Genomic DNA, 285,401 nt, shown 5'->3' on the forward strand with positions numbered 1-285,401 from the left:
TCAAGAGGAGGCACTCTCAACAGGAAAGGCGAGAAGAACTCCATGGTCGTACCACCATTTCAAGAGTCCCCCAGATGTCTCAGTCCATTCCAGAGGAACCTCTTTTCCTGCACTGGCTCATCTTTCACGCCGAGGATCGACTCACACGACGATGGCACGTGGGACAGCCCTGTGGGAAAGCCTCGAGGGAAAGCCTCGAGGGAAAACCGCAGATCCTTTGATCCACGCCACGGGAAGCGTGACATTGCTGCTACAGCCTGGAAGGAAAGCGCACGTGCATGCCCCCACTCGAGACGAGGCCTGACTCCCCTGGGGAGACTCCACAAGTACCCAAAGATCCATGTCAGCCCCTGAGAGGAATCCTCGGTTCCGGCCCTGACTGCACACAAGGATTTTGGCCCCGGTTTCGACAGGAGAGTGGTCCCAAGAGGCCCCCTAGCAACTCGCATGGGGACTGGCCTCTCCTGAGGCCACCAGGGCGGGTCCCTGAGGTCCCCGTCGTAACTCGAGAACACCTGCCGCAACTCGAGAAAATCCAGGAAGTTCTCACTTCCAGGCGAGATGAGGCCTATTTCCGATGAGGCGTCTGGAGACTAATGACACCTAACCTCTGGAACTTCGAAAGGGTCTTTCACACCCTTGCTGCGACTCAATAAGTTCACCGCCATACCTGTCTCCACTCGAGAGGAAGCACGATGGTCCCGCCCACATCCAGAGGAGCCCTGTTTCCCCCTCGTAGCTCGAGATGAGGGATCCTTTCCCTGCTTTCAACGGGAAAGAATTCCCGGCGTTCCCGTCGCATCTCAAGAGGAGGCACTCTCAACAGGAAAGGCGAGAGGAACTCCATGGTCGTACCACCATTCCAAGAGTCCCCCAGATGTCTCAGTCCATTCCAGAGGAAGCTCTTTGCCCTGCACTGGCTCATCTTTCACGCCGAGGATCGACTCACACCACGGTGGCACGTGGGACAGCCCTGTGGGAAAGCCTCGAGGGAAAGCCTCGAGGGAAAACCACAGATCCTTTGATCCACGCGACGGGAAGCGTGACATTGCTGCTACAGCCTGGAAGGAAAGCGCACGTGCATGCCCCCACTCGAGACGAGGCCTGACTCCCCTGGGGAGACTCCAGAAGTACCCAAAGATCCATGTCAGCCCCTGAGAGGAATCCTCGGTTCCGGCCCTGACTCCACACAAGGTTTTTGGCCCCGGTATCGACGGGAGAGGAATCCTGAGAGGCCCCCTAGCAACTCGCATGGGGACTGGCCTCTCCTGAGGCCACCAGGGCGGGTCCCTGAGGTCCCCGTCGTAACTCGAGAACATCTGCCGCAACTCGAGAAAATCCAGGAAGTTCTCCCTTCCAGGCGAGATGAGGCCTATTTCCAATGAGGCGTCTGGAGACTAATGACACCTAACCTCTGGAACTTCGAAAGGGTCTTTCACACCCTTGCTGCGACTCAAGAAGTTCACCGCCATACCCGTCTCCACTCGAGAGGAAGCACGATGGTCCCGCCCACATCCAGAGGAGCCCCGTTTCACCCTCGGAGCTCGAGATGAGGGATCCTTTCCCTGCTTTCAACGGGAAAGAATTCCCGGCGTTCCCGTCGCATTTCAAGAGGAGGCACTCTCAACAGGAAAGTCGAGAGGAACTCCATGGTCGTACCACCATTCCAAGAGTCCCCCAGATGTCTCAGTCCATTACAGAGGAACCTCTTTGCCCTGCACTGGCTCTTCTTTCACTCCGAGGATCGACTCACACCACGGTGGCACGTGGGACAGCCCTGTGGGAAAGCCTCGAGGGAAAGCCTCTAGGGAAAACCGCAGATCCTTTGATCCACGCGACGGGAAGCGTGACATTGCTGCTACAGCCTGAAAGGAAAGCGCACGTGAATGGCCCCACTCGAGACGATGCCTGACTCCCCTGGGGAGACTCCAGAAGTACCCAAAGATCCATGTCAGCCCCTGAGAGGAATCCTCGGTTCCGGCCCTGACTCCACACAAGGTTTTGGCCCCTTTATTGACAGGAGAGGAATCCCGAGAGGCCCCCTAGCAACTCGCATGGGGACTGGCCTCTCCTCAGGCCACCAGGGCGGGTCCCTGAGGTCCCCCTCGTAACTCGAGAACACCTGCCGCAACTCGAGAAAATCCAGGAAGTTCTCCCTTCCAGGCGAGATGAGGCCTATTTCCGATGAGGCGTCTGGAGACTAATGACACCTAACCTCTGGAACTTCGAAAGGGTCTTTCACACCCTTGCTACAACTCAAGAAGTTCACAGCCATACCCGTCTCCACTCGAGAGGAAGCACGATGGTCCCGCCCACATCCAGAGGAGCCCCGTTTCCCCCTCGTAGCTCGAGATGAGGGATCCTTTCCCTGCTTTCAACGGGAAAGAATTCCCGGCGTTCCCGTCGCATCTCAAGAGGAGGCACTCTCAACAGGAAAGGCGAGAGGAACTCCTTGGTCGTACCACCATTCCAAGAGTCCCCCAGATGTCTCAGTCCATTCCAGAGGAACCTCTTTGCCCTGCACTGGCTCATCTTTCACGCCGAGGATCGACTCACACCACGGTGGCACGTGGGACAGCCCTGTGGGAAAGCCTCGAGGGAAAGCCTCGAGGGAAAACCACAGATCCTTTGATCCACGCGACGGGAAGCGTGACATTGCTGCTACAGCCTGGAAGGAAAGCGCACGTGCATGCCCCCACTCGAGACGAGGCCTGACTCCCCTGGGGAGACTCCAGAAGTACCCAAAGATCCATGTCAGCCCCTGAGAGGAATCCTCGGTTCCGGCCCTGACTGCACACAAGGTTTTTGGCCCCGGTATCGACGGGAGAGGAATCCCGAGAGGGCCCCTAGCAACTCGCATGGGGACTGGCCTCTCCTGAGGCCACCAGGGCGGGTCCCTGAGGTCCCCGTCGTAACTCGAGAAGACCTGCCGCAACTCGAGAAAATCCAGGAAGTTCTCCCTTCCAGGCGAGATGAGGCCTATTTCCGATGAGGCGTCTGGAGACTAATGACACCTAACCTCTGGAACTTCGAAAGGGTCTTTCACACCCTTGCTGCGACTCAAGAAGTTCTCCGCCATACCTGTCTCCACTCGAGAGGAAGCACGATGGTCCCGCCCACATCCAGAGGAGCCCTGTTTCCCCCTCGTAGCTCGAGATGAGGGATCCTTTCCCTGCTTTCAACGGGAAAGAATTCCCGGCGTTCCCGTCGCATCTCAAGAGGAGGCACTCTCAACAGGAAAGGCGAGAGGAACTCCATGGTCGTACCACCATTCCAAGAGTCCCCCAGATGTCTCAGTCCATTCCAGAGGAACCTCTTTGCCCTGCACTGGCTCATCTTTCACGCCGAGGATCGACTCACACCACGGGGGCACGTGGGACAGCCCTGTGGGAAAGCCTCGAGGGAAAGCCTCGAGGTAAAACCACAGATCCTTTGATCCACGCGACGGGAAGCGTGACATTGCTGCTACAGCCTGGAAGGAAAGCGCACGTGCATGCCCCCACTCGAGACGAGGCCTGACTCCCCTGGGGAGACTCCAGAAGTACCCAAAGATCTATGTCAGCCCCTGAGAGGAATCCTCGGTTCCGGCCCTGACTCCACACAAGGTTTTTGGCCCCGGTATCGACGGGAGAGGAATCCTGAGAGGCCCCCTAGCAACTCGCATGGGGACTGGCCTCTCCTGAGGCCACCAGGGCGGGTCCCTGAGGTCCCCGTCGTAACTCGAGAACATCTGCCGCAACTCGAGAAAATCCAGGAAGTTCTCCCTTCCAGGCGAGATGAGGCCTATTTCCAATGAGGCGTCTGGAGACTAATGACACCTAACCTCTGGAACTTCGAAAGGGTCTTTCACACCCTTGCTGCGACTCAAGAAGTTCACCGCCATACCCGTCTCCACTCGAGAGGAAGCACGATGGTCCCGCCCACATCCAGAGGAGCCCCGTTTCACCCTCGGAGCTCGAGATGAGGGATCCTTTCCCTGCTTTCAACGGGAAAGAATTCCCGGCGTTCCCGTCGCATTTCAAGAGGAGGCACTCTCAACAGGAAAGTCGAGAGGAACTCCATGGTCGTACCACCATTCCAAGAGTCCCCCAGATGTCTCAGTCCATTACAGAGGAACCTCTTTGCCCTGCACTGGCTCTTCTTTCACTCCGAGGATCGACTCACACCACGGTGGCACGTGGGACAGCCCTGTGGGAAAGCCTCGAGGGAAAGCCTCTAGGGAAAACCGCAGATCCTTTGATCCATGCGACGGGAAGCGTGACATTGCTGCTACAGCCTGAAAGGAAAGCGCACGTGAATGGCCCCACTCGAGACGATGCCTGACTCCCCTGGGGAGACTCCAGAAGTACCCAAAGATCCATGTCAGCCCCTGAGAGGAATCCTCGGTTCCGGCCCTGACTCCACACAAGGTTTTGGCCCCTTTATTGACAGGAGAGGAATCCCGAGAGGCCCCCTAGCAACTCGCATGGGGACTGGCCTCTCCTCAGGCCACCAGGGCGGGTCCCTGAGGTCCCCGTCGTAACTCGAGAACACCTGCCGCAACTCGAGAAAATCCAGGAAGTTCTCCCTTCCAGGCGAGATGAGGCCTATTTCCGATGAGGCGTCTGGAGACTAATGACACCTAACCTCTGGAAGTTCGAAAGGGTCTTTCACACCCTTGCTGCAACTCAAGAAGTTCACAGCCATACCCGTCTCCACTCGAGAGGAAGCACGATGGTCCCGCCCACATCCAGAGGAGCCCCGTTTCCCCCTCGTAGCTCGAGATGAGGGATCCTTTCCCTGCTTTCAACGGGAAAGAATTCCCGGCGTTCCCGTCGCATCTCAAGAGGAGGCACTCTCAACAGGAAAGGCGAGAGGAACTCCTTGGTCGTACCACCATTCCAAGAGTCCCCCAGATGTCTCAGTCCATTCCAGAGGAACCTCTTTGCCCTGCACTGGCTCATCTTTCACGCCGAGGATCGACTCACACCACGGTGGCACGTGGGACAGCCCTGTGGGAAAGCCTCGAGGGAAAGCCTCGAGGGAAAACCACAGATCCTTTGATCCACGCGACGGGAAGCGTGACATTGCTGCTACAGCCTGGAAGGAAAGCGCACGTGCATGCCCCCACTCGAGACGAGGCCTGACTCCCCTGGGGAGACTCCAGAAGTACCCAAAGATCCATGTCAGCCCCTGAGAGGAATCCTCGGTTCCGGCCCTGACTGCACACAAGGTTTTTGGCCCCGGTATCGACGGGAGAGGAATCCCGAGAGGGCCCCTAGCAACTCGCATGGGGACTGGCCTCTCCTGAGGCCACCAGGGCGGGTCCCTGAGGTCCCCGTCGTAACTCGAGAAGACCTGCCGCAACTCGAGAAAATCCAGGAAGTTCTCCCTTCCAGGCGAGATGAGGCCTATTTCCGATGAGGCGTCTGGAGACTAATGACACCTAACCTCTGGAACTTCGAAAGGGTCTTTCACATCCTTGCTGCGACTCAAAAAGTTCACCGCCATACCCGTCTCCACTCGAGAGGAAGCACGATGGTCCCGCCCACATCCAGAGGAGCCCCGTTTCCCCCTCGTAGCTCGAGATGAGGGATCCTTTCCCTGCTTTCAACGGGAAAGGATTCCCGGCGTTCCCGTCGCATCTCAAGAGGAGGCACTCTCAACAGGAAAGGCGAGAGGAACTCCTTGGTCGTACCACCATTCCAAGAGTCCCCCAGATGTCTCAGTCCATTCCAGAGGAACCTCTTTGCCCTGCACTGGCTCATCTTTCACGCCGAGGATCGACTCACATCACGGTGGCACGTGGGACAGCCCTGTGGGAAACCCTCGAGGGAAAGCCTCGAGTGAAAACCACAGATCCTTTGATCCACGCCTCGGGAAGCGTGACATTGCTGCTACAGCCTGGAAGGAAAGCGCACGTGCATGCCCCCACTCGAGACGAGGGCTGACTCCCCTGGGGAGACTCCAGAAGTACCCAAAGATCCATGTCAGCCCCTGAGAGGAATCCTCGGTTCCGGCCCTGACTGCACACAAGGATTTTGGCCCCGATATCGACAGGAGAGTGGTCCCGAGAGGCCCCCTAGCAACTCGCATGGGGACTGGCCTCTCCTGAGGCCACCAGGGCGGGTCCCTGAGGTCCCCGTCGTAACTCGAGAACACCTGCCGCAACTCGAGAAAATCCAGGAAGTTCTCACTTCCAGGCGAGATGAGGCCTATTTCCGATGAGGCTTCTGGAGACTAATGACACCTAACCTCTGGAACTTCGAAAGGGTCTTTCACACCCTTGCTGCGACTCAAGAAGTTCTCCGCCATACCTGTCTCCACACGAGAGGAAGCACGATGGTCCCGCCCACATCCAGAGGAGCCCTGTTTCCCCCTCGTAGCTCGAGATGAGGGATCCTTTCCCTGCTTTCAACGGGAAAGAATTCCCGGCGTTCCCGTCGCATCTCAAGAGGAGGCACTCTCAACAGGAAAGGTGAGAGGAACTCCTTGGTCGTACCACCATTCCAAGAGTCCCCCAGATTTCTCAGTCCATTCCAGAGGAACCTCTTTGCCCTGCACTGGCTCATCTTTCACGCCGAGGATCGACTCACACCACGGGGGCACGTGGGACAGCCCTGTGGGAAAGCCTCGAGGGAAAGCCTCGAGGTAAAACCACAGATCCTTTGATCCACGCGACGGGAAGCGTGACATTGCTGCTACAGCCTGGAAGGAAAGCGCACGTGCATGCCCCCACTCGAGACGAGTCCTGACTCCCCTGGGGAGACTCCAGAAGTACCCAAAGATCCATGTCAGCCCCTGAGAGGAATCCTCGGTTCCGGCCCTGACTCCACACAAGGTTTTTGGCCCCGGTATCGACGGGAGAGGAATCCTGAGAGGCCCCCTAGCAACTCGCATGGGGACTGGCCTCTCCTGAGGCCACCAGGGCGGGTCCCTGAGGTCCCCGTCGTAACTCGAGAACATCTGCCGCAACTCGAGAAAATCCAGGAAGTTCTCCCTTCCAGGCGAGATGAGGCCTATTTCCAATGAGGCGTCTGGAGACTAATGACACCTAACCTCTGGAACTTCGAAAGGGTCTTTCACACCCTTGCTGCGACTCAAGAAGTTCACCGCCATACCCGTCTCCACTCGAGAGGAAGCACGATGGTCCCGCCCACATCCAGAGGAGCCCCGTTTCCCCCTCGGAGCTCGAGAAGAGGGATCCTTTCCCTGCTTTCAACGGGAAAGAATTCCCGGCGTTCCCGTCGCATTTCAAGAGGAGGCACTCTCAACAGGAAAGTCGAGAGGAACTCCATGGTCGTACCACCATTCCAAGAGTCCCCCAGATGTCTCAGTCCATTACAGAGGAACCTCTTTGCCCTGCACTGGCTCTTCTTTCACTCCGAGGATCGACTCACACCACGGTGGCACGTGGGACAGCCCTGTGGGAAAGCCTCGAGGGAAAGCCTCTAGGGAAAACCGCAGATCCTTTGATCCACGCGACGGGAAGCGTGACATTGCTGCTACAGCCTGAAAGGAAAGCGCACGTGAATGGCCCCACTCGAGACGATGCCTGACTCCCCTGGGGAGACTCCAGAAGTACCCAAAGATCCATGTCAGCCCCTGAGAGGAATCCTCGGTTCCGGCCCTGACTCCACACAAGGTTTTGGCCCCTTTATTGACAGGAGAGGAATCCCGAGAGGCCCCCTAGCAACTCGCATGGGGACTGGCCTCTCCTCAGGCCACCAGGGCGGGTCCCTGAGGTCCCCGTCGTAACTCGAGAACACCTGCCGCAACTCGAGTAAATCCAGGAAGTTCTCCCTTCCAGGCGAGATGAGGCCTATTTCCGATGAGGCGTCTGGAGACTAATGACACCTAACCTCTGGAACTTCGAAAGGGTCTTTCACACCCTTGCTGCAACTCAAGAAGTTCACAGCCATACCCGTCTCCACTCGAGAGGAAGCACGATGGTCCCGCCCACATCCAGAGGAGCCCCGTTTCCCCCTCGTAGCTCGAGATGAGGGATCCTTTCCCTGCTTTCAACGGGAAAGAATTCCCGGCGTTCCCGTCGCATCTCAAGAGGAGGCACTCTCAACAGGAAAGGCGAGAGGAACTCCTTGGTCGTACCACCATTCCAAGAGTCCCCCAGATGTCTCAGTCCATTCCAGAGGAACCTCTTTGCCCTGCACTGGCTCATCTTTCACGCCGAGGATCGACTCACACCACGGTGGCACGTGGGACAGCCCTGTGGGAAAGCCTCGAGGGAAAGCCTCGAGGGAAAACCACAGATCCTTTGATCCACGCGACGGGAAGCGTGACATTGCTGCTACAGCCTGGAAGGAAAGCGCACGTGCATGCCCCCACTCGAGACGAGGCCTGACTCCCCTGGGGAGACTCCAGAAGTACCCAAAGATCCATGTCAGCCCCTGAGAGGAATCCTCGGTTCCGGCCCTGACTGCACACAAGGATTTTGGCCCCGATATCGACAGGAGAGTGGTCCCGAGAGGCCCCCTAGCAACTCGCATGGGGACTGGCCTCTCCTGAGGCCACCAGGGCGGGTCCCTGAGGTCCCCGTCGTAACTCGAGAACACCTGCCGCAACTCGAGAAAATCCAGGAAGTTCTCCCTTCCAGGCGAGATGAGGCCTATTTCCGATGAGGCGTCTGGAGACTAATGACACCTAACCTCTGGAACTTCGAAAGGGTCTTTCACACCCTTGCTGCAACTCAGGAAGTTCACCGCCATACCCGTCTCCACTCGAGAGGAAGCACGATGGTCCCGCCCACATCCAGAGGAGCCCCGTTTCCCCCTCGGAGCTCGAGATGAGGGATCCTTTCACTGCTTTCAATGGGAAAGATTTCCCGGCGTTCCCGTCGCATCTCAAGAGGAGGCACTCTCAACAGGAAAGGCGAGAGGAACTCCATGGTCGTACCACCATTCCAAGAGTCCCCCAGATGTCTCAGTCCATTCCAGAGGAACCTCTTTGCCCTGCACTGGCTCATCTTTCGCGCCGAGGATCGACTCACACCACGGTGGCACGTGGGACAGCCCTGTGGGAAAGCCTCGAGGGAAAGCCTCGAGGGAAAACCACAGATCCTTTGATCCACGCGACGGGAAGCGTGACATTGCTGCTACAGCCTGGAAGGAAAGCGCACGTGAATGGCCCCACTCGAGACGAGGCCTGACTCCCCTGGGGAGACTCCAGAAGTACCCAAAGATCCATGTCAGCCCCTGAGAGGAATCCTCGGTTCCGGCCCTGACTCCACACAAGGTTTTTGGCCCCGGTATCGACGGGAGAGGAATCCCGAGAGGCCCCCTAGCAACTTGCCTGGGGACTGGCCTCTCCTCAGGCCACCAGGGCGGGTCCCTGAGGTCCCCGTCGTAACTCGAGAAGACCTGTCGCAACTCGAGAAAATCCAGGAAGTTCTCCCTTCCAGGCGAGATGAGGCCTATTTCCGATGAGGCGTCTGGAGACTAATGACACCTAACCTCTGGAACTTCGAAAGGGTCTTTCACACCCTTGCTGCAACTCAAGAAGTTCACCGCCATACCCGTCTCCACTCGAGAGGAAGCACGATGGTCCCGCCCACATCCAGAGGAGCCCCGTTTCCCCCTCGTAGCTCGAGATGAGGGATCCTTTCCCTGCTTTCAACGGGAAAGAATTCCCGGCGTTCCCGTCGCATCTAAAGAGGAGGCACTCTCAACAGGAAAGGCGAGAGGAACTCCATGGTCGTACCACCATTCCAAGAGTCCCCCAGATGTCTCAGTCCATTCCAGAGGAACCTCTTTGCCCTGCACTGGCTCATCTTTCACGCCGAGGATCGACTCACACCACGGTGGCTCGTGGGACAGCCCTGTGGGAAAGCCTCGAGAGAAAGCCTCGAGGGAAAACCACAGATCCTTTGATGCACGCGACGGGAAGCGTGACATTGCTGCTACAGCCTGGAAGGAAAGCGCACGTGCATGCCCCCACTCGAGACGAGGCCTGACTCCCCTGGGGAGACTCCAGAAGTACCCAAAGATCCATGTCAGCCCCTGAGAGGAATCCTCGGTTCCGGCCCTGACTCCACACAAGGTTTTTGGCCCCGGTATCGACGGGAGAGTAATCCCGAGAGGCCCCCTAGCAACTCGCATGGGGACTGGCCTCTCCTGAGGCCACCAGGGCGGGTGCCTGAGGTCCCCGTCGTAACTCGAGAACACCTGCCGCAACTCGAGAAAATCCAGGAAGTTCTCCCTTCCAGGCGAGATGAGGCCTATTTCCGATGAGGCGTCTGGAGACTAATGACACCTAGCCTCTGGAACTTCGAAAGGGTCTTTCACACCCTTGCTGCAACTCAAGAAGTTCACCGCCATACCCGTCTCCACTCGAGAGGAAGCACGATGGTCCCGCCCACATCCAGAGGAGCCCCGTTTCCCCCTCGTAGCTCGAGTTGAGGGATCCTTTCCCTGCTTTCTACGGGAAAGAATTCCCGGCGTTCCCGTCGCATCTAAAGAGGAGGCACTCTCAACAGGAAAGCCGAGAGGAACTCCATGGTCGTACCACCATTCCAAGAATCCCCCAGATGTCTCAGTCCATTCCAGAGGAAGCTCTTTGCCCTGCACTGACTCATCTTTCACGCCGAGGATCGACTCACACCACGGTGGCACGTGGGACAGCCCTGTGGGAAAGCCTCGAGGGAAAGCCTCGAGGGAAAACCACAGATCCTTTGATCCACGCGACGGGAAGCGTGACATTGCTGCTACAGCCTGGAAGGAAAGCGCACGTGCATGACCCCACTCGAGACGAGGCCTGACTCCCCTGGGGAGACTCCAGAAGTACCCAAAGATCCATGTCAGCCCCTGAGAGGAATCCTCGGTTCCGGCCCTGACTTCACACAAGGTTTTTGGCGCCGGTATCGACGGGAGAAGAATCCCGAGAGGCCCCATAGCAACTCGCATGGGGACTGGCCTCTCCTGAGGCCACCTGGGCGGGTCCCTGAGGTCCCCGTCGTAACTCGAGAACACCTGCCGCAACTCGAGAAAATCCAGGAAGTTCTCCCTTCCAGGCGAGATGAGACCTATTTCCGATGAGGCGTCTGGAGACTAATGACACCTAACCTCTGGAACTTCGAAAGGGTCTTTCACACCCTTGCTGCAACTCAAGAAGTTCACCGCCATACCCGTCTCCACTCGAGAGGAAGCACGATGGTCCCGCCCACATCCAGAGGAGCCCCGTTTCCCCCTCGGAGCTCGAGATGAGGGATCCTTTCCCTGCTTTCAACGGGAAAGAATTCCCGGCGTTCCCGTCGCATTTCAAGAGGAGGCACTCTCAACAGGAAAGTCGAGAGGAACTCCATGGTCGTACCACCATTCCAAGAGTCCCCCAGATGTCTCAGTCCATTACAGAGGAACCTCTTTGCCCTGCACTGGCTCTTCTTTCACTCCGAGGATCGACTCACACCACGGTGGCACGTGGGACAGCCCTGTGGGAAAGCCTCGAGGGAAAGCCTCTAGGGAAAACCGCAGATCCTTTGATCCACGCGACGGGAAGCGTGACATTGCTGCTACAGCCTGAAAGGAAAGCGCACGTGAATGGCCCCACTCGAGACGATGCCTGACTCCCCTGGGGAGACTCCAGAAGTACCCAAAGATCCATGTCAGCCCCTGAGAGGAATCCTCGGTTCCGGCCCTGACTCCACACAAGGTTTTGGCCCCTTTATTGACAGGAGAGGAATCCCGAGAGGCCCCCTAGCAACTCGCATGGGGACTGGCCTCTCCTCAGGCCACCAGGGCGGGTCCCTGAGGTCCCCGTCGTAACTCGAGAACACCTGCCGCAACTCGAGTAAATCCAGGAAGTTCTCCCTTCCAGGCGAGATGAGGCCTATTTCCGATGAGGCGTCTGGAGACTAATGACACCTAACCTCTGGAACTTCGAAAGGGTCTTTCACACCCTTGCTGCAACTCAAGAAGTTCACAGCCATACCCGTCTCCACTCGAGAGGAAGCACGATGGTCCCGCCCACATCCAGAGGAGCCCCGTTTCCCCCTCGTAGCTCGAGATGAGGGATCCTTTCCCTGCTTTCAACGGGAAAGAATTCCCGGCGTTCCCGTCGCATCTCAAGAGGAGGCACTCTCAACAGGAAAGGCGAGAGGAACTCCTTGGTCGTACCACCATTCCAAGAGTCCCCCAGATGTCTCAGTCCATTCCAGAGGAACCTCTTTGCCCTGCACTGGCTCATCTTTCACGCCGAGGATCGACTCACACCACGGTGGCACGTGGGACAGCCCTGTGGGAAAGCCTCGAGGGAAAGCCTCGAGGGAAAACCACAGATCCTTTGATCCACGCGACGGGAAGCGTGACATTGCTGCTACAGCCTGGAAGGAAAGCGCACGTGCATGCCCCCACTCGAGACGAGGCCTGACTCCCCTGGGGAGACTCCAGAAGTACCCAAAGATCCATGTCAGCCCCTGAGAGGAATCCTCGGTTCCGGCCCTGACTGCACACAAGGATTTTGGCCCCGATATCGACAGGAGAGTGGTCCCGAGAGGCCCCCTAGCAACTCGCATGGGGACTGGCCTCTCCTGAGGCCACCAGGGCGGGTCCCTGAGGTCCCCGTCGTAACTCGAGAACACCTGCCGCAACTCGAGAAAATCCAGGAAGTTCTCCCTTCCAGGCGAGATGAGGCCTATTTCCGATGAGGCGTCTGGAGACTAATGACACCTAACCTCTGGAACTTCGAAAGGGTCATTCACACCCTTGCTGCAACTCAGGAAGTTCACCGCCATACCCGTCTCCACTCGAGAGGAAGCACGATGGTCCCGCCCACATCCAGAGGAGCCCCGTTTCCCCCTCGGAGCTCGAGATGAGGGATCCTTTCCCTGCTTTCAATGGGAAAGATTTCCCGGCGTTCCCGTCGCATCTCAAGAGGAGGCACTCTCAACAGGAAAGGCGAGAGGAACTCCATGGTCGTACCACCATTCCAAGAGTCCCCCAGATGTCTCAGTCCATTCCAGAGGAACCTCTTTGCCCTGCACTGGCTCATCTTTCGCGCCGAGGATCGACTCACACCACGGTGGCACGTGGGACAGCCCTGTGGGAAAGCCTCGAGGGAAAGCCTCGAGGGAAAACCACAGATCCTTTGATCCACGCGACGGGAAGCGTGACATTGCTGCTACAGCCTGGAAGGAAAGCGCACGTGAATGGCCCCACTCGAGACGAGGCCTGACTCCCCTGGGGAGACTCCAGAAGTACCCAAAGATCCATGTCAGCCCCTGAGAGGAATCCTCGGTTCCGGCCCTGACTCCACACAAGGTTTTTGGCCCCGGTATCGACGGGAGAGGAATCCCGAGAGGCCCCCTAGCAACTTGCCTGGGGACTGGCCTCTCCTCAGTCCACCAGGGCGGGTCCCTGAGGTCCCCGTCGTAACTCGAGAAGACCTGTCGCAACTCGAGAAAATCCAGGAAGTTCTCCCTTCCAGGCGAGATGAGGCCTATTTCCGATGAGGCGTCTGGAGACTAATGACACCTAACCTCTGGAACTTCGAAAGGGTCTTTCACACCCTTGCTGCAACTCAAGAAGTTCACCGCCATACCCGTCTCCACTCGAGAGGAAGCACGATGGTCCCGCCCACATCCAGAGGAGCCCCGTTTCCCCCTCGTAGCTCGAGATGAGGGATCCTTTCCCTGCTTTCAACGGGAAAGAATTCCCGGCGTTCCCGTCGCATCTAAAGAGGAGGCACTCTCAACAGGAAAGGCGAGAGGAACTCCATGGTCGTACCACCATTCCAAGAGTCCCCCAGATGTCTCAGTCCATTCCAGAGGAACCTCTTTGCCCTGCACTGGCTCATCTTTCACGCCGAGGATCGACTCACACCACGGTGGCTCGTGGGACAGCCCTGTGGGAAAGCCTCGAGAGAAAGCCTCGAGGGAAAACCACAGATCCTTTGATGCACGCGACGGGAAGCGTGACATTGCTGCTACAGCCTGGAAGGAAAGCGCACGTGCATGCCCCCACTCGAGACGAGGCCTGACTCCCCTGGGGAGACTCCAGAAGTACCCAAAGATCCATGTCAGCCCCTGAGAGGAATCCTCGGTTCCGGCCCTGACTCCACACAAGGTTTTTGGCCCCGGTATCGACGGGAGAGTAATCCCGAGAGGCCCCCTAGCAACTCGCATGGGGACTGGCCTCTCCTGAGGCCACCAGGGCGGGTGCCTGAGGTCCCCGTCGTAACTCGAGAACACCTGCCGCAACTCGAGAAAATCCAGGAAGTTCTCCCTTCCAGGCGAGATGAGGCCTATTTCCGATGAGGCGTCTGGAGACTAATGACACCTAGCCTCTGGAACTTCGAAAGGGTCTTTCACACCCTTGCTGCAACTCAAGAAGTTCACCGCCATACCCGTCTCCACTCGAGAGGAAGCACGATGGTCCCGCCCACATCCAGAGGAGCCCCGTTTCCCCCTCGTAGCTCGAGTTGAGGGATCCTTTCCCTGCTTTCTACGGGAAAGAATTCCCGGCGTTCCCGTCGCATCTAAAGAGGAGGCACTCTCAACAGGAAAGCCGAGAGGAACTCCATGGTCGTACCACCATTCCAAGAATCCCCCAGATGTCTCAGTCCATTCCAGAGGAAGCTCTTTGCCCTGCACTGACTCATCTTTCACGCCGAGGATCGACTCACACCACGGTGGCACGTGGGACAGCCCTGTGGGAAAGCCTCGAGGGAAAGCCTCGAGGGAAAACCACAGATCCTTTGATCCACGCGACGGGAAGCGTGACATTGCTGCTACAGCCTGGAAGGAAAGCGCACGTGCATGACCCCACTCGAGACGAGGCCTGACTCCCCTGGGGAGACTCCAGAAGTACCCAAAGATCCATGTCAGCCCCTGAGAGGAATCCTCGGTTCCGGCCCTGACTTCACACAAGGTTTTTGGCGCCGGTATCGACGGGAGAAGAATCCCGAGAGGCCCCATAGCAACTCGCATGGGGACTGGCCTCTCCTGAGGCCACCTGGGCGGGTCCCTGAGGTCCCCGTCGTAACTCGAGAACACCTGCCGCAACTCGAGAAAATCCAGGAAGTTCTCCCTTCCAGGCGAGATGAGACCTATTTCCGATGAGGCGTCTGGAGACTAATGACACCTAACCTCTGGAACTTCGAAAGGGTCTTTCACACCCTTGCTGCAACTCAAGAAGTTCACCGCCATACCCGTCTCCACTCGAGAGGAAGCACGATGGTCCCGCCCACATCCAGAGGAGCCCCGTTTCCCCCTCGTAGCTCGAGAGGAGGGATCCTTTCCCTGCTTTCAACGGGAAAGAATTCCCGGCGTTCCCGTCGCATCTCAAGGGGAGGCACTCTCAACAGGAAAGGCGAGAGGAACTCCATGGTCGTACCACCATTCCAAGAGTTCCCCAGATGTCTCAGTCCATTCCAGAGGAACCTCTTTGCCCTGCACTGGCTCATCTTTCACGCCGATGATCGACTCACACCACGGTGGCACGTGGGGCAGCCCTGTGGGAAAGCCTCGAGGGAAAGTCTCGAGGCAAAAAAACAGATCCTTTGATCCATGCGACGGGAAGCGTGACATTGCTGCTACAGCCTGGAAGGAAAGCGCACGTGCATTCCCCTACTCGAGACGAGGCCTGACTCCCCAGGGGAGACTCCAGAAGTACCCACAGATCCATGTCAGCCCCTGAGAGGAATCCTCGGTTCCGGCCCCGACTCCACACAAGGTTTTTGGCCCCGGTATCGACGGGAGAGGAATCCCGTGAGGCCCCCTAGCAACTCGCATGGGGACTGGCCTCTACTGAGGCCATCAGGGCGGGTCCCTGAGGTCCCCGTCGTAAATCGAGAACACCTGCCTCAACTCGAGAAAATCCAGGAAGTTCTCCCTTCCAGGCGAGATGAGGCCTATTTCCGATGAGGCGTCTGGAGACTAATGACACCTAACCTCTGGAACTTCGAAAGGGTCTTTCACAACCTTGCTGCAACTCAAGAAGTTCACCGCCATACCCGTCTCCACTCGAGAGGAAGCACGATGGTCCCGCCCACATCCAGAGGAGCCCCGTTTCCACCTCGGAGCTCGAGATGAGGGATCCTTTCCCTGCTTTCAACGGGAAAGATTTCCCGGCGTTCCCGTCGCATCTCAAGAGGAGGCACTCTCAACAGGAAAGGCGAGAGGAACTCCATGGTCGTACCACCATTCCAAGAGTCCCCCAGATGTCTCAGTCCATTCCAGAGGAACCTCTTTGCCCTGCACTGGCTCATCTTTCACGCCGAGGATCGACTCACACCACGGTGGCACGTGGGACAGCCCTGTGGGAAAGCCTCGAGGGAAAGCCTCGAGGGTAAACCACAGATCCTTTGATCCACGCGACGGGAAGCGTGACATTGCTGCTACAGCCTGGAAGGAAAGTGCACGTGCATGCCCCCACTAGAGACGAGGCCTGACTCCCCTGGGGAGACTCCAGAATTACCCAAAGATCCATGTCAGCCCCTGAGAGGAATCCTCGGTTCCGGCCCTGACTCCACACAAGGTTTTTGGCCCCGGTATCGACGGGAGAGGAATCCCGAGTGGCCCGCTACCAACTCGCATGAGGACTGGCCTCTCATGAGGCCACCAGGGCGGATCCCTGAGGTCCCCGTCGTAACTCGAGAACACCTGCCGCAACTCGAGAAAATCCAGGAAGTTCTCCCTTCCAGGCGAGATGAGGCCTATTTCCGATAAGGCGTCTGGAGACTAATGACACCTAACCTCTGGAACTTCGAAAGGGTCTTTCACACCCTTGCTGCAACTCAAGAAGTTCACCGCCATACCCATCTCCACTCGAGAGGAAGCACGATGGTCCCGCCCACATCCAGAGGAGCCCCGGTTCCCCCTCGGAGCTCGAGATGAGGGATCCTTTCCCTGCTTTCAACGGGTAAGAATTCCCGGCGTTCCCGTCGCATCTCAAGAGGAGGCACTCTCAACAGGAAAGGCGAGAGGAACTCCATGGTCGTACCACCATTCCAAGAGTCCCCCAAAAGTCTCAGTCCATTCCAGAGGAAACGCTTTGCCCTGCACTGGCTCATCTATCACGCCGAGGATCGACTCACACCACGGTGGCACGTGGGACAGCCCTGTGGGAAAGCCTCGAGGGAAAGCCTCAAGGGAAAACCACAGATCCTTTGATACACGCCACGGGAAGCGTGACATTGCTGCTACAGCCTGGAAGGAAAGCACACGTGCATGCCCCCACTCGAGACGAGGCCTGACTCCCCTGGGGAGACTCCAGAAGTACCCAAAGATCCATGTCAGCCCCTGAGAGAAATCCTCGGTTCCGGCCCTGACTGCACACAAGGTTTTTGGCGACGGTATCGACGAGAGAGGAATCCCGAGACGCCCCCTAGCACCTCGCATGGGGACTGGCCTCTCCTGAGGCCACCAGGGCGGGTCCCTGAGGTCCCCGTCGTAACTCGAGAACACCTGCCGCAACTCGAGAAAATCCAAGAAGTTCTCCCTTCCAGGCGAGATGAGGCCTATTTCCGATGAGGCGTCTGGAGACTAATGACACCTAACCTCTGGAACTTCGAAAGGGTCTTTCACACCCTTGCTGCAACTCAAGAAGTTCACCGCCATACCCGTCTCCACTCGAGAGGAAGCACGATGGTCCCGCCCACATCCAGAGGAGCCCCGTTTCACCCTCGGAGCTCGAGATGAGGGATCCTTTCCCTGCTTTCAACGGGAAAGAATTCCCGGCGTTCCCGTCGCATCTCAAGTGGTGGCACTCTCAACAGGAAAGGCGAGAGGAACTCCATGGTCGTACCACCATTCCAAGAGTCCCCCAGATGTCTTAGTCCATTCCAGAGGAATCTCTTTGCCCTGCACTAGCTCATCTTTCACGCCGAGGATCGACTCACACCACGGTGGCACGTGGGACAGCCCTGTGGGAAAGCCTCGAGGGAAAGCCTCGAGGGAAAACCACAGATCCTTTGATCCACGCGACGGGAAGTGTGACATTACTGCTACAGCATAGAAGGAAAGCGCACGTGCATGCCCCCACTCGAGACGAGGCCTGACTCCCCTGGGGAGACTCCAGAAGTACCCAAAGATCCATGTCAGCCCCTGAGAGTAAGCCTCGGTTCCGGCCCTGACTCCACACAAGGTTTTTGGCCCCGGTATCGACGGGAGAGGAATCCCGAGAGTCCCTCTAGGAACTCGCATGAGGAGTGGCCTCTCCTGAGGCCACCAGGGCGGGTCCCTGATGTCCCCGTCGTAACTCGAGAACACCTGCCGCAACTCGAGAAATTCCATGAAGTTCTCCCTTCCAGGCGAGATGAGGCCTATTTCCGATGAGGCGTCTGGAGACTAATGACACCTAACCTCTGGAAGTTCGAAAGGGTCTTTCACACCCTTGCTGCAACTCAAGAAGTTCACCGCCATACCCGTCTCCACTCGAGAGGAAGCACGATGGTCCCGCCCACATCCAGAGGAGCCCCGTTTCCCCCTCGTAGCTCGAGATGAGGGACCCTTTCCCTGCTTTCAACGGGAAAGAATTCCCGACATTCCCGTCGCATCTCAAGAGGAGGCACTCTCAACAGGAAAGGCGAGAGGAACTCCATGGTCGAACCACCATTCCAAGAGTCCCCCAGATGTCTCAGTCCATTCCAGAGGAACCTCTTTGCCCTGCACTGGCTCATCTTTCACGCCGAGGATCGACTCACACCACGGTGGCACGTGGGACAGCCCTTTGGGAAAGCCTCGTGGGAAAACCACAGATCCTTTGATCCACGCCACGGGAAGCGTGACATTGCTGCTACAGCCTGGAAGGAAAGCGAACGTGCATGCCCCCACTCGAGACGAGGCCTGACTCCCCTGGGGAGACTCCAGAAGTACCCAAAGATCCATGTCAGCCCCTGAGAGGAATCCTCGGTTCCCGCCCTGACTCCACACAAGGTTTTTGGCCCCGGTATCGACGGTAGAGGAATCCCGAGAGGCCCCCTAGCAACTCGCATGGGGACTGGCCTCTCCTGAGGCCACCAGGGCGGGTCCCTGAGGTCCCCGTCGTAACTGGAGAACACCTGCCGCAACTCGAGAAAATCCAGCAAGTTCTACCTTCCAGGCGAGATGAGGCCTATTTCCGATGAGGCGTCTGGAGACTAATGACACCTAACTTCTGGAACTTCGAAAGGGTCTTTCACACCCTTGCTGCAACTCAAGAAGTTCACCGCCATAACCGTCTCCAGTCGAGAGGAAGCACGATGGTCCCGCCCACATCCAGAGGAGCCCCGTTTCCCCCTCGTAGCTCAAGAGGAGGGATCCTTTCCCTGCTTTCAACGGGAAAGAATTCCCGGCGTTCCCGTCGCATCTCAAGAGGAGGCACTCTCAACAGGAATGGCGAGAGGAACTCCATGGTCGTACCACCGTTCCAAGAGTCCCCCAGATGTCTCAGTCCATTCCAGAGGAACCTCTTTTCCTGCACTGGCTCATCTTTCACGCCGAGGATCGACTCACACCACGGTGGCACGTGGGACAGCCCTGTGGGAAAGCCTCGAGGGAAAACCACAGATCCTTTGATCCACGCCACGGGAAGCGGGACATTGCTGCTACAGCCTGGAAGGAAAGCGCACGTGCATGCCCCCACTCGAGACGAGGCCTGACTCCCCTGGGGAGACTCCAGAAGTACCCAAAGATCCATGTCAGCCCCTGAGAAGAATCCTCGGTTCCGGCCCTGACTCCACACAAGGTTTTTGGCCCCGGTATCGACGGGAGAGGAATCCCGAAAGGCCCCCTAGCAACTCGCATGGGGACTGGCCTCTCCTGAGGCCACCAGGGCGGGTTCCTGAGGTCCCCGTCGTAACTCGAGAACTCCTGCCGCAACTCGAGAAAATCCAGGAAGTTCTCCCTTCCAGGTGAGATGAGGCCTATTTCCGATGAGGCGTCTGGAGACTAATGACACCTAACCTCTGGAACTTCGAAAGGGTCTTTCACACCCTTGCTGCAACTCAAGAAGTTCACCGCCATACCCGTCTCCACTCGAGGGGAAGCACGATGGTCCCGCCCACATCCAGAGGAGCCCCGTTTCCCCCTCGGAGCTCGAGATGAGGGATCCTTTCCCTGCTTTCAACGGGAAAGAATTCCCGGCGTTCCCGTCGCATCTCAAGAGGAGGCACTCTCAACAGGAAAGGCGAGAGGAACTCCATGGTCGTACCACCATTCCAAGAGTCCCCCCGATGTCTCAGTCCATTCCAGAGGAACCTCTTTGCCCTGCACTGGCTCATCTTTCACGCCGAGGATCGACTCACACCACGGTGGCACGTGGGACAGCCCTGTGGGAAAGCCTCGAGGGAAAGCCTCGAGGGAAAACCACAGATCCTTTGATCCACGCCACGGGAAGCGTGACATTGCTGCTACAGCCTGGAAGGAAAGCGCACGTGCATGCCCCCACTCGAGACGAGGCCTGACTCCCCTGGGGAGACTCCAGAACTACCCAAAGATCCATGTCAGCCCATGAGAGGAATCCTCGGTTCCGGCCCTGAATCCACACAAGGTTTTTGGCCCCGGTATCGACGGGAGAGGAATTCCGAGAGGCCCCCTAGCAACTAGCATGAGGACTGGACACTCCTAAGGCCACCAGGGCGGGTCCCTGCGGTTCCCGTCGTAACTCGAGAACACCTGCCGCAACTCGAGAAAATCCAGGAAGTTCTCCCTTCCAGGCGAGATGAAGCCTATTTCCGATGAGGTGTCTGGAGACTAATGACACCTAACCTCTGGAACTTCGAAAGGGTCTTTCACACCCTTGCTGCAACTCAAGAAGTTCACCGCCATACCCTTCTCCACTCGAGAGGAAGCACGATGGTCCCGCCCACATCCAGAGGAGACCCGTTTCCACCTCGTAGCTCGGAGGAGGGATCCTTTCCCTGCTTTCAACGGGAAAGAATTCCCGGCGTTCCCGTCGCATCTCAAGAGGAGGCACTCTCAACAGGAAAGGCGAGAGGAACTCCATGGTCGTACCACCATTCCAAGAGTCCCCCAGATGTCTCAGTCCATTCCAGAGGAACCTCTTTGCCCTGCACTGGCTCATCTTTGACGCCGAGGATCGACTCACACCACGGTGGCACGTGGGACAGCCCTGTGGGAAAGCCTCGAGGGAAAGCCTCGAGGGAAAACCACAGATCCTTTGATCCACGCGACGGGAAGCGTGACATTGCTGCTACAGCCTGGAAGGAAAGCGCACGTGCATGCCCCCACTCGAGACGAGGCCTGACTCCCCTGGGGAGACTCCAGAAGTACCCAAAGATCCATGTCAGCCCCTGAGAGGAATCCTCGGTTCCGGCCCTGACTCCACACAAGGTTTTTGGCCCCGGTATCGACGGGAGAGGAATCCTGAGAGGCCCCCTAGCAACTCGCATGGGGACTGGCCGTTCCTGAGGCCACCAGGGCGGGTCCCTGAGGTCCCAGTCGAAACTCGAGAACACCTGCCGCAACTCGAGAAAATCCAGGAAGTTCTCCCTTCCAGGCGAGATGAGGCCTATTTCCGATGAGGCGTCTGGAGACTAATGACACCTAATCTCTGGAACTTCGAAAGGGTCTTTCACACCCTTGCTGCAACTCAAGAAGTTCACCGCCATACCCGTCTCCACTCGAGAGGAAGCACGATGGTCCCGCCCACATCCAATGGAGCCCCGTTTCCCCCTCGTAGCTCGAGATGAGGGATCCTTTCCCTGCTTTCAACGGGAAAGAATTCCCGGCGTTCCCGTCGCATCTCAAGAGGAGGCACTCTCAACAGGAAAGGCGAGAGGAACTCCATGGTCGTACCACCATTCCAAGAGTCCCCCAGATGTCTCAGTCCATTCCAGAGGAACCTCTTTGCCCTGCACTGGCCCATCTTTCACGCCAAGCATCGACTCATACCACGGTGGCACGTGGGACAGCCCTGTGGGAAAGCATCGAGGGAAAGCCTCGAGGGAAAACCACAGATCCTTTGATCCACGCCACGGGAAGCGGGACATTGCTGCTACAGCCTGGAAGGAAAGCGCACGTGCATGCCCCCACTCGAGACGAGGCCTGACTCCCCTGGGGAGACTCCAGAAGTACCCAAAGATCCATGTCAGCCCCTGAGAGGAATCCTCGGTTCCGGCCCTGACTCCACACAAGGTTTTTGGACCTGGAATCGACGGGAGAGGAATCCCGAGAGGCCGCCTACCAACTCGCATGAGGACTGGCCTCTCCTGAGGCCACCAGGGCGGGTCCCTGAGGTCCCCGTCGTAACTCGAGAACACCTGCCGCAACTCGAGAAAATCCAGGAAGTTCTCCCTTCCAGGCGAAATGAGGCCTATTTCCGATGAGGTGTCTGGAGACTAATGACACCTAACCTCTGGAACTTCGAAAGGGTTTTTCACACCCTTGCTGCAACTCAAGAAGTTCACCGCCATACCCGTCTCCACTCGAGAGGAAGCACGATGGTCCCGCCCACATCCAGAGGAGCCCCGTTTCCGCCCCGTAGCTCGAGAGAAGGGATCCTTTCCCTGCTTTCAACGGGAAAGAATTCCCGGCGTTCCCGTCGCATCTCAAGAGGAGGCACTCTCAACAGGATAGGCGAGAGGAACTCCATGGTCGTACCACCATTCCAAGAGTCCCCCAGATATCTCAGTCCATTCCAGAGGAACCTCTTTGCCCTGCACTGGCTCATCTTTCACGCCGAGGATCGACTCACACCACAGTGGCACGTGGGACAGCCCTGTGGGAAAGCCTCGAGGGAAAGCCTCGAGGGAAAACCACAGATCCATTGATCCACGCCACGGGAAGCGTGACATTGCTGCTACAGCCTGGAAGGAAAGCGCACGTGCATGCCCCCACTCGAGACGTGGCCTGACTTCCCTGGGGAGACTCCAGAAGTACCCAAAGATCCATGTCAGCCCCTGAGAGGAATCCTCGGTTCCGGCCCTGACTCCACACAAGGTTTTTGGCCCCGGTATCGACGGGAGAGGAATCCCGAGAGGCCCCCTAGCAACTCGCATGAGGACTGGCCTCTCCTAAGGCCACCAGGGCGGGTCCCTGAGGTCCCCGTCGTAACTTGAGAACACCTGCCGCAACTCGAGAAAATCCAGGAAGTTCTCCCTTCCAGGCGAGATGAGGCCTATTTCCGATGACGCGTCTGGAGACTAATGACACCTAACCTCTGGAACTTCGAAAGGGTCTTTCACACCCTTGCTGCAACTCAAGAAGTTCACCGCCATACCCGTCTCCACTCGAGAGGAAGCACGATGGTCCCGCCCACATCCAGAGGAGCCCCGTTTCCCCCTCGTAGCTCGAGAGGAGGGATCCTTTCCCTGCTTTCAACGGGAAAGAATTCCCGACGTTCCCGTCGTATCTCAAGAGGAGGCACTCTCAACAGGAAATGCGAGAGGAACTCCATGGTCATACCACCATTCCAAGAGTCCCCCAGATGTCTCAGTCCATTCCAGAGGAACCTCTTTGCCTTGCACTGACCCATCTTTCACCCCGAGGATCGACTCACAACACGGTGGCACGTGGGACAGCCCTGTGGGAAAGCCTCGAGGGAAAGCCTCGAGGGAAAACCACAGATCCTTTGATCCACGCGACGGGAAGCGTGACATTGCTGCTACAGCCTGGAAGCAAAGCGCACGTGCATGCCCCCACTCGAGACGAGGCCTCACTCCCCTGGGGTGACTCCAGAAGTACCCAAAGATCCATGTCAGCCCCTTAGAGGAATCTTCGGTTCCGGCCCTGACTCCACACAAGGTTTTTGGCCCCGGAATCGACGGGAGAGGAATCCCGAGAGGCCCCCTACCAACTCGCATGAGGACTGGCCTCTCCTGAGGCCACCAGGGCGGGTCCCTGCGGTCCCCGTCGCAACTCGAGAACACCTGCCTCAACTCGAGAAAATCCAGGAAGTTCTCCCTTCCAGGCGAGATGAGGCCTATTTCCGATGAGGCGTCTGGAGACTAATGACACCTAACCTCTGGAACTTCGAAAGGGTCTTTCACACCCTTGCTGCATCTCAACAAGTTCATCGCCATAACCGTCTCCACTCGAGAGGAAGCACGATGGTCCCGCCCACATCCAGAGGAGCCCCGTTTCCCCCTCGGAGCTCGAGATGAGGGATCCTTTCCCTGCTTTCAACGGGAAAGATTTCCCGGCGTTCCCGTCGCATCTCAAGTGGAGGCACTCTCAACAGGAAAGGCGAGAGGAACTCCATGGTCGTACCACCATTCCAAGAGTCCCCCAGATGTCTCAGTCCATTCCAGAGGAAACTCTTTGCCCTGCACTGGCTCATCTTTCGCGCCGAGGATCGACTCACACCACGGTGGCACGTGGGACAGCCCTGTGGGAAAGCCTCGAGGGAAAGCCTCGAGGGTAAACCACAGATCCTTTGATCCACGCGACGGGAAGTGTGACATTGCTGCTAGAGCCTGGAAGGAAAGTGCACGTGCATGCCCCCACTAGAGACGAGGCCTGACTCCCCTGGGGAGACTCCAGAATTACCCAAAGATCCATGTCAGCCCCTGAGAGGAATCCTCGGTTCCGGCCCTGACTCCACACAAGGTTTTTGGCCCCGGTATCGACGGGAGAGGAATCCCGAGAGGCCCGCTACCAACTCGGATGAGGACTGGCCTCTCCTCAGGCCACCAGGGCGGGTCCCTGAGGTCCCCGTCGTAACTCGAGAACACGTGCCGCAACTCGAGAAAATCCAGGAAGTTCTCACTTCCAGGCGAGATGAGGCCTATTTCCGATGAGGCGTCTGGAGACTAATGACACCTAACCTCTGGAACTTCGAAAGGGTCTTTCACACCCTTGCTGCGACTCAAGAAGTTCACCGCCATACCTGTCTCCACTCGAGAGGAAGCACGATGGTCCCGCCCACATCCAGAGGAGCCCCGTTTCCACCTCGTAGCTCGAGATGAGGGATCCTTTCCCTGCTTTCAACGGGAAAGAATTCCCGGCGTTCCCGTCGCATCTCAAGAGGAGGCACTCTCAACCGGAAAGGCGAGAGGAACTCCTTGGTCGTACCACCATTCCAAGAGTCCCCCAGATGTCTCAGTCCATTCCAGAGGAAGCTCTTTGCCCTGCACTGGCTCATCTTTCACGCCGAGGATCGACTCACACCACGGTGGCACGTGGGACAGCCCTGTGGGAAAGCCTCGAGGGAAAGCCTCGAGGGAAAACCACAGATCCTTTGATCCACGCGACGGGAATCGTGACATTGCTGCTACAGCCTGGAAGGAAAGCGCACGTGAATGGCCCCACTCGAGACGAGTCCTGACTCCCCTGGGGAGACTTCAGAAGTACCCAAAGATCCATGTCAGCCCCTGAGAGGAATCCTCGGTTCCGGCCCTGACTCCACACAAGGTTTTTGGCCCCGGTATCGACGGGAGAGTAATCCCGAGAGGCCCCCTAGCAACTTGCCTGGGCACTGGCCTCTCCTCAGGCCACCAGGGCGGGTCCCTGAGGTCCCCGTCGTAACTCGAGAAGACCTGACGCAACTCGAGAAAATCCAGGAAGTTCTCCCTTCCAGGCGAGATGAGGCCTATTTCCGATGAGGCGTCTGGAGACTAATGACACCTAACCTCTGGAACTTCGAAAGGGTCTTTCACACCCTTGCTGCGACTCAAGAAGTTCCCCGCCATACCTGTCTCCACTCGAGAGGAAGCACGATGGTCCCGCCCACATCCAGAGGAGCCCCGTTTCCCCCTCGTAGCTCGAGATGAGGGATCCTTTCCCTGCTTTCAACGGGAAAGAATTCCCGGCGTTCCCGTCGCATCTCAAGAGGAGGCACTCTCAACCGGAAAGGCGAGAGGAACTCCTTGGTCGTACCACCATTCCAAGAGTCCCCCAGATGTCTCAGTCCATTCCAGAGGAAGCTCTTTGCCCTGCACTGGCTCATCTTTCACGCCGAGGATCGACTCACACCACGGTGGCACGTGGGACAGCCCTGTGGGAAAGCCTCGAGGGAAAGCCTCGAGGGAAAACCACAGATCCTTTGATCCACGCGACGGGAAGCGTGACATTGCTGCTACAGCCTGGAAGGAAAGCGCACGAGCATGCCCCCACTCGAGACGAGGCCTGACTCCCCTGGGGAGACTCCAGAAGTACCCAAAGATCCATGTCAGCCCCTGAGAGGAATCCTCGGTTCCGGCCCTGACTTCACACAAGGTTTTGGCGCCGGTATCGACGGGAGAAGAATCCCGAGAGGCCCCATAGCAACTCGCATGGGGACTGGCCTCTCCTGAGGCCACCAGGGCGGGTCCCTGAGGTCCTCGTCGTAACTCGAGAACACCTGCCGCAACTCGAGAAAATCCAGGAAGTTCTCCCTTCCAGGCGAGATGAGGCCTATTTCCGATGAGGCGTCTGGAGACTAATGACACCTAACCTCTGGAACTTCGAAAGGGTCTTTCACACCCTTGCTGCAACTCAAGAAGTTCACCGCCATACCCGTCTCCACTCGAGAGGAAGCACGATGGTCCCGCCCACATCCAGAGGAGCCCCGTTTCCCCCTCGGAGCTCGAGATGAGGGATCCTTTCCCTGCTTTCAACGGGAAAGAATTCCCGGCGTTCCCGTCGCATCTCAAGAGGAGGCACTCTCAACAGGAAAGGCGAGAGGAACTCCATGGTCGTACCACCATTCCAAGAGTCCCCCAGATGTCTCAGTCCATTCCAGAGGAACCTCTTTGCCCTGCACTGGCTCATCTTTCACGCCGAGGATCGACTCACACTACGGTGGCTCGTGGGACAGCCCTGTGGGAAAGCCTCGAGAGAAAGCCTCGAGGGAAAACCACAGATCCTTTGATGCACGCGACGGGAAGCGTGACATTGCTGCTAAAGCCTGGAAGGAAAGCGCACGTGCACGCCCCCACTCGAGACGAGGCCTGACTCCCCTGGGGAGACTACAAAAGTACCCAAAGATCCATGTCAGCCCCTGAGAGGATTCCTCGGTTCCGGCCCTGACTGCACACAAGGTTTTTGGCGCCGGTATCGACGGGAGAGGAATCCCGAGACGCCCCCTAGCACCTCGCATGGGGACTGGCCTCTCCTGAGGCCACCAGGGCGGGTCGCTGAGGTCCCCGTCGTAACTCGAGAACACCTGCCGCAACTCGAGAAAATCCAGGAAGTTCTCCCTTCCAGGCGAGATGAGGCCTATTTCCGATGAGGCGTCTGGAGACTAATGACACCTAACCTCTGGAACTTCGAAAGGGTCTTTCACACCCTTGCTGCAACTCAAGAAGTTCACCGCCATACCCGTCTCCACTCGAGAGGAAGCACGATGGTCCCGCCCACATCCAGAGGAGCCCCGTTTCCCCCTTGGAGCTCGAGATGAGGGATCCTTTCCCTTCTTTCAACGGGAAAGATTTCCCGGCGTTCCCGTCGCATCTCAAGAGGAGGCACTCTCAACAGGAAAGGCGAGAGGAACTCCTTGGTCGTACAACCATTCCATGAGTCCCCCAGATGTCTCAGTCCATTCCAGAGGAACCTCTTTGCCCTGCACTGGCTCATCTTTCGCGCCGAGGATAGACTCACACCACGGTGGCACGTGGGACAGCCCTGTGGGAAAGCCTCGAGGGAAAGCCTCGAGGGTAAATCACAGATCCTTTGATCCACGCGACGGGAAGCGTGACATTGCTGCTAGAGCCTGGAAGGAAAGTGCACGTGCATGCCCCCACTAGAGACGAGGCCTGACTCCCCTGGGGAGACTCCAGAATTACCCAAAGATCCATGTCAGCCCCTGAGAGGAATCCTCGGTTCCGGCCCTGACTCCAAACAAGGTTTTTGGCCCCGGTATCGACGGGAGAGGAATCCCGAGAGGCCCGCTACCAACTCGGATGAGGACTGGCCTCTCCTCAGGCCACCAGGGCGGGTCCCTGAGGTCCCCGTCGTAACTCGAGAACACGTGCCGCAACTCGAGAAAATCCAGGAAGTTCTCACTTCCAGGCGAGATGAGGCCTATTTCCGATGAGGCGTCTGGAGACTAATGACACCTAACCTCTGGAACTTCGAAAGGGTCTTTCACACCCTTGCTGCGACTCAAGAAGTTCACCGCCATACCTGTCTCCACTCGAGAGGAAGCACGATGGTCCCGCCCACATCCAGAGGAGCCCCGTTTCCCCCTCTTAGCTCGAGATGAGGGATCCTTTCCCTGCTTTCAACGGGAAAGAATTCCCGGCGTTCCCGTCGCATCTCAAGAGGAGGCACTCTCAACAGGAAAGGCGAGAGGAACTCCTTGGTCGTACCACCATTCCAAGAGTCCCCCAGATGTCTCAGTCCATTCCAGAGGAACCTCTTTGCCCTGCACTGGCTCATCTTTCACGCCGAGGATCGACTCACACCACGGTGGCACGTGGGACAGCCCTGTGGGAAAGCCTCGAGGGAAAGCCTCTAGGGAAAACCACAGATCCTTTGATCCACGCGACGGGAATCGTGACATTGCTGCTACAGCCTGGAAGGAAAGCGCACGTGCATGCCCCCACTCGAGACGAGGCCTGACTCCCCTGGGGAGACTCCACAAGTACCCAAAGATCCATGTCAGCCTCTGAAAGGAATCCTCGGTTCCGGCCCTGACTCCACACAAGGTTTTTGGGCCTGGTATCGACGGGAGTGGAATCCCGAGAGGCCCCCTAGCACCTCGCATGGGGACTGGCCTCTCCTGAGGCCACCAGGGCGGGTCCCTGAGGTTCCCGTCGTAACTCGAGAACACCTGCCGCAACTCGAGAAAATCCAGGAAGTTCTCCCTTCCAGGCGAGATGAGGCCTATTTCCGATGAGACGTCTGAAGACTAATGACACCTAACCTCTGGAACTTCGAAAGGGTCTTTCACACCCTTGCTGCAACTCAAGAAGTTCACCGCCATACCCGTCTCCACTCGAGAGGAAGCACGATGGTCCCGCCCACATCCAGAGGAGCCCCGTTTCACCCTCGGAGCTGGAGATGAGGGATCCTTTCCCTGCTTTCAACGGGAAAGAATTCCCGGCGTTCCCGTCGCATCTCAAGAGGAGGCACTCTCAACAGGAAAGGCGAGAGGAACTCCTTGGTCGTACCACCATTCCAAGAGTCCCCCAGATGTCTCAGTCCTTTCCAGAGGAAACTCTTTGCCCTGCACTGGCTCACCTTTCACTCCGAGGATCGACTCACACCACGGTGGCACGTGGGACAGCCCTGTGGTAAAGACTCGAGGGAAAGCCTCGAGGGAAACCCACTGATCCGTTGATCCACGCGACGGGAAGCGTGACATTGCTGCTACAGCCTGGAAGGAAAGCGCACGTGCATGCCCCCACTCGAGACGAGGCCTGACTCCCCTGGGGAGACTCCAGAAGTACCCAAAGATCCATGTCAGCCCCTGAGAGGAATCCTCGGTTCCGGCCCTGACTGCACACAAGGTTTTTGGCGCCGGTATCGACGGGAGAGGAATCCCGAGACGCCCCCTAGCACCTCGCATGGGGACTGGCCTCTCCTAAGGCCACCAGGGCGGGTCCCTGAGGTCCCCGTCGTAACTCGAGAACACCTGACGCAACTCGAGAAAATCCAGGAAGTTCTCCCTTCCAGGCGAGATGAGGCCTATTTCCGATGAGGCGTCTGGAGACTAATGACACCTAACCTCTGGAACTTCGAAAGGGTCTTTCACACCGTTGCTGCAACTCAAGAAGTTCACCGCCATACCCGTCTCCACTCGAGAGGAAGCACGATGGTCTCGCCCACATCCAGAGGAGCCCCGATTCCCCCTCGGAGCTCGAGATGAGGGATCCTTTCCCTGCTTTCAACGGGAAAGATTTCCCGGCGTTCCCGTCGCATCTCAAGTGGAGGCACTCTCAACAGAAAAGGCGAGAGGAACTCCATGGTCGTACCACCATTCCAAGAGTCCCCCAGATGTCTCAGTCCATTCCAGAGGAACCTCTTTGCCCTGCACTGGCTCATCTTTCGCGCCGAGGATCGACTCACACCACGGTGGCACGTGGGACAGCCCTGTGGGAAAGCCTCGAGGGAAAGCCTCGAGGGTAAACCACAGATCCTTTGATCCACGCGACGGGAAGCGTGACATTGCTGCTAGAGCCTGGAAGGAAAGTGCACGTGCATGCCCCCACTAGAGACGAGGCCTGACTCCCCTGGGGAGACTCCAGAATTACCCAAAGATCCATGTCAGCCCCTGAGAAAAATCCTCGGTTCCGGCCCTGACTCCACACAAGGTTTTTGGCCCCGGTATCGACGGGAGAGGAATCCCGAGAGGCCCGCTACCAACTCGGATGAGGACTGGCCTCTCCTCAGGCCACCAGGGCGGGTCCCTGAGGTCCCCGTCGTAACTCGAGAACACGTGCCGCAACTCGAGAAAATCCAGGAAGTTCTCACTTCCAGGCGAGATGAGGCCTATTTCCGATGAGGCGTCTGGAGACTAATGACACCTAACCTCTGGAACTTCGAAAGGGTCTTTCACACCCTTGCTGCGACTCAAGAAGTTCACCGCCATACCTGTCTCCACTCGAGAGGAAGCACGATGGTCCCGCCCACATCCAGAGGAGCCCCGTTTCCCCCTCGTAGCTCGAGATGAGGGATCCTTTCCCTGCTTTCAACGGGAAAGAATTCCCGGCGTTCCCGTCGCATCTCAAGAGGAGGCACTCTCAACCGGAAAGGCGAGAGGAACTCCTTGGTCGTACCACCATTCCAAGAGTCCCCCAGATGTCTCAGTCCATTCCAGAGGAAGCTCTTTGCCATGCACTGGCTCATCTTTCACGCCGAGGATCGACTCACACCACGGTGGCACGTGGGACAGCCCTGTGGGAAAGCCTCGAGGGAAAGCCTCGAGGGAAAACCACAGATCCTTTGATCCACGCGACGGGAAGCGTGACATTGCTGCTACAGCCTGGAAGGAAAGCGCACGTGAATGGCCCCACTCGAGACGAGTCCTGACTCCCCTGGGGAGACTCCAGAAGTACCCAAAGATCCATGTCAGCCCCTGAGAGGAATCCTCGGTTCCGGCCCTGACTCCACACAAGGTTTTTGGCCCCGGTATCGACGGGAGAGGAATCCCGAGAAGCCCCCTAGCAACTTGCCTGGGCACTGGCCTCTCCTCAGGCCACCAGGGCGGGTCCCTGAGGTCCCCGTCGTAACTCGAGAAGACCTGCCGCAACTCGAGGAAATCCAGGAAGTTCTCCCTTCCAGGCGAGATGAGGCCTATTTCCGATGAGGCGTCTGGAGACTAATGACACCTAACCTCTGGAACTTCGAAAGGGTCTTTCACACCCTTGCTGCAACTCAAGAAGTTCACCGCCATACCCGTCTCCACTCGAGAGGAAGCACGATGGTCCCGCCCACATCCAGAGGAGCCCCGTTTCCCCCTCGGAGCACGAGATGAGGGATCCTTTCCCTGCTTTCAACGGGAAAGATTTCCCGGCGTTCCCGTCGCATCTCAAGAGGAGGCACTCTCAACAGGAAAGGCGAGAGGAACTCCTTGGTCGTACCACCATTCCATGAGTCCCCCAGATGTCTCAGTCCATTCCAGAGGAACCTCTTTGCCCTGCACTGGCTCATCTTTCGCGCCGAGGATCGACTCACACCACGGTGGCACGTGGGACAGCCCTGTGGGAAAGCCTCGAGGGAAAGCCTCGAGGGTAAATCACAGATATTTTGATGCACGCGACGGGAAGCGTGACATTGCTGCTAGAGCCTGGAAGGAAAGTGCACGTGCATGCCCCCACTAGAGACGAGGCCTGACTCCCCTGGGGAGACTCCAGAATTACCCAAAGATCCATGTCAGCCCCTGAGAGGAATCCTCGGTTCCGGCCCTGACTCCACACAAGGTTTTTGGCCCCGGTATCGACGGGAGAGGAATCCCGAGAAGCCCCCTAGCAACTTGCCTGGGCACTGGCCTCTCCTCAGGCCACCAGGGCGGGTCCCTGAGGTCCCCGTCGTAACTCGAGAAGACCTGCCGCAACTCGAGGAAATCCAGGAAGTTCTCCCTTCCAGGCGAGATGAGGCCTATTTCCGATGAGGCGTCTGGAGACTAATGACACCTAACCTCTGGAACTTCGAAAGGGTCTTTCACACCCTTGCTGCAACTCAAGAAGTTCACCGCCATACCCGTCTCCACTCGAGAGGAAGCACGATGGTCCCGCCCACATCCAGAGGAGCCCCGTTTCCCCCTCGGAGCACGAGATGAGGGATCCTTTCCCTGCTTTCAACGGGAAAGATTTCCCGGCGTTCCCGTCGCATCTCAAGAGGAGGCACTCTCAACAGGAAAGGCGAGAGGAACTCCTTGGTCGTACCACCATTCCATGAGTCCCCCAGATGTCTCAGTCCATTCCAGAGGAACCTCTTTGCCCTGCACTGGCTCATCTTTCGCGCCGAGGATCGACTCACACCACGGTGGCACGTGGGACAGCCCTGTGGGAAAGCCTCGAGGGAAAGCCTCGAGGGTAAATCACAGATATTTTGATGCACGCGACGGGAAGCGTGACATTGCTGCTAGAGCCTGGAAGGAAAGTGCACGTGCATGCCCCCACTAGAGACGAGGCCTGACTCCCCTGGGGAGACTCCAGAATTACCCAAAGATCCATGTCAGCCCCTGAGAGGAATCCTCGGTTCCGGCCCTGACTCCACACAAGGTTTTTGGCCCCGGTATCGACGGGAGAGGAATCCCGAGAGGCCCCCTAGCAACTTGCCTGGGCACTGGCCTCTCCTCAGGCCACCAGGGCGGGTCCCTGAGGTCCCCGTCGTAACTCGAGAAGACCTGTCGCAACTCGAGAAAATCCAGGAAGTTCTCCCTTCCAGGCGAGATGAGGCCTATTTTCGATGAGGCGTCTGGAGACTAATGACACCTAACCTCTGGAACTTCGAAAGGGTCTTTCACACCCTTGCTGCGACTCAAGAAGTTCCCCGCCATACCTGTCTCCACTCGAGAGGAAGCACGATGGTCCCGCCCACATCCAGAGGAGCCCCGTTTCCCCCTCGTAGCTCGAGATGAGGGATCCTTTCCCTGCTTTCAACGGGAAAGAATTCCCGGCGTTCCCGTCGCATCTCAAGAGGAGGCACTCTCAACCGGAAAGGCGAGAGGAACTCCTTGGTCGTACCACCATTCCAAGAGTCCCCCAGATGTCTCAGTCCATTCCAGAGGAAGCTCTTTGCCCTGCACTGGCTCATCTTTCACGCCGAGGATCGACTCACACCACGGTGGCACGTGGGACAGCCCTGTGGGAAAGCCTCGAGGGAAAGCCTCGAGGGAAAACCACAGATCCTTTGATCCACGCGACGGGAAGCGTGACATTGCTGCTACAGCCTGGAAGGAAAGCGCACGAGCATGCCCCCACTCGAGACGAGGCCTGACTCCCCTGGGGAGACTCCAGAAGTACCCAAAGATCCATGTCAGCCCCTGAGAGGAATCCTCGGTTCCGGCCCTAACTTCACACAAGGTTTTTGGCGCCGGTATCGACGGGAGAAGAATCCCGAGAGGCCCCATAGCAACTCGCATGGGGACTGGCCTCTCCTGAGGCCACCAGGGCGGGTCCCTGAGGTCCTCGTCGTAACTCGAGAACACCTGCCGCAACTCGAGAAAATCCAGGAAGTTCTCCCTTCCAGGCGAGATGAGGCCTATTTCCGATGAGGCGTCTGGAGACTAATGACACCTAACCTCTGGAACTTCGAAAGGGTCTTTCACACCCTTGCTGCAACTCAAGAAGTTCACCGCCATACCCGTCTCCACTCGAGAGGAAGCACGATGGTCCCGCCCACATCCAGAGGAGCCCCGTTTCCCCCTCGTAGCTCGAGATGAGGGATCCTTTCCCTGCTTTCAACGGGAAAGAATTCCCGGCGTTCCCGTCGCATCTCAAGAGGAGGCACTCTCAACAGGAAAGGCGAGAGGAACTCCATGGTCGTACCACCATTCCAAGAGTCCCCCAGATGTCTCAGTCCATTCCAGAGGAACCTCTTTGCCCTGCACTGGCTCATCCTTCACGCCGAGGATCGACTCACACCACGGTGGCTCGTGGGACAGCCCTGTGGGAAAGCCTCGAGAGAAAGCCTCGAGGGAAAACCACAGATACTTTGATGCACGCGACGGGAAGCGTGACTTTGCTGCTACAGCCTGGAAGGAAAGCGCACGTGCATGCCCCCACTCGAGACGAGGCCTGACTCCCCTGGGGAGACTCCAGAAGTACCCAAAGATCCATGTCAGCCCCTGAGAGGAATCCTCGGTTCCGGCCCTGACTGCACACAAGGTTTTTGGCGCCGGTATCGACGGGAGAGGAATCCCGAGACGCCCCCTAGCACCTCGCATGGGGACTGGCCTCTCCTGAGGCCACCAGGGCGGGTCCCTGAGGTCCCCGTCGTAACTCGAGAACACCTGCCGCAACTCGAGAAAATCCAGGAAGTTCTCCCTTCCAGGCGAGATGAGGCCTATTTCCGATGAGGCGTCGGGAGACTAATGACACCTAACCTCTGGAACTTCGAAAGGGTCTTTCACACCCTTGCTGCAACTCAAGAAGTTCACCGCCATACCCGTCTCCACTCGAGAGGAAGCACGATGGTCCCGCCCACATCCAGAGGAGCCCCGTTTCCCCCTCGGAGCTCGAGATGAGGGATCCTTTCCCTGCTTTCAACGGGAAAGATTTCCCGGCGTTCCCGTCGCATCTCAAGAGGAGGCACTCTCAACAGGAAAGGCGAGAGGAACTCCTTGGTCGTACCACCATTCCATGAGTCCCCCAGATGTCTCAGTCCATTCCAGAGGAACCTCTTTGCCCTGCACTGGCTCATCTTTCGCGCCGAGGATCGACTCACACCACGGTGGCACGTGGGAGAGCCCTGTGGGAAAGCCTCGAGGGAAAGCCTCGAGGGTAAATCACAGATCCTTTGATCCAGGCGACGGGAAGCGTGACATTGCTGCTAGAGCCTGGAAGGAAAGTGCACGTGCATGCCCCCACTAGAGACGAGGCCTGACTCCCCTGGGGAGACTCCAGAATTACCCAAAGATCCATGTCAGCCCCTGAGAGGAATCCTCGGTTCCGGCCCTGACTCCACACAAGGTTTTTGGCCCCGGTATCGACGGGAGAGGAATCCCGAGAGGCCCGCTACCAACTCGGATGAGGACTGGCCTCTCTTCAGGCCACCAGGGCGGGTCCCTGAGGTCCCCGACGTAACTCGAGAACACGTGCCGCAACTCGAGAAAATCCAGGAAGTTCTCACTTCCAGGCGAGATGAGGCCTATTTCCGATGAGGCGTCTGGAGACTAATGACACCTAACCTCTGGAACTTCGAAAGGGTCTTTCACACCCTTGCTGCGACTCAAGAAGTTCACCGCCATACCTGTCTCCACTCGAGAGGAAGCACGATGGTCCCGCCCACATCCAGAGGAGCCCCGTTTCACCCTCGGAGCTCGAGATGAGGGATCCTTTCCCTGCTTTCAACGGGAAAGAATTCCCGGCGTTCCCGTCGCATCTCAAGAGGAGGCACTCTCAACCGGAAAGGCGAGAGGAACTCCTTGGTCGTACCACCATTCCAAGAGTCCCCCAGATGTCTCAGTCCATTCCAGAGGAAGCTCTTTGCCCTGCACTGGCTCATCTTTCACGCCGAGGATCGACTCACACCACGGTGGCACGTGGGACAGCCCTGTGGGAAAGCCTCGAGGGAAAGACTCGAGGGAAAACCACAGATCCTTTGATCCACGCGACGGGAAGCGTGACATTGCTGCTACAGCCTGGAAGGAAAGCGCACGAGCATGCCCCCACTCGAGACGAGGCCTGACTCCCCTGGGGAGACTCCAGAAGTACCCAAAGATCCATGTCAGCCCCTGAGAGGAATCCTCGGTTCGGGCCCTGACTCCACACAAGGTTTTTGGCCCCGGTATCGACGGGAGAGGAATCCCGAGAGGCCCCCTAGCAACTTGCCTGGGAACTGGCCTCTCCTCAGGCCACCAGGGCGGGTCCCTGAGGTCCCCGTCGTAACTCGAGAAGACCTGTCGCAACTCGAGAAAATCCAGGAAGTTCTCCCTTCCAGGCGAGATGAGGCCTATTTCCGATGAGGCGTCTGGAGACTAATGACACCTAACCTCTGGAACTTCGAAAGGGTCTTTCACACCCTTGCTGCGACTCAAGAAGTTCCCCGCCATACCTGTCTCCACTCGAGAGGAAGCACGATGGTCCCGCCCACATCCAGAGGAGCCCCGTTTCCCCCTCGTAGCTCGAGATGAGGGATCCTTTCCCTGCTTTCAACGGGAAAGAATTCCCGGCGTTCCCGTCGCATCTCAAGAGGAGGCACTCTCAACCGGAAAGGCGAGAGGAACTCCTTGGTCGTACCACCATTCCAAGAGTCCCCCAGATGTCTCAGTCCATTCCAGAGGAAGCTCTTTGCCCTGCACTGGCTCATCTTTCACGCCGAGGATCGACTCACACCACGGTTGCACGTGGGACAGCCCTGTGGGAAAGCCTCGAGGGAAAGCCTCGAGGGAAAACCACAGATCCTTTGATCCACGCGACGGGAAGCGTGACATTGCTGCTACAGCCTGGAAGGAAAGCGCACGAGCATGCCCCCACTCGAGACGAGGCCTGACTCCCCTGGGGAGACTCCAGAAGTACCCAAAGATCCATGTCAGCCCCTGAGAGGAATCCTCGGTTCCGGCCCTGACTTCACACAAGGTTTTTGGCGCCGGTATCGACGGGAGAAGAATCCCGAGAGGCCCCATAGCAACTCGCATGGGGACTGGCCTCTCCTGAGGCCACCAGGGCGGGTCCCTGAGGTCCTCGTCGTAACTCGAGAACACCTGCCGCAACTCGAGAAAATCCAGGAAGTTCTCCCTTCCAGGCGAGATGAGGCCTATTTCCGATGAGGCGTCTGGAGACTAATGACACCTAAACTCTGGAACTTCGAAAGGGTCTTTCACACCCTTGCTGCAACTCAAGAAGTTCACCGCCATACCCGTCTCCACTCGAGAGGAAGCACGATGGTCCCGCCCACATCCAGAGGAGCCCCGTTTCCCCCTCGTAGCTCGAGATGAGGGATCCTTTCCCTGCTTTCAACGGGAAAGAATTCCCGGCGTTCCCGTCGCATCTCAAGAGGAGGCACTCTCAACAGGAAAGGCGAGAGGAACTCCATGGTCGTACCACCATTCCAAGAGTCCCCCAGATGTCTCAGTCCATTCCAGAGGAACCTCTTTGCCCTGCACTGGCTCATCTTTCACGCCGAGGATCGACTCACACCACGGTGGCTCGTGGGACAGCCCTGTGGGAAAGCCTCGAGAGAAAGCCTCGAGGGAAAACCACAGATCCTTTGATGCACGCGACGGGAAGCGTGACATTGATGCTACAGCCTGGAAGGAAAGCGCACGTGCATGCCCCCACTCGAGACGAGGCCTGACTCCCCTGGGGAGACTCCAGAAGTACCCAAAGATCCATGTCAGCCCCTGAGAGGAATCCTCGGTTCCGGCCCTGACTCCACACAAGGTTTTTGGCGCCGGTATCGACGGGAGAGGAATCCCGAGACGCCCCCTAGCACCTCGCATGGGGACTGGCCTCTCCTGAGGCCACCAGGGCGGGTCCCTGAGGTCCCCGTCGTAACTCGAGAACACCTGCCGCAACTCGAGAAAATCCAGGAAGTTCTCCCTTCCAGGCGAGATGAGGCCTATTTCCGATGAGGCTTCTGGAGACTAATGACACCTAACCTCTGGAACTTCGAAAGGGTCTTTCACACCCTTGCTGCAACTCAAGAAGTTCACCGCCATACCCGTCTCCACTCGAGAGGAAGCACGATGGTCCCGCCCACATCCAGAGGAGCCCCGTTTCCCCCTCGGAGCTCGAGATGAGGGATCCTTTCCCTGCTTTCAACGGGAAAGATTTCCCGGCGTTCCCGTCGCATCTCAAGAGGAGGCACTCTCAACAGGAAAGGCGAGAGGAACTCCTTGGTCGTACCACCATTCCATGAGTCCCCCAGATGTCTCAGTCCATTCCAGAGGAACCTCTTTGCCCTGCACTGGCTCATCTTTCGCGCCGAGGATCGACTCACACCACGGTGGCACGTGGGACAGCCCTGTGGGAAAGCCTCGAGGGAAAGCCTCAAGGGTAAATCACAGATCCTTTGATCCACGCGACGGGAAGCGTGACATTGCTGCTAGAGCCTGGAAGGAAAGTGCACGTGCATGCCCCCACTAGAGACGAGGCCTGACTCCCCTGGGGAGACTCCAGAATTACCCAAAGATCCATGTCAGCACCTGAGAGGAATCCTCGGTTCCGGCCCTGACTCCACACAAGGTTTTTGGCCCCGGTATCGACGGGAGAGGAATCCCGAGAGGCCCGCTACCAACTCGGATGAGGACTGGCCTCTCCTCAGGCCACCAGGGCGGGTCCCTGAGGTCCCCGTCGTAACTCGAGAACACGTGCCGCAACTCGAGAAAATCCAGGAAGTTCTCACTTCCAGGCGAGATGAGGCCTATTTCCGATGAGGCGTCTGGAGACTAATGACACCTAACCTCTGGAACTTCGAAAGGGTCTTTCACACCCTTGCTGCGACTCAAGAAGTTCACCGCCATACCTGTCTCCACTCGAGAGGAAGCACGATGGTCCCGCCCACATCCAGAGGAGCCCCGTTTCCCCCTCGGAGCTCGAGATGAGGGATCCTTTCCCTGCTTTCAACGGGAAAGAATTCCCGGCGTTCCCGTCGCATCTCAAGAGGAGGCACTCTCAACCGGAAAGGCGAGAGGAACTCCTTGGTCGTACCACCATTCCAAGAGTCCCCCAGATGTCTCAGTCCATTCCAGAGGAAGCTCTTTGCCCTGCACTGGCTCATCTTTCACGCCGAGGATCGACTCACACCACGGTGGCACGTGGGACAGCCCTGTGGGAAAGCCTCGAGGGAAAGCCTCGAGGGAAAACCACAGATCCTTTGATCCACGCGACGGGAAGCGTGACATTGCTGCTACAGCCTGGAAGGAAAGCGCACGTGAATGGCCCCACTCGAGACGAGTCCTGACTCCCCTGGGGAGACTCCAGAAGTACCCAAAGATCCATGTCAGCCCCTGAGAGGAATCCTCGGTTCCGGCCCTGACTCCACACAAGGTTTTTGGCCCCGGTATCGACGGGAGAGGAATCCCGAGAGGCCCCCTAGCAACTTGCCTGGGCACTGGCCTCTCCTCAGGCCACCAGGGCGGGTCCCTGAGGTCCCCGTCGTAACTCGAGAAGACCTGTCGCAACTCGAGAAAATCCAGGAAGTTCTCCCTTCCAGGCGAGATGAGGCCTATTTCCGATGAGGCGTCTGGAGACTAATGACACCTAACCTCTGGAACTTCGAAAGGGTCTTTCACACCCTTGCTGCGACTCAAGAAGTTCCCCGCCATACCTGTCTCCACTCGAGAGGAAGCACGATGGTCCCGCCCACATCCAGAGGAGCCCCGTTTCCCCCTCGTAGCTCGAGATGAGGGATCCTTTCCCTGCTTTCAACGGGAAAGAATTCCCGGCGTTCCCGTCGCATCTCAAGAGGAGGCACTCTCAACAGGAAAGGCGAGAGGAACTCCTTGGTCGTACCACCATTCCAAGAGTCCCCCAGATGTCTCAGTCCATTCCAGAGGAAGCTCTTTGCCCTGCACTGGCTCATCTTTCACGCCGAGGATCGACTCACACCACGGTGGCACGTGGGACAGCCCTGTGGGAAAGCCTCGAGGGAAAGCCTCGAGGGAAAACCACAGATCCTTTGATCCACGCGACGGGAAGCGTGACATTGCTGCTACAGCCTGGAAGGAAAGCGCACGAGCATGCCCCCACTCGAGACGAGGCCTGACTCCCCTGGGGAGACTCCAGTAGTACCCAAAGATCCATGTCAGCCCCTGAGAGGAATCCTCGGTTCCGGCCCTGACTTCATACAAGGTTTTTGGCGCTGGTATCGAAGGGAGAAGAATCCCGAGAGGCCCCATAGTAACTCGCATGGGGACTGGCCTCTCCTGAGGCCACCAGGGCGGGTCCCTGAGGTCCCCGTCGTAACTCGAGAACACCTGCCGCAACTCGAGAAAATCCAGGAAGTTCTCCCTTCCAGGCGAGATGAGGCCTATTTCCGATGAGGCGTCTGGAGACTAATGACACCTAACCTCTGGAACTTCGAAAGGGTCTTTCACACCCTTGCTGCAACTCAAGAAGTTCACCGCCATACCCGTCTCCACTCGAGAGGAAGCACGATGGTCCCGCCCACATCCAGAGGAGCCCCGTTTCCCCCTCGTAGCTCGAGATGAGGGATCCTTTCCCTGCTTTCAACGGGAAAGAATTCCCGGCGTTCCCGTCGCATCTCAAGAGGAGGCACTCTCAACAGGAAAGGCGAGAGGAACTCCATGGTCGTACCACCATTCCAAGAGTCCCCCAGATGTCTCAGTCCATTCCAGAGGAACCTCTTTGCCCTGCACTGGCTCATCTTTCACGCCGAGGATCGACTCACACCACGGTGGCTCGTGGGACAGCCCTGTGGGAAAGCCTCGAGAGAAAGCCTCGAGGGAAAACCACAGATCCTTTGATGCACGCGACGGGAAGCGTGACATTGCTGCTACAGCCTGGAAGGAAAGCGCACGTGCATGCCCCCACTCGAGACGAGGCCTGACTCCCCTGGGGAGACTCCAGAAGTACCCAAAGATCCATGTCAGCCCCTGAGAGGAATCCTCGGTTCCGGCACTGACTGCACACAAGGTTTTTGGCGCCGGTATCGACGGGAGAGGAATCCCGAGACGCCCCCTAGCACCTCGCATGGGGACTGGCCTCTCCTGAGGCCACCAGGGCGGGTCCCTGAGGTCCCCGTCGTAACTCGAGAACACCTGCCGCAACTCGAGAAAATCCAGGAAGTTCTCCCTTCCAGGCGAGATGAGGCCTATTTCCGATGAGGCGTCTGGAGACTAATGACACCTAACCTCTGGAACTTCGAAAGGGTCTTTCACACCCTTGCTGCAACTCAAGAAGTTCACCGCCATACCCGTCTCCACTCGAGAGGAAACACGATGGTCCCGCCCACATCCAGAGGAGCCCCGTTTCCCCCTCGGAGCTCGAGATGAGGGATCCTTTCCCTGCTTTCAACGGGAAAGATTTCCCGGCGTTCCCGTCGCATCTCAAGAGGAGGCACTCTCAACAGGAAAGGCGAGAGGAACTCCATGGTCGTACCACCATTCCAAGAGTCCCCCAGATGTCTCAGTCCATTCCAGAGGAACCTCTTTGCCCTGCACTGGCTCATCTTTCACGCCGAGGATCGACTCACACCACGGTGGCACGTGGGACAGCCCTGTGGGAAAGCCTCGAGGGAAAGCCTCGAGGGTAAACCACGGATCCTTTGATCCACGCGACGGGAAGCGTGACATTGCTGCTAGAGCCTGGAAGGAAAGTGCACGTGCATGCCCCCACTAGAGACGAGGCCTGACTCCCCTGGGGAGACTCCAGAATTACCCAAAGACCCATGTCAGCCCCTGAGATTAATCCTCGGTTCCGGCCCTGACTCCACACAAGGTTTTTGGCCCCGGTATTGACAGGAGAGGGATGCCGAGAGGCCCCCTAGCAACTTGCATGGGGACTGGCCTCTCCTCAGGCCACCAGGGCGGGTCCCTGAGGTCCCCATCGTAACTCGAGAACACCTGCCACAACTCGAGAAAATCCAGGAAGTTGTCCCTTCCAGGCGAGATGAGGCCTATTTCTGATGAGGCGTCTGGAGACTAATGACACCTAACCTCTGGAACTTCGAAAGGGTCTTTCACACCCTTGCTGCAACTCAAGAAGTTCACAGCCATACCCGTCTCCACTCGAGAGGAAGCACGATGGTCCCGCCCACATCCAGAGGAGCCCCGATTCCCCCTCGGAGCTCGAGATGAGGGATCCTTTCCCTGCTTTCAACGGAAAAGAATTCCCGGCGTTCCCGTCGCATCTCAAGAGGAGGCACTCTCAACAGGAAAGGCGAGAGGAACTCCTTGGTCGTACCACCATTCCAAGAGTCCCCCAGATGTCTCAGTCCATTCCAGAGGAACCTCTTTGCCCTGCACTAGCTCATCTTTCACGCCGAGGATCGACTCACACCACGGTGGCACGTGGGACAGCCCTGTGGGAAAGCCTCGAGGGAAAGCCTCGAGGGAAAACCACAGATCCTTTGATCCACGCGACGGGAAGCGTGACATTGCTGCTACAGCCTGGAAGGAAAGCGCACGTGCATGCCCCCACTCGAGACGAGGCCTGACTCCCCTGGGGAGACTCCAGAAGTACCCAAAGATCCATGTCAGCCCCTGAGAGGAATCCTCGGTTCCGGCCCTGACTGCACACAAGGTTTTTGGCCCCGGTATCGACGGGAGAGGAATCCCGAGAGGGCCCCTAGCAACTCGCATGGGGACTGGCCTCTCCTGAGGCCACCAGGGCGGGTCCCTGAGGTCCCCGTCGTAACTCGAGAACACCTGCCGCAACTCGAGAAAATCCAGGAAGTTCTCCCTTCCAGGCGAGATGAGGCCTATTTCCGATGAGGCTTCTGGAGACTAATGACACCTAACCTCTGGAACTTCGAAAGGGTCTTTCACACCCTTGCTGCAACTCAAGAAGTTCACCGCCATACCCGTCTCCACTCGAGAGGAAGCACGATGGTCCCGCCCACATCCAGAGGAGCCCCGTTTCCCCCTCGGAGCTCGAGATGAGGGATCCTTTCCCTGCTTTCAACGGGAAAGAATTCCCGGCGTTCCCGTCGCATCTCAAGAGGAGGCACTCTCAACAGGAAAGGCGAGAGGAACTCCATGGTCGTACCACCATTCCAAGAGTCCCCCAGATGTCTCAGTCCATTCCAGAGGAACCTCTTTTCCTGCACTGGCTCATCTTTCACGCCGAGGATCGACTCACACCACGGTGGCACGTGGGACAGCCCTGTGGGAAAGCCTCGAGGGAAAGCCTCGAGGGAAAACCGCAGATCCTTTGATCCACGCCACGGGAAGCGTGACATTGCTGCTACAGCCTGGAAGGAAAGCGCACGTGCATGCCCACACTCGAGACGAGGCCTGACTCCCCTGGGGAGACTCCAGAAGTACCCAAAGATCCATGTCAGCCCCTGAGAGGAATCCTCGGTTCCGGCCCTGACTGCACACAAGGATTTTGGCCCCGGTTTCGACAGGAGAGTGGTCCCGAGAGGCCCCCTAGCAACTCGCATGGGGACTGGCCTCTCCTGAGGCCACCAGGGCGGGTCCCTGAGGTCCCCGTCGTAACTCGAGAACACCTGCCGCAACTCGAGAAAATCCAGGAAGTTCTCACTTCCAGGCGAGATGAGGCCTATTTCCGATGAGGCGTCTGGAGACTAATGACACCTAACCTCTGGAACTTCGAAAGGGTCTTTCACACCCTTGCTGCGACTCAAGAAGTTCACCGCCATACCTGTCTCCACTCGAGAGGAAGCACGATGGTCCCGCCCACATCCAGAGGAGCCCTGTTTCCCCCTCGTAGCTCGAGATGAGGGATCCTTTCCCTGCTTTCAACGGGAAAGAATTCCCGGCGTTCCCGTCGCATCTCAAGAGGAGGCACTCTCAACAGGAAAGGCGAGAGGAACTCCATGGTCGTACCACCATTCCAAGAGTCCCCCAGATGTCTCAGTCCATTCCAGAGGAACCTCTTTGCCCTGCACTGGCTCATCTTTCACGCCGAGGATCGACTCACACCACGGGGGCACGTGGGACAGCCCTGTGGGAAAGCCTCGAGGGAAAGCCTCGAGGGAAAACCACAGATCCTTTGATCCACGCGACGGGAAGCGTGACATTGCTGCTACAGCCTGGAAGGAAAGCGCACGTGCATGCCCCCACTCGAGACGAGGCCTGACTCCCCTGGGGAGACTCCAGAAGTACCCAAAGATCCATGTCAGCCCCTGAGAGGAATCCTCGGTTCCGGCCCTGAATCCACACAAGGTTTTTGGCCCCGGTATCGACGGGAGAGGAATCCTGAGAGGCCCCCTAGCAACTCGCATGGGAACTGGCCTCTCCTGAGGCCACCAGGGCGGGTCCCTGAGGTCCCCGTCGTAACTCGAGAACATCTGCCGCAACTCGAGAAAATCCAGGAAGTTCTCCCTTCCAGGCGAGATGAGGCCTATTTCCAATGAGGCGTCTGGAGACTAATGACACCTAACCTCTTGAACTTCGAAAGGGTCTTTCACACCCTTGCTGCGACTCAAGAAGTTCACCGCCATACCCGTCTCCACTCGAGAGGAAGCACGATGGTCCCGCCCACATCCAGAGGAGCCCCGTTTCCCCCTCGGAGCTCGAGATGAGGGATCCTTTCCCTGCTTTCAACGGGAAAGAATTCCCGGCGTTCCCGTCGCATTTCAAGAGGAGGCACTCTCAACAGGAAAGGCGAGAGGAACTCCATGGTCGTACCACCATTCCAAGAGTCCCCCAGATGTCTCAGTCCATTACAGAGGAACCTCTTTGCCCTGCACTGGCTCTTCTTTCACTCCGAGGATCGACTCACACCACGGTGGCACGTGGGACAGCCCTGTGGGAAAGCCTCGAGGGAAAGCCTCTAGGGAAAATCGCAGATCCTTTGATCCACGCGACGGGAAGCGTGACATTGCTGCTACAGCCTGAAAGGAAAGCGCACGTGAATGGCCCCACTCGAGACGATGCCTGACTCCCCTGGGGAGACTCCAGAAGTACCCAAAGATCCATGTCAGCCCCTGAGAGGAATCCTCGGTTCCGGCCCTGACTCCACACAAGGTTTTGGCCCCTTTATTGACAGGAGAGGAATCCCGAGAGGCCCCCTAGCAACTCGCATGGGGACTGGCCTCTCCTCAGGCCACCAGGGCGGGTCCCTGAGGTCCCCGTCGTAACTCGAGAACACCTGCCGCAACTCGAGAAAATCCAGGAAGTTCTTCCTTCCAGGCGAGATGAGGCCTATTTCCGATGAGGCGTCTGGAGACTAATGACACCTAACCTCTGGAACTTCGAAAGGGTCTTTCACACCCTTGCTGCAACTCAAGAAGTTCACAGCCATACCCGTCTCCACTCGAGAGGAAGCACGATGGTCCCGCCCACATCCAGAGGAGCCCCGTTTCCCCCTCGTAGCTCGAGATGAGGGATCCTTTCCCTGCTTTCAACGGGAAAGAATTCCCGGCGTTCCCGTCGCATCTCAAGAGGAGGCACTCTCAACAGGAAAGGCGAGAGGAACTCCTTGGTCGTACCACCATTCCAAGAGTCCCCCAGATGTCTCAGTCCATTCCAGAGGAACCTCTTTGCCCTGCACTGGCTCATCTTTCACGCCGAGGATCGACTCACACCACGGTGGCACGTGGGACAGCCCTGTGGGAAAGCCTCGAGGGAAAGCCTCGAGGGAAAACCACAGATCCTTTGATCCACGCGACGGGAAGCGTGACATTGCTGCTACAGCCTGGAAGGAAAGCGCACGTGCATGCCCCCACTCGAGACGAGGCCTGACTCCCCTGGGGAGACTCCAGAAGTACCCAAAGATCCATGTCAGCCCCTGAGAGGAATCCTCGGTTCCGGCCCTGACTGCACACAAGGTTTTTGGCCCCGGTATCGACGGGAGAGGAATCCCGAGAGGGCCCCTAGCAACTCGCATGGGGACTGGCCTCTCCTGAGGCCACCAGGGCGGGTCCCTGAGGTCCCCGTCGTAACTCGAGAACACCTGCCGCAACTCGAGAAAATCCAGGAAGTTCTCACTTCCAGGCGAGATGAGGCCTATTTCCGATGAGGCTTCTGGAGACTAATGACACCTAACCTCTGGAACTTCGAAAGGGTCTTTCACACCCTTGCTGCGACTCAAGAAGTTCTCCGCCATACCTGTCTCCACTCGAGAGGAAGCACGATGGTCCCGCCCACATCCAGAGGAGCCCTGTTTCCCCCTCGTAGCTCGAGATGAGGGATCCTTTCCCTGCTTTCAACGGGAAAGAATTCCCGGCGTTCCCGTCGCATTTCAAGAGGAGGCACTCTCAACTGGAAAGGCGAGAGGAACTCCATGGTCGTACCACCATTCCAAGAGTCCCCCAGATGTCTCAGTCCATTCCAGAGGAACCTCTTTGCCCTGCACTGGCTCTTCTTTCACTCCGAGGATCGACTCACACCACGGTGGCACGTGGGACAGCCCTGTGGGAAAGCCTCGAGGGAAAGCCTCTAGGGAAAACCGCAGATCCTTTGATCCACGCGACCGGAAGCGTGACATTGCTGCTACAGACTGAAAGGAAAGCGCACGTGAATGGCCCCACTCGAGACGATGCCTGACTCCCCTGGGGAGACTCCAGAAGTACCCAAAGATCCATGTCAGCCCCTGAGAGGAATCCTCGGTTCCGGCCCTGACTGCACACAAGGATTTTGGCCCCGATATCGACAGGAGAGTGGTCCCGAGAGGCCCCCTAGCAACTCGCATGGGGACTGGCCTCTCCTGAGGCCACCAGGGCGGGTCCCTGAGGTCCCCGTCGTAACTCGAGAACACCTGCCGCAACTCGAGAAAATCCAGGAAGTTCTCACTTCCAGGCGAGATGAGGCCTATTTCCGATGAGGCGTCTGGAGACTAATGACACCTAACCTCTGGAACTTCGAAAGGGTCTTTCACACCCTTGCTGCGACTCAAGAAGTTCTCCGCCATACCTGTCTCCACTCGAGAGGAAGCACGATGGTCCCGCCCACATCCAGAGGAGCCCCGTTTCCCCCTCGTAGCTCGAGATGAGGGATCCTTTCCCTGCTTTCAACGGGAAAGAATTCCCGGCGTTCCCGTCGCATCTCAAGAAGAGGCACTCTCAACAGGAAAGGCGAGAGGAACTCCTTGGTCGTACCACCATTCCAAGAGTCCCCCAGATGTCTCAGTCCATTCCAGAGGAACCTCTTTGCCCTGCACTGGCTCATCTTTCACTCCGAGGATCGACTCACACCACGGTGGCACGTGGGACAGCCCTGTGGGAAAGCCTCGAGGGAAAGCCTCGAGGGAAAACCGAAGATCCTTTGATCCACGCGACGGGAAGCGTGACATTGCTGCTACAGCCTGGAAGGAAAGCGCACGTGAATGGCCCCACTCGAGACGAGGCCTGACTCCCCTGGGGAGACTCCAGAAGTACCCAAAGATCCATGTCAGCCCCTGAGAGGAATCCTCGTTTCCGGCACTGACTCCACACAAGGTTTTTGGCCCCGGTATTGACAGGAGAGGAATGCCGAGAGGCCCCCTAGCAACTCGCATGGGGACTGGCCTCTCCTCAGGCCACCAGGGCGGGTCCCTGAGGTCCCCGTCGTAACTCGAGAACACCTGCCGCATCTCGAGAAAATCCAGGAAGTTCTCCCTTCCAGTCGAGATGAGGCCTATTTCCGATGAGGCGTCTGGAGACTAATGACACCTAACCTCTGGAACTTCGAAAGGGTCTTTCACACCCTTGCTGCAACTCAAGAAGTTCACCGCCATACCCGTCTCCACTCGAGAGGAAGCACGATGGTCCCGCCCACATCCAGAGGAGCCCCGTTTCCCCCTCGGAGCTCGAGATGAGGGATCCTTTCCCTGCTTTCAACGGGAAAGAATTCCCGGCGTTCCCGTCCCATCTCAATAGGAGGCACTCTCAACACGAAAGGCGAGAGGAACTCCTTGATCATACCACCATTCCAAGAGTCCCCCAGATGTCTCAGTCCATTCCAGAGGAACCTCTTTGCCCTGCACTGGCTCTTCTTTCACTCCGAGGATCGACTCACACCACGGTGGCACGTGGGACAGCCCTGTGGGAAAGCCTCGAGGGAAAGCCTCTAGGGAAAACCGCAGATCCTTTGATCCACGCGACGGGAAGCGTGACATTGCTGCTACAGCCTGAAAGGAAAGCGCACGTGAATGGCCCCACTCGAGATGAGGCCTGACTCCCCTGGGGAGACTCCAGAAGTACCCAAAGATCCATGTCAGTCCCTGAGAGGAATCCTCGGTTCCGGCATTGACTCCACACAAGGTTTTTGGCCCCGGTATCGACGGGAGAGGAATCCCGACAGGCCCCCTAGCAACTTGCCTGGGGACTGGCCTCTCCTCAGGCCACCAGGGCGGGTCCCTGAGGTCCCCGTCGTAACTCGAGAAGACCTGTCGCAACTCGAGAAAATCCAGGAAGTTCTCCCTTCCAGGCGAGATGAGGCCTATTTCCGATGAGGCGTCTGGAGACTAATGACACCTAACCTCTGGAACTTCGAAAGGGTCTTTCACACCCTTGCTGCGACTCAAAAAGTTCACCGCCATACCCGTCTCCACTCGAGAGGAGGCACGATGGTCCCGCCCACATCCAGAGGAGCCCCGATTCCCCCTCGTAGCTCGAGATGAGGGATCCTTTCCCTGCTTTCAACGGGAAAGAATTCCCGGCGTTCCCGTCGCATCTCAAGAGGAGGCACTCTCAACAGGAAAGGCGAGAGGAACTCCTTGGTCGTACCACCATTCCAAGAGTCCCCCAGATGTCTCAGTCCATTCCAGAGGAAACTCTTCGCCCTGCACTGGCTCATCTTTCACTCCGAGGATCGACTCACACCACGGTGGCACGTGGGACAGCCCTGTGGTAAAGCCTCGAGGGAAAGCCTCGAGGGAAACCCACAGATCCTTTGATCCACGGGACGGGAAGCGTGACATTGCTGCTACAGCCTGGAAGGAAAGCGCACGTGAATGGCCCCACTCGAGACGAGGCCTGACTCCCCTGGGGAGACTCCAGAAGTACCCAAAGATCCATGTCAGCCCCTGAGAGGAATCCTCGGTTCCGGCCCTAACTCCACACAAGGTTTTTGGCCCCGGTATTGACAGGAGAGGAATGCCGAGAGGCCCCCTAGCAACTTGCATGGGGACTGGCCTCTCCTCAGGCCACCAGGGCGGGTCCCTGAGGTCCCCGTCGTAACTCGAGAACACCTGCCGCAACTCGAGAAAATCCAGGAAGTTCTCACTTCCAGGCGAGATGAGGCCTATTTCCGATGAGGCGTCTGGAGACTAATGACACCTAACCTCTGGAACTTCGAAAGGGTCTTTCACACCCTTGCTGCGACTCAAGAAGTTCTCCGCCATACCTGTCTCCACTCGAGAGGAAGCACGATGGTCCCGCCCACATCCAGAGGAGCCCCGTTTCCCCCTCGTAGCTCGAGATGAGGGATCCTTTCCCTGCTTTCAACGGGAAAGAATTCCCGGCGTTCCCGTCGCATCTCAAGAAGAGGCACTCTCAACAGGAAAGGCGAGAGGAACTCCTTGGTCGTACCACCATTCCAAGAGTCCCCCAGATGTCTCAGTCCATTCCAGAGGAACCTCTTTGCCCTGCACTGGCTCATCTTTCACGCCGAGGATCGACTCACACCACGGTGGCACTTGGGACAGACCTGTGGGAAAGCCTCGAGGGAAAGCCTCTAGGGAAAACCGCAGATCCTTTGATCCACGCGACGGGAAGCGTGACATTGCTGCTACAGCCTGGAAGGAAAGCGCACGTGAATGGCCCCACTCGAGACGAGGCCTGACTCCCCTGGGGAGACTCCAGAAGTACCCAAAGATCCATGTCAGCCCCTGAGAGGAATCCTCGTTTCCGGCACTGACTCCACACAAGGTTTTTGGCCCCGGTATTGACAGGAGAGGAATGCCGAGAGGCCGCCTAGCAACTCGCATGGGGACTGGCCTCTCCTCAGGCCACCAGGGAGGGTCCCTGAGGTCCCCGTCGTAACTCGAGAACACCTGCCGCAACTCGAGAAAATCCAGGAAGTTCTCCCTTCCAGTCGAGATGAAGCCTATTTCCGATGAGGCGTCTGGAGACTAATGACACCTAACCTCTGGAACTTCGAAAGGGTCTTTCACACCCTTGCTGTAACTCAAGAAGTTCACAGCCATACCCGTCTCCACTCGAGAGGAAGCACGATGGTCCCGCCCACATCCAGAGGAGCCCCGTTTCCCCCTCGTAGCTCGAGATGAGGGATCCTTTCCCTGCTTTCAACGGGAAAGAATTCCCGGCGTTCCCGTCGCATCTCAATAGGAGGCACTCTCAACACGAAAGGCGAGAGGAACTCCTTGATCGTACCACCATTCCAAGAGTCCCCCAGATGTCCCAGTCCATTCCAGAGGAACCTCTTTGCCCTGCACTGGCTCATCTTTCACGCCGAGGATCGACTCACACCACGGTGGCACGTGGGACAGCCCTGTGGGAAAGCCTCGAGGGAAAGCCTCGAGGGAAAATCACAGATCCTTTGATCCACGCGACGGGAAGTGTGACATTGCTGCTACAGCCTGGAAGGAAAGCGCACGTGCATGCCCCCACTCCAGATGAGGCCTGACTCCCCTGGGGAGACTCCAGAAGTACCCAAAGATCCATGTCAGTCCCTGAGAGGAACCCTCGGTTCCGGCCCTGACTCCACACAACGATTTTGGCCCCGGTATCGACGGGAGAGGAATCCCGAGAGGCCCCCTAGCAACTTGCCTGGGGACTGGCCTCTCCTCAGGCCACCAGGGCGGGTCCCTGAGGTCCCCGTCGTAACTCGAGAAGACCTGTCGCAACTCGAGAAAATCTAGGAAGTTCTCCCTTCCAGGCGAGATGAGGCCTATTTCCGATGAGGCGTCTGGAGACTAAAGACACCTAACCTCTGGAACTTCGAAAGGGTCTTTCACACCCTTGCTGCGACTCAAAAAGTTCACCGCCATACCCGTCTCCACTCGAGAGGAAGCACGATGGTCCCGCCCACATCCAGAGGAGCCCCGTTTCCCCCTCGTAGCTCGAGATGAGGGATCCTTTCCCTGCTTTCAACGGGAAAGAATTCCCGGCGTTCCCGTCGCATCTCAAGAGGAGGCACTCTCAACAGGAAAGGCGAGAGGAACTCCTTGGTCGTACCACCATTCCAACAGTCCCCCAGATGTCTCAGTCCATTCCAGAGGAACCTCTTTGCCCTGCACTGGCTCATCTTTCACGCCGAGGATCGACTCACACCACGGTGGCACGTGGGACAGCCCTGTGGGAAAGCCTCGAGGGAAAGCCTCGAGGGAAAACCACAGATCCTTTGATCCACGCGACGGGAAGCGTGACATTGCTGCTACAGCCTGGAAGGAAAGCGCACGTGCATGCCCCCACTCGAGACGAAGCCTGACTCCCCTGGGGAGACTCCAGAAGTACCCAAAGATCCATGTCAGCCCCTGAGAGGAATCCTCGGTTCCGGCCCTGACTGCACACAAGGTTTTTGGCCCCGGTATCGACAGGAGAGGTGTCCCGAGAGGCCCCCTAGCAACTCGCATGGGGACTGGCCTCTCCTCAGGCCACCAGGGCGGGTCGCTGAGGTCCCCGTCGTAACTCGAGAACACCTGCCGCAACTCGAGAAAATCCAGGAAGTTCTCACTTCCAGGCGAGATGAGGCCTATTTCCGATGAGGCGTCTGGAGACTAATGACACCTAACCTCTGGAACTTCGAAAGGGTCTTTCACACCCTTGCTGCGACTCAAGAAGTTCACCGCCATACCTGTCTCCACTCGAGAGGAAGCACGATGGTCCCGCCCACATCCAGAGGAGCCCCGTTTCCCCCTCGTAGCTCGAGATGAGGGATCCTTTCCCTGCTTTCAACGGGAAAGAATTCCCGGCGTTCCCGTCGCATCTCAAGAGGAGGCACGCTCAACAGGAAAGGCGAGAGGAACTCCTTGGTCGTACCACCATTCCAAGAGTCCCCCAGATGTCTCAGTCCATTCCAGAGGAACCTCTTTGCCCTGCACTGGCTCATCTTTCACGCCGAGGATCGACTCACACCACGGTGGCACGTGGGACAGCCCTGTGGGAAAGCCTCGAGGGAAAGCCTCTAGGGAAAACCACAGATCCTTTGATCCACGCGACGGGAATCGTGACATTGCTGCTACAGCCTGGAAGGAAAGCGCACGTGCATGCCCCCACTCGAGACCAGGCCTGACTCCCCTGGGGAGACTCCACAAGTACCCAAAGATCCATGTCAGCCTCTGAAAGGAATCCTCGGTTCCGGCCCTGACTCCACACAAGGTTTTTGGCCCTGGTATCGACGGGAGTGGAATCCCGAGAGGCCCCCTAGCAACTCGCATGGGGACTGGCCTCTCCTGAGGCCACCAGGGCGGGTCCCTGAGGTTCCCGTCGTAACTCGAGAACACCTGCCGCAACTCGAGAAAATCCAGGAAGTTCTCCCTTCCAGGCGAGATGAGGCCTTTTTCCGATGAGACGTCTGAAGACTAATGACACCTAACCTCTGGAACTTCGAAAGGGTCTTTCACACCCTTGCTGCAACTCAAGAAGTTCACCGCCATACCCGTCTCCACTCGAGAGGAAGCACGATGGTCCCGCCCACATCCAGAGGAGCCCCGTTTCACCCTCGGAGCTGGAGATGAGGGATCCTTTCCCTGCTTTCAACGGGAAAGAATTCCCGGCGTTCCCGTCGCATCTCAAGAGGAGGCACTCTCAACAGGAAAGGCGAGAGGAACTCCTTGGTCGTACCACCATTCCAAGAGTCCCCCAGATGTCTCAGTCCATTCCAGAGGAAACTCTTTGCCCTGCACTGGCTCATCTTTCACTCCGAGGATCGACTCACACCACGGTGGCACGTGGGACAGCCCTGTGGTAAAGACTCGAGGGAAAGCCTCGAGGGAAACCCACAGATCCTTTGATCCACGCGACGGGAAGCGTGACATTGCTGCTACAGCCTGGAAGGAAAGCGCACGTGAATGGCCCCACTCGAGACGAGGCCTGACTCCCCTGGGGAGACTCCAGAAGTACCCAAAGATCCATGTCAGCCCCTGAGAGGAATCCTCGGTTCCGGCCCTGACTCCACACAAGGTTTTTGGCCCCGGTATTGACAGGAGAGGAATGCCGAGAGGCCCCCTAGCAACTTGCATGGGGACTGGCCTCTCCTCAGGCCACCAGGGCGGGTCCCTGAGGTCCCCGTCGTAACTCGAGAACACCTGCCGCAACTCGAGAAAATCCAGGAAGTTCTCCCTTCCAGGCGAGATGAGGCCTATTTCCGATGAGGCGTCTGGAGACTAATGACACCTAACCTCTGGAACTTCGAAAGGGTCTTTCACACCCTTGCTGCGACTCAAAAAGTTCACCGCCATACCCGTCTCCACTCGAGAGGAAGCACGATGGTCCCGCCCACATCCAGAGGAGCCCCGTTTCCACCTCGGAGCTCGAGATGAGGGATCCTTTCCCTGCTTTCAACGGGAAAGAATTCCCGGCGTTCCCGTCGCATCTCAAGAGGAGGCACTCTCAACAGGAAAGGCGAGAGGAACTCCTTGGTCGTACCACCATTCCAAGAGTCCCCCAGAAGTCTCAGTCCATTCCAGAGGAACCTCTTTGCCCTGCACTGGCTCATCTTTCACGCCGAGGATCGACTCACACCACGGTGGCACGTGGGACAGCCCTGTTGGAAAGCCTCAAGGGAATGCCTCTAGGGAAAACCACAGATCCTTTGATCCACGCGAAGGGAAGCGTGACATTGCTGCTACAGCCTGGAAGGAATGCGCACGTGAATGGCCCCACTCGAGACGAGGCCTGACTCCCCTGGGGAGACTCCAGAAGTACCCAAAGATCCATGTCAGCCCCTGAGAGGAATCCTCGGTTCCGGCCCTGACTCCACACAAGGTTTTTGGCCCCGGTATTGACAGGAGAGGAATGCCGAGAGGCCCCCTAGCAACTTGCATGGGGACTGGCCTCTCCTCAGGCCACCAGGGCGGGTCCCTGAGGTCCCCGTCGTAACTCGAGAACACCTGCCGCAACTCGAGAAAATCCAGGAAGTTCTCACTTCCAGGCGAGATGAGGCCTATTTCCGATGAGGCGTCTGGAGACTAATGACACCTAACCTCTGGAACTTCGAAAGGGTCTTTCACACCCTTGCTGCGACTCAAGAAGTTCTCCGCCATACCTGTCTCCACTCGAGAGGAAGCACGATGGTCCCGCCCACATCCAGAGGAGCCCCGTTTCCCCCTCGTAGCTCGAGATGAGGGATCCTTTCCCTGCTTTCAACGGGAAAGAATTCCCGGCGTTCCCGTCGCATCTCAAGAAGAGGCACTCTCAACAGGAAAGGCGAGAGGAACTCCTTGGTCGTACCACCATTCCAAGAGTCCCCCAGATGTCTCAGTCCATTCCAGAGGAACCTCTTTGCCCTGCACTGGCTCATCTTTCACTCCGAGGATCGACTCACACCACGGTGTCACTTGGGACAGCCCTGTGGGAAAGCCTCGAGGGAAAGCCTCTAGGGAAAACCGCAGATCCTTTGATCCACGCGACGGGAAGCGTGACATTGCTGCTACAGCCTGGAAGGAAAGCGCACGTGAATGGCCCCACTCGAGACGAGGCCTGACTCCCCTGGGGAGACTCCAGAAGTACCCAAAGATCCATGTCAGCCCCTGAGAGGAATCCTCGTTTCCGGCACTGACTCCACACAAGGTTTTTGGCCCCGGTATTGACAGGAGAGGAATGCCGAGAGGCCGCCTAGCAACTCGCATGGGGACTGGCCTCTCCTCAGGCCACCAGGGAGGGTCCCTGAGGTCCCCGTCGTAACTCGAGAACACCTGCCGCAACTCGAGAAAATCCAGGAAGTTCTCCCTTCCAGTCGAGATGAAGCCTATTTCCGATGAGGCGTCTGGAGACTAATGACACCTAACCTCTGGAACTTCGAAAGGGTCTTTCACACCCTTGCTGTAACTCAAGAAGTTCACAGCCATACCCGTCTCCACTCGAGAGGAAGCACGATGGTCCCGCCCACATCCAGAGGAGCCCCGTTTCCCCCTCGTAGCTCGAGATGAGGGATCCTTTCCCTGCTTTCAACGGGAAAGAATTCCCGGCATTCCCGTCGCATCTCAATAGGAGGCACTCTCAACACGAAAGGCGAGAGGAACTCCTTGATCGTACCACCATTCCAAGAGTCCCCCAGATGTCTCAGTCCATTCCAGAGGAACCTCTTTGCCCTGCACTGGCTCATCTTTCACGCCGAGGATCGACTCACACCACGGTGGCACGTGGGACAGCCCTGTGGGAAAGCCTCGAGGGAAAGCCTCGAGGGAAAATCACAGATCCTTTGATCCACGCGACGGGAAGTGTGACATTGCTGCTACAGCCTGGAAGGAAAGCGCACGTGCATGCCCCCAATCGAGATGAGGCCTGACTCCCCTGGGGAGACTCCAGAAGTACCCAAAGATCCATGTCAGTCCCTGAGAGGAATCCTCGGTTCCGGCCCTGACTCCACACAAGGTTTTTGGCCCTGGTATCGACGGGAGAGGAATCCCGAGAGGCCCCCTAGCAACTTGCCTGGGGACTGGCCTCTCCTCAGGCCACCAGGGCGGGTACCTGAGGTCCCCGTCGTAACTCGAGAAGACCTGTCGCAACTCGAGAAAATCCAGGAAGTTCTCCCTTCCAGGCGAGATGAGGCCTATTTCCGATGAGGCGTCTGGAGACTAATGACACCTAACCTCTGGAACTTCGAAAGGGTCTTTCACACCCTTGCTGCGACTCAAAAAGTTCACCGCCATACCCGTCTCCACTCGAGAGGAAGCACGATGGTCCCGCCCACATCCAGAGGAGCCCCGTTTCCCCCTCGTAGCTCGAGATGAGGGATCCTTTCCCTGCTTTCAACGGGAAAGAATTCCCGGCGTTCCCGTCGCATCTCAAGAGGAGGCACTCTCAACAGGAAAGGCGAGAGGAACTCCTTGGTCGTACCACCATTCCAAGAGTCCCCCAGATGTCTCAGTCCATTCCAGAGGAACCTCTTTGCCCTGCACTGGCTCATCTTTCACGCCGAGGATCGACTCACACCACGGTGGCACGTGGGACAGCCCTGTGGGAAAGCCTCGAGGGAAAGCCTCGAGGGAAAACCACAGATCCTTTGATCCACGCGACGGGAAGCGTGACATTGCTGCTACAGCCTGGAAGGAAAGCGCACGTGCATGCCCCCACTCGAGACGAGGCCTGACTCCCCTGGGGAGACTCCAGAAGTACCCAAAGATCCATGTCAGCCCCTGAGAGGAATCCTCGGTTCCGGCCCTGACTGCACACAAGGTTTTTGGCCCCGGTATCGACAGGAGAGGGGTCCCGAGAGGCCCCCTAGCAACTCGCATGGGGACTGGCCTCTCCTCAGGCCACCAGGGCGGGTCGCTGAGGTCCCCGTCGTAACTCGAGAACACCTGCCGCAACTCGAGAAAATCCAGGAAGTTCTCACTTCCAGGCGAGATGAGGCCTATTTCCGATGAGGCGTCTGGAGACTAATGACACCTAACCTCTGGAACTTCGAAAGGGTCTTTCACACCCTTGCTGCGACTCAAGAAGTTCACCGCCATACCTGTCTCCACTCGAGAGGAAGCACGATGGTCCCGCCCACATCCAGAGGAGCCCCGTTTCCCCCTCGTAGCTCGAGATGAGGGATCCTTTCCCTGCTTTCAACGGGAAAGAATTCCCGGCGTTCCCGTCGCATCTCAAGAGGAGGCACTCTCAACAGGAAAGGCGAGAGGAACTCCTTGGTCGTACCACCATTCCAAGAGTCCCCCAGATGTCTCAGTCCATTCCAGAGGAACCTCTTTGCCCTGCACTGGCTCATCTTTCACGCCGAGGATCGACTCACACCACGGTGGCACGTGGGACAGCCCTGTGGGAAAGCCTCGAGGGAAAGCCTCTAGGGAAAACCACAGATCCTTTGATCCACGCGACGGGAATCGTGACATTGCTGCTACAGCCTGGAAGGAAAGCGCACGTGCATGCCCCCACTCGAGACGAGGCCTGACTCCCCTGGGGAGACTCCACAAGTACCCAAAGATCCATGTCAGCCTCTGAAAGGAATCCTCGGTTCCGGCCCTGACTCCACACAAGGTTTTTGGCCCTGGTATCGACGGGAGTGGAATCCCGAGAGGCCCCCTAGCACCTCGCATCGGGACTGGCCTCTCCTGAGGCCACCAGGGCGGGTCCCTGAGGTTCCCGTCGTAACTCGAGAACACCTGCCGCAACTCGAGAAAATCCAGGAAGTTCTCCCTTCCAGGCGAGATGAGGCCTTTTTCCGATGAGACGTCTGAAGACTAATGACACCTAACCTCTGGAACTTCGAAAGGGTCTTTCACACCCTTGCTGCAACTCAAGAAGTTCACCGCCATACCCGTCTCCACTCGAGAGGAAGCACGATGGTCCCGCCCACATCCAGAGGAGCCCCGTTTCACCCTCGGAGCTGGAGATGAGGGATCCTTTCCCTGCTTTCAACGGGAAAGTATTCCCGGCGTTCCCGTCGCATCTCAAGAGGAGGCACTCTCAACAGGAAAGGCGAGAGGAACTCCTTGGTCGTACCACCATTCCAAGAGTCCCCCAGATGTCTCAGTCCATTCCAGAGGAAACTCTTTGCCCTGCACTGGCTCATCTTTCACTCCGAGGATCGACTCACACCACGGTGGCACGTGGGACAGCCCTGTGGTAAAGACTCGAGGGAAAGCCTCGAGGGAAACCCACAGATCCTTTGATCCACGCGACGGGAAGCGTGACATTGCTGCTACAGCCTGGAAGGAAAGCGCACGTGAATGGCCCCACTCGAGACGAGGCCTGACTCCCCTGGGGAGACTCCAGAAGTACCCAAAGATCCATGTCAGCCACTGAGAGGAATCCTCGGTTCCGGCCCTGACTCCACACAAGGTTTTTGGCCCCGGTATTGACAGGAGAGGAATGCCGAGAGGCCCCCTAGCAACTTGCATGGGGACTGGCCTCTCCTCAGGCCACCAGGGCGGGTCCCTGAGGTCCCCGTCGTAACTCGAGAACACCTGCCGCAACTCGAGAAAATCCAGGAAGTTCTCCCTTCCAGGCGAGATGAGGCCTATTTCCGATGAGGCGTCTGGAGACTAATGACACCTAACCTCTGGAACTTCGAAAGGGTCTTTCACACCCTTGCTGCAACTCAGGAAGTTCACCGCCATACCCGTCTCCACTCGAGAGGAAGCACGATGGTCCCGCCCACATCCAGAGGAGCCCCGTTTCCCCCTCTTAGCTCGAGATGAGGGATCCTTTCCCTGCTTTCAACGGGAAAGAATTCCCGGCGTTCCCGTCGCATCTCAAGAGGAGGCACTCTCAACAGGAAAGGCGAGAGGAACTCCTTGGTCGTACCACCATTCCAAGAGTCCCCCAGAAGTCTCAGTCCATTCCAGAGGAACCTCTTTGCCCTGCACTGGCTCATCTTTCACGCCGAGGATCGACTCACACCACGGTGGCACGTGGGACAGCCCTGTGGGAAAGCCTCAAGGGAATGCCTCTAGGGAAAACCACAGATCCTTTGATCCACGCGACGGGAAGCGTGACATTGCTGCTACAGCCTGGAAGGAAAGCGCACGTGCATGCCCCCACTCGAGACGAGGCCTGACTCCCCTGGGGAGACTCCAGAAGTACACAAAGATCCATGTCAGCCCCTGAGAGTAATCCTCGGTTCCGGCCCTGACTGCACACAAGGTTTTTGGCGCCGGTATCGACGGGAGAGGAATCCCGAGACGCCCCCTAGCACCTCGCATGGGGACTGGCCTCTCCTGAGGCCACCAGGGCGGGTCCCTGAGGTCCCCGTCGTAACTCGAGAACACCTGCCGCAACTCGAGAAAATCCAGGAAGTTCTCCCTTCCAGGCGAGATGAGGCCTATTTCCGATGAGGCGTCTGGAGACTAATGACACCTAACCTCTGGAACTTCGAAAGGGTCTTTCACACCCTTGCTGCAACTCAGGAAGTTCACCGCCATACCCGTCTCCACTCGAGAGGAAGCACGATGGTCCCGCCCACATCCAGAGGAGCCCCGTTTCCCCCTCGGAGCTCGAGATGAGGGATCCTTTCCCTGCTTTCAACGGGAAAGATTTCCCGGCGTTCCCGTCGCATCTCAAGAGGAGGCACTCTCAACAGGAAAGGCGAGAGGAACTCCATGGTCGTACCACCATTCCAAGAGTCCCCCAGATGTCTCAGTCCATTCCAGAGGAATCTCTTTGCCCTGCACTGGCTCATCTTTCGCGCCGAGGATCGACTCACACCACGGTGGCACGTGGGACAGCCCTGTGGGAAAGCCTCGAGGGAAAGCCTCGAGGGAAAACCACAGATCCTTTGATCCACGCGACGGGAAGCGTGACATTGCTGCTACAGCCTGGAAGGAAAGCGCACGTGAATGGCCCCACTCGAGACGAGGCCTGACTCCCCTGGGGAGACTCCAGAAGTACCCAAAGATCCATGTCAGCCCCTGAGAGGAATCCTCGGTTCCGGCCCTGACTCCACACAAGGTTTTTGGCCCCGGTATCGACGGGAGAGGAATCCCGAGAGGCCCCCTAGCAACTTGCCTGGGGACTGGCCTCTCCTCAGGCCACCAGGGCGGGTCCCTGAGGTCCCCGTCGTAACTCGAGAAGACCTGTCGCAACTCGAGAAAATCCAGGAAGTTCTCCCTTCCAGGCGAGATGAGGCCTATTTCCGATGAGGCGTCTGGAGACTAATGACACCTAACCTCTGGAACTTCGAAAGGGTCTTTCACACCCTTGCTGCAACTCAAGAAGTTCACCGCCATACCCGTCTCCACTCGAGAGGAAGCACGATGGTCCCGCCCACATCCAGAGGAGCCCCGTTTCCCCCTCGTAGCTCGAGATGAGGGATCCTTTCCCTGCTTTCAACGGGAAAGAATTCCCGGCGTTCCCGTCGCATCTCAAGAGGAGGCACTCTCAACAGGAAAGGCGAGAGGAACTCCATGGTCGTACCACCATTCCAAGAGTCCCCCAGATGTCTCAGTCCATTCCAGAGGAACCTCTTTGCCCTGCACTGGCTCATCTTTCACGCCGAGGATCGACTCACACCACGGTGGCTCGTGGGACAGCCCTGTGGGAAAGCCTCGAGAGAAAGCCTCGAGGGAAAACCACAGATCCTTTGATGCACGCGACGGGAAGCGTGACATTGCTGCTACAGCCTGGAAGGAAAGCGCACGTGCATGCCCCCACTCGAGACGAGGCCTGACTCCCCTGGGGAGACTCCAGAAGTACCCAAAGATCCATGTCAGCCCCTGAGAGGAATCCTCGGTTCCGGCCCTGACTCCACACAAGGTTTTTGGCCCCGGTATCGACGGGAGAGGAATCCCGAGAGGCCCGCTACCAACTCCCATGAGGACTGGCCTCTCCTGAGGCCACCAGGGCGGATCCCTGAGGTCCCCGTCGTAACTCGAGAACACCTGCCGCAACTCGAGAAAATCCATGAAGTTCTCCCTTCCAGGCGAGATGAGGCCTATTTCCGATGAGGCGTCTGGAGACTAATGACACCTAACCTCTGGAACTTCGAAAGGGTCTTTCACACCCTTGCTGCAACTCAAGAAGTTCACCGCCATACCCATCTCCACTCGAGAGGAAGCACGATGGACCCGCCCACATCCAGAGGAGCCCCGGTTCCCCCTCGGAGCTCGAGATGAGGGATCCTTTCCCTGCTTTCATCGGGTAAGAATTCCCGGCGTTCCCGTCGCATCTCAAGAGGAGGCACTCTCAACAGGAAAGGCGAGAGGAACTCCATGGTCTTACCACCATTCCAAGAGTCCCCCAAATGTCTCAGTCCATTCCAGAGGAACCGCTTTGCCCTGCACTGGCTCATCTTTCACGCCGAGGATCGACTCACACCACGGTGGCACGTGGGACAGCCCTGTGGGAAAGCCTCGAGGGAAAACCACAGATCCTTTGATCCACGCGACGGGAAGCGTGACATTGCTGCTACAGCCTGGAAGGAAAGCACACGTGCATGCCCCCACTCGAGACGAGGCCTGACTCCCCTGGGGAGACTCCAGAAGTACCCAAAGATCCATGTCAGCCCCTGAGAGAAATCCTCGGTTCCGGCCCTGACTGCACACAAGGTTTTTGGCGCCGGTATCGACAAGAGAGGAATCCCGAGACGCCCCCTAGCACCTCGCATGGGGACTGGCCTCTCCTGAGGCCACCAGGGCGGGTCCCTGAGGTCCCCGTCGTAACTCGAGAACACCTGCCGCAACTCGAGAAAATCCAGGAAGTTCTCCCTTCCGGGCGAGATGAGGCCTATTTCCGATGAGGCGTCTGGAGACTAATGACACCTAACCTCTGGAACTTCGAAAGGGTCTTTCACACCCTTGCTGCAACTCAAGAAGTTCACCGTCATACCCGTCTCCACTCGAGAGGAAGCACGATGGTCCCGCCCACATCCAGAGGAGCCCCGTTTCCCCCTCGTAGCTCGAGATGAGGGATCCTTTCCCTGCTTTCAACGGGAAAGAATTCTCGGCGTTCCCGTCGCATCTCAAGTGGTGGCACTCTCAACAGGAAAGGCGAGAGGAACTCCATGGTCGTACCACCATTCCAAGAGTCCCCCAGATGTCTCAGTCCATTCCAGAGGAACCTCTTTGCCCTGCACTGGCTCATCTTTCACGCCGAGGATCGACTCAAACCACGGTGGCACGTGGGACAGCCCTGTGGGAAAGCCTCGAGGGAAAGCCTCGAGGGAAAACCAGAGATCCTTTGATCCACGCGACGGGAAGCGTGACATTGCTGCTACAGCCTGGAAGGAAAGCGCACGTGCATGCCCCCACTCGAGACGAGGCCTGACTCCCCTGGGGAGACTCCAGAAGTACCCAAAGATCCATGTCAGCCCCTGAGAGGAATCCTCGGTTCCGGCCCTGACTCCACACAAGGTTTTTGGCCCCGGTATCGACGGGAGAGGAATCCCGAGAGGCCCCCTAGCAACTCGCATGGGGACTGGCCTCTCCTGAGGCCACCAGGGCGGGTGCCTGAGGTCCCCGTCGTAACTCGAGAACACCTGCCGCAACTCGAGAAAATCCAGGAAGTTCTCCCTTCCAGTCGAGATGAAGCCTATTTCCGATGAGGCGTCTGGAGACTAATGACACCTAGCCTCTGGAACTTCGAAAGGGTCTTTCACACCCTTGCTGCAACTCAAGAAGTTCACCGCCATACCCGTCTCCACTCGAGAGGAAGCACGATGGTCCCGCCCACATCCAGAGGAGCCCCGTTTCCCCCTCGTAGCTCGAGTTGAGGGATCCTTTCCCTGCTTTCAACGGGAAAGAATTCCCGGCGTTCCCGTCGCATCTAAAGAGGAGGCACTCTCAACAGGAAAGGCGAGAGGAACTCCATGGTCGTACCACCATTCCAAGAATCCCCCAGATGTCTCAGTCCATTCCAGAGGAAGCTCTTTGCCCTGCACTGGCTCATCTTTCACGCCGAGGATCGACTCACACCACGGTGGCACGTGGGACAGCCCTGTGGGAAAGCCTCGAGGGAAAGCCTCGAGGGAAAACCACAGATCCTTTGATCCACGCGACGGAAAGCGTGACATTGCTGCTACAGCCTGGAAGGAAAGCACACGTGCATGACCCCACTCGAGACGAGGCCTGACTCCCCTGGGGAGACTCCAGAAGTACCCAAAGATCCATGTCAGCCCCTGAGAGGAATCCTCGGTTCCGGCCCTGACTGCACACAAGGTTTTTGGCCCCGGTATCGACAGGAGAGGGGTCCCGAGAGGCCCCCTAGCAACTCGCATGGGGACTGGCCTCTCCTCAGGCCACCAGGGCGGGTCACTGAGGTCCCCGTCGTAACTCGAGAACACCTGCCGCAACTCGAGAAAATCCAGGAAGTTCTCACTTCCAGGCGAGATGAGGCCTATTTCCGATGAGGCGTCTGGAGACTAATGACACCTAACCTCTGGAACTTCGAAAGGGTCTTTCACACCCTTGCTGCGACTCAAGAAGTTCACCGCCATACCTGTCTCCACTCGAGAGGAAGCACGATGGTCCCGCCCACATCCAGAGGAGCCCCGTTTCCCCCTCGTAGCTCGAGATGAGGGATCCTTTCCCTGCTTTCAACGGGAAAGAATTCCCGGCGTTCCCGTCGCATCTCAAGAGGAGGCACTCTCAACAGGAAAGGCGAGAGGAACTCCTTGGTCGTACCACCATTCCAAGAGTCCCCCAGATGTCTCAGTCCATTCCAGAGGAACCTCTTTGCCCTGCACTGGCTCATCTTTCACGCCGAGGATCGACTCACACCACGGTGGCACGTGGGACAGCCCTGTGGGAAAGCCTCGAGGGAAAGCCTCTAGGGAAAACCACAGATCCTTTGATCCACGCCATGGGAAGCGTGACATTGCTGCTACAGCCTGGAAGGAAAGCGCACGTGCATGCCCCCACTCGAGACGAGGCCTGACTCCCCTGGGGAGACTCCACAAGTACCCAAAGATCCATGTCAGCCTCTGAAAGAAATCCTCGGTTCCGGCCCTGACTCCACACAAGGTTTTTGGCCCCGGTATCGACGGGAGTGGAATCCCGAGAGGCCCCCTAGCACCTCGCATGGGGACTGGCCTCTCCTGAGGCCACCAGGGCGGGTCCCTGAGGTTCCCGTCGTAACTCGAGAACACCTGCCGCAACTCGAGAAAATCCAGGAAGTTCTCCCTTCCAGGCGAGATGAGGCCTTTTTCCGATGAGACGTCTGAAGACTAATGACACCTAACCTCTGGAACTTCGAAAGGGTCTTTCACACCCTTGCTGCAACTCAAGAAGTTCACCGCCATACCCGTCTCCACTCGAGAGGAAGCACGATGGTCCCGCCCACATCCAGAGGAGCCCCGTTTCACCCTCGGAGCTGGAGATGAGGGATCCTTTCCCTGCTTTCAACGGGAAAGAATTCCCGGCGTTCCCGTCGCATCTCAAGAGGAGGCACTCTCAACAGGAAAGGCGAGAGGAACTCCTTGGTCGTACCACCATTCCAAGAGTCCCCCAGATGTCTCAGTCCATTCCAGAGGAAACTCTTTGCCCTGCACTGGCTCATCTTTCACTCCGAGGATCGACTCACACCACGGTGGCACGTGGGACAGCCCTGTGGTAAAGACTCGAGGGAAAGCCTCGAGGGAAACCCACAGATCCTTTGATCCACGCGACGGGAAGCGTGACATTGCTGCTACAGCCTGGAAGGAAAGCGCACGTGAATGGCCCCACTCGAGACGAGGCCTGACTCCCCTGGGGAGACTCCAGAAGTACCCAAAGATCCATGTCAGCCCCTGAGAGGAATCCTCGGTTCCGGCCCTGACTCCACACAAGGTTTTTGGCCCCGGTATTGACAGGAGAGGAATGCCGAGAGGCCCCCTAGCAACTTGCATGGGGACTGGCCTCTCCTCAGGCCACCAGGGCGGGTCCCTGAGGTCCCCGTCGTAACTCGAGAACACCTGCCGCAACTCGAGAAAATCCAGGAAGTTCTCCCTTCCAGGCGAGATGAGGCCTATTTCCGATGAGGCGTCTGGAGACTAATGACACCTAACCTCTGGAACTTCGAAAGGGTCTTTCACACCCTTGCTGCGACTCAAAAAGTTCACCGCCATACCCGTCTCCACTCGAGAGGAAGCAAGATGGTCCCGCCCACATCCAGAGGAGCCCCGTTTCCCCCTCGTAGCTCGAGATGAGGGATCCTTTCCCTGCTTTCAACGGGAAAGAATTCCCGGCGTTCCCGTCGCATCTCAAGAGGAGGCACTCTCAACAGGAAAGGCGAGAGGAACTCCTTGGTCGTACCACCATTCCAAGAGTCCCACAGAAGTCTCAGTCCATTCCAGAGGAACCTCTTTGCCCTGCACTGGCTCATCTTTCACGCCGAGGATCGACTCACACCACGGTGGCACGTGGGACAGCCCTGTGGGAAAGCCTCAAGGGAATGCCTCTAGGGAAAACCACAGATCCTTTGATCCACGCGACGGGAAGCGTGACATTGCTGCTACAGCCTGGAAGCAAAGCGCACGTGCATGCCCCCACTCGAGACGAGGCCTGACTCCCCTGGGGAGACTCCAGAAGTACACAAAGATCCATGTCAGCCCCTGAGAGGAATCCTCGGTTCCGGCCCTGACTCCACACAAGGTTTTTGGCGCCGGTATCGACGGGAGAGGAATCCCGAGACGCCCCCTAGCACCTCGCATGGGGACTGGCCTCTCCTGAGGCCACCAGGGCGGGTCCCTGAGGTCCCCGTCGTAACTCGAGAACACCTGCCGCAACTCGAGAAAATCCAGGAAGTTCTCCCTTCCAGGCGAGATGAGGCCTATTTCCGATGAGGCGTCTGGAGACTAATGACACCTAACCTCTGGAACTTCGAAAGGGTCTTTCACACCCTTGCTGCAACTCAGGAAGTTCACCGCCATACCCGTCTCCACTCGAGAGGAAGCACGATGGTCCCGCCCACATCCAGAGGAGCCCCGTTTCCCCCTCGGAGCTCGAGATGAGGGATCCTTTCCCTGCTTTCAACGGGAAAGATTTCCCGGCGTTCCCGTCGCATCTCAAGAGGAGGCACTCTCAACAGGAAAGGCGAGAGGAACTCCATGGTCGTACCACCATTCCAAGAGTCCCCCAGATGTCTCAGTCCATTCCAGAGGAATCTCTTTGCCTTGCACTGGCTCATCTTTCGCGCCGAGGATCGACTCACACCACGGTGGCACGTGGGACAGCCCTGTGGGAAAGCCTCGAGGGAAAGCCTCGAGGGAAAACCACAGATCCTTTGATCCACGCGACGGGAAGCGTGACATTGCTGCTACAGCCTGGAAGGAAAGCGCACGTGAATGGCCCCACTCGAGACGAGGCCTGACTCCCCTGGGGAGACTCCAGAAGTACCCAAAGATCCATGTCAGCCCCTGAGAGGAATCCTCGGTTCCGGCCCTGACTCCACACAAGGTTTTTGGCCCCGGTATCGACGGGAGAGGAATCCCGAGAGGCCCCCTAGCAACTTGCCTGGGGACTGGCCTCTCCTCAGGCCACCAGGGCGGGTCCCTGAGGTCCCCGTCGTAACTCGAGAAGACCTGTCGCAACTCGAGAAAATCCAGGAAGTTCTCCCTTCCAGGCGAGATGAGGCCTATTTCCGATGAGGCGTCTGGAGACTAATGACACCTAACCTCTGGAACTTCGAAAGGGTCTTTCACACCCTTGCTGAAACTCAAGAAGTTCACCGCCATACCCGTCTCCACTCGAGAGGAAGCACGATGGTCCCGCCCACATCCAGAGGAGCCCCGTTTCCCCCTCGTAGCTCGAGATGAGGGATCCTTTCCCTGCTTTCAACGGGAAAGAATTCCCGGCGTTCCCGTCGCATCTCAAGAGGAGGCACTCTCAACAGGAAAGGCGAGAGGAACTCCATGGTCGTACCACCATTCCAAGAGTCCCCCAGATGTCTCAGTCCATTCCAGAGGAACCTCTTTGCCCTGCACTGGCTCATCTTTCACGCCGAGGATCGACTCACACCACGGTGGCTCGTGGGACAGCCCTGTGGGAAAGCCTCGAGAGAAAGCCTCGAGGGAAAACCACAGATCCTTTGATGCACGCGACGGGAAGCGTGACATTGCTGCTACAGCCTGGAAGGAAAGCGCACGTGCATGCCCCCACTCGAGACGAGGCCTGACTCCCCTGGGGAGACTCCAGAAGTACCCAAAGATCCATGTCAGCCCCTGAGAGGAATCCTCGGTTCCGGCCCTGACTCCACACAAGGTTTTTGGCCCCGGTATCGACGGGAGAGGAATCCCGAGAGGCCCGCTACCAACTCCCATGAGGACTGGCCTCTCCTGAGGCCACCAGGGCGGATCCCTGAGGTCCCCGTCGTAACTCGAGAACACCTGCCGCAACTCGAGAAAATCCATGAAGTTCTCCCTTCCAGGCGAGATGAGGCCTATTTCCGATGAGGCGTCTGGAGACTAATGACACCTAACCTCTGGAATTTCGAAAGGGTCTTTCACACCCTTGCTGCAACTCAAGAAGTTCACCGCCATACCCATCTCCACTCGAGAGGAAGCACGATGGACCCGCCCACATCCAGAGGAGCCCCGGTTCCCCCTCGGAGCTCGAAATGAGGGATCCTTTCCCTGCTTTCATCGGGTAAGAATTCCCGGCGTTCCCGTCGCATCTCAAGAGGAGGCACTCTCAACAGGAAAGGCGAGAGGAACTCCATGGTCTTACCACCATTCCAAGAGTCCCCCAAATGTCTCAGTCCATTCCAGAGGAACCGCTTTGCCCTGCACTGGCTCATCTATCACGCCGAGGATCGACTCACACCACGGTGGCACGTGGGACAGCCCTGTGGGAAAGCCTCGAGGGAAAACCACAGATCCTTTGATCCACGCGACGGGAAGCGTGACATTGCTGCTACAGCCTGGAAGGAAAGCACACGTGCATGCCCCCACTCGAGACGAGGCCTGACTCCCCTGGGGAGACTCCAGAAGTACCCAAAGATCCAAGTCAGCCCCTGAGAGAAATCCTCGGTTCCGGCCCTGACTGCACACAAGGATTTTGGCGCCGGTATCGACGAGAGAGGAATCCCGAGACGCCCCCTAGCACCTCGCATGGGGACTGGCCTCTCCTGAGGCCACCAGGGCGGGTCCCTGAGGTCCCCGTCGTAACTCGAGAACACCTGCCGCAACTCGAGAAAATCCAGGAAGTTCTCCCTTCCGGGCGAGATGAGGCCTATTTCCGATGAGGCGTCTGGAGACTAATGACACCTAACCTCTGGAACTTCGAAAGGGTCTTTCACACCCTTGCTGCAACTCAAGAAGTTCACCGTCATACCCGTCTCCACTCGAGAGGAAGCACGATGGTCCCGCCCACATCCAGAGGAGCCCCGTTTCCCCCTCGTAGCTCGAGATGAGGGATCCTTTCCCTGCTTTCAACGGGAAAGAATTCTCGGCGTTCCCGTCGCATCTCAAGTGGTGGCACTCTCAACAGGAAAGGCGAGAGGAACTCCATGGTCGTACCACCATTCCAAGAGTCCCCCAGATGTCTCAGTCCATTCCAGAGGAAGCTCTTTGCCCTGCACTGGCTCATCTTTCACGCCGAGGATCGACTCAAACCACGGTGGCACGTGGGACAGCCCTGTGGGAAAGCCTCGAGGGAAAGCCTCGAGGGAAAACCAGAGATCCTTTGATCCACGCGACGGGAAGCGTGACATTGCTGCTACAGCCTGGAAGGAAAGCGCACGTGCATGCCCCCACTCGAGACGAGGCCTGACTCCCCTGGGGAGACTCCAGAAGTACCCAAAGATCCATGTCAGCCCCTGAGAGGAATCCTCGGTTCCGGCCCTGACTCCACACAAGGTTTTTGGCCCCGGTATCGACGGGAGAGGAATCCCGAGAGGCCCCCTAGCAACTCGCATGGGGACTGGCCTCTCCTGAGGCCACCAGGGCGGGTGCCTGAGGTCCCCGTCGTAACTCGAGAACACCTGCCGCAACTCGAGAAAATCCAGGAAGTTCTCACTTCCAGGCGAGATGAGGCCTATTTCCGATGAGGCGTCTGGAGACTAATGACACCTAGCCTCTGGAACTTCGAAAGGGTCTTTCACACCCTTGCTGCAACTCAAGAAGTTCACCGCCATACCCGTCTCCACTCGAGAGGAAGCACGATGGTCCCGCCCACATCCAGAGGAGCCCCGTTTCCCCCTCGTAGCTCGAGTTGAGGGATCCTTTCCCTGCTTTCAACGGGAAAGAATTCCCGGCGTTCCCGTCGCATCTAAAGAGGAGGCACTCTCAACAGGAAAGGCGAGAGGAACTCCATGGTCGTACCACCATTCCAAGAATCCCCCAGATGTCTCAGTCCATTCCAGAGGAAGCTCTTTGCCCTGCACTGGCTCATCTTTCACGCCGAGGATCGACTCACACCACGGTGGCACGTGGGACAGCCCTGTGGGAAAGCCTCGAGGGAAAGCCTCGAGGGAAAACCACAGATCCTTTGATCCACGCTACGGAAAGCGTGACATTGCTGCTACAGCCTGGAAGGAAAGCGCACGTGCATGACCCCACTCGAGACGAGGCCTGACTCCCCTGGGGAGACTCCAGAAGTACCCAAAGATCCATGTCAGCCCCTGAGAGGAATCCTCGGTTCCGACCCTGACTGCACACAAGGTTTTTGGCCCCGGTATCGACAGGAGAGGGGTCCCGAGAGGCCCCCTAGCAACTCGCATGGGGACTGGCCTCTCCTCAGGCCACCAGGGCGGGTCGCTGAGGTCCCCGTCGTAACTCGAGAACACCTGCCGCAACTCGAGAAAATCCAGGAAGTTCTCACTTCCAGGCGAGATGAGGCCTATTTCCGATGAGGCGTCTGGAGACTAATGACACCTAACCTCTGGAACTTCGAAAGGGTCTTTCACACCCTTGCTGCGACTCAAGAAGTTCACCGCCATACCTGTCTCCACTCGAGAGGAAGCACGATGGTCCCGCCCACATCCAGAGGAGCCCCGTTTCCCCCTCGTAGCTCGAGATGAGGGATCCTTTCCCTGCTTTCAACGGGAAAGAATTCCCGGCGTTCCCGTCGCATCTCAAGAGGAGGCACTCTCAACAGGAAAGGCGAGAGGAACTCCTTGGTCGTACCACCATTCCAAGAGTCCCCCAGATGTCTCAGTCCATTCCAGAGGAACCTCTTTGCCCTGCACTGGCTCATCTTTCACGCCGAGGATCGACTCACACCACGGTGGCACGTGGGACAGCCCTGTGGGAAAGCCTCGAGGGAAAGCCTCTAGGGAAAACCACAGATCCTTTGATCCACGCCATGGGAAGCGTGACATTGCTGCTACAGCCTGGAAGGAAAGCGCACGTGCATGCCCCCACTCGAGACGAGGCCTGACTCCCCTGGGGAGACTCCACAAGTACCCAAAGATCCATGTCAGCCTCTGAAAGAAATCCTCGGTTCCGGCCCTGACTCCACACAAGGTTTTTGGCCCCGGTATCGACGGGAGTGGAATCCCGAGAGGCCCCCTAGCACCTCGCATGGGGACTGGCCTCTCCTGAGGCCACCAGGGCGGGTCCCTGAGGTTCCCGTCGTAACTCGAGAACACCTGCCGCAACTCGAGAAAATCCAGGAAGTTCTCCCTTCCAGGCGAGATGAGGCCTTTTTCCGATGAGACGTCTGAAGACTAATGACACCTAACCTCTGGAACTTCGAAAGGGTCTTTCACACCCTTGCTGCAACTCAAGAAGTTCACCGCCATACCCGTCTCCACTCGAGAGGAAGCACGATGGTCCCGCCCACATCCAGAGGAGCCCCGTTTCACCCTCGGAGCTGGAGATGAGGGATCCTTTCCCTGCTTTCAAGGGGAAAGAATTCCCGGCGTTCCCGTCGCATCTCAAGAGGAGGCACTCTCAACAGGAAAGGCGAGAGGAACTCCTTGGTCGTACCACCATTCCAAGAGTCCCCCAGATGTCTCAGTCCATTCCAGAGGAAACTCTTTGCCCTGCACTGGCTCATCTTTCACTCCGAGGATCGACTCACACCACGGTGGCACGTGGGACAGCCCTGTGGTAAAGACTCGAGGGAAAGCCTCGAGGGAAACCCACAGATCCTTTGATCCACGCGACGGGAAGCGTGACATTGCTGCTACAGCCTGGAAGGAAAGCGCACGTGAATGGCCCCACTCGAGACGAGGCCTGACTCCCCTGGGGAGACTCCAGAAGTACCCAAAGATCCATGTCAGCCCCTGAGAGGAATCCTCGGTTCCGGCCCTGACTCCACACAAGGTTTTTGGCCCCGGTATTGACAGGAGAGGAATGCCGAGAGGCCCCCTAGCAACTTGCATGGGGACTGGCCTCTCCTCAGGCCACCAGGGCGGGTCCCTGAGGTCCCCGTCGTAACTCGAGAACACCTGCCGCAACTCGAGAAAATCCAGGAAGTTCTCCCTTCCAGGCGAGATGAGGCCTATTTCCGATGAGGCGTCTGGAGACTAATGACACCTAACCTCTGGAACTTCGAAAGGGTCTTTCACACCCTTGCTGCGACTCAAAAAGTTCACCGCCATACCCGTCTCCACTCGAGAGGAAGCACAATGGTCCCGCCCACATCCAGAGGAGCCCCGTTTCCCCCTCGTAGCTCGAGATGAGGGATCCTTTCCCTGCTTTCAACGGGAAAGAATTCCCGGCGTTCCCGTCGCATCTCAAGAGGAGGCACTCTCAACAGGAAAGGCGAGAGGAACTCCTTGGTCGTACCACCATTCCAAGAGTCCCCCAGAAGTCTCAGTCCATTCCAGAGGAACCTCTTTGCCCTGCACTGGCTCATCTTTCACGCCGAGGATCGACTCACACCACGGTGGCACGTGGGACAGCCCTGTGGGAAAGCCTCAAGGGAATGCCTCTAGGGAAAACCACAGATCCTTTGATCCACGCGACGGGAAGCGTGACATTGCTGCTACAGCCTGGAAGGAAAGCGCACGTGCATGCCCCCACTCGAGACGAGGCCTGACTCCCCTGGGGAGACTCCAGAAGTACACAAAGATCCATGTCAGCCCCTGAGAGGAATCCTCGGTTCCGGCCCTGACTGCACACAAGGTTTTTGGCGCCGGTTTCGACGGGAGAGGAATCCCGAGACGCCCCCTAGCACCTCGCATGGGGACTGGCCTCTCCTGAGGCCACCAGGGCGGGTCCCTGAGGTCCCCGTCGTAACTCGAGAACACCTGCCGCAACTCGAGAAAATCCAGGAAGTTCTCCCTTCCAGGCGAGATGAGGCCTATTTCCGATGAGGCGTCTGGAGACTAATGACACCTAACCTCTGGAACTTCGAAAGGGTCTTTCACACCCTTGCTGCAACTCAGGAAGTTCACCGCCATACCCGTCTCCACTCGAGAGGAAGCACGATGGTCCCGCCCACATCCAGAGGAGCCCCGTTTCCCCCTCGGAGCTCGAGATGAGGGATCCTTTCCCTGCTTTCAACGGGAAAGATTTCCCGGCGTTCCCGTCGCATCTCAAGAGGAGGCACTCTCAACAGGAAAGGCGAGAGGAACTCCATGGTCGTACCACCATTCCAAGAGTCCCCCAGATGTCTCAGTCCATTCCAGAGGAATCTCTTTGCCCTGCACTGGCTCATCTTTCGCGCCGAGGATCGACTCACACCACGGTGGCACGGGGGACAGCCCTGTGGGAAAGCCTCGAGGGAAAGCCTCGAGGGAAAACCACAGATCCTTTGATCCACGCGACGGGAAGCGTGACATTGCTGCTACAGCCTGGAAGGAAAGCGCACGTGAATGGCCCCACTCGAGACGAGGCCTGACTCCCCTGGGGAGACTCCAGAAGTACCCAAAGATCCATGTCAGCCCCTGAGAGGAATCCTCGGTTCCGGCCCTGACTCCACACAAGGTTTTTGGCCCCGGTATCGACGGGAGAGGAATCCCGAGAGGCCCCCTAGCAACTTGCCTGGGGACTGGCCTCTCCTCAGGCCACCAGGGCGGGTCCCTGAGGTCCCCGTCGTAACTCGAGAAGACCTGTCGCAACTCGAGAAAATCCAGGAAGTTCTCCCTTCCAGGCGAGATGAGGCCTATTTCCGATGAGGCGTCTGGAGACTAATGACACCTAACCTCTGGAACTTCGAAAGGGTCTTTCACACCCTTGCTGCAACTCAAGAAGTTCACCGCCATACCCGTCTCCACTCGAGAGGAAGCACGATGGTCCCGCCCACATCCAGAGGAGCCCCGTTTCCCCCTCGTAGCTCGAGATGAGGGATCCTTTCCCTGCTTTCAACGGGAAAGAATTCCCGGCGTTCCCGTCGCATCTCAAGAGGAGGCACTCTCAACAGGAAAGGCGAGAGGAACTCCATGGTCGTACCACCATTCCAAGAGTCCCCCAGATGTCTCAGTCCATTCCAGAGGAAGCTCTTTGCCCTGCACTGGCTCATCTTTCACGCCGAGGATCGACTCACACCACGGTGGCTCGTGGGACAGCCCTGTGGGAAAGCCTCGAGAGAAAGCCTCGAGGGAAAACCACAGATCCTTTGATGCACGCGACGGGAAGCGTGACATTGCTGCTACAGCCTGGAAGGAAAGCGCACGTGCATGCCCCCACTCGAGACGAGGCCTGACTCCCCTGGGGAGACTCCAGAAGTACCCAAAGATCCATGTCAGCCCCTGAGAGGAATCCTCGGTTCCGGCCCTGACTCCACACAAGGTTTTTGGCCCCGGTATCGACGGGAGAGGAATCCCGAGAGGCCCGCTACCAACTCCCATGAGGACTGGCCTCTCCTGAGGCCACCAGGGCGGATCCCTGAGGTCCCCGTCGTAACTCGAGAACACCTGCCGCAACTCGAGAAAATCCATGAAGTTCTCCCTTCCAGGCGAGATGAGGCCTATTTCCGATGAGGCGTCTGGAGACTAATGACACCTAACCTCTGGAACTTCGAAAGGGTCTTTCACACCCTTGCTGCAACTCAAGAAGTTCACCGCCATACCCATCTCCACTCGAGAGGAAGCACGATGGACCCGCCCACATCCAGAGGAGCCCCGGTTCCCCCTCGGAGCTCGAGATGAGGGATCCTTTCCCTGCTTTCATCGGGTAAGAATTCCCGCCGTTCCCGTCGCATCTCAAGAGGAGGCACTCTCAACAGGAAAGGCGAGAGGAACTCCATGGTCTTACCACCATTCCAAGAGTCCCCCAAATGTCTCAGTCCATTCCAGAGGAACCGCTTTGCCCTGCACTGGCTCATCTTTCACGCCGAGGATCGACTCACACCACGGTGGCACGTGGGACAGCCCTGTGGGAAAGCCTCGAGGGAAAACCACAGATCCTTTGATCCACGCGACGGGAAGCGTGACATTGCTGCTACAGCCTGGAAGGAAAGCACACGTGCATGCCCCCACTCGAGACGAGGCCTGACTCCCCTGGGGAGACTCCAGAAGTACCCAAAGATCCATGTCAGCCCCTGAGAGAAATCCTCGGTTCCGGCCCTGACTGCACACAAGGTTTTTGGCGCCGGTATCGACGAGAGAGGAATCCCGAGACGCCCCCTAGCACCTCGCAAGGGGACTGGCCTCTCCTGAGGCCACCAGGGCGGGTCCCTGAGGTCCCCGTCGTAACTCGAGAACACCTGCCGCAACTCGAGAAAATCCAGGAAGTTCTCCCTTCCGGGCGAGATGAGGCCTATTTCCGATGAGGCGTCTGGAGACTAATGACACCTAACCTCTGGAACTTCGAAAGGGTCTTTCACACCCTTGCTGCAACTCAAGAAGTTCACCGTCATACCCGTCTCCACTCGAGAGGAAGCACGATGGTCCCGCCCACATCCAGAGGAGCCCCGTTTCCCCCTCGTAGCTCGAGATGAGGGATCCTTTCCCTGCTTTCAACGGGAAAGAATTCTCGGCGTTCCCGTCGCATCTCAAGTGGTGGCACTCTCAACAGGAAAGGCGAGAGGAACTCCATGGTCGTACCACCATTCCAAGAGTCCCCCAGATGTCTCAGTCCATTCCAGAGGAAGCTCTTTGCCCTGCACTGGCTCATCTTTCACGCCGAGGATCGACTCAAACCACGGTGGCACGTGGGACAGCCCTGTGGGAAAGCCTCGAGGGAAAGCCTCGAGGGAAAACCAGAGATCCTTTGATCCACGCGACGGGAAGCGTGACATTGCTGCTACAGCCTGGAAGGAAAGCGCACGTGCATGCCCCCACTCGAGACGAGGCCTGACTCCCCTGGGGAGACTCCAGAAGTACCCAAAGATCCATGTCAGCCCCTGAGAGGAATCCTCGGTTCCGGCCCTGACTCCACACAAGGTTTTTGGCCCCGGTATCGACGGGAGAGGAATCCCGAGAGGCCCCCTAGCAACTCGCATGGGGACTGGCCTCTCCTGAGGCCACCAGGGCGGGTGCCTGAGGTCCCCTACGTAACTCGAGAACACCTGCCGCAACTCGAGAAAATCCAGGAAGTTCTCACTTCCAGGCGAGATGAGGCCTATTTCCGATGAGGCGTCTGGAGACTAATGACACCTAGCCTCTGGAACTTCGAAAGGGTCTTTCACACCCTTGCTGCAACTCAAGAAGTTCACCGCCATACCCGTCTCCACTCGAGAGGAAGCACGATGGTCCCGCCCACATCCAGAGGAGCCCCGTTTCCCCCTCGTAGCTCGAGTTGAGGGATCCTTTCCCTGCTTTCAACGGGAAAGAATTCCCGGCGTTCCCGTCGCATCTAAAGAGGAGGCACTCTCAACAGGAAAGGCGAGAGGAACTCCATGGTCGTACCACCATTCCAAGAATCCCCCAGATGTCTCAGTCCATTCCAGAGGAAGCTCTTTGCCCTGCACTGGCTCATCTTTCACGCCGAGGATCGACTCACACCACGGTGGCACGTGGGACAGCCCTGTGGGAAAGCCTCCAGGGAAAGCCTCGAGGGAAAACCACAGATCCTTTGATCCACGCGACGGAAAGCGTGACATTGCTGCTACAGCCTGGAAGGAAAGCGCACGTGCATGACCCCACTCGAGACGAGGCCTGACTCCCCTGGGGAGACTCCAGAAGTACCCAAAGATCCATGTCAGCCCCTGAGAGGAATCCTCGGTTCCGGCCCTGACTTCACACAAGGTTTTTGGCGCCGGTATCGACGGGAGAAGAATCCCGAGAGGCCCCATGGCAACTCGCATGGGGACTGGCTTCTCCTGAGGCCACCAGGGCGGGTCCCTGAGGTCCCCGTCGTAACTCGAGAACAACTGCCGCAACTCGAGAAAATCCAGGAAGTTCTCCCTTCCAGGCGAGATGAGACCTATTTCCGATGAGGCGTCTGGAGACTAATGACACCTAACCTCTGGAACTTCGAAAGGGTCTTTCACACCCTTGCTGCAACTCAAGAAGTTCACCGCCATACCCGTCTCCACTCGAGAGGAAGCACGATGGTCCCGCCCACATCCAGAGGAGCCCCGTTTCCCCCTCGTAGCTCGAGAGGAGGGATCCTTTCCCTGCTTTCAACGGGAAAGAATTCCCGGCGTTCCCGTCGCATCTCAAGGGGAGGCACTCTCAACAGGAAAGGCGAGAAAAACTCCATGGTCGTACCACCATTCCAAGAGACCCCGAGATGTCTCAGTCCATTACAGAGGAACCTCTTTGCCCTGCACTGGCTCATCTTTCACGCCGAGGATCGACTCACACCACGGTGGCACGTGGGGCAGCCCTGTGGGAAAGCCTCGAGGGAAAGTCTCGAGGCAAAAAAACAGATCCTTTGATCCATGCGACGGGAAGCGTGACATTGCTGCTACAGCCTGGAAGGAAAGCGCACGTGCATGCCCCGACTCGAGACGAGGCCTGACTCCCCAGGGGAGACACCAGAAGTACCCACAGATCCATGTCAGCCCCTGAGAGGAATCCTCGGTTCCGGCCCTGACTCCACACAAGGTTTTTGGCCCCGGTATCGACGGGAGAGGAATCCCGAGAGGCCCCCTAGCAACTCGCATGGGGACTGGCCTCTACTGAGGCCACCAGGGCGGGTCCCTGAGGTCCCCGTCTTAAATCGAGAACACCTGCCTCAACTCGAGAAAATCCAGGAAGTTCTCCCTTCCAGGCGAGATGAGGCCTATTTCCGATGAGGCGTCTGGAGACTAATGACACCTAACCTCTGGAACTTCGAAAGGGTCTTTCACACCCTTGCTGCAACTCAAGAAGTTCACCGCCATACCCGTCTCCACTCGAGAGGAAGCACGATGGTCCCGCCCACATCCAGAGGAGCCCCGTTTCCACCTCGGAGCTCGAGATGAGGGATCCTTTCCCTGCTTTCAACGGGAAAGATTTCCCGGCGTTCCCGTCGCATCTCAAGAGGAGGCACTCTCAACAGGAAAGGCGAGAGGAACTCCATGGTCGTACCACCATTCCAAGAGTCCCCCAGATGTCTCAGTCCATTCCAGAGGAACCTCTTTGCCCTGCACTGGCTCATCTTTCACGCCGAGGATCGACTCACACCACGGTGGCACGTGGGACAGCCCTGTGGGAAAGCCTCGAGGGAAAGCCTCGAGGGTAAACCACAGATCCTTTGATCCACGCGACGGGAAGCGTGACATTGCTGCTACAGCCTGGAAGGAAAGTGCACGTGCATGCCCCCACTAGAGACGAGGCCTGACTCCCCTGGGGAGACTCCAGAATTACCCAAAGATCCATGTCAGCCCCTGAGAGGAATCCTCGGTTCCGGCCCTGACTCCACACAAGGTTTTTGGCCCCGGTATCGACGGGAGAGGAATCCCGAGTGGCCCGCTACCAACTCGCATGAGGACTGGCCTCTCATGAGGCCACCAGGGCGGATCCCTGAGGTCCCCGTCGTAACTCGAGAACACCTGCCGCAACTCGAGAAAATCCATGAAGTTCTCCCTTCCAGGCGAGATGAGGCCTATTTCCGATGAGGCGTCTGGAGACTAATGACACCTAACCTCTGGAACTTCGAAAGGGTCTTTCACACCCTTGCTGCAACTCAAGAAGTTCACCGCCATACCCGTCTCCACTCGAGAGGAAGCACGATGGTCCCGCCCACATCCAGAGGAGCCCCGTTTCCCCCTCGGAGATCGAGATGAGGGATCCTTTCCCTGCTTTCAACGGGAAAGAATTCCCGGCGTTCCCGGCGCATCTCAAGAGGAGGCACTCTCAACAGGAAAGGCGAGAGGAACTCCATGGTCGTACCACCATTCCAAGAGTCCCCCAGATGTCTCAGTCCATTCCAGAGGAACCTCTTTGCCCTGCACTGGCTCATCTTTCACGCCGAGGATCGACTCACACCACGGTGGCACGTGGGACAGCCCTGTGAGAAAGCCTCGAGGGAAAGCCTCGAGGGAAAACCACAGATCCTTTGATCCACGCGACGGGAAGCGTGACATTGCTGCTACAGCCTGGAAGGAAAGCGCTCGTGCATGCCCCCACTCGAGACGAGGCCTGACTCCCCTGGGGAGACTCCAGAAGTACCCAAAGATCCATGTCAGCCCCTGAGAGGAATCCTCGGTTCCGGCCCTGACTCCACACAAGGTTTTTGGCCCCGGTATCGACGGGAGAGGAATCCCGAGAGGCCCCCTAGCAACTCCCATGGGGACTGGCCTCTCCTGAGGCCACCAGGGCGGGTCCCTGAGGTCCCCGTCGTAACTCGAGAACACCTGCCGCAACTCGAGAAAATCCAGGAAGTTCTCCCTTCCAGGCGAGATGAGGCCTATTTCCGATGAGTTGTCTGGAGACTAATGACACCTAACCTCTGGAACTTCGAAAGGGTTTTTCACACCCTTGCTGCAACTCAAGAAGTTCACCGCCATACCCGTCTCCACTCGAGAGGAATCACGATGGTCCCGCCCACATCCAGAGGAGCCCCGTTTCCCCCTCGGAGCTCGAGATGAGGGATCCTTTCCCTACTTTCAACGGGAAAGAATTCCCGGCATTCCCGTCGCATCTCAAGAGGAGGCACTCTCAACAGGAAAGGCGAGAGGAACTCCATGGTCGTACCACCATTCCAAGAGTCCCCCAGATGTCTCAGTCCATTCCAGAGGAACCTCTTTGCCCTGCACTGGCTCATCTTTCACGCCGAGGATCGACTCACACCACGGTGGCACGTGGGACAGCCCTGTGGGAAAGCCTCGAGGGAAAACCACAGATCCTTTGATCCACGCGACGGGAAGCGTGACATTGCTGCTACAGCCTGGAAGGAAAGCGCACGTGCTTGCCCCCACTCGAGACGAGGCCTGACTCCCCTGGGGAGACTCCAGAAGTACCCAAAGATCCATGTCAGCCCCTGAGAGGAATCCTCGGTTCCGGCCCTGACTCCACACAAGGTTTTTGGCCCTGGTATCGAAGGGAGAGGAATCCCGAGAGGCCCCCTAGCACCTCGCATGGGGACTGGCCTCTCCTGAGGCCACAAGGGCGGGTCCCTGAGGTCCCCGTCGTAACTCGAGAACACCTGCCGCAACTCGAGAAAATCCAGGAAGTTCTCCCTTCCAGGCGAGATGAGGCCTATTTCCGATGAGGCGTCTGGAGACTAATGACACCTAACCTCTGGAACTTCGAAAGGGTCTTTCACACCCTAGCTGCAACTCAAGAAGTTCACCGCCATACACGTCTCCACTCGAGAGGAAGCACGATGGTCCCGCCCACATCCAGAGGAGCCCCGTTTCCCCCTCGTAGCTCGAGAGGAGGGATCCTTTCCCTGCTTTCAACGGGAAAGAATTCCCGACGTTCCCGTCGTATCTCAAGAGGAGGCACTCTCAACAGGAAAGGCGAGAGGAACTCCATGGTCGTACCACCATTCCAAGAGTCCCCCAGATGTCTCAGTCCATTCCAGAGGAACCTCTTTGCCCTGCACTGGCCCATCTTTCACGCCGAGGATCGACTCACACCACGGTGGCACGTGGGACAGCCCTGTGGGAAAGCATCGAGGGAAAGCCTCGAGGGAAAACCACAGATCCTTTGATCCACGCGACGGGAAGCGTGACATTGCTGCTACAGCCTGGAAGCAAAGCGCACGTGCATGCCCCCACTCGAGACGAGGCCTCACTCCCCTGGGGTGACTCCAGAAGTACCCAAAGATCCATGTCAGCCCCTGAGAGGAATCTTCGGTTCCGGCCCTGACTCCACACAAGGTTTTTGGCCCCGGAATCGACGGGAGAGGAATCCCGAGAGGCCCCCTACCAACTCGCATAGGGACTGGCCTCTCCTGAGGCCACCAGGGCGGGTCCCTGCGGTCCCCGTCGTAACTCGAGAACACCTGCCGCAACTCGAGAAAATCCAGGAAGTTCTCCCTTCCAGGCGAGATGAAGCCTATTTCCGATGAGGCGTCTGGAGACTAATGACACCTAACCTCTGGAACTTCGAAAGGGTCTTTCACACCCTTGCTGCAACTCAAGAAGTTCACCGCCATACCCGTCTCCACTCGAGAGGAAGCACGATGGTCCCGCCCACATCCAGAGGAGCCCCGTTTCCCCCTCGGAGCTCGAGATGAGGGATCCTTTCCCTGCTTTCAACGGGAAAGAATTCCCGGCGTTCCCGGCGCATCTCAAGAGGAGGCACTCTCAACAGGAAAGGCGAGAGGAACTCCATGGTCGTACCACCATTCCAAGAGTCCCCCAGATGTCTCAGTCCATTCCAGAGGAACCTCTTTGCCCTGCACTGGCTCATCTTTCACGCCGAGGATCGACTCACACCACGGTGGCACGTGGGACAGCCCTGTGAGAAAGCCTCGAGGGAAAGCCTCGAGGGAAAACCACAGATCCTTTGATCCACGCGACGGGAAGCTTGACATTGCTGCTACAGCCTGGAAGGAAAGCGCACGTGCATGCCCCCACTCGAGACGAGGCCTGACTCCCCTGGGGAGACTCCAGAAGTACCCAAAGATCCATGTCAGCCCCTGAGAGGAATCCTCGGTTCCGGCCCTGACTCCACACAAGGTTTTTGGCCCCGGTATCGACGGGAGAGGAATCCCGAGAGGCCCCCTAGCAACTCGCATGGGGACTGGCCTCTCCTGAGGCCACCAGGGCGGGTCCCTGAGGTCCCTGTCGTAACTCGAGAACACCTGCCGCAACTCGAGAAAATCCAGGAAGTTCTCCCTTCCAGGCGAGATGAGGCCTATTTCCGATGAGGCGTCTGGAGACTAATGACACCTAACCTCTGGAACTTCGAAAGGGTCTTTCACACCCTTGCTGCAACTCAAGAAGTTCACCACCATACCCGTCTCCACTGGAGAGGAAGCACGATGGTCCCGCCCACATCCAGAGGAGCCCCGTTTCCCCCTCGTAGCTCGAGATGAGGGATCCTTTCCCTGCTTTCAACGGGAAAGAATTCCCGGCGTTCCCGTCGCATCTCAAGAGGAGGCACTCTCAACAGGAAAGGCGAGAGGAACTCCATGGTCGTACCACCATTCCAAGAGTCCCCCAGATGTCTCAGTCCATTCCAGAGGAACCTCTTTGCCCTGCACTGGCTCATCTTTCACGCCGAGGATCGACTCACACCACGGTGGCACGTGGGACAGCCCTGTGAGAAAGCCTCGAGGGAAAGCCTCGAGGGAAAACCACAGATCCTTTGATCCACGCGACGGGAATCGTGACATTGCTTCTACAGCCTGGAAAGAAAGCGCACGTGCATGCCCCCACTCGAGACGAGGCCTGACTCCCCTGGGGAGACTCCAGAAGTACCCAAAGATCCATGTCAGCCCCTGAGAGGAATCCTCGGTTCCGGCCCTGACTCCACACAAGGTTTTTGGCCCCGGTATCGACGGGAGAGGAATCCCGAGAGGCCCCCTAGCAACTCGCATGGGGACTGGCCTCTCCTGAGGCCACCAGGGCGGGTCCCTGAGGTCCCCGTCGTAACTCGAGAACACCTGCCGCAACTCGAGAAAATCCAGGAAGTTCTCCCTTCCAGGCGAGATTAGGCCTATTTCCGATGAGGCGTCTGGAGACTAATGACACCTAACCTCTGGAACTTCGAAAGGGTCTTTCAAACCCTTGCTGCAACTCAAGAAGTTCACCACCATACCCGTCTCCACTGGAGAGGAAGCACGATGGTCCCGCCCACATCCAGAGGAGCCCCGTTTCCCCCTCGTAGCTCGAGATGAGGGATCCTTTCCCTGCTTTCAACGGGAAAGAATTCCCGGCGTTCCCGTCGCATCTCAAGAGGAGGCACTCTCAACAGGAAAGGCGAGAGGAACTCCATGGTCGTACCACCATTCCAAGAGTCCCCCAGATGTCTCAGTCCATTCCAGAGGAACCTCTTTGCCCTGCACTGGCTCATCTTTCACGCCGAGGATCGACTCACACCACGGTGGCACGTGGGACAGCCCTGTGGGAAAGCCTCGAGGGAAAACCACAGATCCTTTGATCCACGCGACAGGAAGCGTGACATTGCAGCTACAGCCTGGAAGGAAAGCGCACGTGCATGCCCCCACTCGAGACGAGGCCTGACTCCCCTGGGGAGACTCCAGAAGTACCCAAAGATCCATGTCAGCCCCTGAGAGGAATCCTCGGTTCCGGCCCTGACTCCACACAAGGTTTTTGGCCCCGGTATCGACTGGAGAGGAATCCCGAGAGGCCCCCTAGCACCTCGCAGGGGGATTGGCCTCTCCTGAGGCCACCAGGGCGGGTCCCTGAGGTCCCCGTCGTAACTCGAGAACACCTGCCGCAACTCGAGAAAATCCAGGAAGTTCTCCCTTCCAGGCGAGATGAGGCCTATTTCCGATGAGGTGTCTGGAGACTAATGACACCTAACCTCTGGAACTTCGAAAGGGTCTTTCACACCCTTGCTGCAACTCAAGAAGTTCACCGCCATACCCGTCTACACTCGAGAGGAAGCAGGATGGTCCCGCCCACATCCAGAGGAGCCCCGTTTCCCCCTCGTAGCTCGAGATGAGGGATCCTTTCCCTGCTTTCAACGGGAAAGAATTCCCGGCGTTCCCGTCGCATCTCAAGTGGTGGCACTCTCAACAGGAAAGGCGAGAGGAACTCCATGGTCGTACCACCATTCCAAGAGTCCCCCAGATGTCTTAGTCCATTCCAGAGGAACCTCTTTGCCCTGCACTAGCTCATCTTTCACGCCGAGGATCGACTCACACCACGGTGGCACGTGGGACAGCCCTGTGGGAAAGCCTCGAGGGAAAGCCTCGAGGGAAAACCACAGATCCTTTGATCCACGCGACGGGAAGTGTGACATTACTGCTACAGCATAGAAGGAAAGCGCACGTGCATGCCCCCACTCGAGACGAGGCCTGACTCCCCTGGGGAGACTCCAGAAGTACCCGAATATCCATGTCAGCCCCTGAGAGTAAGCCTCGGTTCCGGCCCTGACTCCACACAAGGTTTTTGGCCCCGGTATCGACGGGAGAGGAATCCCGAGAGTCCCTCAAGGAACTCGCATGAGGAGTGGCCTCTCCTGAGGCCACCAGGGCGGGTCCCTGATGTCCCCGTCGTAACTCGAGAACATCTGCCGCAACTCGAGAAATTCCATGAAGTTCTCCCTTCCAGGCGAGATGAGGCCTATTTCCGATGAGGCGTCTGGAGACTAATGACACCTAACCTCTGGAAGTTCGAAAGGGTCTTTCACACCCTTGCTGCAACTCAAGAAGTTCACCGCCATACCCGTCTCCACTCGAGAGGAAGCACGATGGTCCCGCCCACATCCAGAGGAGCCCCGTTTCCCCCTCGTAGCTCGAGATGAGGGACCCTTTCCCTGCTTTCAACGGGAAAGAATTCCCGGCATTCCCGTCGCATCTCAAGAAGAGGCACTCTCAACAGGAAAGGCGAGAGGAACTCCATGGTCGTACCACCATTCCAAGAGTCCCCCCGATGTCTCAGTCCATTCCAGAGGAACCTCTTTGCCCTGCACTGGCTCATCTTTCACGCCGAGGATCGACTCACACCACGGTGGCACGTGGGACAGCCCTGTGGGAAAGCCTCGAGGGAAAGCCTCGAGGGAAAACCACAGATCCTTTGATCCACGCCACGGGAAGCGTGACATTGCTGCTACAGCCTGGAAGGAAAGCGCACGTGCATGCCCCCACTCGAGACGAGGCCTGACTCCCCTGGGGATACTCCAGAACTACCCAAAGATCCATGTCAGCCCCTGAGAGGAATCCTCGGTTCCGGCCCTGAATCCACACAAGGTTTTTGGCCCCGGTATCGACGGGAGAGGAATTCCGAGAGGCCCCCTAGCAACTAGCATGAGGACTGGACACTCCTGAGGCCACCAGGGCGGGTCCCTGCGGTTCCCGTCGTAACTCGAGAACACCTGCCGCAACTCGAGAAAATCCAGGAAGTTCTCCCTTCCAGGCGAGATGAAGCCTATTTCCGATGAGGTGTCTGGAGACTAATGACACCTAACCTCTGGAACTTCGAAAGGGTCTTTCACACCCTTGCTGCAACTCAAGAAGTTCACCGCCATACCCGTCTCCACTCGAGAGGAAGCACGATGGTCCCGCCCACATCCAGAGGAGCCCCGTTTCCACCTCGAAGCTCGGAGGAGGGATCCTTTCCCTGCTTTCAACGGGAAAGAATTCCCGGCGTTCCCGTCGAAACTCAAGAGGAGGCACTCTCAACAGGAAAGGCGAGAGGAACTCCATTGTCGTACCACCATTTCAAGAGTCCCCCAGATGTCTCAGTCCATTCCAGAGGAACCTCTTTGCCCTGCACTGGCTCATCTTTGACGCCGAGGATCGACTCACACCACGGTGGCACGTGGGACAGCCCTGTGGGAAAGCCTCGAGGGAAAGCCTCGAGGGAAAACCACAGATCCTTTGATCCACGCGACGGGAAGCGTGACATTGCTGCTACAGCCTGGAAGGAAAGCGCACGTGCATGCCCCCACTCGAGACGAGGCCTGATTCCCCTGGGGAGACTCCAGAAGTACCCAAAGATCCATGTCAGCCCCTGAGAGGAATCCTCGGTTCCGGCCCTGACTCCACACAAGGTTTTTGGCACCGGTATCGACGGGAGAGGAATCCCGAGAGGCCCCCTAGCAACTCGCATGGGGACTGGCCGTTCCTGAGGCCACCAGGGCGGGTCCCTGAGGTCCCAGTCGTAACTCGAGAACACCTGCCGCAACTCGAGAAAATCCAGGAAGTTCTCCCTTCCAGGCGAGATGAGGCCTATTTCCGATGAGGCGTCTGGAGACTAATGACACCTAACCTCTGGAACTTCGAAAGGGTCTTTCACACCCTTGCTGCAACTCAAGAAGTTCACCGCCATACCCGTCTCCACTCGAGAGGAAGCACGATGGTCCCGCCCACATCCAGAGGAGCCCCGTTTCCCCCTCGTAGCTCGAGATGAGGGATCCTTTCCCTGCTTTCAACGGGAAAGAATTCCCGGCGTTCCCGTCGCATCTCAAGTGGTGGCACTCTCAACAGGAAAGGCGAGAGGAACTCCATGGTCGTACCACCATTCCAAGAGTCCCCCAGATGTCTTAGTCCATTCCAGAGGAACCTCTTTGCCCTGCACTAGCTCATCTTTCACGCCGAGGATCGACTCACACCACGGTGGCACGTGGGACAGCCCTGTGGGAAAGCCTCGAGGGAAAGCCTCGAGGGAAAACCACAGATCCTTTGATCCACGCGACGGGAAGTGTGACATTACTGCTACAGCATAGAAGGAAAGCGCACGTGCATGCCCCCACTCGAGACGAGGCCTGACTCCCCTGGGGAGACTCCAGAAGTACCCAAATATCCATGTCAGCCCCTGAGAGTAAGCCTCGGTTCCGGCCCTGACTCCACACAAGGTTTTTGGCCCCGGTATCGACGGGAGAGGAATCCCGAGAGTCCCTCAAGGAACTCGCATGAGGAGTGGCCTCTCCTGAGGCCACCAGGGCGGGTCCCTGATGTCCCCGTCGTAACTCGAGAACATCTGCCGCAACTCGAGAAATTCCATGAAGTTCTCCCTTCCAGGCGAGATGAGGCCTATTTCCGATGAGGCGTCTGGAGACTAATGACACCTAACCTCTGGAAGTTCGAAAGGGTCTTTCACACCCTTGCTGCAACTCAAGAAGTTCACCGCCATACCCGTCTCCACTCGAGAGGAAGCACGATGGTCCCGCCCACATCCAGAGGAGCCCCGTTTCCCCCTCGTAGCTCGAGATGAGGGACCCTTTCCCTGCTTTCAACGGGAAAGAATTCCCGGCATTCCCGTCGCATCTCAAGAAGAGGCACTCTCAACAGGAAAGGCGAGAGGAACTCCATGGTCGTACCACCATTCCAAGAGTCCCCCCGATGTCTCAGTCCATTCCAGAGGAACCTCTTTGCCCTGCACTGGCTCATCTTTCACGCCGAGGATCGACTCACACCACGGTGGCACGTGGGACAGCCCTGTGGGAAAGCCTCGAGGGAAAGCCTCGAGGGAAAACCACAGATCCTTTGATCCACGCCACGGGAAGCGTGACATTGCTGCTACAGCCTGGAAGGAAAGCGCACGTGCATGCCCCCACTCGAGACGAGGCCTGACTCCCCTGGGGATACTCCAGAACTACCCAAAGATCCATGTCAGCCCCTGAGAGGAATCCTCGGTTCCGGCCCTGAATCCACACAAGGTTTTTGGCCCCGGTATCGACGGGAGAGGAATTCCGAGAGGCCCCCTAGCAACTAGCATTAGGACTGGACACTCCTGAGGCCACCAGGGCGGGTCCCTGCGGTTCCCGTCGTAACTCGAGAACACCTGCCGCAACTCGAGAAAATCCAGGAAGTTCTCCCTTCCAGGCGAGATGAAGCCTATTTCCGATGAGGTGTCTGGAGACTAATGACACCTAACCTCTGGAACTTCGAAAGGGTCTTTCACACCCTTGCTGCAACTCAAGAAGTTCACCGCCATACCCGTCTCCACTCGAGAGGAAGCACGATGGTCCCGCCCACATCCAGAGGAGCCCCGTTTCCACCTCGAAGCTCGGAGGAGGGATCCTTTCCCTGCTTTCAACGGGAAAGAATTCCCGGCGTTCCCGTCGAAACTCAAGAGGAGGCACTCTCAACAGGAAAGGCGAGAGGAACTCCATTGTCGTACCACCATTTCAAGAGTCCCCCAGATGTCTCAGTCCATTCCAGAGGAACCTCTTTGCCCTGCACTGGCTCATCTTTGACGCCGAGGATCGACTCACACCACGGTGGCACGTGGGACAGCCCTGTGGGAAAGCCTCGAGGGAAAGCCTCGAGGGAAAACCACAGATCCTTTGATCCACGCGACGGGAAGCGTGACATTGCTGCTACAGCCTGGAAGGAAAGCGCACGTGCATGCCCCCACTCGAGACGAGGCCTGATTCCCCTGGGGAGACTCCAGAAGTACCCAAAGATCCATGTCAGCCCCTGAGAGGAATCCTCGGTTCCGGCCCTGACTCCACACAAGGTTTTTGGCACCGGTATCGACGGGAGAGGAATCCCGAGAGGCCCCCTAGCAACTCGCATGGGGACTGGCCGTTCCTGAGGCCACCAGGGCGGGTCCCTGAGGTCCCAGTCGTAACTCGAGAACACCTGCCGCAACTCGAGAAAATCCAGGAAGTTCTCCCTTCCAGGCGAGATGAGGCCTATTTCCGATGAGGCGTCTGGAGACTAATGACACCTAACCTCTGGAACTTCGAAAGGGTCTTTCACACCCTTGCTGCAACTCAAGAAGTTCACCGCCATACCCGTCTCCACTCGAGAGGAAGCACGATGGTCCCGCCCACATTCAGAGGAGCCCCGTTTCCCCCTCGTAGCTCGAGAGCAGGGATCCTTTCCCTGCTTTCAACGGGAAAGAATTCCAAGCGTTCCCGTCGCATCTCAAGAGGAGGCACTCTCAACAGGAAAGGCGAGAGGAACTCCATGGTTGTACCACCATTCCAAGAGTCCCCCAGATGTCTCAGTCCGTTCCAGAGGAACCTCTTGGCCCTGCACTGGCTCATCTTTCACGCCGAGGATCGACTCACACCACGGTGGCACGTGGGACAGCCCTGTGGGAAAGCCTCGAGGGAAAGCCTCGAGGGAAAACCACAGATCCTTTGATCCACGCCACGGGAAGCGGGACATTGCTGCTACAGCCTGGAAGGAAAGCGCACGTGCATGCCCCCACTCGAGACGAGGCCTGACTCCCCTGGGGAGACTCCAGAAGTACCCAAAGATCCATGTCAGCCCCTGAGAGGAATCCTCGGTTCCGGCCCTGATTCCACACAAGGATTTTGGCCCCGGTATCGACGGGAAAGGAATCCCGAGAGGCCGCCTACCAACTCGCATGAGGACTGGACTCTCCTGAGGCCACCAGGGCGGGTCCCTGATGTCCCCAACGTAACTCGAGAACACCTGCCGCAACTCGAGAAAATCCAGGAAGTTCTCCATTCCAGGCGAGATGAGGCCTATTTCCGATGAGGCGTCTGGAGACTAATGACACCTAACCTCTGGAACTTCGAAAGGGTCTTTCACACCCTTGCTGCAACTCAAGAAGTTCACCGCCATACCCGTCTCCACTCGAGAGGAAGCACGATGGTCCCGCCCACATCCAATGGAGCACCGTTTCCCCCTCGTAGCTCGAGATGAGGGATCCTTTCCCTGCTTTCAACGGGAAAGAATTCCCGGCGTTCCCGTCGCATCTCAATAGGAGGCACTCTCAACAGGAAAGGCGAGAGGAACTCCATGGTCGTACCACCATTCCAAGAGTCCCCCAGATGTCTCAGTCCATTCCAGAGGAACCTCTTTGCCCTGCACTGGCCCATCTTTCACGCCGAGGATCGACTCATACCACGGTGGCACGTGGGACAGCCCTGTGGGAAAGCATCGAGGGAAAGCCTCGAGGGAAAACCACAGATCCTTTGATCCACGCGACGGGAAGCGTGACATTGCTGCTACAGCCTGGAAGGGAAGCGCACGTGCATGCCCCCACTCGAGACGAGGCCTGACTCCCCTGGGGAGACTCCAGAAGTACCCAAAGATCCATGTCAGCCCCTGAGAGGAATCCTCGATTCCGGCCCTGACTCCACACAAGGTTTTTGGACCCGGTATCGACGGGAGAGGAATCCCGAGAGGCCGCCTACCAACTCGCATGAGGACTGGCCTCTCCTGAGGCCACAAGGGCGGGTCCCTGAGGTCCCCGTCGTAACTCGAGAACACCTGCCGCAACTCGAGAAAATCCAGGAAGTTCTCCCTTCCAGGCGAAATGAGGCCTATTTCCGATGAGGTGTCTGGAGACTAATGACACCTAACCTCTGGAACTTCGAAAGGGTTTTTCACACCCTTGCTGCAACTCAAGAAGTTCACCGCCATACCCGTCTCCACTCGAGAGGTACACGATGGTCCCGCCCACATCCAGATTAGCCCCGTTTCCCCCTCGTAGCCCGAGATGAGGGATCCTTTCCCTACTTTCAACGGGAAAGAATTCGCGACGTTCCCGTCGCATCTCAAGAGGAGGCACTCTCAACAGGAAAGGCGAGAGGAACTCCATGGTCGTACCACCATTCCAAGAGTCCCCCAGATGTCTCAGTCCATTCCAGAGGAACCTCTTTGCCCTGCACTGGCTCATCTTTCACGCCGAGGATCGACTCACACCACGGTGGCACGTGGGACAGCCCTGTGGGAAAACCTCGAGGGAAAGCCTCGAGGAAAAACCACAGATTCTTTGATCCACGCGACGGGAAGCGTGACATTGCTGCTACAGCCTGGAAGGAAAGCGCACGTGCATGCCCCCACTCGAGACGTGGCCTGACTCCCCTGGGGAGACTCCAGAAGTACCCAAAGATCCATGTCAGCCCCTGAGAGGAATCCTCGGTTCCGGCCCTGACTCCACACAAGGTTTTTGGCCCCGGTATCGACGGGAGAGGAATCCCGAGAGGCCCCCTAGCAACTCGCATGAGGACTGGCCTCTCCTGAGGCCACCAGGGCGGGTCCCTGAGGTCCCCGTCGTAACTCGAGAACACCTGCCGCAACTCGAGAAAATCCAGGAAGTTCTGCCTTCCAGGCGAGATGAGGCCTATTTCCGATGAGGCGTCTGGAGACTAATGACACCTAACCTCTGGAACTTCGAAAGGGTCTTTCACACCCTTGCTGCAACTCAAGAAGTTCACCGCCATACCCGTCTGCACTCGAGAGGAAGCACGATGGTCCCGCCCACATCCAGAGGAGCCCCGTTTCCCCCTCGGAGCTCGAGATGAGGGATCCTTTCCCTGCTTTCAACGGGAAAGAATTCCCGGCGTTCCCGTCGCATCTCAAGAGGAGGAACTCTCAACAGGAAAGGCGAGAGGAACTCCATGGTCGTACCACCATTCCAAGAGTCCCCCCGATGTCTCAGTCCATTCCAGAGGAACCTCTTTGCCCTGCACTGGCTCATCTTTCACGCCTAGGATCGACTCACACCACGGTGGCACGTGGGACAGCCCAGTGGGAAAGCCTCGAGGGAAAGCCTCGAGGGAAAATCACAGATCCTTTGATCCACGCGACGGGAAGCGTGACATTGCTGCTACAGCCTGGAAGGAAAGCGCACGTGCATGCCCCCACTCGAGACGAGGCCTGACTCCCCTGGGGAGACTCCAGAAGTACCCAAAGATCCATGTCAGCCCCTGAGAGGAATCCTCGGTTCCGGCCCTGACTCCACACAAGGTTTTTGGCCCCGGTATCGACGGGAGAGGAATCCTGAGAGGCCCCCTAGCAACTCGCATGGGGACTGGCCGTTCCTGAGGCCACCAGGGCGGGTCCCTGAGGTCCCAGTCGAAACTCGAGAACACCTGCCGCAACTCGAGAAAATCCAGGAAGTTCTCCCTTCCAGGCGAGATGAGGCCTATTTCCGATGAGGCGTCTGGAGACTAATGACACCTAATCTCTGGAACTTCGAAAGGGTCTTTCACACCCTTGCTGCAACTCAAGAAGTTCACCGCCATACCCGTCTCCACTCGAGAGGAAGCACGATGGTCCCGCCCACATCCAATGGAGCACCGTTTCCCCCTCGTAGCTCGAGATGAGGGATCCTTTCCCTGCTTTCAACGGGAAAGAATTCCCGGCGTTCCCGTCGCATCTCAAGAGGAGGCACTCTCAACAGGAAAGGCGAGAGGAACTCCATGGTCGTACCACCATTCCAAGAGTCCCCCAGATGTCTCAGTCCATTCCAGAGGAACCTCTTTGCCCTGCACTGGCCCATCTTTCACGCCGAGGATCGACTCATACCACGGTGGCACGTGGGACAGCCCTGTGGGAAAGCATCGAGGGAAAGCCTCGAGGGAAAACCACAGATCCTTTGATCCACGCGACGGGAAGCGTGACATTGCTGCTACAGCCTGGAAGGAAAGCGCACGTGCATGCCCCCACTCGAGACGAGGCCTGACTCCCCTGGGGAGACTCCAGAAGTACCCAAAGATCCATGTCAGCCCCTGAGAGGAATCCTCGGTTCCGGCCCTGACTCCACACAAGGTTTTTGGCCCCGGTATCGACGGGAGAGGAATCCCGAGTGGCCCGCTACCAACTCGCATGAGGACTGGCCTCTCATGAGGCCACCAGGGCGGATCCCTGAGGTCCCCGTCGTAAGTCGAGAACACCTGCCGCAACTCGAGAAAATCCATGAAGTTCTCCCTTCCAGGCGAGATGAGGCCTATTTCCGATGAGGCGTCTGGAGACTAATGACACCTAACCTCTGGAACTTCGAAAGGGTCTTTCACACCCTTGCTGCAACTCAAGAAGTTCACCGCCATACCCATCTCCACTCGAGAGGAAGCACGATGGTCCCGCCCACATCCAGAGGAGCCCCGGTTCCCCCTCGGAGCTCGAGATGAGGGATCCTTTCCCTGCTTTCAACGGGTAAGAATTCCCGGCGTTCCCGTCGCATCTCAAGAGGAGGCACTCTCAACAGGAAAGGCGAGAGGAACTCCATGGTCGTACCACCATTCCAAGAGTCCCCCAAAAGTCTCAGTCCATTCCAGAGGAACCGCTTTGCCCTGCACTGGCTCATCTTTCACGCCGAGGATCGACTCACACCACGGTGGCACGTGGGACAGCCCTGTGGGAAAGCCTCGAGGGAAAGCCTCAAGGGAAAACCACAGATCCTTTGATCCACGCCACGGAAAGCGTGACATTGCTGCTACAGCCTGGAAGGAAAGCACACGTGCATGCCCCCACTCGAGACGAGGCCTGAGTCCCCTGGGGAGACTCCAGAAGTACCCAAAGATCCATGTCAGCCACTGAGAGAAATCCTCGGTTCCGGCCCTGACTGCACACAAGGTTTTTGGCGCCGGTATCGACGAGAGAGGAATCCCGAGACGCCCCCTAGCACCTCGCATGGGGACTGGCCTCTCCTGAGGCCACCAGTCGGGTCCCTGAGGTCCCCGTCGTAACCCGAGAACACCTGCCGCAACTCGAGAAAATACAGGAAGTTCTCCCTTCCAGGCGAGATGAGGCCTATTTCCGATGAGGCGTCTGGAGACTAATGACACCTAACCTCTGGAACTTCGAAAAGGTCTTTCACACCCTTGCTGCAACTCAAGAAGTTCACCGCCATACCCGTCTCCACTCGAGAGGAAGCACGATGGTCCCGCCCACATCCAGAGGAGCCCCGTTTCCCCCTCGTAGCTCGAGATGAGGGATCCTTTCCCTGCTTTCAACGGGAAAGAATTCCCGGCGTTCCCGTCGCATCTCAAGTGGTGGCACTCTCAACAGGAAAGGCGAGAGGAACTCCATGGTCGTACCACCATTCCAAGAGTCCCCCAGATGTCTTAGTCCATTCCAGAGGAACCTCTTTGCCCTGCACTAGCTCATCTTTCACGCCGAGGATCGACTCACACCACGGTGGCACGTGGGACAGCCCTGTGGGAAAGCCTCGAGGGAAAGCCTAGAGGGAAAACCACAGATCCTTTGATCCACGCGACGGGAAGTGTGACATTACTGCTACAGCATAGAAGGAAAGCGCACGTGCATGCCCCCACTCGAGACGAGGCCTGACTCCCCTGGGGAGACTCCAGAAGTACCCAAATATCCATGTCAGCCCCTGAGAGTAAGCCTCGGTTCCGGCCCTGACTCCACACAAGGTTTTTGGCCCCGGTATCGACGGGAGAGGAATCCCGAGAGTCCCTCAAGGAACTCGCATGAGGAGTGGCCTCTCCTGAGGCCACCAGGGCGGGTCCCTGATGTCCCCGTCGTAACTCGAGAACATCTGCCGCAACTCGAGAAATTCCATGAAGTTCTCCCTTCCAGGCGAGATGAGGCCTATTTCCGATGAGGCGTCTGGAGACTAATGACACCTAACCTCTGGAAGTTCGAAAGGGTCTTTCACACCCTTGCTGCAACTCAAGAAGTTCACCGCCATACCCGTCTCCACTCGAGAGGAAGCACGATGGTCCCGCCCACATCCAGAGGAGCCCCGTTTCCCCCTCGTAGCTCGAGATGAGGGACCCTTTCCCTGCTTTCAACGGGAAAGAATTCCCGGCATTCCCGTCGCATCTCAAGAAGAGGCACTCTCAACAGGAAAGGCGAGAGGAACTCCATGGTCGTACCACCATTCCAAGAGTCCCCCCGATGTCTCAGTCCATTCCAGAGGAACCTCTTTGCCCTGCACTGGCTCATCTTTCACGCCGAGGATCGACTCACACCACGGTGGCACGTGGGACAGCCCTGTGGGAAAGCCTCGAGGGAAAGCCTCGAGGGAAAACCACAGATCCTTTGATCCACGCCACGGGAAGCGTGACATTGCTGCTACAGCCTGGAAGGAAAGCGCACGTGCATGCCCCCACTCGAGACGAGGCCTGACTCCCCTGGGGATACTCCAGAACTACCCAAAGATCCATGTCAGCCCCTGAGAGGAATCCTCGGTTCCGGCCCTGAATCCACACAAGGTTTTTGGCCCCGGTATCGACGGGAGAGGAATTCCGAGAGGCCCCCTAGCAACTAGCATGAGGACTGGACACTCCTGAGGCCACCAGGGCGGGTCCCTGCGGTTCCCGTCGTAACTCGAGAACACCTGCCGCAACTCGATAAAATCCAGGAAGTTCTCCCTTCCAGGCGAGATGAAGCCTATTTCCGATGAGGTGTCTGGAGACTAATGACACCTAACCTCTGGAACTTCGAAAGGGTCTTTCACACCCTTGCTGCAACTCAAGAAGTTCACCGCCATACCCGTCTCCACTCGAGAGGAAGCACGATGGTCCCGCCCACATCCAGAGGAGCCCCGTTTCCACCTCGAAGCTCGGAGGAGGGATCCTTTCCCTGCTTTCAACGGGAAAGAATTCCCGGCGTTCCCGTCGAAACTCAAGAGGAGGCACTCTCAACAGGAAAGGCGAGAGGAACTCCATGGTCGTACCACCATTTCAAGAGTCCCCCAGATGTCTCAGTCCATTCCAGAGGAACCTCTTTGCCCTGCACTGGCTCATCTTTGACGCCGAGGATCGACTCACACCACGGTGGCACGTGGGACAGCCCTGTGGGAAAGCCTCGAGGGAAAGCCTCGAGGGAAAACCACAGATCCTTTGATCCACGCGACGGGAAGCGTGACATTGCTGCTACAGCCTGGAAGGAAAGCGCACGTGCATGCCCCCACTCGAGACGAGGCCTGATTCCCCTGGGGAGACTCCAGAAGTACCCAAAGATCCATGTCAGCCCCTGAGAGGAATCCTCGGTTCCGGCCCTGACTCCACACAAGGTTTTTGGCCCCGGTATCGACGGGAGAGGAATCCCGAGAGGCCCCCTAGCAACTTGCATGGGGACTGGCCTCTACTGAGGCCACCAGGGCGGGTCCCTGAGGTCCCAGTCGTAACTCGAGAACACCTGCCGCAACTCGAGAAAATCCAGGAAGTTCTCCCTTCCAGGCGAGATGAGGCCTATTTCCGATGAGGCGTCTGGAGACTAATGACACCTAACCTCTGGAACTTCGAAAGGGTCTTTCACACCCTTGCTGCAACTCAAGAAGTTCACCGCCATACCCGTCTCCACTCGAGAGGAAGCACGATGGTCCCGCCCACATTCAGAGGAGCCCCGTTTCCCCCTCGTAGCTCGAGAGCAGGGATCCTTTCCCTGCTTTCAACGGGAAAGAATTCCAAGCGTTCCCGTCGCATCTGAAGAGGAGGCACTCTCAACAGGAAAGGCGAGAGGAACTCCATGGTTGTACCACCATTCCAAGAGTCCCCCAGATGTCTCAGTCCATTCCAGAGGAACCTCTTGGCCCTGCACTGGCTCATCTTTCACGCCGAGTATCGACTCACACCACGGTGGCACGTGGGACAGCCCTGTGGGAAAGCCTCGAGGGAAAGCCTCGAGGGAAAACCACAGATCCTTTGATCCACGCCACGGGAAGCGGGACACTGCTGCTACAGCCTGGAAGGAAAGCGCACGTGCATGCCCCCACTCGAGACGAGGCCTGACTCCCCTGGGGAGACTCCAGAAGTACCCAAAGATCCATGTCAGCCCCTGAGAGGAATCCTCGGTTCCGGCCCTGATTCCACACAAGGATTTTGGCCCCGGTATCGACGGGAGAGGAATCCCGAGAGGCCGCCTACCAACTCGCATGAGGACTGGACTCTCCTGAGGCCACCAGGGCGGGTCCCTGATGTCCCCAACGTAACTCGAGAACACCTGCCGCAACTCGAGAAAATCCAGGAAGTTCTCCATTCCAGGCGAGATGAGGCCTATTTCCGATGAGGCGTCTGGAGACTAATGACACCTAACCTCTGGAACTTCGAAAGGGTCTTTCACACCCTTGCTGCAACTCAAGAAGTTCACCGCCATACCCGTCTCCACTCGAGAGGAAGCACGATGGTCCCGCCCACATCCAATGGAGCACCGTTTCCCCCTCGTAGCTCGAGATGAGGGATCCTTTCCCTGCTTTCAACGGGAAAGAATTCCCGGCGTTCCCGTCGCATCTCAATAGGAGGCACTCTCAACAGGAAAGGCGAGAGGAACTCCATGGTCGTACCACCATTCCAAGAGTCCCCCAGATGTCTCAGTCCATTCCAGAGGAACCTCTTTGCCCTGCACTGGCCCATCTTTCACGCCGAGGATCGACTCATACCACGGTGGCACGTGGGACAGCCCTGTGGGAAAGCATCGATGGAAAGCCTCGAGGGAAAACCACAGATCCTTTGATCCACGCGACGGGAAGCGTGACATTGCTGCTACAGCCTGGAAGGGAAGCGCACGTGCATGCCCCCACTCGAGACGAGGCCTGACTCCCCTGGGGAGACTCCAGAAGTACCCAAAGATCCATGTCAGCCCCTGAGAGGAATCCTCGATTCCGGCCCTGACTCCACACAAGGTTTTTGGACCCGGTATCGACGGGAGAGGAATCCCGAGAGGCCGCCTACCAACTCGCATGAGGACTGGCCTCTCCTGAGGCCACAAGGGCGGGTCCCTGAGGTCCCCGTCGTAACTCGAGAACACCTGCCGCAACTCGAGAAAATCCAGGAAGTTCTCCCTTCCAGGCGAAATGAGGCCTATTTCCGATGAGGTGTCTGGAGACTAATGACACCTAACCTCTGGAACTTCGAAAGGGTTTTTCACACCCTTGCTGCAACTCAAGAAGTTCACCGCCATACCCGTCTCCACTCGAGAGGTACACGATGGTCCCGCCCACATCCAGATTAGCCCCGTTTCCCCCTCGTAGCTCGAGATGAGGGATCCTTTCCCTACTTTCAACGGTAAAGAATTCGCGACGTTCCCGTCGCATCTCAAGAGGAGGCACTCTCAACAGGAAAGGCGAGAGGAACTCCATGGTCGTACCACCATTCCAAGAGTCCCCCAGATGTCTCAGTCCAATCCAGAGGAACCTCTTTGCCCTGCACTGGCTCATCTTTCACGCCGAGGATCGACTCACACCACGGTGGCACGTGGGACAGCCCTGTGGGAAAACCTCGAGGGAAAGCCTCGAGGAAAAACCACAGATTCTTTGATCCACGCGACGGGAAGCGTGACATTGCTGCTACAGCCTGGAAGGAAAGCGCACGTGCATGCCCCCACTCGAGACGAGGCCTGACTCCCCTGGGGATACTCCAGAACTACCCAAAGATCCATGTCAGCCCCTGAGAGGAATCCTCGGTTCCGGCCCTGAATCCACACAAGGTTTTTGGCCCCGGTATCGACGGGAGAGGAATTCCGAGAGGCCCCCTAGCAACTAGCATGAGGACTGGACACTCCTGAGGCCACCAGGGCGGGTCCCTGCGGTTCCCGTCGTAACTCGAGAACACCTGCCGCAACTCGAGAAAATCCAGGAAGTTCTCCCTTCCAGGCGAGATGAAGCCTATTTCCGATGAGGTGTCTGGAGACTAATGACACCTAACCTCTGGAACTTCGAAAGGGTCTTTCACACCCTTGCTGCAACTCAAGAAGTTCACCGCCATACCCGTCTCCACTCGAGAGGAAGCACGATGGTCCCGCCCACATCCAGAGGAGCCCCGTTTCCACCTCGAAGCTCGGAGGAGGGATCCTTTCCCTGCTTTCAACGGGAAAGAATTCCCGGCGTTCCCGTCGAAACTCAAGAGGAGGCACTCTCAACAGGAAAGGCGAGAGGAACTCCATGGTCGTACCACCATTTCAAGAGTCCCCCAGATGTCTCAGTCCATTCCAGAGGAACCTCTTTGCCCTGCACTGGCTCATCTTTGACGCCGAGGATCGACTCACACCACGGTGGCACGTGGGACAGCCCTGTGGGAAAGCCTCGAGGGAAAGCCTCGAGGGAAAACCACAGATCCTTTGATCCACGCGACGGGAAGCGTGACATTGCTGCTACAGCCTGGAAGGAAAGCGCACGTGCATGCCCCCACTCGAGACGAGGCCTGATTCCCCTGGGGAGACTCCAGAAGTACCCAAAGATCCATGTCAGCCCCTGAGAGGAATCCTCGGTTCCGGCCCTGACTCCACACAAGGTTTTTGGCACCGGTATCGACGGGAGAGGAATCCCGAGAGGCCCCCTAGCAACTCGCATGGGGACTGGCCGTTCCTGAGGCCACCAGGGCGGGTCCCTGAGGTCCCAGTCGTAACTCGAGAACACCTGCCGCAACTCGAGAAAATCCAGGAAGTTCTCCCTTCCAGGCGAGATGAGGCCTATTTCCGATGAGGCGTCTGGAGACTAATGACACCTAACCTCTGGAACTTCGAAAGGGTCTTTCACACCCTTGCTGCAACTCAAGAAGTTCACCGCCATACCCGTCTCCACTCGAGAGGAAGCACGATGGTCCCGCCCACATTCAGAGGAGCCCCGTTTCCCCCTCGTAGCTCGAGAGCTGGGATCCTTTCCCTGCTTTCAACGGGAAAGAATTCCAAGCGTTCCCGTCGCATCTCAAGAGGAGGCACTCTCAACAGGAAAGGCGAGAGGAACTCCATGGTTGTACCACCATTCCAAGAGTCCCCCAGATGTCTCAGTCCATTCCAGAGGAACCTCTTTGCCCTGCACTGGCTCATCTTTCACGCCGAGGATCGACTCACACCACGGTGGCACGTGGGACAGCCCTGTGGGAAAGCCTCGAGGGAAAGCCTCGAGGGAAAACCACAGATCCTTTGATCCACGCCACGGGAAGCGGGACATTGCTGCTACAGCCTGGAAGGAAAGCGCACGTGCATGCCCCCACTCGAGACGAGGCCTGACTCCCCTGGGGAGACTCCAGAAGTACCCAAAGATCCATGTCAGCCCCTGAGAGGAATCCTCGGTTCCGGCCCTGATTCCACACAAGGATTTTGGCCCCGGTATCGACGGGAGAGGAATCCCGAGAGGCCGCCTACCAACTCGCATGAGGACTGGACTCTCCTGAGGCCACCAGGGCGGGTCCCTGATGTCCCCAACGTAACTCGAGAACACCTGCCGCAACTCGAGAAAATCCAGGAAGTTCTCCATTCCAGGCGAGATGAGGCCTATTTCCGATGAGGCGTCTGGAGACTAATGACACCTAACCTCTGGAACTTCGAAAGGGTCTTTCACACCCTTGCTGCAACTCAAGAAGTTCACCGCCATACCCGTCTCCACTCGAGAGGAAGCACGATGGTCCCGCCCACATCCAATGGAGCACCGTTTCCCCCTCGTAGCTCGAGATGAGGGATCCTTTCCCTGCTTTCAACGGGAAAGAATTCCCGGCGTTCCCGTCGCATCTCAATAGGAGGCACTCTCAACAGGAAAGGCGAGAGGAACTCCATGGTCGTACCACCATTCCAAGAGTCCCCCAGATGTCTCAGTCCATTCCAGAGGAACCTCTTTGCCCTGCACTGGCCCATCTTTCACGCCGAGGATCGACTCATACCACGGTGGCACGTGGGACAGCCCTGTGGGAAAGCATCGAGGGAAAGCCTCGAGGGAAAACCACAGATCCTTTGATCCACGCGACGGGAAGCGTGACATTGCTGCTACAGCCTGGAAGGGAAGCGCACGTGCATGCCCCCACTCGAGACGAGGACTGACTCCCCTGGGGAGACTCCAGAAGTACCCAAAGATCCATGTCAGCCCCTGAGAGGAATCCTCGATTCCGGCCCTGACTCCACACAAGGTTTTTGGACCCGGTATCGACGGGAGAGGAATCCCGAGAGGCCGCCTACCAACTCGCATGAGGACTGGCCTCTCCTGAGGCCACAAGGGCGGGTCCCTGAGGTCCCCGTCGTAACTCGAGAACACCTGCCGCAACTCGAGAAAATCCAGGAAGTTCTCCCTTCCAGGCGAAATGAGGCCTATTTCCGATGAGGTGTCTGGAGACTAATGACACCTAACCTCTGGAACTTCGAAAGGGTTTTTCACACCCTTGCTGCAACTCAAGAAGTTCACCGCCATACCCGTCTCCACTCGAGAGGTACACGATGGTCCCGCCCACATCCAGATTAGCCCCGTTTCCCCCTCGTAGCTCGAGATGAGGGATCCTTTCCCTACTTTCAACGGGAAAGAATTCGCGACGTTCCCGTCGCATCTCAAGAGGAGGCACTCTCAACAGGAAAGGCGAGAGGAACTCCATGGTCGTACCACCATTCCAAGAGTCCCCCAGATGTCTCAGTCCATTCCAGAGGAACCTCTTTGCCCTGCACTGGCTCATCTTTCACGCCGAGGATCGACTCACACCACGGTGGCACGTGGGACAGCCCTGTGGGAAAACCTCGAGGGAAAGCCTCGAGGAAAAACCACAGATTCTTTGATCCACGCGACGGGAAGCGTGACATTGCTGCTACAGCCTGGAAGGAAAGCGCACGTGCATGCCCCCACTCGAGACGTGGCCTGACTCCCCTGGGGAGACTCCAGAAGTACCCAAAGATCCATGTCAGCCCCTGAGAGGAATCCTCGGTTCCGGCCCTGACTCCACACAAGGTTTTTGGCCCCGGTATCGACGGGAGAGGAATCCCGAGAGGCCCCCTAGCAACTCGCATGAGGACTGGCCTCTCCTGAGGCCACCAGGGCGGGTCCCTGAGGTCCCCGTCGAAACTCGAGAACACCTGCCGCAACTCGAGAAAATCCAGGAAGTTCTGCCTTCCAGGCGAGATGAGGCCTATTTCCGATGAGGCGTCTGGAGACTAATGACACCTAACCTCTGGAACTTCGAAAGGGTCTTTCACACCCTTGCTGCAACTCAAGAAGTTCACCGCCATACCCGTCTGCACTCGAGAGGAAGCACGATGGTCCCGCCCACATCCAGAGGAGCCCCGTTTCCCCCTCGGAGCTCGAGATGAGGGATCCTTTCCCTGCTTTCAACGGGAAAGAATTCCCGGCGTTCCCGTCGCATCTCAAGAGGAGGAACTCTCAACAGGAAAGGCGAGAGGAACTCCATGGTCGTACCACCATTCCAAGAGTCCCCCCGATGTCTCAGTCCATTCCAGAGGAACCTCTTTGCCCTGCACTGGCTCATCTTTCACGCCGAGGATCGACTCACACCACGGTGGCACGTGGGACAGCCCAGTGGGAAAGCCTCGAGGGAAAGCCTCGAGGGAAAATCACAGATCCTTTGATCCACGCGACGGGAAGCGTGACATTGCTGCTACAGCCTGGAAGGAAAGCGCACGTGCATGCCCCCACTCGAGACGAGGCCTGACTCCCCTGGGGAGACTCCAGAAGTACCCAAAGATCCATGTCAGCCCCTGAGAGGAATCCTCGGTTCCGGCCCTGACTCCACACAAGGTTTTTGGCCCCGGTATCGACGGGAGAGGAATCCTGAGAGGCCCCCTAGCAACTCGCATGGGGACTGGCCGTTCCTGAGGCCACCAGGGCGGGTCCCTGAGGTCCCAGTCGAAACTCGAGAACACCTGCCGCAACTCGAGAAAATCCAGGAAGTTCTCCCTTCCAGGCGAGATGAGGCCTATTTCCGATGAGGCGTCTGGAGACTAATGACACCTAATCTCTGGAACTTCGAAAGGGTCTTTCACACCCTTGCTGCAACTCAAGAAGTTCACCGCCATACCCGTCTCCACTCGAGAGGAAGCACGATGGTCCCGCCCACATCCAATGGAGCACCGTTTCCCCCTCGTAGCTCGAGATGAGGGATCCTTTCCCTGCTTTCAACGGGAAAGAATTCCCGGCGTTCCCGTCGCATCTCAAGAGGAGGCACTCTCAACAGGAAAGGCGAGAGGAACTCCATGGTCGTACCACCATTCCAAGAGTCCCCCAGATGTCTCAGTCCATTCCAGAGGAACCTCTTTGCCCTGCACTGGCCCATCTTTCACGCCGAGGATCGACTCATACCACGGTGGCACGTGGGACAGCCCTGTGGGAAAGCATCGAGGGAAAGCCTCGAGGGAAAACCACAGATCCTTTGATCCACGCGACGGGAAGCGTGACATTGCTGCTACAGCCTGGAAGGAAAGCGCACGTGCATGCCCCCACTCGAGACGAGGCCTGACTCCCCTGGGGAGACTCCAGAAGTACCCAAAGATCCATGTCAGCCCCTGAGAGGAATCCTCGGTTCCGGCCCTGACTCCACACAAGGTTTTTGGCCCCGGTATCGACGGGAGAGGAATCCCGAGTGGCCCGCTACCAACTCGCATGAGGACTGGCCTCTCATGAGGCCACCAGGGCGGATCCCTGAGGTCCCCGTCGTAACTCGAGAACACCTGCCGCAACTCGAGAAAATCCATGAAGTTCTCCCTTCCAGGCGAGATGAGGCCTATTTCCGATGAGGCGTCTGGAGACTAATGACACCTAACCTCTGGAACTTCGAAAGGGTCTTTCACACCCTTGCTGCAACTCAAGAAGTTCACCGCCATACCCATCTCCACTCGAGAGGAAGCACGATGGTCCCGCCCACATCCAGAGGAGCCCCGGTTCCCCCTCGGAGCTCGAGATGAGGGATCCTTTCCCTGCTTTCAACGGGTAAGAATTCCCGGCGTTCCCGTCGCATCTCAAGAGGAGGAACTCTCAACAGGAAAGGCGAGAGGAACTCCATGGTCGTACCACCATTCCAAGAGTCCCCCAAAAGTCTCAGTCCATTCCAGAGGAACCGCTTTGCCCTGCACTGGCTCATCTTTCACGCCGAGGATCGACTCACACCACGGTGGCACGTGGGACAGCCCTGTGGGAAAGCCTCGAGGGAAAGCCTCAAGGGAAAACCACAGATCCTTTGATCCACGCCACGGAAAGCGTGACATTGCTGCTACAGCCTGGAAGGAAAGCACACGTGCATGCCCCCACTCGAGACGAGGCCTGAGTCCCCTGGGGAGACTCCAGAAGTACCCAAAGATCCATGTCAGCCCCTGAGAGAAATCCTCGGTTCCGGCCCTGACTGCACACAAGGTTTTTGGCGCCGGTATCGACGAGAGAGGAATCCCGAGACACCCCCTAGCACCTCGCATGGGGACTGGCCTCTCCTGAGGCCACCAGGGCGGGTCCCTGAGGTCCCCGTCGTAACTCGAGAACACCTGCCGCAACTCGAGAAAATCCAGGAAGTTCTCCATTCCAGGCGAGATGAGGCCTATTTCCGATGAGGCGTCTGGAGACTAATGACACCTAACCTCTGGAACTTCGAAAGGGTCTTTCACACCCTTGCTGCAACTCAAGAAGTTCACCGCCATACCCGTCTCCACTCGAGAGGAAGCACGATGGTCCCGCCCACATCCAGAGGAGCCCCGTTTCCCACTCGTAGCTCGAGATGAGGGATCCTTTCCCTGCTTTCAACGGGAAAGAATTCCCGGCATTCCCGTCGCATCTCAAGTGGTGGCACTCTCAACAGGAAAGGCGAGAGGAACTCCATGGTCGTACCACCATTCCAAGAGTCCCCCAGATGTCTTAGTCCATTCCAGAGGAACCTCTTTGCCCTGCACTAGCTCATCTTTCACGCCGAGGATCGACTCACACCACGGTGGCACGTGGGACAGCCCTGTGGGAAAGCCTCGAGGGAAAGCCTCGAGGGAAAACCACAGATCCTTTGATCCACGCGACGGGAAGTGTGACATTACTGCTACAGCATAGAAGGAAAGCGCACGTGCATGCCCCCACTCGAGACGAGGCCTGACTCCCCTGGGGAGACTCCAGAAGTACCCAAAGATCCATGTCAGCCCCTGAGAGTAAGCCTCGGTTCCGGCCCTGACTCCACACAAGGTTTTTGGCCCCGGTATCGACGGGAGAGGAATCCCGAGAGTCCCTCTAGGAAATCGCATGAGGAGTGGCCTCTCCTGAGGCCACCAGGGCGGGTCCCTGATGTCCCCGTCGTAACTCGAGAACACCTGCCGCAACTCGAGAAATTCCATGAAGTTCTCCCTTCCAGGCGAGATGAGGCCTATTTCCGATGAGGCGTCTGGAGACTAATGACACCTAACCTCTGGAAGTTCGAAAGGGTCTTTCACACCCTTGCTGCAACTCAAGAAGTTCACCGCCATACCCGTCTCCACTCGAGAGGAAGCACGATGGTCCCGCCCACATCCAGAGGAGCCCCGTTTCCCCCTCGTAGCTCGAGATGAGGGACCCTTTCCCTGCTTTCAACGGGAAAGAATTCCCGGCATTCCCGTCGCATCTCAAGAAGAGGCACTCTCAACAGGAAATGCGAGAGGAACTCCATGGTCGTACCACCATTCCAAGAGTCCCCCCGATGTCTCAGTCCATTCCAGAGGAACCTCTTTGCCCTGCACTGGCTCATCTTTCACGCCGAGGATCGACTCACACCACGGTGGCACGTGGGACAGCCCTGTGGGAAAGCCTCGAGGGAAAGCCTCGAGGGAAAACCACAGATCCTTTGATCCACGCCACGGGAAGCGTGACATTGCTGCTACAGCCTGGAAGGAAAGCGCACGTGCATGCCCCCACTCGAGACGAGGCCTGACTCCCCTGGGGATACTCCAGAACTACCCAAAGATCCATGTCAGCCCCTGAGAGGAATCCTCGGTTCCGGCCCTGAATCCACACAAGGTTTTTGGCCCCGGTATCGACGGGAGAGGAATTCCGAGAGGCCCCCTAGCAACTAGCATGAGGACTGGACACTCCTGAGGCCACCAGGGCGGGTCCCTGCGGTTCCCGTCGTAACTCGAGAACACCTGCCGCAACTCGAGAAAATCCAGGAAGTTCTCCCTTCCAGGCGAGATGAAGCCTATTTCCGATGAGGTGTCTGGAGACTAATGACACCTAACCTCTGGAACTTCGAAAGGGTCTTTCACACCCTTGCTGCAACTCAAGAAGTTCACCGCCATACCCTTCTCCACTCGAGAGGAAGCACGATGGTCCCGCCCACATCCAGAGGAGCCCCGTTTCCACCTCGTAGCTCGGAGGAGGGATCCTTTCCCTGCTTTCAACGGGAAAGAATTCCCGGCGTTCCCGTCGAAACTCAAGAGGAGGCACTCTCAACAGGAAAGGCGAGAGGAACTCCATGGTCGTACCACCATTCCAAGAGTCCCCCAGATGTCTCAGTCCATTCCAGAGGAACCTCTTTGCCCTGCACTGGCTCATCTTTGACGCCGAGGATCGACTCACACCACGGTGGCACGTGGGACAGCCCTGTGGGAAAACCTCGAGGGAAAGCCTCGAGGGAAAGCCTCGAGGGAAAACCACAGATCCTTTAATCCACGCGACGGGAAGCGTGACATTGCTGCTACAGCCTGGAAGGAAAGCGCACGTGCATGCCCCCACTCGAGACGAGGCCTGACTCCCCTGGGGAGACTCCAGAAGTACCCAAAGATCCATGTCAGCCCCTGAGAGGAATCCTCGGTTCCGACCCTGACTCCACACAAGGTTTTTGGCCCCGGTATCGACGGGAGAGGAATCCCGAGAGGCCCCCTAGCAACTCGCATGGGGACTGGCCGTTCCTGAGGCCACCAGGGCGGGTCCCTGAGGTCCCAGTCGTAACTCGAGAACACCTGCCGCAACTCGAGAAAATCCAGGAAGTTCTCCCTTCCAGGCGAGATGAGGCCTATTTCCGATGAGGCGTCTGGAGACTAATGACACCTAACCTCTGGAACTTCGAAAGGGTCTTTCACACCCTTGCTGCAACTCAAGAAGTTCACCGCCATACCCGTCTCCACTCGAGAGGAAGCACGATGGTCCCGCCCACATCCAATGGAGCACCGTTTCCCCCTCGTAGCTCGAGATGAGGGATCCTTTCCCTGCTTTCAACGGGAAAGAATTCCCGGCGTTCCCGTTGCATCTCAATAGGAGGCACTCTCAACAGGAAAGGCGAGAGGAACTCCATGGTCGTACCACCATTCCAAGAGTCCCCCAGATGTCTCAGTCCATTCCAGAGGAACCTCTTTGCCCTGCACTGGCCCATCTTTCACGCCGAGGATCGACTCATACCACGGTGGCACGTGGGACAGCCCTGTGGGAAAGCATCGAGGGAAAGCCTCGAGGGAAAACCACAGATCCTTTGATCCACGCGACGGGAAGCGTGACATTGCTGCTACAGCCTGGAAGGGAAGCGCACGTGCATGCCCCCACTCGAGACGAGGACTGACTCCCCTGGGGAGACTCCAGAAGTACCCAAAGATCCATGTCAGCCCCTGAGAGGAATCCTCGATTCCGGCCCTGACTCCACACAAGGTTTTTGGACCCGGTATCGACGGGAGAGGAATCCCGAGAGGCCGCCTACCAACTCGCATGAGGACTGGCCTCTCCTGAGGCCACCAGGGCGGGTCCCTGAGGTCCCCGTCGTAACTCGAGAACACCTGCCGCAACTCGAGAAAATCCAGGAAGTTCTCCCTTCCAGGCGAAATGAGGCCTATTTCCGATGAGGTGTCTGGAGACTAATGACACCTAACCTCTGGAACTTCGAAAGGGTTTTTCACACCCTTGTTGCAACTCAAGAAGTTCACCGCCATACCCGTCTCCACTCAAGAGGTACACGATGGTCCCGCCCACATCCAGATTAGCCCCGTTTCCCCCTCGTAGCTCGAGATGAGGGATCCTTTCCCTGCTTTCAACGGGAAAGAATTCGCGACGTTCCCGTCGCATCTCAAGAGGAGGCACTCTCAACAGGAAAGGCGAGAGGAACTCCATGGTCGTACCACCATTCCAAGAGTCCCCCAGATGTCTCAGTCCATTCCAGAGGAACCTCTTTGCCCTGCACTGGCTCATCTTTCACGCCGAGGATCGACTCACACCACGGTGGCACGTGGGACAGCCCTGTGGGAAAACCTCGAGGGAAAGCCTCGAGGAAAAACCACAGATTCTTTGATCCACGCGACGGGAAGCGTGACATTGCTGCTACAGCCTGGAAGGAAAGCGCACGTGCATGCCCCCACTCGAGACGTGGTCTGACTCCCCTGGGGAGACTCCAGAAGTACCCAAAGATCCATGTCAGCCCCTGAGAGGAATCCTCGGTTCCGGCCCTGACTCCACACAAGGTTTTTGGCCCCGGTATCGACGGGAGAGGAATCCCGAGAGGCCCCCTAGCAACTCGCATGAGGACTGGCCTCTCCTGAGGCCACCAGGGCGGGTCCCTGAGGTCCCCGTCGTAACTCGAGAACACCTGCCGCAACTCGAGAAAATCCAGGAAGTTCTGCCTTCCAGGCGAGATGAGGCCTATTTCCGATGAGGCGTCTGGAGACTAATGACACCTAACCTCTGGAACTTCGAAAGGGTCTTTCACACCCTTGCTGCAACTCAAGAAGTTCACCGCCATACCCGTCTCCACTCGAGAGGAAGCACGATGGTCCCGCCCACATCCAGAGGAGCCCCGTTTCCCCCTCGGAGCTCGAGATGAGGGATCCTTTCCCTGCTTTCAACGGGAAAGAATTCCCGGCGTTCCCGTCGCATCTCAAGAGGAGGCACTCTCAACAGGAAAGGCGAGAGGAACTCCATGGTCGTACCACCATTCCAAGAGTCCCCCCGATGTCTCAGTCCATTCCAGAGGAACCTCTTTGCCCTGCACTGGCTCATCTTTCACGCCGAGGATCGACTCACACCACGGTGGCACGTGGGACAGCCCAGTGGGAAAGCCTCGAGGGAAAGCCTCGAGGGAAAATCACAAATCCTTTGATCCACGCGACGGGAAGCGTGACATTGCTGCTACAGCCTGGAAGGAAAGCGCACGTGCATGCCCCGACTCGAGACGAGGCCTGACTCCCCTGGGGAGACTCCAGAAGTACCCAAAGATCCATGTCAGCCCCTGAGAGGAATCCTCGGTTCCGGCCCTGACTCCACACAAGGTTTTTGGCCCCGGTATCGACGGGAGAGGAATACTGAGAGGCCCCCTAGCAACTCGCATGGGGACTGGCCGTTCCTGAGGCCACCAGGGCGGGTCCCTGTGGTCCCAGTCGAAACTCGAGAACACCTGCCGCAATTCGAGAAAATCCAGGAAGTTCTCCCTTCCAGGCGAGATGAGGCCTATTTCCGATGAGGCGTCTGGAGACTAATGACACCTAATCTCTGGAACTTCGAAAGGGTCTTTCACACCCTTGCTGCAACTCAAGAAGTTCACCGCCATACCCGTCTCCACTCGAGAGGAAGCACGATGGTCCCGCCCACATCCAATGGAGCACCGTTTCCCCCTCGTAGCTCGAGATGAGGGATCCTTTCCCTGCTTTCAACGGGAAAGAATTCCCGGCGTTCCCGTCGCATCTCAAGAGGAGGCACTCTCAACAGGAAAGGCGAGAGGAACTCCATGGTCGTACCACCATTCCAAGAGTCCCCCAGATGTCTCAGTCCATTCCAGAGGAAACTCTTTGCCCTGCACTGGCCCATCTTTCACGCCGAGGATCGACTCATACCACGGTGGCACGTGGGACAGCCCTGTGGGAAAGCATCGAGGGAAAGCCTCGAGGGAAAACCACAGATCCTTTGATCCACGCGACGGGAAGCGTGACATTGCTGCTACAGCCTGGAAGGAAAGCGCACTTGCATGCCCCCACTCGAGACGAGGCCTGACTCCCCTGGGGAGACTCCAGAAGTACCCAAAGATCCATGTCAGCCCCTGAGAGGAATCCTCGGTTCCGGCCCTGACTCCACACAAGGTTTTTGGACCTGGAATCGACGGGAGAGGAATCCCGAGAGGCCGCCTACCAACTCGCATGAGGACTGGCCTCTCCTGAGGCCACCAGGACGGGTCCCTGAGGTCCCCGTCGTAACTCGAGAACACCTGCCGCAACTCGAGAAAATCCAGGAAGTTCTCCCTTCCAGGCGAGATGAAGCCTATTTCCGATGAGGCGTCTGGAGACTAATGACACCTAACCTCTGGAACTTCGAAAGGGTCTTTCACACCCTTGCTGCAACTCAAGAAGTTCACCGCCATACCCTCTCCACTCGAGAGGAAGCACGATGGTCCCGCCCACATCCAGAGGAGCCCCGTTTCCCCCTCGTAGCTCGAGATGAGGGATCCTTTCCCTGCTTTCAACGGGAAAGAATTCCCGGCGTTCCCGTCGCATCTCAAGAGGAGGCACTCTCAACAGGAAAGGCGAGAGGAACTCCATGGTCGTACCACCATTCCAAGAGTCCCCCAGATGTCTCAGTCCATTCCAGAGGAACCTCTTTGCCCTGCACTGGCTCATCTTTCACGCCGAGGATCGACTCACACCACAGTGGCACGTGGGACAGCCCTGTGGGAAAGCCTCGAGGGAAAGCCTCGAGGGAAAACCACAGATCCTTTGATCCACGCCACGGGAAGCGTGACATTGCTGCTAAAGCCTGGAAGGAAAGCGCACGTGCATGCCCCCACTCGAGACGTGGCCTGACTCCCCTGGGGAGACTCCAGAAGTACCCAAAGATCCATGTCAGCCCCTGAGAGGAATCCTCGGTTCCGGCCCTGACTCCACACAAGGTTTTTGGCCCCGGTATCGACGGGAGAGGAATCCCGAGAGGCCCCCTAGCAACTCGCATGAGGACTGGCCTCTCCTGAGGCCACCAGGGCGGGTCCCTGAGGTCCCCGTCGTAACTTGAGAACACCTGCCGCTACTCGAGAAAATCCAGGAAGTTCTCCCTTCCAGGCGAGATGAGGCCTATTTCCGATGAGGCGTCTGGAGACTAATGACACCTAACCTCTGGAACTTCGAAAGGGTCTTTCACACCCTTGCTGCAACTCAAGAAGTTCACCGCCATACCCGTCTCCACTCGAGAGGAAGCACGATGGTCCCGCCCACATCCAGAGGAGCCCCGTTTCCCCCTCGGAGCTCGAGATGAGGGATCCTTTCCCTACTTTCAACGGGAAAGAATTCCCGGTGTTCTCGTCGCATCTCAAGAGGAGGCACTCTCAACAGGAAAGGCGAGAGGAACTCCATGGTCGTACCACCATTCCAAGAGTCCCCCAGATGTCTCAGTCCATTCCAGAGGAACCTCTTTGCCCTGCACTGGCTCATCTTTCACGCCGAGGATCGACTCACACCACGGTGGCACGTGGGACAGCCCTGTGGGAAAGCCTCGAGGGAAAGCCTCGAGGGAAAACCACAGATCCTTTGATCCACGCCACGGGAAGCGTGACATTGCTGCTACAGCCTGGAAGGAAAGCGCACGTGCATGCCCCCACTCGAGACGAGGCCTGACTCCCCTGGGGATACTCCAGAACTACCCAAAGATCCATGTCAGCCCCTGAGAGGAATCCTCGGTTCCGGCCCTGAATCCACACAAGGTTTTTGGCCCCGGTATCGACGGGAGAGGAATTCCGAGAGGCCCCCTAGCAACTAGCATGAGGACTGGACACTCCTGAGGCCACCAGGACGGGTCCCTGCGGTTCCCGTCGTAACTCGAGAACACCTGCCGCAACTCGAGAAAATCCAGGAAGTTCTCCCTTCCAGGCGAGATGAAGCCTATTTCCGATGAGGTGTCTGGAGACTAATGACACCTAACCTCTGGAACTTCGAAAGGGTCTTTCACACCCTTGCTGCAACTCAAGAAGTTCACCGCCATACCCTTCTCCACTCGAGAGGAAGCACGATGGTCCCGCCCACATCCAGAGGAGCCCCGTTTCCACCTCGTAGCTCGGAGGAGGGATCCTTTCCCTGCTTTCAACGGGAAAGAATTCCCGGCGTTCCCGTCGAAACTCAAGAGGAGGCACTCTCAACAGGAAAGGCGAGAGGAACTCCATGGTCGTACCACCATTCCAAGAGTCCCCCAGATGTCTCAGTCCATTCCAGAGGAACCTCTTTGCCCTGCACTGGCTCATCTTTCACGCCGAGGATCGACTCACACCACGGTGGCACGTGGGACAGCCCTGTGGGAAAACCTCGAGGGAAAGCCTCGAGGGAAAGCCTCGAGGGAAAACCACAGATCCTTTAATCCACGCGACGGGAAGCGTGACATTGCTGCTACAGCCTGGAAGGAAAGCGCACGTGCATGCCCCCACTCGAGACGAGGCCTGACTCCCCTGGGGAGACTCCAGAAGTACCCAAAGATCCATGTCAGCCCCTGAGAGGAATCCTCGGTTCCGACCCTGACTCCACACAAGGTTTTTGGCCCCGGTATCGACGGGAGAGGAATCCCGAGAGGCCCCCTAGCAACTCGCATGGGGACTGGCCGTTCCTGAGGCCACCAGGGCGGGTCCCTGAGGTCCCAGTCGTAACTCGAGAACACCTGCCGCAACTCGAGAAAATCCAGGAAGTTCTCCCTTCCAGGCGAGATGAGGCCTATTTCCGATGAGGCGTCTGGAGACTAATGACACCTAACCTCTGGAACTTCGAAAGGGTCTTTCACACCCTTGCTGCAACTCAAGAAGTTCACCGCCATACCCGTCTCCACTCGAGAGGAAGCACGATGGTCCCGCCCACATCCAATGGAGCACCGTTTCCCCCTCGTAGCTCGAGATGAGGGATCCTTTCCCTGCTTTCAACGGGAAAGAATTCCCGGCGTTCCCGTTGCATCTCAATAGGAGGCACTCTCAACAGGAAAGGCGAGAGGAACTCCATGGTCGTACCACCATTCCAAGAGTCCCCCAGATGTCTCAGTCCATTCCAGAGGAACCTCTTTGCCCTGCACTGGCCCATCTTTCACGCCGAGGATCGACTCATACCACGGTGGCACGTGGGACAGCCCTGTGGGAAAGCATCGAGGGAAAGCCTCGAGGGAAAACCACAGATCCTTTGATCCACGCGACGGGAAGCGTGACATTGCTGCTACAGCCTGGAAGGGAAGCGCACGTGCATGCCCCCACTCGAGACGAGGACTGACTCCCCTGGGGAGACTCCAGAAGTACCCAAAGATCCATGTCAGCCCCTGAGAGGAATCCTCGATTCCGGCCCTGACTCCACACAAGGTTTTTGGACCCGGTATCGACGGGAGAGGAATCCCGAGAGGCCGCCTACCAACTCGCATGAGGACTGGCCTCTCCTGAGGCCACCAGGGCGGGTCCCTGAGGTCCCCGTCGTAACTCGAGAACACCTGCCGCAACTCGAGAAAATCCAGGAAGTTCTCCCTTCCAGGCGAAATGAGGCCTATTTCCGATGAGGTGTCTGGAGACTAATGACACCTAACCTCTGGAACTTCGAAAGGGTTTTTCACACCCTTGTTGCAACTCAAGAAGTTCACCGCCATACCCGTCTCCACTCGAGAGGTACACGATGGTCCCGCCCACATCCAGATTAGCCCCGTTTCCCCCTCGTAGCTCGAGATGAGGGATCCTTTCCCTGCTTTCAACGGGAAAGAATTCGCGACGTTCCCGTCGCATCTCAAGAGGAGGCACTCTCAACAGGAAAGGCGAGAGGAACTCCATGGTCGTACCACCATTCCAAGAGTCCCCCAGATGTCTCAGTCCATTCCAGAGGAACCTCTTTGCCCTGCACTGGCTCATCTTTCACGCCGAGGATCGACTCACACCACGGTGGCACGTGGGACAGCCCTGTGGGAAAACCTCGAGGGAAAGCCTCGAGGAAAAACCACAGATTCTTTGATCCACGCGACGGGAAGCGTGACATTGCTGCTACAGCCTGGAAGGAAAGCGCACGTGCATGCCCCCACTCGAGACGTGGTCTGACTCCCCTGGGGAGACTCCAGAAGTACCCAAAGATCCATGTCAGCCCCTGAGAGGAATCCTCGGTTCCGGCCCTGACTCCACACAAGGTTTTTGGCCCCGGTATCGACGGGAGAGGAATCCCGAGAGGCCCCCTAGCAACTCGCATGAGGACTGGCCTCTCCTGAGGCCACCAGGGCGGGTCCCTGAGGTCCCCGTCGTAACTCGAGAACACCTGCCGCAACTCGAGAAAATCCAGGAAGTTCTGCCTTCCAGGCGAGATGAGGCCTATTTCCGATGAGGGGTCTGGAGACTAATGACACCTAACCTCTGGAACTTCGAAAGGGTCTTTCACACCCTTGCTGCAACTCAAGAAGTTCACCGCCATACCCGTCTCCACTCGAGAGGAAGCACGATGGTCCCGCCCACATCCAGAGGAGCCCCGTTTCCCCCTCGGAGCTCGAGATGAGGGATCCTTTCCCTGCTTTCAACGGGAAAGAATTCCCGGCGTTCCCGTCGCATCTCAAGAGGAGGAACTCTCAACAGGAAAGGCGAGAGGAACTCCATGGTCGTACCACCATTCCAAGAGTCCCCCCGATGTCTCAGTCCATTCCAGAGGAACCTCTTTGCCCTGCACTGGCTCATCTTTCACGCCGAGGATCGACTCACACCACGGTGGCACGTGGGACAGCCCAGTGGGAAAGCCTCGAGGGAAAGCCTCGAGGGAAAATCACAAATCCTTTGATCCACGCGACGGGAAGCGTGACATTGCTGCTACAGCCTGGAAGGAAAGCGCACGTGCATGCCCCGACTCGAGACGAGGCCTGACTCCCCTGGGGAGACTCCAGAAGTACCCAAAGATCCATGTCAGCCCCTGAGAGGAATCCTCGGTTCCGGCCCTGACTCCACACAAGGTTTTTGGCCCCGGTATCGACGGGAGAAGAATACTGAGAGGCCCCCTAGCAACTCGCATGGGGACTGGCCGTTCCTGAGGCCACCAGGGCGGGTCCCTGTGGTCCCAGTCGAAACTCGAGAACACCTGCCGCAACTCGAGAAAATCCAGGAAGTTCTCCCTTCCAGGCGAGATGAGGCCTATTTCCGATGAGGCGTCTGGAGACTAATGACACCTAATCTCTGGAACTTCGAAAGGGTCTTTCACACCCTTGCTGCAACTCAAGAAGTTCACCGCCATACCCGTCTCCACTCGAGAGGAAGCACGATGGTCCCGCCCACATCCAATGGAGCACCGTTTCCCCCTCGTAGCTCGAGATGAGGGATCCTTTCCCTGCTTTCAACGGGAAAGAATTCCCGGCGTTCCCGTCGCATCTCAAGAGGAGGCACTCTCAACAGGAAAGGCGAGAGGAACTCCATGGTCGTACCACCATTCCAAGAGTCCCCCAGATGTCTCAGTCCATTCCAGAGGAAACTCTTTGCCCTGCACTGGCCCATCTTTCACGCCGAGGATCGACTCATACCACGGTGGCACGTGGGACAGCCCTGTGGGAAAGCATCGAGGGAAAGCCTCGAGGGAAAACCACAGATCCTTTGATCCACGCGACGGGAAGCGTGACATTGCTGCTACAGCCTGGAAGGAAAGCGCACTTGCATGCCCCCACTCGAGACGAGGCCTGACTCCCCTGGGGAGACTCCAGAAGTACCCAAAGATCCATGTCAGCCCCTGAGAGGAATCCTCGGTTCCGGCCCTGACTCCACACAAGGTTTTTGGACCTGGAATCGACGGGAGAGGAATCCCGAGAGGCCGCCTACCAACTCGCATGAGGACTGGCCTCTCCTGAGGCCACCAGGACGGGTCCCTGAGGTCCCCGTCGTAACTCGAGAACACCTGCCGCAACTCGAGAAAATCCAGGAAGTTCTCCCTTCCAGGCGAGATGAAGCCTATTTCCGATGAGGCGTCTGGAGACTAATGACACCTAACCTCTGGAACTTCGAAAGGGTCTTTCACACCCTTGCTGCAACTCAAGAAGTTCACCGCCATACCCTCTCCACTCGAGAGGAAGCACGATGGTCCCGCCCACATCCAGAGGAGCCCCGTTTCCCCCTCGTAGCTCGAGATGAGGGATCCTTTCCCTGCTTTCAACGGGAAAGAATTCCCGGCGTTCCCGTCGCATCTCAAGAGGAGGCACTCTCAACAGGAAAGGCGAGAGGAACTCCATGGTCGTACCACCATTCCAAGAGTCCCCCAGATGTCTCAGTCCATTCCAGAGGAACCTCTTTGCCCTGCACTGGCTCATCTTTCACGCCGAGGATCGACTCACACCACAGTGGCACGTGGGACAGCCCTGTGGGAAAGCCTCGAGGGAAAGCCTCGAGGGAAAACCACAGATCCTTTGATCCACGCCACGGGAAGCGTGACATTGCTGCTAAAGCCTGGAAGGAAAGCGCACGTGCATGCCCCCACTCGAGACGTGGCCTGACTCCCCTGGGGAGACTCCAGAAGTACCCAAGATCCATGTCAGCCCCTGAGAGGAATCCTCGGTTCCGGCCCTGACTCCACACAAGGTTTTTGGCCCCGGTATCGACGGGAGAGGAATCCCGAGAGGCCCCCTAGCAACTCGCATGAGGACTGGCCTCTCCTGAGGCCACCAGGGCGGGTCCCTGAGGTCCCCGTCGTAACTTGAGAACACCTGCCGCTACTCGAGAAAATCCAGGAAGTTCTCCCTTCCAGGCGAGATGAGGCCTATTTCCGATGAGGCGTCTGGAGACTAATGACACCTAACCTCTGGAACTTCGAAAGGGTCTTTCACACCCTTGCTGCAACTCAAGAAGTTCACCGCCATACCCGTCTCCACTCGAGAGGAAGCACGATGGTCCCGCCCACATCCAGAGGAGCCCCGTTTCCCCCTCGGAGCTCGAGATGAGGGATCCTTTCCCTACTTTCAACGGGAAAGAATTCCCGGTGTTCTCGTCGCATCTCAAGAGGAGGCACTCTCAACAGGAAAGGCGAGAGGAACTCCATGGTCGTACCACCATTCCAAGAGTCCCCCAGATGTCTCAGTCCATTCCAGAGGAACCTCTTTGCCCTGCACTGGCTCATCTTTCACGCCGAGGATCGACTCACACCACGGTGGCACGTGGGACAGCCCTGTGGGAAAGCCTCGAGGGAAAGCCTCGAGGGAAAACCACAGATCCTTTGATCCACGCCACGGGAAGCGTGACATTGCTGCTACAGCCTGGAAGGAAAGCGCACGTGCATGCCCCCACTCGAGACGAGGCCTGACTCCCCTGGGGATACTCCAGAACTACCCAAAGATCCATGTCAGCCCCTGAGAGGAATCCTCGGTTCCGGCCCTGAATCCACACAAGGTTTTTGGCCCCGGTATCGACGGGAGAGGAATTCCGAGAGGCCCCCTAGCAACTAGCATGAGGACTGGACACTCCTGAGGCCACCAGGGCGGGTCCCTGCGGTTCCCGTCGTAACTCGAGAACACCTGCCGCAACTCGAGAAAATCCAGGAAATTCTCCCTTCCAGGCGAGATGAAGCCTATTTCCGATGAGGTGTCTAGAGACTAATGACACCTAACCTCTGGAACTTCGAAAGGGTCTTTCACACCCTTGCTGCAACTCAAGAAGTTCACCGCCATACCCTTCTCCACTCGAGAGGAAGCACGATGGTCCCGCCCACATCCAGAGGAGCCCCGTTTCCACCTCGTAGCTCGGAGGAGGGATCCTTTCCCTGCTTTCAACGGGAAAGAATTCCCGGCGTTCCCGTCGAAACTCAAGAGGAGGCACTCTCAACAGGAAAGGCGAGAGGAACTCCATGGTCGTACCACCATTCCAAGAGTCCCCCAGATGTCTCAGTCCATTCCAGAGGAACCTCTTTGCCCTGCACTGGCTCATCTTTCACGCCGAGGATCGACTCACACCACGGTGGCACGTGGGACAGCCCTGTGGGAAAACCTCGAGGGAAAGCCTCGAGGGAAAGCCTCGAGGGAAAACCACAGATCCTTTAATCCACGCGACGGGAAGCGTGACATTGCTGCTACAGCCTGGAAGGAAAGCGCACGTGCATGCCCCCACTCGAGACGAGGCCTGACTCCCCTGGGGAGACTCCAGAAGTACCCAAAGATCCATGTCAGCCCCTGAGAGGAATCCTCGGTTCCGACCCTGACTCCACACAAGGTTTTTGGCCCCGGTATCGACGGGAGAGGAATCCCGAGAGGCCCCCTAGCAACTCGCATGGGGACTGGCCGTTCCTGAGGCCACCAGGGCGGGTCCCTGAGGTCCCAGTCGTAACTCGAGAACACCTGCCGCAACTCGAGAAAATCCAGGAAGTTCTCCCTTCCAGGCGAGATGAGGCCTATTTCCGATGAGGCGTCTGGAGACTAATGACACCTAACCTCTGGAACTTCGAAAGGGTCTTTCACACCCTTGCTGCAACTCAAGAAGTTCACCGCCATACCCGTCTCCACTCGAGAGGAAGCACGATGGTCCCGCCCACATCCAATGGAGCACCGTTTCCCCCTCGTAGCTCGAGATGAGGGATCCTTTCCCTGCTTTCAACGGGAAAGAATTCCCGGCGTTCCCGTTGCATCTCAATAGGAGGCACTCTCAACAGGAAAGGCGAGAGGAACTCCATGGTCGTACCACCATTCCAAGAGTCCCCCAGATGTCTCAGTCCATTCCAGAGGAACCTCTTTGCCCTGCACTGGCCCATCTTTCACGCCGAGGATCGACTCATACCACGGTGGCACGTGGGACAGCCCTGTGGGAAAGCATCGAGGGAAAGCCTCGAGGGAAAACCACAGATCCTTTGATCCACGCGACGGGAAGCGTGACATTGCTGCTACAGCCTGGAAGGGAAGCGCACGTGCATGCCCCCACTCGAGACGAGGACTGACTCCCCTGGGGAGACTCCAGAAGTACCCAAAGATCCATGTCAGCCCCTGAGAGGAATCCTCGATTCCGGCCCTGACTCCACACAAGGTTTTTGGACCCGGTATCGACGGGAGAGGAATCCCGAGAGGCCGCCTACCAACTCGCATGAGGACTGGCCTCTCCTGAGGCCACCAGGGCGGGTCCCTGAGGTCCCCGTCGTAACTCGAGAACACCTGCCCCAACTCGAGAAAATCCAGGAAGTTCTCCCTTCCAGGCGAAATGAGGCCTATTTCCGATGAGGTGTCTGGAGACTAATGACACCTAACCTCTGGAACTTCGAAAGGGTTTTTCACACCCTTGTTGCAACTCAAGAAGTTCACCGCCATACCCGTCTCCACTCGAGAGGTACACGATGGTCCCGCCCACATCCAGATTAGCCCCGTTTCCCCCTCGTAGCACGAGATGAGGGATCCTTTCCCTGCTTTCAACGGGAAAGAATTCGCGACGTTCCCGTCGCATCTCAAGAGGAGGCACTCTCAACAGGAAAGGCGAGAGGAACTCCATGGTCGTACCACCATTCCAAGAGTCCCCCAGATGTCTCAGTCCATTCCAGAGGAACCTCTTTGCCCTGCACTGGCTCATCTTTCACGCCGAGGATCGACTCACACCACGGTGGCACGTGGGACAGCCCTGTGGGAAAACCTCGAGGGAAAGCCTCGAGGAAAAACCACAGATTCTTTGATCCACGCGACGGGAAGCGTGACATTGCTGCTACAGCCTGGAAGGAAAGCGCACGTGCATGCCCCCACTCGAGACGTGGTCTGACTCCCCTGGGGAGACTCCAGAAGTACCCAAAGATCCATGTCAGCCCCTGAGAGGAATCCTCGGTTCCGGCCCTGACTCCACACAAGGTTTTTGGCCCCGGTATCGACGGGAGAGGAATCCCGAGAGGCCCCCTAGCAACTCGCATGAGGACTGGCCTCTCCTGAGGCCACCAGGGCGGGTCCCTGAGGTCCCCGTCGTAACTCGAGAACACCTGCCGCAACTCGAGAAAATCCAGGAAGTTCTGCCTTCCAGGCGAGATGAGGCCTATTTCCGATGAGGCGTCTGGAGACTAATGACACCTAACCTCTGGAACTTCGAAAGGGTCTTTCACACCCTTGCTGCAACTCAAGAAGTTCACCGCCATACCCGTCTCCACTCGAGAGGAAGCACGATGGTCCCGCCCACATCCAGAGGAGCCCCGTTTCCCCCTCGGAGCTCGAGATGAGGGATCCTTTCCCTGCTTTCAACGGGAAAGAATTCCCGGCGTTCCCGTCGCATCTCAAGAGGAGGAACTCTCAACAGGAAAGGCGAGAGGAACTCCATGGTCGTACCACCATTCCAAGAGTCCCCCCGATGTCTCAGTCCATTCCAGAGGAACCTCTTTGCCCTGCACTGGCTCATCTTTCACGCCGAGGATCGACTCACACCACGGTGGCACGTGGGACAGCCCAGTGGGAAAGCCTCGAGGGAAAGCCTCGAGGGAAAATCACAAATCCTTTGATCCACGCGACGGGAAGCGTGACATTGCTGCTACAGCCTGGAAGGAAAGCGCACGTGCATGCCCCGACTCGAGACGAGGCCTGACTCCCCTGGGGAGACTCCAGAAGTACCCAAAGATCCATGTCAGCCCCTGAGAGGAATCCTCGGTTCCGGCCCTGACTCCACACAAGGTTTTTGGCCCCGGTATCGACGGGAGAGGAATACTGAGAGGCCCCCTAGCAACTCGCATGGGGACTGGCCGTTCCTGAGGCCACCAGGGCGGGTCCCTGTGGTCCCAGTCGAAACTCGAGAACACCTGCCGCAACTCGAGAAAATCCAGGAAGTTCTCCCTTCCAGGCGAGATGAGGCCTATTTCCGATGAGGCGTCTGGAGACTAATGACACCTAATCTCTGGAACTTCGAAAGGGTCTTTCACACCCTTGCTGCAACTCAAGAAGTTCACCGCCATACCCGTCTCCACTCGAGAGGAAGCACGATGGTCCCGCCCACATCCAATGGAGCACCGTTTCCCCCTCGTAGCTCGAGATGAGGGATCCTTTCCCTGCTTTCAACGGGAAAGAATTCCCGGCGTTCCCGTCGCATCTCAAGAGGAGGCACTCTCAACAGGAAAGGCGAGAGGAACTCCATGGTCGTACCACCATTCCAAGAGTCCCCCAGATGTCTCAGTCCATTCCAGAGGAAACTCTTTGCCCTGCACTGGCCCATCTTTCACGCCGAGGATCGACTCATACCACGGTGGCACGTGGGACAGCCCTGTGGGAAAGCATCGAGGGAAAGCCTCGAGGGAAAACCACAGATCCTTTGATCCACGCGACGGGAAGCGTGACATTGCTGCTACAGCCTGGAAGGAAAGCGCACTTGCATGCCCCCACTCGAGACGAGGCCTGACTCCCCTGGGGAGACTCCAGAAGTACCCAAAGATCCATGTCAGCCCCTGAGAGGAATCCTCGGTTCCGGCCCTGACTCCACACAAGGTTTTTGGACCTGGAATCGACGGGAGAGGAATCCCGAGAGGCCGCCTACCAACTCGCATGAGGACTGGCCTCTCCTGAGGCCACCAGGACGGGTCCCTGAGGTCCCCGTCGTAACTCGAGAACACCTGCCGCAACTCGAGAAAATCCAGGAAGTTCTCCCTTCCAGGCGAGATGAAGCCTATTTCCGATGAGGCGTCTGGAGACTAATGACACCTAACCTCTGGAACTTCGAAAGGGTCTTTCACACCCTTGCTGCAACTCAAGAAGTTCACCGCCATACCCTCTCCACTCGAGAGGAAGCACGATGGTCCCGCCCACATCCAGAGGAGCCCCGTTTCCCCCTCGTAGCTCGAGATGAGGGATCCTTTCCCTGCTTTCAACGGGAAAGAATTCCCGGCGTTCCCGTCGCATCTCAAGAGGAGGCACTCTCAACAGGAAAGGCGAGAGGAACTCCATGGTCGTACCACCATTCCAAGAGTCCCCCAGATGTCTCAGTCCATTCCAGAGGAACCTCTTTGCCCTGCACTGGCTCATCTTTCACGCCGAGGATCGACTCACACCACAGTGGCACGTGGGACAGCCCTGTGGGAAAGCCTCGAGGGAAAGCCTCGAGGGAAAACCACAGATCCTTTGATCCACGCCACGGGAAGCGTGACATTGCTGCTAAAGCCTGGAAGGAAAGCGCACGTGCATGCCCCCACTCGAGACGTGGCCTGACTCCCCTGGGGAGACTCCAGAAGTACCCAAAGATCCATGTCAGCCCCTGAGAGGAATCCTCGGTTCCGGCCCTGACTCCACACAAGGTTTTTGGCCCCGGTATCGACGGGAGAGGAATCCCGAGAGGCCCCCTAGCAACTCGCATGAGGACTGGCCACTCCTGAGGCCACCAGGGCGGGTCCCTGAGGTCCCCGTCGTAACCCGAGAACACCTGCCGCAACTCGAGAAAATACAGGAAGTTCTCCCTTCCAGGCGAGATGAGGCCTATTTCCGATGAGGCGTCTGGAGACTAATGACACCTAACCTCTGGAACTTCGAAAGGGTCTTTCACACCCTTGCTGCAACTCAAGAAGTTCACCGCCATACCCGTCTCCACTCGAGAGGAAGCACGATGGTCCCGCCCACATCCAGAGGAGCCCCGTTTCCCCCTCGGAGCTCGAGATGAGGGATCCTTTCCCTACTTTCAACGGGAAAGAATTCCCGGTGTTCTCGTCGCATCTCAAGAGGAGGCACTCTCAACAGGAAAGGCGAGAGGAACTCCATGGTCGTACCACCATTCCAAGAGTCCCCCAGATGTCTCAGTCCATTCCAGAGGAACCTCTTTGCCCTGCACTGGCTCATCTTTCACGCCGAGGATCGACTCACACCACGGTGGCACGTGGGACAGCCCTGTGGGAAAGCCTCGAGGGAAAGCCTCGAGGGAAAACCACAGATCCTTTGATCCACGCGTCGGGAAGCGTGACATTGCTGCTACAGCCTGGAAGGAAAGCGCACGTGCATGCCCCCACTCGAGACGACGCCTGACTCCCCTGGGGAGACTCCAGAAGTACCCAAAGATCCATGTCAGCCCCTGAGAGGAATCCTCGGTTCCGGCCCTGACTCCACACAAGGTTTTTGGCCCCGGTATCGACGGGAGAGGAATCCCGAGAGGCCCCCTAGCAACTCGCATGGGGACTGGCCTCTCCTGAGGCCACCAGGGCGGGTCCCTGAGGTCACCGTCGTAACTCGAGAACACCTGCCGCAACTCGAGAAAATCCAGGAAGTTCTCCCTTCCAGGCGAGATGAGGCCTATTTCCGATGAGGCGTCTGGAGACTAATGACACCTAACCTCTGGAACTTCGAAAGGGTCTTTCACACCCTTGCTGCAACTCAAGAAGTTCACCGCCATACCCGTCTCCACTCGAGAGGAAGCACGATGGTCCCGCCCACATCCAGAGGAGCCCCGTTTCCCCCTCGGAGCTCGAGATGAGGGATCCTTTCCCTGCTTTCAACGGGAAAGAATTCCCGGCGTTCCCGTCGCATCTCAAGAGGAGGCACTCTCAACAGGAAAGGCGAGAGGAACTCCATGGTCGTACCACCATTCCAAGAGTCCCCCAGATGTCTCAGTCCATTCCAGAGGAACCTCTTTGCCCTGCACTGGCTCATCTTTCACGCCGAGGATCGACTCACACCACGGTGGCACGTGGGACAGCCCTGTGAGAAAGCCTCGAGGGAAAGCCTCGAGGGAAAACCACAGATCCTTTGATCCACGCGACGGGAAGCGTGACATTGCTGCTACAGCCTGGAAGGAAAGCGCACGTGCATGCCCCCACTCGAGACGAGGCCTGACTCCCCTGGGGAGACTCCAGAAGTACCCAAAGATCCATGTCAGCCCCTGAGAGGAATCCTCGGTTCCGGCACTGACTCCACACAAGGTTTTTGGCCCCGGTATCAAGGGGAGAGGAATCCCGAGAGGCCCCCTAGCAACTCGCATGGGGACTGGCCTCTCCTGAGGCCACCAGGGCGGGTCCCTGAGGTCCCCGTCGTAACTCGAGAACACCTTCCGCAACTCGAGAAAATCCAGGAAGTTCTCCCTTCCAGGCGAGATGAGGCCTATTTCCGATGAGGTGTCTGGAGACTAATGACACCTAACCTCTGGAACTTCGAAAGGGTTTTTCACACCCTTGCTGCAACTCAAGAAGTTCACCGCCATACCCGTCTCCACTCGAGAGGAAGCACGATGGTCCCGCCCACATCCAGAGGAGCCCCGTTTCCCCCTCGTAGCTCGAGAGGAGGGATCCTTTCCCTGCTTTCAACGGGAAAGAATTCCCGACGTTCCCGTCGTATCTCAAGAGGAGGCACTCTCAACAGGAAAGGCGAGAGGAACTCCATGGTCGTACCACCATTCCAAGAGTTCCCCAGATGTCTCAGTCCATTCCAGAGGAACCTCTTTGCCCTGCACTGGCCCATCTTTCACGCCGAGGATCGACTCACACCACGGTGGCACGTGGGACAGCCCTGTGGGAAAGCCTCGAGGGAAAGCCTCGAGGGAAAACCACAGATCCTTTGATCCACGTGACGGGAAGCGTGACATTGCTGCTACAGCCTGGAAGCAAAGCGCACGTGCATGCCCCCACTCGAGACGAGGCCTCACTCCCCTGGGGTGACTCCAGAAGTACCCAAAGATCCATGTCAGCCCCTGAGAGGAATCTTCGGTTCCGGCCCTGACTCCACACAAGGTTTTTGGCCCCGGAATCGACGGGAGAGGAATCCCGAGAGGCCCCCTACCAACTCGAATGAGGACTGGCCTGTCCTGAGGCCACCAGGGCGGGTCCCTGCGGTCCCCGTCGTAACTCGAGAACACCTGCCGCTACTCGAGAAAATCCAGGAAGTTCTCCTTTCCAGGCGAGATGAGGCCTATTTCCGATGAGGCGTCTGGAGACTAATGACACCTAACCTCTGGAACTTCGAAAGGGTCTTTCACACCCTTCCTGCAACTCAAGAAGTTCACCGCCATACCCTCTCCAGTCGAGAGGAAGCACGATGGTCCCGCCCACATCCAGAGGAGCCCCGTTTCCCCCTCGTAGCTCGAGATGAGGGATCCTTTCCCTGCTTTCAACGGGAAAGAATTCCCGGCGTTCCCGTCGCATCTCAAGAGGAGGCACTCTCAACAGGAAAGGCGAGAGGAACTCCATGGTCGTACCATCATTCCAAGAGTCCCCCAGATGTCTCAGTCCATTCCAGAGGAACCTCTTTGCCCTGCACTGGCTCATCTTTCACGCCGAGGATCGACTCACACCACGGTGGCACGGGGGACAGCCCTGTGGGAAAGCCTCGAGGGAAAGCCTCGAGGGAAAACCACAGATCCTTTGATCCAGGCGACGGGAAGCGTGACATTGCTGCTACAGCCTGGAAGGAAAGCGCACGTGCATGCCCCCACTCGAGACGAGGCCTGACTCCCCTGGGGAGACTCCAGAAGTAACCAAAGATCCATGTCAGCCCCTGAGAGGAATCCTCGGTTCCGGCCCTGACTCCACACAAGGTTTTTGGCCCCGGTATCGACGGGAGAGGAATCCCGAGAGGCCCCCTAGCAACTCGTATGGGGACTGGCCTCTCCTGAGGCCACCAGGGCGGGTCCCTGAGGTCCCCGTCGTAACTCGAGAACACCTGCCGCAACTCGAGAAAATCCAGGAAGTTCTCCCTTCCAGGCGAGATGAGGCCGATTTCCGATGAGGCGTCTGGAGACTAATGACACCTAACCTCTGGAACTTCGAAAGGGTCTTTCACACCCTTGCTGCAACTCAAGAAGTTCACCGCCATACCCGTCTCCACTCGAGAGGAAGCACGATGGTCCCGCCCACATCCAGAGGAGCCCCGTTTCCCCCTCGGAGCTCGAGATGTGGGATCCTTTCCCTGCTTTCAACGGGAAAGAATTCCTGGCGTTCCCGTCCCATCTCAAGAGGAGGCACTCTCAACAGGAAAGGCGAGAGGAACTCCATGGTCGTACCACCATTCCAAGAGTCCCCCAGATGTCTCAGTCCATTCCAGAGGAACCTCTTTGCCCTGCACTGGCTCATCTTTCACGCCGAGGATCGACTCACACCACGGTGGCACGTGGGACAGCCCTGTGAGACAGCCTCGAGGGAAAGCCTCGAGGGAAAACCACAGATCCTTTGATCCACGCGACGGGAAGCGTGACATTGCTGCTACAGCCTGGAAGGAAAGCGCACGTGCATGCCCCCACTCGAGACGAGGCCTGACTCCCCTGGGGAGACTCCAGAAGTACCCAAAGATCCATGTCAGCCCCTGAGAGGAATCCTCGGTTCCGGCCCTGACTCCACACAAGGTTTTTGGCCCCGGTATCGACGGGAGAGGAATCCCGAGAGGCCCCCTAGCAACTCGCATGGGGACTGGCCGTTCCTGAGGCCACCAGGGCGGGTCCCTGAGGTCCCAGTCGTAACTCGAGAACACCTGCCGCAACTCGAGAGAATCCAGGAAGTTCTCCCTTCCAGGCGAGATGAGGCCTATTTCCGATGAGGCGTCTGGAGACTAATGACACCTAACCTCTGGAACTTCGAAAGGGTCTTTCACACCCTTGCTGCAACTCAAGAAGTTCACCGCCATACCCGTCTCCACTCGAGAGGAAGCACGATGGTCCCGCCCACATCCAATGGAGCACCGTTTTCCCCTCGTAGCTCGAGATGAGGGATCCTTTCCCTGCTTTCAACGGGAAAGAATTCCCGGCGTTCCCGTTGCATCTCAATAGGAGGCACTCTCAACAGGAAAGGCGAGAGGAACTCCATGGTTCTACCACCATTCCAAGAGTCCCCCAGATGTCTCAGTCCATTCCAGAGGAACCTCTTTGCCCTGCACTGGCCCATCTTTCACGCCGAGGATCGACTCATACCACGGTGGCACGTGGGACAGCCCTGTGGGAAAGCATCGAGGGAAAGCCTCGAGGGAAAACCACAGATCCTTTGATCCACGCGACGGGAAGCGTGACATTGCTGCTACAGCCTGGAAGGGAAGCGCACGTGCATGCCCCCACTCGAGACGAGGACTGACTCCCCTGGGGAGACTCCAGAAGTACCCAAAGATCCATGTCAGCCCCTGAGAGGAATCCTCGATTCCGGCCCTGACTCCACACAAGGTTTTTGGACCCGGTATCGACGGGAGAGGAATCCCGAGAGGCCGCCTACCAACTCGCATGAGGACTGGCCTCTCCTGTGGCCACCAGGGCGGGTCCCTGAGGTCCCCGTCGTAACTCGAGAACACCTGCCGCAACTCGAGAAAATCCAGGAAGTTCTCCCTTCCAGGCGAAATGAGGCCTATTTCCGATGAGGTGTCTGGAGACTAATGACACCTAACCTCTGGAACTTCGAAAGGGTTTTTCACACCCTTGTTGCAACTCAAGAAGTTCACCGCCATACCCGTCTCCACTCGAGAGGTACACGATGGTCCCGCCCACATCCAGATTAGCCCCGTTTCCCCCTCGTAGCTCGAGATGAGGGATCCTTTCCCTGCTTTCAACGGGAAAGAATTCGCGACGTTCCCGTCGCATCTCAAGAGGAGGCACTCTCAACAGGAAAGGCGAGAGGAACTCCATGGTCGTACCACCATTCCAAGAGTCCCCCAGATGTCTCAGTCCATTCCAGAGGAACCTCTTTGCCCTGCACTGGCTCATCTTTCACGCCGAGGATCGACTCACACCACGGTGGCACGTGGGACAGCCCTGTGGGAAAACCTCGAGGGAAAGCCTCGAGGAAAAACCACAGATTCTTTGATCCACGCGACGGGAAGCGTGACATTGCTGCTACAGCCTGGAAGGAAAGCGCACGTGCATGCCCCCACTCGAGACGTGGCCTGACTCCCCTGGGGAGACTCCAGAAGTACCCAAAGATCCATGTCAGCCCCTGAGAGGAATCCTCGGTTCCGGCCCTGACTCCACACAAGGTTTTTGGCCCCGGTATCGACGGGAGAGGAATCCCGAGAGGCCCCCTAGCAACTCGCATGAGGACTGGCCTCTCCTGAGGCCACCAGGGCGGGTCCCTGAGGTCCCCGTCGTAACTCGAGAACACCTGCCGCAACTCGAGAAAATCCAGGAAGTTCTGCCTTCCAGGCGAGATGAGGCCTATTTCCGATGAGGCGTCTGGAGACTAATGACACCTAACCTCTGGAACTTCGAAAGGGTCTTTCACACCCTTGCTGCAACTCAAGAAGTTCACCGCCATACCCGTCTCCACTCGAGAGGAAGCACGATGGTCCCGCCCACATCCAGAGGAGCCCCGTTTCCCCCTCGTAGCTCGAGATGAGGGATCCTTTCCCTGCTTTCAACGGGAAAGAATTCCCGGCGTTCCCGTCGCATCTCAAGAGGAGGAACTCTCAACAGGAAAGGCGAGAGGAACTCCATGGTCGTACCACCATTCCAAGAGTCCCCCCGATGTCTCAGTCCATTCCAGAGGAACCTCTTTGCCCTGCACTGGCTCATCTTTCACGCCGAGGATCGACTCACACCACGGTGGCACGTGGGACAGCCCAGTGGGAAAGCCTCGAGGGAAAGCCTCGAGGGAAAATCACAGATTCTTTGATCCACGCGACGGGAAGCGTGACATTGCTGCTACAGCCTGGAAGGAAAGCGCACGTGCATGCCCCGACTCGAGACGAGGCCTGACTCCCCTGGGGAGACTCCAGAAGTACCCAAAGATCCATGTCAGCCCCTGAGAGGAATCCTCGGTTCCGGCCCTGACTCCACACAAGGTTTTTGGCCCCGGTATCGACGGGAGAGGAATACTGAGAGGACCCCTAGCAACTCGCATGGGGACTGGCCGTTCCTGAGGCCACCAGGGCGGGTCCCTGTGGTCCCAGTCGAAACTCGAGAACACCTGCCGCAACTCGAGAAAATCCAGGAAGTTCTCCCTTCCAGGCGAGATGAGGCCTATTTCCGATGAGGCGTCTGGAGACTAATGACACCTAATCTCTGGAACTTCGAAAGGGTCTTTCACACCCTTGCTGCAACTCAAGAAGTTCACCGCCATACCCGTCTCCACTCGAGAGGAAGCACGATGGTCCCGCCCACATCCAATGGAGCACCGTTTCCCCCTCGTAGCTCGAGATGAGGGATCCTTTCCCTGCTTTCAACGGGAAAGAATTCCCGGCGTTCCCGTCGCATCTCAAGAGGAGGCACTCTCAACAGGAAAGGCGAGAGGAACTCCATGGTCGTACCACCATTCCAAGAGTCCCCCAGATGTCTCAGTCCATTCCAGAGGAACCTCTTTGCCCTGCACTGGCCCATCTTTCACGCCGAGGATCGACTCATACCACGGTGGCACGTGGGACAGCCCTGTGGGAAAGCATCGAGGGAAAGCCTCGAGGGAAAACCACAGATCCTTTGATCCACGCGACGGGAAGCGTGACATTGCTGCTACAGCCTGGAAGGAAAGCGCAGTTGCATGCCCCCACTCGAGACGAGGCCTGACTCCCCTGGGGAGACTCCAGAAGTACCCAAAGATCCATGTCAGCCCCTGAGAGGAATCCTCGGTTCCGGCCCTGACTCCATACAAGGTTTTTGGACCTGGAATCGACGGGAGAGGAATCCCGAGAGGCCGCCTACCAACTCGCATGAGGACTGGCCTCTCCTGAGGCCACCAGGACGGGTCCCTGAGGTCCCCGTCGTAACTCGAGAACACCTGCCGCAACTCGAGAAAATCCAGGAAGTTCTCCCTTCCAGGCGAAATGAGGCCTATTTCCGATGAGGTGTCTGGAGACTAATGACACCTAACCTCTGGAACTTCGAAAGGGTTTTTCACACCCTTGCTGCAACTCAAGAAGTTCACCGCCATACCCGTCTCCACTCGAAAGGAAGCACGATGGTCCCGCCCACATCCAGAGGAGCCCCGTTTCCCCCCCGTAGCTCGAGAGAAGGGATCCTTTCCCTGCTTTCAACGGGAAAGAATTCCCGGCGTTCCCGTCGCATCTCAAGAGGAGGCACTCTCAACAGGATAGGCGAGAGGAACTCCATGGTCGTACCACCATTCCAAGAGTCCCCCAGATGTCTCAGTCCATTCCAGAGGAACCTCTTTGCCCTGCACTGGCTCATCTTTCACGCCGAGGATCGACTCACACCACAGTGGCACGTGGGACAGCCCTGTGGGAAAGCCTCGAGGGAAAGCCTCGAGGGAAAACCACAGATCCATTGATCCACGCCACGGGAAGCGTGACATTGCTGCTACAGCCTGGAAGGAAAGCGCACGTGCATGCCCCCACTCGAGACTTGGCCTGACTCCCCTGGGGAGACACCAGAAGTACCCAAAGATCCATGTCAGCCCCTGAGAGGAATCCTCGGTTCCGGCCCTGACTCCACACAAGGTTTTTGGCCCCGGTATCGACGGGAGAGGAATCCCGAGAGGCCCCCTAGCAACTCGCATGAGGACTGGCCTCTCCTGAGGCCACCAGGGCGGGTCCCTGCGGTCCCCGTCGTAACTCGAGAACACCTGCCTCAACTCGAGAAAATCCAGGAAGTTCTCCCTTCCAGGCGAGATGAAGCCTATTTCCGATGAGGCGTCTGGAGACTAATGACACCTAACCTCTGGAACTTCGAAAGGGTCTTTCACACCCTTCCTGCAACTCAAGAAGTTCACCGCCATACCCTCTCCAGTCGAGAGGAAGCACGATGGTCCCGCCCACATCCAGAGGAGCCCCGTTTCCCCCTCGTAGCTCGAGATGAGGGATCCTTTCCCTGCTTTCAACGGGAAAGAATTCCCGGCGTTCCCGTCGCATCTCAAGAGGAGGCACTCTCAACAGGAAAGGCGAGAGGAACTCCATGGTCGTACCACCATTCCAAGAGTCCCCCAGATGTCTCAGTCCATTCCAGAGGAACCTCTTTGCCCTGCACTGGCTCATCTTTCACGCCGAGGATCGACTCACACCACGGTGGCACGGGGGACAGCCCTGTGGGAAAGCCTCGAGGGAAAGCCTCGAGGGAAAACCACAGATCCTTTGATCCAGGCGACGGGAAGCGTGACATTGCTGCTACAGCCTGGAAGGAAAGCGCACGTGCATGCCCCCACTCGAGACGAGGCCTGACTCCCCTGGGGAGACTCCAGAAGTAACCAAAGATCCATGTCAGCCCCTGAGAGGAATCCTCGGTTCCGGCCCTGACTCCACACAAGGTTTTTGGCCCCGGTATCGACGGGAGAGGAATCCCGAGAGGCCCCCTAGCAACTCGCATGGGGACTGGCCTCTCCTGAGGCCACCAGGGCGGGTCCCTGAGGTCCCCGTCGTAACTCGAGAACACCTGCCGCAACTCGAGAAAATCCAGGAAGTTCTCCCTTCCAGGCGAGATGAGGCCGATTTCCGATGAGGCGTCTGGAGACTAATGACACCTAACCTCTGGAACTTCGAAAGGGTCTTTCACACCCTTGCTGCAACTCAAGAAGTTCACCGCCATACCCGTCTCCACTCGAGAGGAAGCACGATGGTCCCGCCCACATCCAGAGGAGCCCCGTTTCCCCCTCGGAGCTCGAGATGAGGGATCCTTTCCCTGCTTTCAACGGGAAAGAATTCCTGGCGTTCCCGTCCCATCTCAAGAGGAGGCACTCTCAACAGGAAAGGCGAGAGGAACTCCATGGTCGTACCACCATTCCAAGAGTCCCCCAGATGTCTCAGTCCATTCCAGAGGAACCTCTTTGCCCTGCACTGGCTCATCTTTCACGCCGAGGATCGACTCACACCACGGTGGCACGTGGGACAGCCCTGTGAGACAGCCTCGAGGGAAAGCCTCGAGGGAAAACCACAGATCCTTTGATCCACGCGACGGGAAGCGTGACATTGCTGCTACAGCCTGGAAGGAAAGCGCACGTGCATGCCCCCACTCGAGACGAGGCCTGACTCCCCTGGGGAGACTCCAGAAGTACCCAAAGATCCATGTCAGCCCCTGAGAGGAATCCTCGGTTCCGGCCCTGACTCCACACAAGGATTTTGGCCCCGGTATCGACGGGAGAGGAATCCCGAGAGGCCCCCTAGCAACTCGCATGGGGACTGGCCTCTCCTGAGGCCACCAGGGCGGGTCCCTGAGGTCCCCGTCGTAACTCGAGAACACCTTCCGCAACTCGAGAAAATCCAGGAAGTTCTCCCTTCCAGGCGAGATGAGGCCTATTTCCGATGAGGTGTCTGGAGACTAATGACACCTAACCTCTGGAACTTCGAAAGGGTTTTTCACACCCTTGCTGCAACTCAAGAAGTTCACCGCCATACCCGTCTCCACTCGAGAGGAAGCACGATGGTCCCGCCCACATCCAGAGGAGCCCCGTTTCCCCCTCGGAGCTCGAGATGAGGGATCCTTTCCCTGCTTTCAACGGGAAAGAATTCCCGGCATTCCCGTCGCATCTCAAGAGGAGGCACTCTCAACAGGAAAGGCGAGAGGAACTCCATGGTCGTACCACCATTCCAAGAGTCCCCCAGATGTCTCAGTCCATTCCAGAGGAACCTCTTTGCCCTGCACTGGCTCATCTTTCACGCCGAGGATCGACTCACACCACAGTGGCACGTGGGACAGCCCTGTGGGAAAGCCTCGAGGGAAAGCCTCGAGGGAAAACCACAGATCCTTTGATCCACGCCACGGGAAGCGTGACATTGCTGCTACAGCCTGGAAGGAAAGCGCACGTGCATGCCCACACTCGAGACGTGGCCTGACTCCCCTGGGGAGACTCCAGAAGTACCCAAAGATCCATGTCAGCCCATGAGAGGAATCCTCGGTTCCGGCCCTGACTCCACACAAGGTTTTTGGCCCCGGTATCGACGGGAGAGGAATCCCGAGAGGCCCCCTAGCAACTCGCATGAGGACTGGCCTCTCCTGAGGCCACCAGGGCGGGTCCCTGAGGTCCCCGTCGTAACTTGAGAACACCTGCCGCAACTCGAGAAAATCCAGGAAGTTCTCCCTTCCAGGCGAGATGAGGCCTATTTCCGATGACGCGTCTGGAGACTAATGACACCTAACCTCTGGAACTTCGAAAGGGTCTTTCACACCCTTGCTGCAACTCAAGAAGTTCACCGCCATACCCGTCTCCACTCGAGAGGAAGCACGATGGTCCCGCCCACATCCAGAGGAGACCCGTTTCCCCCCCGTAGCTCGAGAGGAGGGATCCTTTCCCTGCTTTCAACGGGAAAGAATTCCCGGCGTTCCCGTCGCATCTCAAGAGGAGGCACTCTCAACAGGAAAGGCGAGAGGAACTCCATGGTCGTTCCACCATTCCAAGAGTCCCCCAGATGTCTCAGTCCATTCCAGAGGAAGCTCTTTGCCCTGCACTGGCTCATCTTTCACGCCGAGGATCGACTCACACCACAGTGGCACGTGGGACAGCCCTGTGGGAAAGCCTCGAGGGAAAGCCTCGAGGGAAAACCACAGATCCTTTGATCCACGCCACGGGAAGCGTGACATTGCTGCTACAGCCTGGAAGGAAAGCGCACGTGCATGCCCCCACTCGAGACGTGGCCTGACTCCCCTGGGGAGACTCCAGAAGTACCCAAAGATCCATGTCAGCCCCTGAGAGGAATCCTCGGTTCCGGCCCTGACTCCACACAAGGTTTTTGGCCCCGGTATCGACGGGAGAGGAATCCCGAGAGGCCCCCTAGCAACTCGCATGAGGACTGGCCTCTCCTGAGGCCACCAGGGCGGGTCCCTGAGGTCCCCGTCGTAACTTGAGAACACCTGCCGCAACTCGAGAAAATCCAGGAAGTTCTCCCTTCCAGGCGAGATGAGGCCTATTTCCGATGAGGCGTCTGGAGACTAATGACACCTAACCTCTGGAACTTCGAAAGGGTCTTTCACACCCTTGCTGCAACTCAAGAAGTTCACCGCCATACCCGTCTCCACTCGAGAGGAAGCACGATGGTCCCGCCCACATCCAGAGGAGCCCCGTTTCCCCCTCGGAGCTCGAGATGAGGGATCCTTTCCCTGCTTTCAACGGGAAAGAATTCCCGGTGTTCCCGTCGCATCTCAAGAGGAGGCACTCTCAACAGGAAAGGCGAGAGGAACTCCATGGTCTTACCACCATTCCAAGAGTCCCCCAGATGTCTCAGTCCATTCCAGAGGAACCTCTTTGCCCTGCACTGGCTCATCTTTCACGCCGAGGATCGACTCACACCACGGTGGCACGTGGGACAGCCCTGTGGGAAAGCCTCGAGGGAAAGCCTCGAGGGAAAACCACAGATCCTTTGATCCACGCGTCGGGAAGCGTGACATTGCTGCTACAGCCTGGAAGGAAAGCGCACGTGCATGCCCCCACTCGAGACGACGCCTGACTCCCCTGGGAAGACTCCAGAAGTACCCAAAGATCCATGTCAGCCCCTGAGAGGAATCCTCGGTTCCGGCCCTGACTCCACACAAGGTTTTTGGCCCCGGTATCGACGGGAGAGGAATCCCGAGAGGCCCCCAAGCAACTCGCATGGGGACTGGCCTCTCCTGAGGCCACCAGGGCGGGTCCCTGAGGTCCCCGTCGTAACTCGAGAACACCTGCCGCAACTCGAGAAAATCCAGGAAGTTCTCCCTTCCAGGCGAGATGAGGCCGATTTCCGATGAGGCGTCTGGAGACTAATGACACCTAACCTCTGGAACTTCGAAAGGGTCTTTCACACCCTTGCTGCAACTCAAGAAGTTCACCGCCATACCCGTCTCCACTCGAGAGGAAGCACGATGGTCCCGCCCACATCCAGAGGAGCCCCGTTTCCCCCTCGGAGCTCGAGATGAGGGATCCTTTCCCTGCTTTCAACGGGAAAGAATTCCTGGCGTTCCCGTCCCATCTCAAGAGGAGGCACTCTCAACAGGAAAGGCGAGAGGAACTCCATGGTCGTACCACCATTCCAAGAGTCCCCCAGATGTCTCAGTCCATTCCAGAGGAACCTCTTTGCCCTGCACTGGCTCATCTTTCACGCCGAGGATCGACTCACACCACGGTGGCACGTGGGACAGCCCTGTGAGACAGCCTCGAGGGAAAGCCTCGAGGGAAAACCACAGATCCTTTGATCCACGCGACGGGAAGCGTGACATTGCTGCTACAGCCTGGAAGGAAAGCGCACGTGCATGCCCCCACTCGAGACGAGGCCTGACTCCCCTGGGGAGACTCCAGAAGTACCCAAAGATCCATGTCAGCCCCTGAGAGGAATCCTCGGTTCCGGCCCTGACTCCACACAAGGTTTTTGGCCCCGGTATCGACGGGAGAGGAATCCCGAGAGGCCCCCTAGCAACTCGCATGGGGACTGGCCTCTCCTGAGGCCACCAGGGCGGGTCCCTGAGGTCCCCGTCGTAACTCGAGAACACCTGCCGCAACTCGAGAAAATCCAGGAAGTTCTCCCTTCCAGGCGAGATGAGGCCGATTTCCGATGAGGCGTCTGGAGACTAATGACACCTAACCTCTGGAACTTCGAAAGGGTCTTTCACACCCTTGTTGCAACTCAAGAAGTTCACCGCCATACCCGTCTCCACTCGAGAGGAAGCACGATGGTCCCGCCCACATCCAGAGGAGCCCCGTTTCCCCCTCGGAGCTCGAGATGAGGGATCCTTTCCCTGCTTTCAACGGGAAAGAATTCCTGGCGTTCCCGTCCCATCTCAAGAGGAGGCACTCTCAACAGGAAAGGCGAGAGGAACTCCATGGTCGTACCACCATTCCAAGAGTCCCCCAGATGTCTCAGTCCATTCCAGAGGAACCTCTTTGCCCTGCACTGGCTCATCTTTCACGCCGAGGATCGACTCACACCACGGTGGCACGTGGGACAGCCCTGTGAGACAGCCTCGAGGGAAAGCCTCGAGGGAAAACCACAGATCCTTTGATCCACGCGACGGGAAGCGTGACATAGCTGCTACAGCCTGGAAGGAAAGCGCACGTGCATGCCCCCACTCGAGACGAGGCCTGACTCCCCTGGGGAGACTCCAGAAGTACCCAAAGATCCATGTCAGCCCCTGAGAGGAATCCTCGGTTCCGGCCCAGACTCCACACAAGGATTTTGGCCCCGGTATCGACGGGAGAGGAATCCCGAGAGGCCCCCTAGCAACTCGCATGGGGACTGGCCTCTCCTGAGGCCACCAGGGCGGGTCCCTGAGGTCCCCGTCGTAACTCGAGAACACCTTCCGCAACTCGAGAAAATCCAGGAAGTTCTCCCTTCCAGGCGAGATGAGGCCTATTTCCGATGAGGTGTCTGGAGACTAATGACACCTAACCTCTGGAACTTCGAAAGGGTTTTTCACACCCTTGCTGCAACTCAAGAAGTTCACCGCCATACCCGTCTCCACTCGAGAGGAAGCACGATGGTCCCGCCCACATCCAGAGGAGCCCCGTTTCCCCCTCGGAGCTCGAGATGAGGGATCCTTTCCCTGCTTTCAACGGGAAAGAATTCCCGGCATTCCCGTCGCATCTCAAGAGGAGGCACTCTCAACAGGAAAGGCGAGAGGAACTCCATGGTCGTACCACCATTCCAAGAGTCCCCCAGATGTCTCAGTCCATTCCAGAGGAACCTCTTTGCCCTGCACTGGCTCATCTCTCACGCCGAGGATCGACTCACACCACAGTGGCACGTGGGACAGCCCTGTGGGAAAGCCTCGAGGGAAAGCCTCGAGGGAAAACCACAGATCCTTTGATCCACGCCACGGGAAGCGTGACATTGCTGCTACAGCCTGGAAGGAAAGCGCACGTGCATGCCCACACTCGAGACGTGGCCTGACTCCCCTGGGGAGACTCCAGAAGTACCCAAAGATCCATGTCAGCCCCTGAGAGGAATCCTCGGTTCCGGCCCTGACTCCACACAAGGTTTTTGGCCCCGGTATCGACGGGAGAGGAATCCCGAGAGGCCCCCTAGCAACTCGCATGAGGACTGGCCTCTCCTGAGGCCACCAGGGCGGGTCCCTGAGGTCCCCGTCGTAACTTGAGAACACCTGCCGCAACTCGAGAAAATCCAGGAAGTTCTCCCTTCCAGGCGAGATGAGGCCTATTTCCGATGACGCGTCTGGAGACTAATGACACCTAACCTTTGGAACTTCGAAAGGGTCTTTCACACCCTTGCTGCAACTCAAGAAGTTCACCGCCATACCCGTCTCCACTCGAGAGGAAGCACGATGGTCCCGCCCACATCCAGAGGAGACCCGTTTCCCCCCCGTAGCTCGAGAGGAGGGATCCTTTCCCTGCTTTCAACGGGAAAGAATTCCCGGCGTTCCCGTCGCATCTCAAGAGGAGGCACTCTCAACAGGAAAGGCGAGAGGAACTCCATGGTCGTACCACCATTCCAAGAGTCCCCCAGATGTCTCAGTCCATTCCAGAGGAACCTCTTTGCCCTGCACTGGCTCATCTTTCACGCCGAGGATCGACTCACACCACAGTGGCACGTGGGACAGCCCTGTGGGAAAGCCTCGAGGGAAAGCCTCGAGGGAAAACCACAGATCCTTTGATCCACGCCACGGGAAGCGTGACATTGCTGCTACAGCCTGGAAGGAAAGCGCATGTGCATGCCCCCACTCGAGACGTGGCCTGACTCCCCTGGGGAGACTCCAGAAGTACCCAAAGATCCATGTCAGCCCCTGAGAGGAATCCTCGGTTCCCGCCCTGACTCCACACAAGGTTTTTGGCCCCGGTATCGACGGGAGAGGAATCCCGAGAGGCCCCCTAGCAACTCGCATGAGGACTGGCCTCTCCTGAGGCCACCAGGGCGGGTCCCTGAGGTCCCCGTCGTAACTTGAGAACACCTGCCGCAACTCGAGAAAATCCAGGAAGTTCTCCCTTCCAGGCGAGATGAGGCCTATTTCCGATGAGGCGTCTGGAGACTAATGACACCTAACCTCTGGAACTTCGAAAGGGTCTTTCACACCCTTGCTGCAACTCAAGAAGTTCACCGCCATACCCTCCCCAGTCGAGAGGAAGCACGATGGTCCCGCCCACATCCAGAGGAGCCCCGTTTCCCCCTCGTAGCTCGAGATGAGGGATCCTTTCCCTGCTTTCAACGGGAAAGAATTCCCGGCGTTCCCGTCGCATCTCAAGAGGAGGCACTCTCAACAGGAAAGGCGAGAGGAACTCCATGGTCGTACCACCATTCCAAGAGTCCCCCAGATGTCTCAGTCCATTCCAGAGGAACCTCTTTGCCCTGCACTGGCTCATCTTTCACGCCGAGGATCGACTCACACCACAGTGGCACGTGGGACAGCCCTGTGGGAAAGCCTCGAGGGAACGCCTCGAGGGAAAACCACAGATCCTTTGATCCACGCCACGGGAAGCGTGACATTGCTGCTACAGCCTGGAAGGAAAGCGCACGTGCATGCCCCCACTCGAGACGTGGCCTGACTCCCCTGGGGAGACTCCAGAAGTACCCAAAGATCCATGTCAGCCCCTGAGAGGAATCCTCGGTTCCGGCCCTGACTCCACACAAGGTTTTTGGCCCCGGTATCGACGGGAGAGGAATCCCGAGAGGCCCCCTAGCAACTCGCATGAGGACTGGCCTCTCCTGAGGCCACCAGGGCGGGTCCCTGAGGTCCCCGTCGTAACTTGAGAACACCTGCCGCAACTCGAGAAAATCCAGGAAGTTCTCCCTTCCAGGCGAGATGAGGCCTATTTCCGATGAGGCGTCTGGAGACTAATGACACCTAACCTCTGGAACTTCGAAAGGGTCTTTCACACCCTTGCTGCAACTCAAGAAGTTCACCGCCATACCCGTCTCCACTCGAGAGGAAGCACGATGGTCCCGCCCACATCCAGAGGAGCCCCGTTTCCCCCTCGGAGCTCGAGATGAGGGATCCTTTCCCTGCTTTCAACGGGAAAGAATTCCCGGTGTTCCCGTCGCATCTCAAGAGGAGGCACTCTCAACAGGAAAGGCGAGAGGAACTCCATGGTCGTACCACCATTCCAAGAGTCCCCCAGATGTCTCAGTCCATTCCAGAGGAACCTCTTTGCCCTGCACTGGCTCATCTTTCACGCCGAGGATCGACTCACACCACGGTGGCACGTGGGACAGCCCTGTGGGAAAGCCTCGAGGGAAAGCCTCGAGGGAAAACCACAGATCCTTTGATCCACGCGTCGGGAAGCGTGACATTGCTGCTACAGCCTGGAAGGAAAGCGCACGTGCATGCCCCCACTCGAGACGACGCCTGACTCCCCTGGGGAGACTCCAGAAGTACCCAAAGATCCATGTCAGCCCCTGAGAGGAATCCTCGGTTCCGGCCCTGACTCCACACAAGGTTTTTGGCCCCGGTATCGACGGGAGAGGAATCCCGAGAGGCCCCCTAGCAACTCGCATGGGGACTGGCCTCTCCTGAGGCCACCAGGGCGGGTCCCTGAGGTCCCCGTCGTAACTCGAGAACACCTGCCACAACTCGAGAAAATCCAGGAAGTTCTCCCTTCCAGGCGAGATGAGGCCGATTTCCGATGAGGCGTCTGGAGACTAATGACACCTAACCTCTGGAACTTCGAAAGGGTCTTTCACACCCTTGCTGCAACTCAAGAAGTTCACCGCCATACCCGTCTCCACTCGAGAGGAAGCACGATGGTCCCGCCCACATCCAGAGGAGCCCCGTTTCCCCCTCGGAGCTCGAGATGAGGGATCCTTTCCCTGCTTTCAACGGGAAAGAATTCCTGGCGTTCCCGTCCCATCTCAAGAGGAGGCACTCTCAACAGGAAAGGCGAGAGGAACTCCATGGTCGTACCACCATTCCAAGAGTCCCCCAGATGTCTCAGTCCATTCCAGAGGAACCTCTTTGCCCTGCACTGGCTCATCTTTCACGCCGAGGATCGACTCACACCACGGTGGCACGTGGGACAGCCCTGTGAGACAGCCTCGAGGGAAAGCCTCGAGGGAAAACCACAGATCCTTTGATCCACGCGACGGGAAGCGTGACATTGCTGCTACAGCCTGGAAGGAAAGCGCACGTGCATGCCCCCACTCGAGACGAGGCCTGACTCCCCTGGGGAGACTCCAGAAGTACCCAAAGATCCATGTCAGCCCCTGAGAGGAATCCTCGGTTCCGGCCCTGACTCCACACAAGGATTTTGGCCCCGGTATCGACGGGAGAGGAATCACGAGAGGCCCCCTAGCAACTCGCATGGGGACTGGCCTCTCCTGAGGCCACCAGGGCGGGTCCCTGAGGTCCCCGTCGTAACTCGAGAACACCTTCCGCAACTCGAGAAAATCCAGGAAGTTCTCCCTTCCAGGCGAGATGAGGCCTATTTCCGATGAGGTGTCTGGAGACTAATGACACCTAACCTCTGGAACTTCGAAAGGGTTTTTCACACCCTTGCTGCAACTCAAGAAGTTCACCGCCATACCCGTCTCCACTCGAGAGGAAGCACGATGGTCCCGCCCACATCCAGAGGAGCCCCGTTTCCCCCTCGGAGCTCGAGATGAGGGATCCTTTCCCTGCTTTCAACGGGAAAGAATTCCCGGCATTCCCGTCGCATCTCAAGAGGAGGCACTCTCAACAGGAAAGGCGAGAGGAACTCCATGGTCGTACCACCATTCCAAGAGTCCCCCAGATGTCTCAGTCCATTCCAGAGGAACCTCTTTGCCCTGCACTGGCTCATCTTTCACGCCGAGGATCGACTCACACCACAGTGGCACGTGGGACAGCCCTGTGGGAAAGCCTCGAGGGAAAGCCTCGAGGGAAAACCACAGATCCTTTGATCCACGCCACGGGAAGCGTGACATTGCTGCTACAGCCTGGAAGGAAAGCGCACGTGCATGCCCACACTCGAGACGTGGCCTGACTCCCCTGGGGAGACTCCAGAAGTACCCAAAGATCCATGTCAGCCCCTGAGAGGAATCCTCGGTTCCGGCCCTGACTCCACACAAGGTTTTTGGCCCCGGTATCGACGGGAGAGGAATCCCGAGAGGCCCCCTAGCAACTCGCATGAGGACTGGCCTCTCCTGAGGCCACCAGGGCGGGTCCCTGAGGTCCCCGTCGTAACTTGAGAACACCTGCCGCAACTCGAGAAAATCCAGGAAGTTCTCCCTTCCAGGCGAGATGAGGCCTATTTCCGATGAGGCGTCTGGAGACTAATGACACCTAACCTCTGGAACTTCGAAAGGGTCTTTCACACCCTTGCTGCAACTCAAGAAGTTCACCGCCATACCCGTCTCCACTCGAGAGGAAGCACGATGGTCCCGCCCACATCCAGAGGAGACCCGTTTCCCCCCCGTAGCTCGAGAGGAGGGATCCTTTCCCTGCTTTCAACGGGAAAGAATTCCCGGCGTTCCCGTCGCATCTCAAGATTAGGCACTCTCAACAGGAAAGGCGAGAGGAACTCCATGGTCGTACCACCATTCCAAGAGTCCCCCAGATGTCTCAGTCCATTCCAGAGGAACCTCTTTGCCCTGCACTGGCTCATCTTTCACGCCGAGGATCGACTCACACCACAGTGGCACGTGGGACAGCCCTGTGGGAAAGCCTCGAGGGAAAGCCTCGAGGGAAAACCACAGATCCTTTGATCCACGCCACGGGAAGCGTGACATTGCTGCTACAGCCTGGAAGTAAAGCGCATGTGCATGCCCCCACTCGAGACGTGGCCTGACTCCCCTGGGGAGACTCCAGAAGTACCCAAAGATCCATGTCAGCCCCTGAGAGGAATCCTCGGTTCCCGCCCTGACTCCACACAAGGTTTTTGGCCCCGGTATCGACGGGAGAGGAATCCCGAGAGGCCCCCTAGGAACTCGCATGAGGACTGGCCTCTCCTGAGGCCACCAGGGCGGGTCCCTGAGGTCCCCGTCGTAACTTGAGAACACCTGCCGCAACTCGAGAAAATCCAGGAAGTTCTCCCTTCCAGGCGAGATGAGGCCTATTTCCGATGAGGCGTCTGGAGACTAATGACACCTAACCTCTGGAACTTCGAAAGGGTCTTTCACACCCTTGCTGCAACTCAAGAAGTTCACCGCCATACCCTCTCCAGTCGAGAGGAAGCACGATGGTCCCGTCCACATCCAGAGGAGCCCCGTTTCCCCCTCGTAGCTCGAGATGAGGGATCCTTTCCCTGCTTTCAACGGGAAAGAATTCCCGGCGTTCCCGTCGCATCTCAAGAGGAGGCACTCTCAACAGGAAAGGCGAGAGGAACTCCATGGTCGTACCACCATTCCAAGAGTCCCCCAGATGTCTCAGTCCTTTCCAGAGGAACCTCTTTGCCCTGCACTGGCTCATCTTTCACGCCGAGGATCGACTCACACCACGGTGGCACGGGGGACAGCCCTGTGGGAAAGCCTCGAGGGAAAGCCTCGAGGGAAAACCACAGATCCTTTGATCCAGGCGACGGGAAGCGTGACATTGCTGCTACAGCCTGGAAGGAAAGCGCACGTGCATGCCCCCACTCGAGACGAGGCCTGACTCCCCTGGGGAGACTCCAGAAGTACCCAAAGATCCATGTCAGCCCCTGAGAGGAATCCTCGGTTCCGGCCCTGACTCCACACAAGGTTTTTGGCCCCGGTATGGACGGGAGAGGAATCCCGAGAGGCCCCCTAGCAACTCGCATGGGGACTGGCCTCTCCTGAGGCCACCAGGGCGGGTCCCTGAGGTCCCCGTCGTAACTCGAGAACACCTGCCGCAACTCGAGAAAATCCAGGAAGTTCTCCCTTCCAGGCGAGATGAGGCCGATTTCCGATGAGGCGTCTGGAGACTAATGACACCTAACCTCTGGAACGTCGAAAGGGTCTTTCACACCCTTGCTGCAACTCAAGAAGTTCACCGCCATACCCGTCTCCACTCGAGAGGAAGCACGATGGTCCCGCCCACATCCAGAGGAGCCCCGTTTCCCCCTCGGAGCTCGAGATGAGGGATCCTTTCCCTGCTTTCAACGGGAAAGAATTCCTGGCGTTCCCGTCCCATCTCAAGAGGAGGCACTCTCAACAGGAAAGGCGAGAGGAACTCCATGGTCGTACCACCATTCCAAGAGTCCCCCAGATGTCTCAGTCCATTCCAGAGGAACCTCTTTGCCCTGCACTGGCTCATCTTTCACGCCGAGGATCGACTCACACCACGGTGGCACGTGGGACAGCCCTGTGAGACAGCCTCGAGGGAAAGCCTCGAGGGAAAACCACAGATACTTTGATCCACGCGACGGGAAGCGTGACATTGCTGCTACAGCCTGGAAGGAAAGCGCACGTGCATGCCCCCACTCGAGACGAGGCCTGACTCCCCTGGGGAGACTCCAGAAGTACCCAAAGATCCATGTCAGCCCCTGAGAGGAATCCTCGGTTCCGGCCCTGACTCCACACAAGGTTTTTGGCCCCGGTATCGACGGGAGAGGAATCCTGAGAGGCCCCCTAGCAACTCGCATGGGGACTGGCCTCTCCTGAGGCCACCAGGGCGGGTCCCTGAGGTCCCCGTCGTAACTCGAGAACACCTGCCGCAACTCGAGAAAATCCAGGAAGTTCTCCCTTCCAGGCGAGATGAGGCCTATTTCCGATGAGGCGTCTGGAGACTAATGACACCTAACCTCTGGAACTTCGAAAGGGTCTTTCACACCCTTGCTGCAACTCAAGAAGTTCACCGCCATACCCGTCTCCACTCGAGAGGAAGCACGATGGTCCCGCCCACATCCAGAGGAGCCCCGTTTCCCCCTCGGAGCTCGAGATGAGGGATCCTTTCCCTGCTTTCAACGGGAAAGAATTCCCGGCATTCCCGTCGCATCTCAAGAGGAGGCACTCTCAACAGGAAAGGCGAGAGGAACTCCATGGTCGTACCACCATTCCAAGAGTCCCCCAGATGTCTCAGTCCATTCCAGAGGAACCTCTTTGCCCTGCACTGGCTCATCTTTCACGCCGAGGATCGACTCACACCACAGTGGCACGTGGGACAGCCCTGTGGGAAAGCCTCGAGGGAAAGCCTCGAGGGAAAACCACAGATCCTTTGATCCACGCCACGGGAAGCGTGACATTGCTGCTACAGCCTGGAAGGAAAGCGCACGTGCATGCCCACACTCGAGACGTGGCCTGACTCCCCTGGGGAGACTCCAGAAGTACCCAAAGATCCATGTCAGCCCCTGAGAGGAATCCTCGGTTCCGGCCCTGACTCCACACAAGGTTTTTGGCCCCGGTATCGACGGGAGAGGAATCCCGAGAGGCCCCCTAGCAACTCGCATGAGGACTGGCCTCTCCTGAGGCCACCAGGGCGGGTCCCTGAGGTCCCCGTCGTAACTTGAGAACACCTGCCGCAACTCGAGAAAATCCAGGAAGTTCTCCCTTCCAGGCGAGATGAGGCCTATTTCCGATGAGGCGTCTGGAGACTAATGACACCTAACCTCTGGAACTTCGAAAGGGTCTTTCACACCCTTGCTGCAACTCAAGAAGTTCACCGCCATACCCTCTCCAGTCGAGAGGAAGCACGATAGTCCCGCCCACATCCAGAGGAGCCCCGTTTCCCCCTCGTAGCTCGAGATGAGGGATCCTTTCCCTGCTTTCAACTGGAAAGAATTCCCGGCGTTCCCGTCGCATCTCAAGAGGAGGCACTCTCAACAGGAAAGGCGAGAGGAACTCCATGGTCGTACCACCATTCCAAGAGTCCCCCAGATGTCTCAGTCCATTCCAGAGGAACCTCTTTGCCCTGCACTGGCTCATCTTTCACGCCGAGGATCGACTCACACCACGGTGGCACGGGGGACAGCCCTGTGGGAAAGCCTCGAGGGAAAGCCTCGAGGGAAAACCACAGATCCTTTGATCCAGGCGACGGGAAGCGTGACATTGCTGCTACAGCCTGGAAGGAAAGCGCACGTGCATGCCCCCACTCGAGACGAGGCCTGACTCCCCTGGGGAGACTCCAGAAGTACCCAAAGATCCATGTCAGCCCCTGAGAGGAATCCTCGGTTCCGGCCCTGACTCCACACAAGGTTTTTGGCCCCGGTATCGACGGGAGAGGAATCCTGAGAGGCCCCCTAGCAACTCGCATGGGGACTGGCCTCTCCTGAGGCCACCAGGGCGGGTCCCTGAGGTCCCCGTCGTAACTCGAGAACACCTGCCGCAACTCGAGAAAATCCAGGAAGTTCTCCCTTCCAGGCGAGATGAGGCCTATTTCCGATGAGGCGTCTGGAGACTAATGACACCTAACCTCTGGAACTTCGAAAGGGTCTTTCACACCCTTGCTGCAACTCAAGAAGTTCACCGCCATACCCGTCTCCACTCGAGAGGAAGCACGATGGTCCCGCCCACATCCAGAGGAGCCCCGTTTCCCCCTCGGAGCTCGAGATGAGGGATCCTTTCCCTGCTTTCAACGGGAAAGAATTCCCGGCATTCCCGTCGCATCTCAAGAGGAGGCACTCTCAACAGGAAAGGCGAGAGGAACTCCATGGTCGTACCACCATTCCAAGAGTCCCCCAGATGTCTCAGTCCATTCCAGAGGAACCTCTTTGCCCTGCACTGGCTCATCTTTCACGCCGAGGATCGACTCACACCACGGTGGCACGGGGGACAGCCCTGTTGGAAAGCCTCGAGGGAAAGCCTCGACGGAAAACCACAGATCCTTTGATCCAGGCGACGGGAAGCGTGACATTGCTGCTACAGCCTGGAAGGAAAGCGCACGTGCATGCCCCCACTCGAGACGAGGCCTGACTCCCCTGGGGAGACTCCACAAGTACCCAAAGATCCATGTCAGCCCCTGAGAGGAATCCTCGGTTCCGGCCCTGACTCCACACAAGGTTTTTGGCCCCGGTATCGACGGGAGAGGAATCCCGAGAGGCCCCCTAGCAACTCGCATGGGGACTGGCCTCTCCTGAGGCCACCAGGGCGGGTCCCTGAGGTCCCCGTCGTAACTCGAGAACACCTGCCGCAACTCGAGAAAATCCAGGAAGTTCTCCCTTCCAGGCGAGATGAGGCCGATTTCCGATGAGGCGTCTGGAGACTAATGACACCTAACCTCTGGAACTTCGAAAGGGTCTTTCACACCCTTGCTGCAACTCAAGAAGTTCACCGCCATACCCGTCTCCACTCGAGAGGAAGCACGATGGTCCCGCCCACATCCAGAGGAGCCCCGTTTCCCCCTCGGAGCTCGAGATGAGGGATCCTTTCCCTGCTTTCAACGGGAAAGAATTCCCGGCGTTCCCGTCGCATCTCAAGAGGAGGCACTCTCAACAGGAAAGGCGAGAGGAACTCCATGGTCGTACCACCATTCCAAGAGTCCCCCAGATGTCTCAGTCCATTCCAGAGGAACCTCTTTGCCCTGCACTGGCTCATCTTTCACGCCGAGGATCGACTCACACCACGGTGGCACGTGGGACAGCCCTGTGAGAAAGCCTCGAGGGAAAGCCTCGAGGGAAAACCACAGATCCTTTGATCCACGCGACGGGAAGCGTGACATTGCTGCTACAGCCTGGAAGGAAAGCGCACGTGCATGCCCCCACTCGAGACGTGGCCTGACTCCCCTGGGGAGACTCCAGAAGTACCCAAAGATCCATGTCAGCCCCTGAGAGGAATCCTCGGTTCCGGCCCTGACTCCACACAAGGTTTTTGGCCCCGGAATCGACGGGAGAGGAATCCCGAGAGGCCCCCTACCAACTCGCATGAGGACTGGCCTCTCCTGAGGCCACCAGGGCGGGTCCCTGCGGTCCCCGTCGTAACTCGAGAACACCTGCCGCAACTCGAGAAAATCCAGGAAGTTCTCCCTTCCAGGCGAGATGAAGCCTATTTCCGATGAGGCGTCTGGAGACTAATGACACCTAACCTCTGGAACTTCGAAAGGGTCTTTCACACCCTTGCTGCAACTCAAGAAGTTCACCGCCATACCCTCTCCACTCGAGAGGAAGCACGATGGTCCCGCCCACATCCAGAGGAGCCCCGTTTCCCCCTCGTAGCTCGAGATGAGGGATCCTTTCCCTGCTTTCAACGGGAAAGAATTCCCGGCGTTCCCGTCGCATCTCAAGAGGAGGCACTCTCAACAGGAAAGGCGAGAGGAACTCCATGGTCGTACCACCATTCCAAGAGTCCCCCAGATGTCTCAGTCCATTCCAGAGGAACCTCTTTGCCCTGCACTGGCTCATCTTTCACGCCGAGGATCGACTCACACCACGGTGGCACGGGGGACAGCCCTGTGGGAAAGCCTCGAGGGAAAGCCTCGAGGGAAAACCACAGATCCTTTGATCCAGGCGACGGGAAGCGTGACATTGCTCCTATAGCCTGGAAGGAAAGCGCACGTGCATGCCCCCACTCGAGACGAGGCCTGACTCCCCTGGGGAGACTCCAGAATTACCCAAAGATCCATGTCAGCCCATGAGAGGAATCCTCGGTTCCGGCCCTGACTCCACACAAGGTTTTTGGCCCCGGTATCGACGGGAGAGGAATCCCGAGAGGCCCCCTAGCAACTCGCATGGGGACTGGCCTCTCCTGAGGCCACCAGGGCGGGTCCCTGAGGTCCCCGTCGTAACTCGAGAACACCTGCCGCAACTCGAGAAAATCCAGGAAGTTCTCCCTTCCAGGCGAGATGAGGCCGATTTCCGATGAGGCGTCTGGAGACTAATGACACCTAACCTCTGGAACTTCGAAAGGGTCTTTCACACCCTTGCTGCAACTCAAGAAGTTCACCGCCATACCCGTCTCCACTCGAGAGGAAGCACGATGGTCCCGCCCACATCCAGAGGAGCCCCGTTTCCCCCTCGGAGCTCGAGATGAGGGATCCTTTCCCTGCTTTCAACGGGAAAGAATTCCCGGTGTTCCCGTCGCATCTCAAGAGGAGGCACTCTCAACAGGAAAGGCGAGAGGAACTCCATGGTCGTACCACCATTCCAAGAGTCCCCCAGATGTCTCAGTCCATTCCAGAGGAACCTCTTTGCCCTGCACTGGCTCATCTTTCACGCCGAGGATCGACTCACACCACGGTGGCACGTGGGACAGCCCTGTGAGAAAGCCTCGAGGGAAAGCCTCGAGGGAAAACCACAGATCCTTTGATCCACGCGACGGGAAGCGTGACATTGCTGCTACAGCCTGGAAGGAAAGCGCACGTGCTTGCCCCCACTCGAGACGAGGCCTGACTCCCCTGGGGAGACTCCAGAAGTACCCAAAGATCCATGTCAGCCCCTGAGAGGAATCCTCGGTTCCGGCCCTGACTCCACACAAGGTTTTTGGCCCTGGTATCGAAGGGAGAGGAATCCCGAGAGGCCCCCTAGCACCTCGCATGGGGACTGGCCTCTCCTGAGGCCACAAGGGCGGGTCCCTGAGGTCCCCGTCGTAACTCGAGAACACCTGCCGCAACTCGAGAAAATCCAGGAAGTTCTCCCTTCCAGGCGAGATGAGGCCTATTTCCGATGAGGCGTCTGGAGACTAATGACACCTAACCTCTGGAACTTCGAAAGGGTCTTTCACACCCTTGCTGCAACTCAAGAAGTTAACCGCCATACCCGTCTCCACTCGAGAGGAAGCACGATGGTCCCGCCCACATCCAGAGGAGCCCCGTTTCCCCCTCGTAGCTCGAGAGGAGGGATCCTTTCCCTGCTTTCAACGGGAAAGAATTCCCGACGTTCCCGTCGTATCTCAAGAGGAGGCACTCTCAACAGGAAAGGCGAGAGGAACTCCATGGTCGTACCACCATTCCAAGAGTCCCCCAGATGTCTCAGTCCATTCCAGAGGAACCTCTTTGCCCTGCACTGGCCATCTTTCACGCCGAGGATCGACTCACACCACGGTGGCACGTGGGACAGCCCTGTGGGAAAGCCTCGAGGGAAAGCCTCGAGGGAAAACCACAGATCCTTTGATCCACGCGACGGGAAGCGTGACATTGCTGCTACAGCCTGGAAGCAAAGCGCACGTGCATGCCCCCACTCGAGACGAGGCCTCACTCCCCTGGGGTGACTCCAGAAGTACCCAAAGATCCATGTCAGCCCCTGAGAGGAATCTTCGGTTCCGGCCCTGACTCCACACAAGGTTTTTGGCCCCGGAATCGACGGGAGAGGAATCCCGAGAGGCCCCCTACCAACTCGCATGAGGACTGGTCTCTCCTGAGGCCACCAGGGCGGGTCCCTGCGGTCCCCGTCGTAACTCGAGAACACCTGCCGCAACTCGAGAAAATCCAGGAAGTTCTCCCTTCCAGGCGAGATGAAGCCTATTTCCGATGAGGCGTCTGGAGACTAATGACACCTAACCTCTGGAACTTCGAAAGGGTCTTTCACACCCTTGCTGCAACTCAAGAAGTTCACCGCCATACCCTCTCCACTCGAGAGGAAGCACGATGGTCCCGCCCACATCCAGAGGAGCCCCGTTTCCCCCTCGTAGATCGAGATGAGGGATCCTTTCCCTGCTTTCAACGGGAAAGAATTCCCGGCGTTCCCGTCGCATCTCAAGAGGAGGCACTCTCAACAGGAAAGGCGAGAGGAACTCCATGGTCGTACCACCATTCCAAGAGTCCCCCAGATGTCTCAGTCCATTCCAGAGGAACCTCTTTGCCCTGCACTGGCTCATCTTTCACGCCGAGGATCGACTCACACCACGGTGGCACGGGGGACAGCCCTGTTGGAAAGCCTCGAGGGAAAGCCTCGAGGGAAAACCACAGATCCTTTGATCCACGCGACGGGAAGCGTGACATTGCTGCTACAGCCTGGAAGGAAAGTGCACGTGCATGCCCCCACTCGAGACGAGGCCTGACTCCCCTGGGGAGACTCCAGAAGTACCCAAAGATCCATGTCAGCCCCTGAGAGGAATCCTCGGTTCCGGCCCTGACTCCACACAAGGTTTTTGGCCCCGGTATCGACGGGAGAGGAATCCCGAGAGGCCCCCTAGCAACTCGCATGGGGACTGGCCTCTCCTGAGGCCACCAGGGCGGGTCCCTGAGGTCCCCGTCGTAACTCGAGAACACCTGCCGCAACTCGAGAAAATCCAGGAAGTTCTCCCTTCCAGGCGAGATGAGGCCGATTTCCGATGAGGCGTCTGGAGACTAATGACACCTAACCTCTGGAACTTCGAAAGGGTCTTTCACACCCTTGCTGCAACTCAAGAAGTTCACCGCCATGCCCGTCTCCACTCGAGAGGAAGCACGATGGTCCCGCCCACATCCAGAGGAGCCCCGTTTCCACCTCGGAGCTCGAGATGAGGGATCCTTTCCCTGCTTTCAACGGGAAAGAATTCCCGGCGTTCCCGTCGCATCTCAAGAGGAGGCACTCTCAACAGGAAAGGCGAGAGGAACTCCATGGTCGTACCACCATTCCAAGAGTCCCCCAGATGTCTCAGTCCATTCCAGAGGAACCTCTTTGCCCTGCACTGGCTCATCTTTCACGCCGAGGATCGACTCACACCACGGTGGCACGTGGGACAGCCCTGTGAGAAAGCCTCGAGGGAAAGCCTCGAGGGAAAACCACAGATCCTTTGATCCACGCGACGGGAAGCGTGACATTGCTGCTACAGCCTGGAAGGAAAGCGCACGTGCATGCCCCCACTCGAGACGTGGCCTGACTCCCCTGGGGAGACTCCAGAAGTACCCAAAAATCCATGTCAGCCCCTGAGAGGAATCCTCGGTTCCGGCCCTAACTCCACACAAGGTTTTTGGCCCCGGTATCGACGGGAGAGGAATCCCGAGAGGCCCCCTAGCAACTCGCATGAGGACTGGCCTTTCCTGAGGCCACCAGGGCGGGTCCCTGAGGTCCCCGTCGTAACTTGAGAACACCTGCCGCAACTCGAGAAAATCCAGGAAGTTCTCCCTTCCAGGCGAGATGAGGCCTATTTCCGATGAGGCGTCTGGAGACTAATGACACCTAACCTCTGGAACTTCGAAAGGGTCTTTCACACCCTTGCTGCAACTCAAGAAGTTCACCGCCATACCCGTCTCCACTCGAGAGGAAGCACGATGGTCCCGCCCACATCCAGAGGAGCCCCGTTTCCCCCTAGTAGCTCGAGAGGAGGGATCCTTTCCCTGCTTTCAACGGGAAAGAATTCCCGACGTTCCCGTCGTATCTCAAGAGGAGGCACTCTCAACAGGAAAGGCGAGAGGAACTCCATGGTCGTACCACCATTCCAAGAGTCCCCCAGATGTCTCAGTCCATTCCAGAGGAACCTCTTTGCCCTGCACTGGCCCATCTTTCACGCCGAGGATCGACTCACACCACGGTGGCACGTGGGACAGCCCTGTGGGAAAGCCTCGAGGGAAAGCCTCGAGGGAAAACCACAGATCCTTTGATCCACGCGACGGGAAGCGTGACATTGCTGCTACAGCCTGAAAGCAAAGCGCACGTGCATGCCCCCACTCGAGACGAGGCCTCACTCCCCTGGGATGACTCCAGAAGTACCCAAAGATCCATGTCAGCCCCTGAGAGGAATCTTCGGTTCCGGCCCTGACTCCACACAAGGTTTTTGTCCCCGGAATCGACGGGAGAGGAATCCCGAGAGGCCCCCTACCAACTCGCATGAGGACTGGCCTCTCCTGAGGCCACCAGGGCGGGTCCCTGCGGTCCCCGTCGTAACTCGAGAACACCTGCCGCAACTCGAGAAAATCCAGGAAGTTCTCCCTTCCAGGCGAGATGAAGCCTATTTCCGATGAGGCGTCTGGAGACTAATGACACCTAACCTCTGGAACTTCGAAAGGGTCTTTCACACCCTTGCTGCAACTCAAGAAGTTCACCGCCATACCCTCTCCACTCGAGAGGAATCACGATGGTCCCGCCCACATCCAGAGGAGCCCCGTTTCCCCCTCGTAGCTCGAGATGAGGGATCCTTTCCCTGCTTTCAACGGGAAAGTATTCCCGGCGTTCCCGTCGCATCTCAAGAGGAGGCACTCTCAACAGGAAAGGCGAGAGGAACTCCATGGTCGTACCACCATTCCAAGAGTCCCCCAGATGTCTCAGTCCATTCCAGAGGAACCTCTTTGCCCTGCACTGGCTCATCTTTCACGCCGAGGATCGACTCACACCACGGTGGCACGGGGGACAGCCCTGTGGGAAAGCCTCGAGGGAAAGCCTCGAGGGAAAACCACAGATCCTTTGATCCAGGCGACGGAAAGCGTGACATTGCTGCTACAGCCTGGAAGGAAAGCGCACTTGCATGCCCCCACTCGAGACGAGGCCTGACTCCCCTGGGGAGACTCCAGAAGTACCCAAAGATCCATGTCAGCCCCTGAGAGGAATCCTCGGTTCCGGCCCTGACTCCACACAAGGTTTTTGGCCCCGGTATCGACGGGAGAGGAATCCCGAGAGGCCCCCTAGCAACTCGCATGGGGACTGGCCTCTCCTGAGGCCACCAGGGCGGGTCCCTGAGGTCCCCGTCGTAACTCGAGAACACCTGCCGCAACTCGAGAAAATCCAGGAAGTTCTCCCTTCCAGGCGAGATGAGGCCGATTTCCGATGAGGCGTCTGGAGACTAATGACACCTAACCTCTGGAACTTCGAAAGGGTCTTTCACACCCTTGCTGCAACTCAAGAAGTTCACCGCCATACCCGTCTCCACTCGAGAGGAAGCACGATGGTCCCGCCCACATCCAGAGGAGCCCCGTTTCCCCCTCGGAGCTCGAGATGAGGGATCCTTTCCCTGCTTTCAACGGGAAAGAATTCCCGGTGTTCCCGTCGCATCTCAAGAGGAGGCACTCTCAACAGGAAAGGCGAGAGGAACTCCATGGTCGTACCACCATTCCAAGAGTCCCCCAGATGTCTCAGTCCATTCCAGAGGAACCTCTTTGCCCTGCACTGGCTCATCTTTCACGCCGAGGATCGACTCACACCACGGTGGCACGTGGGACAGCCCTGTGAGAAAGCCTCGAGGGAAAGCCTCGAGGGAAAACCACAGATCCTTTGATCCACGCGACGGGAAGCGTGACATTGCTGCTACAGCCTGGAAGGAAAGCGCACGTGCATGCCCCCACTCGAGACGAGGCCTGACTCCCCTGGGGAGACTCCAGAAGTACCCAAAGATCCATGTCAGCCCCTTAGAGGAATCCTCGGTTCCGGCCCTGACTCCACACAAGGTTTTTGGCCCCGGTATCGACGGGAGAGGAATCCCGAGAGGCCCCCTAGCAACTCGCATGGGGACTGGCCTCTCCTGAGGCCACCAGGGCGGGTCCCTGAGGTCCCCGTCGTAACTCGAGAACACCTTCCGCAACTCGAGAAAATCCAGGAAGTTCTCCCTTCCAGGCGAGATGAGGCCTATTTCCGATGAGTTGTCTGGAGACTAATGACACCTAACCTCTGGAACTTCGAAAGGGTTTTTCACACCCTTGCTGCAACTCAAGAAGTTCACCGCCATACCCGTCTCCACTCGAGAGGAATCACGATGGTCCCGCCCACATCCAGAGGAGCCCCGTTTCCCCCTCGGAGCTCGAGATGAGGGATCCTTTCCCTGCTTTCAACGGGAAAGAATTCCCGGCATTCCCGTCGCATCTCAAGAGGAGGCACTCTCAACAGGAAAGGCGAGAGGAACTCCATGGTCGTACCACCATTCCAAGAGTCCCCCAGATGTCTCAGTCCATTCCAGAGGAACCTCTTTGCCCTGCACTGGCTCATCTTTCACGCCGAGGATCGACTCACACCACGGTGGCACGTGGGACAGCCCTGTGGGAAAGCCTCGAGGGAAAACCACAGATCCTTTGATCCACGCGACGGGAAGCGTGACATTGCTGCTACAGCCTGGAAGGAAAGCGCACGTGCATGCCCCCACTCGAGACGAGGCCTGACTCCCCTGGGGAGACTCCAGAAGTACCCAAAGATCCATGTCAGCCCCTGAGAGGAATCCTCGGTTCCGGCCCTGACTCCACACAAGGTTTTTGGCCCTGGTATCGAAGGGAGAGGAATCCCGAGAGGCCCCCTAGCACCTCGCATGGGGACTGGCCTCTCCTGAGGCCACAAGGGCGGGTCCCTGAGGTCCCCGTCGTAACTCGAGAACACCTGCCGCAACTCGAGAAAATCCAGGAAGTTCTCCCTTCCAGGCGAGATGAGGCCGATTTCCGATGAGGCGTCTGGAGACTAATGACACCTAACCTCTGGAACTTCGAAAGGGTCTTTCACACCCTTGCTGCAACTCAAGAAGTTCACCGCCATACCCGTCTCCACTCGAGAGGAAGCACGATGGTCCCGCCCACATCCAGAGGAGCCCCGTTTCCCCCTCGGAGCTCGAGATGAGGGATCCTTTCCCTGCTTTCAACGGGAAAGAATTCCCGGTGTTCCCGTCGCATCTCAAGAGGAGGCACTCTCAACAGGAAAGGCGAGAGGAACTCCATGGTCGTACCACCATTCCAAGAGTCCCCCAGATGTCTCAGTCCATTCCAGAGGAACCTCTTTGCCCTGCACTGGCTCATCTTTCACGCCGAGGATCGACTCACACCACGGTGGCACGTGGGACAGCCCTGTGAGAAAGCCTCGAGGGAAAGCCTCGAGGGAAAACCACAGATCCTTTGATCCACGCGACGGGAAGCGTGACATTGCTGCTACAGCCTGGAAGGAAAGCGCACGTGCATGCCCCCACTCGAGACGAGGCCTGACTCCCCTGGGGAGACTCCAGAAGTACCCAAAGATCCATGTCAGCCCCTTAGAGGAATCCTCGGTTCCGGCCCTGACTCCACACAAGGTTTTTGGCCCCGGTAACGACGGGAGAGGAATCCCGAGAGGCCCCCTAGCAACTCGCATGGGGACTGGCCTCTCCTGAGGCCACCAGGGCGGGTGCCTGAGGTCCCCGTCGTAACTCGAGAACACCTTCCGCAACTCGAGAAAATCCAGGAAGTTCTCCCTTCCAGGCGAGATGAGGCCTATTTCCGATGAGTTGTCTGGAGACTAATGACACCTAACCTCTGGAACTTCGAAAGGGTTTTTCACACCCTTGCTGCAACTCAAGAAGTTCACCGCCATACCCGTCTCCACTCGAGAGGAATCACGATGGTCCCGCCCACATCCAGAGGAGCCCCGTTTCCCCCTCGGAGCTCGAGATGAGGGATCCTTTCCCTGCTTTCAACGGGAAAGAATTCCCGGCATTCCCGTCGCATCTCAAGAGGAGGCACTCTCAACAGGAAAGGCGAGAGGAACTCCATGGTCGTACCACCATTCCAAGAGTCCCCCAGATGTCTCAGTCCATTCCAGAGGAACCTCTTTGCCCTGCACTGGCTCATCTTTCACGCCGAGGATCGACTCACACCACGGTGGCACGTGGGACAGCCCTGTGGGAAAGCCTCGAGGGAAAACCACAGATCCTTTGATCCACGCGACGGGAAGCGTGACATTGCTGCTACAGCCTGGAAGGAAAGCGCACGTGCTTGCCCCCACTCGAGACGAGGCCTGACTCCCCTGGGGAGACTCCAGAAGTACCCAAAGATCCATGTCAGCCCCTGAGAGGAATCCTCGGTTCCGGCCCTGACTCCACACAAGGTTTTTGGCCCTGGTATCGAAGGGAGAGGAATCCCGAGAGGCCCCCTAGCACCTCGCATGGGGACTGGCCTCTCCTGAGGCCACAAGGGCGGGTCCCTGAGGTCCCCGTCGTAACTCGAGAACACCTGCCGCAACTCGAGAAAATCCAGGAAGTTCTCCCTTCCAGGCGAGATGAGGCCTATTTCCGATGAGGCGTCTGGAGACTAATGACACCTAACCTCTGGAACTTCGAAAGGGTCTTTCACACCCTTGCTGCAACTCAAGAAGTTCACCGCCATACCCGTCTCCACTCGAGAGGAAGCACGATGGTCCCGCCCACATCCAGAGGAGCCCCGTTTCCCCCTCGTAGCTCGAGAGGAGGGATCCTTTCCCTGCTTTCAACGGGAAAGAATTCCCGACGTTCCCGTCGTATCTCAAGAGGAGGCACTCTCAACAGGAAAGGCGAGAGGAACTCCATGGTCGTACCACCATTCCAAGAGTCCCCCAGATGTCTCAGTCCATTCCAGAGGAACCTCTTTGCCCTGCACTGGCCCATCTTTCACGCCGAGGATCGACTCACACCACGGTGGCACGTGGGACAGCCCTGTGGGAAAGCCTCGAGGGAAAGCCTCGAGGGAAAACCACAGATCCTTTGATCCACGCGACGGGAAGCGTGACATTGCTGCTACAGCCTGGAAGGAAAGCGCACGTGCATGCCCCCACTCGAGACGTGGCCTGACTCCCCTGGGGAGACTCCAGAAGTACCCAAAAATCCATGTCAGCCCCTGAGAGGAATCCTCGGTTCCGGCCCTAACTCCACACAAGGTTTTTGGCCCCGGTATCGACGGGAGAGGAATCCCGAGAGGCCCCCTAGCAACTCGCATGAGGACTGGCCTCTCCTGAGGCCACCAGGGCGGGTACCTGAGGTCCCCGTCGTAACTTGAGAACACCTGCCGCAACTCGAGAAAATCCAGGAAGTTCTCCCTTCCAGGCGAGATGAGGCCTATTTCCGATGAGGCGTCTGGAGACTAATGACACCTAACCTCTGGAACTTCGAAAGGGTCTTTCACACCCTTGCTGCAACTCAAGAAGTTCACCGCCATACCCGTCTCCACTCGAGAGGAAGCACGATGGTCCCGCCCACATCCAGAGGAGCCCCGTTTCCCCCTAGTAGCTCGAGAGGAGGGATCCTTTCCCTGCTTTCAACGGGAAAGAATTCCCGACGTTCCCGTCGTATCTCAAGAGGAGGCACTCTCAACAGGAAAGGCGAGAGGAACTCCATGGTCGTACCACCATTCCAAGAGTCCCCCAGATGTCTCAGTCCATTCCAGAGGAACCTCTTTGCCCTGCACTGGCCCATCTTTCACGCCGAGGATCGACTCACACCACGGTGGCACGTGGGACAGCCCTGTGGGAAAGCCTCGAGGGAAAGCCTCGAGGGAAAACCACAGATCCTTTGATCCACGCGACGGGAAGCGTGACATTGCTGCTACAGCCTGAAAGCAAAGCGCACGTGCATGCCCCCACTCGAGACGAGGCCTGACTCCCCTGGGGAGACTCCAGAAGTACCCAAAGATCCATGTCAGCCCCTGAGAGGAATCCTCGGTTCCGGCCCTGACTCCACACAAGGTTTTTGGCCCCGGTATCGACGGGAGAGGAATCCCGAGAGGCCCCCTAGCAACTCGCATGGGGACTGGCCTCTCCTGAGGCCACCAGGGCGGGTCCCTGAGGTCCCCGTCGTAACTCGAGAACACCTGCCGCAACTCGAGAAAATCCAGGAAGTTCTCCCTTCCAGGCGAGATGAGGCCGATTTCCGATGAGGCGTCTGGAGACTAATGACACCTAACCTCTGGAACTTCGAAAGGGTCTTTCACACCCTTGCTGCAACTCAAGAAGTTCACCGCCATACCCGTCTCCACTCGAGAGGAAGCACGATGGTCCCGCCCACATCCAGAGGAGCCCCGTTTCCCCCTCGGAGCTCGAGATGAGGGATCCTTTCCCTGCTTTCAACGGGAAAGAATTCCCGGTGTTCCCGTCGCATCTCAAGAGGAGGCACTCTCAACAGGAAAGGCGAGAGGAACTCCATGGTCGTACCACCATTCCAAGAGTCCCCCAGATGTCTCAGTCCATTCCAGAGGAACCTCTTTGCCCTGCACTGGCTCATCTTTCACGCCGAGGATCGACTCACACCACGGTGGCACGTGGGACAGCCCTGTGAGAAAGCCTCGAGGGAAAGCCTCGAGGGAAAACCACAGATCCTTTGATCCACGCGACGGGAAGCGTGACATTGCTGCTACAGCCTGGAAGGAAAGCGCACGTGCATGCCCCCACTCGAGACGAGGCCTGACTCCCCTGGGGAGACTCCAGAAGTACCCAAAGATCCATGTCAGCCCCTTAGAGGAATCCTTGGTTCCGGCCCTGACTCCACACAAGGTTTTTGGCCCCGGTATCGACGGGAGAGGAATCCCGAGAGGCCCCCTAGCAACTCGCATGGGGACTGGCCTCTCCTGAGGCCACCAGGGCGGGTCCCTGAGGTCCCCGTCGTAACTCGAGAACACCTTCCGCAACTCGAGAAAATCCAGGAAGTTCTCCCTTCCAGGCGAGATGAGGCCTATTTCCGATGAGTTGTCTGGAGACTAATGACACCTAACCTCTGGAACTTCGAAAGGGTTTTTCACACCCTTGCTGCAACTCAAGAAGTTCACCGCCATACCCGTCTCCACTCGAGAGGAATCACGATGGTCCCGCGCACATCCAGAGGAGCCCCGTTTCCCCCTCGGAGCTCGAGATGAGGGATCCTTTCCCTGCTTTCAACGGGAAAGAATTCCCGGCATTCCCGTCGCATCTCAAGAGGAGGCACTCTCAACAGGAAAGGCGAGAGGAACTCCATGGTCGTACCACCATTCCAAGAGTCCCCCAGATGTCTCAGTCCATTCCAGAGGAACCTCTTTGCCCTGCACTGGCTCATCTTTCACGCCGAGGATCGACTCACACCACGGTGGCACGTGGGACAGCCCTGTGGGAAAGCCTCGAGGGAAAACCACAGATCCTTTGATCCACGCGACGGGAAGCGTGACATTGCTGCTACAGCCTGGAAGGAAAGCGCACGTGCATGCCCCCACTCGAGACGAGGCCTGACTCCCCTGGGGAGACTCCAGAAGTACCCAAAGATCCATGTCAGCCCCTGAGAGGAATCCTCGGTTCCGGCCCTGACTCCACACAAGGTTTTTGGCCCTGGTATCGAAGGGAGAGGAATCCCGAGAGGCCCCCTAGCACCTCGCATGGGGACTGGCCTCTCCTGAGGCCACAAGGGCGGGTCCCTGAGGTCCCCGTCGTAACTCGAGAACACCTGCCGCAACTCGAGAAAATCCAGGAAGTTCTCCCTTCCAGGCGAGATGAGGCCTATTTCCGATGAGGCGTCTGGAGACTAATGACACCTAACCTCTGGAACTTCGAAAGGGTCTTTCACACCCTTGCTGCAACTCAAGAAGTTCACCGCCATACCCGTCTCCACTCGAGAGGAAGCACGATGGTCCCGCCCACATCCAGAGGAGCCCCGTTTCCCCCTCGTAGCTCGAGAGGAGGGATCCTTTCCCTGCTTTCAACGGGAAAGAATTCCCGACGTTCCCGTCGTATCTCAAGAGGAGGCACTCTCAACAGGAAAGGCGAGAGGAACTCCATGGTCGTACCACCATTCCAAGAGTCCCCCAGATGTCTCAGTCCATTCCAGAGGAACCTCTTTGCCCTGCACTGGCCCATCTTTCACGCCGAGGATCGACTCACACCACGGTGGCACGTGGGACAGCCCTGTGGGAAAGCCTCGAGGGAAAGCCTCGAGGGAAAACCACAGATCCTTTGATCCACGCGACGGGAAGCGTGACATTGCTGCTACAGCCTGGAAGCAAAGCGCACGTGCATGCCCCCACTCGAGACGAGGCCTCACTCCCCTGGGGTGACTCCAGAAGTACCCAAAGATCCATGTCAGCCCCTGAGAGGAATCTTCGGTTCCGGCCCTGACTCCACACAAGGTTTTTGGCCCCGGAATCGACGGGAGAGGAATCCCGAGAGGCCCCCTACCAACTCGCATGAGGACTGGTCTCTCCTGAGGCCACCAGGGCGGGTCCCTGAGGTCCCCGTCGTAACTCGAGAACACCTGCCGCAACTCGAGAAAATCCAGGAAGTTCTCCCTTCCAGGCGAGATGAAGCCTATTTCCGATGAGGCGTCTGGAGACTAATGACACCTAACCTCTGGAACTTCGAAAGGGTCTTTCACACCCTTGCTGCAACTCAAGAAGTTCACCGCCATACCCTCTCCACTCGAGAGGAAGCACGATGGTCCCGCCCACATCCAGAGGAGCCCCGTTTCCCCCTCGTAGATCGAGATGAGGGATCCTTTCCCTGCTTTCAACGGGAAAGAATTCCCGGCGTTCCCGTCGCATCTCAAGAGGAGGCACTCTCAACAGGAAAGGCGAGAGGAACTCCATGGTCGTACCACCATTCCAAGAGTCCCCCAGATGTCTCAGTCCATTCCAGAGGAACCTCTTTGCCCTGCACTGGCTCATCTTTCACGCCGAGGATCGATTCACACCACGGTGGCACGGGGGACAGCCCTGTTGGAAAGCCTCGAGGGAAAGCCTCGAGGGAAAACCACAGATCCTTTGATCCAGGCGACGGGAAGCGTGACATTGCTGCTACAGCCTGGAAGGAAAGCGCACGTGCATGCCCCCACTCGAGACGAGGCCTGACTCCCCTGGGGAGACTCCAGAAGTACCCAAAGATCCATGTCAGCCCCTGAGAGGAATCCTCGGTTCCGGCCCTGACTCCACACAAGGTTTTTGGCCCCGGTATCGACGGGAGAGGAATCCCGAGAGGCCCCCTAGCAACTCGCATGGGGACTGGCCTCTCCTGAGGCCACCAGGGCGGGTCCCTGAGGTCCCCGTCGTAACTCGAGAACACCTGCCGCAACTCGAGAAAATCCAGGAAGTTCTCCCTTCCAGGCGAGATGAGGCCGATTTCCGATGAGGCGTCTGGAGACTAATGACACCTAACCTCTGGAACTTCGAAAGGGTCTTTCACACCCTTGCTGCAACTCAAGAAGTTCACCGCCATGCCCGTCTCCACTCGAGAGGAAGCACGATGGTCCCGCCCACATCCAGAGGAGCCCCGTTTCCACCTCGGAGCTCGAGATGAGGGATCCTTTCCCTGCTTTCAACGGGAAAGAATTCCCGGCGTTCCCGTCGCATCTCAAGAGGAGGCACTCTCAACAGGAAAGGCGAGAGGAACTCCATGGTCGTACCACCATTCCAAGAGTCCCCCAGATGTCTCAGTCCATTCCAGAGGAACCTCTTTGCCCTGCACTGGCTCATCTTTCACGCCGAGGATCGACTCACACCACGGTGGCACGTGGGACAGCCCTGTGAGAAAGCCTCGAGGGAAAGCCTCGAGGGAAAACCACAGATCCTTTGATCCACGCGACGGGAAGCGTGACATTGCTGCTACAGCCTGGAAGGAAAGCGCACGTGCATGCCCCCACTCGAGACGTGGCCTGACTCCCCTGGGGAGACTCCAGAAGTACCCAAAAATCCATGTCAGCCCCTGAGAGGAATCCTCGGTTCCGGCCCTAACTCCACACAAGGTTTTTGGCCCCGGTATCGACGGGAGAGGAATCCCGAGAGGCCCCCTAGCAACTCGCATGAGGACTGGCCTCTCCTGAGGCCACCAGGGCGGGTCCCTGAGGTCCCCGTCGTAACTTGAGAACACCTGCCGCAACTCGAGAAAATCCAGGAAGTTCTCCCTTCCAGGCGAGATGAGGCCTATTTCCGATGAGGCGTCTGGAGACTAATGACACCTAACCTCTGGAACTTCGAAAGGGTCTTTCACACCCTTGCTGCAACTCAAGAAGTTCACCGCCATACCCGTCTCCACTCGAGAGGAAGCACGATGGTCCCGCCCACATCCAGAGGAGCCCCGTTTCCCCCTCGTAGCTCGAGAGGAGGGATCCTTTCCCTGCTTTCAACGGGAAAGAATTCCCGACGTTCCCGTCGTATCTCAAGAGGAGGCACTCTCAACAGGAAAGGCGAGAGGAACTCCATGGTCGTACCACCATTCCAAGAGTCCCCCAGATGTCTCAGTCCATTCCAGAGGAACCTCTTTGCCCTGCACTGGCCCATCTTTCACGCCGAGGATCGCTTCACACCACGGTGGCACGTGGGACAGCCCTGTGGGAAAGCCTCGAGGGAAAGCCTCGAGGGAAAACCACAGATCCTTTGATCCACGCGACGGGAAGCGTGACATTGCTGCTACAGCCTGGAAGGAAAGCGCACGTGCATGCCCCCACTCGAGACGAGGCCTCACTCCCCTGGGATGACTCCAGAAGTACCCAAAGATCCATGTCAGCCCCTGAGAGGAATCTTCGGTTCCGGCCCTGACTCCACACAAGGTTTTTGGCCCCGGAATCGACGGGAGAGGAATCCCGAGAGGCCCCCTACCAACTCGCATGAGGACTGGCCTCTCCTGAGGCCACAAGGGCGGGTCCCTGCGGTCCCCGTCCTAACTCGAGAACACCTGCCGCAACTCGAGAAAATCCAGGAAGTTCTCCCTTCCAGGCGAGATGAGGCCTATTTCCGATGAGGCGTCTGGAGACTAATGACACCTAACCTCTGGAACTTCGAAAGGGTCTTTCACACCCTTGCTGCAACTCAAGAAGTTCACCGCCATACCCTCTCCACTCGAGAGGAATCACGATGGTCCCGCCCACATCCAGAGGAGCCCCGTTTCCCCCTCGTAGCTCGAGAGGAGGGATCCTTTCCCTGCTTTCAACGGGAAAGAATTCCCGGCGTTCCCGTCGCATCTCAAGAGGAGGCACTCTCAACAGGAAAGGCGAGAGGAACTCCATGGTCGTACCACCATTCCAAGAGTCCCCCAGATGTCTCAGTCCATTCCAGAGGAACCTCTTTGCCCTGCACTGGCTCATCTTTCACGCCGAGGATCGACTCACACCACGGTGGCACGGGGGACAGCCCTGTGGGAAAGCCTCGAGGGAAAGCCTCGAGGGAAAACCACAGATCCTTTGATCCAGGCGACGGAAAGCGTGACATTGCTGCTACAGCCTGGAAGGAAAGCGCACTTGCATGCCCCCACTCGAGACGAGGCCTGACTCCCCTGGGGAGACTCCAGAAGTACCCAAAGATACATGTCAGCCCCTGAGAGGAATCTTCGGTTCCGGCCCTGACTCCACACAAGGTTTTTGGCCCCGGTATCGACGGGAGAGGAATCCCGAGAGGCCCCCTAGCAACTCGCATGGGGACTGGCCTCTCCTGAGGCCACAAGGGCGGGTCCCTGAGGTCCCCGTCGTAACTCGAGAACACCTGCCGCAACTCGAGAAAATCCAGGAAGTTCTCCCTTCCAGGCGAGATGAGGCCGATTTCCGATGAGGCGTCTGGAGACTAATGACACCTAACCTCTGGAACTTCGAAAGGGTCTTTCACACCCTTGCTGCAACTCAAGAAGTTCACCGCCATACCCGTCTCCACTCGAGAGGAAGCACGATGGTCCCGCCCACATCCAGAGGAGCCCCGTTTCCCCCTCGGAGCTCGAGATGAGGGATCCTTTCCCTGCTTTCAACGGGAAAGAATTCCCGGCGTTCCCGTCGCATCTCAAGAGGAGGCACTCTCAACAGGAAAGGCGAGAGGAACTCCATGGTCGTACCACCATTCCAAGAGTCCCCCAGATGTCTCAGTCCATTCCAGAGGAACCTCTTTGCCCTGCACTGGCTCATCTTTCACGCCGAGGATCGACTCACACCACGGTGGCACGTGGGACAGCCCTGTGAGAAAGCCTCGAGGGAAAGCCTCGAGGGAAAACCACAGATCCTTTGATCCACGCGACGGGAAGCGTGACATTGCTGCTACAGCCTGGAAGGAAAGCGCACGTGCATGCCCCCACTCGAGACGAGGCCTGACTCCCCTGGGGAGACTCCAGAAGTACCCAAAGATCCATGTCAGCCCCTGAGAGGAATCCTCGGTTCCGGCCCTGACTCCACACAAGGTTTTTGGCCCCGGTATCGACGGGAGAGGAATCCCGAGAGGCCCCCTAGCAACTCGCATGGGGACTGGCCTCTCCTGAGGCCACCAGGGCGGGTCCCTGAGGTCCCCGTCGTAACTCGAGAACACCTGCCGCAACTCGAGAAAATCCAGGAAGTTCTCCCTTCCAGGCGAGATGAGGACTATTTCCGATGAGTTGTCTGGAGACTAATGACACCTAACCTCTGGAACTTCGAAAGGGTTTTTCACACCCTTGCTGCAACTCAAGAAGTTCACCGCCATACCCGTCTCCACTCGAGAGGAATCACGATGGTCCCGCCCACATCCAGAGGAGCCCCGTTTCCCCCTCGGAGCTCGAGATGAGGGATCCTTTCCCTGCTTTCAACGGGAAAGAATTCCCGGCATTCCCGTCGCATCTCAAGAGGAGGCACTCTCAACAGGAAAGGCGAGAGGAACTCCATGGTCGTACCACCATTCCAAGAGTCCCCCAGATGTCTCAGTCCATTCCAGAGGAAGCTCTTTGCCCTGCACTGGCTCATCTTTCACGCCGAGGATCGACTCACACCACGGTGGCACGTGGGACAGCCCTGTGGGAAAGCCTCGAGGGAAAACCACAGATCCTTTGATCCACGCGACGGGAAGCGTGACATTGCTGCTACAGCCTGGAAGGAAAGCGCACGTGCTTGCCCCCACTCGAGACGAGGCCTGACTCCCCTGGGGAGACTCCAGAAGTACCCAAAGATCCATGTCAGCCCCTGAGAGGAATCCTCGGTTCCGGCCCTGACTCCACACAAGGTTTTTGGCCCTGGTATCGAAGGGAGAGGAATCCCGAGAGGCCCCCTAGCACCTCGCATGGGGACTGGCCTCTCCTGAGGCCACAAGGGTGGGTCCCTGAGGTCCCCGTCGTAACTCGAGAACACCTGCCGCACCTCGAGAAAATCCAGGAAGTTCTCCCTTCCAGGCGAGATGAGGCCTATTTCCGATGAGGCGTCTGGAGACTCATGACACCTAACCTCTGGAACTTCGAAAGGGTCTTTCACACCCTTGCTGCAACTCAAGAAGTTCACCGCCATACCCGTCTCCACTCGAGAGGAAGCACGATGGTCCCGCCCACATCCAGAGGAGCCCCGTTTCCCCCTCGTAGCTCGAGAGGAGGGATCCTTTCCCTGCTTTCAACGGGAAAGAATTCCCGACGTTCCCGTCGTATCTCAAGAGGAGGCACTCTCAACAGGAAAGGCGAGAGGAACTCCATGGTCGTACCACCATTCCAAGAGTCCCCCAGATGTCTCAGTCCATTCCAGAGGAACCTCTTTGCCCTGCACTGGCCCATCTTTCACGCCGAGGATCGACTCACACCACGGTGGCACGTGGGACAGCCCTGTGGGAAAGCCTCGAGGGAAAGCCTCGAGGGAAAACCACAGATCCTTTGATCCACGCGACGGGAAGCGTGACATTGCTGCTACAGCCTGGAAGCAAAGCGCACGTGCATGCCCCCACTCGAGACGAGGCCTCACTCCCCTGGGATGACTCCAGAAGTACCCAAAGATCCATGTCAGCCCCTGAGAGGAATCTTCGGTTCCGGCCCTGACTCCACACAAGGTTTTTGGCCCCGGAATCGACGGGAGAGGAATCCCGAGAGGCCCCCTACCAACTCGCATGAGGACTGGCCTCTCCTGAGGCCACCAGGGCGGGTCCCTGCGGTCCCCGTCGTAACTCGAGAACACCTGCCGCAACTCGAGAAAATCCAGGAAGTTCTCCCTTCCAGGCGAGATGAAGCCTATTTCCGATGAGGCGTCTGGAGACTAATGACACCTAACCTCTGGAACTTCGAAAGGGTCTTTCACACCCTTGCTGCAACTCAAGAAGTTCACCGCCATACCCTCTCCACTCGAGAGGAAGCACGATGGTCCCGCCCACATCCAGAGGAGCCCCGTTTCCCCCTCGGAGCTCGAGATGAGGGATCCTTTCCCTGCTTTCAACGGGAAAGAATTCCCGGCGTTCCCGTCGCATCTCAAGAGGAGGCACTCTCAACAGGAAAGGCGAGAGGAACTCCATGGTCGTACCACCATTCCAAGAGTCCCCCAGATGTCTCAGTCCATTCCAGAGGAACCTCTTTGCCCTGCACTGGCTCATCTTTCACGCCGAGGATCGACTCACACCACGGTGGCACGGGGGACAGCCCTGTGGGAAAGCCTCGAGGGAAAGCCTCGAGGGAAAACCACAGATCCTTTGATCCAGGCGACGGAAAGCGTGACATTGCTGCTACAGCCTGGAAGGAAAGCGCACTTGCATGCCCCCACTCGAGACGAGGCCTGACTCCCCTGGGGAGACTCCAGAAGTACCCAAAGATCCATGTCAGCCCCTGAGAGGAATCCTCGGTTCCGGCCCTGACTCCACACAAGGTTTTTGGCCCCGGTATCGACGGGAGAGGAATCCCGAGAGGCCCCCTAGCAACTCGCATGGGGACTGGCCTCTCCTGAGGCCACCAGGGCGGGTCCCTGAGGTCCCCGTCGTAACTCGAGAACACCTGCCGCAACTCGAGAAAATCCAGGAAGTTCTCCCTTCCAGGCGAGATGAGGCCGATTTCCGATGAGGTGTCTGGAGACTAATGACACCTAACCTCTGGAACTTCGAAAGGGTCTTTCACACCCTTGCTGCAACTCAAGAAGTTCACCGCCATACCCGTCTCCACTCGAGAGGAAGCACGATGGTCCCGCCCACATCCAGAGGAGCCCCGTTTCCCCCTCGGAGCTCGAGATGAGGGATCCTTTCCCTGCTTTCAACGGGAAAGAATTCCCGGCGTTCCCGTCGCATCTCAAGAGGAGGCACTCTCAACAGGAAAGGCGAGAGGAACTCCATGGTCGTACCACCATTCCAAGAGTCCCCCAGATGTCTCAGTCCATTCCAGAGGAACCTCTTTGCCCTGCACTGGCTCATCTTTCACGCCGAGGATCGACACACACCACGGTGGCACGTGGGACAGCCCTGTGAGAAAGCCTCGAGGGAAAGCCTCGAGGGAAAACCACAGATCCTTTGATCCACGCGACGGGAAGCGTGACATTGCTGCTACAGCCTGGAAGGAAAGCGCACGTGCATGCCCCCACTCGAGACGAGGCCTGACTCCCCTGGGGAGACTCCAGAAGTACCCAAAGATCCATGTCAGCCCCTGAGAGGAATCCTCGGTTCCGGCCCTGACTCCACACAAGGTTTTTGGCCCCGGTATCGACGGGAGAGGAATCCCGAGAGGCCCCCTAGCAACTCGCATGGGGACTGGCCTCTCCTGAGGCCACCAGGGCGGGTCCCTGAGGTCCCCGTCGTAACTCGAGAACACCTGCCGCAACTCGAGAAAATCCAGGAAGTTCTCCCTTCCAGGCGAGATGAGGCCTATTTCCGATGATTTGTCTGGAGACTAATGACACCTAACCTCTGGAACTTCGAAAGGGTTTTTCACACCCTTGCTGCAACTCAAGAAGTTCACCGCCATACCCGTCTCCACTCGAGAGGAATCACGATGGTCCCGCCCACATCCAGAGGAGCCCCGTTTCCCCCTCGGAGCTCGAGATGAGGGATCCTTTCCCTGCTTTCAACGGGAAAGAATTCCCGGCATTCCCGTCGCATCTCAAGAGGAGGCACTCTCAACAGGAAAGGCGAGAGGAACTCCATGGTCGTACCACCATTCCAAGAGTCCCCCAGATGTCTCAGTCCATTCCAGAGGAACCTCTTTGCCCTGCACTGGCTCATCTTTCACGCCGAGGATCGACTCACACCACGGTGGCACGTGGGACAGCCCTGTGGGAAAGCCTCGAGGGAAAACCACAGATCCTTTGATCCACGCGACGGGAAGCGTGACATTGCTGCTACAGCCTGGAAGGAAAGCGCACGTGCTTGCCCCCACTCGAGACGAGGCCTGACTCCCCTGGGGAGACTCCAGAAGTACCCAAAGATCCATGTCAGCCCCTGAGAGGAATCCTCGGTTCCGGCCCTGACTCCACACAAGGTTTTTGGCCCTGGTATCGAAGGGAGAGGAATCCCGAGAGGCCCCCTAGCACCTCGCATGGGGACTGGCCTCTCCTGAGGCCACAAGGGTGGGTCCCTGAGGTCCCCGTCGTAACTCGAGAACACCTGCCGCAACTCGAGAAAATCCAGGAAGTTCTCCCTTCCAGGCGAGATGAGGCCTATTTCCGATGAGGCGTCTGGAGACTAATGACACCTAACCTCTGGAACTTCGAAAGGGTCTTTCACACCCTTGCTGCAACTCAAGAAGTTCACCGCCATACCCGTCTCCACTCGAGAGGAAGCACGATGGTCCCGCCCACATCCAGAGGAGCCCCGTTTCCCCCTCGTAGCTCGAGAGGAGGGATCCTTTCCCTGCTTTCAACGGGAAAGAATTCCCGACGTTCCTGTCGTATCTCAAGAGGAGGCACTCTCAACAGGAAAGGCGAGAGGAACTCCATGGTCGTACCACCATTCCAAGAGTCCCCCAGATGTCTCAGTCCATTCCAGAGGAACCTCTTTGCCCTGCACTGGCCCATCTTTCACGCCGAGGATCGACTCACACCACGGTGGCACGTGGGACAGCCCTGTGGGAAAGCATCGAGGGAAAGCCTCGAGGGAAAACCACAGATCCTTTGATCCACGCGACGGGAAGCGTGACATTGCTGCTACAGCCTGGAAGCAAAGCGCACGTGCATGCCCCCACTCGAGACGAGGCCTCACTCCCCTGGGGTGACTCCAGAAGTACCCAAAGATCCATGTCAGCCCCTGAGAGGAATCTTCGGTTCCGGCCCTGACTCCACACAAGGTTTTTGGCCCCGGAATCGACGGGAGAGGAATCCCGAGAGGCCCCCTACCAACTCGCATAGGGACTGGCCTCTCCTGAGGCCACCAGGGCGGGTCCCTGCGGTCCCCGTCGTAACTCGAGAACACCTGCCGCAACTCGAGAAAATCCAGGAAGTTCTCCCTTCCAGGCGAGATGAAGCCTATTTCCGATGAGGCGTCTGGAGACTAATGACACCTAACCTCTGGAACTTCGAAAGGGTCTTTCACAACCTTGCTGCAACTCAAGAAGTTCACCGCCATACCCTTTCCACTCGAGAGGAAGCACGATGGTCCCGCCCACATCCAGAGGAGCCCCGTTTCCCCCTCGGAGCTCGAGATGAGGGATCCTTTCCCTGCTTTCAACGGGAAAGAATTCCCGGCGTTCCCGTCGCATCTCAAGAGGAGGCACTCTCAACAGGAAAGGCGAGAGGAACTCCATGGTCGTACCACCATTCCAAGAGTCCCCCAGATGTCTCAGTCCATTCCAGAGGAACCTCTTTGCCCTGCACTGGCTCATCTTTCACGCCGAGGATCGACTCACACAACGGTGGCACGGGGGACAGCCCTGTTGGAAAGCCTCGAGGGAAAGCCTCGAGGGAAAACCACAGATCCTTTGATCCAGGCGACGGGAAGCGTGACATTGCTGCTACAGCCTGGAAGGAAAGCGCACGTGCATGCCCCCACTCGAGACGAGGCCTGACTCCCCTGGGGAGACTCCAGAAGTACCCAAAGATCCATGTCAGCCCCTGAGAGGAATCCTCGGTTCCGGCCCTAACTCCACACAAGGTTTTTGGCCCCGGTATCGACGGGAGAGGAATCCCGAGAGGCCCCCTAGCAACTCGCATGGGGACTGGCCTCTCCTGAGGCCACCAGGGCGGGTCCCTGAGGTCCCCGTCGTAACTCGAGAACACCTGCCGCAACTCGAGAAAATCCAGGAAGTTCTCCCTTCCAGGCGAGATGAGGCCGATTTCCGATGAGGCGTCTGGAGACTAATGACACCTAACCTCTGGAACTTCGAAAGGGTCTTTCACACCCTTGCTGCAACTCAAGAAGTTCACCGCCATACCCGTCTCCACTCGAGAGGAAGCACGATGGTCCCGCCCACATCCAGAGGAGCCCCGTTTCCCCCTCGGAGATCGAGATGAGGGATCCTTTCCCTGCTTTCAACGGGAAAGAATTCCCGGCGTTCCCGGCGCATCTCAAGAGGAGGCACTCTCAACAGGAAAGGCGAGAGGAACTCCATGGTCGTACCACCATTCCAAGAGTCCCCCAGATGTCTCAGTCCATTCCAGAGGAACCTCTTTGCCCTGCACTGGCTCATCTTTCACGCCGAGGATCGACTCACACCACGGTGGCACGTGGGACAGCCCTGTGAGAAAGCCTCGAGGGAAAGCCTCGAGGGAAAACAACAGATCCTTTGATCCACGCGACGGGAAGCGTGACATTGCTGCTACAGCCTGGAAGGAAAGCGCACGTGCATGCCCCCACTCGAGACGAGGCCTGACTCCCCTGGGGAGACTCCAGAAGTACCCAAAGATCCATGTCAGCCCCTGAGAGGAATCCTCGGTTCCGGCCCTGACTCCACACAAGGTTTTTGGCCCCGGTATCGACGGGAGAGGAATCCCGAGAGGCCCCCTAGCAACTCCCATGGGGACTGGCCTCTCCTGAGGCCACCAGGGCGGGTCCCTGAGGTCCCCGTCGTAACTCGAGAACACCTGCCGCAACTCGAGAAAATCCAGGAAGTTCTCCCTTCCAGGCGAGATGAGGCCTATTTCCGATGAGTTGTCTGGAGACTAATGACACCTAACCTCTGGAACTTCGAAAGGGTTTTTCACACCCTTGCTGCAACTCAAGAAGTTCACCGCCATACCCGTCTCCACTCGAGAGGAATCACGATGGTCCCGCCCACATCCAGAGGAGCCCCGTTTCCCCCTCGGAGCTCGAGATGAGGGATCCTTTCCCTACTTTCAACGGGAAAGAATTCCCGGCATTCCCGTCGCATCTCAAGAGGAGGCACTCTCAACAGGAAAGGCGAGAGGAACTCCATGGTCGTACCACCATTCCAAGAGTCCCCCAGATGTCTCAGTCCATTCCAGAGGAACCTCTTTGCCCTGCACTGGCTCATCTTTCACGCCGAGGATCGACTCACACCACGGTGGCACGTGGGACAGCCCTGTGGGAAAGCCTCGAGGGAAAACCACAGATCCTTTGATCCACGCGACGGGAAGCGTGACATTGCTGCTACAGCCTGGAAGGAAAGCGCACGTGCTTGCCCCCACTCGAGACGAGGCCTGACTCCCCTGGGGAGACTCCAGAAGTACCCAAAGATCCATGTCAGCCCCTGAGAGGAATCCTCGGTTCCGGCCCTGACTTCACACAAGGTTTTTGGCCCTGGTATCGAAGGGAGAGGAATCCCGAGAGGCCCCCTAGCACCTCGCATGGGGACTGGCCTCTCCTGAGGCCACAAGGGCGGGTCCCTGAGGTCCCCGTCGTAACTCGAGAACACCTGCCGCAACTCGAGAAAATCCAGGAAGTTCTCCCTTCCAGGCGAGATGAGGCCTATTTCCGATGAGGCGTCTGGAGACTAATGACACCTAACCTCTGGAACTTCGAAAGGGTCTTTCACACCCTAGCTGCAACTCAAGAAGTTCACCGCCATACACGTCTCCACTCGAGAGGAAGCACGATGGTCCCGCCCACATCCAGAGGAGCCCCGTTTCCCCCTCGTAGCTCGAGAGGAGGGATCCTTTCCCTGCTTTCAACGGGAAAGAATTCCCGACGTTCCCGTCGTATCTCAAGAGGAGGCACTCTCAACAGGAAAGGCGAGAGGAACTCCATGGTCGTACCACCATTCCAAGAGTCCCCCAGATGTCTCAGTCCATTCCAGAGGAACCTCTTTGCCCTGCACTGGCCCATCTTTCACGCCGAGGATCGACTCACACCACGGTGGCACGTGGGACAGCCCTGTGGGAAAGCATCGAGGGAAAGCCTCGAGGGAAAACCACAGATCCTTTGATCCACGCGACGGGAAGCGTGACATTGCTGCTACAGCCTGGAAGCAAAGCGCACGTGCATGCCCCCACTCGAGACGAGGCCTCACTCCCCTGGGGTGACTCCAGAAGTACCCAAAGATCCATGTCAGCCCCTGAGAGGAATCTTCGGTTCCGGCCCTGACTCCACACAAGGTTTTTGGCCCCGGAATCGACGGGAGAGGAATCCCGAGAGGCCCCCTACCAACTCGCATAGGGACTGGCCTCTCCTGAGGCCACCAGGGCAGGTCCCTGCGGTCCCCGTCGTAACTCGAGAACACCTGCCGCAACTCGAGAAAATCCAGGAAGTTCTCCCTTCCAGGCGAGATGAAGCCTATTTCCGATGAGGCGTCTGGAGACTAATGACACCTAACCTCTGGAACTTCGAAAGGGTCTTTCACACCCTTGCTGCAACTCAAGAAGTTCACCGCCATACCCGTCTCCACTCGAGAGGAAGCACGATGGTCCCGCCCACATCCAGAGGAGCCCCGTTTCCCCCTCGGAGCTCGAGATGAGGGATCCTTTCCCTGCTTTCAACGGGAAAGAATTCCCGGCGTTCCCGGCGCATCTCAAGAGGAGGCACTCTCAACAGGAAAGGCGAGAGGAACTCCATGGTCGTACCACCATTCCAAGAGTCCCCCAGATGTCTCAGTCCATTCCAGAGGAACCTCTTTGCCCTGCACTGGCTCATCTTTCACGCCGAGGATCGACTCACACCACGGTGGCACGTGGGACAGCCCTGTGAGAAAGCCTCGAGGGAAAGCCTCGAGGGAAAACCACAGATCCTTTGATCCACGCGACGGGAAGCTTGACATTGCTGCTACAGCCTGGAAGGAAAGCGCACGTGCATGCCCCCACTCGAGACGAGGCCTGACTCCCCTGGGGAGACTCCAGAAGTACCCAAAGATCCATGTCAGCCCCTGAGAGGAATCCTCGGTTCCGGCCCTGACTCCACACAAGGTTTTTGGCCCCGGTATCGACGGGAGAGGAATCCCGAGAGGCCCCCTAGCAACTCGCATGGGGACTGGCCTCTCCTGAGGCCAACAGGGCGGGTCCCTGAGGTCCCTGTCGTAACTCGAGAACACCTGCCGCAACTCGAGAAAATCCAGGAAGTTCTCCCTTCCAGGCGAGATGAGGCCTATTTCCGATGAGGCGTCTGGAGACTAATGACACCTAACCTCTGGAACTTCGAAAGGGTCTTTCACACCCTTGCTGCAACTCAAGAAGTTCACCACCATACCCGTCTCCACTGGAGAGGAAGCACGATGGTCCCGCCCACATCCAGAGGAGCCCCGTTTCCCCCTCGTAGCTCGAGATGAGGGATCCTTTCCCTGCTTTCAACGGGAAAGAATTCCCGGCGTTCCCGTCGCATCTCAAGAGGAGGCACTCTCAACAGGAAAGGCGAGAGGAACTCCATGGTCGTACCACCATTCCAAGAGTCCCCCAGATGTCTCAGTCCATTCCAGAGGAACCTCTTTGCCCTGCACTGGCTCATCTTTCACGCCGAGGATCGACTCACACCACGGTGGCACGTGGGACAGCCCTGTGAGAAAGCCTCGAGGGAAAGCCTCGAGGGAAAACCACAGATCCTTTGATCCACGCGACGGGAATCGTGACATTGCTTCTACAGCCTGGAAAGAAAGCGCACGTGCATGCCCCCACTCGAGACGAGGCCTGACTCCCCTGGGGAGACTCCAGAAGTACCCAAAGATCCATGTCAGCCCCTGAGAGGAATCCTCGGTTCCGGCCCTGACTCCACACAAGGTTTTTGGCCCCGGTATCGACGGGAGAGGAATCCCGAGAGGCCCCCTAGCAACTCGCATGGGGACTGGCCTCTCCTGAGGCCACCAGGGCGGGTCCCTGAGGTCCCCGTCGTAACTCGAGAACACCTGCCGCAACTCGAGAAAATCCAGGAAGTTCTCCCTTCCAGGCGAGATTAGGCCTATTTCCGATGAGGCGTCTGGAGACTAATGACACCTAACCTCTGGAACTTCGAAAGGGTCTTTCACACCCTTGCTGCAACTCAAGAAGTTCACCACCATACCCGTCTCCACTGGAGAGGAAGCACGATGGTCCCGCCCACATCCAGAGGAGCCCCGTTTCCCCCTCGTAGCTCGAGATGAGGGATCCTTTCCCTGCTTTCAACGGGAAAGAATTCCCGGCGTTCCCGTCGCATCTCAAGAGGAGGCACTCTCAACAGGAAAGGCGAGAGGAACTCCATGGTCGTACCACCATTCCAAGAGTCCCCCAGATGTCTCAGTCCATTCCAGAGGAACCTCTTTGCCCTGCACTGGCTCATCTTTCACGCCGAGGATCGACTCACACCACGGTGGCACGTGGGACAGCCCTGTGGGAAAGCCTCGAGGGAAAACCACAGATCCTTTGATCCACGCGACAGGAAGCGTGACATTGCAGCTACAGCCTGGAAGGAAAGCGCACGTGCATGCCCCCACTCGAGACGAGGCCTGACTCCCCTGGGGAGACTCCAGAAGTACCCAAAGATACATGTCAGCCCCTGAGAGGAATCCTCGGTTCCGGCCCTGACTCCACACAAGGTTTTTGGCCCCGGTATCGACTGGAGAGGAATCCCGAGAGGCCCCCTAGCACCTCGCAGGGGGATTGGCCTCTCCTGAGGCCACCAGGGCGGGTCCCTGAGGTCCCCGTCGTAACTCGAGAACACCTGCCGCAACTCGAGAAAATCCAGGAAGTTCTCCCTTCCAGGCGAGATGAGGCCTATTTCCGATGAGGCGTCTGGAGACTAATGACACCTAACCTCTGGAACTTCGAAAGGGTCTTTCACACCCTTGCTGCAACTCAAGAAGTTCACCGCCATACCCTCTCCACTCGAGAGGAATCACGATGGTCCCGCCCACATCCAGAGGAGCCCCGTTTCCCCCTCGTAGCTCGAGAGGAGGGATCCTTTCCCTGCTTTCAACGGGAAAGAATTCCCGGCGTTCCCGTCGCATCTCAAGAGGAGGCACTCTCAACAGGAAAGGCGAGAGGAACTCCATGGTCGTACCACCATTCCAAGAGTCCCCCAGATGTCTCAGTCCATTCCAGAGGAACCTCTTTGCCCTGCACTGGCTCATCTTTCACGCCGAGGATCGACTCACACCACGGTGGCACGGGGGACAGCCCTGTGGGAAAGCCTCGAGGGAAAGCCTCGAGGGAAAACCACAGATCCTTTGATCCAGGCGACGGAAAGCGTGACATTGCTGCTACAGCCTGGAAGGAAAGCGCACTTGCATGCCCCCACTCGAGACGAGGCCTGACTCCCCTGGGGAGACTCCAGAAGTACCCAAAGATACATGTCAGCCCCTGAGAGGAATCTTCGGTTCCGGCCCTGACTCCACACAAGGTTTTTGGCCCCGGTATCGACGGGAGAGGAATCCCGAGAGGCCCCCTAGCAACTCGCATGGGGACTGGCCTCTCCTGAGGCCACCAGGGCGGGTCCCTGAGGTCCCCGTCGTAACTCGAGAACACCTGCCGCAACTCGAGAAAATCCAGGAAGTTCTCCCTTCCAGGCGAGATGAGGCCGATTTCCGATGAGGCGTCTGGAGACTAATGACACCTAACCTCTGGAACTTCGAAAGGGTCTTTCACACCCTTGCTGCAACTCAAGAAGTTCACCGCCATACCCGTCTCCACTCGAGAGGAAGCACGATGGTCCCGCCCACATCCAGAGGAGCCCCGTTTCCCCCTCGGAGCTCGAGATGAGGGATCCTTTCCCTGCTTTCAACGGGAAAGAATTCCCGGCGTTCCCGTCGCATCTCAAGAGGAGGCACTCTCAACAGGAAAGGCGAGAGGAACTCCATGGTCGTACCACCATTCCAAGAGTCCCCCAGATGTCTCAGTCCATTCCAGAGGAACCTCTTTGCCCTGCACTGGCTCATCTTTCACGCCGAGGATCGACTCACACCACGGTGGCACGTGGGACAGCCCTGTGGGAAAGCCTCGAGGGAAAACCACAGATCCTTTGATCCACGCGACGGGAAGCGTGACATTGCTGCTACAGCCTGGAAGGAAAGCGCACGTGCTTGCCCCCACTCGAGACGAGGCCTGACTCCCCTGGGGAGACTCCAGAAGTACCCAAAGATCCATGTCAGCCCCTGAGAGGAATCCTCGGTTCCGGCCCTGACTCCACACAAGGTTTTTGGCCCTGGTATCGAAGGGAGAGGAATCCCGAGAGGCCCCCTAGCACCTCGCATGGGGACTGGCCTCTCCTGAGGCCACAAGGGTGGGTCCCTGAGGTCCCCGTCGTAACTCGAGAACACCTGCCGCAACTCGAGAAAATCCAGGAAGTTCTCCCTTCCAGGCGAGATGAGGCCTATTTCCGATGAGGCGTCTGGAGACTCATGACACCTAACCTCTGGAACTTCGAAAGGGTCTTTCACACCCTTGCTGCAACTCAAGAAGTTCACCGCCATACCCGTCTCCACTCGAGAGGAAGCACGATGGTCCCGCCCACATCCAGAGGAGCCCCGTTTCCCCCTCGTAGCTCGAGAGGAGGGATCCTTTCCCTGCTTTCAACGGGAAAGAATTCCCGACGTTCCCGTCGTATCTCAAGAGGAGGCACTCTCAACAGGAAAGGCGAGAGGAACTCCATGGTCGTACCACCATTCCAAGAGTCCCCCAGATGTCTCAGTCCATTCCAGAGGAACCTCTTTGCCCTGCACTGGCCCATCTTTCACGCCGAGGATCGACTCACACCACGGTGGCACGTGGGACAGCCCTGTGGGAAAGCCTCGAGGGAAAGCCTCGAGGGAAAACCACAGATCCTTTGATCCACGCGACGGGAAGCGTGACATTGCTGCTACAGCCTGGAAGCAAAGCGCACGTGCATGCCCCCACTCGAGACGAGGCCTCACTCCCCTGGGATGACTCCAGAAGTACCCAAAGATCCATGTCAGCCCCTGAGAGGAATCTTCGGTTCCGGCCCTGACTCCACACAAGGTTTTTGGCCCCGGAATCGACGGGAGAGGAATCCCGAGAGGCCCCCTACCAACTCGCATGAGGACTGGCCTCTCCTGAGGCCACCAGGGCGGGTCCCTGCGGTCCCCGTCGTAACTCGAGAACACCTGCCGCAACTCGAGAAAATCCAGGAAGTTCTCCCTTCCAGGCGAGATGAAGCCTATTTCCGATGAGGCGTCTGGAGACTAATGACACCTAACCTCTGGAACTTCGAAAGGGTCTTTCACACCCTTGCTGCAACTCAAGAAGTTCACCGCCATACCCTCTCCACTCGAGAGGAAGCACGATGGTCCCGCCCACATCCAGAGGAGCCCCGTTTCCCCCTCGGAGCTCGAGATGAGGGATCCTTTCCCTGCTTTCAACGGGAAAGAATTCCCGGCGTTCCCGTCGCATCTCAAGAGGAGGCACTCTCAACAGGAAAGGCGAGAGGAACTCCATGGTCGTACCACCATTCCAAGAGTCCCCCAGATGTCTCAGTCCATTCCAGAGGAACCTCTTTGCCCTGCACTGGCTCATCTTTCACGCCGAGGATCGACTCACACCACGGTGGCACGGGGGACAGCCCTGTGGGAAAGCCTCGAGGGAAAGCCTCGAGGGAAAACCACAGATCCTTTGATCCAGGCGACGGAAAGCGTGACATTGCTGCTACAGCCTGGAAGGAAAGCGCACTTGCATGCCCCCACTCGAGACGAGGCCTGACTCCCCTGGGGAGACTCCAGAAGTACCCAAAGATCCATGTCAGCCCCTGAGAGGAATCCTCGGTTCCGGCCCTGACTCCACACAAGGTTTTTGGCCCCGGTATCGACGGGAGAGGAATCCCGAGAGGCCCCCTAGCAACTCGCATGGGGACTGGCCTCTCCTGAGGCCACCAGGGCGGGTCCCTGAGGTCCCCGTCGTAACTCGAGAACACCTGCCGCAACTCGAGAAAATCCAGGAAGTTCTCCCTTCCAGGCGAGATGAGGCCGATTTCCGATGAGGCGTCTGGAGACTAATGACACCTAACCTCTGGAACTTCGAAAGGGTCTTTCACACCCTTGCTGCAACTCAAGAAGTTCACCGCCATACCCGTCTCCACTCGAGAGGAAGCACGATGGTCCCGCCCACATCCAGAGGAGCCCCGTTTCCCCCTCGGAGCTCGAGATGAGGGATCCTTTCCCTGCTTTCAACGGGAAAGAATTCCCGGCGTTCCCGTCGCATCTCAAGAGGAGGCACTCTCAACAGGAAAGGCGAGAGGAACTCCATGGTCGTACCACCATTCCAAGAGTCCCCCAGATGTCTCAGTCCATTCCAGAGGAACCTCTTTGCCCTGCACTGGCTCATCTTTCACGCCGAGGATCGACACACACCACGGTGGCACGTGGGACAGCCCTGTGAGAAAGCCTCGAGGGAAAGCCTCGAGGGAAAACCACAGATCCTTTGATCCACGCGACGGGAAGCGTGACATTGCTGCTACAGCCTGGAAGGAAAGCGCACGTGCATGCCCCCACTCGAGACGAGGCCTGACTCCCCTGGGGAGACTCCAGAAGTACCCAAAGATCCATGTCAGCCCCTGAGAGGAATCCTCGGTTCCGGCCCTGACTCCACACAAGGTTTTTGGCCCCGGTATCGACGGGAGAGGAATCCCGAGAGGCCCCCTAGCAACTCGCATGGGGACTGGCCTCTCCTGAGGCCACCAGGGCGGGTCCCTGAGGTCCCCGTCGTAACTCGAGAACACCTGCCGCAACTCGAGAAAATCCAGGAAGTTCTCCCTTCCAGGCGAGATGAGGCCTATTTCCGATGAGTTGTCTGGAGACTAATGACACCTAACCTCTGGAACTTCGAAAGGGTTTTTCACACCCTTGCTGCAACTCAAGAAGTTCACCGCCATACCCGTCTCCACTCGAGAGGAATCACGATGGTCCCGCCCACATCCAGAGGAGCCCCGTTTCCCCCTCGGAGCTCGAGATGAGGGATCCTTTCCCTGCTTTCAACGGGAAAGAATTCCCGGCATTCCCGTCGCATCTCAAGAGGAGGCACTCTCAACAGGAAAGGCGAGAGGAACTCCATGGTCGTACCACCATTCCAAGAGTCCCCCAGATGTCTCAGTCCATTCCAGAGGAACCTCTTTGCCCTGCACTGGCTCATCTTTCACGCCGAGGATCGACTCACACCACGGTGGCACGTGGGACAGCCCTGTGGGAAAGCCTCGAGGGAAAACCACAGATCCTTTGATCCACGCGACGGGAAGCGTGACATTGCTGCTACAGCCTGGAAGGAAAGCGCACGTGCTTGCCCCCACTCGAGACGAGGCCTGACTCCCCTGGGGAGACTCCAGAAGTACCCAAAGATCCATGTCAGCCCCTGAGAGGAATCCTCGGTTCCGGCCCTGACTCCACACAAGGTTTTTGGCCCTGGTATCGAAGGGAGAGGAATCCCGAGAGGCCCCCTAGCACCTCGCATGGGGACTGGCCTCTCCTGAGGCCACAAGGGTGGGTCCCTGAGGTCCCCGTCGTAACTCGAGAACACCTGCCGCAACTCGAGAAAATCCAGGAAGTTCTCCCTTCCAGGCGAGATGAGGCCTATTTCCGATGAGGCGTCTGGAGACTAATGACACCTAACCTCTGGAACTTCGAAAGGGTCTTTCACACCCTTGCTGCAACTCAAGAAGTTCACCGCCATACCCGTCTCCACTCGAGAGGAAGCACGATGGTCCCGCCCACATCCAGAGGAGCCCCGTTTCCCCCTCGTAGCTCGAGAGGAGGGATCCTTTCCCTGCTTTCAACGGGAAAGAATTCCCGACGTTCCTGTCGTATCTCAAGAGGAGGCACTCTCAACAGGAAAGGCGAGAGGAACTCCATGGTCGTACCACCATTCCAAGAGTCCCCCAGATGTCTCAGTCCATTCCAGAGGAACCTCTTTGCCCTGCACTGGCCCATCTTTCACGCCGAGGATCGACTCACACCACGGTGGCACGTGGGACAGCCCTGTGGGAAAGCATCGAGGGAAAGCCTCGAGGGAAAACCACAGATCCTTTGATCCACGCGACGGGAAGCGTGACATTGCTGCTACAGCCTGGAAGCAAAGCGCACGTGCATGCCCCCACTCGAGACGAGGCCTCACTCCCCTGGGGTGACTCCAGAAGTACCCAAAGATCCATGTCAGCCCCTGAGAGGAATCTTCGGTTCCGGCCCTGACTCCACACAAGGTTTTTGGCCCCGGAATCGACGGGAGAGGAATCCCGAGAGGCCCCCTACCAACTCGCATAGGGACTGGCCTCTCCTGAGGCCACCAGGGCGGGTCCCTGCGGTCCCCGTCGTAACTCGAGAACACCTGCCGCAACTCGAGAAAATCCAGGAAGTTCTCCCTTCCAGGCGAGATGAAGCCTATTTCCGATGAGGCGTCTGGAGACTAATGACACCTAACCTCTGGAACTTCGAAAGGGTCTTTCACAACCTTGCTGCAACTCAAGAAGTTCACCGCCATACCCTCTCCACTCGAGAGGAAGCACGATGGTCCCGCCCACATCCAGAGGAGCCCCGTTTCCCCCTCGGAGCTCGAGATGAGGGATCCTTTCCCTGCTTTCAACGGGAAAGAATTCCCGGCGTTCCCGTCGCATCTCAAGAGGAGGCACTCTCAACAGGAAAGGCGAGAGGAACTCCATGGTCGTACCACCATTCCAAGAGTCCCCCAGATGTCTCAGTCCATTCCAGAGGAACCTCTTTGCCCTGCACTGGCTCATCTTTCACGCCGAGGATCGACTCACACAACGGTGGCACGGGGGACAGCCCTGTTGGAAAGCCTCGAGGGAAAGCCTCGAGGGAAAACCACAGATCCTTTGATCCAGGCGACGGGAAGCGTGACATTGCTGCTACAGCCTGGAAGGAAAGCGCACGTGCATGCCCCCACTCGAGACGAGGCCTGACTCCCCTGGGGAGACTCCAGAAGTACCCAAAGATCCATGTCAGCCCCTGAGAGGAATCCTCGGTTCCGGCCCTAACTCCACACAAGGTTTTTGGCCCCGGTATCGACGGGAGAGGAATCCCGAGAGGCCCCCTAGCAACTCGCATGGGGACTGGCCTCTCCTGAGGCCACCAGGGCGGGTCCCTGAGGTCCCCGTCGTAACTCGAGAACACCTGCCGCAACTCGAGAAAATCCAGGAAGTTCTCCCTTCCAGGCGAGATGAGGCCGATTTCCGATGAGGCGTCTGGAGACTAATGACACCTAACCTCTGGAACTTCGAAAGGGTCTTTCACACCCTTGCTGCAACTCAAGAAGTTCACCGCCATACCCGTCTCCACTCGAGAGGAAGCACGATGGTCCCGCCCACATCCAGAGGAGCCCCGTTTCCCCCTCGGAGATCGAGATGAGGGATCCTTTCCCTGCTTTCAACGGGAAAGAATTCCCGGCGTTCCCGGCGCATCTCAAGAGGAGGCACTCTCAACAGGAAAGGCGAGAGGAACTCCATGGTCGTACCACCATTCCAAGAGTCCCCCAGATGTCTCAGTCCATTCCAGAGGAACCTCTTTGCCCTGCACTGGCTCATCTTTCACGCCGAGGATCGACTCACACCACGGTGGCACGTGGGACAGCCCTGTGAGAAAGCCTCGAGGGAAAGCCTCGAGGGAAAACCACAGATCCTTTGATCCACGCGACGGGAAGCGTGACATTGCTGCTACAGCCTGGAAGGAAAGCGCACGTGCATGCCCCCACTCGAGACGAGGCCTGACTCCCCTGGGGAGACTCCAGAAGTACCCAAAGATCCATGTCAGCCCCTGAGAGGAATCCTCGGTTCCGGCCCTGACTCCACACAAGGTTTTTGGCCCCGGTATCGACGGGAGAGGAATCCCGAGAGGCCCCCTAGCAACTCCCATGGGGACTGGCCTCTCCTGAGGCCACCAGGGCGGGTCCCTGAGGTCCCCGTCGTAACTCGAGAACACCTGCCGCAACTCGAGAAAATCCAGGAAGTTCTCCCTTCCAGGCGAGATGAGGCCTATTTCCGATGAGTTGTCTGGAGACTAATGACACCTAACCTCTGGAACTTCGAAAGGGTTTTTCACACCCTTGCTGCAACTCAAGAAGTTCACCGCCATACCCGTCTCCACTCGAGAGGAATCACGATGGTCCCGCCCACATCCAGAGGAGCCCCGTTTCCCCCTCGGAGCTCGAGATGAGGGATCCTTTCCCTACTTTCAACGGGAAAGAATTCCCGGCATTCCCGTCGCATCTCAAGAGGAGGCACTCTCAACAGGAAAGGCGAGAGGAACTCCATGGTCGTACCACCATTCCAAGAGTCCCCCAGATGTCTCAGTCCATTCCAGAGGAACCTCTTTGCCCTGCACTGGCTCATCTTTCACGCCGAGGATCGACTCACACCACGGTGGCACGTGGGACAGCCCTGTGGGAAAGCCTCGAGGGAAAACCACAGATCCTTTGATCCACGCGACGGGAAGCGTGACATTGCTGCTACAGCCTGGAAGGAAAGCGCACGTGCTTGCCCCCACTCGAGACGAGGCCTGACTCCCCTGGGGAGACTCCAGAAGTACCCAAAGATCCATGTCAGCCCCTGAGAGGAATCCTCGGTTCCGGCCCTGACTCCACACAAGGTTTTTGGCCCTGGTATCGAAGGGAGAGGAATCCCGAGAGGCCCCCTAGCACCTCGCATGGGGACTGGCCTCTCCTGAGGCCACAAGGGCGGGTCCCTGAGGTCCCCGTCGTAACTCGAGAACACCTGCCGCAACTCGAGAAAATCCAGGAAGTTCTCCCTTCCAGGCGAGATGAGGCCTATTTCCGATGAGGCGTCTGGAGACTAATGACACCTAACCTCTGGAACTTCGAAAGGGTCTTTCACACCCTAGCTGCAACTCAAGAAGTTCACCGCCATACACGTCTCCACTCGAGAGGAAGCACGATGGTCCCGCCCACATCCAGAGGAGCCCCGTTTCCCCCTCGTAGCTCGAGAGGAGGGATCCTTTCCCTGCTTTCAACGGGAAAGAATTCCCGACGTTCCCGTCGTATCTCAAGAGGAGGCACTCTCAACAGGAAAGGCGAGAGGAACTCCATGGTCGTACCACCATTCCAAGAGTCCCCCAGATGTCTCAGTCCATTCCAGAGGAACCTCTTTGCCCTGCACTGGCCCATCTTTCACGCCGATTATCGACTCACACCACGGTGGCACGTGGGACAGCCCTGTGGGAAAGCATCGAGGGAAAGCCTCGAGGGAAAACCACAGATCCTTTGATCCACGCGACGGGAAGCGTGACATTGCTGCTACAGCCTGGAAGCAAAGCGCACGTGCATGCCCCCACTCGAGACGAGGCCTCACTCCCCTGGGGTGACTCCAGAAGTACCCAAAGATCCATGTCAGCCCCTGAGAGGAATCTTCGGTTCCGGCCCTGACTCCACACAAGGTTTTTGGCCCCGGAATCGACGGGAGAGGAATCCCGAGAGGCCCCCTACCAACTCGCATAGGGACTGGCCTCTCCTGAGGCCACCAGGGCGGGTCCCTGCGGTCCCCGTCGTAACTCGAGAACACCTGCCGCAACTCGAGAAAATCCAGGAAGTTCTCCCTTCCAGGCGAGATGAAGCCTATTTCCGATGAGGCGTCTGGAGACTAATGACACCTAACCTCTGGAACTTCGAAAGGGTCTTTCACACCCTTGCTGCAACTCAAGAAGTTCACCGCCATACCCGTCTCCACTCGAGAGGAAGCACGATGGTCCCGCCCACATCCAGAGGAGCCCCGTTTCCCCCTCGGAGCTCGAGATGAGGGATCCTTTCCCTGCTTTCAACGGGAAAGAATTCCCGGCGTTCCCGGCGCATCTCAAGAGGAGGCACTCTCAACAGGAAAGGCGAGAGGAACTCCATGGTCGTACCACCATTCCAAGAGTCCCCCAGATGTCTCAGTCCATTCCAGAGGAACCTCTTTGCCCTGCACTGGCTCATCTTTCACGCCGAGGATCGACTCACACCACGGTGGCACGTGGGACAGCCCTGTGAGAAAGCCTCGAGGGAAAGCCTCGAGGGAAAACCACAGATCCTTTGATCCACGCGACGGGAAGCTTGACATTGCTGCTACAGCCTGGAAGGAAAGCGCACGTGCATGCCCCCACTCGAGACGAGGCCTGACTCCCCTGGGGAGACTCCAGAAGTACCCAAAGATCCATGTCAGCCCCTGAGAGGAATCCTCGGTTCCGGCCCTGACTCCACACAAGGTTTTTGGCCCCGGTATCGACGGGAGAGGAATCCCGAGAGGCCCCCTAGCAACTCGCATGGGGACTGGCCTCTCCTGAGGCCACCAGGGCGGGTCCCTGAGGTCCCTGTCGTAACTCGAGAACACCTGCCGCAACTCGAGAAAATCCAGGAAGTTCTCCCTTCCAGGCGAGATGAGGCCTATTTCCGATGAGGCGTCTGGAGACTAATGACACCTAACCTCTGGAACTTCGAAAGGGTCTTTCACACCCTTGCTGCAACTCAAGAAGTTCACCACCATACCCGTCTCCACTGGAGAGGAAGCACGATGGTCCCGCCCACATCCAGAGGAGCCCCGTTTCCCCCTCGTAGCTCGAGATGAGGGATCCTTTCCCTGCTTTCAACGGGAAAGAATTCCCGGCGTTCCCGTCTCATCTCAAGAGGAGGCACTCTCAACAGGAAAGGCGAGAGGAACTCCATGGTCGTACCACCATTCCAAGAGTCCCCCAGATGTCTCAGTCCATTCCAGAGGAACCTCTTTGCCCTGCACTGGCTCATCTTTCACGCCGAGGATCGACTCACACAACGGTGGCACGGGGGACAGCCCTGTTGGAAAGCCTCGAGGGAAAGCCTCGAGGGAAAACCACAGATCCTTTGATCCAGGCGACGGGAAGCGTGACATTGCTGCTACAGCCTGGAAGGAAAGCGCACGTGCATGCCCCCACTCGAGACGAGGCCTGACTCCCCTGGGGAGACTCCAGAAGTACCCAAAGATCCATGTCAGCCCCTGAGAGGAATCCTCGGTTCCGGCCCTAACTCCACACAAGGTTTTTGGCCCCGGTATCGACGGGAGAGGAATCCCGAGAGGCCCCCTAGCAACTCGCATGGGGACTGGCCTCTCCTGAGGCCACCAGGGCGGGTCCCTGAGGTCCCCGTCGTAACTCGAGAACACCTGCCGCAACTCGAGAAAATCCAGGAAGTTCTCCCTTCCAGGCGAGATGAGGCCGATTTCCGATGAGGCGTCTGGAGACTAATGACACCTAACCTCTGGAACTTCGAAAGGGTCTTTCACACCCTTGCTGCAACTCAAGAAGTTCACCGCCATACCCGTCTCCACTCGAGAGGAAGCACGATGGTCCCGCCCACATCCAGAGGAGCCCCGTTTCCCCCTCGGAGATCGAGATGAGGGATCCTTTCCCTGCTTTCAACGGGAAAGAATTCCCGGCGTTCCCGGCGCATCTCAAGAGGAGGCACTCTCAACAGGAAAGGCGAGAGGAACTCCATGGTCGTACCACCATTCCAAGAGTCCCCCAGATGTCTCAGTCCATTCCAGAGGAACCTCTTTGCCCTGCACTGGCTCATCTTTCACGCCGAGGATCGACTCACACCACGGTGGCACGTGGGACAGCCCTGTGAGAAAGCCTCGAGGGAAAGCCTCGAGGGAAAACCACAGATCCTTTGATCCACGCGACGGGAAGCGTGACATTGCTGCTACAGCCTGGAAGGAAAGCGCACGTGCATGCCCCCACTCGAGACGAGGCCTGACTCCCCTGGGGAGACTCCAGAAGTACCCAAAGATCCATGTCAGCCCCTGAGAGGAATCCTCGGTTCCGGCCCTGACTCCACACAAGGTTTTTGGCCCCGGTATCGACGGGAGAGGAATCCCGAGAGGCCCCCTAGCAACTCCCATGGGGACTGGCCTCTCCTGAGGCCACCAGGGCGGGTCCCTGAGGTCCCCGTCGTAACTCGAGAACACCTGCCGCAACTCGAGAAAATCCAGGAAGTTCTCCCTTCCAGGCGAGATGAGGCCTATTTCCGATGAGTTGTCTGGAGACTAATGACACCTAACCTCTGGAACTTCGAAAGGGTTTTTCACACCCTTGCTGCAACTCAAGAAGTTCACCGCCATACCCGTCTCCACTCGAGAGGAATCACGATGGTCCCGCCCACATCCAGAGGAGCCCCGTTTCCCCCTCGGAGCTCGAGATGAGGGATCCTTTCCCTACTTTCAACGGGAAAGAATTCCCGGCATTCCCGTCGCATCTCAAGAGGAGGCACTCTCAACAGGAAAGGCGAGAGGAACTCCATGGTCGTACCACCATTCCAAGAGTCCCCCAGATGTCTCAGTCCATTCCAGAGGAACCTCTTTGCCCTGCACTGGCTCATCTTTCACGCCGAGGATCGACTCACACCACGGTGGCACGTGGGACAGCCCTGTGGGAAAGCCTCGAGGGAAAACCACAGATCCTTTGATCCACGCGACGGGAAGCGTGACATTGCTGCTACAGCCTGGAAGGAAAGCGCACGTGCTTGCCCCCACTCGAGACGAGGCCTGACTCCCCTGGGGAGACTCCAGAAGTACCCAAAGATCCATGTCAGCCCCTGAGAGGAATCCTCGGTTCCGGCCCTGACTCCACACAAGGTTTTTGGCCCTGGTATCGAAGGGAGAGGAATCCCGAGAGGCCCCCTAGCACCTCGCATGGGGACTGGCCTCTCCTGAGGCCACAAGGGCGGGTCCCTGAGGTCCCCGTCGTAACTCGAGAACACCTGCCGCAACTCGAGAAAATCCAGGAAGTTCTCCCTTCCAGGCGAGATGAGGCCTATTTCCGATGAGGCGTCTGGAGACTAATGACACCTAACCTCTGGAACTTCGAAAGGGTCTTTCACACCCTAGCTGCAACTCAAGAAGTTCACCGCCATACACGTCTCCACTCGAGAGGAAGCACGATGGTCCCGCCCACATCCAGAGGAGCCCCGTTTCCCCCTCGTAGCTCGAGAGGAGGGATCCTTTCCCTGCTTTCAACGGGAAAGAATTCCCGACGTTCCCGTCGTATCTCAAGAGGAGGCACTCTCAACAGGAAAGGCGAGAGGAACTCCATGGTCGTACCACCATTCCAAGAGTCCCCCAGATGTCTCAGTCCATTCCAGAGGAACCTCTTTGCCCTGCACTGGCCCATCTTTCACGCCGAGGATCGACTCACACCACGGTGGCACGTGGGACAGCCCTGTGGGAAAGCATCGAGGGAAAGCCTCGAGGGAAAACCACAGATCCTTTGATCCACGCGACGGGAAGCGTGACATTGCTGCTACAGCCTGGAAGCAAAGCGCACGTGCATGCCCCCACTCGAGACGAGGCCTCACTCCCCTGGGGTGACTCCAGAAGTACCCAAAGATCCATGTCAGCCCCTGAGAGGAATCTTCGGTTCCGGCCCTGACTCCACACAAGGTTTTTGGCCCCGGAATCGACGGGAGAGGAATCCCGAGAGGCCCCCTACCAACTCGCATAGGGACTGGCCTCTCCTGAGGCCACCAGGGCGGGTCCCTGCGGTCCCCGTCGTAACTCGAGAACACCTGCCGCAACTCGAGAAAATCCAGGAAGTTCTCCCTTCCAGGCGAGATGAAGCCTATTTCCGATGAGGCGTCTGGAGACTAATGACACCTAACCTCTGGAACTTCGAAAGGGTCTTTCACACCCTTGCTGCAACTCAAGAAGTTCACCGCCATACCCGTCTCCACTCGAGAGGAAGCACGATGGTCCCGCCCACATCCAGAGGAGCCCCGTTTCCCCCTCGGAGCTCGAGATGAGGGATCCTTTCCCTGCTTTCAACGGGAAAGAATTCCCGGCGTTCCCGGCGCATCTCAAGAGGAGGCACTCTCAACAGGAAAGGCGAGAGGAACTCCATGGTCGTACCACCATTCCAAGAGTCCCCCAGATGTCTCAGTCCATTCCAGAGGAACCTCTTTGCCCTGCACTGGCTCATCTTTCACGCCGAGGATCGACTCACACCACGGTGGCACGTGGGACAGCCCTGTGAGAAAGCCTCGAGGGAAAGCCTCGAGGGAAAACCACAGATCCTTTGATCCACGCGACGGGAAGCTTGACATTGCTGCTACAGCCTGGAAGGAAAGCGCACGTGCATGCCCCCACTCGAGACGAGGCCTGACTCCCCTGGGGAGACTCCAGAAGTACCCAAAGATCCATGTCAGCCCCTGAGAGGAATCCTCGGTTCCGGCCCTGACTCCACACAAGGTTTTTGGCCCCGGTATCGACGGGAGAGGAATCCCGAGAGGCCCCCTAGCAACTCGCATGGGGACTGGCCTCTCCTGAGGCCACCAGGGCGGGTCCCTGAGGTCCCTGTCGTAACTCGAGAACACCTGCCGCAACTCGAGAAAATCCAGGAAGTTCTCCCTTCCAGGCGAGATGAGGCCTATTTCCGATGAGGCGTCTGGAGACTAATGACACCTAACCTCTGGAACTTCGAAAGGGTCTTTCACACCCTTGCTGCAACTCAAGAAGTTCACCACCATACCCGTCTCCACTGGAGAGGAAGCACGATGGTCCCGCCCACATCCAGAGGAGCCCCGTTTCCCCCTCGTAGCTCGAGATGAGGGATCCTTTCCCTGCTTTCAACGGGAAAGAATTCCCGGCGTTCCCGTCGCATCTCAAGAGGAGGCACTCTCAACAGGAAAGGCGAGAGGAACTCCATGGTCGTACCACCATTCCAAGAGTCCCCCAGATGTCTCAGTCCATTCCAGAGGAACCTCTTTGCCCTGCACTGGCTCATCTTTCACGCCGAGGATCGACTCACACCACGGTGGCACGTGGGACAGCCCTGTGAGAAAGCCTCGAGGGAAAGCCTCGAGGGAAAACCACAGATCCTTTGATCCACGCGACGGGAATCGTGACATTGCTTCTACAGCCTGGAAAGAAAGCGCACGTGCATGCCCCCACTCGAGACGAGGCCTGACTCCCCTGGGGAGACTCCAGAAGTACCCAAAGATCCATGTCAGCCCCTGAGAGGAATCCTCGGTTCCGGCCCTGACTCCACACAAGGTTTTTGGCCCCGGTATCGACGGGAGAGGAATCCCGAGAGGCCCCCTAGCAACTCGCATGGGGACTGGCCTCTCCTGAGGCCACCAGGGCGGGTCCCTGAGGTCCCCGTCGTAACTCGAGAACACCTGCCGCAACTCGAGAAAATCCAGGAAGTTCTCCCTTCCAGGCGAGATTAGGCCTATTTCCGATGAGGCGTCTGGAGACTAATGACACCTAACCTCTGGAACTTCGAAAGGGTCTTTCAAACCCTTGCTGCAACTCAAGAAGTTCACCACCATACCCGTCTCCACTGGAGAGGAAGCACGATGGTCCCGCCCACATCCAGAGGAGCCCCGTTTCCCCCTCGTAGCTCGAGATGAGGGATCCTTTCCCTGCTTTCAACGGGAAAGAATTCCCGGCGTTCCCGTCGCATCTCAAGAGGAGGCACTCTCAACAGGAAAGGCGAGAGGAACTCCATGGTCGTACCACCATTCCAAGAGTCCCCCAGATGTCTCAGTCCATTCCAGAGGAACCTCTTTGCCCTGCACTGGCTCATCTTTCACGCCGAGGATCGACTCACACCACGGTGGCACGTGGGACAGCCCTGTGGGAAAGCCTCGAGGGAAAACCACAGATCCTTTGATCCACGCGACAGGAAGCGTGACATTGCAGCTACAGCCTGGAAGGAAAGCGCACGTGCATGCCCCCACTCGAGACGAGGCCTGACTCCCCTGGGGAGACTCCAGAAGTACCCAAAGATCCATGTCAGCCCCTGAGAGGAATCCTCGGTTCCGGCCCTGACTCCACACAAGGTTTTTGGCCCCGGTATCGACTGGAGAGGAATCCCGAGAGGCCCCCTAGCACCTCGCAGGGGGATTGGCCTCTCCTGAGGCCACCAGGGCGGGTCCCTGAGGTCCCCGTCGTAACTCGAGAACACCTGCCGCAACTCGAGAAAATCCAGGAAGTTCTCCCTTCCAGGCGAGATGAGGCCTATTTCCGATGAGGTGTCTGGAGACTAATGACACCTAACCTCTGGAACTTCGAAAGGGTCTTTCACACCCTTGCTGCAACTCAAGAAGTTCACCGCCATACCCGTCTACACTCGAGAGGAAGCAGGATGGTCCCGCCCACATCCAGAGGAGCCCCGTTTCCCCCTCGTAGCTCGAGATGAGGGATCCTTTCCCTGCTTTCAACGGGAAAGAATTCCCGGCGTTCCCGTCGCATATCAAGAGGAGGCACTCTCAACAGGAAAGGCGAAAGGAACTCCATGGTGGTACCACCATTCCAAGAGTCACCCAGATGTCTCAGTCCATTCCAGAGGAACCTCTTTGCCCTGCACTGGCTCATCTTTCACGCCGAGAATCGACTCACACCACGGTGGCACGTGGGACAGCCCTGTGGGAAAGCCTCGAGGGAAAACCTCGAGGGAAAACCACAGATCTTTTGATCCACGCGACGGGAAGCGTGACATTGCTGCTACAGCCTGGAAGGAAAGCGCACGTGCATGCCCCCACTCGAGACGAGGCCTGACTCCCCTGGGGAGACTCCAGAAGTACCCAAAGATCCATGTCAGCCCCTGAGAGGAATCCTCGGTTCCGGCCCTGACTCCACACAAGGTTTTTGGCGCCGGTATCGACGGGAGAGGAATCCCGAGAGGCCCCCTAGCAACTCGCATGGGGACTGGCCTCTCCTGAGGCCACCAGGGCGGGTCCCTGAGGTCCCCGTCGTAACTCGAGAACACCTGCCGCAACTCGAGAAAATCCAGGAAGTTCTCCCTTCCAGGAGAGATGAGGCCTATTTCCGATGAGGTGTCTGGAGACTAATGACACCTAACCTCTGGAACTTCGAAAGGGTCTTTCACACCCTTGCTGCAACTCAAGAATTTCACCGCCATACCCGTCTCCACTCGAGAGGAAGCACGATGGTCCCGCCCACATCCAGAGGAGCCCCGTATCCCCCTCGGAGCTCGAGATGAGGGATCCTTTCCCTGCTTTCAACGGGAAAGAATTCCCGGCGTTCCCGTCGCATCTCAAGAGGAGGCACTCTCAACAGGAAAGGCGAGAGGAACTCCATGGTCGTACCACCATTCCAAGAGTCCCCCAGATGTCTCAGTCCATTCCAGAGGAACCTCTTTGCCCTGCACTGGCTCATCTTTCACGCCGAGGATCGACTCACACCACGGTGGCACGTGGGACAGCCCTGTGGGAAAGCCTCGAGGGAAAACCACAGATCCTTTGATCCACGCGACGGGAAGTGTGACATTGCTTCTACAGCCTGGAAGGAAAGCGCACGTGCATGCCCCCACTCGAGACGAGGCCTGACTCCCCTGGGGAGACTCCAGAAGTACCCAAAGATCCATGTCAGCCCCTGAGAGGAATCCTCGGTTCCGGCCCTGACTCCACACATGGTTTTTGGCCCCGGTATCGACGGGAGAGGAATCCCGAGAGGCCCCCTAGCAACTAGCATGGGGACTGGCCTCTCCTGAAACCACCAGGGCGGGTCCCTGAGGTCCCCGTCGTAACTCGAGAACACCTGCCGCAACTCGAGAAAATCCAGGAAGTTCTCCCTTCCAGGCGAGTTGAGGCCTATTTCCGATGAGGTGTCTGGAGACTAATGACACCTAACCTCTGGAATTTCGAAAGGGTCTTTCACACCCTTGCTGCAACTCAAGAAGTTCACCGCCATACCCGTCTCCACTCGAGAGGAAGCACGATGGTCCCGCCCACATCCAGAGGAGCCCCGTTTCCCCCTCGTAGCTCGAGATGAGGGATCCTTTCCCTGCTTTCAACGGGAAAGAATTCCCGGCGTTCCCGTCGCATCTCAAGAGGAGGCACTCTCAACAGGAAAGGCGAAAGGAACTCCATGGTCGTACCACCATTCCAAGAGTCCCCCAGATGTCCCAGTCCATTCCAGAGGAACCTCTTTGCCCTGCACTGGCTCATCTTTCACGCCGAGAATCGACTCACACCACGGTGGCACGTGGGACAGCCCTGTGGGAAAGCCTCGAGGGAAAGCCTCGAGGGAAAACCACAGATCCTTTGATCCACGCGACAGGAAGCTTGACATTGCTGCTACAGCCTGGAAGGAAAGCGCACGTGCATGCCCCCACTCGAGACGAGGCCTGACTCCCCTGGGGAGACTCCAGAAGTACCCAAAGATCCATGTCAGCCCCTGAGAGGAATCCTCGGTTCCGGCCCTGACTCCACACAAGGTTTTTGCCCCGGAATCGATGGGAGAGGAATCCCGAGAGGCCCCCTAGCAACTCGCATGGGGACTGGCCTCTCCTGAGGCCACCAGGGGGGTTCCCTGAGGTCCCCGTCGTAACTCGAGAACACCTGCCGCAACTCGAGAAAATCCAGGAAGTTCTCCCTTCCAGGCGAGATGAGGCCTATTTCCGATGAGGTGTCTGGAGACTAATGACACCTAACCTCTGGAACTTCGAAAGGGTCTTTCACACCCTTGCTGCAAATCAAGAACTTCACCGCCATACCCGTCTCCACTCGAGAGGAAGCACGATGGTCCCGCCCACATCCAGAGGAGCCCTGTTTCCCCCTCGGAGCTCGAGACGAGGGATCCTTTCCCTGCTTTCAACGGGAAAGAATTCCCGGCGTTCCCGTCGCATCTCAAGAGGAGGCACTCTCAACAGGAAAGGCGAGAGGAACTCCATGGTCGTACCACCATTCCAAGAGTCCCCCAGATGTCTCAGTCCATTCCAGAGGAACCTCTTTGCCCTGCACTGGCTCATCTTTCACGCCGAGAATCGACTCACACCACGGTGGCACGTGGGACAGCCCTGTGGGAAAGCCTCGAGGGAAAGCCTCGAGGGAAAACCACAGATCCTTTGATCCACGCGACGGGAAGCGTGACATTGCTGCTACAGCCTGGAAGGAAAGCGCACGTGCATGCCCCCACTCGAGACGAGGCCTGACTCCCCTGGGGAGACTCCAGAAGTACCCAAAGATCCATGTCAGCCCCTGAGAGGAATCCTCGGTTCCGGCCCTGACTCCACACAAGGTTTTTGGCCCCGGTATCGACGGGAGAGGAATCCCGAGAGGCCCCCTAGCAACTCGCATGGGGACTGGCCTCTCCTGAGGCCACCAGGGCGGGTCCCTGAGGTCCCCGTCGTAACTCGAGAACACCTGCCGCAACTCGAGAAAATCCAGGAAGTTCTCCCTTCCAGGCAAGATGAGGCCTATTTCCGATGAGGCGTCTGGAGACTAATGACACCTAACCTCTGGAACTTCGAAAGGGTCTTTCACACCCTTGCTGCAACTCAAGAAGTTCACCACCATACCCGTCTCCACTCGAGAGGAAGCACGATGGTCCCACCCACATCCAGAGGAGCCCCGTTTCCCCCTCGTAGCTCGAGATGAGGGATCCTTTCCAGGCTTTCAACGGGAAAGATTTTGGTGCGTTCCCGTCGCATCTCAAGAGGAGGCACTCTCAACAGGAAAGGCGAGAGGAACTCCATGGTCGTACCACCATTCCAAGAGTCCCCCAGATGTCTCAGTCCATTCCAGAGGAACCTCTTTGCCCTGCACTGGCTCATCTTTCACGCCGAGGATCGACTCACACCACGGTGGCACGTGGGACAGCCCTGGGAGAAAGCCTCGAGGGAAAGCCTCGAGGGAAAACCAAAGATCCTTTGATCCACGCGACGGGAAGCGTGACATTGCTGCTACAGCCTGAAAGGAAAGCGCACGTGAATGCCCCCACTCGAGACGAGGCCTGACTCCGCAGGGGAGACTCCAGAAGTACCCAAAGATCCATGTCAGCCCCTGAGAGGAATCCTCGGTTCCGGCCCTGACTCCACACAAGGTTTTTGGCCCCGGTATCGACGGGAGAGGAATCCCGAGAGGCCCCCTAGCAACTCGCATGGGGACTGGCCTCTCCTGAGGCCACCAGGGCGGGTCCTTGAGGTCCCCGTCGTAACTCGAGAACACCTGCCGCAACTCGAGAAAATCCAGGAAGTTCTCCCTTCCAGGCGAGATGAGGCCTATTTCCGATGAGGCGTCTGGAGACTAATGACACCTAACCTCTGGAACTTCGAAAGGGTCTTTCACACCCTTGCTGCAACTCAAGAAGTTCACCGCCATACCCGTCTCCACTCGAGAGGAAGCACGATGGTCCCGCCCACATCCAGAGGAGCCCCGTTTCCCCCTCGGAGCTCGAGATGAGGGATCCTTTCCCTGCTTTCAACGGGAAAGAATTCCCGGCGTTCCCGTCGCATCTCAAGAGGAGGCACTCTCAACAGGAAAGGCGAGAGGAACTCCATGGTCGTACCACCATTCCAAGAGTCCCCCAGATGTCTCAGTCCATTCCAGAGGAACCTCTTTGCCCTGCACTGGCTCATCTTTCACGCCGAGGATCGACTCACACCACGGTGGCACGTGGGACAGCCCTGTGGGAAAGCCTCGAGGGAAAACCACAGATCCTTTGATCCACGAGACGGGATGCGTGACATTGCAGCTACAGCCTGGAAGGAAAGCGCACGTGCATGCCCCCACTCGAGACGAGGCCTGACTCCCCTGGGGAGACTCCAGAAGTACCCAAAGATCCATGTCAGCCCCTGAGAGGAATCCTCGGTTCCGGCCCTGACTCCACACAAGGTTTTTGGCCCCGGTATCGACTGGAGAGGAATCCCGAGAGGCCCCCTAGCACCTCGCATGGGGATTGGCCTCTCCTGAGGCCACCAGGGCGGGTCCCTGAGGTCCCCGTCGTAACTCGAGAACACCTGCCGCAACTCGAGAAAATCCAGGAAGTTCTCCCTTCCAGGCGAGATGAGGCCTATTTCCGATGAGGTGTCTGGAGACTAATGACACCTAACCTCTGGAACTTCGAAAGGGTCTTTCACACCCTTGCTGCAACTCAAGAAGTTCACCGCCATACCCGTCTCCACTCGAGAGGAAGCACGATGGTCCCGCCCACATCCAGAGGAGCCCCGTTTCCCCCTCGTAGCTCGAGATGAGGGATCCTTTCCCTGCTTTCATCGGGAAAGAATTCCCGGCGTTCCCGTCCCATATCAAGAGGAGGCACTCTCAACAGGAAAGGCGAAAGGAACTCCATGGTCGTACCACCATTCCAAGAGTCCCCCAGATGTCTCAGTCCATTCCAGAGGAACCTCTTTGCCCTGCACTGGCTCATCTTTCACGCCGAGAATCGACTCACACCACGGTGGCACGTGGGACATCCCTGTGGGAAAGCCTCGAGGGAAAGCCTCGAGGGAAAACCACAGATCCTTTGATCCACGCGACGGGAAGCGTGACATTGCTGCTACAGCCTGGAAGGAAAGCGCACGTGCATGCCCCCACTCGAGACGAGGCCTGACTCCCCTGGGGAGACTCCAGAAGTACCCAAAGATCCATGTCAGCCCCTGAGAGGAATCCTCGGTTCCGGCCCTGACTCCACACAAGGATTTTGGCCCCGGTATCGACGGGAGAGGAATCCCGAGAGGCCCCCTAGCAACTCGCATGGGGACTGGCCTCTCCTGAGGCCACCAGGGCGGGTCCCTGAGGTCCCCGTCGTAACTCGAGAACACCTGCCGCAACTCGAGAAAATCCAGGAAGTTCTCCCTTCCAGGCGAGATGAGGCCTATTTCCGATGAGGTGTCTGGAGACTAATGAAACCTAACCTCTGGAACTTCGAAAGGGTCTTTCACACCCTTGCTGCAACTCAAGAAGTTCACTGCCATACCCGTCTCCACTCGAGAGGAAGCACGATGGTCCCGCCCACATTCAGAGGAGCCCCGTTTCCCCCTCGGAGCTCGAGATGAGGGATCCTTTCCCTGCTTTCAACGGGAAAGAATTCCCGGCGTTCCCGTCGCATCTCAAGAGGAGGCACTCTCAACAGGAAAGGCGAGAGGAACTCCATGGTCGTACCATCATTCCAAGAGTCCCCCAGATGTCTCAGTCCATTCCAGAGGAACCTCTTTGCCCTGCACTGGCTCATCTTTCACGCCGAGGATCGACTCACACCACGGTGGCACGTGGGACAGCCCTGTGGGAAAGCCTCGAGGGAAAGCCTCGAGGGAAAACCACAGATCCTTTGATCCAGGCGACGGGAAGCGTGACATTGCTGCTACAGCCTGGAAGGAAAGCGCACGTGCATGCCCCCACTCGAGACGAGGCCTGACTCCCCTGGGGAGACTCCAGAAGTACCCAAAGATCCATGTCAGCCCTTGAGAGGAATCCTCGGTTCCGGCCCTGACTCCACACAAGGTTTTTGGCCCCGGTATCGACGGGAGAGGAATCCCGAGAGGCCCCCTAGCAACTCGCATGGGGACTGGCCTCTCCTGAGGCCACCAGGGCGGGTCCCTGAGGTCCCCGTCGTAACTCGAGAACACCTGCCGCAACTCGAGAAAATCCAGGAAGTTCTCCCTTCCAGGCGAGATGTGGCCTATTTCCGATGAGGCGTCTGGAGACTAATGACACCTAACCTCTGGAACTTCGAAAGGGTCTTTCACACCCTTGCTGCAACTCAAGAAGTTCACCGCCATACCCGTCTCCACTCGAGAGGAAGCACGATGGTCCCGCCCACATCCAGAGGAGCCCCGTTTCCCCCTCGGAGCTCGAGATGAGGGATCCTTTCCCTGCTTTCAACGGGAAAGAATTCCCGGCGTTCCCGGCGCATCTCAAGAGGAGGCACTCTCAACAGGAAAGGCGAGAGGAACTCCATGGTCGTACCACCATTCCAAGAGTCCCCCAGATGTCTCAGTCCATTCCAGAGGAACCTCTTTGCCCTGCACTGGCTCATCTTTCACGCCGAGGATCGACTCACACCACGGTGGCACGTGGGACAGTCCTGTGAGAAAGCCTCGAGGGAAAGCCTCGAGGGAAAACCACAGATCCTTTGAACCACGCGACGGGAAGCGTGACATTGCTGCTACAGCCTGGAAGGAAAGCGCACGTGCATGCCCCCACTCGAGACGAGGCCTGACTCCCCTGGGGAGACTCCAGAAGTACCCAAAGATCCATGTCAGCCCCTGAGAGGAATCCTCGGTTCCGGCCCTGACTCCACACAAGGTTTTTGGCCCCGGTATCGACGGGAGAGGAATCCCGAGAGGCCCCCTAGCAACTCGCATGGGGACTGGCCTCTCCTGAGGCCACCAGGGCGGGTCCCTGAGGTCCCCGTCGTAACTCGAGAACACCTGCCGCAACTCGAGAAAATCCAGGAAGTTCTCCCTTCCAGGCAAGATGAGGCCTATTTCCGATGAGGCGTCTGGAGACTAATGACACCTAACCTCTGGAACTTCGAAAGGGTCTTTCACACCCTTGCTGCAACTCAAGAAGTTCACCGCCATACCCGTCTCCACTCGAGAGGAAGCACGATGGTCCCGCCCACATCCAGAGGAGCCCCGTTTCCCTCTCGGAGCTCGAGATGAGGGATTCTTTCCCTGCTTTCAACGGGAAAGATTTCGGGGCGTTCCCGTCGCATCTCAAGAGGAGGCACTCTCAACAGGAAAGGCGAGAGGAACTCCATGGTCGTACCACCATTCCAAGAGTCCCCCAGATGTCTCAGTCCATTCCAGAGGAACCTCTTTGCCCTGCACTGGCTCATGTTTCACGCCGAGGATCGACTCACACCACGGTGGCACGTGGGACAGCCCTGTGAGAAAGCCTCGAGGGAAAGCCTCGAGGGAAAACCACAGATCCTTTGATCCACGCGACGGGAAGCGTGACATTGCTGCTACAGCCTGGAAGGAAAGCGCACGTGCATGCCCCCACTCGAGACGAGGCCTGACTCCCCTGGGGAGACTCCAGAAGTACCCAAAGATCCATGTCAGCCCCTGAGAGGAATCCTCGGTTCCGGCCCTGACTCCACACAAGGTTTTTGGCCCCGGTATCGACGGGAGAGGAATCCCGAGAGGCCCCCTAGCAACTCGCATGGGGACTGGCCTCTCCTGAGGCCACCAGGGCGGGTCCCTGAGGTCCCTGTCGTAACTCGAGAACACCTGCCGCAACTCGAGAAAATCCAGGAAGTTCTCCCTTCCAGGCGAGATGAGGCCTATTTCCGATGAGGCGTCTGGAGACTAATGACACCTAACCTCTGGAACTTCGAAAGGGTCTTTCACACCCTTGCTGCAACTCAAGAAGTTCACCGCCATACCCGTCTCCACTCGAGAGGAAGCACGATGGTCCCGCCCACATCCAGAGGAGCCCCGTTTCCCCCTCGTAGCTCGAGATGAGGGATCCTTTCCCTGCTTTCAACGGGAAAGAATTCCCGGCGTTCCCGTCGCATCTCAAGAGGAGGCACTCTCAACAGGAAAGGCGAGAGGAACTCCATGGTCGTACCACCATTCCAAGAGTCCCCCAGATGTCTCAGTCCATTCCAGAGGAACCTCTTTGCCCTGCACTGGCTCATCTTTCACGCCGAGGATCGACTCACACCACGGTGGCACGTGGGACAGCCCTGTGGGAAAGCCTCGAGGGAAAACCACAGATCCTTTGATCCACGCGACAGGAAGCGTGACATTGCAGCTACAGCCTGGAAGGAAAGCGCACGTGCATGCCCCCACTCGAGACGAGGCCTGACTCCCCTGGGGAGACTCCAGAAGTACCCAAAGATCCATGTCAGCCCCTGAGAGGAATCCTCGGTTTCGGCCCTGACTCCACACAAGGTTTTTGGCCCCGGTATCGACTGGAGAGGAATCCCGAGAGGCCCCCTAGCACCTCGCAGGGGGATTGGCCTCTCCTGAGGCCACCAGGGCGGGTCCCTGAGGTCCCCGTCGTAACTCGAGAACACCTGCCGCAACTCGAGAAAATCCAGGAAGTTCTCCCTTCCAGGCGAGATGAGGCCTATTTCCGATGAGGTGTCTGGAGACTAATGACACCTAACCTCTGGAACTTCGAAAGGGTCTTTCACACCCTTGCTGCAACTCAAGAAGTTCACCGCCATACCCGTCTACACTCGAGAGGAAGCAGGATGGTCCCGCCCACATCCAGAGGAGCCCCGTTTCCCCCTCGTAGCTCGAGATGAGGGATCCTTTCCCTGCTTTCAACGGGAAAGAATTCCCGGCGTTCCCGTCGCATATCAAGAGGAGGCACTCTCAACAGGAAAGGCGAAAGGAACTCCATGGTGGTACCACCATTCCAAGAGTCCCCCAGATGTCTCAGTCCATTCCAGAGGAACCTCTTTGCCCTGCACTGGCTCATCTTTCACGCCGAGAATCGACTCACACCACGGTGGCACGTGGGACAGCCCTGTGGGAAAGCCTCGAGGGAAAACCTCGAGGGAAAACCACAGATCCTTTGATCCACGCGACGGGAAGCGTGACATTGCTGCTACAGCCTGGAAGGAAAGCGCACGTGCATGCCCCCACTCGAGACGAGGCCTGACTCCCCTGGGGAGACTCCAGAAGTACCCAAAGATCCATGTCAGCCCCTGAGAGGAATCCTCGGTTCCGGCCCTGACTCCACACAAGGTTTTTGGCGCCGGTATCGACGGGAGAGGAATCCCGAGAGGCCCCCTAGCAACTCGCATGGGGACTGGCCTCTCCTGAGGCCACCAGGGCGGGTCCCTGAGGTCCCCGTCGTAACTCGAGAACACCTGCCGCAACTCGAGAAAATCCAGGAAGTTCTCCCTTCCAGGCGAGATGAGGCCTATTTCCGATGAGGTGTCTGGAGACTAATGACACCTAACCTCTGGAACTTCGAAAGGGTCTTTCACACCCTTGCTGCAACTCAAGAATTTCACCGCCATACCCGTCTCCACTCGAGAGGAAGCACGATGGTCCCGCCCACATCCAGAGGAGCCCCGTATCCCCCTCGGAGCTCGAGATGAGGGATCCTTTCCCTGCTTTCAACGGGAAAGAATTCCCGGCGTTCCCGTCGCATCTCAAGAGGAGGCACTCTCAACAGGAAAGGCGAGAGGAACTCCATGGTCGTACCACCATTCCAAGAGTCCCCCAGATGTCTCAGTCCATTCCAGAGGAACCTCTTTGCCCTGCACTGGCTCATCTTTCACGCCGAGGATCGACTCACACCACGGTGGCACGTGGGACAGCCCTGTGGGAAAGCCTCGAGGGAAAACCACAGATCCTTTGATCCACGCGACGGGAAGTGTGACATTGCTTCTACAGCCTGGAAGGAAAGCGCACGTGCATGCCCCCACTCGAGACGAGGCCTGACTCCCCTGGGGAGACTCCAGAAGTACCCAAAGATCCATGTCAGCCCCTGAGAGGAATCCTCGGTTCCGGCCCTGACTCCACACAAGGTTTTTGGCCCCGGTATCGACGGGAGAGGAATCCCGAGAGGCCCCCTAGCAACTAGCATGGGGACTGGCCTCTCCTGAAACCACCAGGGCGGGTCCCTGAGGTCCCCGTCGTAACTCGAGAACACCTGCCGCAACTCGAGAAAATCCAGGAAGTTCTCCCTTCCAGGCGAGATGAGGCCTATTTCCGATGAGGTGTCTGGAGACTAATGACACCTAACCTCTGGAACTTCGAAAGGGTCTTTCACACCCTTGCTGCAACTCAAGAAGTTCACCGCCATACCCGTCTCCACTCGAGAGGAAGCACGATGGTCCCGCCCACATCCAGAGGAGCCCCGTATCCCCCTCGGAGCTCGAGATGAGGGATCCTTTCCCTGCTTTCAACGGGAAAGAATTCCCGGCGTTCCCGTCGCATCTCAAGAGGAGGCACTCTCAACAGGAAAGGCGAGAGGAACTCCATGGTCGTACCACCATTCCAAGAGTCCCCCAGATGTCTCAGTCCATTCCAGAGGAACCTCTTTGCCCTGCACTGGCTCATCTTTCACGCCGAGGATCGACTCACACCACGGTGGCACGTGGGACAGCCCTGTGGGAAAGCCTCGAGGGAAAACCACAGATCCTTTGATCCACGCGACGGGAAGTGTGACATTGCTTCTACAGCCTGGAAGGAAAGCGCACGTGCATGCCCCCACTCGAGACGAGGCCTGACTCCCCTGGGGAGACTCCAGAAGTACCCAAAGATCCATGTCAGCCCCTGAGAGGAATCCTCGGTTCCGGCCCTGACTCCACACAAGGTTTTTGGCCCCGGTATCGACGGGAGAGGAATCCCGAGAGGCCCCCTAGCAACTAGCATGGGGACTGGCCTCTCCTGAAACCACCAGGGCGGGTCCCTGAGGTCCCCGTCGTAACTCGAGAACACCTGCCGCAACTCGAGAAAATCCAGGAAGTTCTCCCTTCCAGGCGAGATGAGGCCTATTTCCGATGAGGTGTCTGGAGACTAATGACACCTAACCTCTGGAACTTCGAAAGGGTCTTTCACACCCTTGCTGCAACTCAAGAAGTTCACCGCCATACCCGTCTCCACTCGATAGGAAGCACGATGGTCCCGCCCACATCCAGAGGAGCCCCGTTTCCCCCTCGTAGCTCGAGATGAGGGATCCTTTCCCTGCTTTCAACGGGAAAGAATTCCCGGCGTTCCCGTCGCATCTCAAGAGGAGGCACTCTCAACAGGAAAGGCGAAAGGAACTCCATGGTCGTACCACCATTCCAAGAGTCCCCCAGATGTCTCAGTCCATTCCAGAGGAACCTCTTTGCCCTGCACTGGCTCATCTTTCACGCCGAGAATCGACTCACACCACGGTGGCACGTGGGACAGCCCTGTGGGAAAGCCTCGAGGGAAAGCCTCGAGGGAAAACCACAGATCCTTTGATCCACGCGACGGGAAGCTTGACATTGCTGCTACAGCCTGGAAGGAAAGCTCACGTGCATGCCCCCACTCGAGACGAGGCCTGACTCCCCTGGGGAGACTCCAGAAGTACCCAAAGATCCATGTCAGCCCCTGAGAGGAATCCTCGGTTCCGGCCCTGACTCCACACAAGGTTTTTGCCCCGGAATCGATGGGAGAGGAATCCCGAGAGGCCCCCTAGCAACTCGCATGGGGACTGGCCTCTCCTGAGGCCACCAGGGGGGTTCCCTGAGGTCCCCGTCGTAACTCGAGAACACCTGCCGCAACTCGAGAAAATCCAGGAAGTTCTCCCTTCCAGGCGAGATGAGGCCTATTTCCGATGAGGTGTCTGGAGACTAATGACACCTAACCTCTGGAACTTCGAAAGGGTCTTTCACACCCTTGCTGCAAATCAAGAACTTCACCGCCATACCCGTCTCCACTCGAGAGGAAGCACGATGGTCCCGCCCACATCCAGAGGAGCCCTGTTTCCCCCTCGGAGCTCGAGACGAGGGATCCTTTCCCTGCTTTCAACGGGAAAGAATTCCCGGCGTTCCCGTCGCATCTCAAGAGGAGGCACTCTCAACAGGAAAGGCGAGAGGAACTCCATGGTCGTACCACCATTCCAAGAGTCCCCCAGATGTCTCAGTCCATTCCAGAGGAACCTCTTTGCCCTGCACTGGCTCATCTTTCACGCCGAGAATCGACTCACACCACGGTGGCACGTGGGACAGCCCTGTGGGAAAGCCTCGAGGGAAAGCCTCGAGGGAAAACCACAGATCCTTTGATCCACGCGACGGGAAGCGTGACATTGCTGCTACAGCCTGGAAGGAAAGCGCACGTGCATGCCCCCACTCGAGACGAGGCCTGACTCCCCTGGGGAGACTCCAGAAGTACCCAAAGATCCATGTCAGCCCCTGAGAGGAATCCTCGGTTCCGGCCCTGACTCCACACAAGGTTTTCGGCCCCGGTATCGACGGGAGAGGAATCCCGAGAGGCCCCCTAGCAACTCGCATGGGGACTGGCCTCTCCTGAGGCCACCAGGGCGGGTCCCTGAGGTCCCCGTCGTAACTCGAGAACACCTGCCGCAACTCGAGAAAATCCAGGAAGTTCTCCCTTCCAGGCAAGATGAGGCCTATTTCCGATGAGGCGTCTGGAGACTAATGACACCTAACCTCTGGAACTTCGAAAGGGTCTTTCACACCCTTGCTGCAACTCAAGAAGTTCACCACCATACCCGTCTCCACTCGAGAGGAAGCACGATGGTCCCACCCACATCCAGAGGAGCCCCGTTTCCCCCTCGTAGCTCGAGATGAGGGATCCTTTCCAGGCTTTCAACGGGAAAGATTTTGGTGCGTTCCCGTCGCATCTCAAGAGGAGGCACTCTCAACAGGAAAGGCGAGAGGAACTCCATGGTCGTACCACCATTCCAAGAGTCCCCCAGATGTCTCAGTCCATTCCAGAGGAACCTCTTTGCCCTGCACTGGTTCATCTTTCACGCCGAGGATCGACTCACACCACGGTGGCACGTGGGACAGCCCTGTGGGAAAGCCTCGAGGGAAAGCCTCGAGGGAAAACCACAGATCCTTTGATCCACGCGAAGGGAAGCGTGACATTGCTGCTACAGCCTGGAAGGAAAGCGCACGTGCATGCCCCCACTCGAGACGAGGCCTGACTCCCCTGGGGAGACTCCAGAAGTACCCAAAGTTCCATGTCAGCCACTGAGAGGAATCCTCGGTTCCGGCCCTGACTCCACACAAGGTTTTTGACCCCGGTATCGACGGGAGTGGAATCCCGAGAGGCCCCCTAGCAACTCGCATGGGGACTGGCCTCTCCTGAGGCCACCAGGGCGGGTCCCTGAGGTCCCCGTCGTAACTGGAAAACACCTGCCGCAACTCGAGAAAATCCAGGAAGTTCTCCCTTCCCGGCGAGATGAGGCCTATTTCCGATGAGGCGTCTGGAGACTAATGACACCTAACCTCTGGAACTTCGAAAGGGTCTTTCACACCCTTGCTGCAACTCAAGAAGTTCACCGCCATACCCGTCTCCACTCGAGAGGAAGCACGATGGTCCCGCCCACATCCAGAGGAGCCCCGTTTCCCCCTCGGAGCTCGAGATGAGGGATCCTTTCCCTGCTTTCAACGGGAAAGAATTCCCGGCGTTCCCGTCGCATCTCAAGAGGAGGCACTCTCAACAGGAAAGGCGAGAGGAACTCCATGGTCGTACCACCATTCCAAGAGTCCCCCAGATGTCTCAGTCCATTCCAGAGGAACCTCTTTGCCCTGCACTGGCTCATCTTTCACGCCGAGGATCGACTCACACCACGGTGGCACGTGGGACAGCCCTGTGGGAAAGCCTCGAGGGAAAACCACAGATCCTTTGATCCACGCGACGGGAAGCGTGACATTGCTGCTACAGCCTGGAAGGAAAGCGCACGTGCATGCCCCCACTCTAGACGAGGCCTGACTCCCCTGGGGAGACTCCAGAAGTACCCAAAGATCCATGTCAGCCCCTGAGAGGAATCCTCGGTTCCGGCCCTGAATCCATACAAGGTTTTTGGCCCCGGTATCGACGGGAGAGGAATCCCGAGAGGCCCCCTAGCAACTCGCATGGGGACTGGCCTCTCCTGAGGCCACCAGGGCGGGTCCCTGAGGTCCCCGTCGTAACTCGAGAACACCTGCCGCAACTCGAGAAAATCCAGGAAGTTCTCCCTTCCAGGCGAGATGAGTCCTATTTCCGATGAGGTGTCTGGAGACTAATGAAACCTAACCTCTGGAACTTCGAAAGGGTCTTTCACACCCTTGCTGCAACTCAAGAAGTTCACCGCCATACCCGTCTCCACTCGAGAGGAAGCACGATGGTCCCGCCCACATCCAGAGGAGCCCCGTTTCCCCCTCGGAGCTCGGGATGAGGGATCCTTTCCCTGCTTTCAACGGGAAAGAATTCCCGGCGTTCCCGTCGCATCTCAAGAGGAGGCACTCTCAACAGGAAAGGCGAGAGGAACTCCATGGTCGTACCACCATTCCAAGAGACCCCCAGATGTCTCAGTCCATTCCAGAGGAACCTCTTTGCCCTGCACTGGCTCATCTTTCACGCCGAGGATCGACTCACACCACGGTGGCACGTGGGACAGCCCTGTGGGAAAGCCTCGAGGGAAAGCCTCGAGGGAAAACCACAGATCCTTTGATCCACGCGACGGGAAGCGTGACATTGCTGCTACAGCCTGGAAGGAAAGCGCACGTGCATGCCCCCACTCGAGACGAGGCCTGACTCCCCTGGGGAGACTCCAGAAGTACCCAAAGATCCATGTCAGCCCCTGAGAGGAATCCTCGGTTCCGGCCCTGACTCCACACAAGGTTTTTGGCCCCGGTATCGACGGGAGAGGAATCCCGAGAGGCCCCCTAGCAACTCGCATGGGGACTGGCCTCTCCTGAGGCCACCAGGGCGGGTCCCTGAGGTCCCCGTCGTAACTCGAGAACACCTGCCACAACTCGAGAAAATCCAGGAAGTTCTCCCTTCCAGGCGAGATGAGGCCTATTTCCGATGAGGCGTCTGGAGACTAATGACACCTAACCTCTGGAACATCGAAAGGGTCTTTCACACCCTTGCTGCAACTCAAGAAGTTCACCGCCATACCCGTCTCCACTGGAGAGGAAGCACCATGGTCCCGCCCACATCCAGAGGAGCCCCGTTTCCCCCTCGGAGCTCGAGATGAGGGATCCTTTCCCTGCTTTCAACGGGAAAGAATTCCCGGCGTTCCCGTCGCATCTCAAGAGGAGGCACTCTCAACAGGAAAGGCGAGAGCAACTCCATGGTCGTACCACCATTCCAAGAGTCCCCCAGATGTCTCAGTCCATTCCAGAGGAACCTCTTTGCCCTGCACTGGCTCATCTTTCACGCCGAGGATCGACTAACACCACGGTGGAACGTGGGACAGCCCTGTGGGAAAGCCTCGAGGGAAAGCCTTGAGGGAAAACCACAGATCCTTTGATCCACGCGACGGGAAGCGTGACATTGCTGCTACAGCCTGGAAGGAAAGCGCACGTGCATGCCCCCACTCGAGACGAGGCCTGACTCCCCTGGGGAGACTCCAGAAGTACCCAAAGATCCATGTCAGCCCCTGAGAGGAATCGTCGGTTCCGGCCCTGACTCCACACAAGGTTTTTAGCCCCGGTATCGACGGGAGAGGAATCCCGAGAGGCCCCCTAGGAACTCGCACGGGGACTGGCCTCTCCTGAGGCCACCAGGGCGGGTCCCTGAGGTCCCCGTCGTAACTCGAGAACACCTGCCGCAACTCGAGAAAATCCAGGAAGTTCTCCCTTCCAGGCGAGATGAGGCCTATTTCCGATGAGGCGTCTGGAGACTAATGACACCTAACCTCTGGAACTTCGAAAGGGTCTTTCACACCCTTGCTGCAACTCAAGAAGTTCACCGCCATACCCGTCTCCACTCGAGAGGAAGCACGATGGTCCCGCCCACCTCCAGAGGAGCCTCGTTTCCCCCTCGGAGCTCGAGATGAGGAATCCTTTCCCTGCTTTCAACGGGAAAGAATTCCCGGCGTTCCCTTCGCATCTCAAGAGGAGGCATTCTCAACAGGAAAGGCGAGAGGAACTCCATGGTCGTACCACCATTCCAAGAGTCCCCCAGATGTCTCAGTCCAATCCAGAGGAAACTCTTTGCCCTGCACTGGCTCATCTTTCACGCCGAGGATCGACTCACACCACGGTGGCACGTGGGACAGCCCTGTGGGAAAGCCTCGAGGGAAAGCCTCGAGAGAAAACCACAGATCCTTTGATCCACGCCACGGGAAGCGTGACATTGCTGCTACAGCCTGGAAGTAAAGCGCACGTGCATGCCCCCACTCGAGACGAGGCCTGACTCCCCTGGGGAGACTCCAGAAGTACCCAAAGATCCATGTCAGCCCCTGAGAGGAATCCTCGGTTCCGGCCCTGACTCCACACAAGGTTTTTGGTCCCGGTATCGACGGGAGAGGAATCCCGAGAGGCCCCCTAGCACCTCGCATGGGGACTGGCCTCTCCTGAGGCCACCAGGGCGGGTCCCTGAGGTCCCCGTCGTAACTCGAGAACACCTGCCGCAACTCGAGAAAATCCAGGAAGTACTCCCTTCCAGGTGAGATGAGGCCTATTTCCGATGAGGCATCTGGAGACAAATGACAACTAACCTCTGGAACTTCGAAAGGGTCTTTCACACCCTTGCTGCAACTCAAGAAGTTCACCGCCATACCCGTCTCCACTCGAGAGGAAGCACGATGGTCCCGCCCACATCCAGAGGAGCCCCATTTCCACCTCGGAGCTCGAGATGAGGGATCCTTTCCCTGCTTTCAACGGGAAAGAATACCCGGCGTTCCCGTCGCATCTCAAGAGGAGGCATTCTCAACACGAAAGGCGAGAGGAACTCCATGGTCGTACCACCATTCCAAGAGTCCCCCAGATGTCTCAGTCCATTCCAGAGGATCCTCTTTGCCCTGCACTGGCTCATCTTTCACGCCGAGGATCGACTCACACCACGGTGGCAAGTGGGACAGCCCTGTGTGAAAGCCTCGAGGGAAAGCCTCGAGGGAAAACCACAGATCCTTTGATCCACGCCACGGGAAGCGTGACATTGCTGCTACAGCCTGGAAGGAAAGCGCACGTGCATGCCCCCACTCGAGACGAGGCCTGACTCCCCTGGGGAGACTCCAGAAGTACCCAAAGATCCATGTCAGCCCCTGAGAGGAATCCTCGGTTCCGGCCCTGACTCCACACAAGGTTTTTGGCCCTGGTATCGACGGGAGAGGAATCCCGAGAGGCCCCCTAGCACCTCGCATGGGGACTGGCCTCTCCTGAGGCCACCAGGGCGTGTCCCTGAGGTCGCCGTCGTAATTCGAGAACACCTGCCGCAACTCGAGAAAATCCAGGAAGTTCTCCCTTCCAGGCGAGATGAGGCCTATTTCCGATGAGGCGTCTGGAGACTAATGACACCTAACCTCTGGAACTTCGAAAGGGTCTTTCACACCCTTGCTGCAACTCAAGAAGTTCACCGCCATACCCGTCTCCACTCGAGAGGAAGCACGATGGTCCCGCCCACATCCAGAGGAGCCCCGTTTCCCCCTCGTAGCTCGACATGAGGAATCCTTTCCCTGCTTTCAACGGGAAAGAATTCCCGGCGTTCCCGTCGCATCTCAAGAGGAGGCACTCTCAACAGGAAAGGCGAGAGGAACTCCATGCTCGTACCACCATTCCAAGAGTCCCCCAGATGTCTCAGTCCATTCCAGAGGAACCTCTTTGCCCTGCACTGGCTCATCTTTCACGCCGAGGATCGACTCACACCACGGTGGCACGTGGGACAGCCCTGTGGGAAAGCCTCGAGGGAAAGCCTCAAGGGAAAACCACAGATCCTTTGATCCACGCCACGGGATGCGTGACATTACTGCTACAGCCTGGAAGGAAAGCGCACGTGCATGCCCCCACTCGAGACGAGGCCTGACTCCCCTGGGGAGACTCCAGAAGTACCCAAAGAATCATGTCAGCCCCTGAGAGGAATCCTCGGTTCCGGCCCTGACTCCACACAAGGTTTTTGGCCCCGATATCGACGGGAGAGGAATCCCGAGAGGCCCCCTAGCACCTCGCATGGGGACTGGTCTCTCCTGAGGCCACCAGGGCGGGTCCCTGAGGTCCCCGTCGTAACTCGAGAACACCTGCCGCAACTCGAGAAAATCCAGGAAGTTCTCCCTTCCAGGCGAGATGAGGCCTATTTCCGATGAGGCGTCTGGAGACTAATGACACCTAACCTCTGGAACCTCGAAAGGGTCTTTCACACCCTTGCTGCAACTCAAGAAGTTCACCGCCATACCCGTCTCCACTCGAGAGGAAGCACGATGGTCCCGCCCACATCCAGAGGAGCCCCGTTTCCCCCTCGGAGCTCGAGATGAGGGATCCTTTCCCTGCTTTAAACGGGAAAGAATTCCCGGCGTTCCCGTCGCATCTCAAGGGGAGGCATTCTCAACAGGAAAGGCGAGAGGAACTCCATGGTCGTACCACCATTCCAAGAGTCCGCCAGATGTCTCAGTCCAATCCAGAGGAAACTCTTTGCCCTGCACTGGCTCATCTTTCATGCCGAGGATCGACTCACACCACGGTGGCATGTGGGACAGCCCTGTGGGAAAGCCTCGAGGGAAAGCCTCGAGGGAAAACCACAGATCCTTTGATCCAGGCGACGGGAAGCTTGACATTGCTGCTACAGCCTGGAAGGAAAGCGCACGTGCATGCCCCCACTCGAGACGAGGCCTGACTCCCCTGGGGAGACTCCAGAAGTACCCAGAGATCCATGTCAGCCCCTGAGAGGAATCCTCGGTTCCGGCCCTGACTCCACACAAGGTTTTGGGCCCCGGTATTGACGGGATAGGAATCCCGAAAGGCCCCCTAGCAACTCGCATGGGGACTGTCCTTTCCTGAGGCTACCAGCGCGGGTCCCTGAGGTGCCCGTCGTAACTCGAGAACACCTGCCGCAACTCGAAAAAATCCAGGAAGTTCTCCCTTCCAGGCGAGATGAGGCCTTTTTCCAATGAGGCGTCTGGAGACTAATGACACCTAACCTCTGGAACATCGAAAGGGTCTTTCACACCCTTGCTGCAACTCAAGAAGTTCACCGCCATACCCTTCTCCACTCGAGAGGAACAACGATGGTCCCGCCCACATCCAGAGGATCCCCGTTTCCCCCTCGTAGCTCGAGATGAGGGATCCTTTCCCTGCTTTCAACGGGAAAGAATTCCCGGCGTTCCCGTCGCATCTCAAGAGGAGGCACTCTCAACAGGAAAGGCGAGAGGAACTCCATGGTCGTACCACCATTCCAAGAGTCCCCCAGATGTCTCAGTCCATTCCAGAGGAACCTCTTTGCCCTGCACTGGCACATCTTTCACGCCGAGGATCGACTCACACCACGGTGGCACGTGGGACAGCCCTGTGGGAAAGCCTCGAGGGAAAGCCTCGAGGGAATACCACAGATCCTTTGATCCACGCGATGGGAAGAGTGACATTGCAGCTACAGCCTGGAAGGAAAGTGCACGTGCATGCCCCCACTCGAGACGAGGCCTGACTCCCCTGGGGAGACTACAGAAGTACCCAAAGATCCATGTCAGCCCCTGAGAGGAATCCTCGGTCCCGGCCCTGAATCCACACAAGGTTTTTGGCCCCAGTATCGAGGGGAAAGGAATCCCGAGAGGCCCCCTAGCAACTCGCATGGGGACTGGCCTCTCCTTAGGCCACCAGGGCGGGACCCTGAAGTCCCTGTCTTAACTCGAGAATACCTACCGCAACTCGAGAAAATCCAGGAAGTTCTCCCTTCCAGGCGAGTTGAGGCTTATTTACAATGAGGCGTCTGGAGACTAGTGACACCTAACCTCTGGAACTTCGAAAGGGTCTTTCACACCCTCGCTGCAACTCAAGAAATTCACCGCCATACCCGTCTCCACTCGAGAGGAAGAATGATGGTCCGCCCACATCCAGAGGAGCCCCGTTTACCCCTCGTAGCTCGAGATGAGGGATCCTTTCCCTGCTTTCAACGGGAAAGAATTCCCGGCGTTCCCGTCGCATCTCAAGAGGAGGCACTCTCAACAGGAAAGGCGAGAGGAACTCCATGGTCGTACCACCATTCCAAGAGTCCCCCAGATGTCTCAGTCCATTCCACAGGAACCTCTTTGCCCTGCACTGGCTCATCTTTCACTCCGAGGATCGACTCACACCACAGTGGCACGAGGGACAGCCCTGTGGGAAAGCCTCGAGGGAAAGCCTCGAGGGAAAACCACAGGTCCTTTGATCAGCGTGACGGGAAGCGTGACATTGCTGCTACAGCCTGGAAGGAAGGCGCACGTGCATGTCCCCATTCGAGACGAGGCCTGACTCCCCTGGGGAGACTCCAGAAGTACCCAAAGATCCATGTCAGCCCCTGAGAGGAATCCTTGGTTCCGGCCCTGACTCCACACAAGGTTTTTGGCCCCGGTATCGACGGGAGAGGAATCCCGAGAGGCCCCCTAGCAACTCCAATGGGGACTGGCCTCTCCTGAGGCCACCAGGGCGGGTCCCTGAGGTCCCCGTCGTAACTCGAGAACACCTGCCGCAACTCGAGAAAATCCAGGAAGTTCTCCCTTCCAGGCGAGATGAGGCCTATTTCCAATGAGGCGTCTGGAGACTAATGACACCTAACCTCTGGAACTTCGAAAGGGTCTTTCACACCCTTGCTGCAACTCAAGAAGTTCACCGCCATACCCGTCTCCACTCGAGAGGAAGCACGATGGTCCCGCCCACATGCAGTGAGCCCCGTTTCCCCCTCGTAGCTCGAGATGAGGGATCCTTTCCCTGCTTTCAACGGGAAAGAATTCCCGGCGTTCCCGTCGCATCTCAAGAGGAGGCACTCTCAACAGGAAAGGAGAGAGGAACTCCATGGTCGTACCACCATTCCAAGAGTCCCCCAGATGTATCAGTCCATTCCAGAGGAACCTCTTTGCCCTGCACTGGCTCATCTTTCATGCCGAGGATCGACTCCACCACGGTGGCACGTGGGACAGCCCTGTGGGAAAGCCTCGAGGGAAAGCTTTGTGGGAAAGCCACAGATCCTTTGATCCATGCAACGTGCAACGAGAAGCGAGACATTGCTGCTACAGCCTGGAAGGAAGGCGCACGTGCATGCCCCCACTCGAGACGAGGCCTGACTCCCCTGGGGAGACTCCAGAAGTACCCAAAGATCCATGTCATCCCCTGAGAGGAATCCCTGGTTCCGGCCCTGACTCCACACAAGGTTTTGGGCCCCGGTATCGACGGGAGAGGAATCCCGAGAGGCCCCCTAGCAACTCCAATGGGGACTGGCCTTTTCTGAAGCCACCAGGGCGGGTCCCTGAGGTCCCCGTCGTAACTCGAGAACACCTGCCGCAACTCGAGAAAATCCAGGAAGTTCTTCCTTCCAGGCCAGATGAGGCTTATTTCCAATGAGGCGTCTGGAGACTAATGACACCTAACCTCTGGAACTTCGAAAGGGTCTTTCACACCCTTGCTGCAACTCAAGAAGTTCACCGCCATACCCGTCTCCACTCGAGAGGAAGCACGATGGTCCCGCCCACATCCAGAGGAGCCCCGTTTCCCCCTCCTAGCTCGAGATGAGGGATCCTTTCCCTGCTTTCAACGGGAAAGAATTCCCGGCGTTCCCGTCGCATCTCAAGAGGAGGCACTCTCAACAGGAAAGGCGAGAGGAACTCCATGGTCGTACCACCATTCCAAGAGTCCACCAGATGTCTCAGTCCATTCCAGAGGAACCTCTTTGCCCTGAACTGGCTCATCTTTCACGCCGAGGATCGACTCACACCACGGTGGCACGTGGGACAGCCCTGTGGGAAAGCCTCGAGGGAAAGCCTCGAGGGAAAAAGACAGATCCTTTGATAAACGCGACATGAAGCGTGACATTGCTGCTACAGGCTGGAAGGAAAGCTCACGTGCATGCTCCCACTCGAGACGAGGCCTGACTCCCCTGGGGAGACTCCAGAAGTACCCAAAGATCCATGTCAGCCCCTGAGAGGAATCCTCGGTTCCGGCCCTGACTCCACACAAGGTTTTTGGCCCCGGTATCGACGGGAGAGGAATCCCGAGAGGCCCCCTAGCAACTCGCATGAGGACTGGCCTCTCCTGAGGACACCAGGGCGGGTCCCTGAGGTCCCCGTCGTAAGTCGAGAACACCTGCCGCAACTCGAGAAAATCCTGGAAGTACTCCCTTCCAGGCGAGATGAGTCCTATTTCCGATGAGGCGTCTGGAGACTAATGACACCTAACCTCTGGAACTTCGCAAGGGTCTTTCACACCCTTGCTGCAACTCAAGAAGTTCACCGCCATACCCGTCTCCACTCGAGAGGATGGACGGTGGTCCCGCCCACATCCAGGGGAGCCCCGTTTCGCCCTCGTAGCTCGAGATGAGGGATCCTTTCCCTGCTTTCAACGGGAAAGAATTCCCGGCGTTCCCGTCGCATCTCAAGAGGAGGCACTCTCAACAGGAAAGGCGAGAGGAACTCCATGGTGTTACCACCATTTGAAGAGTCCCCCAGATGTCTCAGTCCATTCCAGAGGAACCTCTTTGCCCTGCACTGGCACATCTTTCACGCCCAGGATCGACTCACACCACGGTGGTACTTGGGACAGCCCTGTGGGAAAGCCTCGAGGGAAAACCACAGATCCTTTGATCCATGCGACGGGAAGCGTGACATTGCTGCTACAGCCTGGAAGGAAAGCGCACGTGCATGCCCCCACTCGAGACGAGGCCTGACTCCCCTGGGGAGACTCCAGAAGTACCCAAAGATCCATGTCAGCCCCTGAGAGGAATCCTTGGTTCCGGCCCTGACTCCACACAAGGTTTTGGGCCCCGGTATCGACGGGAGAGGAATCCCGAGAGGCCCCTTAGCAACTCGCATGGGGACTGGCCTTTTCTGAAGCCACCAGGGCGGGTCCCTGTGGTCCCCGTCGTAACTCGAGAACACCTGCCGCAACTCGAGAAAATCCAGGAAGTTCTTCCTTCCAGGCCAGATGAGGCTTATTTCCAATAAGGCGTCTGGAGACTAATGACACCTAACCTCTGGAACTTCGAAAGTGTCTTTCACACCCTTGCTGCAACTCAAGAAGTTCACCGCCATACCCGTCTCCACTCGAGAGGAAGCACGATGGTCCCGCCCACATCCAGAGGAGCCCCGTTTCCCCCTCGTAGCTCGAGATGAGGGATCCTTTCCCTGCTTTCAACGGGAAAGAATTCCCTGCGTTCCCGTCGCATCTCAATAGGAGGCACTCTCAACAGGAAAGGCGAGAGGAACTCCATGGTCGTACGACCATTCCAAGAGTCCCCCAGATGTATCAGTCCATTTCAGAGGAACCTCTTTGCCCTGCACTGGCTCATCTTTCACGCCGAGGATCGACTCACACCACGGTGGCACGTGGGACAGCCCTGTGGGAAAGCCTCGAGGGAAAATCACAGATCCTTTGATCCACGCCACGGGAAGCGTGACATTGCTGCTACAGCCTGGAAGGAAAGCGCACGTGCATGCCACGACTCGAGACGGGGCCTGACTCCCCTGGGGAGAATCCAGAAGTACCCACAGTTCCATGTCAGCCCATGGGAGGAATCCTCGGTTCCGGCCCTGACTCCACACAAGGTTTTGGGCCCCGGTATTGACGGGATAGGAATCCCGAGAGGCCCTCTAGCAACTCGCATGGGGACTGTCCTTTCCTGAGGCTACCAGCGCGGGTCCCTGAGGTGCCCGTCGTAACTCGAGAACACCTGCCGCAACTCGAGAAAATCCAGGAAGTTCTCCCTTCCAGGCGAGATGAGGCCTTTTTCCAATGAGGCGTCTGGAGACTAATGACACCTAACCTCTGGAACTTCGAAAGGGTCTTTCACACCCTTGCTGCAACTCAAGAAGTTCACCGCCATACCCGTCTCCACTCGAGAGGAACAACGATGGTGCCGCCCACATCCAGAGGAGCCCCGTTTCCCCCTCGTAGCTCGAGATGAGGGATCCTTTCCCTGCTTTCAACGGGAAAGAATTCCCGGCGTTCCCGTCGCATCTCAAGAGGAGGCACTCTCAACAGGAAAGGCGAGAGGAACTCCATGGTCGTACCACCATTCCAAGAGTCTCCCAGATGTCTCAGTCCATTCCAGAGGAACCTCTTTGCCCTGAACTGGCTCATCTTTCACGCCGAGGATCGACTCACACCACGGTGGCACGTGGGACAGCCCTGTGGGAAAGCCTCGAGGGAAAGCCTCGAGGGAAAACCACAGATCCTTTGATCCACGCGACATGAAGCGTGACATTGCTGCTACAGGCTGGAAGGAAAGCGCACGTGCATGCTCCCACTCGAGACGAGGCCTGACTCCCCTGGGGAGACTCCAGAACTATCCAAAGATCCATGTCAGCCACTGAGAGGAATCCTCGGTTCCGGCCCTGACTCCACACAAGGTTTTTGGCCCCGGTATCGACGGGAGAGGAATCCCGAGAGGCCCCCTAGCAACTTGCATGAGGATTGGCCTCTCCTGAGTCCACCAGGGCGGGTCCCTGATGTCCCCGTCGTAAGTCGAGAACACCTGCCGCAACTCGAGAAAATCCAGGAAGTACTCCCTTCCAGGCGAGATGAGGCCTATGTCCGATGAGGCGTCTGGAGACTAATGACACCTAACCTCTGGAACTTCGCAAGGGTCTTTCACACCCTTGCTGCAACTCAAGAAGTTCATCGCCATACCTGTCTCCACTCGAGAGGAAGGACGGTGGTCCCGCCCACATCCAGAGGAGCCCCGTTTCCCCCTCGTAGCTCGAGATGAGGGATCCTTTCCCTGCTTTCAACGGGAAAGAATTCCCGGCGTTCCCGTCGCATCTCAAGAGGAGGCACTCTCAACAGGAAAGGCGAGAGGAACTCCATGGTGTTACCACCATTCGAAGAGTCCCCCAGATGTCTCAGTCCATTCCAGAGGAACCTCTTTGCCCTGCACTGGCACATCTTTCACGCCGAGGATCGACTCACACCACGTTGGTACTTGGGACAGCCCTGTGGGAAAGCCTCGAGGGAAAACCACAGATCCTTTGATCCATGCGACGGGAAGCGTGACATTTCTGCTACAGCCTGGAAGGAAAGCGCACGTGCATGCCCCCACTCGAGACGAGGCCTGACTCCCCTGGGGAGACTCCAGAAGTACCCAAAGATCCATGTCACCCCTGAGAGGAATCCTCGGTTCAGGCCCTGACTCCACACAAGTTTTTTGGCCCCGGTATTGGCGGGAGAGGAATCCCGAGAGGCCCCCTAGCAACTCGCATGGGGACTGGCCTCTCCTGAGGCCACCAGGGCGAGTCCCTGAGGTCCCCGTCGTAACTCGAAAACACCTGCCGCAACTCGAGAAAATCCAGGAAGTTCTCCCTTCCAGGCGAGATGAGGCCTATTTCCGAGGAGGCGTCTGGAGACTAATGACACCTAACCTCTGGAACTTCGAAAGGGTCTTTCACACCCTTGCTGCAACTCAAGAAGTTCACCGCCATACCCATCTCCACTCGAGAGGAAGCACGATGGTCCCGCCCACATGCAGAGGAGCCCCGTTTCCCCCTCGTAGCTCGAGATGAGGGATCCTTTCCCTGCTTTCAACGGGAAAGCATTCCCGGCGTTCCCGTCGCATCTCAAGGGGAGGCACTCTCAACAGGAAAGGCGAGAGGAACTCCATGGTCGTACGACCATTCCAAGAGTCCCCCAGATGTCTCAGTCCATTAAAGAGGAACCTCTTTGCCCTGCACTGGCTCATTTTTCACGCCGAGGATCGACTCACACCACGGTGGCACGTGGGACAGCTCTGTGGGAAAGCCTCGAGGAAAACTTCAAGGGAAAACTACAGATTCTTTGATCCACGAGATGGGAAGCGTGACATTGCTGCTACAGCCTGAAAGGAAAGCGCACGTGCATGCCCCCACTCGAGACGAGGCCTGACTCCCCTTGGGAGACTCCAGAAGTTCCCAAGGATCCATGTAAGCCCCTGAGAGGAATCCTCGGTTCTGGCCCTGACTCCACACAAGGTTTTTGGCCCTGGTATCGACGGGAGAGGAATCCCGAGAGGCCCCCTAGCAACTCGCATGCGGACTGGCCTTTCCTGAGGCAACCAAGGTTGGTCGCTGAGATCCCCGTCGAATCTCGAGATCACCTGCCGCAACTCGAGAAAATCCAGGAAGTTCTCCCTTTCAGGCGAGATGAGGCCTATTTCCGATGAGGCCTAATGGGCCTAATGGCACCTAACCTCTGGAACTTCGAAAGGGTCTTTCACACCCTTACTGCAACTCAAGAAGTTCACCGCCATACCCGTCTCCACTCGAGAGGAGGCACGATGATCCCGCCCACTTGCAGAGTAGCCCGGTTCAAGCCTCGTAGCTCAAGATGAGGGATACTTTCCCGGCATCAACGGGAAAGAATTCCCGGCATTCCCGTCGCATCTCAGGAGGATGCACTCGAATAGGAAAGGCGACAGGCACTCCAGGGTCGTGCCACCATTCCAAGAGTCCGCCAGATGTCTCAGTCTATTCCAGAGGAACCTGTTTTCCGTGCACTGCCTCGACGTTCACGCCGTGGATCAACTCACAAAAAGGTGGCACGGTTGAACGCCCCGTGGGAAAGCCTCTTGGGAAAGCCCCGAGGGAAGCTACCGTTTCCATTATCCACTCGTCGGGAAGAGTGACACTGGTGGTACAGCATGGGTGGAATGCGGACGTGCGTGAACCCAATCGAGACAATGACTAACACCCCTGGGGAGACTCCAGAAGTACCCCAATATCCAAGTCATCACTAGAGAGGAATCCTCAGGTTCCGGCCTGGACTCCACATAAGGTGATAGGTCCCAGTATTGACAGGAGCAGAATCCCAAGTGGCCCCCGAGCAACTTGCATGGGGATTGGGCTTTCCTGAGGCCACCTGAGCAGGTCGCTGGTGTTCAACTGGCTTTTCCTTTGAGAACGCCTCCTCTTGAGATGCGACGGGAACACCGGGAATTCTTTCCCAACGAAGCAGGACAAGGATTCCTCTTCTCGAGCTATGAGGCAGATACGGGGCTCCGCTGGATGTGGGCGGGACCCTCGTGCTTGCTCTCCAGTGGAGACGGGTATGTCGCGGAACTTCTTGAGTTGCAGGAAGAGTGTGAAGGACCCTTTCAAAGTTCCAGAAGTTAGGTGTGATTAGCCTCCAGAAGCCTCAGCGGAAATGGGCCTCATCTCGCCTGGAGGGGAGAACCTCCTGGATTTTCTCGAGTTGCGGCGGGTGTTCTCGATTTATGATGGGGACCTCACGGACCCATTCTGATGGCCTCAGATAAAGCCAGTCCACAAGCGAGTCGCAAGAGGGCATCTCAGGATACCTCTCCCGTCGATTCTGGTTCCTAAGAACTTGTGTGGAATCGGGGCCAGAACCTGAGGTTTTCTCTCCTGTGTTGACTTGGATTTTGGGGTACTTCTGGAGTCTCCACAGTGGAGCCAGGCCACGTCTCGAGTGGGGGCATGTACCTGCGCTTTCATCCCGAACTGTAGGAGCAGAGTCACACTTCCCGTATGGTGGATCAAGGGGTCTGTGGCTTTCCCACGAGGTTTTCTCACAGGGCTGTCCCACGGGCCACCGTGGTGTGAGTCGACCCTGGCGAGAAAGACAAGCTAATGCAGGGAAAAGAAGTTCCTCTGGAATGGACTGAGACATCTTGGGGACTCTAGGAGTCGTGGAATGACCCTGGATTTCCTCTCGCCTTTCCTGTTGAGAGTGCCTCCTCTTGAGATGCGATGGGAACGCCGGGAATTCTTTCTGGATGAAGCAGGGAAAGGATCCCTCATATCGAGCTACAATGTGGAAACGGGTCTCATGTGGATGTGGGTGGGAAACTCGTGCTTCATCTCGAATGGATAGGGGTATGTCGGGGAACATCTTGAGTTGCAGCAAGGGTGTGAAGGACCCTTTGCAAGTTCCAGACTTTAGGTGTTATTAGCCACGAGACGCTTCAGTGGAAATGGGCCTCATCTGGCCTGGAGGGGAGAACCTCCTGGTTTTTCTCAAGTTGAGCCCGGTGTTCTCGAGTTACAATGGGGACCTCAGGGACCCGCTCTGGTGGCCTCAGGAAAAGCCAGTCCCCATGCGAGTTGCTATGGGGCATTGCAGGATAACTCTGCCTTCGATGTGGGGGGCCTAAGACATTGTGTGAAGTCTGGGCCGGAACCTGAGGATTCCTCTCCAGTGATGACATGGACCTTGGGGTACTTCTGGAGTCTCCCCTGGGGAGTGAGTTCTCGATTTGAGTGGGGACAAGCACGTGTGCTTTCCTCCTGTGCTGTAGAAGTAGTGTCACACTTCCCGTCACGTGAATCAAGGGATTTGTTGTTTTCCATCGAGGCTTTTCCACGAGGCTTTCCCACAGGCCTGTCCCACGTGCCACCATGATGTGAGTCGATCCTCGGCGTGAAAAGACAAGCCAGTGCATGGAAAACAGGTTCATCTGAAACAGACTAAGATATCTGGGGGATTCTTGGAATGGTGTCACGACCCTGAAGTTCCTCAAGTCTTCCTCGTTGAGAGCATCTCCTCTTGAGATACGACGGGAATGCCAGGAATTCTTTCCTGAAGAAAAAGGAAAAGGATCCCTCATCTCGAGCTTTGAGGCGGAAACGGGACTCCTTTGGATGTGGGCGGAACCCTCGTGCTTCCTCTTGATTGGAGGCAGGTATGGCGGTGAACTTCTTGAGTTGCAGCAAAGGTGTGAAGGACCCTTTCTAAGTTCCAGACGTTAGGTTTGATTAGCCTTGAGACACCTCAGCGGAAATGGGCCTCATCTCCCCTGGAGGAGAGACCTCCTGATTTTTTCGAGTTGCAGCAGGTGTTCCCGAGTTACGACGGGGTACTCAGGGATCCGCTCTGGTAGCCTCAGAAAAGGCCAGGCCCTATGTGAGTTGCAATGGGGCAACTCGGGATAACTTTGCCGTCGATCCCGGGGCCTAAGACATTGTGTGGAGTCAGGGCCGGAACCAGAGGATTCCTCTCCGGTTCTGACATGGATCTTGGGGTACTTCTGGAGTCTCCCCAGGGGAGTCAGGCCTCGTCTCGAGTGGGGGCATGCACGTGCGCTTTCCTTCCAGGCTGTAGCAGCAATGTCACGCTTCCCGTCCGTGGATCAAAGGATCTGTGGTTTTTCCTCCAGGCTTTCCCACAGGGCTGTCCCACGTGCCACCGTGGTGTGAGTCGATCCTCGGCGTGAAAGATGAGCCAGTGCAGGGCAAAGAGGATCCTCTGGAATGGACTGAGACATCTGGGGGACTCTTGGCATGGTGGTATGACCATGGAGTTTCTCTCGCCTTTCCTGTTGAGAGTGCCTCCTCTTGAAATGCGACGGGCACGCCGGGAATTCTTACCCGTTGAAAGCAGGGAAAGGATCCCTCATCTCGAGCTACGAGGGGGAAACGGGGCTCCTCTGGATGTGGGCGGGACCATCGTGCTTCCTCTCGAGTGGAGACGGGTATGGCGGTGAACTTCTTGAGTTGCAGCAAGGGTGTGAAAAGCCCTTTCGAAGTTCCAGAGATTAGGTGTCATTAGTCTCCAGACGCCTCATCGGAAATAGGCCTCATCTCGCCTGGAAGGGAGAACTTGCTGGATTTACTCGAGTGCGGCAGGTGTTCTCGAGTTACGACGGGGACCTCAGGGACCCGCCCTGGTGGCCTCAGGAAAGGCCAGTCCCCATGCGAGTTGCTAGGGGGCCTCTCGGGATTCCTCTCCCTTCGATACCGGGGCCAAAAACCTTGTGTGGAGTCAGGGCCGGAACCGAGGATTCCTCTCAGGGGCTGACATGGATCTTTGGGTACTTCTGGAGTCTCCCCAGGGGAGTCAGGCCTCGTCTCGAGTGGGGGCATGCACGTGCGCTTTCTTTCCAGGCTGTAGAAGCAATGTCACGATTCCCGTCGCGTGGATCAAAGGATCTGTGGTTTTCCCTCGAGGCTTTCCCTCGAGGCTTTCCCACAGGGCTGTCCCACGTGCCACCGTGGTGTAAGTCGATCCTCGGCATGAAAGATGAGCCAGTTCAGGGCAAAGAGGTTCCTCTGGAATGGACTGAGAAATCTGGGAGACTCTTGGTATTGTGGTACGACCATGGATTTCCTCTCGCCTTTCCTGTTGAGAGTGCCTCCTCTTGAGATGCGACGGGAACGCCGGGAATTCTTTCCCGTTGAAAGCAGGGAAAGGATCCCTCATCTCGAGCTCCGAGGGGTAAACGGGGCTCCTCTGGATGTGGGCGGGACCATCGTGCTTCCTCTCGAGTGGAGACGGGTATGGCGGTGAACTTCTTGAGTTGCAGCAAGGGTGTGAAAGACCCTTTCGAAGTTCCAGAGGTTAGGTGTCATTAGTCTCCAGACGCCTATTGGGAAATAGGCCTCATCTCTCCTGGAAAGGAGAACTTGCAAGATTTTCTCTAGTTTCGGCAGAAGTGCTCGAGTTACGACGGGAACCTCAGGGAGCCGCCCTGGTGGCCTCAGGATAGGCCAGTCCCCATGCGAGTTGCTAGGAGGCCTCTCGGGATTCCTCTCCCGTCGTTACCGGGGCCAAAAACGTTGTGTGGAGTCAGGGCCGGAACCGAGGATTCCTCTGCAGGGCTGACATGGATCTTGGTGTACTTCTGGAGTCTCCCCAGGGGATACAGGCCTCGTCTCGAGTGGGGACATGCACGTGCGCTTTCCCTCCAGGCTGTAGCAGCAATGTCACGCTTCCCGTCGCGTGGATCAAAGGATCTGTGGTTTTCCCTCGAGGCTTTCCCTCGAGGCTTTCCCACAGGGCTGTCCCACGTGCCACCGTGGTTTGAGTCGATCCTCAGCGTGACAGATGAGCCAGTGCATGGCAAAGAGGTTCCTCTGAAATGGACTGAGACATCTGGCGACTCTTCGAATGGTGGTAAACCATGGAGTTCCTCTCGCCTTTCCTGTTGAGAGTGCCTCCTCTTGAGATGCGACGGCAATGCCCGGAATTCTTTCCCGTTGAAAGCAGGGAAAGGATCCCTCATCTTAAAGCTACAAGGGGGAAACGGAGCTCCTCTGGATATGGGCGGGACCATCGTGCTTCCTCTCGAGTGGAGACCGGTATGGCGATGAACTTCTTGAGTTGCAGCAAGGGTGTGAAAAGCCCTTTCGAAGTTCCAGAGGTTAGGTGTCATTAGTCTCCAGACGCCTCATCAGAAATAGGCCTCATCTCGCCTGGAAGGGAGAATTTCCTGGATATTCTCGAATTGCGGCAGGTGTTCTGGAGTTACGACGGGGACCGCAGGGACCCGCCCTGGTGGCCTCAGGAAAGGCCAGTCCCCATGCGAGTTGCTAGGGGGCCTCTCGGGATTCCTCTCCCGTCGATACCGGGGCCAAAAACCTTGTGTGGAGTCAGGGCAGGAACCGAGGATTCCTCTCAGGGCCTGACATGGATCTTTGGGTACTTCTGGAGTCTCCCCAGGGGAGTCAGGACTCGTCGTGAGTGGGGGCATGCACGTGCGCTTTCCTTCCAGGCTGTAGCAGCAATGTCACTCTTCCCGTCCCGTGGAGCAAAGGATCTGTGGTTTTCCCTCGAGGCTTTCCCTCGAGGCTTTCCCACAGGGCTGTCCCACGTGCCACCGTGGTTTGAGTGGATCCTCAGCGAGACAGATGAGCCAGTGCAGGGCAAAGAGGTTCCTCTGAAATGGACTGAGACATCTGGCGACTCTTCGAATGGTGGTACGACCATGGAGTTCCTCTCGCCTTTCCTGTTGAGAGTGCCTCCTCTTGAGATGCGACGGGAACGCCGGGAATTCTTTCCCGCTGCAAGCAGGGAAAGGATCCCTCATCTCGAGCTACGAGGGGGAAACGGGGCTCCTCTGGATGTGGGTGGGACCATCGTGCTTCCTCTCTAGTGGAGAAGGGTATGGCGGTGAACTTCTTGAGTTGCAGCAAGGGTGTGAAAGACCCTTTCGAAGTTCCAGAGGTTAGGTGTCATTAGTCTCCAGACGCCTCATCGGAAATAGGCCTCATCCTGCCTGGAAGGGAGAACTTCCTGGATTTTCTCGAGTTGAGGCAGGTGTTCCCGAGTAACGATGGGGAGCACAGGGACCCGCCCTGGTGGCCTCAGGAAAGGCCAGTCCCCATGCGAGTTGCTAGGGGGCCTCTCGGGATTCCTCTCCTGTCGATACCGGGGCCAAAAACCTTGTGTGGAGTCAGGGCCGGAACCGAGGATTCCTCTCAGGGGCTGACATGGATCTTTGGGTACTTCTGGAGTCTCCCCAGGGGAGTCAGGCCTCGTCTCGAGTGGGGGCATGCACGTGCGCTTTCCTTCCAGGCTGTAGCAGCAATGTCACGCTTCCCGTCGCCTGGATCAAAGGATCTGTGGTTTTCCCTCGCGGCTTTCCCTCGAGGCTTTCCCACAGGGCTGTCCCACGTGCCACCGTGGTGTGAGTCGATCCTCGGCGTGAAAGATGAGCCAGTGCAGGGCAAAGAGGTTCCTCTGGAATGGACTGAGACATCTGGGGGACTCTTGGCATGGTGGTACGACCATGGAGTTCCTCTCGCCTTTCCTGTTGAGAGTGCCTCCCCTTGAGATGCTAAGGAAACGCCGGGAATTCTTTCCCGTTGAAAGCAGGGAAAGGATCCCTCATCTCGAGCTACGAGGGGGAAACGGGGCTCCTCTGGATGTGGGCGGGACCATCGTGCTTCCTCTCGAGTGGAGACGGGTACGGCGGTGAACTTCTTGAGTTGCAGCAAGGGTGTGAAAGACCCTTTCGAAGTTCCAGAGGTTAGGTGTCATTAGACTCCATTCGCCTCATCGGAAATAGGCCTCATCTCGCCTGGAAGGGAGAACTTCCTGGATTTTCTCGAGTTGCCGCAGGTGTTCTCGAGTTACGACGGGGACCTCAGGGACCCGCCCTGGTGGCCTCAGGAGAGGCCAGTCCCCATGCGAGTTGCTAGGGGGCCTCTCGGGATTCCTCTCCCGTCGATACCGGGGCCAAAAACCTTGTGTGGCGTCAGGGCCGGAACCGAGGATTCCTCTCAGGGGCTGACATGGATCTTTGGGTACTTCTGGAGTCTCCCCAGGGGAGTCAGGCCTCGTCTCGAGTGGGGGCATGCACGTGCGCTTTCCTTCCAGGCTGTAGCAGCAATGTCACGCTTCCCGTCGCGTGGATCAAAGGATCTGTGGTTTTCCCTCGAGGCTTTCCCACAGGGCTGTCCCACGTGCCACCGTGGTGTGAGTCGATCCTCGGCGTGAAAGATGAGCCAGTGCAGGGCAAAGAGGTTCCTCTGGAATGGACTGAGACATCTGGGGGACTCTTGGCATGGTGGTACGACCATGGAGTTCCTCTCGCCTTTTCTGTTGAGAGTGCCTCCTCTTGAGATGCGACGGGAACGCCGGGAATTCTTTCCCGTTGAAAGCAGGGAAAGGATCCCTCATCTCGAGCTCCGAGGGGGAAACGGGGCTCCTCTGGATGTGGGCGGGACCATCGTGCTTCCTCTCGAGTGGAGACGGGTATGGCGGTGAACTTCTTGAGTTGCAGCAAGGGTGTGAAAGACCCTTTCGAAGTTACAGAGGTTAGGTGTCATTAGACTCCAGACGCCTCATCGGAAATAGGCCTCATCTCGCCTGGAAGGGAGAACTTCCTGGATTTTCTCGAGTTGCGGCAGGTGTTCTCGAGTTACGACGGGGACCTCAGGGACCCGCCCTGGTGGCCTCAGGAGAGGCCAGTCCCCATGCGAGTTGCTAGGGGGCCTCTCGGGATTCCTCTCCCGTCGATACCGGGGCCAAAAACCTTGTGTGGAGTCAGAGCCGGAACCGAGGATTCCTCTCAGGGGCTGACATGGATCTTTGGGTACTTCTGGAGTCTCCCCAGGGGAGTCAGGCCTCGTCTCGATTGGGGGCATGCATGTGCGCTTTCCTTCCAGGCTGTAGCAGCAATGTCACGCTTCCCGTCGCCTGGATCAAAGGATCTGTGATTTTCCCTCGAGGCTTTCCCTCGAGGCTTTCCCACAGGGGTGTCCCACGTGCAACCGTGGTGTGAGTCGATCCTCGGCGTGAAAGATGAGCCAGTGCAGGGCAAAGAGGTTCCTCTGGAATGGACTGAGACATCTGGGGGACTCTTGGAATGGTGGTACGACCATGGAGTTCCTCTCGCCTTTCCTGTTGAGAGTGCCTCCTCTTGAGATGCGACGGAAGGCCGGGAATTCTTTCCCGTTGAAAGCAGGGAAAGGATCTTTCATCTCGAGCTACGAGGGGGAGACGGGGCTCCTCTGGATGTGGGCGGGACCATCGTGCTTCCTCTCGAGTGGAGACGGGTATGGCGGTGAACTTCTTGAGTTGCAGCAAGGGTGTGAAAGACCCTTTCGAAGTTCCAGAGGTTAGGTGTCATTAGTCTCCAGACGCCTCATCGGAAGTAGGCCTCATCTCGCCTGGAAAGGAGAACTTCCTGGATATTCTCGAATTGCGGCAGGTGTTCTGGAGTTACGAAGGGGACCGCAGGGACCCGCCCTGGTGTCCCCAGGAAAGGCCAGTCCCCATGCGAGTTGCTAGGGGGCCTCTCGGGATTCCTCTCCCGTCGATACCGGGGTCAAAAACCTTGTGTGGCGTGAGGGCCAGAACTGAGGATTCCTCTCAGGGGCTGACATGGATCTTTGGGTACTTCTGGAGTATCCCCAGGGGAGTCAGGTCTCGTCTCGAGTGGGGGCATGCACGTGTGCTTTCCTTCCTGGCTGTAGCAGCAGTGTCACGCTTTCCGTCGCGTGGATCAAAGGATCTGTGGTTTTCCCTCGAGGCTTTCCCACAGGGCTGTCCCACGTGCCACCGTGGTGTGAGTGGATCCTCGGAGTGAAAGATAAGCCAGTGCAGGGCAAAGCGTTTCCTCTGGAATGGACTGAGAAATCTGGGAGACTCTTGGAATGGTGGTACGACCATGGATTTCCTCTCGCCTTTCCTGTTGAGAGTGCCTCCTCTTGAGATGCGACGGGAACGCCGGGAATTCTTTCCCGTTGAAAGCAGGGAAAGGATCCCTCATCTCGAGCTACGAGGGGGAAACGGGGCTCCTCTGGATGTGGGCGGGACCATCGTGCTTCCTCTCAAGTGGAGACGGGTATGGCGGTGAACTTCTTGAGTTGCAGTAAGGGTGTGAAAGCCCCTTTCGAAGTTCCAGAGGTTAGGTGTCATTAGTCTCCAGACGCCTATTGGGAAATAGGCCTCATCTAGCCTGGAAAGGAGAACTTGCTGGATTTTCTCGAGTAGCGGCAGGAGTGCTCGAGTTACGACGGGGACCACAGGGACCCGCCCTGGTGGCCTCAGGATAGGCCAGTCCCCATGCGAGTTGCTAGGAGGCCTCTCGGGATTCCTCTCCCGTCGTTACTGGGGCCAAAAACCTTGTGTGGAGTCAGGGCCGGAACCGAGGATTCCTCTCAGAGGCTGACATGGATCTTTGGGTACTTCTGGAGTCTACCCAGGGGAGTGAGGCCTCGTCTCGAGTGGGGGCATGCACGTGCGCTTTCCTTCCAGGCTGTAGCAGCAATGTCACGCTTCCCGTCGCGTGGATCAAAGGATCTGTGGTTTTCCCTCGAGGTTTTCCCTCGAGGCTTTCCCACAGGGCTGTCCCACGTGCCACCGTGGTGTGAGTCGATCCTCGGCGTGAAAGATGAGCCAGTGCAGGGCAAAGAGTTTCCTCTGGAATGGACTGAGACATCTGGGGGACTCTTGGCATGGTGGTATGACCATGGAGTTCCTCTCGCCTTTTCTGTTGAGAGTACCTCCTCTTGAGATGCGACGGCAACGCCCGGAATTCTTTCCCGTTGAAAGCAGGGAAAGGATCCCTCATCTCGAGCTACGAGGGGGAAACGGGGCTCCTCTCGATGTGGGCGGGACCATCGTGCTTCCTCTCAAGTGGAGACGGGTATGGCGGTGAACTTCTTGAGTTGAAGCAAGGGTATGAAAGACCCTTTCCAAGTTCCAGAGGTTAGGTGTCATTACTCTCCAGACGCCTCATCGGAAATAGGCCTCATCTGGCCTGGAAGGGAGAACTTCCTGGATTTTCTCGAGTTGCGGAAGGTGTTCTCCAGTTACGACGGGGACCTCACGACCCGCCCTGGTGGCCTCAGGAAAGGCCAGTCCCCATGCGAGTCTCTAGGGGGCCTCTCGGGATTCCTCTCCCGTCGATACCGGGGCCAAAAACCTTGTGTGGAGTCAGGGCCGGAACCTAAGGATTCCTCTCCAGGGCTGACATGGATCTTTGGGTACTTCTGGAGTCTCCCCAGGGGAGTCAGGCCTCGTCGTGAGTGGGGGCTTGCACGTGCGCTTTCCTTCCAGGCTGTAGCAGCAATGTCACTCTTCCCGTCCCGTGGAGCAAAGGATCTGTGGTTTTCCCTCGAGGCTTTCCCTCGAGGCTTTCCCACAGGGCTGTCCCACGTGCCACCGTGGTTTGAGTGGATCCTCAGCGTGACAGATGAGCCAGTGCAGGGCAAAGAGGTTCCTCTGAAATGGACTGAGACATCTGGCGACTCTTCGAATGGTGGTACGACCATGGAGTTCCTCTCGCCTTTCCTGTTGAGAGTGCCTCCTCTTGAGATGCGACGGGAACGCCGGGAATTCTTTCCCGTTGAAAGCAGGGAAAGGATCCCTCATCTCGAGCTACGAGGGGGAAACGGGGCTCCTCTGGATGTGGGTGGGACCATCGTGCTTCCTCTCGAGTGGAGAAGGGTATGGCGGTGAACTTCTTGAGTTGCAGCAAGGGTGTGAAAGACCCTTTCGAAGTTCCAGAGGTTAGGTGTCATTAGTCTCCAGACGCCTCATCGGAAATAGGCCTCATCCTGCCTGGAAGGGAGAACTTCCTGGATTTTCTCGAGTTGAGGCAGGTGTTCCCGAGTAACGACGGGGAGCACAGGGACCCGCCCTGGTGGCCTCAGGAAAGGCCAGTCCCCATGCGAGTTGCTAGGGGGCCTCTCGGGATTCCTCTCCTGTCGATACCGGGGCCAAAAACCTTGTGTTGAGTCAGGGCCGGAACCGAGGATTCCTCTCAGGGGCTGACATGGATCTTTGGGTACTTCTGGAGTCTCCCCAGGGGAGTCAGGCCTCGTCTCGAGTGGGGGCATGCACGTGCGCTTTCCTTCCAGGCTGTAGCAGCAATGTCACGCTTCCCGTCGCCTGGATCAAAGGATCTGTGGTTTTCCCTCGAGGCTTTCCCTCGAGGCTTTCCCACAGGGCTGTCCCACGTGCCACCGTGGTGTGAGTCGATCCTCGGCGTGAAAGATGAGCCAGTGTAGGGCAAAGAGGTTCCTCTGGAATGGACTGAGACATCTGGGGGACTCTTGGCATGGTGGTACGACCATGGAGTTCCTCTCGCCTTTCCTGTTGAGAGTGCCTCCTCTTGAGATGCGAGGGGAACGCCGGGAATTCGTTCCCGTTGAAAGCAGGGAAAGAATCCCTCATCTCGAGCTCCGAGGGGGAAACGGGGCTCCTCTGGATGTGGGCGGGACCATCGTGTTCCTGTCGAGTGGAGACGGGTATGGCGGTGAACTTCTTGAGTTGCAGCAAGGGTGTGAAAGACCCTTTCGAAGTTCCAGAGCTTAGGTGTCATTAGTCTCCAGATGCCTCATCGGAAATAGGCCTCATCTCGCCTGGAAGGGAGAACTTCCTGGATTTTCTCGAGTTGCGGCAGGTGTTCTCGAGTTAAGAAGGGGACCACAGGGACCCGCCCTGGTGGCCTCAGGGGACGCCAGTCCCTATGCGAGTTGCTAGGGGGCCTCTCGGGATTCCTCTCCCGTCGATACCGGGGCCAAAAACCTTGTGTGGAGTCAGAGCCGGAACCGAGGATTCCTCTCAGGGGCTGACATGGATCTTTGGGTACTTCTGCAGTCTCCCCAGGGGAGTCAGGCCTCGTCTCGAGTGGGGGCATGTATGTGCGCTTTCATTCCAGGCTGTAGCAGCAATGTCACGCTTCCCGTCTCCTGGATCAAAGGATCTGTGGTTTTCCCTCGAGGCTTTCCCTCGAGGCTTTCCCACAGGGCTGTCCCACGTGCCACCGTGGTGTGAGTCGATCCTCGGCGTGAAAGATGAGCCAGTGCAGGGCAAAGAGGTTCCTCTGGAATGGACTGAGACATCTGGGGGACTCTTGGCATGGTGGTACGACCATGGAGTTCCTCTCGCCTTTCCTGTTGAGAGTGCCTCCCCTTGAGATGCTAAGGAAACGCCGGGAATTCTTTCCCGTTGAAAGCAGGGAAAGGATCCCTCATCTCGAGCTACGAGGGGGAAACGGGGCTCCTCTGAATGTGGGCGGGACCATCGTGCTTCCTCTCGAGTGGAGACGGGTACGGCGGTGAACTTCTTGAGTTGCAGCAAGGGTGTGAAAGACCCTTTCGAAGTTCCAGAGGTTAGGTGTCATTAGACTCCATTCGCCTCATCGGAAATAGGCCTCATCTCGCCTGGAAGGGAGAACTTCCTGGATTTTCTCGAGTTGCCGCAGGTGTTCTCGAGTTACGACGGGGACCTCAGGGACCCGCCCTGGTGGCCTCAGGAGAGGCCAGTCCCCATGCGAGTTGCTAGGGGGCCTCTCGGGATTCCTCTCCCGTCGATACCGGGGCCAAAAACCTTGTGTGGAGTCAGGGCCGGAACCGAGGATTCCTCTCAGGGGCTGACATGGATCTTTGGGTACTTCTGGAGTCTCACCAGGGGAGTCAGGCCTCGTCTCGAGTGGGGGCATGCACGTGCGCTTTCCTTCCAGGCTGTAGCAACAATGTCACGCTTCCCGTCGCGTGGATCAAAGGATCTGTGGTTTTCCCTCGAGGCTTTCCCACAGGGCTGTCCCACGTGCCACCGTGGTGTGAGTCGATCCTCGGCGTGAAAGACGAGCCAGTGCAGGGCAAAGAGGTTCCTCTGGAATGGACTGAGACATCTGGGGGACTCTTGGCATGGTGGTACGACCATGGAGTTCCTCTCGCCTTTTCTGTTGAGAGTGCCTCCTCTTGAGATGCGACGGGAATGCCGGGAATTCTTTCCCGTTGAAAGCAGGGAAAGGATCCCTCATCTCGAGCTCCGAGGGGGAGACGGGGCTCCTCTGGATGTGGGCGGGACCATCGTGCTTCCTCTCGAGTGGAGACGGGTATGGCGGTGAACTTCTTGAGTTGCAGCAAGGGTGTGAAAGACCCTTTCGAAGTTACAGAGGTTAGGTGTCATTAGACTCCAGACGCCTCATCGGAAATAGGCCTCATCTCGCCTGGAAGGGAGAACTTCCTGGATTTTCTCGAGTTGCGGCAGGTGTTCTCGAGTTACGACGGGGACCTCAGGGACCCGCCCTGGTGGCCTCAGGAGAGGCCAGTCCCCATGCGAGTTGCTAGGGGGCCTCTCGGGATTCCTCTCCCGTCGATACCGGGGCCAAAAACCTTGTGTGGAGTCAGAGCCGGAACCGAGGATTCCTCTCAGGGGCTGACATGGATCTTTGGGTACTTCTGGAGTCTCCCCAGGGGAGTCAGGCCTCGTCTCGAGTGGGGGCATGCATGTGCGCTTTCCTTCCAGGCTGTAGCAGCAATGTCACGCTTCCCGTCGCCTGGATCAAAGGATCTGTGGTTTTCCCTCGAGGCTTTCCCTCGAGGCTTTCCCACAGGGGTGTCCCACGTGCAACCGTGGTGTGAGTCGATCCTCGGCGTGAAAGATGAGCCAGTGCAGGGCAAAGATGTTCCTCTGGAATGGACTGAGACATCTGGGGGACTCTTGGAATGGTGGTACGACCATGGAGTTCCTCTCGCCTTTCCTGTTGAGAGTGCCTCCTCTTGAGATGCGACGGAACGCCGGGAATTCTTTCCCGTTGAAATCAGGGAAAGGATCTTTCATCTCGAACTACGAGGGGGAAACGGGGCTCCTCTGGATGTGGGCGGGACCATCGTGCTTCCTCTCGAGTGGAGACGGGTATGGCGGTGAACTTCTTGAGTTGCAGCAAGGGTGTGAAAGACCCTTTCGAAGTTCCAGAGTTTAGGTGTCATTAGTCTCCAGACGCCTCATCGGAAATAGGCCTCATCTCGCCTGGAAGGGAGAACTTCCTGGATTTTCTCGAGTTGAGGAAGGTGTTCTCGAGTTACGACGGGGACCTCAGGGACCCGCCCTGGTGGCCTCAGGAGAGGCCAGTCCCCATGCGAGTTGCTAGGGGGCCTCTCGGGATTCCTCTCCCGTCGATACCGGGGCCAAAAACCTTGTGTGGAGTCAGGGCCGGAACCGAGGATTCCTCTCAGGGGCTTAAATGGATCTTTGTGTACTTCTGGAGTCTCCCCATAGGAGTCAGGCCTCGTCTCGAGTGGGGGCATGCACGTGCGCTTTCCTTCCAGGCTGTAGCAGCAATGTCACACTTCCCGTCAGGTGGATCAAAGGATCTGTGTTTTTCCCTCGAGGCTTTCCCTCGAGGCTTTCCCACAGGGCTGTCCCACGTGCCACCGTGGTGTGAGTCGATCCTCGGCGTGAAAGATGAGCCAGTGCAGGGCAAAGAGGTTCCTCTGGAATGGACTGAGACATCTGGGGGACTCTTGGCATGGTGGTACGACCATGGAGTTCCTCTCGCCTTTCCTGTTGAGAGTGCCTCCTCTTGAGATGCGACGGGAACGCCGGGAATTCTTTCCCGTTGAAAGCAGGGAAAGGATCCCTCATCTCGAGCTACGAGGGGGAAACGGGGCTCCTCTGGATGTGGGCCGGACCATCGTGCTTCCTCTCGAGTGGAGACGGGTATGGTGGTGAACTTCTTGAGTTGCAGCAAGGGTGTGAAAGACCCTTTCGAAGTTCCAGAGGTTAGGTGTCATTAGTCTCCAGACGCCTCATCGGAAATAGGCCTCATCTCGCCTGGAAGGGAGAACTTCCTGGATTTTCTCGAGTTGCCGCAGGTGTTCTCGAGTTACGACGGGGACCTCAGGGACCGGCCCTGGTGGCCTCAGGAGAGGCCAATCCCCATGCGAGTTGCTAGGGGGACTCTCGGGATTCCTCTCCCGTCGATACCGGGGCCAAAAACCTTGTGTGGAGTCAGGGCCGGAACCGAGGATTCCTCAAATGGGCTGACATGGATATTTGGGTACTTCTGGAGTCTCCCCAGGGGAGTCAGGCCTCGTCTAGAGTGGGGGCATGCACGTGCGCTTTCCTTCCAGGCTGTAGCAGCAATGTCACGCTTCCCGTCGCGTGGATCAAAGGATCTGTGGTTTTCCCTCGAGGTTTTCCCTCGAGGCTTTCCCAGAGGGCTGTCCCACGTGCCACCGTGGTGTGAGTCCATCCTCGTCGTGAAAGACGAGCCAGTGCAGGGCAAAGAGGTTCCTCTGGAATGGATTGAGACATCTGGGGGACTCTTGGAATGGTGGTACGACCATGGAGTTCCTCTCGCCTTTCCTGTTGAGAGTGCCTCCTCTTGAGATGCGACGGAACGCCGGGAATTCTTTCCCGTTGAAAGCAGGGAGAGGAGACCTCATCTCGAGCTACGAGGGGGAAAACGGGGCTCCTCTGGATGTGGGCGGGACCATCGTGCTTCCTCTCGAGTGGAGACGGGTATGGCGGTGAACTTCTTGAGTTGCAGCAAGGGTGTGAAAGACCCTTTCGAATTTCCAGAGGTTAGGTGTCATTAGTCTCCATCGCCTCATCGGAAATAGGCCTCATCTCGCCTGGAAGGGAGAACTTCCTGGATTTTCTCGAGTTGCGGCAGGTGTTCTCGAGTTACGACAGGGACCTCAGGGACCCGCCCTGGTGGCCTCAGGAGAGGCCAGTCCCCATGCGAGTTGCTAGGGGGCCTCTCGGGATTCCTCTCCCGTCGATACCGGGGCCAAAAACCTTGTGTGGAGTCAGGGTCGGAACCGAGGTTTCCTCTCAGGGGCTGACATGGATCTTTGGGTACTTCTGGAGTCTCCCCAGGGGAGTCAGGCCTCGTCTCGAGTGGGGGCATGCACGTGCGCTTTCCTTCCATGCTGTAGCAGCAATGTCACGCTTCCCGTCGCGTGGATCAAAGGATCTGTGATTTTCCCTCGAGGCTTTCCCTCGAGGCTTTCCCACAGGGCTGTCCCACGTGCCACCGTGGTGTGAGTCGATACTCGGCGTGAAAGATGAGCCAGTGCAGGGCAAAGAGTTTCCTCTGGAATGGACTGAGACATCTGGGGGACTCTTGGAATGGTGGTACGACCATGGAGTTCCTCTCGCCTTTCCTGTTGAGAGTGCCTCCTCTTGAAATGCGACGGGAACGCCGGGAATTCTTTCCCGTTGAAAGCAGGGAAAGGAATCCCTCATCTCGAGCTACGAGGGGGAAACGGGGCTCCTCTGGATGTGGGCGGGACCATCGTGCTTCCTTCGAGTGGAGACGGGTATGGTGGTGAACTTCTTGAGTTGCAGCAAGGGTGTGAAAGACCCTTTCGAAGTTCCAGAGGTTAGGTGTCATTCGTATCCAGACGCCTCATCGGAAATAGGCCTCATCTCGCCTGGAAGGGAAAACTTCCTGGATTTTCTCGAGTTGCGACAGGTGTTCTCGAGGTACGACGGGGACCTCAGGGACCCGCCCTGGTGGCCTCAGGAGAGGCCAGTCCCCATGCGAGTTGCTAGGGGGCCTCTTGGGATTCCTCTCCCGTCGATACCGGGGCCTAAAACCTTGTGTGGAGTCAGGGCCGGAACCGAGGATTCCTCTCAGGGGCTTACATGGATCTTTGTGTACTTCTGGAGGCTCCCCAGAGGAGTCAGGCCTCGTCTCGAGTGGGGGCATGCACGTGCGCTTTCCTTCCAGGCTGTAGCAGCAATGTCACATTTCCCGTCAGGTGGATCAAAGGATCTGTGGTTTTCCCTCGAGGCTTTCCCTCGAGGCTTTCCCACAGGGCTGTCCCACGTGCCACCGTGGTGTGAGTCGATCCTCGGCGTGAAAGATGAGCCAGTGCAGGGCAAAGAGGTTCCTCTGGAATGGACTGAGACATCTGGGAGACTCTTGGAATGGTGGTACGACCATGGAGTTCCTCTCGCCTTTCCTGTTGAGAGTGCCTCCACTTGAGATGCGACGGGAACGCCGGGAATACTTTCCCGTTGAAAGCAGGGAAAGGAATCCCTCATCTCGAGCTACGAGGGGGAAACGGGGCTCCTCTGGATGTGGGCGGGACCATCGTGCTTCCTCTCGAGTGGAGACGGGTATGGCGGTGAACTTCTTGAGTTGCAGCAAGGGTGTGAAAGACCCTTTCGAAGTTCCAGATGTTAGGTGTCATTAGTCTCCAGACGCCTCATCGGAAATAGGCCTCATCTCGCCTGGAAGGGAGAACTTCCTGGAATTTCTCGAGTTGCGGCAGGTGTTCTCCAGTTAAGAAGGGGACCACAGGGACCCGCCCTGGTGGCCTCAGGGGACGCCAGTCCCTATGCGAGTTGCTAGGGGGCCTCTCGGGATTCCTCTCCCGTCGATACCGGGGCCAAAAACCTTGTGTGGAGTCAGAGCCGGAACCGAGGATTCCTCTCAGGGGCTGACATGGATCTTTGGGTACTTCTGGAGTCTCCCCAGGGGAGTCAGGCCTCGTCTCGAGTGGGGGCATGCATGTGCGCTTTCCTTCCAGGCTGTAGCAGCAATGTCACGCTTCCCGTCGCCTGGATCAAAGGATCTGTGGTTTTCCCTCGAGGCTTTCCCTCGAGGCTTTCCCACAGGGCTGTCCCACGTGCAACCGTGGTGTGAGTCGATCCTCGGCGTGAAAGATGAGCCAGTGCAGGGCAAAGATGTTCCTCTGGAATGGACTGAGACATCTGGGGGACTCTTGGAATGGTGGTACGACCATGGAGTTCCTCTCGCCTTTCCTGTTGAGAGTGCCTCCTCTTGAGATGCGACGGAACGCCGGGAATTCTTTCCCGTTGAAAGCAGGGAAAGGATCTTTCATCTCGAACTACGAGGGGGAAACGGGGCTCCTCTGGATGTGGGCGGGACCATCGTGCTTCCTCTCGAGTGGAGACGGGTATGGCGGTGAACTTCTTGAGTTGCAGCAAGGGTGTGAAAGACCCTTTCGAAGTTCCAGAGTTTAGGTGTCATTAGTCTCCAGACGCCTCATCGGAAATAGGCCTCATCTCGCCTGAAAGGGAGAACTTCCTGGATTTTCTCGAGTTGAGGAAGGTGTTCTCGAGTTACGACGGGGACCTCAGGGACCCGCCCTGGTGGCCTCAGGAGAGGCCAGTCCCCATGCGAGTTGCTAGGGGGCCTCTCGGGATTCCTCTCCCGTCGATACCGGGGCCAAAAACCTTGTGTGGAGTCAGGGCCGGAACCGAGGATTCCTCTCAGGGGCTTAAATGGATCTTTGTGTACTTCTGGAGTCTCCCCATAGGAGTCAGGCCTCGTCTCGAGTGGGGGCATGCACGTGCGCTTTCCTTCCAGGCTGTAGCAGCAATGTCACACTTCCCGTCAGGTGGATCAAAGGATCTGTGTTTTTCCCTCGAGGCTTTCCCTCGAGGCTTTCCCACAGGGCTGTCCCACGTGCCACCGTGGTGTGAGTCGATCCTCGGCGTGAAAGATGAGCCAGTGCAGGGCAAAGAGGTTCCTCTGGAATGGACTGAGACATCTGGGGGACTCTTGGCATGGTGGTACGACCATGGAGTTCCTCTCGCCTTTCCTGTTGAGAGTGCCTCCTCTTGAGATGCGACGGGAACGCCGGGAATTCTTTCCCGTTGAAAGCAGGGAAAGGATCCCTCATCTCGAGCTACGAGGGGGAAACGGGGCTCCTCTGGATGTGGGCCGGACCATCGTGCTTCCTCTCGAGTGGAGACGGGTATGGTGGTGAACTTCTTGAGTTGCAGCAAGGGTGTGAAAGACCCTTTCGAAGTTCCAGAGGTTAGGTGTCATTAGTCTCCAGACGCCTCATCGGAAATAGGCCTCATCTCGCCTGGAAGGGAGAACTTCCTGGATTTTCTCGAGTTGCCGCAGGTGTTCTCGAGTTACGACGGGGACCTCAGGGACCGGCCCTGGTGGCCTCAGGAGAGGCCAATCCCCATGCGAGTTGCTAGGGGGACTCTCGGGATTCCTCTCCCGTCGATACCGGGGCCAAAAACCTTGTGTGGAGTCAGGGCCGGAACCGAGGATTCCTCAAATGGGCTGACATGGATATTTGGGTACTTCTGGAGTCTCCCCAGGGGAGTCAGGCCTCGTCTCGAGTGGGGGCATGCATGTGCGCTTTCCTTCCAGGCTGTAGCAGCAATGTCACGCTTCCCGTCGCGTGGATCAAAGGATCTGTGGTTTTCCCTCGAGGTTTTCCCTCGAGGCTTTCCCAGAGGGCTGTCCCACGTGCCACCGTGGTGTGAGTCCATCCTCGTCGTGAAAGACGAGCCAGTGCAGGGCAAAGAGGTTCCTCTGGAATGGACTGAGACATCTGGGGGACTCTTGGAATGGTGGTACGACCATGGAGTTCCTCTCGCCTTTCCTGTTGAGAGTGCCTCCTCTTGAGATGCGACGGAACGCCGGGAATTCTTTCCCGTTGAAAGCAGGGAGAGGAGCCCTCATCTCGAGCTACGAGGGGGAAACGGGGCTCCTCTGGATGTGGGCGGGACCATCGTGCTTCCTCTCGAGTGGAGACGGGTATGGCGGTGAACTTCTTGAGTTGCAGCAAGGGTGTGAAAGACCCTTTCGAATTTCCAGAGGTTAGGTGTCATTAGTCTCCATCGCCTCATCGGAAATAGGCCTCATCTCGCCTGGAAGGGAGAACTTCCTGGATTTTCTCGAGTTGCGGCAGGTGTTCTCGAGTTACGACAGGGACCTCAGGGACCCGCCCTGGTGGCCTCAGGAGAGGCCAGTCCCCATGCGAGTTGCTAGGGGGCCTCTCGGGATTCCTCTCCCGTCGATACCGGGGCCAAAAACCTTGTGTGGAGTCAGGGTCGGAACCGAGGATTCCTCTCAGGGGCTGACATGGATCTTTGGGTACTTCTGGAGTCTCCCCAGGGGAGTCAGGCCTCGTCTCGAGTGGGGGCATGCACGTGCGCTTTCCTTCCATGCTGTAGCAGCAATGTCACGCTTCCCGTCGCGTGGATCAAAGGATCTGTGATTTTCCCTCGAGGCTTTCCCTCGAGGCTTTCCCACAGGGCTGTCCCACGTGCCACCGTGGTGTGAGTCGATCCTCGGCGTGAAAGATGAGCCAGTGCAGGGCAAAGAGGTTCCTCTGGAATGGACTGAGACATCTGGGAGACTCTTGGAATGGTGGTACGACCATGGAGTTCCTCTCGCCTTTCTTGTTGAGAGTGCCTCCTCTTGAGATGCGCCGGGAACACCGGGAATTCTTTCCCGTTGAAAGCAGGGAAAGGATCCCTCATCTCGAGCTACGAGGGGGAAACGGGGCTCCTCTGGATGTGGGCGGGACCGTCGTGCTTCCTCTCGAGTGGAGACGGGTATGGCGGTGAACTTCTTAAGTTGCAGCAAGGGTGTGAAAGACCCTTTCGAATTTCCAGAGGTTAGGTGTCATTAGTCTCCAGACGCCTCATCGGAAATAGGCCTCATCTCGCCTGGAAGGGAGAACTTCCTGGATTTTCTCGAGTTGCGGCAGGTGTTCTCGAGTTACGACGGGGACCTCAGGGACCCGCCCTGGTGGCCTCAGGAGAGGCCAGTCCCCATGCGAGTTGCTAGGGGGCCTCTCGGGATTCCTCTCCCTTCGATAACGGGGCCAAAAACCTTGTGTGGAGTCAGGGCAGGAACCGAGGATTCCTCTCAGGGGCTGACATGGATCTTTGGGTACTTCTAGAGTCTCCCCAGGGGAGTCAGGCCTCGTCTCTAGTGGGGGCATGCACGTGCGCTTTCCTTCCAGGCTGTAGCAACAATGTCACGCTTCCCGTCGCGTGGATCAAAGGATCTGTGGTTTTCCCTCGAGGCTTTCCCTCGAGGCTTTCCCACAGGGCTGTCCCACGTGCCACCGTGGTGTGAGTCGATCCTCGGCGTGAAAAATGAGCCAGTGCAGGGCAAAGAGGTTCCTCTGGAATGGACTGAGACATCTGGGGGACTCTTGGAATGGTGGTACGACCATGGAGTTCCTCTCGCCTTTCCTGTTGAGAGTGCCTCCTCTTGAGATGAGACGGGAATGCCGGGAATTCTTTCCCGTTGAAAGCAGGGAAAGGATCCCTCATCTCGAGCTACGAGGGGGAAACCGGGCTCCTCTGGATGTGGGCGGGACCATCGTGCTTCCTCTCGAGTGGAGACGGGTATAGCAGTGAACTTCTTGAGTTGCAGTAAGGGTGTGAAAGACCCTTTCGAAGTTCCAGAGGTTAGGTGTCATTAGTCTCCAGACGCCTCATGGGAAATAGGCCTCATCTCGCCTGGAAGGGAGAACTTCCTGGATTTTCTCGAGTTGCGGCAGGTGTTCTCGAGTTACGACGGGGACCTCAGGGACCCGCCCTGGTGGCCTCAGGAGAGGCCAGTCCCCATGCGACTTGCTAGGGGGCCTCTCTGGATTCCTCTCCCGTCGATACCGGGGCCAAAAACTTTGTGTGGAGTCAGGGCCGGAACCGAGGATTCCTCTCATGAGCTGACATGGATATTTGGGTACTTCTTGAGTCTCCCCAGGGGAGTCAGGCTTCGTCTCGAGTGGGGGCATGCACGTGCGCTTTCCTTCCAGGCTGTAGCAGCAATGTCACGCTTCCCGTCGCGTGGATCAAAGGATCTGTGGTTTTCCCTCGAGGTTTTCCCTAGAGGCTTTCCCACAGGGCTGTCCCACGTGCCACCGTGGTGTGAGTCCATCCTCGTCGTGAAAGACGAGCCAGTGCAGGGCAAAGAGGTTCCTCTGGAATGGACTGAGACATCTGGGGGACTCTTGGAATGGGGGTACGACCATGGAGTTCCTCTCGCCTTTCCTGTTGAGAGTGCCTCCTCTTGAGATGCGACGGGAACGCCGGGAATTCTTTCCCGTTGAAAGCAGGGAGAGGATCCCTCATCTCGAGCTACGAGGGGGAAACGGGGCTCCTCTGGATGTGGGCGGGATCATCGTGCTTCCTCTCGAGTGGAGACGGGAATGGCGGTGAACTTCTTGAGTTGCAGCAAGGGTGTGAAAGACCCTTTCGAATTTCCAGAGGTTAGGTGTCATTAGTCTCCATCGCCTCATCGGAAATAGGCCTCATCTCGCCTGGAAGGGAGAACTTCCTGGATTTTCTCGAGTTGCGGCAGGTGTTCTCGAGTTACGACGGGGACCTCAGGGACCCGCCCTGGTGGCCTCAGGAGAGGCCAGTCCCCATGCGAGTTGCTAGGGGGCCTCTCTGGATTCCTCTCCCGTCGATACCGGGGCCAAAAACTTTGTGTGGAGTCAGGGCCGGAACCGAGGATTCCTCTCAGGGGCTGACATGGATCTTTGGGTACTTCTGGAGTCTCCCCAGGGGAGTCAGGCCTCGTCTCGAGTGGGGGCATGCACGTGCGCTTTCCTTCCAGGCTGTAGCAGCAATGTCACGCTTCCCGTCGCGTGGATCAAAGGATCTGTGGTTTTCCCTCGAGGCTTTCCCTCAAGGCTTTCCCACAGGGATGTCCCACGTGCCACCGTGGTGTGAGTCTATCCTTGGCGTGAAAGATGAGCCAGTGCAGGGCAAAGAGGTTCCTCTGGAATGGACTGAGACATCTGGGGGACTCTTGGAATGGTGGTACGACCATGGAGTTCCTCTCGCCTTTCCTGTTGAGAGTGCCTCCTCTTGAGATGCGACGGGAATGCCGGGAATTCTTTCCCGTTGAAAGCAGGGAAAGGATCCCTCATCTCGAGCTACGAGGGGGAAACCGGGCTCCTCTGGATGTGGGCGGGACCATCGTGCTTCCTCTCGAGTGGAGATGGGTATAGCGGTGAACTTCTTGAGTTGCAGCAAGGGTGTGAAAGACCCTTTCGAAGTTCCAGAGGTTAGGTGTCATTAGTCTCCAGACGCCTCATGGGAAATAGGCCTCATCTCGCCTGGAAGGGAGAACTTCCTGGAATTTCTCGAGTTGCCGCAGGTGTTCTCGAGTTACGACGGGGACCTCAGGGACCCGCCCTGGTGGCCTCAGGAGAGGCCAGTCCCCATGCGAGTTGCTAGGGGGCCTCTCGGGATTCCTCTCCCGTCGATACCGGGGCCAAAAACCTTGTGTGGAGTCAGGGCCGGAACCGAGGATTCCTCTCAGGGGCTGACATGGATCTTTGGGTACTTCTGGAGACTCCCCAGGGGAGTCAGGCCTCGTCTCGAGTGGGGGCATGCACGTGCGCTTTCCTTCCAGGCTGTAGCAGCAATGTCACGCTTTCCGTCGCGTGGATCAAAGGATCTGTGTTTTTCCCTCGAGGCTTTCCCTCGAGGCTTTCCCACAGGGCTGTCCCACGTGCCACCGTGGTGTGAGTCGATCCTCGGCGTGAAAGATGAGCCAGTGCAGGGCAAAGAGGTTCCTCTGGAATGGACTGAGACATCTGGGGGACTCCTGGCATGGTGGTACTACCATGGAGTTCCTCTCGCCTTTCTTGTTGAGAGTGCCTCCTCTTGAGATGCGCCGGGAACACCGGGAATTCTTTCCCGTTGAAAGCAGGGAAAGGATCCCTCATCTCGAGCTACGAGGGGGAAACGGGGCTCCTCTGGATGTGGGCGGGACCATCGTGCTTCCTCTCGAGTGGAGACGGGTATGGCGGTGAACTTCTTGAGTTGCAGCAAGGATGTGAAAGACCCTTTCGAATTTCCAGAGGTTAGGTGTCATTAGTCTCCAGACGCCTCATCGGAAATAGGCCTCATCTCGCCTGGAAGGGAGAACTTCCTGGATTTTCTCGAGTTGCGGCAGGTGTTCTCGAGTTACGACGGGGACCTCAGGGACCCGCCCTGGTGGCCTCAGGAGAGGCCAGTCCCCATGCGAGTTGCTAGGGGGCCTCTCGGGATTTCTCTCCCGTCGATACCGGGGCCAAAAACCTTGTGTGGAGTCAGGGCCGGAACCGAGGATTCCTCTCAGGGGCTGACATGGATCTTTGGGTACTTCTGGAGTCTCCCCAGGGGAGTCAGGCCTCGTCTCGAGTGGGGGCATGCACGTGCGCTTTCCTTCCATGCTGTAGCAGCAATGTCACGCTTCCCGTCGCGTGGATCAAAGGATCTGTGATTTTCCCTCGAGGCTTTCCCTCGAGGCTTTCCCACAGGGCTGTCCCACGTGCCACCGTGGTGTGAGTCGATCCTCGGCGTGAAAGATGAGCCAGTGCAGGGCAAAGAGGTTCCTCTGGAATGGACTGAGACATCTGGGGGACTCTTGGAATGGTGGTACGACCATGGAGTTCCTCTCGCCTTTCCTGTTGAGAGTGCCTCCTCTTGAGTTGCGACGGGAACGCCGGGAATTCTTTCCCGTTGAAAGCAGGGAAAGGAATCCCTCATCTCGAGCTACGAGGGGGAAACGGGGCTCCTCTGGATGTGGGCGGGACCATCGTGCTTCCTTCGAGTGGAGACGGGTATGGTGGTGAACTTCTTGAGTTGCAGCAAGGGTGTGAAAGACCCTTTCGAAGTTCCAGAGGTTAGGTGTCATTCGTATCCAGACGCCTCATCGGAAACAGGCCTCATCTCGCCTGGAAGGGAGAACTTCCTGGATTTACTCGAGTTGTGGCAGGTGTTCTCGAGTTACGACGGGGACCTCAGGGACCCGCCCTGGTGGCCTCAGGAGAGGCCAGTCCCCATGCGAGTTGCTAGGGTGCCTCTCGGAATTCCTCTCCCGTCCATACCGGGGCAAAAAACCTTGTGTGGAGTCAGGGCCGGAACCGAGGAATCCTCTCAGGGGCTGACATGGATCTTTGGGTACTTCTGGAGTCTCCCCAGGGGAGTCAGGCCTCGTCTCGAGTGGGGGCATGCACGTTCGCTTTCCTTCCAGGCTGTAGCAGCAATGTCTCGCTTCCCGTCGCGTGGATCAAAGGATCTGTGGTTTTCCCTCGGGGCTTTCCCTCGAGGCTTTCCCACAGGGATATCCCACGTGCCACCGTGGTGTGAGTCGTTCCTCGGCGTGAAAGATGAGCCAGTGCAGGGCAAAGAGGTTCCTCTGGAATGGACTGAGTCATCTGGGGGACTCTTGGAATGGTGGTACGACCATGGAGTTCCTCTCGCCTTTCCTGTTGAGAGTGCCTCCTCTTGAGATGCGACGGGAACGCCGGGAATTCTTTCCCGTTGAAAGCAGGGAAAGGATCCCCCATCTCGAGCTACGAGGGGGAAACGGGGCTCCTCTGGATGTGGGCGGGACCATCGTTCTTCCTCTCGAGTGGAGACGGGTATGGTGGTGAACTTCTTGAGTTGCAGCAAGGGTGTGAAAGGCCCTTTCGAAGTTCCAGAGGTTAGGTGTCATTAGTCTCCAGACGCCTCATCGGAAATAGGCCTCATCTCGCCTGGAAGGGAGAACTTCCTGGATTTTCTCGAGTTGCCGCAGGTGTTCTCGAGTTACGACGGGGACCTCAGGGACCGGCCCTGGTGGCCTCAGGAGAGGCCAGTCCCCATGCGAGTTGCTAGGGGGACTCTCGGGATTCCTCTCCCGTCGATACTGGGGCCAAAAACCTTGTGTGGAGTCAGGGCCGGAACCGAGGATTCCTCTCAGGGGCTGACATGGATCTTTGGGTACTTCTGGAGTCTCCCCAGGGGAGTCAGCCCTCGTCTCGAGTCTGGGCATGCACGTGCGCTTTCCTTCCATGCTGAAGCAGCAATGTCACGCTTCCCGGCGCGTGGATCAAAGGATCTGTGATTTTCCCTCGAGGCTTTCCCACAGGGCTGTCCCACGTGCCACCATGGTGTGAGTCGATCCTCGGCGTGAAAGATGAGCCAGTGCAGGGCAAAGAGGTTCCTCTGGAATGGACTGAGACATCTGGGAGACTCTTGGAATGGTGGTACGACCATGGAGTTCCTCTCGCCTTTCCTGTTGAGAGTGCCTCCACTTGAGATGCGACGGGAACGCCGGGAATTCTTTCCCGTTGAAAGCAGGGAAAGGAATCCCTCATCTCGAGCTACGAGGGGGAAACGTTGCTCCTCTGGATGTGGGCGGGACCATCGTGCTTCCTCTCGAGTGGAGACGGTTATGGCGGTGAACTTCTTGAGTTGCAGCAAGGGTGTGAAAGACCCTTTCGAAGTTCCAGAGGTTAGGTGTCATTAGTCTCCAGACGCCTCATGGGAAATAGGCCTCATCTCGCCTGGAAGGGAGAACTTCCTGGAATTTCTCGAGTTGCCGCAGGTGTTCTCGAGTTACGACGGGGACCTCAGGGACCCGCCCTGGTGGCCTCAGGAGAGGCCAGTCCCCATGCGAGTTGCTAGGGGGCCTCTCGGGATTCCTCTCCCGTCGATACCGGGGCCAAAAACCTTGTGTGGAGTCAGGGCCGGAACCGAGGATTCCTCTCAGGGGCTGACATGGATCTTTGGGTACTTCTGGAGACTCCCCAGGGGAGTCAGGCCTCGTCTCGAGTGGGGGCATGCACGTGCGCTTTCCTTCCAGGCTGTAGCAGCAATGTCACGCTTTCCGTCGCGTGGATCAAAGGATCTGTGGTTTTCCCTCGAGGCTTTCCCTCGAGGCTTTCCCACAGGGCTGTCCCACGTGCCACCGTGGTGTGAGTCGATCCTCGGCGTGAAAGATGAGCCAGTGCAGGGCAAAGAGGTTCCTCTGGAATGGACTGAGACATCTGGGGGACTCTTGCAATGGTGGTACGACCATGGAGTTCCTCTCGCCTTTCCTGTTGAGAGTGCCTCCTCTTGAGATGCGACGGGAACGCCGGGAATTCTTTCCCGTTGAAAGCAGGGAAAGGATCCCTCATCTCGAGCTACGAGGGGGAAACGGGGCTCCTCTGGATGTGGGCGGGACCATCGTGCTTCCTCTCGAGTGGAGACGGGTATGGCGGTGAACTTCTTGAGTTGCAGCAAGGGTGTGAAAGACCCTTTCGAAGTTCCAGAGGTTAGGTGTCATTAGTCTCCAGACGCCTCATGGGAAATAGGCCTCATCTCGCCTGGAAGGGAGAACTTCCTGGATTTTCTCGAGTTGCGGCAGGTGTTCTCGAGTTACGACGGGGACCTCAGGGACCCGCCCTGGTGGCCTCAGGAGAGGCCAGTCCTCATGCGAGTTGCTAGGGGGCCTCTCGGGATTCCTCTCCCGTCGATACCGGGACCAAAAACCTTGTGTGGAGTCAGGGCCGGAACCGAGGATTCCTCTCATGGGCTGACATGAATATTTGGGTACTTCTGGAGTCTCCCCAGGGGAGTCAGGCCTCGTCTAGAGTGGGGGCATGCACGTGCGCTTTCCTTCCTGGCTGTAGCAGCAATGTCACGCTTCCCGTCGCGTGGATCAAAGGATCTGTGGTTTTCCCTCGAGGTTTTCCCTCGAGGCTTTCCCACAGGGCTGTCCCACGTGCCACCGTGGTGTGAGTCCATCCTCGTCGTGAAAGACGAGCCAGTGCAGGGCAAAGAGGTTCCTCTGGAATGGACTGAGACATCTGGGAGACTCTTGGAATGGTGGTACGACCATGGAGTTCCTCTTGCCTTTCCTGTTGAGAGTGCCTCCACTTGAGATGCGACGGGAACGACGGGAATTCTTTCCCGTTGAAAGCAGGGAAAGGAATCCCTCATCTCGAGCTACGAGGGGGAAACGGGGCTCCTCTGGATGTGGGCGGGACCATCGTGCTTCCTCTCGAGTGGAGACGGGTATGGCGGTGAACTTCTTGAGTTGCAGCAAGGGTGTGAAAGACCCTTTCGAAGTTCCAGATGTTAGGTGTCATTAGTCTCCAGACGCCTCATCGGAAATAGGCCTCATCTCGCCTGGAAGGGAGAACTTCCTGGAATTTCTCGAGTTGCCGCAGGTGTTCTCGAGTTACGACGGGGACCTCAGGGACCTGCCCTGGTTGCCTCAGGAGAGGCCAGTCCCCATGCGAGTTGCTAGGGGGCCTCTCAGGATTCCTCTCCCGTCGATACCGGGGCCAAAAACCTTGTGTGGAGTCAGGGCCGGAACCGAGGATTCCTCTCAGGGGCTGACATGGATCTTTGGGTACTTCTGGAGTCTCCCCAGGGGAGTCAGGCCTCGTCTCGAGTGGGGGCATGCACGTGCGCTTTCCTTCCAGGCTGTAGCAGCAATGTCACGCTTCCCGTCGCGTGGATCAAAGGATCTGTGGTTTTCCCTCGAGGCTTTCCCTCGAGGCTTTCCCACAGGGCTGTCCCACGTGCCACCGTGGTGTGAGTCGATCCTCGGCGTGAAAGATGAGCCAGTGCAGGGCAAAGAGGTTCCTCTGGAATGGACTGAGACATCTGGGGGACTCTTGCAATGGTGGTACGACCATGGAGTTCCTCTCGCCTTTCCTGTTGAGAGTGCCTCCTCTTGAGATGCGACGGGAATGCCGGGAATTCCTTCCCGTTGAAAGCAGGGAAAGGATCCCTCATCTCGAGCTACGAGGGGGAAACCGGGCTCCTCTGGATGTGGGCGGGACCATCGTGCTTCCTCTCGAGTGGAGACGGGTATAGCGGTGAACTTCTTGAGTTGCAGCAAGGGTGTGAAAGACCCTTTCGAAGTTCCAGAGGTTAGGTGTCATTAGTCTCCAGACGCCTCATCGGAAATAGGCCTCATCTCGCCTGGAAGGGAGAACTTCCTGGATTTTCTCGAGTTGCGGCAGGTGTTCTCGAGTTACGACGGGGACCTCAGGGACCCGCCCTGGTGGCCTCAGGAGAGGCCAGTCCCCATGCGAGTTGCTAGAGGGCCTCTCGAAATTCCTCTCCCGTCGATACCAGGGCCAAAAACCTTGTGTGGAGTCAGGGCCGGAAACGAGGATTCCTCTCAGGGGCTGACATGTATCTTTGGGTACTTCTGGAGTCTCCCCAGGGGAGTCAGGCCTCGTCTCGAGTGGGGGCATGCACGTGCGCTTTCCTTCCAGGCTGTAGCAGCAATGTCACGCTTCCCGTCGCGTGGATCAAAGGATCTGTGGTTTTCCCTCGAGGCTTTCCCTCGAGGCTTTCCCACAGGGCTGTCCCACGTGCCACCGTGGTGTGAGTCGATCCTCGGCGTGAAAGATGAGCCAGTGCAGGGCAAAGAGGTTCCTCTGGAATGGACTGAGACATCTGGGGGACTCTTGGAATGGTGGTACGACCATGGAGTTCCTCTCGCCTTTCCTGTTGAGAGTGCCTCCTCTTGAGATGCGACGGGAATGCCGGGAATTCCTTCCCGTTGAAAGCAGGGAAAGGATCCCTCATCTCGAGCTACGAGGGGGAAACCAGGCTCCTCTGGATGTGGGCGGGACGATCGTGCTTCCTCTCGAGTGGAGACGGGTATAGCGGTGAACTTCTTGAGTTGCAGCAAGGGTGTGAAAGACCCTTTCGAAGTTCCAGAGGTTAGGTGTCATTAGTCTCCAGACGCCTCATGGGAAATAGGCCTCATCTCGCCTGGAAGGGAGAACTTCCTGGATTTTCTCGAGTTGCGGCAGGTGTTCTCGAGTTACGACGGGGACCTCAGGGACCCGCCCTGGTGGCCTCAGGAGAGGCCAGTCCTCATGCGAGTTGCTAGGGGGCCTCTCGGGATTCCTCTCCCGTCGAAACCGGGGCCAAAAACCTTGTGTGGAGTCAGGGCCGGAACCGAGGATTCCTCTCATGGGCTGACATGGATATTTGGGTACTTCTGGAGTCTCCCCAGGGGAGTCAGGCCTCGTCTAGAGTGGGGGCATGCACGTGCGCTTTCCTTCCAGGCTGTAGCAGCAATGTCACGCTTCCCGTTGCGTGGATCAAAGGATCTGTGGTTTTCCCTCGAGGTTTTCCCTCGAGGCTTTCCCACAGGGCTGTCCCACGTGCCACCGTAGTGTGAGTAAATCCTCGTCGTGAAAGACGAGCCAGTGCAGGGCAAAGAGGTTCCTCTGGAATGGACTGAGACATCTGGGGGACTCTTGGAATGGTGGTACGACCATGGAGTTCCTCTCGCCTTTCCTGTTGAGAGTGCCTCCTCTTGAGATTCGACGGGAACGCCGGGAATTCTTTCCCGTTGAAAGCAGGGAGAGGATCCCTCATCTCCAGCTACGAGGGGGAAACGGGGCTCCTCTGGATGTGGGCGGGACCATCGTGCTTCCTCTCGAGTGGAGACGGGTATGGCGGTGAACTTCTTGAGTTGCAGCAAGGGTGTGAAAGACCCTTTCGAAGTTCCAGAGGTTAGGTGTCATTAGTCTCCAGACGCCTCATTGGAAATAGGCCTCATCTCGCCTGGAAGGGAGAACTTCCTGGATTTTCTCGAGTTGCGGCAGGTGCTCTCGAGTTACGACGGGGACCTCAGGGACCCGCCCTGGTGGCCTCAGGAGAGGCCAGTCCCCATGCGAGTTGCTAGGGCGCCTCTCGGATTCCTCTCCCGTCGATACCAGGGCCAAAAACCTTGTGTGGAGTCAGGGCCGGAAACGAGGATTCCTCTCAGGGGCTGACATGTATCTTTGGGTACTTCTGGAGTCTCCCCAGGGGAGTCAGGCCTCGTCTCGAGTGGGGGCATGCACGTGCGCTTTCCTTCCAGGCTGTGGCAGCAAGTCTCGCTTCCCGTCGCGAGGATCAAAGGATCTGTGGTTTTCCCTCGAGGCTTTCCCACAGGGCTGTCCCACGTGCCACCGTGGTGTGAGTCGATCCTCGGCGTGAAAGATGAGCCAGTGCAGGGCAAAGAGGTTCCTCTGGAATGGACTGAGACATCTGGGGGACTCTTGGAATGGTGGTACGACCATGGAGTTCCTCTCGCCTTTCCTGTTGAGAGTGCCTCCTCTTGAGATGCGACGGGAACGCCGGGAATTCTTTCCCGTTGAAAGCAGGGAAAGGATCCCTCATCTCGAGCTACGAGGGGGAAACGGGGCTCCTCTGGATGTGGGCGGGACCATCGTGCTTCCTCTCGAGTGGAAACGGGTATGGCGGTGAACTTCTTGAGTTGCAGCAAGGGTGTGAAAGACCCTTTCGAAGTTCCAGAGGTTAGGTGTCATTAATCTCCAGACGCCTCATCGGAAATAGGCCTCATCTCGCCTGGAAGGGAGAACTTCCTGGATTTTCTCGAGTTGCGGCAGGTGTTCTCGAGTTACGACGGGGACCTCAGGGACCCGCCCTGGTGGCCTCAGGAGAGGCCAGTCCCCATGCGAGTTGCTAGGGGGCCTCTCGGGATTCCTCTCCCATCGATACCGGGGCCAAAAACCTTGTGGGGAGTCAGGGCCGCAACCGAGGATTCCTCTCAGGGGCTGACATGGATCTTTGGGTACTTCTGGAGTCTCCCCAGGGGAGTCAGGCCTCGTCTCGAGTGGGGGCATGCACGTGCGCATTCCTTCCAGGCTGTAGCAGCAATGTCACGCTTCCCGTCGCGTGAATCAATGGATCTGCGGTTTTCCCTCGAGGCTTTACCTCGAGGCTTTCCCACAGGGCTGTCCCACGTGCCACCGTGGTGTGAGTCGATCCTCGGCGTGAAAAATGAGCCAGTGCAGGGCAAAGAGGTTCCTCTGGAATGGACTGAGACATCTGGGGGACTCTTGGAATATTGGTACGACCATGGAGTTCCTCTCGCCTTTCCTGTTGAGAGTGCCTCCTCTTGAGATACGAAGGGAACGCCGGGAATTCTTTCCCGTTGAAAGCAGGGAAAGGATCCCTCATCTCGAGCTACGAGGGGGAAACGGGGCTCCTCTGGATGTGGGCGGGACCATCGTGCTTCCTCTCGAGTGGAGACGGGTATGGCGGTGAACTTCTTGAGTTGCAGCAAGGGTGTGAAAGACCCTTTCGAAGTTCCAGAGGTTAGGTGTCATTAGTCTCCAGACGCATCATCGGAAATAGGCCTCATCTCGCCTGGAAGGGAGAACTTCCTGGATTTTCTCGAGTTGCGGCAGGTGATCTCGAGTTACCACGGGGACCTCAGGGACCCGCCCTGGTGGCCTGAGGAGAGGCCAGTCCCCATGCGTGTTGCTAGGGGGCCTCTCGGGATTCCTCTCCCGTCGATACCGGGGCCAAAAACATTGTGTGGAGTCAGGGCCGGAACTGAGGATTCCTCTCAGGGGCTGACATGGATCTTTGGGTACTTCTGGAGTCTCCCCAGGGGAGTCAGGCCTCGTCTCGAGTGGGGGCATGCACGTGCGCTTTCCTTCCAGGCTGTGGCAGCAATGTCTCGCTTCCCGTCGCGAGGATCAAAGGATCTGTGGTTTTCCCTCGAGGCTTTCCCACAGGGCTGTCCCACGTGCCACCGTGGTGTGAGTCGATCCTCGGCGTGAAAGATGAGCCAGTGCAGGGCAAAGAGGTTCCTCTGGAATGGACTGAGACATCTGGGGGACTCTTGGAATGGTGGTACGACCATGGAGTTCCCCTCGCCTTTCCTGTTGAGAGTGCCTCCTCTTGAGATGCGACGGGAACGCCGGGAATTCTTTCCCGTTGAAAGCAGGGAAAGGATCCCTCATCTCGAGCTACGAGGGGGAAACGGGGCTCCTCTGGATGTGGGCGGGAACATCGTGCTTCCTCTCGAGTGGAGACGGGTATGGCGGTGAACTTCTTGAGTTGCAGCAAGGGTGTGAAAGACCCTTTCGAAGTTCAAGAGGTTAGGTGTCATTAGTCTCCAGACGCATCATCGGAAATAGGCCTCATCTCGCCTGGAAGGGAGAACTTCCTGGATTTTCTCGAGTTGCGGAAGGTGTTCTCGAGTTACGACGGGGACCTCAGGGACCCGCCCTGGTGGCCTCAGGAGAGGCCAGTCCCTATGCGAGTTGCTAGGGGGCCTCTCGGGATTCCTCTCCCGTCGATACGGGGGCCAAAAACTTGTGTGGAGTCAGGGCCGGAACCGAGGATTCTTGTCAGGGGCTGACATGGATCTTTGGGTATTTCTGGAGTCTCCCCAGGGGAGTCAGGCCTCGTCTCGAGTGGCGCATGCACGTGCGCTTTCCTTCCAGGCTGTAGCAGCAATGTCACGCTTCCCGTCGCGTGGATCAAAGGATTTGTGGTTTTCCCTCGAGGCTTTTCCTCGAGGCTTTCCCACAGGGCTGTCCCACGTGCCACAGTGGTGTGAGTCGATCCTCGGCATGAAAGATGAGCCAGTGCAGGGCAAAGAGGTTCCTCTGGAATGGACTGAGACATCTGGGGGACTCTTGGAATGGTGGTACGACCATGGAGTTCCTCTCGCCTTTCCTGTTAAGAGTGCCTCCTCTTGAGATGCGACGGGAACGCCGGGAATTCTTTCCCGTTGAAAGCAGGGAAAGGATCCCTCATCTCGAGCTACGAGGGGGAAACGGGGCTCCTCTGGATGTGGGCGGGACCATCGTGCTTCCTCTCGAGTGGAAACGGGTATGGCGGTGAACTTCTTGAGTTGCAGCAAGGGTGTGAAAGACCCTTTCGAAGTTCCAGAGGTTAGGTGTCATTAATCTCCAGACGCCTCATCGGAAATAGGCCTCATCTCGCCTGGAAGGGAGAACTTCCTGGATTTTCTCGAGTTGCGGCAGGTGTTCTCGAGTTACGACGGGGACCTCAGGGACCCGCCCTGGTGGCCTCAGGAGAGGCCAGTCCCCATGCGAGTTGCTAGGGGGCCTCTCGGGATTCCTCTCCCGTCGATATCGGGGCCAAAAACTTTGTGGGGAGTCAGGGCCGCAACCGAGGATTCCTCTCAGGGGCTGACATGGATCTTTGGGTACTTCTGGAGTCTCCCCAGGGGAGTCAGGCCTCGTCTCGAGTGGGGGCATGCACGTGCGCTTTCCTTCCAGGCTGTGGCAGCAATGTCTCGCTTCCCGTCGCGAGGATCAAAGGATCTGTGGTTTTCCCTCGAGGCTTTCCCACAGGGCTGTCCCACGTGCCACCGTGGTGTGAGTCGATCCTCGGCGTGAAAGATGAGCCAGTGCAGGGCAAAGAGGTTCCTCTGGAATGGACTGAGACATCTGGGGGACTCTTGGAATGGTGGTACGACCATGGAGTTCCCCTCGCCTTTCCTGTTGAGAGTGCCTCCTCTTGAGATGCGACGGGAACGCCGGGAATTCTTTCCCGTTGAAAGCAGGGAAAGGATCCCTCATCTCGAGCTACGAGGGGGAAACGGGGCTCCTCTGGATGTGGGCGGGACCATCGTGCTTCCTCTCGAGTGGAGACGGGTATGAAGGTGAACTTCTTGAGTTGCAGCAAGGGTGTGAAAGACCCTTTCGAAGTTCCAGAGGTTAGGTGTCATTGGTCTCCAGACGCCTCATCGGAAATAGGCCTCATCTCGCCTGGAAGGGAGAACTTCCTGGATTTTCTCGAGTTGCGGCAGGTGATCTCGAGTTACGAAGGGGACCTCAGGGACCCGCCCTGGTGGCCTCAGGAGAGGCCAGTCCCCATGCGAGTTGCTAGGGGGCCTCTTGGGATTCCTCTCCCGTCGATACCGGGCCAAAAACATTGTGTGGAGTCAGGGCCGGAACTGAGGATTCCTCTCAGGGGCTGACATGGATCTTTGGGTACTTCTGGAGTCTCCCCAGGGGAGTCAGGCCTCGTCTCGATTGGGGGCATGCACGTGCGCTTTCCTTCCAGGCTGTAGCAGCAATGTCACGCTTCCCATCGCGTGGATCAAAGGATCTGTGGTTTTCCCTGGAGGCTTTCCCTCGAGGCTTTCCCACAGGGCTGTCCCACGTGCCACCGTGGTGTGAGTCGATCCTCGGCGTGAAAGATGAGCCAGTGCAGGGCAAAGAGGTTCCTCTGGAATGGACTGAGACATCTGGGGGACTCTTGGAATGGTGGTACGACCATGGAGTTCCTCTCACCTTTCCTGTTGAGAGTGCCTCCTCTTGAGATGCGACGGGAACGCCGGGAATTCTTTCCCGTTGAAAGCAGGGAAAGGATCCCTCATCTCGAGCTACGAGGGGGAAACGGGGCTCCTCTGGATGTGGGCGGGAACATCGTGCTTCCTCTCGAGTGGAGACGGGTATGGCGGTGAACTTCTTGAGTTGCAGCAAGGGTGTGAAAGACCCTTTCGAAGTTCCAGAGGTTAGGTGTCATTAGTCTCCAGACGCATCATCGGAAATAGGCCTCATCTCACCTGGAAGGGAGAACTTCCTGGATTTTCTCGAGTTGCGGAAGGTGTTCTCGAGTTACGACGGGGACCTCAGGGACCCGCCCTGGTGGCCTCAGGAGAGGCCAGTCCCTATGCGAGTTGCTAGGGGGCCTCTCGGGATTCCTCTCCCGTCGATACCGGGGCCAAAAATTTGTGTGGAGTCAGGGCCGGAACCGAGGATTCTTCTCAGGGGCTGACATGGATCTTTGGGTATTTCTGGAGTCTCCCCAGGGGAGTCAGGCCTCGTCTCGAGTGGGGGCATGCACGTGCGCTTTCCTTCCAGGCTGTGGCAGCAATGTCTCGCTTCCCGTCGCGAGGATCAAAGGATCTGTGGTTTTCCCTCGAGGCTTTCCCACAGGGCTGTCCCACGTGCCACCGTGGTGTGAGTCGATCCTCGGCGTGAAAGATGAGCCAGTGCAGGGCAAAGAGGTTCCTCTGGAATGGACTGAGACATCTGGGGGACTCTTGGAATGGTGGTACGACCATGGAGTTCCCCTCGCCTTTCCTGTTGAGAGTGCCTCCTCTTGAGATGCGACGGGAACGCCGGGAATTCTTTCCCGTTGAAAGCAGGGAAAGGATCCCTCATCTCGAGCTCCGAGGTGGAAACGGGGCTCCTCTGGATGTGGGCGGGACCATCGTGCTTCCTCTCGAGTGGAGACGGGTATGGCGGTGAACTTCTTGAGTTGCAGCAAGGGTGTGAAAGACCCTTTCGAAGTTCCAGAGGTTAGGTGTCATTAGTCTCCAGACGCCTCATTGGAAATAGGCCTCATCTCGCCTGGAAGGGAGAACTTCCTGGATTTTCTCGAGTTGCGGCAGGTGTTCTCGAGTTACGACGGGGACCTCAGGGACCCGCCCTGGTGGCCTCAGGAGAGGCCAATCCCCATGCGATTTGCTAGGGGGCCTTTCGGGATTCCTCTCCCATCGATACCGGGGCCAAAAACCTTGTGTGGAGTCAGGGCCGGAACCGAGGATTCCTCTCAGGGGATGATATGGATCTTTGGGTACTTCTGGAGACTCGCCAGGGGAGACAGGCCTCGTCTCGAGTGGGGGCATGCACGTGCGCTTTCCTTCCAGGCTGTAGCAGCAATGTCAAGCTTCCCGTCGCGTGGATCAAAGGATCTGTGCTTTTCCCTCGAGGCTGTCCCACAGGGCTGTCCCACGTGCCACCGTGGTGTGAGTCGATCCTCGGCGTGAAAGATGAGCCAGTGCAGGGCAAAGAGGTTCCTCTGGAATGGACTGAGACATCTGGGGGACTCTTGGAATGGTGGTACGACCATGGAGTTCCTCTCGCCTTTCCTGTTGAGAGTGCCTCCTCTTGAGATGCGACGGGAACGCCGGGAATTCTTTCCCGTTGAAAGCAGCGAAAGGATCCCTCATCTCGAGCTACGAGGGGGAAACGGGGCTCCTCTGGATGTGGGCGGGAACATCGTGCTTCCTCTCGAGTGGAGACGGGTATGGCGGTGAACTTCTTGAGTTGCAGCAAGGGTGTGAAAGACCCTTTCGAAGTTCCAGAGGTTAGGTGTCATTAGTCTCCAGACGCATCATCGGAAATAGGCCTCATCTCGCCTGGAAGGGAGAACTTCCTGGATTTTCTCGAGTTGCGGAAGGTGTTCTCGAGTTACGACGGGGACCCCAGGGACCCGCCCTGGTGGCCTCAGGAGAGGCCAGTCCCCATGCGAGTTGCTAGGGGGCCTCTCGGGATTCCTCTCCCGTCGATACCGGGGCCAAAAACCTTGTGTGGAGTCAGGGCCGGAACCGAGGATTCCTCTCAGGGGCTGACATGGATCTTTGGGTACTTCTGGAGTCTCCCCAGGGGAGTCAGGCCTCGTCTCGAGTGGGGGCATGCACGTGCGCTTTCCTTCCAGGCTGTAGCAGCAATGTCACGCTTCCCGTCGCGTGGATCAAAGGATCTGTGGTTTTCCCTCGAGGCTTTTCCTCGAGGCTTTCCCACAGGGCTGTCCCACGTGCCACAGTGGTGTGAGTCGATCCTCGGCATGAAAGATGAGCCAGTGCAGGGCAAAGAGGTTCCGCTGGAATGGACTCAGACATCTGGGGGACTCTTGGAATGGTGGTACGACCATGGAGTTCCTCTCGCCTTTCCTGTTAAGAGTGCCTACTCTTGAGATGCGACGGGAACGCCGGGTATTCTTTCCCGTTGAAAGCAGGGAAAGGATCCCTCATCTCGAGCTCCGAGGTGGAAACGGGGCTCCTCTGGATGTGGGCGGGACCATCGTGCTTCCTCTCGAGTGGAGACGGGTATGGCGGTGAACTTCTTGACTTGCAGCAAGGGTGTGAAAGACCCTTTCGAAGTTCCAGAGGTTAGGTGTCATTAGTCTCCAGACGCCTCATCGGAAATAGGCCTCATCTCGCCTGGAAGGGAGAACTTCCTGGATTTTCTCGAGTTGCGGCAGGTGCTCTCGAGTTACGACGGGGACCTCAGGGACCCGCCCTGGTGGCCTCAGGAGAGGCCAGTCCCCATGCGATTTGCTAGGGGGCCTCTCGGGATTCCTCTCCCGTCGATACCAGGGCCAAAAACCTTGTGTGGAGTCAGGGCCGGAACCGAGGATTCCTCTCAGGGGCTGACATGGAACTTTGGGTACTTCTGGAGTCTCCCCAGGGGAGTCAGGCCTCGTCTCGTGTGGGGGCATGCACGTGCGCTTTCCTTCCAGGCTCTGGCAGCAATGTCACGCTTCCCGTCGCGAGGATCAAAGGATCTGTGGTTTTCCCTCGAGGCTTTCCCACAGGGCTGTCCCACGTGCCACCGTGGTGTGAGTCGATCCTCGGCGTGAAAGATGAGCCAGTGCAGGGCAAAGAGGTTCCTCTGGAATGGACTGAGACATCTGGGGGACTCTTGGAATGGTGGTACGACCATGGAGTTCCTCTCGCCTTTCCTGTTGAGAGTGCCTCCTCTTGAGATGCGACGGGAACGCCGGGAATTCTTTCCCGTTGAAAGCAGGGAAAGGATCCCTCATCTCGAGCTACGAGGGGGAAACGGGGCTCCTCTGGATGTGGGCGGGACCATCGTGCTTCCTCTCGAGTGGAAACGGGTATGGCGGTGAACCTCTTGAGTTGCAACAAGGGTGTGAAAGACCCTTTCGAAGTTCCAGAGGTTAGGTGTCATTAATCTCCAGACGCCTCATCGGTAATAGGCCTCATCTCGCCTGAAAGGGAGAACTTCCTGGATTTTCTCGAGTTGCGGCAGGTGTTCTCGAGTTACGACGGGGACCTCAGGGACCCGAACTGGTGGCCTCAGGAGAGGCCAGTCCCCATGCGAGTTGCTAGGGGGCCTCTCGCGAATCCTCTACCGTCGATTCCGGGGCCAAAAACCTTGTGTGGAGTCAGGGCCGGAACCGAGGATTCCTCTCACGGGTGACATGGATCTTTGGATACTTCTGGAGTCTCCCCAGGGGAGTCAGGCCTCGTCTCGAGTGGGGGCATGCACGTGCGCTTTCCTTCCAGGCTGTAGCAGCAATGTCACGCTTCCCGTCGCGTGGATCAAAGGATCTGTGGTTTTCCCTCGAGGCTTTTCCTCGAGGCTTTCCCACAGGGCTGTCCCACGTGCCACCGTGGTGTGAGTCGATCCTCGGCATGAAAGATGAGCCAGTGCAGGGCAAAGAGGTTCCTCTGGAATGGACTGAGACATCTGGGGGACTCTTGGAATGGTGGTACGACCATGGAGTTCCTCTCGCCTTTCCTGTTGAGAATGCCTCCTCTTGAGATGCGACGGGAACGCCGGGAATTCTTTCCCGTTGAAAGCAGGGAAAGGATCCCCCATCTCGAGCTACGAGGGGGAAACGGGGCTCCTCTGGATGTGGGCGGGACCATCGTGCTTCCTCTCGAGTGGAGACGGGTATGGTGGTGAACTTCTTGAGTTGCAGCAAGGGTGTGAAAGACCCTTTCGAAGTTCCAGAGGTTAGGTGTCATTAGTCTCCAGACGCCTCATCGGAAATAGGCCTCATCTCGCCTGGAAGGGAGAACTTCCTGGATTTTCTCGAGTTGCCGCAGGTGTTCTCGAGTTACGACGGGGACCTCAGGGACCGGCCCTGGTGGCCTCAAGAGAGGCCAGTCCCCATGCGAGTTGCTAGGGGGACTCTCGGGATTCCTCTCCCGTCGATACCGGGGCCAAAAACCTTGTGTGGAGTCAGGGCCGGAACCGAGGATTCCTCTCAGGGGCTGACATGGATCTTTGGGTACTTCTGGAGTCTCCCCTGGGGAGTCAGCCCTCGTCTCGAGTCTGGGCATGCACGTGCGCTTTCCTTCCATGCGGTAGCAGCTATGTCACGCTTCCCGGCGCGTGGATCAAAGGATCTGTGATTTTCCCTCGAGGCTTTCCCACAGGGCTGTCCCACGTGCCACCGTGGTGTGAGTCGATCCTCGGCATTAAAGATGAGCCAGTGCAGGGCAAAGAGGTTCCTCTGGAATGGACTGAGATATCTGGGAGACTCTTGGAATGGTGGTACGACCATGGAGTTCCTCTCGCCTTTCCTGTTGAGAGTGCCTCCACTTGAGATGCGACCGGAACGCCGGGAATTCTTTCCCGTTGAAAGCAGGGAAAGGAATCCCTCATTTCGAGCTACGAGGGGGAAACGGGGCTCCTCTGGATGTGGGCGGGACCATCGTGCTTCCTCTCGAGTGGAGACGGTTATGGCGGTGAACTTCTTGAGTTGCAGCAAGGGTGTGAAAGACCCTTTCGAAGTTCCAGATGTTAGGTGTCATTATTCTCCAGACGCCTCATCGGAAATAGGCCTCATCTCGCCTGGGAGGGAGAACTTCCTGGAATTTCTCGAGTTGCCGCAGGTGTTCTCGAGTTACGACGGGGACCTCAGGGACCTGCCCTGGTGGCCTCAGGAGAGGCCAGTCCCCATGCGAGTTGCTAGGGGGCCTCTCGGGATTCCTCTCCCGTCGATACCGGGGCCAAAAACCTTGTGTGGAGTCAGGGCCGGAACCGAGGATTCCTCTCAGGGGCTGACATGGATCTTTGGGTACTTCTGGAGTCTCCCCAGGGGAGTCAGGCCTCGTCTCGAGTGGGGGCATGCACGTGCGCTTTCCTTCCAGGCTGTAGCAGCAATGTCACGCTTCCCGTCGCGTGGATCAAAGGATCTGTGGTTTTCCCTCGAGGCTTTCCCTCGAGGCTTTCCCACAGGGCTGTCCCACGTGCCACCGTGGTGTGAGTCGATCCTCGGCGTGAAAGATGAGCCAGTGCAGGGCAAAGAGGTTCCTCTGGAATGGACTGAGACATCTGGGGGACTCTTGGAATGGTGGTACGACCATGGAGTTCCTCTCGCCTTTCCTGTTGAGAGTGCCTCCTCTTGAGATGCGACGGGAATGCCGGGAATTCCTTCCCGTTGAAAGCAGGGAAAGGATCCCTCATCTCGAGCTACGAGGGGGAAACGGGGCTCCTCTGGATGTGGGCGGGACCATCGTGCTTCCTCTCGAGTGGAGACGGGTATAGCGGTGAACTTCTTGAGTTGCAGCAAGGGTGTGAAAGACCCTTTCGAAGTTCCAGAGGTTAGGTGTCATTAGTCTCCAGACGCCTCATGGGAAATAGGCCTCATCTCGCCTGAAGGGAGAACTTCCTGGATTTTCTCGAGTTGCGGCAGGTGTTCTCGAGTAACGACGGGGACCTCAGGGACCCGCCCTGGTGGCCTCAGGAGAGGCCAGTCCTCATGCGAGTTGCTATGGGGCCTCTCGGGATTCCTCTCCCGTCGATACCGGGGCCAAAAACCTTGTGTGGAGTCAGGGCCGGAACCGAGGATTCCTCTCATGGGCTGGCATGGATCTTTGGGTACTTCTGGAGTCTCCCCAGGGGAGTCAGGCCTCGTCTAGAGTGGGGGCATGCACGTGCGCTTTCCTTCCAGGCTGTAGCAGCAATGTCACGCTTCCCGTCGCGTGGATCAAAGGATCTGTGGTTTTCCCTCGTGGTTTTCCCTCGAGGCTTTCCCACAGGGCTGTCCCACGTGCCACCGTGGTGTGAGTCCATCCTCGTCGTGAAAGACGAGCCACTGCAGGGCAAAGAGGTTCCTCTGGAATGGACTGAGACATCTGGGGGACTCTTGGAATGGTGGTACGACCATGGAGTTCCTCTCGCCTTTCCTGTTGAGAGTGCCTCCTCTTGAGATGCGACGGGAACGCCGGGAATTCTTTCCCGTTGAAAGCAGGGAGAGGATCCCTAATCTCGAGCTACGAGGGGGAATCTGGGCTCCTCTGGATGTGGGCGGGACCATCGTGCTTCCTCTCGAGTGGAGACGGGTATGGCGGTGAACTTCTTGAGTTGCAGCAAGGGTGTGAAAGACCCTTTCGAAGTTCCAGAGGTTAGGTGTCATTAGTCTCCAGACGCCTTATCGGAAATAGGCCTCATCTCGCCTGGAAGGGAGAACTTCCTGGATTTTCTCGAGTTGCGGCAGGTGCTCTCGAGTTACGACGGGGACCTCAGGGACCCGCCCTGGTGGCCTCAGGAGAGGCCAGTCCCCATGCGAGTTGCTAGGGGGCCTCTCGGGATTCCTCTCCCGTCGATACCAGGGCCAAAAACCTTGTGTGGAATCAGGGCCGGAAACGAGGATTCCTCTCAGGGGCTGACATGTATCTTTGGGTACTTCTGGAGTCTCCCCAGGGGAGTCAGGCCTCGTCTCGAGTGGGGGCATGCACGTGCGCTTTCCTTCCAGGCTGTAGCAGCAATGTCACGCTTCCCGTCGCGTGGATCAAAGGATCTGTGGTTTTCCCTCGAGGCTTTCCCTCGAGGCTTTCACACAGGGCTGTCCCACGTGCCACCGTGGTGTGAGTCGATCCTCGGCGTGAAAGATGAGCCAGTGCAGGGCAAAGAGGTTCCTCTGGAATGGACTGAGACATCTGGGGGACTCTTGGAATGGTGGTACGACCATGGAGTTCCTCTCGCCTTTCCTGTTGAGAGTGCCTCCTCTTGAGATGCGACGGAAATGCCGGGAATTCCTTCCCGTTGAAAGCAGGGAAAGGATCCCTCATCTCGAGCTACGAGGGGGAAACGGGGCTCCTCTGGATGTGGGCGGGACCATCGTGCTTCCTCTCGAGTGGAGACGGGTATAGCGGTGAACTTCTTGAGTTGCAGCAAGGGTGTGAAAGACCCTTTCGAAGTTCCAGAGGTTAGGTGTCATTAGTCTCCAGACGCCTCATGGGAAATAGGCCTCATCTCGCCTGAAGGGAGAACTTCCTGGATTTTCTCGAGTTGCGGCAGGTGTTCTCGAGTAACGACGGGGACCTCAGGGACCCGCCCTGGTGGCCTCAGGAGAGGCCAGTCCTCATGCGAGTTGCTATGGGGCCTCTCGGGATTCCTCTCCCGTCGATACCGGGGCCAAAAACCTTGTGTGGAGTCAGGGCCGGAACCGAGGATTCCTCTCATGGGCTGGCATGGATCTTTGGGTACTTCTGGAGTCTCCCCAGGGGAGTCAGGCCTCGTCTAGAGTGGGGGCATGCACGTGCGCTTTCCTTCCAGGCTGTAGCAGCAATGTCACGCTTCCCGTCGCGTGGATCAAAGGATCTGTGGTTTTCCCTCGTGGTTTTCCCTCGAGGCTTTCCCACAGGGCTGTCCCACGTGCCACCGTGGTGTGAGTCCATCCTCGTCGTGAAAGACGAGCCACTGCAGGGCAAAGAGGTTCCTCTGGAATGGACTGAGACATCTGGGGGACTCTTGGAATGGTGGTACGACCATGGAGTTCCTCTCGCCTTTCCTGTTGAGAGTGCCTCCTCTTGAGATGCGACGGGAACGCCGGGAATTCTTTCCCGTTGAAAGCAGGGAGAGGATCCCTAATCTCGAGCTACGAGGGGGAATCTGGGCTCCTCTGGATGTGGGCGGGACCATCGTGCTTCCTCTCGAGTGGAGACGGGTATGGCGGTGAACTTCTTGAGTTGCAGCAAGGGTGTGAAAGACCCTTTCGAAGTTCCAGAGGTTAGGTGTCATTAGTCTCCAGACGCCTTATCGGAAATAGGCCTCATCTCGCCTGGAAGGGAGAACTTCCTGGATTTTCTCGAGTTGCGGCAGGTGCTCTCGAGTTACGACGGGGACCTCAGGGACCCGCCCTGGTGGCCTCAGGAGAGGCCAGTCCCCATGCGAGTTGCTAGGGGGCCTCTCGGATTCCTCTCCCGTCGATTCCAGGGCCAAAAACCTTGTGTGGAGTTAGGGCCGGAAACGAGGATTCCTCTCAGGGGCTGACATGTATCTTTGGGTACTTCTGGAGTCTCCCCAGGGGAGTCAGGCCTCGTCTCGAGTGGGGGCATGCACGTATGCTTTCCTTCCAGGCTGTGGCAGCAATGTCTCGCTTCCCGTCGCGAGGATCAAAGGATCTGTGGTTTTCCCTCGAGGCTTTCCCACAGGGCTGTCCCACGTGCCACCGTGGTGTGAGTCGATCCTCGGCGTGAAAGATGAGCCAGTGCAGGGCAAAGAGGTTCCTCTGGAATGGACTGAGACATCTGGGGGACTCTTGGAATGGTGGTACGACCATGGAGTTCCTCTCGCCTTTCCTGTTGAGAGTGCCTCCTCTTGAGATGCGACGGGAACGCCGGGAATTCTTTCCCGTTGAAAGCAGGGAAAGGATCCCTCATCTCGAGCTACGAGGGGGAAACGGGGCTCCTCTGGATGTGGGCGGGACCATCGTGCTTCCTCTCGAGTGGAAACGGGTATGGCGGTGAACTTCTTGAGTTGCAGCAAGGGTGTGAAAGACCCTTTCGAAGTTCCAGAGGTTAGGTGTCATTAATCTCCAGACGCCTCATCGGAAATAGGCCTCATCTCGCCTGGAAGGGAGAACTTCCTGGATTTTCTCGAGTTGCGGCAGATGTTCTCGAGTTACGACGGGGACCTCAGGGACCCGCCCTGGTGGCCTCAGGAGAGGCCAGTCCCCATGCGAGTTGCTAGGGGGCCTCTCGGGATTCCTCTCCCGTCGATACCGGGGCCAAAAACCTTGTGGGGAGTCAGGGCCGCAACCGAGGATTCCTCTCAGGGGCTGACATGGATCTTTGGGTACTTCTGGAGTCTCCCCAGGGGAGTCAGGCCTCGTCTCGAGTGGGGGCATGCACGTGCGCTTTCCTTCCAGGCTGTAGCAGCAATGTCACGCTTCCCGTCGCGTGAATCAAAGGATCTGCGGTTTTCCCTCGAGGCTTTCCCTCGAGGCTTTCCCACAGGGCTGTCGCACGTACCACCGTGGTGTGAGTCGATCCTCGGCGTGAAAGATGAGCCAGTGCAGGGCAAAGAGCTTCCTCTGGAATGGACTGAGACATCTGGGGGACTCTTGGAATGGTGGTACGACCATGGAGTTCCTATCGCCTTTCCTGTTGAGAGTGCCTCCTCTTGAGATGCGACGGGAACGCCGGGAATTCTTTCCCGTTGAAAGCAGGGAAAGGATCCCTCATCTCGAGCTACGAGGGGGAAACGGGGCTCCTCTGGATGTGGGCGGGACCATCGTGCTTCCTCTCGAGTGGAGACGGGTATGGCGGTGAACTTCTTGAGTTGCAGCAAGGGTGTGAAAGACCCTTTCGAAGTTCCAGAGGTTAGGTGTCATTGGTCTCCAGACGCCTCATCGGAAATAGGCCTCATCTCGCCTGGAAGGGAGAATTTCCTGGATTTTCTCGAGTTGCGGCAGGTGATCTCGAGTTACGACGGGGACCTCAGGGACCCGCCCTGGTGGCCTCAGGAGAGGCCAGTCCCCATGCGAGTTGCTAGGGGGCCTCTTGGGATTCCTCTCCCGTCGATACCGGGGCCAAAAACATTGTGTGGAGTCAGGGCCGGAACTGAGGATTCCTCTCAGGGGCTGACATGGATCTTTGGGTACTTCTGGAGTCTCCCCAGGGGAGTCAGGCCTCGTCTCGATTGGGGGCATGCACGTGCGCTTTCCTTCCAGGCTGTAGCAGCAATGTCACGCTTCCCATCGCGTGGATCAAAGGATCTGTGGTTTTCCCTGGAGGCTTTCCCTCGAGGCTTTCCCACAGGGCTGTCCCACGTGCCACCGTGGTGTGAGTCGATCCTCGGCGTGAAAGATGAGCCAGTGCAGGGCAAAGAGGTTCCTCTGGAATGGACTGAGATATCTGGGGGACTCTTGGAATGGTGGTACGACCATGGAGTTCCTCTCGCCTTTCCTGTTGAGAGTGCCTCCTCTTGAGATGCGACGGGAACGCCGGGAATTCTTTCCCGTTGAAAGCAGGGAAAGGATCCCTCATCTCGAGCTACGAGGGGGAAACGGGGCTCCTCTGGATGTGGGCGGGAACATCGTGCTTCCTCTCGAGTGGAGACGGGTATGGCGGTGAACTTCTTGAGTTGCAGCAAGGGTGTGAAAGACCCTTTCGAAGTTCCAGAGGTTAGGTGTCATTAGTCTCCAGACGCATCATCGGAAATAGGCCTCATCTCGCCTGGAAGGGAGAACTTCCTGGATTTTCTCGAGTTGCGGAAGGTGTTCTCGAGTTACGACGGGGACCTCAGGGACCCGCCCTGGTGGCCTCAGGAGAGGCCAGTCCCCATGCGAGTTGCTAGGGGGCCTCTCGGGATTCCTCTCCCGTCGATACCGGGGCCAAAAACTTGTGTGGAGTCAGGGCCGGAACCGAGGATTCCTCTCAGGGGCTGACATGGATCTTTGGGTACTTCTGGAGTCTCCCCAGGGGAGTCAGGCCTCGTCTCGAGTGGGGCATGCACGTGCGCTTTCCTTCCAGGCTGTAGCAGCAATGTCACGCTTCCCGTCGCGTGGATCAAAGGATCTGTGGTTTTCCCTCGAGGCTTTTCCTCGAGGCTTTCCCACAGGGCTGTCCCACGTGCCACAGTGGTGTGAGTCGATCCTCGGCATGAAAGATGAGCCAGTGCAGGGCAAAGAGGTTCCTCTGGAATGGACTGAGACATCTGGGGGACTCTTGGAATGGTGGTACGACCATGGAGTTCCTCTCGCCTTTCCTGTTAAGAGTGCCTCCACTTGAGATGCGACGGGAACGCCGGGAATTCTTTCCCGTTGAAAGCAGGGAAAGGATCCCTCATCTCGAGCTCCGAGGTGGAAACGGGGCTCCTCTGGATGTGGGCGGGACCATCGTGCTTCCTCTCGAGTGGAGACGGGTATGGCGGTGAACTTCTTGAGTTACAGCAAGGGTGTGAAAGACCCTTTCGAAGTTCCAGAGGTTAGGTGTCATTAGTCTCCAGACGCCTCATTGGAAATAGGCCTCATCTCGCCTGGAAGGGAGAACTTCCTGGATTTTCTCGAGTTGCGGCAGGTGTTCTCGAGTTACGCTGGGGACCTCAGGGACCCGCCCTGGTGGCCTCAGGAGAGGCCAATCCCCATGCGATTTGCTAGGGGGCCTCTCGGGATTCCTCTCCCATCGATACCGGGGCCAAAAACCTTGTGTGGAGTCAGGGCCGGAACCGAGGATTCCTCTCAGGGGCTGATATGGATCTTTGGGTACTTCTGGAGACTCGCCAGGGGAGACAGGCCTCGTCTCGAGTGGGGGCATGCACGTGCGCTTTCCTTCCAGGCTGTAGCAGCAATGTCAAGCTTCCCGTCGCGTGGATCAAAGGATCTGTGCTTTTCCCTCGAGGCTTTCCCACAGGGCTGTCCCACCTGCCACCGTGGTGTGAGTCGATCCTCGGCGTGAAAGATGAGCCAGTGCAGGGCAAAGAGCTTCCTCTGGAATGGACTGAGACATCTGGGGAACTCTTGGAATGGTGGTACGACCATGGAGTTCCTCTCGCCTTTCCTGTTGAGAGTGCCTCCTCTTGAGATGCGACGGGAACGCTGGGAATTCTTTCCCTTTGAAAGCAGGGAAAGGATCCTCATCTCAAGCTACGAGGGGGAAACGGGGCTCCTCTGGATGTGGGCGGGACCATCGTGCTTCCTCTCGAGTGGAGACGGGTATGACGGTGAACTTCTTGAGTTGCAGCAAGGGTGTGAAAGACCCTTTCGAAGTTCCAGAGTTTAGGTGTCATTAGTCTCCAGACGCCTCATCGGAAATAGGCCTCATCTCGCCTGGAAGGGAGAACTTCCTGGATTTTCTCGAGTTGCGGCAGGTGTTCTCGAGTTACGACGGGGACCTCAGGGACCCGCCCTGGTGGCCTCAGGAGAGGCCAGTCCCCATTCGAGTTGCTAGGGGGCCTCTCGGGATTCCTCTCCCGTCGATACCGGGGCCAAAAACCTTGTGTGGAGTCAGGGCCGGAACCGATGATTCCTCTCAGGGGCTGACATGGATCTTTGGGTACTTCTGGAGTCTCCCCAGGGGAGTCAGGCCTCGTCTCGAGTGGGGGCATGCACGTGCGCTTTCCATCCAGGCTATAGCAGCAATGTCACGCTTCCCGTCGCGTGGATCAAAGGATCTGTGGTTTTCCCACGAGTCTTTCCCTCGAGGCTTTCCCACAGGGCTGTCCCACGTGCCACCGTGGTGTGAGTCGATCCTCGCCGTGAAAGATGAGCCAGTGCAGGGCAAAGAGGTTCCTCTGGAATGGACTGAGACATCTGGGGGACTCTTGGAATGGTGGTACGACCATGGAGTTCCTCTCGCCTTTCCTGTTGAGAGTGCCTCCTCTTGAGATGCGACGGGAACGCCGGGAATTCTTTCCCGTTGAAAGCAGGGAAAGGATCCCTCATCTCGAGCTACGAGGGGGAAACGGGGCTCCTCTGCATGTGGGCGGGACCATCGTGCTTCCTCTCGAGTGGAAACGGGTATGGCGGTGAACCTCTTGAGTTGCAACAAGGGTGTGAAAGACCCTTTCGAAGTTCCAGAGGTTAGGTGTCATTAATCTCCAGACGCCTCATCGGAAATAGGCCTCATCTCGCCTGGAAGGGAGAACTTCCTGGATTTTCTCGAGTTGCGGCAGGTGTTCTCGAGTTACGACGGGGACTTCAGGGACCCGCCCTGGTGGCCTCAGGAGAGGCCAGTCCCCATGCGAGTTGCTAGGGGGCCTCTCGCGAATCCTCTACCGTCGATTCCGGGGCCAAAAACCTTGTGTGGAGTCAGGGCCGGAACCGAGGATTCCTCTCACGGGTGACATGGATCTTTGGATACTTCTGGAGTCTCCCCAGGGGAGTCAGGCCTTGTCTCGAGTGGGGGCATGCACGTGCGCTTTCCTTCCAGGCTGTAGTAGCAATGTCACGCTTCCCATCGCGTGGATCAAAGGATCTGTGGTTTTCCCTCGAGGCTTTCCCTCGAGGCTTTCCCACAGGGCTGTCCCACGTGCCACCGTGGTGTGAGTCGATCCTCGGCGTGAAAGATGAGCCAGTGCAGGGCAAAGAGCTTCCTCTGGAATGGACTGAGACATCTGGGGGACTCTTGGAATGGTGGTACGACCATGGAGTTCCTCTCGCCTTTCCTGTTGAGAGTGCCTCCTCTTGAGATGCGACGGGAACGCCGGGAATTCTTTCCCGTTGAAAGCAGGGAAAGGATCCCTCATCTCGAGCTACGAGGGGGAAACGGGGCTCCTCTGGATGTGGGCGGGACCATCGTGCTTCCTCTCGAGTGGAGACGGGTATGGCGGTGAACTTCTTGAGTTGCAGCAAGGGTGTGAAAGACCCTTTCGAAATTCCAGAGGTTAGGTGTCATTAGTCTCCAGACGCCTCATCGGAAATAGGCCTCATCTCGCCTGGAAGGGAGAACTTCCTGGATTTTCTCGAGTTGCGGAAGGTGTTCTCGAGTTACGACGGGGACCTCAGGGACCCGCCCTGGTGGCCTCAGGAGAGGCCAGTCCCCATGCGAGTTGCTAGGGGGCCTCTCGGGATTCCTCTCCCGTCGATACCGGGGCCAAAAACCTTGTGTGGAGTCAGGGCCGGAACCGAGGATTCCTCTCAGGGGCTGACATGGATCTTTGGGTACTTCTGGAGTCTCCCCAGGGGAGTCAGGCCTCGTCTCGAGTGGGGGCATGCACGTGCGCTTTCCTTCCAGGCTGTAGCAGCAATGTCACGCTTCCCGTCGCGTGGATCAAAGGATCTGTGGTTTTCCCTCGAGGCTTTTCCTCGAGGCTTTCCCACAGGGCTGTCCCACGTGCCACCGTGGTGTGAGTCGATCCTCGGCATGAAAGATGAGCCAGTGCAGGGCAAAGAGGTTCCTCTGGAATGGACTGAGACATCTGGGGGACTCTTGGAATGGTGGTACGACCATGGAGTTCCTCTCGCCTTTCCTGTTGAGAGTGCCTCCTCTTGAGATGCGACGGGAACGCCGGGTATTCTTTCCCGTTGAAAGCAGGGAAAGGATCCCTCATCTCGAGCTCCGAGGTGGAAACGGGGCTCCTCTGGATGTGGGCGCGACCATCGTGCTTCCTCTCGAGTGGAGACGGGTATGGCGGTGAACTTCTTGAGTTGCAGCAAGGGTGTGAAAGACCCTTTCGAAGTTCCAGAGGTTAGGTGTCATTAGTCTCCAGACGCCTCATCGGAAATAGGCCTCATCTCGCCTGGAAGGGAGAACTTCCTGGATTTTCTCGAGTTGCGGCAGGTGTTCTCGAGTTACGACGGAGACCTCAGGGACCCGCCCTGGTGGCCTCAGGAGAGGCCAGTCCCCATTCGAGTTGCTAGGGGGCCTCTCGGGATTCCTCTCCCGTCGATACCGGGGCCAAAAACCTTGTGTGGAGTCAGGGCCGGAACCGATGATTCCTCTCAGGGGCTGACATGGATCTTTGGGTACTTCTGGAGTCTCCCCAGGGGAGTCAGGCCTCGTCTCGAGTGGGGGCATGCACGTGCGCTTTCCATCCAGGCTATAGCAGCAATGTCACGCTTCCCGTCGCGTGGATCAAAGGATCTGTGGTTTTCCCACGAGGCTTTCCCTCGAGGCTTTCCCACAGGGCTGTCCCACGTGCCACCGTGGTGTGAGTCGATCCTCGGCGTGAAAGATGAGCCAGTGCAGGGCAAAGAGGTTCCTCTGGAATGGACTGAGACATCTGGGGGACTCTTGGAATGGTGGTACGACCATGGAGTTCCTCTCGCCTTTCCTGTTGAGAGTGCCTCCTCTTGAGATGCGACGGGAACGCCGGGAATTCTTTCCCGTTGAAAGCAGGGAAAGGATCCCTCATCTCGAGCTACGAGGGGGAAACGGGGCTCCTCTGCATGTGGGCGGGAACATCGTGCTTCCTCTCGAGTGGAAACGGGTATGGCGGTGAACCTCTTGAGTTGCAACAAGGGTGTGAAAGACCCTTTCGAAGTTCCAGAGGTTAGGTGTCATTAATCTCCAGACGCCTCATCGGAAATAGGCCTCATCTCGCCTGGAAGGGAGAACTTCCTGGATTTTCTCGAGTTGCGGCAGGTGTTCTCAAGTTACGACGGGGACCTCAGGGACCCGCCCTGGTGGCCTCAGGAGAGGCCAGTCCCCATGCGAGTTGCTAGGGGGCCTCTCGCGAATCCTCTACCGTCGATTCCGGGGCCAAAAACCTTGTGTGGAGTCAGGGCCGGAACCGAGGATTCCTCTCACGGGTGACATGGATCTTTGGATACTTCTGGAGTCTCCCCAGGGGAGTCAGGCCTTGTCTCGAGTGGGGGCATGCACGTGCGCTTTCCTTCCAGGCTGTAGTAGCAATGTCACGCTTCCCATCGCGTGGATCAAAGGATCTGTGGTTTTCCCTCGAGGCTTTCCCTCGAGGCTTTCCCACAGGGCTGTCCCACGTGCCACCGTGGTGTGAGTCGATCCTCGGCGTGAAAGATGAGCCAGTGCAGGGCAAAGAGCTTCCTCTGGAATGGACTGAGACATCTGGGGGACTCTTGGAATGGTGGTACGACCATGGAGTTCCTCTCGCCTTTCCTGTTGAGAGTGCCTCCTCTTGAGATGCGACGGGAACGCCGGGAATTCTTTCCCGTTGAAAGCAGGGAAAGGATCCCTCATCTCGAGCTACGAGGGGGAAACGGGGCTCCTCTGGATGTGGGCGGGACCATCGTGCTTCCTCTCGAGTGGAGACGGGTATGGCGGTGAACTTCTTGAGTTGCAGCAAGGGTGTGAAAGACCCTTTCGAAGTTCCAGAGGTTAGGTGTCATTAGTCTCCAGACGCCTCATCGGAAATAGGCCTCATCTCGCCTGGAAGGGAGAACTTCCTGGATTTTCTCGAGTTGCGGAAGGTGTTCTCGAGTTACGACGGGGACCTCAGGGACCCACCCTGGTGGCCTCAGGAGAGGCCAGTCCCCATGCGAGTTGCTAGGGGGCCTCTCGGGATTCCTCTCCCGTCGATACCGGGGCCAAAAACCTTGTGTGGAGTCAGGGCCGGAAGCGAGGATTCCTCTCAGGGGCTGACATGGATCTTTGGGTACTTCTGGAGTCTCCCCAGGGGAGTCAGGCCTCGTCTCGAGTGGGGGCATGCACGTGCGCTTTCCTTCCAGGCTGTAGCAGCAATGTCACGCTTCCCGTCGCGTGGATCAAAGGATCTGTGGTTTTCCCTCGAGGCTTTTCCTCGAGGCTTTCCCACAGGGCTGTCCCACGTGCCACCGTGGTGTGAGTCGATCCTCGGCATGAAAGATGAGCCAGTGCAGGGCAAAGAGGTTCCTCTGGAATGGACTGAGACATCTGGGGGACTCTTGGAATGGTGGTACGACCATGGAGTTCCTCTCGCCTTTCCTGTTGAGAGTGCCTCCTGTTGAGATGCGACGGGAACGCCGGGTATTCTTTCCCGTTGAAAGCAGGGAAAGGATCCCTCATCTCGAGCTCCGAGGTGGAAACGGGGCTCCTCTGGATGTGGGCGCGACCATCGTGCTTCCTCTCGAGTGGAGACGGGTATGGCGGTGAACTTCTTGAGTTGCAGCAAGGGTGTGAAAGACCCTTTCGAAGTTCCAGAGGTTAGGTGTCATTAGTCTCCAGACGCCTCATCGGAAATAGGCCTCATCTCGCCTGGAAGGGAGAACTTCCTGGATTTTCTCGAGTTGCGGCAGGTGTTCTCGAGTTACGACGGAGACCTCAGGGACCCGCCCTGGTGGCCTCAGGAGAGGCCAGTCCCCATTCGAGTTGCTAGGGGGCCTCTCGGGATTCCTCTCCCGTCGATACCGGGGCCAAAAACCTTGTGTGGAGTCAGGGCCGGAACCGATGATTCCTCTCAGGGGCTGACATGGATCTTTGGGTACTTCTGGAGTCTCCCCAGGGGAGTCAGGCCTCGTCTCGAGTGGGGGCATGCACGTGCGCTTTCCATCCAGGCTATAGCAGCAATGTCACGCTTCCCGTCGCGTGGATCAAAGGATCTGTGGTTTTCCCACGAGGCTTTCCCTCGAGGCTTTCCCACAGGGCTGTCCCACGTGCCACCGTGGTGTGAGTCGATCCTCGGCGTGAAAGATGAGCCAGTGCAGGGCAAAGAGGTTCCTCTGGAATGGACTGAGACATCTGGGGGACTCTTGGAATGGTGGTACGACCATGGAGTTCCTCTCGCCTTTCCTGTTGAGAGTGCCTCCTCTTGAGATGCGACGGGAACGCCGGGAATTCTTTCCCGTTGAAAGCAGGGAAAGGATCCCTCATCTCGAGCTACGAGGGGGAAACGGGGCTCCTCTGCATGTGGGCGGGACCATCGTGCTTCCTCTCGAGTGGAAACGGGTATGGCGGTGAACCTCTTGAGTTGCAACAAGGGTGTGAAAGACCCTTTCGAAGTTCCAGAGGTTAGGTGTCATTAATCTCCAGACGCCTCATCGGAAATAGGCCTCATCTCGCCTGGAAGGGAGAACTTCCTGGATTTTCTCGAGTTGCGGCAGGTGTTCTCAAGTTACGACGGGGACCTCAGGGACCCGCCCTGGTGGCCTCAGGAGAGGCCAGTCCCCATGCGAGTTGCTAGGGGGCCTCTCGCGAATCCTCTACCGTCGATTCCGGGGCCAAAAACCTTGTGTGGAGTCAGGGCCGGAACCGAGGATTCCTCTCACGGGTGACATGGATCTTTGGATACTTCTGGAGTCTCCCCAGGGGAGTCAGGCCTTGTCTCGAGTGGGGGCATGCACGTGCGCTTTCCTTCCAGGCTGTAGTAGCAATGTCACGCTTCCCATCGCGTGGATCAAAGGATCTGTGGTTTTCCCTCGAGGCTTTCCCTCGAGGCTTTCCCACAGGGCTGTCCCACGTGCCACCGTGGTGTGAGTCGATCCTCGGCGTGAAAGATGAGCCAGTGCAGGGCAAAGAGCTTCCTCTGGAATGGACTGAGACATCTGGGGGACTCTTGGAATGGTGGTACGACCATGGAGTTCCTCTCGCCTTTCCTGTTGAGAGTGCCTCCTCTTGAGATGCGACGGGAACGCCGGGAATTCTTTCCCGTTGAAAGCAGGGAAAGGATCCCTCATCTCGAGCTACGAGGGGGAAACGGGGCTCCTCTGGATGTGGGCGGGACCATCGTGCTTTCTCTCGAGTGGAGACGGGTATGGCGGTGAACTTCTTGAGTTGCAGCAAGGGTGTGAAAGACCCTTTCGAAGTTCCAGAGGTTAGGTGTCATTAGTCTCCAGACGCCTCATCGGAAATAGGCCTCATCTCGCCTGGAAGGGAGAACTTCCTGGATTTTCTCGAGTTGCGGAAGGTGTTCTCGAGTTACGACGGGGACCTCAGGGACCCGCCCTGGTGGCCTCAGGAGAGGCCAGTCCCCATGCGAGTTGCTAGGGGGCCTCTCGGGATTCCTCTCCCGTCGATTCCGGGGCCAAAAACCTTGTGTGGAGTCAGGGCCGGAACCGAGGATTCCTCTCAGGGGCTGACATGGATCTTTGGGTACTTCTGGAGTCTCCCCAGGGGAGTCAGGCCTCGTCTCGAGTGGGGGCATGCACGTGCGCTTTCCTTCCAGGCTGTAGCAGCAATGTCACGCTTCCCGTCGCGTGGATCAAAGGATCTGTGGTTTTCCCTCGAGGCTTTTCCTCGAGGCTTTCCCACAGGGCTGTCCCACGTGCCACCGTGGTGTGAGTCGATCCTCGGCATGAAAGATGAGCCAGTGCAGGGCAAAGAGGTTCCTCTGGAATGGACTGAGACATCTGGGGGACTCTTGGAATGGTGGTACGACCATGGAGTTCCTCTCGCCTTTCCTGTTGAGAGTGCCTCCTCTTGAGATGCGACGGGAACGCCGGGTATTCTTTCCCGTTGAAAGCAGGGAAAGGATCCCTCATCTCGAGCTCCGAGGTGGAAACGGGGCTCCTCTGGATGTGGGCGCGACCATCGTGCTTCCTCTCGAGTGGAGACGGGTATGGCGGTGAACTTCTTGAGTTGCAGCAAGGGTGTGAAAGACCCTTTCGAAGTTCCAGAGTTTAGGTGTCATTAGTCTCCAGACGCCTCATCGGAAATAGGCCTCATCTCGCCTGGAAGGGAGAACTTCCTGGATTTTCTCGAGTTGCGGCAGGTGTTCTCGAGTTACGACGGGGACCTCAGGGACCCGCCCTGGTGGCCTCAGGAGAGGCCATTCCCCATGCGAGTTGCTAGGGGGCCTCTCGGGATTCCTCTCCCATTGATACCGGGGCGAAAAACCTTGTGTGGAGTCAGGGCCGGAACCGAGGATTCCTCTCAGGGGCTGATATGGATCTTTGGGTACTTCTGGAGACTCGCCAGGGGAGACAGGCCTCGTCTCGAGTGGGGGCATGCACGTGCGCTTTCCTTCCAGGCTGTAGCAGCAATGTCAAGCTTCCCGTCGCGTGGATCAAAGGATCTGTGCTTTTCCCTCGAGGCTTTCCCACAGGGCTGTCCCACGTGCCACCGTGGTGTGAGTCGATCCTCGGCGTGAAAGATGAGCCAGTGCAGGGCAACGAGCTTCCTCTGGAATGGACTGAGACATATGGGGGACTCTTGGAATGGTGGTACGACCATGGAGTTCCTCTCGCCTTTCCTGTTGAGAGTGCCTCCTCTTGAGATGCGACAGGAACGCCGGGAATTCTTTCCCGTTGAAAGCAGGGAAAGGATCCCTCATCTCGAGCTCCGAGGGGGAAACGGGGCTCCTCTGGATGTGGGCGGGACGATCGTGCTTCCTCTCGAGTGGAGACGGGTATGGCGGTGAACTTCTTGAGTTGCAGGAAGGGTGTGAAAGACCCTTTCGAAGTTCCAGAGTTTAGGTGTCATTAGTCTCCAGACGCCTCATCGGAAATAGGCCTCATCTCGCCTGGAAGGGAGAACTTCCTGGATTTTCTCGAGTTGCGGCAGGTGTTCTCAAGTTACGACGGGGACCTCAGGGACCCGCCCTGGTGGCCTCAGGAGAGGCCAGTCCCCATGCGAGTTGCTAGGGGGCCTCTCGCGAATCCTCTACCGTCGATTCCGGGGCCAAAAACCTTGTGTGGAGTCAGGGCCGGAACCGAGGATTCCTCTCACGGGTGACATGGATCTTTGGATACTTCTGGAGTCTCCCCAGGGGAGTCAGGCCTTGTCTCGAGTGGGGGCATGCACGTGCGCTTTCCTTCCAGGCTGTAGTAGCAATGTCACGCTTCCCATCGCGTGGATCAAAGGATCTGTGGTTTTCCCTCGAGGCTTTCCCTCGAGGCTTTCCCACAGGGCTGTCCCACGTGCCACCGTGGTGTGAGTCGATCCTCGGCGTGAAAGATGAGCCAGTGCAGGGCAAAGAGCTTCCTCTGGAATGGACTGAGACATCTGGGGGACTCTTGGAATGGTGGTACGACCATGGAGTTCCTCTCGCCTTTCCTGTTGAGAGTGCCTCCTCTTGAGATGCGACGGGAACGCCGGGAATTCTTTCCCGTTGAAAGCAGGGAAAGGATCCCACATCTCGAGCTACGAGGGGGAAACGGGGCTCCTCTGGATGTGGGCGGGACCATCGTGCTTCCTCTCGAGTGGAGACGGGTATGGCGGTGAACTTCTTGAGTTGCAGCAAGGGTGTGAAAGACCCTTTCGAAGTTCCAGAGGTTAGGTGTCATTAGTCTCCAGACGCCTCATCGGAAATAGGCCTCATCTCGCCTGGAAGGGAGAACTTCCTGGATTTTCTCGAGTTGCGGAAGGTGTTCTCGAGTTACGACGGGGACCTCAGGGACCCACCCTGGTGGCCTCAGGAGAGGCCAGTCCCCATGCGAGTTGCTAGGGGGCCTCTCGGGATTCCTCTCCCGTCGATACCGGGGCCAAAAACCTTGTGTGGAGTCAGGGCCGGAACCGAGGATTCCTCTCAGGGGCTGACATGGATCTTTGGGTACTTCTGGAGTCTCCCCAGGGGAGTCAGGCCTCGTCTCGAGTGGGGGCATGCACGTGCGCTTTCCTTCCAGGCTGTAGCAGCAATGTCACGGTTCCCGTCGCGTGGATCAAAGGATCTGTGGTTTTCCCTCGAGGCTTTTCCTCGAGGCTTTCCCACAGGGCTGTCCCACGTGCCACCGTGGTGTGAGTCGATCCTCGGCATGAAAGATGAGCCAGTGCAGGGCAAAGAGGTTCCTCTGGAATGGACTGAGACATCTGGGGGACTCTTGGAATGGTGGTACGACCATGGAGTTCCTCTCGCCTTTCCTGTTGAGAGTGCCTCCTCTTGAGATGCGACGGGAACGCCGGGTATTCTTTCCCGTTGAAAGCAGGGAAAGGATCCCTCATCTCGAGCTCCGAGGTGGAAACGGGGCTCCTCTGGATGTGGGCGCGACCATCGTGCTTCCTCTCGAGTGGAGACGGGTATGGCGGTGAACTTCTTGAGTTGCAGCAAGGGTGTGAAAGACCCTTTCGAAGTTCCAGAGGTTAGGTGTCATTAGTCTCCAGACGCCTCATCGGAAATAGGCCTCATCTCGCCTGGAAGGGAGAACTTCCTGGATTTTCTCGAGTTGCGGCAGGTGTTCTCGAGTTACGACGGAGACCTCAGGGACCCGCCCTGGTGGCCTCAGGAGAGGCCAGTCCCCATTCGAGTTGCTAGGGGGCCTCTCGGGATTCCTCTCCCGTCGATACCGGGGCCAAAAACCTTGTGTGGAGTCAGGGCCGGAACCGATGATTCCTCTCAGGGGCTGACATGGATCTTTGGGTACTTCTGGAGTCTCCCCAGGGGAGTCAGGCCTCGTCTCGAGTGGGGGCATGCACGTGCGCTTTCCATCCAGGCTATAGCAGCAATGTCACGCTTCCCGTCGCGTGGATCAAAGGATCTGTGGTTTTCCCACGAGGCTTTCCCTCGAGGCTTTCCCACAGGGCTGTCCCACGTGCCACCGTGGTGTGAGTCGATCCTCGGCGTGAAAGATGAGCCAGTGCAGGGCAAAGAGGTTCCTCTGGAATGGACTGAGACATCTGGGGGACTCTTGGAATGGTGGTACGACCATGGAGTTCCTCTCGCCTTTCCTGTTGAGAGTGCCTCCACTTGAGATGCGACGGGAACGCCGGGAATTCTTTCCCGTTGAAAGCAGGGAAAGGATCCCTCATCTCGAGCTACGAGGGGGAAACGGGGCTCCTCTGCATGTGGGCGGGACCATCGTGCTTCCTCTCGAGTGGAAACGGGTATGGCGGTGAACCTCTTGAGTTGCAACAAGGGTGTGAAAGACCCTTTCGAAGTTCCAGAGGTTAGGTGTCATTAATCTCCAGACGCCTCATCGGAAATAGGCCTCATCTCGCCTGGAAGGGAGAACTTCCTGGATTTTCTCGAGTTGCGGCAGGTGTTCTCAAGTTACGACGGGGACCTCAGGGACCCGCCCTGGTGGCCTCAGGAGAGGCCAGTCCCCATGCGAGTTGCTAGGGGGCCTCTCGCGAATCCTCTACCGTCGATTCCGGGGCCAAAAACCTTGTGTGGAGTCAGGGCCGGAACCGAGGATTCCTCTCACGGGTGACATGGATCTTTGGATACTTCTGGAGTCTCCCCAGGGGAGTCAGGCCTTGTCTCGAGTGGGGGCATGCACGTGCGCTTTCCTTCCAGGCTGTAGTAGCAATGTCACGCTTCCCATCGCGTGGATCAAAGGATCTGTGGTTTTCCCTCGAGGCTTTCCCTCGAGGCTTTCCCACAGGGCTGTCCCACGTGCCACCGTGGTGTGAGTCGATCCTCGGCGTGAAAGATGAGCCAGTGCAGGGCAAAGAGCTTCCTCTGGAATGGACTGAGACATCTGGGGGACTCTTGGAATGGTGGTACGACCATGGAGTTCCTCTCGCCTTTCCTGTTGAGAGTGCCTCCTCTTGAGATGCGACGGGAACGCCGGGAATTCTTTCCCGTTGAAAGCAGGGAAAGGATCCCTCATCTCGAGCTACGAGGGGGAAACGGGGCTCCTCTGGATGTGGGCGGGACCATCGTGCTTTCTCTCGAGTGGAGACGGGTATGGCGGTGAACTTCTTGAGTTGCAGCAAGGGTGTGAAAGACCCTTTCGAAGTTCCAGAGGTTAGGTGTCATTAGTCTCCAGACGCCTCATCGGAAATAGGCCTCATCTCGCCTGGAAGGGAGAACTTCCTGGATTTTCTCGAGTTGCGGAAGGTGTTCTCGAGTTACTACGGGGACCTCAGGGACCCGCCCTGGTGGCCTCAGGAGAGGCCAGTCCACATGCGAGTTGCTAGGGGGCCTCTCGGGATTCCTCTCCCGTCGATACCGGGGCCAAAAACCTTGTGTGGAGTCAGGGCCGGAACCGAGGATTCCTCTCAGGGGCTGACATGGATCTTTGGGTACTTCTGGAGTCTCCCCAGGGGAGTCAGGCCTCGTCTCGAGTGGGGGCATGCACGTGCGCTTTCCTTCCAGGCTGTAGCAGCAATGTCACGCTTCCCGTCGCGTGGATCAAAGGATCTGTGGTTTTCCCTCGAGGCTTTTCCTCGAGGCTTTCCCACAGGGCTGTCCCACGTGCCACCGTGGTGTGAGTCGATCCTCGGCATGAAAGATGAGCCAGTGCAGGGCAAAGAGGTTCCTCTGGAATGGACTGAGACATCTGGGGGACTCTTGGAATGGTGGTACGACCATGGAGTTCCTCTCGCCTTTCCTGTTGAGAGTGCCTCCTCTTGAGATGCGACGGGAACGCCGGGTATTCTTTCCCGTTGAAAGCAGGGAAAGGATCCCTCATCTCGAGCTCCGAGGTGGAAACGGGGCTCCTCTGGATGTGGGCGCGACCATCGTGCTTCCTCTCGAGTGGAGACGGGTATGGCGGTGAACTTCTTGAGTTGCAGCAAGGGTGTGAAAGACCCTTTCGAAGTTCCAGAGTTTAGGTGTCATTAGTCTCCAGACGCCTCATCGGAAATAGGCCTCATCTCGCCTGGAAGGGAGAACTTCCTGGATTTTCTCGAGTTGCGGCAGGTGTTCTCGAGTTACGACGGGGACCTCAGGGACCCGCCCTGGTGGCCTCAGGAGAGGCCATTCCCCATGCGAGTTGCTAGGGGGCCTCTCGGGATTCCTCTCCCATTGATACCGGGGCGAAAAACCTTGTGTGGAGTCAGGGCCGGAACCGAGGATTCCTCTCAGGGGCTGATATGGATCTTTGGGTACTTCTGGAGACTCGCCAGGGGAGACAGGCCTCGTCTCGAGTGGGGGCATGCACGTGCGCTTTCCTTCCAGGCTGTAGCAGCAATGTCAAGCTTCCCGTCGCGTGGATCAAAGGATCTGTGCTTTTCCCTCGAGGCTTTCCCACAGGGCTGTCCCACGTGCCACCGTGGTGTGAGTCGATCCTCGGCGTGAAAGATGAGCCAGTGCAGGGCAACGAGCTTCCTCTGGAATGGACTGAGACATCTGGGGGACTCTTGGAATGGTGGTACGACCATGGAGTTCCTCTCGCCTTTCCTGTTGAGAGTGCCTCCTCTTGAGATGCGACAGGAACGCCGGGAATTCTTTCCCGTTGAAAGCAGGGAAAGGATCCCTCATCTCGAGCTCCGAGGGGGAAACGGGGCTCCTCTGGATGTGGGCGGGACGATCGTGCTTCCTCTCGAGTGGAGACGGGTATGGCGGTGAACTTCTTGAGTTGCAGGAAGGGTGTGAAAGACCCTTTCGAAGTTCCAGAGTTTAGGTGTCATTAGTCTCCAGACGCCTCATCGGAAATAGGCCTCATCTCGCCTGGAAGGGAGAACTTCCTGGATTTTCTCGAGTTGCGGCAGGTGTTCTCAAGTTACGACGGGGACCTCAGGGACCCGCCCTGGTGGCCTCAGGAGAGGCCAGTCCCCATGCGAGTTGCTAGGGGGCCTCTCGCGAATCCTCTACAGTCGATTCCGGGGCCAAAAACCTTGTGTGGAGTCAGGGCCGGAACCGAGGATTCCTCTCACGGGTGACATGGATCTTTGGATACTTCTGGAGTCTCCCCAGGGGAGTCAGGCCTTGTCTCGAGTGGGGGCATGCACGTGCGCTTTCCTTCCAGGCTGTAGTAGCAATGTCACGCTTCCCATCGCGTGGATCAAAGGATCTGTGGTTTTCCCTCGAGGCTTTCCCTCGAGGCTTTCCCACAGGGCTGTCCCACGTGCCACCGTGGTGTGAGTCGATCCTCGGCGTGAAAGATGAGCCAGTGCAGGGCAAAGAGCTTCCTCTGGAATGGACTGAGACATCTGGGGGACTCTTGGAATGGTGGTACGACCATGGAGTTCCTCTCGCCTTTCCTGTTGAGAGTGCCTCCTCTTGAGATGCGACGGGAACGCCGGGAATTCTTTCCCGTTGAAAGCAGGGAAAGGATCCCTCATCTCGAGCTACGAGGGGGAAACGGGGCTCCTCTGGATGTGGGCGGGACCATCGTGCTTCCTCTCGAGTGGAGACGGGTATGGCGGTGAACTTCTTGAGTTGCAGCAAGGGTGTGAAAGACCCTTTCGAAGTTCCAGAGGTTAGGTGTCATTAGTCTCCAGACGCCTCATCGGAAATAGGCCTCATCTCGCCTGGAAGGGAGAACTTCCTGGATTTTCTCGAGTTGCGGAAGGTGTTCTCGAGTTACGACGGGGACCTCAGGGACCCACCCTGGTGGCCTCAGGAGAGGCCAGTCCCCATGCGAGTTGCTAGGGGGCCTCTCGGGATTCCTCTCCCGTCGATACCGGGGCCAAAAACCTTGTGTGGAGTCAGGGCCGGAACCGAGGATTCCTCTCAGGGGCTGACATGGATCTTTGGGTACTTCTGGAGTCTCCCCAGGGGAGTCAGGCCTCGTCTCGAGTGGGGGCATGCACGTGCGCTTTCCTTCCAGGCTGTAGCAGCAATGTCACGCTTCCCGTCGCGTGGATCAAAGGATCTGTGGTTTTCCCTCGAGGCTTTTCCTCGAGGCTTTCCCACAGGGCTGTCCCACGTGCCACCGTGGTGTGAGTCGATCCTCGGCATGAAAGATGAGCCAGTGCAGGGCAAAGAGGTTCCTCTGGAATGGACTGAGACATCTGGGGGACTCTTGGAATGGTGGTACGACCATGGAGTTCCTCTCGCCTTTCCTGTTGAGAGTGCCTCCTCTTGAGATGCGACGGGAACGCCGGGTATTCTTTCCCGTTGAAAGCAGGGAAAGGATCCCTCATCTCGAGCTCCGAGGTGGAAACGGGGCTCCTCTGGATGTGGGCGCGACCATCGTGCTTCCTCTCGAGTGGAGACGGGTATGGCGGTGAACTTCTTGAGTTGCAGCAAGGGTGTGAAAGACCCTTTCGAAGTTCCAGAGGTTAGGTGTCATTAGTCTCCAGACGCCTCATCGGAAATAGGCCTCATCTCGCCTGGAAGGGAGAACTTCCTGGATTTTCTCGAGTTGCGGCAGGTGTTCTCGAGTTACGACGGAGACCTCAGGGACCCGCCCTGGTGGCCTCAGGAGAGGCCAGTCCCCATTCGAGTTGCTAGGGGGCCTCTCGGGATTCCTCTCCCGTCGATACCGGGGCCAAAAACCTTGTGTGGAGTCAGGGCCGGAACCGATGATTCCTCTCAGGGGCTGACATGGTTCTTTGGGTACTTCTGGAGTCTCCCCAGGGGAGTCAGGCCTCGTCTCGAGTGGGGGCATGCACGTGCGCTTTCCATCCAGGCTATAGCAGCAATGTCACGCTTCCCGTCGCGTGGATCAAAGGATCTGTGGTTTTCCCACGAGGCTTTCCCTCGAGGCTTTCCCACAGGGCTGTCCCACGTGCCACCGTGGTGTGAGTCGATCCTCGGCGTGAAAGATGAGCCAGTGCAGGGCAAAGAGGTTCCTCTGGAATGGACTGAGACATCTGGGGGACTCTTGGAATGGTGGTACGACCATGGAGTTCCTCTCGCCTTTCCTGTTGAGAGTGCCTCCACTTGAGATGCGACGGGAACGCCGGGAATTCTTTCCCGTTGAAAGCAGGGAAAGGATCCCTCATCTCGAGCTACGAGGGGGAAACGGGGCTCCTCTGCATGTGGGCGGGACCATCGTGCTTCCTCTCGAGTGGAAACGGGTATGGCGGTGAACCTCTTGAGTTGCAACAAGGGTGTGAAAGACCCTTTCGAAGTTCCAGAGGTTAGGTGTCATTAATCTCCAGACGCCTCATCGGAAATAGGCCTCATCTCGCCTGGAAGGGAGAACTTCCTGGATTTTCTCGAGTTGCGGCAGGTGTTCTCAAGTTACGACGGGGACCTCAGGGACCCGCCCTGGTGGCCTCAGGAGAGGCCAGTCCCCATGCGAGTTGCTAGGGGGCCTCTCGCGAATCCTCTACCGTCGATTCCGGGGCCAAAAACCTTGTGTGGAGTCAGGGCCGGAACCGAGGATTCCTCTCACGGGTGACATGGATCTTTGGATACTTCTGGAGTCTCCCCAGGGGAGTCAGGCCTTGTCTCGAGTGGGGGCATGCACGTGCGCTTTCCTTCCAGGCTGTAGTAGCAATGTCACGCTTCCCATCGCGTGGATCAAAGGATCTGTGGTTTTCCCTCGAGGCTTTCCCTCGAGGCTTTCCCACAGGGCTGTCCCACGTGCCACCGTGGTGTGAGTCGATCCTCGGCGTGAAAGATGAGCCAGTGCAGGGCAAAGAGCTTCCTCTGGAATGGACTGAGACATCTGGGGGACTCTTGGAATGGTGGTACGACCATGGAGTTCCTCTCGCCTTTCCTGTTGAGAGTGCCTCCTCTTGAGATGCGACGGGAACGCCGGGAATTCTTTCCCGTTGAAAGCAGGGAAAGGATCCCTCATCTCGAGCTACGAGGGGGAAACGGGGCTCCTCTGGATGTGGGCGGGACCATCGTGCTTCCTCTCGAGTGGAGACGGGTATGGCGGTGAACTTCTTGAGTTGCAGCAAGGGTGTGAAAGACCCTTTCGAAGTTCCAGAGGTTAGGTGTCATTAGTCTCCAGACGCCTCATCGGAAATAGGCCTCATCTCGCCTGGAAGGGAGAACTTCCTGGATTTTCTCGAGTTGCGGCAGGTGTTCTCGAGTTACGACGGGGACCTCAGGGACCCGCCCTGGTGGCCTCAGGAGAGGCCAGTCCCCATGCGAGTTGCTAGGGGGCCTCTCGGGATTCCTCTCCCGTCGATACCGGGGCCAAAAACCTTGTGTGGAGTCAGGGCCGGAACCGAGGATTCCTCTCAGGGGCTGACATGGATCTTTGGGTACTTCTGGAGTCTCCCCAGGGGAGTCAGGCCTCGTCTCGAGTGGGGGCATGCACGTGCGCTTTCCTTCCAGGCTGTAGCAGCAATGTCACGCTTCCCGTCGCGTGGATCAAAGGATCTGTGGTTTTCCCTCGAGGCTTTTCCTCGAGGCTTTCCCACAGGGCTGTCCCACGTGCCACCGTGGTGTGAGTCGATCCTCGGCATGAAAGATGAGCCAGTGCAGGGCAAAGAGGTTCCTCTGGAATGGACTGAGACATCTGGGGGACTCTTGGAATGGTGGTACGACCATGGAGTTCCTCTCGCCTTTCCTGTTGAGAGTGCCTCCACTTGAGATGCGACGGGAACGCCGGGTATTCTTTCCCGTTGAAAGCAGGGAAAGGATCCCTCATCTCGAGCTCCGAGGTGGAAACGGGGCTCCTCTGGATGTGGGCGCGACCATCGTGCTTCCTCTCGAGTGGAGACGGGTATGGCGGTGAACTTCTTGAGTTGCAGCAAGGGTGTGAAAGACCCTTTCGAAGTTCCAGAGGTTAGGTGTCATTAGTCTCCAGACGCCTCATCGGAAATAGGCCTCATCTCGCCTGGAAGGGAGAACTTCCTGGATTTTCTCGAGTTGCGGCAGGTGTTCTCGAGTTACGACGGGGACCTCAGGGACCCGCCCTGGTGGCCTCAGGAGAGGCCAGTCCCCATTCGAGTTGCTAGGGTGCCTCTCGGGATTCCTCTCCCGTCGATACCGGGGCCAAAAACCTTGTGTGGAGTCAGGGCCGGAACCGATGATTCCTCTCAGGGGCTGACATGGATCTTTGGGTACTTCTGGAGTCTCCCCAGGGGAGTCAGGCCTCGTCTCGAGTGGGGGCATGCACGTGCGCTTTCCATCCAGGCTATAGCAGCAATGTCACGCTTCCCGTCGCGTGGATCAAAGGATCTGTGGTTTTCCCACGAGGCTTTCCCTCGAGGCTTTCCCACAGGGCTGTCCCACGTGCCACCGTGGTGTGAGTCGATCCTCGGCGTGAAAGATGAGCCAGTGCAGGGCAAAGAGGTTCCTCTGGAATGGACTGAGACATCTGGGGGACTCTTGGAATGGTGGTACGACCATGGAGTTCCTCTCGCCTTTCCTGTTGAGAGTGCCTCCTCTTGAGATGCGACGGGAACGCCGGGAATTCTTTCCCGTTGAAAGCAGGGAAAGGATCCCTCATCTCGAGCTACGAGGGGGAAACGGGGCTCCTCTGCATGTGGGCGGGACCATCGTGCTTCCTCTCGAGTGGAAACGGGTATGGCGGTGAACCTCTTGAGTTGCAACAAGGGTGTGAAAGACCCTTTCGAAGTTCCAGAGGTTAGGTGTCATTAATCTCCAGACGCCTCATCGGAAATAGGCCTCATCTCGCCTGGAAGGGAGAACTTCCTGGATTTTCTCGAGTTGCGGCAGGTGTTCTCAAGTTACGACGGGGACCTCAGGGACCCGCCCTGGTGGCCTCAGGAGAGGCCAGTCCCCATGCGAGTTGCTAGGGGGCCTCTCGCGAATCCTCTACCGTCGATTCCGGGGCCAAAAACCTTGTGTGGAGTCAGGGCCGGAACCGAGGATTCCTCTCACGGGTGACATGGATCTTTGGATACTTCTGGAGTCTCCCCAGGGGAGTCAGGCCTTGTCTCGAGTGGGGGCATGCACGTGCGCTTTCCTTCCAGGCTGTAGTAGCAATGTCACGCTTCCCATCGCGTGGATCAAAGGATCTGTGGTTTTCCCTCGAGGCTTTCCCTCGAGGCTTTCCCACAGGGCTGTCCCACGTGCCACCGTGGTGTGAGTCGATCCACGGCGTGAAAGATGAGCCAGTGCAGGGCAAAGAGCTTCCTCTGGAATGGACTGAGACATCTGGGGGACTCTTGGAATGGTGGTACGACCATGGAGTTCCTCTCGCCTTTCCTGTTGAGAGTGCCTCCTCTTGAGATGCGACGGGAACGCCGGGAATTCTTTCCCGTTGAAAGCAGGGAAAGGATCCCTCATCTCGAGCTACGAGGGGGAAACGGGGCTCCTCTGGATGTGGGCGGGACCATCGTGCTTCCTCTCGAGTGGAGACGGGTATGGCGGTGAACTTCTTGAGTTGCAGCAAGGGTGTGAAAGACCCTTTCGAAGTTCCAGAGGTTAGGTGTCATTAGTCTCCAGACGCCTCATCGGAAATAGGCCTCATCTCGCCTGGAAGGGAGAACTTCCTGGATTTTCTCGAGTTGCGGAAGGTGTTCTCGAGTTACGACGGGGACCTCAGGGACCCGCCCTGGTGGCCTCAGGAGAGGCCAGTCCCCATGCGAGTTGCTAGGGGGCCTCTCGGGATTCCTCTCCCGTCGATACCGGGGCCAAAAACCTTGTGTGGAGTCAGGGCCGGAAACGAGGATTCCTCTCAGGGGCTGACATGGATCTTTGGGTACTTCTGGAGTCTCCCCAGGGGAGTCAGGCCTCGTCTCGAGTGGGGGCATGCACGTGCGCTTTCCTTCCAGGCTGTAGCAGCAATGTCACGCTTCCCGTCGCGTGGATCAAAGGATCTGTGCTTTTCCCTCGAGGCTTTCCCACAGGGCTGTCCCACGTGCCACCGTGGTGTGAGTCGATCCTCGGCGTGAAAGATGAGCCAGTGCAGGGCAACGAGCTTCCTCTGGAATGGACTGAGACATCTGGGGGACTCTTGGAATGGTGGTACGACCATGGAGTTCCTCTCGCCTTTCCTGTTGAGAGTGCCTCCTCTTGAGATGCGACAGGAACGCCGGGAATTCTTTCCCGTTGAAAGCAGGGAAAGGATCCCTCATCTCGAGCTCCGAGGGGGAAACGGGGCTCCTCTGGATGTGGGCGGGACGATCGTGCTTCCTCTCGAGTGGAGACGGGTATGGCGGTGAACTTCTTGAGTTGCAGGAAGGGTGTGAAAGACCCTTTCGAAGTTCCAGAGTTTAGGTGTCATTAGTCTCCAGACGCCTCATCGGAAATAGGCCTCATCTCGCCTGGAAGGGAGAACTTCCTGGATTTTCTCGAGTTGCGGCAGGTGTTCTCGAGTTACGACGGGGAACTCAGGTACCCGCCCTGGTGGCCTCAGGAGAGGCCATTCCCCATGCGAGTTGCTAGGGGGCCTCTCGGGATTCCTCTCCCGTCGATACCGGGGCCAAAAACCTTGTGTGGAGTCAGGGCCGGAACCGAGGATTCCTCTCAGGGGCTGACATGGATCTTTGGGTACTTCTGGAGTCTCCCTAGGGGAGTCAGGCCTCGTCTCGAGTGGGGGCATGCACGTGCGCTTTCCTTCCAGGCTGTAGCAGCAATGTCACGCTTCCCGTCGCATGGATCAAAGGATCTGTGGTTTTCCGTCGAGGCTTTCCCACAGGGCTGTCCCACGTGCCACCGTGGTGTGAGTCGATCCTCGGCGTGAAAGATGAGCCAGTGCAGGGCAAAGAGTTTCCTCTGGAATGGACTGAGACATCTGGGGTCTCTTGGAATGGTGGTACGACCATGGAGTTCCTCTCGCCTTTCCTGTTGAGAGTGCCTCCTCTTGAGATGCGACGGGAACGCCGGGAATTCTTTCCCGTTGAAAGCAGGGAAAGGATCCCTCATCTCGAGCTACGAGGGGGAAACGGGGCTCCTCTGGATGTGGGCGGGACCATCGTGCTTCCTCTCGAGTGGAGACGGGTATGGCGGTGAACTTCTTGAGTTGCAGCAAGGGTGTGAAAGACCCTTTCGAAGTTCCAGAGGTTAGGTGTCATTAGTCTCCAGACGCCTCATCGGAAATAGGCCTCATCTCGCCTGGAAGGGAGAACTTCCTGGATTTTCTCGAGTTGCGGCAGGTGTTCTCGAGTTACGACGGGGACCTCAGGGACCCGCCTTGGTGGCCTCAGGAGAGGCCAGTCCCCATGCGAGTTGCTAGGGGGCATCGCAGGATTCCTCTCCCGTCGATACCGGGGCCAAAAACCTTGTGTGGAGTCAGGGCCGGAACCGAGGATTCCTCTCAGGGGTGACATGGATCTTTGGGTACTTCTGGAGTCTCCCCAGGGGAGTCCTGCCTCGTCTCGAGTGGGGGCATGCAAGTGCGCTTTCCTTCCAGGCTGTAGCAGCAATGTCACGCTTCCCGTCGCGTGGATCAAAGGATCTGTGGTTTTCCCTCGAGGCTTTCCCACAGGGCTGTCCCACGTGCCACCGTGGTGTGAGTCGATCCTCGGCGTGAAAGATGAGCCAGTGCAGGGCAAAGAGGTTCCTCTGGAATGGACTGAGACATCTGGGGGACTCTTGGAATGCTTGTACCACCATGGAGTTCCTCTCGCCTTTCTTGTTGAGAGTGCCTCCTCTTGAGATTCGACGGGAACGCCGGGAATTCTTTCCCGTTGAAAGCAGGGAAAGGATCCCTCATCTCGAGCTACGAGGGGGAAACGGGGCTCCTCTGGATGTGGGCGGGACCATCGTGCTTCCTCTCGAGTGGAGACGGGTATGGCGGTGAACTTCTTGAGTTGCAGCAAGGGTGTGAAAGACCCTTTCGAAGTTCCAGAGGTTAGGTGTCATTAGTCTCCAGACGACTCATCGGAAATAGGCCTCATCTCGCCTGGAAGGGAGAACTTCCTGGATTTTCTCGAGTTGCGGCAGGTGTTCTCGAGTTACGACGGGGACCTCATGGACCCGCCCTGGTGGCTTCAGGAGAGGCCATTCCCATGCGAGTTGCTAGGGGGCCTCTCGGGATTCCTCTCCCGTCGATACCGGGGCCAAAAAACTTGTGTGGAGTCAGGGCCGGAAACGAGGATTCCTCTCAGGGGCTGACATGGATCTTTCGGTACTTCTGGAGTCTCCCCAGGGGAGTCAGGCCTCGTCTCGAGTGGGGGCATGCACGTGCGCTTTCCTTCCAGTCTGTAGCAGCAATGTCACGATTCCCGTGGCGTGGATCAAAGGATCTGTGGTTTTCCCTCGAGGCTTTCCCTCGAGGCTTTCCCACAGGGCTGTCCCACGTGCCACCGTGGTGTGTGTCGATCCTCGGCGTGAAAGATGAGCCAGTGCAGGGCAAAGAGCTTCCTCTGGAATGGACTGAGACATCTGGGGGACTCTTGGAATGGTGGTCCGACCATGGAGTTCCTCTCGCCTTTCCTGTTGAGAGTGCCTCCTCTTGAGATGCGACGGGAACGCCGGGAATTCTTTCCCGTTGAAAGCAGGGAAAGGATCCCTCATCTCGAGCTACGAGGGGGAAATGGGGCTCCTCTGGATGTGGGCGGGACCATCGTGCTTCCTCTCGAGTGGAGACGGGTATGGTGGTGAACTTCTTGAGTTGCAGCAAGGGTGTGAAAGACCCTTTCGAAGTTCCAGAGGTTAGGTGTCATTAGTCTCCAGACGCCTCATCGGAAATAGGCCTCATCTCGCCTGGAAGGGAGAACTTCCTGGATTTTCTTGAGTTGCGTCAGGTGTTCTCGAGTTACGACGGGGACCTCAGGGACCCGCCCTGGTGGCCTCAGGAGAGGCCAGTCCCCATGCGAGTTGCGAGGGGGCCTCTCGGGATTCCTCTCCCGTCGATACCGGGGCCAAAAACCTTGTGTGGTGTCAGGGCCGGAACCGAGGATTCCTCTCAGGGGCTGACATGGATCTTTGGGTACTTCTGGACTCTCCCCAGGGGAGTCAGGCCTCGTCTCGAGTGGGGGCATGCACGTGCGCTTTCCTTCCAGGCTTTAGCAGCAATGTCACGCTTCCCGTCGCGTGGATCAAAGGATCTGTGGTTTTCCCTCGAGGCTTTCCCACAGGGCTGTCCCACGTGCCACCGTGGTGTGAGTCGATCCTCGGCGTGAAAGATGAGCCAGTGCAGGGCAAAGAGCTTCCTCTGGAATGGACTGAGACATCTGGGGTCTCTTGGAATGGTGGTACGACCATGGAGTTCCTCTCGCCTTTCCTGTTGAGAGTGCCTCCTCTTGAGATGCGACAGGAACGCCGGGAATTCTTTCCCGTTGAAAGCAGGGAAAGGATCCCTCATCTCGAGCTACGAGGGGGAAACGGGGATCCTCTGGATGTGGGCGGGACCATCGTGCTTCCTCTCGAGTGGAGACGGGTATGGCGGTGAACTTCTTGAGTTGCAGCAAGGGTGTGAAAGACCCTTTCGAAGTTCCAGAGGTTAGGTGTCATTAGTCTCCAGACGCCTCATCGGAAATAGGCCTCATCTCGCCTGGAAGGGAGAACTTCCTGGATTTTCTCGAGTTGCGGCAGGTGTTCTCGAGTTACGCCGGGGACCTCAGGGACCCGCCCTGGTGGCCTCAGGAGAGGCCAGTCCCCATGCGAGTTGCTAGGGGGCATCGCAGGATTCCTCTCCCGTCGATACCGGGGCCAAAAACCTTGTGTGGAGTCAGGGCCGGAACCGAGGATTCCTCTCAGGGGTGACATGGATCTTTGGGTACTTCTGGAGTCTCCCCAGGGGAGTCCTGCCTCGTCTCGAGTGGGGGCATGCACGTGCGCTTTCCTTCCAGGCTGTAGCAGCAATGTCACGCTTCCCGTCGCGTGGATCAAAGGATCTGTGGTTTTCCCTCGAGGCTTTCCCACAGGGCTGTCCCACGTGCCACCGTGGTGTGAGTCGATCCTCGGCGTGAAAGATGAGCCAGTGCAGGGCAAAGAGGTTCCTCTGGAATGGACTGAGACATCTGGGGGACTCTTGGAATGCTTGTACCACCATGGAGTTCCTCTCGCCTTTCTTGTTGAGAGTGCCTCCTCTTGAGATTCGACGGGAACGCCGGGAATTCTTTCCCGTTGAAAGCAGGGAAAGGATCCCTCATCTCGAGCTACGAGGGGGAAACGGGGCTCCTCTGGATGTGGGCGGGACCATCGTGCTTCCTCTCGAGTGGAGACGGGTATGGCGGTGAACTTCTTGAGTTGCAGCAAGGGTGTGAAAGACCCTTTCGAAGTTCCAGAGGTTAGGTGTCATTAGTCTCCAGACGACTCATCGGAAATAGGCCTCATCTCGCCTGGAAGGGAGAACTTCCTGGATTTTCTCGAGTTGCGGCAGGTGTTCTCGAGTTACGACGGGGACCTCATGGACCCGCCCTGGTGGCTTCAGGAGAGGCCATTCCCATGCGAGTTGCTAGGGGGCCTCTCGGGATTCCTCTCCCGTCGATACCGGGACCAAAAAACTTGTGTGGAGTCAGGGCCGGAAACGAGGATTCCTCTCAGGGGCTGACATGGATCTTTCGGTACTTCTGGAGTCTCCCCAGGGGAGTCAGGCCTCGTCTCGAGTGGGGGCATGCACGTGCGCTTTCCTTCCAGTCTGTAGCAGCAATGTCACGATTCCCGTGGCGTGGATCAAAGGATCTGTGGTTTTCCCTCGAGGCTTTCCCTCGAGGCTCTCCCACAGGGCTGTCCCACGTGCCACCGTGGTGTGTGTCGATCCTCGGCGTGAAAGATGAGCCAGTGCAGGGCAAAGAGCTTCCTCTGGAATGGACTGAGACATCTGGGGGACTCTTGGAATGGTGGTCCGACCATGGAGTTCCTCTCGCCTTTCCTGTTGAGAGTGCCTCCTCTTGAGATGCGACGGGAACGCCGGGAATTCTTTCCCGTTGAAAGCAGGGAAAGGATCCCTCATCTCGAGCTACGAGGGGGAAATGGGGCTCCTCTGGATGTGGGCGGGACCATCGTGCTTCCTCTCGAGTGGAGACGGGTATGGCGGTGAACTTCTTGAGTTGCAGCAAGGGTGTGAAAGACCCTTTCGAAGTTCCAGAGGTTAGGTGTCATTAGTCTCCAGACGCCTCATCGGAAATAGGCCTCATCTCGCCTGGAAGGGAGAACTTCCTGGATTTTCTTGAGTTGCGTCAGGTGTTCTCGAGTTACGACGGGGACCTCAGGGACCCGCCCTGGTGGCCTCAGGAGAGGCCAGTCCCCATGCGAGTTGCGAGGGGGCCTCTCGGGATTCCTCTCCCGTCGATACCGGGGCCAAAAACCTTGTGTGGTGTCAGGGCCGGAACCGAGGATTCCTCTCAGGGGCTGACATGGATCTTTGGGTACTTCTGGACTCTCCCCAGGGGAGTCAGGCCTCGTCTCGAGTGGGGGCATGCACGTGCGCTTTCCTTCCAGGCTGTAGCAGCAATGTCACGCTTCCCGTCGCGTGGATCAAAGGATCTGTGGTTTTCCCTCGAGGCTTTCCCACAGGGCTGTCCCACGTGCCACCGTGGTGTGAGTCGATCCTCGGCGTGAAAGATGAGCCAGTGCAGGGCAAAGAGCTTCCTCTGGAATGGACTGAGACATCTTGGGGACTCTTGGAATGGTGGTACGACCATGGAGTTCCTCTCGCCTTTCCTGTTGAGAGTGCCTCCTCTTGAGATGCGACGGGAACGCCGGGAAATCTTTCCCGTTGAAAGCAGGGAAAGGATCCCTCATCTCGAGCTACGAGGGGGAAACGGGGCTCCTCTGGATGTGGGCGGGACCATCGTGCTTCCTCTCGAGTCGAGACGTGTATGGCGGTGAACTTCGTGAGTTGCAGCAAGGGTGTGAAAGACCCTTTCGAAGTTCCAGAGGTTAGGAGTCATTAGTCTCCAGACGCCTCATTGGAAATAGGCCTCATCTCGCCTGGAAGGGAGAACTTCCTGGATTTTCTCGAGTTGCGGCAGGTGTTCTCGAGTTACGACGGGGACCTCAGGGACCTGCCCTGATGGCCTCAGGAACGGCCAGCCCCCATGCGAGTTGCTAGGGGGCCTCTCGGGATTCCTCTCCCGTCGATACCGGGGCCAAAAACCTTGTGTGGAGTCAGCGCCGGAACCGAGGATTCCTCTCAGGGGCTGACATGGATCTTTGGGTACTTCTGGAGTCTCCCCAGGGGAGTCAGGCCTCGTCTCGAGTGGGGGCATGCACGTGCGCTTTCCTTCCAGGCTGTAGCAGCAATGTCACGCTTCCCGTCGCGTGGATCAAAGGATCTGTGGTTTTCCCTCGAGGCTTTCCCTCGAGGCTTTCCCACAGGGCTGTCCCACGTGCCACCGTGGTGTGAGTCGATCCTCGGCGTGAAAGATGAGCCAGTGCAGGGCAAAGAGCTTCCTCTGGAGTGGACTGAGACATCTGGGGGACTCTTGGAATGGTGGTACGACTATGGAGTTCCTCTCGCCTTTCCTGTTGAGAGTGCCTCCTCTTGAGATGCGACGGGAACGCCGGGAATTCTTTCCCGTTGAAAGCAGGGAAAGGATCCCTCATCTCGAGCTACGAGGGGGAAACGGGGCTCCTCTGGATGTGGGCGGGACCATCGTGCTTCCTCTTGAGTGGAGAAGGGTATGGCGGTGAACTTCTTGAGTTGCAGCAAGGGTGTGAAAGACCCTTTCGAAGTTCCAGAGGTTAGGTGTCATTAGTCTCCAGACGCCTCATCGGAAATAGGCCTCATCTCGCCTGGAAGGGAGAACTTCCCGGATTTTCTCGAGTTGCGGCAGGTGTTCTCGAGTTACGACGGGGACCTCAGGGACCCGCCCTGGTGGCCTCAGGAGAGGCCAGTCCCCATGCGAGTTGCTAGGGGGCCTCTCGGGATTCCTCTCCCGTCGATACCGGGGCCATAAACCTTGTGGGGAGTCAGGGCCGGAACCGAGGATTCCTCTCAGGGGCTGACATGGATCTTTGGGTACTTCTGGAGTCTCCCCAGGGGAGTCAGGCCTCGTCTCGAGTGGGGGCATGCACGTGCGCTTTCCTTCCAGGCTGTGGCAGCAATGTCACGCTTCCCGTCGCGTGGATCAAAGGATCTGTGGTTTTCCCTCGAGGCTTTCCCTCGAGGCTTTCCCACAGGGCTGTCCCACGTGCCACCGGGGTGTGAGTCGATCCTCGGCGTGAAAGATGAGCCAGTGCAGGGCAAAGAGGTTACTCTGGAATGGACTGAGACATCTGGGGGACTCTTGGAATGGTGGTACGACCATGGAGTTCCTCTCGCCTATCCTGTTGAGAGTGCCTCCTCTTGAGATGCGACGGGAACGCCGGGAATTCTTTCCCGTTGAAAGCAGGGAAAGGATCCCTCATCTCGAGCTACGAGGGGGAAACGGGGCTCCTCTGGATGTGGGCGGGACCATCGTGCTTCCTCTCGAGTGGAGACGGGTATGGCGGTGAACTTCTTGAGTTGC

Source organism: Capricornis sumatraensis, chromosome 14 (genome assembly GCF_032405125.1).
Source record: "Capricornis sumatraensis isolate serow.1 chromosome 14, serow.2, whole genome shotgun sequence".
Taxonomy (NCBI): Eukaryota; Metazoa; Chordata; class Mammalia; order Artiodactyla; family Bovidae; genus Capricornis; species Capricornis sumatraensis.